Below are 288,358 nucleotides of genomic sequence, written 5' to 3'. Positions count from 1 at the left end.
GCTATATGTCTTTGCAACAGCTTAAGATGGGCTAACGTTTATTAAGAAGGAAGGATAAATTGTATCTTTACAATGCTAACATACAGACAGTTCTTGTAAATTTGCTCTAAGTAAAACTCTTATTGACTCATGCTTAGGTTACAATTTTTTTCCTTGGTGTTGGGTTTGTACATTTGGTACAGGCAAGTATGTCATCAGAGATATGATTGGGGCCAGATTGTGGAAAACTTATAAGGGGTTTAAGATTTATCTTATCTATTGGGTAGCCATCAAAAGCTTTTAAAGGAGAAAGTATATAAAAAGATCTGTGAGACAAAGATAATTGGGGTAGCAGGGTAGAGGTGGAGTGGGAAGTGAAATATGACTCAGACAGCCCATTTTAAGATTGTTATAGTCATCCTTGTGAGAATGTTGAGGTCTTGAACTAAGATCACAGCTGTGAAAAAGGCTTTAAAAAACACATTTTAGAAAAATTAAACAAGAGAAAATAGAGAAAAGCAGTGTGTTATGATGACTCAGTTTTCTAGCTTGGGTTGGCGATGGTGATGTAATTAACTGAAACAATATGAAGGAAAATAAATGATTGAGATGATGGAGGGGTAGGGTAATGAGTATGATTTTGGTCATATATAAGTAATGAATAAGAACAAGTCATTTTCAATAAAAATATACTTGTTAAGTTTGCCTAAGGGTGGAAGGGACAGTGAGATATTTTCTCTGGGCATCTTGTAGTGCCCATATATTGCCAATATGCTCCTTACCTCTGTCTGTTTTCTTGTTGACTGACTAGTGACCACACTGACATTTTCTATGCTTTTGCCTTACTTCTGCTTACCTGTCAAAAATTGTCTTCCAGTTACTGTGAGTGAAAGGCCAGGGATGAATGATTTAAGGAAAAATACTTACAAAAACACAGCCATGACTGTAGCCCAAAGATAAAAACAATTAGGCTATTGGAGCAGTCAAAAGTTACACCACGTTTTTGCAAAAGGGTTTAATTTTTAAGGTTAAAATTATCAAAGAGCAAATGTGAAGTTATTTTTAAACTGTATGGTTGTTAATAAAACATTTAAGTGCTGATTTATGTGAGTGCCACCCTAAGACAAATATAAGGATTTAACACAGATGAATTCAGTATAGCTAGAATAGGAGGCTGTTTGGTATAATGTGAAGACGTAACCAAAGGACTCCCAAATATGTATTATGTTTATAATAATATACAACTATATATTTATAAGTATACATTTATATTTAATCATAAATATTTAAATATATGCATATGAAATACAAGCATATATTAATATTATTCATATTTAAATATATTTATAAATATTATTTTATATATATAAACCACTGATTATGTCTTTAGGTGGTGAAAACATGATTTGGTAGGTGAAAAGGGTAAAATTGTGACTACTAAGACATAAGCAAAATGGGTTTTATTATTGGTTGTATTGCATACTCTGTGACTTTAAAAAGCTCAATTAATTATTTGAAGTCCATTATTTTCATCTTAAAAATGGCATAATAAGAGCTACCTTGCTTTTATTATAAGGTTATTATACACAGCAACTAAGAGTATCTGTAAAAGTATTTTATACGCTATAAAGAAAGAAACTTATGTGGAGCATTACCTTTATTGAACTGAAGCACAGAAGTTGACCATTAGAAGAGAAATATGGCATTTTAAAGAGGTAACACCACTATTATCTATGATTTTAAATTAACAGACTGAGTAATAAGGTCAATGAATGATTTATATGGGGAAGTGGGCTAAAAATATATAGGCAGGGGTCTGACATGAAAACGTGTGTCTTCTTGGAGGAATGAAAGTATTTTTCGAGTGACAACAAGTTGCATGGTATGGAATGAGGGTCACCAAGTCAGGCTTTTTCTACAATTTTGCATAGTCTTGTTGAAACTAATATGCATTATATGTGATATTTTGAATTCTGAACAACAACTGGTCTAGTGAATTTACTGGTAAGTAAGGATGCAGAGACTAGGACTGTACATTTAGATAGTGGCATAGGAAAACTGAGGGCTCATTTCCAAGTAATTCATAGAACATCCCTTCTTGATCACCCACCCCAATCCTCACCATCCTCAAAACACACACATGTGTGCACACACACTGTTTCCATATATCATGCCATTTATTGTCTCCTGGAACATTCTTGCTTTTCAGTTTCAGGTAATATATATAACACATGAACAAACAGGGTGTTTATATTTGCTTTCCCCTGAGATCTGTAAGCTCACTGAATTTAGAATTATATTGAATTCATCTTTGTTTTCATTGTATCTAGCACAGTATTAGATATATAAAAAGTAAATAGCTAATACAAATGTTCAGGGTCAACTGAATATGAGATATTGGAGATTGAAAGATACAAAGAGAACTACTTGTTGAACTTTTGAAGGATGCTGTGGTAGTAGCATCCTTCAAAAGGATGGGGTAGTAGTAGTGGTAGTAGGAGTAAAGAAGACACTATTGTGTAGGAGAAAGTTTGGAGGCAGACATGTTACCCTCAAATTATAAGCTATTAGGTTCTTCTCATTTATTTTAAGATTTATAAATCCATTCATTTACTTACTCAGCAAAACTGTTCAACAATTGGTATATTCCAGACACTGTGTGTATGTATGTGTGTGTGTGTGTGTGTGTGTGTGTGTGTGTGTGTGTATGGAGGGGGGTGGTACAGAGAGAGGTGAATCAGATATAAGATTGGTTTTCAAGACCCTTGAAGGCTATAGAGGGGAATAGAAGTTACACAACATGACACAAAAGGAAAAATGATCAGAAGGACATAGCAGAATTATATCCAGTACAGACTCTCAGCTCAAACTGCCTATAATCTAATAGTTTCTCTATCACTTACTAACATGCAGCCTTAGGAAAGTTAACTTAACCTTCATGTGCCCGAGTTTACTCATTTGAAAAATGAAGACAACTGTGCTACATACATTATTACATTGTTGTGAACATGATGTGAGTTACTCTCAATTAACTTACTTCTAGTCATTGCTTTTTGGGGATTTCTAAATAATTTTCATACAGCAGTGCAGTAGAAAGACTATTGTGCCAAAGAAGAACACATTTTCAGGCTTTTGATATGTGTTACTAAATTATCTTTAAAAATCACTGTATCAGTTTATTTTAGCAAAACTGTTAATGAATTTGTTTCCTTGCAACATTGCTAATATTCATCTTTTGCTAATTTAGAGGCAAAATAGCATTTTATAGTTTAAAAAATTGTATAGAGGTAGTTGATGTGATTGAACACTCTTTCTTGCAGCCTGATTCTATGAGTACTCCTCTTTTGTGAATCATTTGTGGTTTTATTTTCTCCTTTGGCAAACTGTGGGATGAACAAAAAGAGATGATTTTAATGGCCTATATTGCATTGTATAATGTGTGTTGAATATTTTCTTCTTTCAAAATAATTTCTTCCCATGGTTTTCAATATCATACTGTTCTGTACTTTCTCTAGCTTATCTTGGCTGCTCCTCCTGAACTTCCTTTGCTGGCTCATCTTGTAACTGGTTTTTAAATATTGATGTTCTATATTCTCCTCACAGATGAGCAAACATGTTTATATATGTGTATATGCCAGTGACTCTCATGTTTATATTTGCAGTCCAGACTTCTCTAACTCCAGATTTGTTTATGCCTAATCTTGGGAGTTCCAAAGGCAACAATCTCAACATGTCCTAAAATAAATTCTTGATCCCTCCCACACCCCAACCCTTATTCTTCTGTAATGTTTAAGATCTTGAATGAATAGTACTGCCACTATTCATGTTATATAAAACTGAAAATTTAGGATCATTTTGATATCTCCATTTTTTCTCCTTTGTATCAAATCTGTCTCATTTTCTTCTTCTCTGGTATCTACCAAACTCCAGAAATTACTCTCGTATGAACTACTTTTGTATGCAGTTGATTTATGGGATGTCTCCTTGTACCTCACATTGCAACTACAATGATGCCTTTAGCATCGACACTGACATGCAAATGTTAGTGCTTAAAACTGTTCATGACATCCTACTGGTGTTACAATCAAGATCACAGTCCACAACATCATCTACAAAGCTCTGTATTATCTGCCTTGCCTTCTCACCACTCACCTATAGCACCACTCTTCCAACTGCTGTCTCTTCTACCATGTGAGCATATCGTGCTCCTTCCCACCTCAGGGTGTCCGCAAAAGCTGTTTCTTCTGCACTATTTTTCTTCAACTAAATAATCCCTATCCTGTACCAGTAAGCTTAAAAGTCATTTACATAAAGAAACTTTCCTTGGAGTCGGGTCTAGATCTTGCTCGCTATACTTACTGCAGCCTAAATTTCCCTTTCAGAAATTATTATAATCATGATTAAATATTTAATTGAGTAAATTAGTCAAATGGTTGGCTCCTCCCTTAGACTGTAAGCTCAACAGGGACAAGGCTAGTATAGAGAATAAACTAGTAAGTATTTAAAAAATACTTTTTAGGCTGGTTATTTAACTTTAAAAAATGTCATATATTAATATTTAGTTTTAAAATGGAAATTCCTGCTTCGAGTGCCTGACTTGGTTACTATAAAGACTATACATGTGAATGTATATAAAATTACTTGCTCACTTGACAGTAAGATGTAAATATTTCTCCAAGTTTATTCAAATAGACTGTTTCCCCCTTGAAGTATGGGATTTGAAACATGTACTTGAATAATGTTTGAAGGTTTAAGTTAGACTTGAAGTAAGCTCTGTGGCTGCCCAACTTGTAAAATAGACTGCTTGTTAAATTTGCTCTCCCTTTAATTTTCTGGCAGGCATCTGGCAATGTGTCATCTTTAAAGGTCAACTAACCTTGTTTGGCTCTGGATTGTACGATAGCCTTCTTCTGCATTAAAAAAAAAAATGTGACAGCCGAAAAGAAAGTGTGGTGCCTTCTATCTTGAGACTAGTTGTAACCACCATAATCTTGAGAATTCATATGATAAAGATAAAGAACGTGTTTCCCCATTTGATATAAAATATTGATATAATTCAGAACTCTGGATCTATGAAGTTCTCATAGGCACTGGTCTGATCATAGAATGTCAAAAAAGCTCCTGAAAGAAACAACAGCCTTTCCTCTTACCTCTTTTGTTCTGCTCCATATGGGGAACAGATGAGCATGGTATTTGGAAGAGGAGGAAGTGGGAGGCCACCATAAGTTTGCTTTGTTGGGTCAGCTGCATCTTACAAAATGTAGTTAGTCATGACTTAGTGAGCTCAATGATTGATGCATCCACCCACAAATCCTGGGACCCTAAGAGATCATTTCCATTTGGGGTTGGGATGGTGTTTTTTACCAGCATCAGCAATACATGGAATGATAGAGTATAAATCAGGGAGTAAGGATACTCCCATATTATTCAAAGGGGAAAACTATGCTCATGAGGTAGAATAACAAATAAATATAGAAGGGCTCAAAGAAAAAGATTTAATGCACATTTTTAATGTCAATCTGGTTTTTTAACTTAATATAATGTTTGCTGAGTATCCAGTACTTCCTAATTGGGCCTGATTATAATTATATATAAACAAAACATAAAATTTTGAGGAAACAATTATTCTTTTAAATTACATATGTTATTTAATATGTATATAGTAAAATGTATACATTGTATATTAAAATAATTTTTGTTTTTATGTGCAATAAGTATAGACCTGCCTTTATGTTGGGAGCTCACATTTTATATGTGCATGTATCTGCATGTGTTTGTGTATCTGTGCATATTCTCTCATCTGTATATTTATGGATTTTGCAGGAATATAGCAAATCGTTTTCAATAATCATTCACATTAGAATTTAGAAAGCATTTAGAAAGATCCCAACTCACTTGTATACCAAATTCACTATATCTACCTAAAAGTAGTTGAATGCTTGAGAAAATGCTAATGACAACCACAAAATACCTTACTTAGTAGGGAGATAGTCTTAGGTAGATATTAATTTTTTTGACTTCTAATAAATTTTTTTTCTTTTTTTTATTATTATACTTTAAGTTCTAGGGTACATGTGCATAACATGCAGGTTTGTTACTTATGTATACTTGTGCCATGTTGGCATGCTGCACCCATCAACTCGTCAGCACCCATCAACTCGTCATTTACATCAGGTATAACTCCCAATGTAATCCTTCCCCCCTGCCCCCTTCCTATGATAGGCCCCGGTGTATGATGTTCCCCTTCCCGAGTCCAAGGGATCTCATTGTTCAATTCCCACCTACGAGTGAGAACATGCGGTGTTTGGTTTTCTGTTCCTCTAATAGTTTGCTGAGAATGATGGTTTCCAGCTGCATCCATGTCCCTACAAAGGACACAAACTCATCCTTTTTGATGGCTGCATAGTATTCCATGGTGTATATGTGCCACATTTTCTTAATCCAGTCTGTCACTGATGGACATTTGGGTTGATTCCAAGTCTTTGCTATTGTGTATAGTGCTGCAATAAAAATATGTGTACATGTGTCTTTATAGCAGCAAGATTTATAATCCTTTGGGTATATACCCAGTAATGGGATGGCTGGGTCATATGGTACTTCTAGTTCTAGATCCTTGAGGAATTGCCATACTGTTTTCCATAATGGTTGAACTAGTTTACAATCCCACCAACAGTGTAAAAGTGTTCCTATTTCTCCACATCCTCTCCAGCATCTGTTGTTTCCTGACTTTTTAATGATCGCCATTCTAACTGGTGTGAGATGGTATCTCATTGTGGTTTTGATTTGCATTTCTCTGATGGCCAGTGATGATGAGCATTTTTTCATGTGTCTGTTGGCTGTATGAATGTCTTCTTTTGAGAAGTGTCTGTTCATATCCTTTGCCCACTTTTTGATGGGGTTGTTTGTTTTTTTCTTGTAAATTTGTTTGAGTTCTTTGTAGGTTCTGGATATTAGCCCTTTGTCAGATGAGTAGATTGCAAAAATTTTCTCCCATTTTGTAGGTTGCCTGTTCACTCTGATGGTAGTTTCTTTTGCTGTGCAGAAGCTCTTTAGTTTAATTAGATCCCATTTGTCAATTTTGGCTTTTGTTGCTGTTGCTTTTGGTGTTTTAGACATGAAGTCCTTGCCCATGCCTATGTCCTGAATGGTATTACCTAGGTTTTCTTCTAGGGTTTTTATGGTATTAGGTCTAACATTTAAGTCTCTAATCCATCTTGAATTAATTTTCGTATAAGGAGTAAGGAAGGGATCCAGTTTCAGCTTTCTACTTATGGCTAGCCAATTTTCCCAGCACCATTTATTAAATAGGGAATCCTTTCCCCATTTCTTGTTTCCCTCAGGTTTGTCAAAGATCAGATGGCTGCAGATGTGTGGTATTATTTCTGAGGACTCTGTTCTGTTCCATTGGTCTATATCTCTGTTTTGGTACCAGTACCATGCTGTTTTGGTTACTGTAGCCTTGTAGTATAGTTTGAAGTCAGGTAGCGTGATGCCTCCAGCTTTGTTCTTTTGATTTAGGATTGTCTTGGAGATGCGGGCTCTTTTTTGGTCCCATATGAACTTTAAAGCAGTTTTTTCCAATTCTGTGAAGAAAGTCATTGGTAGCTTAATGGGGATGGCATTGAATCTATAAATTACCTTGGGCAGTATGGCCATTTTCATGATATTGATTCTTCCTATCCATGAGCATGGTATGTTCTTCCATTTGTTTGTGTCCTCTTTCATTTCACTGAGCAGTGGTTTGTAGTTCTCCTTGAAGAGGTCCTTTACATCCCTTGTAAGTTGGATTCCTAAGTATTTTATTATCTTTGAAGCAATTGTGACTGGAACTTCATTCATGATTTGGCTCTCTGTTTGTCTGTTACTGGTGTATAAGAATGCTTGTGATTTTTGCAGATTGATTTTGTATCCTAAGACTTTGCTGAAGTTTCTTATCAGCTTAAGGAGATTTTGGGCTGAGATGATGGGGTTTTCTAAATATACAATCGTGTCATCTGCAAACAGGGACAATTTGACTTCTTCTTTTCCTAACTGAATACCTTTGATTTCTTTCTCTTGCCTGATTGCCCTGGCCAGAACTTCCAACACTATGTTGAATAGGAGTGTTGAGAGAGGGCATCCCTGTCTTGTGCCAGTTTTCAAAGGGAACTTTTCCAGTTTTTGCCCATTCAGTATGATATTGGCTGTGGGTCTGTCATAAATAGCTCTTATGATTTTGAGATACATTCCATCAATACCGAACTTATTGAGAGTTTTTAGCATGAAGGGCTGTTGAATTTTGTCAAAGGCCTTTTCTGCATCTATTGAGATAATCATGTGGTTTTTGTCTTGGGTTCTGTTTATATGCTGGATTATGTTTATTGATTTGCATATGTTGAACCAGCCTTGCATCCCAGGGATGAAGCCCACTTGATCATGTTGGATAAGCTTTTTGATGTGCTGCTGGATCTGGTTTGCCAGTATTTTATTGAAGATTTTTGCATCGATGTTCATAAGGGATATTGGTCTAAAATTGTCTTTTTTTGTTGTGTCTCTGCCAGGCTTTGGTATCAGGATGATGTTGACCTCATAAAATGAGTTAGGGAGGATTCCCTCTTTTTCTATTGATTGGAATAGTTTCAGAAGGAATGGTACCAACTCCTCCTTCTACCTCTGGTAGAATTCAGCTGTGAATCCATCTGGTCCTGGACTTTTTTTGCTTGGTAGGCTATTAATTATTGCCTCAATTTGAGAGCATTCTATTGGTCTATTCAGGAATTCCACTTCTTCCTGGTTTAGTCTTGGGAGAGTGTAAGTGTCAAGAAAATTATCCATTTCTTCTAGATTTTCTAGTTTATTTGCATAGAGGTGTTTATAGTATTCTCTGATGGTAGTTTGTATTTCTGTGGGGTCAGTGGTGATATCCCTTTATCATTTTTTATTGCGTCTATTTGATTCTTCTCTCTTTTCTTTTTTATTAGTCTTGCTAGCAGTCTATCAATTTTGTTAATCTTTTCAAAAAACCAACTCCTGGATTCATTGATTTTTTGGAGAGTTTTTTGTGTCTCTATCTCCTTCAGTTCTGCTCTGATCTTAGTTATTTCTTGCCTTCTGCTAGCTTTTGAATGTGTTTGCTCTTGCTTCTCTAGTTCTTTTAATTATGATGTTAGAGTGTCAATTTTAGATCTTTCCTGCTTTCTCTTGTGGGCATTTAGTGCTATAAATTTCCCTCTCCACACTGCTTTAAATGTGTCCCAAAGATTCTGGTATGTTGTATCTTTGTTCTCATTGGTTTCAAAGAACATCTTTATTTCTGCCTTCATTTCGTTGTGTACCCAGTAGTCATTCAGGAGCAGGTTATTCAGTTTCCATGTAGTTGAGCGGTTTTGATTGAGTTTCTTAGTCCTGAGTTCTAGTTTGATTGCACTGTGGTCTGAGAGACTGTTTGTTATAATTTCTGTTCTTTTACATTTGCTGAGGAGGGCTTTACTTCCAATTATGTGGTCAATTTTGGAGTAAGTGCGATGTGGTGCTGAGGAGAATGTATATTCTGTTGATTTGGGGTGGAGAGTTCTGTAGATGTCTATTAGGTCTGCTTGCTGCAGAGATGAGTTCAATTCCTAATCCTTGTTAACTTTCTGTCTTGTTGATCTGTCTAATGTTGACAGTGGGGTGTTGAAGTCTCCCATTATTATTGTATGGGAGTCTCAGTCTCTTTGTAAGTCTCTAAGGACTTGCTTTATGAATCTGGGTGCTCCTGTATTGGGTGCATATATATTTAGGATAGTTAGCTCTTCCTGTTGAATTGATCCCTTTACCATTCTGTAATGGCCTTCTTTGTCTCTTTTGATCTTTGATGGTTTAAAGTCTGTTTTATCAGAGACTAGTATTGCAACCCCTGCTTTTTTTTTTTTCTCCATTTGCTTGGTAGATCTTCCTCCATCCCTTTATTTTGAGTCTATGTATGTCTCTGCATGTGAGATGGGTCTCCTCAATACAGCAAAGTGATGGGTCTTGACTATCCAGTTTGCCAGTCTGTGTCTTTTAATTGGAGCATTTAGTCCATTTACATTTAAAGTTAATATTGTTATGTGTGAACTTGATCCTGCCATTATGATATTAACTGGTTATTTTGCTCGTTAGTTGATGCAGTCTCTTCCTAGCCTGATGTTCTTTACATTTTGGCATGTTTTTGCAATGGCTGGTACCGGTTGTTCCTTTCCATGTTTAGTGCTTCCTTCAGGGTCTCTTGTAAGGCAGGCCTAGTGGTGACAAAATCTCTAAGCATTTGCTTATCTGTAAAGGATTTTATTTCTTCTTCACTTATGAAACTTAGTTTGGCTGGATATGAAATTCTGGGTTTAAAATTCTTTTCTTTAAGAATGTTGATTATCGGCCCCCACTCTCTTCTGACTTGTAGAGTTTCTGCCAAGAGATCTACTGTTAGTCTGATGGGCTTCCCTTTGTTAGTGACCCAACGTTTCTCTCTGGCTGCCCTTAAGATTTTTTCCTTCATTTCAACTTTGGTGAATCTGGCAATTATGTGTCTTGGAGTTGCTCTTCTCGAGGAGTATCTTTGTGGCGTTCTCTGTATTTCCTGAATTTGAATGTTGGTCTGCCCTACTAGGTTGGGGAAGTTCTCCTGGATGATATTCTGAAGAGTGTTTTCCAACTTGGTTCCATTTTCCCCCTCACTTTCAGGCACCCCAATCAGATGTAGATTTGGTTTTTTTACATAATCCCATACTTCTTGCAGGCTTTGTTCATTTCTTTTTCTTCTTTTTTCTTTTGGTTTCTCTTCTCGCTTCATTTCATTCATTTGATCCTCAATCGCAGATACTCTTTCTTCCAGTTGATCGAGTCGGTTACTGAAGCTTGTGCATTTGTCACGTATTTCTCGTGTCATGGTTTTCATATCTGTAAATTCGTTTATGGCCTTCTCTGCATTAATTATTCCAGTTATCAATTCTTCCACTCTTTTTTCAAGATTTTTAGTTTCTTTGCGCTGGGTACGTAATTCCTCCTTTAGCTCTGAGAAGTTTGATGGACTGGAGTCTTATTCTCTCATCTCATCAAAGTCATTCTCTGTCCAGCTTTGATCTGTTGCCGGCAATGAGCTGTGTTCCTTTGCAGGGGGCGATGCGCTCTTATTTTTGGAATTTCCTGCTTTTTTGCCCTGCTTTTCCCCCATCTTTGTGGTTTTATCTGCCTCTGGTCTTTGATGATGGTGACGTACTGATGGGGTTTTGGTGTGGGTGTCCTTTCTGTTTGTTAGTTTTCCTTCTAACAGTCAGGACCCTCAGCTCTAGGTCTGTTGGAGATTGCTTGAGGTCCACTCCAGACCCTGTTTGCCTGGGTATCAGCAGCAGAGGCTGCAGAAGATAGAATATTTCTGAACAGCGAGTGTACCTGTCTGATTCTTGCTTTGGAAGCTTCCTCTCAGGGGTGTACTCCACCGTGTGAGGTGTGGGGTGTTGGTCTGCCCCTAGTGAGGGATGTCTCCCAGTTAGGCTACTCAGGGGTCAGGGACCCACTTGATCAGGCAGTCTGTCCATTCTCAGATCTCAATCTCCGTGTTGGGAGATCCACTGCTCTCTTCAAAGCTGTCAGACAGAGTCGTTTGCATCTGCATAGGTTTCAGCTGCTTTTTGTTGTTGTTGTTGTTTAGCTGTGCCCTGTCCTCAGAGGTGGAGTCTACAGAGACAGGTAGGACTCCTTGAGCTGCTGTGAGCTCCACCCAGTTCCAGATTCCCAGCTGCTTTGTTTATCTACTTAAGCCTCAGCAATGGCGGGCGCCCCTCCCCCAGCCTCGCTGCTGCCTTGCGGTTAGATCACAGACTGCTGTGCTAGCAATGAGGGAGGCTCTGTCGGCGTGGGACCCTCCCGGCCAGGTGTGGGATATAGTGTCCTGGTGTGCCCGTTTGCTAAGATCCTTGGTAGAGCGCAGTATTGAGGTGGAAGTTACCCGATTTTCCAGGTGTTGTGTGTCTCAGTTCCCCTGGCTAGGAAAAGGGATTCCCTTCCCCCTTGCGCTTCCCAGGTGAGGCGATGCCTCGCCCTGCTTCAGCCCTCGCTGGTCGGGCTGCAGCAGCTGACCAGCACGGACTGTCCTGCACTCCCTAGTGAGATGAACCCAGTACCTCAGTTGAAAATGCAGAAATCACCTGTCTTCTGTGTCGCTCCCGCTCGAAGTTGGAGACTGGAGCTGTTCCTATTCGGCCATCTTGCTCCGCCCTCTGACTTCTAATAAATTTAAATGAATTTTAAAGGTTCCTTCTAACAAGTCTCAAAAACTGAACTATAAAGCATACCACTTTATAATTCGACTTTTTTATGCTTTTGAATAATTTTATAACAGACATGAATATAGTGTTTTGTTTACTTAAAAGATTAAAAATCACAATACAAAATATGATGCTTAATTTAAAATCTGTAATATAATTCAGTATTAAAGAAAACATAGCTAAACTGAAAAATAAAATGCCCAACAATTGTATTTTTGAATTGGGTTCTTTATATATGATATATGGATTGTTTATTCACAACAGAAAGAGGATAAATGTGTGTGGTAAGACACTGACATTTATTAATCTACATAAAATGACAAAGTAAAAATTTCACTGGGTATTTTAAAATATTTATTTTTTATTTGTCAAACTGTGTGGCCCAATTACATTGGATAATTGAAAATTCTTAGCTTTGGGCTGAGTAGACCCAATGTAAGTACCTTAAAGAATTTTGCAAATGGGTATTACTTTACTAATATCTCTTATTGATTTTTTCCATGTAGTATTTAAACTTTTTGTGTTGAATTTTTTATGTGATTTTATACTTCTCCTTTACTCTATTGCCATGAGTAATGGTGAGTGGCTGGTTTTGTTTTATAGTTGCACACTGTCTGAGATACATTATTATCTATGGAATCATATTTTTTTTTTCAAATTAGTTGGATATTCTAGAATATTAATTATGTGGTAATTTGAAATAGTTGACATGTATATCTCATGTATATTACATATTATACACCATATTGGGTTTTTAATTCCCCATTATTTGCTTTCTTACATTATAATTGTTCATTAACTTTTTTTTTTAATTTATTTATTATTATTATACTTTAAGTTGTAGGGTACATGTGCATAACGTGCAGGTTTGTTACATATGTATACTTGTGCCATGTTGGTGTGCTGCACCCATCAACTCATCATTTACATCACGTATAACTCCCAATGCAATCCCTCCCCCCTCCCCCCTCCCCATGATAGGCCCCTGTGTGTGATGTTCCCCTTCCTGAGTCCAAGTGATCTTATTGTTCAGTTCCCACCTATGAGTGAGAACATGCAGTGTTTGGTTTTCTGTTCTTGTGATAGTTTGCTAAGAATGATGGTTTCCAGCTGCATCCATGTCCCTACAAAGGACGCAAACTCATCCTTTTTGATGGCTGCATAGTATTCCATGGTGTATATGTGCCACATTTTCTTAATCCAATCTGTCACTGATGGACATTTGGGTTGATTCCAAGTCTTTGCTATTGTGTATAGTGCTGCAATAAACATACGTGTGCATGTGTCTTTATAGCAGCATAATTTATAATCCTTTGGGTATATCCCCAGAAATGGGATGGCTGGGTCATATGGTACATCTAGTTCTAGATCCTTGAGGAATCGCCATACTGTTTTCCATAATGGTTGAACTAGTTTACAATCCCACCAACAGTGTAAAAGTGTTCCTATTTCTCCACATCCTCTCCAGCACCTGTTGTTTCCTGACTTTTGAATGATTGCCATTCTAACTGGTGTGAGATGGTATCTCATTGTGGTTTTGATTTGCATTTCTCTGATGGCCAGTGATGATGAGCATTTTTTCATGTGTCTGTTGGCTGTATGAATGTCTTCTTTTGAGAAATGTCTGTTCATATCAACTTTTTTATTATATAGTTTATTGACAAAAGCCACAGGAAAACAAAGCTGGAATAATGTAATATGCCTTATCTAATTGTAAAAGTCTAATATAATTATTTTAAAATTCTAGTTGGTTGCTCTGAAACATTCTTTGTCCCATTGTATTTTTCATTATTCATCATCAGCTTACTAAATGCAGAGACTTTATTTCTTCTTTTTTCTATTATCTTATTTAATTTATCTCCCTTTTGTTTCATTTTTAGGAGCTGGAATTTTATTTTTTTTCTTCTTTTCTTTTTTTTTTTTAAATATTTTTTCATCATAGTAGTGAATATATTTGACCTTTTTTATGCATAAGCCTCCTAACTTTTTACTGGGTTTTCGTGATGTTTTGTCAGTTTCTTTTTTTCCTTTCTTGCAGCAATGGATACATTGCCCCCAGATACACAGTAATTGCTTACAAAAAACAGGACAATGCTACAAGCCAGAATACAGATCTGAAAAGCAAAATAAAAAAAGACAAGAGTTAAAAATACCTACGCATCATGTAGAACAGAGTTTATGATAATAGCAGCTTCCACATTTCAGATTAAAGTTTAACCACAATTAAAAAGTTAAAATTAATGTATTATTTAATACTTCTTTATTAAGCATTCATGTCCTGACCCCAAGATAGTTCTGAGAATTTTAAAGAATTTCTAGATTTCTCATTTTGCAGTGTTGTGGTGGAGTGTGTCAGACATTCTAAAAGTTCAGTTAATTACCACATCAGAGTACCCATCTTTCTGATCCTGTGTCCTTAATTTTTATTGTAATTTGAAAATGATAGATTTCAAGGGGCTAGTTTATATGCTATAACAATCTAAGGAGACTTAACGAGAAATATGGTCATTGTAACTGGAGCTCACATAAAAATCAACTTTGGATTATATAAGAAACATTTTTATTTTAAATATTTTGTTGAATCAAGTTCAAACAGAAATATATCTTTAGCATACGCTGAGTCAGTGGATTGTGTGATCTGCCTTTGTTTCTTCTTACATTTAGAAAATTTCAATTTGACCTCAACCATCTCTCTATATGGCCATTTATCCATGTGGTTGTTAAATTACACATAGTAAAACTCTGAGCTTTGTAATTTTACTTTTTGGTTCACATATGTTGTTTTGGTATAGAATTACACAAAGGATAAAGAAGGCATTTCTTAACATTTTTCATGTTAAAACATTTCTAAGACACATTGTTTTACATTTTAATATTTTAGAAATCAGAATATATCATATTTTATGACCTTCATTAAAAGCAAATAACTATAAGGATCTGAAAGAGATATTTACACTCCCGTGTTCATTGCAGCATTATTCACAATTGCCAAGGTGGTAAAGCAACCCAAAACTCCATCAACAGATGACTGGAGAGAGAAAATGTGGTATGCACATATAATTGAATATTATTTAGCTTTTAAGAAAAAGGAAATCCTGCCATTTGCAGCAAAATGGATGAACCTGGAGGACACATACTAAGTGAAATAAGGCAGTCACATGGAGACAAATACTGCATGATTTCATTCATATTGGAATATCTAGAATGTTCAGTCTGAAATAATCAGAAAATGGTGATTGATAGGGGCTGAGTTGTTCTGTGGCACAGAGTTTCCATTATGCAAGATGAATAAGTTCTAGAGATCTGCTGCACAACATAATGCTCATAGTTAACTATACAGTATTAGACAAATAAAAATTTGTCAAGAGGGTAGATTTCATGTTGTGTTCGAAACATACGCACACACAACAAAACTATCCAAAAATAAAAAGAAAACAGAGGCACACGAAAACACTGAAATGTAGTTAATGCATCTAGTACTTTGTGGGGGTGATTTTACAGTTGTGTACATATAAAAACTCATCAAATTGCATACATTAAATATGTGCAATTGTTTTTGTATACAAATCAGACCTCAACATAGCTGTTAAAAAAAAAGGAAAGAGAAAGTAAAAAACAAATGACTACCACCACCAACAAAAATGTCCAGGAACAGTAAATAGAGTTTGCATATATACATGATGTCTTTGTTATTGTCATTGCTTCTCATGTATGAAAATAATTTTTGTTAAATTGTCGCCTTTGTTGAGTTGTTTTTGTAATATGATTTGTAACTTGAGTTTAACATAATAGTGAAATCCTAACTTTGCTGTTTTCAGAGGAAAGAATGAAAGCAAAAAGTTATTCTATCCTCAGAATATTGTCTGTCACATGCCAATCAACATAATTAAAGGCAATAGAAATTGCCAAATTTCTCATGTATATGTATGTATATGTAATAAAAAATAGGTAGGGGATGAAGTAATATACATGTGTCATGAAGGACTGTTATTCAGGAAAAATATCTTCAAACCTTTCAACTGACTTTCAACATTAAGTAGTCCAATCTTTTTGATGCATAATGGTCTCAGGGTTGATGTGTAGAGACTAGACAAACCACGGAATCATAGCAATTTAGGGTTTCAAGAAAATTGAAGACTATCTAACCCAATTTTCCAAATTGTAGAGTCAGGAAAAAGAATTTTTCTTTGATCTCCCAAGAGGAAGTTATCTTTTCTATGAGGTCTCATTATTCCACACTGTAGCATTTATGGCAATATGATTATTATTGCCTATTTACTTCTTTATATCTCTCCTTAAGTAATAAGTATTTTAAGCACAACACTGTACTATGGGCCCTGTGTTCTTAGAGCTTAGTACTATACCCAGAACATAGAGAATCTTATCAAATAAATTATGATCAATAATTCTCTTCTACATTAAATGGCCACCAATGTATATCTGAAGACATTAGGGCTATGAAACTAAAAAAGAAAAAGAAAACTTCCATCACTTCTATTTTTAGGAATTTTTACTTCTCTTGACATAAGGTTTGTGTGTCTTTGTAAATACCATTAATTCTGTGTTAATAATTACTAATAATACTACTAATACTGTAACTTGAGTAATTCTATTAGCTTGGAATCATTAAGAACAGGTCTATGTTCACATCTAATGATAATCACTCAAATCTTTAAAAGCAGCTATTATACCTCTTCTCATGTCCATTTTACACTGTCTCTGATTCACTCATGCTATCTGCCTATTTGATTTAAATCGTTTGTTGTTGTTGTATATTAAGTTACATTTCCATTCAGCTTAGCAGAAAGTTATCAATGCACTAGGCATTGTCTTAGAGGACATATGGTAAAAAGGTGAATCAACACCTTTAGATCCTCTTAGATGAAATAAAACATTCATATTATTCACACCTGTTAACATCTTTTTGGATCTTTATTCTGTCATACAAACTCTGTTCCTCCCAAGCTTTTCTTATTATTCACAGATTTTATAAACTTTTAAAATGGTATCTTCATGTTAAAAATGTTGATGAGTACAAGATTGGGACTATAGTTTATGACATAGCTTGATAACATTCTCCCACTTGGAATCACCCATCACATGACTCAAATAAAGATTCCTTATTGTTGACAATGAAATGTTTACATTATAAAGGTTTTCTTACAATAGTAATGCATCACACTATAAAACTATAAAAACTACAGTACTTATAAGTAACTTCACATGCTTTAAAGTAGCTACTTAAAAATATTTCGTAGGGACTGGTCAATGCTGATGTTCTTGCCATAAGATAAGTTTTAGATGACAGCACAATTATTTTGTTTCTGAAAGGTAGAACTTTAAAAATAGACTTTCTTCCTATTTGATGCTTCCAGATACAGTACACAGATAAATCCTAGTAGAGACATATATATTTTATTTCTTTATAAAACTTTTTCTTTAAAGTTTGAATCTGTGAACTGGTGCTCTGCTGCAGTGACAGGAGAAAGTTAATGAAAAATGTTTTCTTTTGTTCCCCATGAACTTTTCTTTCAATTGAGCTTCCTAAATCTGGTGTTTGGGACCACAACTGAGTGTCAGTTAGAAATGGAATAGGAGCAAAAGCAAGGTAGCTACATCTTCCCATGAAGACAGTTAATGTGAAGCACACCCAGGTGAATACGCCTCTCTAAATATTATACTCCAGTTTTGCTGCTTTATGACTTCTCTGGAGCATTTAGTATCACTGACCACTTTTTCCTCTTTCCCTCTGCTTTTCTTTACACCACCCTGTCCTAATTTTCCTGATGTTCTTATTATTTCCTGTGAAATACGGTGTTTAACAGGCTGTGATTCTTCTTGTGCTACCCATTGGAATCACTTGGTAACTTTTCTTCATTCTTTTTATTAAAAATAATACCCAGAATATCACTCACAAAGATTGTGACTTAATAGATCTTTGTCTGTGTGTGTTGTGTGGAGTCGGGTTAGGAACCTGGCACTAGCAGTTTTAAAAGTTTCCTCTGGTAATTCTGATGTGTAGCCAGAGATCAGAACCATTATCTTCAATTATAAGTCGAACTGTATACCATTACCTACAAAAATGTCAAGTTAATATGGCTTGACCAAATATTTTTTGGTTCTGTATATTTACACTTGGCATAAGCTAGAAAGAGTAATAATCATAAAATTAAGTTTATATATGACTCACTCTGTTCAAGGCACTCCTTACCTACTAACTTATTTAATACTCACTAAAACCCTCAGGGATAGACATTAGTAATAAACCCTTTTTGCAGATGAGAACTGAAGCACAGAGAAGTGAAATACTCAAGGTCACAGGGCAGATATTCGTGGGATGTCTGTTTACCGACAGGATTGTAAGCTCTCCAAGGGCTGGAAACTATTGTTTTGTTCACTAATGTCTTTCGGTACCTGGAACAGTGTCTGGCACATACAGAAGCTTAATAAATATTTTTTGAAAGAAAAGAAGGAAGGAAGGAAGGGTATTTCATTTTTTTATAGAAAGTATATGTGTGAGGTTCAAATTTGTAGGACTATTTGTGCTTTAAGATTTTTCTCTAATATCTTTGATGTACATGTGTCAAAAGTTGGAAAACACTATAGATGAGTAGGAAATATGTTGCCTTGATTTTAAGTAACTGAGTAGTGGAAAATAAATTATTCAGTTGTCCCAGAGAAGTCTACAATTCTGTTGACAAAACATTTAAATCCAATTTTTAAATTTTCAGATTGAGTTTGTAATTATATGGCGAGTAGTTCAAGATTACTCTAGTAAACATGTATGTCTTTACTGAATAGTTGCAAGGTTTTGCACTGTGTATGGTTTTACACTTATATAGGAGACTTACAGATAAAGAAACTTCAGAACTGTATCAAATCTTTTACTGTAGAATTTCAAGGAAAGGGGCCTTTCTTTTAAATCTTCCCACCCTGTCAACAACCCGTACTGCTTAAAGTAAATGCTGAAGAGCTCCTGCCAAATGTCACATCCAAAAACAGGATGAAAATGAAAGCAATATCTCTGTTTCTCTTAAGTGTGTGTATGTTACCATAAAATACAAAAGATGAATATTTCATATTTCAAATTGTGGATTCAAGCTATTACCCTAGCTGTAAATAAAATTTTATACCTGGGACCACTGGCATAATACATTAGTTTTACTGAAAAAATGAGAAATACATATTAACCTCCTGCCTTTATCCTCTAAAGACAGACAAGGGGCATTTTGTGGTAATGTCTGCATGCTTTCAGGGACAGAAACCTAATTTAAACATTTTCCGTTTAGGGAAAGATAAAGGCTTTTTCTCTCCAGAGTAGTGATGCCACGGCGCAATAGTCCTAAACGCTGCTTTCCAGATTGCTTGTGAGTCATTTGGTTCTTTTATTAGCTTTTCTTACATTACCATCTCATCTTCTTCCTTGCTGTTCTTCCTGTGTTTTGGACAGCGAAATTGGGAAATATGTGGCACTTGGTGAGTGGTAGAAAACGGGAGTGAGTGACTGCCTGGTTCCCATGTGGTTATGTTAGCTCGCCTGCACATCTGATATTTAAGTGTCTCTCAGCACTGCCAGATGGGTATGAATCTGGGCTGTAGGACCTGAAGTCCTAAACTGATCAAGATATGTTGTGAAAATAGTAGCTGCTTTTCACTGAGCTGTCTGTTCACTAGGAACATTGCTGCGGTTCCCTGATATCTACTACTCAGAGACTTTTAGACTTAATTTAATTCTTGTTCAGGAGAGCTTTGGAGGAGGGTCCCAGATAACTGCTCTGGGACATAGTGGTTGGCACATGGAAAAATATGCATAGCATTCTCTCGTAAGAGAAAAACTAGTTTTAGTGAGAGCAAAGTCTGTTCTAGAAATAGATTTAAGATTTGTAATTTAATCAGTCTTTATTTTCAGGGGCACTGCAAGATATCTACTTTTCTAAAAATGCAATTTATATATAATGTTGATATTTATTAATTACTCTTCCTGGAGTACTTGCTACAGTTCATGAGATATAACTTACATGGTTACTGAAAACCTCCTACAGATTCTAAAGAAAGCACACTTGTGAATAACTCATGTGTTTGTGGTATACCTCAGCACACAGGGACTGTCCATCAGTTTACTGTCTCTTGTTACTTCCAAGTTTTTGAATGCTTCTATAAACCCCAAAAGGACTCATTAGGCTTGCTTCCTGTCCATTTTGAAGTCCCAGTGCTTAGAGCACTTTCACAAATAATGATTTGAACTTGGGTGAAAGTTTCTGGAACATACTGAAGATCAAACCAATCATCTAATATCAAACATTTCCAACGACAGGACTTGGAAGTGAAATCTATTTCTAAAATATCCTCTATGAATTTTTAAGAAATTATGTGGTAATTATACCCCAGATAATACATTCATTTAACATAATTCAGAAATAATAGGAGAAGAGAAATACATTGGGATTGGTATGTATGACCAGGTATGTGCTTCAAGAATAGGAAAGGGTGGAAAAAGTGGCAAAGATAATTATTAAAATAATTAATTTTCTTTTTGTTTATATTTCTTTTTGCAAACTAATTACAACTTCAAATACAACTCATTAACCTGACTTAAGAATATTACAAGTAAGAAGGATTTTATATCCTAAGTGTGCTGAAGTTATACAAATATTATATTTTATGTTGAGAAAACAGGGTCACCCAATACTTCAGAGATTGCATACTTATAGATAGATACACATATCTAGGCAGCAGACTTGTTCTGAAGGCCACTAGAGGGTTTTAAAAATGAATTTGAAGGTCTTGAGAGAGACACGCTCTTCCAGATTCCAACTGAATAATACTGCTCATTGACTCATACTTTGTGTTGAATTATATGGCTTTACTCACATGTGTTACATTTTTTCCTAGTTCTGAAGACACTTGAGGTATTAGCATCTGAAAGGTCTTCAGATGCTAACACCTCAGATGAAGACAGTTCTTTTTAATGAAATAATTGCTTCTGGAAATTAAATACAAACTACCCATTTCCCCTGCAAGGTATATAAGTCATTATTTTTGTTTTTAACTTTTTAAGTATATTGAATACTGAACAATTCGACTTGTGTGAAATTTCTCTTGTGCTATAGAAACAAATGTTAATCAATATCAGTTCTTTCTTTTGGCACTAGGGAGTATTTAATTCATCTTACACCTTCATTTGGATCATGCATATATTGCACACATACACAACATGATATAAAACAGTAGAGAGGTGTATGCAATAAGCGCATATTCATTATTCAAGGGCAATTCTTATAAGTGAGATTTTGAGAACTCATAGAGAATAAAACTAATATTAACTCAAAGTTTTGTGCATGTCATATTTTATGGGAAAATACTTCTAGAGCATTTTTGATTTTTTTTGTTTAATTTATTGATGCTACTTTTCATTGTCTTGATCTGTGGAAACTGTTACCTTAGTTACACATTTTTTTTTGCTTCTAATTTAGTTGACTTTACAAGTTCATAAAAATAAAACAGAACATGACACTAATAAATTAAAGCAAAATATCAGAATTTTCACACATGAAAAAAGTCATAAATGGTTTCTCTTTCCTGGCATATTCTTTTCCTTCTGTGTCGAAGACTTTGAAGGCACAGGAAGAGGAAGGAGCTTTTGTATGTGAGTTAATCATTTCCTTGTTAACCTTTTGCCGTCAGCCACAATGAGATTCACTCTTCATATCACAGTAGACCTCATCAGCAGGAATATGCTTTTATCTTTGCCGCCTGGTTTTACAGGACTGGAGGGAACCGGCACCACGAGGGAATCATTAAAAAGATAATGGACAAATTATTTTCTCATATCTTCATTCAGACTTCTTTCTCACTGGTACCCTCGTAACTCAGTGAGCATCAATCAGAATTATTCATTAAGAACTCAGGGATAGAAGAGTATCCTGAGGGAGAGTGTGGGCGGGTGGGAGGTAACACAAACTTGGAAGCAAGTAGGACTCAGACCCAATATATCAAAAAGGAAATTCTGGGATTATTTCCTGTGGATGCATTTGAGTTAAAGATGTTGGAACTGTAAAGAGGGGACATGCTCATCCTAAAGCCCTAAAAATATAGATGGTTTGCAATTTTAAAGAATTCAACTCTCAGAAAATGAGTTTCAGCAGTAGCTAGGACATTTTCATTTTGTAGAATAAAAGTTTCTTTCTTTTTTTTAAGCCTGTTCGTACACTGAATGACTGTTTGTTAGTAATTAGATTTGAGCATCTGTCTTGTTCTTGTTGAGAAAAATTGAGTGGGGTATAAGAAAAATTTCACGGGACCAGTTAAACAGGCAAGAAAGATATCATTCAAGAATATTGCAGTAGGAGAGAGAGATTTAACTTAACTCCTCTAAAACAAAAGGCAATAATATTTTTAAATGCTGGGCTGAGCTAATGGTAAGGGATTGGAGGACCTTAGGAGTAGGCTGGTTGATGTAATTAGGCTATCTGTGTTGGCTAATTGTCCCTTATTAAAGTTAGGTTCCTACCCTCTTAGAGAGACTAAGAAATATGGCACCGTCTCCTTCGATGACTACATTTCAAAGGGATGGCTCCCAGCTTCCCAAGAAAGACCTTCCTAGGTTGTAAAACTGGCAAGAGGCTGGGAGAGGATTTATATCTGAATGCAGCAGAGGAAGAACTTACAGTGGAAAGTTTCCTAAAATAAATGCTGTAAGAAAAGAGAGGTCAGAGACCTATAACCAGGAAGAAATCTGTCTTGAGTCGAGTCAAGCTGATAGAAACGTTAAGGCTGTCTTGGTCAGTAGGTATTAAGTCTCTGTGCGTACTGTGGGACTTTTCCTCTTACAACAGGTGGAAGTTGGACAGCAAAGCTAAAACAATGATCAAACATCTTGGTGGAACAGGCCTCAACCATGATCGCGCAGACGAGACTGGTTCAGGCTTGCTGAAATTAGGATATGTTGTAAGGTGAAGTGTGTCATGAAAACCCCAATTTAGAGGAGCAAGGGCCCCAGTGCATTTTAAGGGCTAATCTGAATGTACAGGCTGCAAAGGACTATCCCTTTAGAAACGAGATGAGTTAGCATGGTTTCTTCAGGTGTAATAGCTTAGCATGAACCCAGCCATTCTCTGGTCTGAACTCACATCTTCAGGTTGGGAGGAAAGTGGGATTTGATTTGTCAGACTCCTTTATCATGAGTTAGTCATTATCAGATGACAAGCAGATTTACTGACACACCACCCTCCAAAAAATATATATATTTATCAGACAACAGTTGTATGTAACAATGTGTTATTATCTACTTCTGATGTCTTAATACACAAAGAAGTGACACAGATTTGTTGTTACAGGAATAGTGATGGAGAATATTTTCCCCATTGGAAATATTCTTGGTTTTTAATTTTAATTTCTCATAATTAAGCAAGATTGTATAATGTTGTGTATTTGCACACAGAAGAAGAGTAACATTGTAAATTCTTTCCAGGGATAATGAATGGAAAAATTACAAATTCTGCTTGCAGTTTTAATGCAGCTTTTCTGGGAACTCTCCCATCTTTTTCTGTTCCAAATTTAGCAGGTGGATGCACTGTATTTAACTTAAAATCATTGTAGGCTACTTTATAAAACATGAGCAAACTGGGCTATGAATTGAATTTTGAATCAGACATATTAAAAATATGAAGGGAGAAAATGATAGTATCATTGACGGACCAAAGTAATGAGCAAAGTAACAAGTTATAAATAAACTGCTCACTGTTCTCATGTATTTTTAGTAAAGAGGTCTGAGAATAATGCAACTAATCCCCAATGTACAATTAAAGTCTCTTAACTATTAAAAAATGTATTGTAAATAACTAGTTGGAGATACTTTAAATAAACATACCTATTTGTTTAATAGCTAAACAAATAAAAAAGCAGTTCAGATGTTTTAGCTTTCTCAGTTGTTTCTAGCCAAACAATTAAAACAAGAAGAAAAAAGGTAAGAACAATTAACAGGCAAAGCATCAAGAGGGAATTTTCTTTAGGTGATGATGCTCTGCATAATTTACCTTTTAAGAAAATTTTAATCTAAGTCAATAAGACATTTAAATATTACCAGTAGTTTTTTAGAATTATGGATTCTTTTCCTGCTAGCTTTCTTTTTGGTGTGATTTTATTATACATGGATATTGTTTGTAGAAATGGATAACAATAGAAACACATAGACATAAAGATGGCTAAGATACTATTCTAATCTGCTTAAACAGGTATATGTTGCTTACAACTGATTGAAAGCTGACACACACGAAGATACAAGATTTACAGGCAGTATGTCCTTCCTCGTTGGCAGCACTTTCTGCTGAATCTGCCAGTGAAATGAAGCCTATGACTTTCTGGGGAGGCTAGTCCTCAATTTTTCCTGCAAAGGTTTGGTCCAGGTGGAGTTTTTCCAAAGTGTGCAAACTACACTTCAATTAAAGAAGTCTGCAGGGCACATAGAGCAGATGAACAGCAAGTGTGCTGAGGCTTCTCTTGACAAGACTTTGGCAGGTTGGAAGCCCAAGTGAAAAGCAAGCATTTGGAAATGCTGTATGGAAGCAAATATTTAACACGCCAGAGGACTGGGAAATAATGTTCGTTTCTCATCATGTTTCCCATTTTCTTGGAATTTCTAGAAGGAATTCCTTGGGATTACAGATAATAAAAAGAATCCAACATATTCAAATCTGAGGAATTGCAACAATCCAAACCTTGTGCTTTTAAACAGCTGCTAAAAGGAAAGGCAGCAGTTATTAATTCACTAGCACCATTTTTTTTTTCCTAAACTGAAATACTGACTGCATTCATTTTGGCTAAAGTCATTCTTGGAAGCTTTAAAAATTCCCAGTAAGAGTCTTTCATTTTTGTAAGTGCAGATGATTTTCTGTTGGCTTTTGCTTAACTTCTGCTGACTTTCATGTAAATGTACTGCAGACAGGGGGTTAAAATGGCCAGATGGTTGCTGCAAAATGCTTTTCTGACTTGAACTTCTCCTCTTCCTCACCCCTTTCATATGCTTCAATCCTCAGCACTATGGACTTGGGAGAGAAGTATAAATTGTTTTGATGGATGTTCTAGCTGCTTTATCAGCTTAAAAACAAGGTAATTGAATAGTTTCATCCAGTTAGTTGAGACCTTCATGTCTCTGAATTTCACATTCCCAAAGGAGCTATCTGGTATCATTCTAATTATAATTACAATTAAAAGTAGTTAAAATATGATTAATGGCTAGGGACAGCTCAATATCTATTCTTTCTCTTCTGTACTTGATGTCCAAAACTCTCAGTACTACTTCCATTTACTACAGACCATATAGAAAGCCCAAGGAGGTACCTACAGAATCTTTGAAAAAGACTAATATTGGAGTAATATTGGGTCTAATATTGGGTCAGGATAATCCTACTCTACATCCTGATTTGTTCTGAAACCTTCTGGGGCCCTAGGATAGTTCAGAAGATTGAATAAGTTAATGGCTAATTGGATAAGTTAATGAAGAATGATCTGGCCTCCAAGCCTTGATTCTCCCAATAATGGACACTGCAAAGTTCTTTAGTTTTCCTCAGTATCAATTTCCTCATATGTAAGGTGGAGATGCTATGTGGTTGGTTGTTGTGAATTATGTGAAGAATACAACGGGCTACATAAATTCAAAAAGTTGTTATTTTGAATCTAATAATGAGTGTAACAGTTACCTAAGAATCAAGTTGGATAGAATAAATATTGTAAATTAATGAATATATAAGACTCACCAAGAATGTTGGCTCTGCTAATTTAATGTCAAAACTGATTAATGTTTATTAAAGCTCTTTAGCTAAGCAAATTAGATACGAATTTATTTTCCTGGCATTTGAGTCATATTTTGATTTGTCTAATGCCGATGACTTCAAAAGAGTTCTTTGCTTAAATCATCTTTGAGTTCAAAAACAAATGTTAAATGATCCTTGGAATATAAAACAATTCAGAGTGCCCAATTGTATAGTGATGGTCTTTTAAAATATGCTGTTGTATAAGGAAGAGGTAAAGATAGAGGTGGTATTAGTATTATTAGAAACTATTAAAGGTAGGCAGATAGATTATGCTGAAAAATCATGCTTGCCACTTATAGGCATGCATACAACCTCCCCAGGGGCAGTATTTATTTTCTTTGATGACCTCTGTGATGAAATGCCACACCTACTATGGGTGTGCTCAAACAACAATAGAATCTTAGATCCCAAGAGATTGGAGAGACCCTAGAAGATACAACTGTGTCATATGCTTTTACCAGCTGTTCCTCATTGTAGAATATTTTCCCAACAGATCTTCATAAGGCTGGCTGGCTCTTTCTGGCCACTGAGGACTCAGGTTCAACATCATGTCCCGATAGAGGTTAATGGACCACTTGGTTTAATATTAATCCCTGGGGAGCCTCTCTCCATTCCATCACTTCATTTCATTCCTTCCTGTCATTTCTTGCAATTTGTCATATGCTTTTTAATTTATTTGTTGCTTCTCCCTATCACCTTCCTCACCTCTAGAAGGTTAGGATTTTCAAAGAAAGTGCTTTGCCCATCTGAGTTTTGCTGTGGCTCAAGCATTTGGGACACACATAGTAGGAAATAAACACAATTTTTTAAAGCTTAATCAGTAAAACCCTCATTTTGCCTTTGAGGAATCGGAGGATAAAGCCAACTAGGGGCTTTGCCCATAGTTACACAGATGGTCACTGACAGAGCCAAGAATAGAGTCAATTCTCCTGACACACAGCTTAATGTTCTGTTTACTGCACTCCCTTCACCTCTCTCAGGGTGACTTATATATGCTTGACCCTATACAAAGTGGGAATAAAACATTAGGTCTGTTTATAAGCTCTCTCCATTTTCTTCTGAGCAGTGCATGTTCTCCAGTAGATGTTTTCTCCAGAACAGTAGCACCACTCACCATGGTAATCTGATCTAGGTCTTATTCAGATTCCATTAGGGCACTTCTAGTCCTGTAGTTTTGTCACTAGAAGCAACAGACTTGTCTTCTGTATTACTGTATAAGAAGGTAAACAAACATAGGCTATTATGCATTCATGTATGCATAGACTTATGAACTAATTAAACATTTATTGAAGACTTACAGCCATTGTTTTAGATACATTGTTCAGGTATATGAAGAGAAAATTGAGACTGGCTTCACTAGGGTTGCAGAGGCATTGTTACACTGCCATGTGTTAAGTGCTACGTGGGAAGGGGCGCAAGGGTGTTTATCAAGTGTCACAGGATCAGATAAAGTTGCCATGACTGCTGGATGAAAAAACAAGTTATAATAATGAAGAGTAGAATATGAGCCTATGTTTAAAGGTGGGCCATTGTATCCCAAAACGTGAATGAGACAGGGACTCTTGTTCATTGTTGGTGGGAAAGCAAATAGTACAGCCACTTTGGGTAGTTTGATGGTTTCTTACCCAATTAAACATATTTTTGCTATATGATCCAGCTATACTGCTCCTTGGTATTTACCCAAATGAGTTGAAAACTTAGGGGAGGCCGAGACGGGCGGATCACGAGGTCAGGAGATCGAGACCATCCTGGCTAACCCGGTGAAACCCCGTCTCTACTAAAAAATACAAAAAACTAGCCGGGCGAGGTGGCGGGCGCCTGTAGTCCCAGCTACTAGGGAGGCTGAGGCAGGAGAATGGTGTAAACCCGGGAGGCGGAGCTTGCAGTGAGCTGAGATCCGGCCACTGCACTCCAGCCTGGGCGACAGAGCGAGACTCCGTCTCAAAAAAAAAAAAAAAAAAAAAAAAAGAAAACTTAGGTCCACACAAAAACCTGCATACAAACATTTATAGCAACTTTATCCATAAATTGCCAAAACTTGGAAGCAACCAAGATGTTATTTAATAGGTGAAGGGATAAATAAACTGCAGTCCATGCAGGACATGGAATATTATTCAGCAATAGGAAATAAGCTATGAAGTCGTAAAAATAAATAAACTCAAATGCATATTTCTAAGTACAAGAAGCTAGTCTGAAAGTGTTATATACTTTGTGTTTTCAGTCATATAATATATTGGAATTTAAAAACTATGGAGACAGTATAAAGATCAGTGATGGCTAGGGTTCAGGAGGAGGGAAGGCAGCATGAATAGGTGGAACAGAGGACATTTTTAGGGTCATGAAATGATTTTGTATGCTACTGTTATGGTTGATTCATGCCATTATATACCTGTCAAAACACATAGAACTCTGCAACACCAAGAAGGAACCATAATGTAAACGATGAGAGTCAGTTAATACTATATCAATATTGGTCCGTCGATTTTAACAAATGTACCACACTAATGCAAGCTGTTAATAATAGGGGAACCTGGGGGTGGAGGGTAGTGAAGAGTTATGGGGGAACTATTTGTGTTTTGTGCTCAATTTTTCTGTGAACCTGAAACTCTTCAAAATGACGTATTAAAAATGAATGAGACCCAGTGAACATTTCTGACAGAGTTAAAAGAAATCTATGCAGTTTCTCAGAAGAATTATTTGTTGATTCATTTAGAAGACATAGACTAAGCTTACTTGGTGCTGGTCTCTGTGTGAGGCACTGAGATCCAGAAATAAAATAGAATATTTGCTATTAAAGAGTTTATAATCTCATAAAAGGAAGTAGCTATTCTAACAAGGCCATTAAAGCATGGTAGGCATTTGGGTAGAAATGCACATATGGTACAGTGAGCAGTTGTACCTGTTTGGAGTTGAGGTTCAGGAAAGTATTCCCAGAGTTGCTGAACCTGGAGCCAGGTCTTTATAGCTAAATAAGAAAGATAAATGTGAGTTGACTAACAGGTGATTCTAGAGGGTAGAGATAATTAAAGTTATGTACCTTGTATTCTATACTCGATATGGAATAAAATTAATCTATAGAGTTTTAGACTATATCAAAAGAAAGAGCTCTTGAAATCTGGTTGAAGTTTTGGTTTGAATTCTTTCCATGTTTCACATTTGCAGCCTGAGATAGCTAAAAAAATTATGGTTGTAATCACCACTATATACTTTCAGTGCAATACTTCAGATATCTGTCCTATGATAAGACCAAGAAGAGCCATGGGAGAGGTATACTTAGGTGGAGTGCCAGTAAACTGTGTTGGGGCTTAAGAGGTCAAGCGTATGTGAGGTTAGTTTACTTAATGGGCCATAAACATGAGGACAGGGAGGATAGGAAGCTAATGAGCCAGGGATCCAACTTCTAGGCAAATAAGGAAGCATAGCCAGGAGGTCAGAAGACAACGGCAAACGTAAAGAGCAGAAAGAGGCGCATAACTACTGTCAGCACCTTAAGTTTATTATTAGCATTATTATGATCATAATTGTTATTGTCTGATTTTGTACAAATGTCAAGAACTTGTGGTTTTAAAGCATTGATAAAAAGCATGGAAAATTCCATGAAATCCAGTATATTCGAGAATGGGCAGCTTCAACTGAGGGGAATGAGCATGAGGGAAGGGAAGGTCTTTTTTGGGGAAGGGTTGGGTTTCAATTAAAGCCAGAAGACAGAAGGAGCTACCTGGATACAGTTGTTTGCAATAGGTTTTATTCTGGCTTGAATGTTGTCAGTTAAAACGGTGAGTAAAAAAGCCCTGCAAACAGATGCTAGATAGTGGGAAGACTACAGGTTGCAGGTCCTAGTATTTTCTCCAATAACCGGGAAAGATAGAGATGAGAGGTATAGGAACTGGTAGTGTTTGATTTCTGGTATTTCTATAAGAAATCAGTCCATCAGGCAAGTGATTCTAATTCTCAAAAGAGTATTAGCAACCTGAAATATAGAGACTCAAAGGTATATAAGGTGCACTAAAGCAATCACCCGTGATGATTGTTCTCTCCAGATAGAAAAGGTTTTCCTTCATTGTGGTTGGAGATCTGGGATGATTTTTGTGTGTTCCAATTTAGAAGTTTGAGGTAGTTAGGAATTCTATAGCTCTGCTAAGGTGAATTGTCACAAATTTTTACTCACAAATGAACTATTCTACTATAGCCAACCTTGAGGGGTACAAACTGATACTGGTGAAACCCCAGGCCCTGGGTATTGAGTAAGGCATTGACAGTTTGAGTACTGACATGTGAATGGGAGATAAGTAGGAACTGGTGGAAGGAAAACAGCCAGAAATTGGCATTCATAGGATATAAAGAAAGGGGAAACAGTGAGGATTAAAACAGACATAGGAGTTAAAGGCTAACTTCAGAGGGGCATGCATTGGGAAAATCTTCTTGGATGCTTTTACAGAACTATTTTTTGAAAGAAACATATTTAGGCTTACAGAAACAGAAGTTTACTTAATGAAACAGTTATTATTTTTACATTTTCATGATAAATGAAATTTATTTAGATAAATTTCACTGACTGAAAAAGTGTCATTATATAAACACACGCAAAGAAGTATTTGTTATACTTAATCACTCGGGGGGTGTCAGCAATTTTCTTTTGGAAGCAGTGTGTTTCCAGAGTAGTTTTTCTTTATTGTGAAGGATATTCTGTTTAAGATAGTATGAATTTCAAAGAAACGACTTGTCCTAGAAAGAGCAAATTATAAAGAATTATAAAACCTACCCTTAAGAAAAATTATGTTAAGAATGGCAGCCGAACTATTGGAAGATGCTGGTCATGTAATGTGAGCAAAAGCATAACAATAGAGGGGTGAGATTACTTCAGATAAAGAGCCAGGGAGGCTCAAGGGACATGTCTCTATGGCTTCTGACCACTCTGAACCCAGTACTGTTTTCCATTAGGACTTACCAAAAAGTCCAAAGGAGCCAAGAATTCCAGGTTTCTAAAGACAACATATAGTCGCCTCCATGACTTACTTATTGGTCTTGGCTACTTAACTTCTTCTTTCATCTATTGGGGATTTAGTTTCCTCAGTTATAGCCTAATCTAGAAAGTGTTTGTGAGAAATACATCAGATAATGCTTGGTGAAGTATCTGGAATGTAGAGTAAGGCTTCAATAAAGAAGTTATTTTTAAAAGGCTAGGCTTTGTAAATGAAAATGACCAATGGTAAATTTTACTGAGTCCTTATCTGTAAAGGAGACCTGTTAATAGTGTCACTTCATATGTTGTTATTATCTGAACAAAATATCTATTAAACATTCAACAGTCTTGGGCTACAGAAAGCAATCCATGGATGTTATGTCTTATTCTTAATAGAACCTATCTTCTCCAACTTGCTTCTTACAACTTTCTGGGGTTGTTGACATCAAAGCAGAGATTGAAAAGTGGTAACCCACATCATGCTGGATCCAGCCCTTGCTGTGTTTTGTTTTGCCTAACACTATGTAAGTAATGGATTTGAAAACATATGGGTGTAGCCACACACTTTCTAGGTTGTCACAGTCCCCACACTGTCTTTTGTTTTGTACCTGGCACAGTGGACATAGACTATCTGTTTGATAATTAAAACGACCTATTCTAAAATACTTGTCCATCATGTTTTCCTTTGCTCTTTCATTTCTCTCATTCCCATTTTTAAAATTCACTACTTATTTTCAAGCTCTGTTTAATATATGAAGAATAAAAATAGTTTATGCATCTGCAGAAACTCTGACAATACCTTTCGTTGGTTTACAATGGGAAAATGAATATTGGGTCAATATGCCATCACAAAAGTTTCTCTGAAGACAATTCAATTAATTACCTTTAGCTGGTTTTTCTTCAGTGTAACACAAATAAAAAGGAATAGTATAGACTTTCATTTCCTCATTTTTCCTTGCTTTATAAGATATTTTATTCTTGAATTGTGTATTGTTTTTCACAAAAGGTATTTTAGATTTTGTTTTTATAGAGTAGCAAAAATATGCTTAATACAAGAACTCAGAATAATATTAACATATAAAATGAATGCAAAATAATAGAAGTATTCTCAAGTCAAAACAGAGACTTTATGAAGACGCATTAGTTTTTAATTTACAGGAGGTCATACTTAGTGGTCCAGTATTTACACTAATTGGATCAGCAGACTGTGGTAATCAAGAACACCACTTGGTGGCAGAACTAATTTTTTTAGTGCAAAAGAATGCCCATCATCCAAACAAAAAGAGAGGAAGTCAAACTATCTCTTCGCAGTTGGTATGATTCTATACCTGGAAAACATCATAGTTACTGCCCAAAGACTCCTAGTACTGATAAGCAACTTCAGTAATGTTTCAGGATACAAAATCAATGTACAAAAATCAGTAGCATTTATATACACCAATAATGTCCAAGTTCAGAGCCAAATCAAAAACGCAAGCCTATTCACAATAGACACATACAACCTAGGAAAACAGCTAACCAGGGAGGTGAAAAACCTCTGCAATTACAAAGCGTTGCTCAAAGAAGCTAGAGATGACACAAAAAAGTGAGAAACATTCCATGCTCATGAATTGATAAAGTCAATGTTGTTAATTATTGCAATAGGAAAATGATTATTGGGTCATTTATTAAAATGGCCATACTACCCAAAGCAACTTGCAGATTCAACACTATTGCTATCAAATGACCAATGTCTTTTTTCACAGAATTAGAAAAAACCATTCTAAAATTCATGAGAAAACAAAAAATGGCCTTAATAGGCAAAGAAAAGTTAAGTAAAAAGTACAAATTCTGAGTCATCGCACCACTCGACTTCAAACTATACTACAGGGCTACAGTAACCAAAACATCATGGTACTGATACAAAAACAGATACATAGACCAATGGAACAGGTTAGAGAACCCAGAAAGAAAGTTACACATCTATTACCATCCGATCTTTGACAAAGTTGACAATAACAAGCAATGGAAATAGGACTTCCTATTCAGTAAATGATGCTGGGATAACTAGCCATTTGCAGAAGATTAAAACTGTATCTCTTCCTTTAACCATGTAAAAATAAACTCAAGATGGATTAAAAACATAAATGTAAAATTATAAAAGCCCTAAAAGAGAACCTAGGAAACAGCATTCTGAATACAGACCATGGCAAAGATTTCATGATGGAGATTCCGAAAGCAATTGCAACAAAACCAAAAATTGCTAAGTGTGACCTGATTATAGTAAAGAGCTTCTGCATAGCAAAAGAAAATATCAACAGAGTAAACAGACCACCTACAGAATGGGAGAAAATATTTGCAAACTATACATTGGACAAACGTCTAATATCTAGAATCTATAAAGAACTTAAAAAACAAAAACAACCCTATTAAAAATGGGTAAAGAGCATTGTATTAGTCAATTATCATGCTGCTAATAAAGAATACCTGAGACTGGGTAATTTGTAAAGGAAAGAGGTTTAATTGACTCACAGTTCAGTCATGATGGGGAGGCCTCAGGAAACTTACAATCATGGCAAAAGGGGAAGCAAACACCTCCTTCTTCACATGGTGGCAGGAGAGAGAAGTGCAAAGCTAAGGGGCTGGGGGAGCCCCTTATAAAGCCATCAAATCTCATAAGAACTCACTCACTATCACAAGAACAACATGAAGGTAACCACCCCCATGATTCAGTTACCTCCCACCAGGTCCCTCTCATGACACGTAGGGATTATGGGAACTACAGTTCAAGATGAGATATGGGTAGGGACACAAAGCCTAACCATTAGAGATATATAGACACTTCTCAAAAGAAGATGTACACACAGCCATCAAGCATAAAAATGCTCAACATCACTAATTATTAGGGAAATACAAATCAAGACCACAGTGAGATACCATCTTACACCCATCAGAATGGCTATTACTAAAAAGTCAAAAAACAACACAACAAATGTTGGCAAAGTTATGAAGAAAAGGGAACATTTATATAATACTGGTGAGAATGTAAAGTAGTTCAGCCATTCTGGAAAGCAGTTAGGAGATTTCTCAAAGATCTTAGAACTACTGTTAGAGCCAGCAATCCTATTACTGAGTATATACCCAAAGGAATATAAAGTATTGTACCATAAAGACACATCCAGGTGTATATTCATTCAGCACTATTCACAGTAACAATGACATGTAGTCAACCTAAATGCCCATCAACCATGGACTGGATAAAAAAAATGTGGTACACATACACCATACAGCCGTAAAAAGAATGAAATCATGTCCATTGCAGCAACATGGATGCAGTTGGAGTCCATTGTCCCAGGTGAATTAACACAAGAATAGAAAAGAAATACTGCATGTTCTCACTTATAAGTGGGAGCTGTACACTGAGCACACATGGACACAAAGAGGGGAACAGTAGACACTGGGGCTTACTCGAGGGTGGCGGGTGGGAGGACGGTGTGGATTGAAAAGCTACCTATTGGGTATTATACTCACTACCTGGGTGACAACAATTTGTAGGGCAAACCCCAGTGACATGCAATTTACTCAGGTAACAGATCTGCACAAGTGCTCCCTGAACCTAAAATAAAAGTCGGAAGACAAAAACAGCCATCAATCAAACAAACCACCAAAGAAAAACACTCAGCCAATTCAGATATTTATGAGAACTAATACATATTTGTTGTTTTGGATATTTTGTTGTGTGGCAAAGACTAACACATACAGATTAGTTTTGTTTCTCCCTAGCACAATGACCTGCCCAAATACCCTGAGTAAGTAACTACAGAATAAACAAGTGAACAAAACATTTCAAGTGTGAAAAAAAAAGAATGCCCATGAGATCTGTCATCTGAAACAAAGTATTTCTCAGAATATATTTAATACGTAAATGTAGTGGGGTAAGTTTAATGGAAGGAAATTTTAATCAAATAAAAGATATTAGTTGCAATAATTTATTTTATACTTCATATTATGTTCATTTTTTTGGTGAAGGTGGTTGCTATATTTTTGCTTGATAATAGAGATGTATGGTTGTTTGGGGGAATTCAGGAATATAAAAGGTAGTACAGGCCTACATGCCTGCATCTGAAGTGTTTGTGGGACCTCAAAATATAAGTAGGTATGTTTTCACTTTAGTACTACTGATTAAGCCACTCTCCGGCCAGCTGATCTGCCATATGTTAGTACATGGATACTAATAGTTCCTCATTTTTTCCTACTGATTCCATATGGTTTTAGTTTGTTTATATATTAAAACTTTTTAGTTTTCCAAGTGTTTTTGGACACGTATGCTTCTGAGTTTTTACAGTTTTGTGATGAAAAGATTACCTGGTCAGATACATTTGGGATAATGTACGTAAGAGATCTAAGAGATGCACAAAGCCCATGAAATTATTTAAGAGGCCGATGATTTCCATATTGAAAAACCTGTTTGATTTTCTTTAACTCAATTTCTCTCATTAAAAAAAATACAGACTTACTGCTGAATTTTAACTTTTTAAAGTTAAATTATTAACTCCAATTTAACTAGGTCAATGGATGCTGCTATAAGCAACATTATATCATTTTATTATTTTACTGCCTTCTTTTTCTTGTAGCTTTGGCCTAGCATAATAATATTAGCTTTGTCTCTAGCCTGTCCTTTCTATGGATTTTACAGTCTTAGTACCTACTGCTATCTAATTTCATTCTCTTGTTTGCTTGTTTACAGTTAGCTTTTTCTTAGTACAAATTCCCAGGAAAATTGTTTCAGGTTCCAATGATGACGGAGGAGTGTGTGGTAGAACAGTGCTCTCACTGAGAAAGACTTGGAACAACTGAGTCTTGAGGGGGTAAAATCCGGATAAAGTAGATTCTGAGCAGAGAGATGAGAGGATATTCTGCAACCTTAAACCCTCCTTTTCCCCGCTCAGGGCATTTTTGATTCTCAGAATGGAGTAAGAGCTGACATCATTCAGATACAAAGAAACTGGTAGAACTTTTAATAATTTCATGGGACTGGAGAGTAAAATAATAATAATAACAACAATAATAATGAATTCAGGAGGCAGAATTCCCTGTAATAAAAATCCAAGGACTGGACTCAGCATTCTTCTGAAAGAATAAAAAGCTAGCAGTCTCATAGTGGCAAGAACCCAAGAGTGCTAGTATTCATGAGAGAAGCTCTGCAGACCCTGCTTCTCACCCTTTCAATTAAAAAGCCCTGAAAGGAGCTACCCTGGGAACTGCAACAAAGCAGAGGTTGGTAGACCATACCCAAACTGCAATGCCGTCTCAGGTCAGTTCAGTCCCTCGCTGGAAGAAGGTGATCAGTGTTTCTTCTGTCTGCCTGCAGAAGTAAAGGATGAACCTTCTCTGGAAGTAGATAACAGTCTCAGAACCTCTACATTTTTTATACACAACATCCAAAGAGAAACAAAGAAACAGAAAGTGGAAACAAACACAGATGATCTAGATACTGAAATCATGCTGGGCTTTAAAATAAAAGTAATTAATATATTCAAGACGATAAGAAAAATATTAGAAATGAGAGCAAGAATCGATGAAAAGATGCCAAATGTAATTAGTGAATTAAAATTCCTTAAAATAGTTTTTGAAAAAGAAAATCTGATTGTCTCATGCTCTCATGCCATGCCCATGGAACAAATGGTGGCAAGCCAATGGTGTCAGAAGCTCATACACTCCAATTTCCCTGAACTGGGAAAGGAAACTCATATCATGTAATAATTTGTCTGTATAAGTCTGTTGCTTTAACAAAAGCTTTGGGCTGTGGGTAGTAGTGCAACATGATATATCTACTGCATATTTCATGAAGCATTAAAGTATTACATGTCACACATATGATGCACAGATAAGGATATTCACTGTAGTACTATTTAAATATTTATTCATAAGGATTATTTATAACATGTTTACGTATTAGCCATTAAAAGTAAAACCAGTACAAAAATAAAATGTTGTCAGTCCCAAATCCTTCAAATAATTAAAATATTTTAAAAACAGACACTTATAATAAAACTTGAAACTGGTCACAGTGATGGTCATATTTATAATACGGAAACTGGCAAATGAAAATGGAGCCTTCCTTCCCCCGCCCGCCCAGAGAGCTGGTTTTAAAACATTTACCATCCAAGACCAAAGACCTAGATCCTTTGGTGATAGCTTACAGGTTTTATATATGGTTTCCACTCATATCTAATCTAAATAATAATCTGGTACTTTCAATAGATTTGAGGTGAAAATACTCACATTAAAAATGCAAATCTAAATAATTCGTTAGGCTAATTGAAGCATACCCACCATGGGTTGACATTGTGATACAAACTTAGGATATATTTTTTATATTTGTCTTTCAGATATTTCTGATCTTCTGGGAAGTTTACTGTAACTCCTCCTGTAAATGTTTACTCTTGATTTAGGCTGTTCTTTATATACCCTAATTCTACTGATTTAAAGTGTCCTTTATTTTAATTTATTTAATATTCTTTTAATGTCTAATGAGAACTACTGCTAAAAGTCAATATTGTTAATGGGAAAATCTAACAGAATGTAATTGGAGGGTTTCATTAAGTTAACATTTTGGACTTCTAATGGCATCCTTATTAACTAACACTTCTCTGAAATTAAAACAAAAAACCCCAAACAGACTCCTTTTACCATTTTATTAACTCTAAATTAATTTTTCATACACGTGTTCATCCTACATATGTGGCATTCGTGTTAGGCTCTCTGCTACCTTGTTCTATTTTCAGGTTATACTAAAACAGTTTTCTTCCAGAAAAGATCAGAAAGATCAGAAATTTCAAGGAGATGTATGAAATAAAGCCAGGTTGATGTTATCAGTAATGTATCTCATAGTGATAGAAATATTTCCTGGTGATTCATAATGCCCAGAGGAAGTTGATAGAATGTAGCTCTGGAATTATTTTTGTTCTTAGGTTTTACTAAATTTTCTTCCTGATTCAATAATATTCTCTCTGCACATTACTTAAAAATATATATTTACATATAACTATCTATATATGTATATATCTCTATAGATATAAGTATATACATATTATAAAAAAGGAATATTTCCTCTTGAATTTTAGTACATAATGCTACTGTACATCACCTTCTATTTTTTATATTTTAGCCATATAGTTCTTGTTTCATTTGTTTGAGCCAGCAGTAATATTTTTCAGGTTTTAAACCTCAAGTTATATTTTTTCTTTATTGTAATTGATGCACAATCTCAATTTTTAATATTATTTCATAGGACACATCATTAATAAAGTACATGATCAGTTTTTGGACTTAAAATACATTTCTCATCATATATATCATGGTTTCTCCATGTGGTGTATGTTCTCATCAAATTGAACAGTGGATTATATTAAACGTATTCTATAGGGGATGGGTAAATAGAAGGATATGAAAGGTCTCTGATAGACTAGATGCACATAGCATTCTATGCAGAAGAATTTGCTAGTGGTCTTCTGAAATATAGCTACAGCTTATCTTTTCAACTTAATTTTCTGATATTCTCCCATATGACCTCTCTGTTCTATTTTCTCCAGGCACAAGTTCATACTTTGTCTGAGAGTACTGGTAGTCTATAAGAATACCGTGACAATTCATCACTTTGGCATAAATATTCTCTCATAGTCTGTTTCAAAAACTGACTTCGTTTGCATCTATTTTCTTGACTTATATCTGGAGTCTCTATGAATAACCTTAATGTATACATAAATTATCTATAGGCTGTTTGGAGATTATTTCTAGGTCACTTTCTCCTTTTTTGTTTACTGATCAATACGACTTGCTGACATCCACAGAGAAAATAAAACTTTGGACTGAATACTTATTCTTTAATGCATCAGGTAAACCTTTTTTAATCCACAGATGCGAACTACAGAAGAAACTATCACTATGTTTCTCAGACATAGGAATGGGAGTTTCTATGTGCTTTTTTGCATTGAGTTACTGCAACCAGATTAAAGCAGCAGAATAATCAGGATCATTGGCAGATTTGTGTTCCAAGTCGTGGTCTAGTAGTTTTAGGTGTCACTCATTCCAAGGTTGTTCTTATGGGGGTAAATGCAACTGACAGACACCTGTTGCTGAGATCCAGTGAACAATCAGATAATAACCATTAACTATGCATAGTGGAGGGTATCAAGAGAAGGAATATTGCCTGTATCTCACTTTCTTACTTAAGCTTGGTTTTTGGGCCTTCCTGGTTGGATATCCTCAACTTGTTCAATTTCTGAAAAGCGTATGCCATTCATTTCACCTCACATTGTTTTTTTTTTTTTTTTTTTTTTTTGCACCACTTTAATCCTTTATTCATTTTTTTCTTAGACTATGTTATATTCACATGAAGCCTACTTTGTTTTCCACTTATCATCAGAAAAACATTTTTTAAAAGTAACAGTTCAAGGGGCGCGCCCAAGATGGCCGAATAGGAACAGCTCCTGCCTCCAGCTCCCAGCATGAGTGACACAGAAGATGGGTGATTTCTGCATTTTCAACTAAGGTGCAGACCGACACCTCACACCTCACACGGCGGGGTACACTCCTGAGACAAAGTTTCCAGATCAAGAATCAGACAGCAACATTCACTGTTCAGCAATATTCTATCTTCTGCAGCCTCTGCTGCTGATACCCAGGCAAACAGGGTCTGGAGTGGACCTCAGGCAAACTCCAACAGACCTACAGCTGAGGGTCCTGACTGTTAGAAGGAAAACTAACAAACAGAAAGGACACCCATACCAAAACCCCATCAGTATGTCACCATCATCAAAGACCAAAGGCAGATAAAACCACAAAGATGGGGAAAAAGCAGTGCAGAAAAGCTGGAAATTCAAAAAATCAGAGCACATCCCCCCCTCCAAAGGAACGCAGCTCATCACCAGCAATGGAACAAAGCTGGATTGAGAATGACTTTGATGAGTCGAGAGAAGGAGGCTTCAGTCAATCAGACTTCTCAGAGCTAAAGGAGGAACTACGTAACCAGCGCAAAGAAACTAAAAACCTTGAAAAAAGATTTGACAAATGGCTAACTAGAATAACCAATGTAGATAAGTCCTTAAAAGAACTGATAGAGATGAAAACCAAAGAGAAGAGCTATGTGACAAATGCACAAGCTTCAGTAACCGACTCGATCAACTGGAAGAAAGAGTATCAGCGATTGAAGATCAAATGAATGGAATGAAGCGAGAAGAGAAGTGTAGAGAAAAAAGAACAAAAAGAAATGAACAAGCCTCCAAGAAATATGGGATTATGTGAAAAGACCAAATCTACATCTGACTGGTGTGCCTGAAAGTGACGGGGAAAATGGAACCAAGTTGGAAAACACTCTTCAGGATATCATCCAGGAGAACTTCCCCAACCTAGCAAGGCAGGCCAACATTCAAATTCAAATACAGAGAATGCCACAAAGATACTCTTCGAGAAGAGCAACTCCGAGACACATAATTGTCAGATTTACCAAAGTTGAAATGAAGGAAAAAATGTTAAGGGCAGCCAGAGAGAAAGGTCAGGTTACACAAAGGGAAGCCCATCAGACTAACAGCAGGTCTCTCGGCAGAAACTCTCCAAGCCAGAAGAGAGTGGGGGCCAATATTCAACATTCTTAAAGAAAAGAATTTTAAACCCAGAATTTCCTATCCAGCCAAACTAAGTTTCATAAGTGAAAGAGAAATAAAATCCTTTACAGACAAGCAAATGCTTAGAGATTTTGTCACCACCAGGCCTGCCCTACAAGAGATCCTTAAGGAAGCACTAAACATGAAAAGGAAAAACAGGTACCAGCCATTGCAAAAACATGTCAAAATGTAAAGTCCATCGATGCTAGGAAGAAACTGCATCAACTAACGAGCAAAATAACCAGCTAATATCATCATGACAGGATCAAGTTCACACACAACAATATTAACCTTAAATATAAATGGACTAAATGGTCAAATTGAATGACATAGACTGGCAAATTGGATAAAGAGTCAAGACCCATCAGTTTCCTGTATTCAGGAGACCTATCTCACTTGCAGAGACAAACATAGGCTCAAAATAAAGGGATGGAGGAAGATCTACCAAGCAAATGGAAAACAAAACAAAGCAGGGGTTGCAATCCTAGTCTCTGATAAAACAGACTTTAAACCATCAAAGATCAAAAGAGACAAAGAAGGCCATTACAGAATGGTAAGGGGATCAATTCATCAGGAAGAGCTAACTGTCCTAAATATATATGCACCCCATACAGGACCACCCAGATTCATAAAGCAAGTCCTTAGAGACTTACAAAGAGACTTGGACTCCCATACAATAATAATGGGAGACTTTAACACCCCACCGTCAACATTAGAGAGATCAACAAGACAGAAAGTTAACAAGGATATCCAGGAATTGAACTCAACTCTGCACCAAGCGGACCTAATAGACATCTACAGAACTCTCCACCCCAAATCAACAGAATATACATTCTTCTTAGCACCACATCACACTTATTCCAAAACTGACTACATAGTTGGAAGTAAAGCCCTCCTCAGCAAATGTAAAAGAACAGAAATTATAACAAACAGTCTCTCAGACCACAGTGTAATCAAACTAGTACTCAGGACTAAGAAACTCAATCAAAACCGCTCAACTACATGGAAACTGAACAACCTGCTCCTGAATGACTACTAGGTACACAACGAAATGAAGGCAGAAATAAAGATGTTCTTTGAAACCAATGAGAACAAAGATACAACATACTAGAATCTCTGGGACACATTTAAAGCAGTGTGTAGAGGGAAATTTATAGCACTAAATGCCCACAAGAGAAAGCTGGAAAGATCTAAAATTGACACTCTAACATCATAATTAAAAGAACTAGAGAAGCAAGAGCAAACACATTCAAAAGCTAGCAGAAGGCAAGAAATAACTAAGATCAGAGCAGAACTGAAGGAGATAGAGACACAAAAAACCCTCCAAAAAATCAATGAATCCAGGAGTTGGTTTTTTGAAAAGATTAACAAAATTGACAGACCACTAGCAAGACTAATAAAGAAGAAAAGAGAGAAGACTCAAATAGATGCAAAAAAAAAAAAAAAAAAAAAGATAAAGGGGATATCACCACTGACCCCACAGAAATACAAACTACCATCAGAGAATACTATAAACGCCTCTAAGCAAATAAACCAGAAAACCTAGAAGAAATGGACAATTTCCTGGACACTTACACTCTGCTAAGACTAAACCAGGAAGAAGTTGAATCCCTGAATAGACCAATAGCAGGCTCTGAAATTGAGGCAATAATTAATAGCTTACTAACCAAAAAAAGTCCAGGACCAGATGGATTCACAGCCGAATTCTACCAGAGATACAAGGAGGAGTTGTTACCATTCCTTCTGAAACTATTCCAATTAAAGTAAAAGAGGGAATGCTCCCTAACTCATTTTACGAGGCCAACATCATCCTGATACCAAAGCCTGGCAGAGACACAACGAAAAAAGAGAATTTTAGACCAATATCCCTTATGAACATCGATGCAAAACTCCTCAATAAAATACTGGCAATCCGAATCCAGCAGCACATCGAAAAGCTTATCCACCATGATCAAGTGTGCTTCATCCTTGGGATGCAGGGTGGTTCAACTTACGCAAATCAATAAACATAATCCAGCATATAAACAGAACCAAAGACAAAAACCACATGATTATCTCAATAGATGAAGAACAGGCCTTCAACAAAATTCAACAGCCCTTCATGCTAAAAACTCTCAATAAATTCGGTATTGACAGAACATATCTCAAAATAATAAGAGCTATTTATGACAGACCTACAGCCAATATCATACTGAATGGGCAAAAACTGGAAGCATTCCCTTTGAAAACTGGCACAAGACAGGGATGCCCTCTCTCACCACTCCTATTCAACATAGTGTTGGAAGTTCTGGCTAGGGCAATCAGGCAAGAGAAAGAAATCAAGGGTATTCAGTTAGGAAAAGAAGAAGTCAAATTGTCCCTCTTTGCAGATGACATGATTGTGTATTTAGAAAACCCCATTGTCACAGCCCAAAATCTCCTTAAGCTGATAAGCAACTTCAGCAAAGTCTCAGGATACAAAATCAAAGCGCAAAAATCACAAACATTCTTATACACCAGTAACACACAAACACAGAGCCAAATCATGAATGAACTCCCATTCACAATTGCTTCAAAAAGAATCAAATACCTAGGAATCCAACTTACAAGGGATGTAAAGGACCCCTTCAAGGAGAACTACAAACCACTGCTCAGTGAAATAAAAGAGGACACAAACAAATGGAAGAACATACCATGCTCATGGATAGGAAGAATCAATATCGTGAAAATGGCCATACTGCCCAAGGTAATTTATAGATTCAATGCCATCCCCATCAAGCTACCAATGAGTTTCTTCACAGAATTGGAAAAAACTGCTTTAAAGTTCATATGGAACCAAAAAAGAGCCCGCATTGCCAAGACGATCCTAAGTCAAAAGAACAAAGCTGGAGGCATCACGCTCTCTGACTTCAAACTATACTACAAGGCTACAGTAACCAAAACAGCATGGTACTGGTACCAAAACAGAGATATAGAATGGAACAGAGCAGAGCCCTCAGAAATAATAACACACAATCTACAGCCATCTGATCTTTGACAAACCTGACAAAAACAAGAAATAGGGAAAGGATTCCCTATTTAATAAATGGTGCTGGGAAAATTGGCTAGCCATAAATAGAAAGCTGAAACTGGATCCTTTCCTTACTCCTTATACGAAAATTAATTTAAGATGGATTAGAGACTTAAATGTTAGACCTAAAACCATAAAAACCCTAGTAGAAAACCTAGGTAATACCATTCAGGACATAGGCATGGGCAAGGACTTCATGTCTAAAACACCAAAAGCAATGGCAACAAAAGCCAAAATTGATAAATGGGATCTAATTAAACTAAACAGCTTCTGCACAGCAAAAGAAACTATCATCAGAGTGAACAGGCAACCTACAGAATGGGAGAAAATGTTTGCAATCTACTCATCTGACAAAGGGCTAGTAACCAGAACCTACAAAGAACTCAATCAAATTTACAAGAAAAAAACAACCCCATCAAAAAGTGGGCAAAGGATATGAACAGACACTTCTCAAAAGAAGACATTCATACAGCCAACAGACACGTGAAAAAAAGGTCATCATCACTGGTCATCAGAGAAATGCAAATCAAAACCACAATGAGATACCATCTCACACCAGTTAGAATGGCAATCATTAAAAAATCAGGAAAAAACAGGTGCTGGAGAGGATGTGGAGAAATAGGAACACTTTTACACTGTTGGTGGGACTGTAAACTAGTTCAACCATTGTGGAAGGCAGTGTGGCGATTCCTCAAGGATCTAGAACTAGAAATACCATTTGACCCAGTCATCCCATTACCGGGGATATACCCAAAGGATTATAAGGCATGCTGCTATAAAGACACATGCACACGTATGTTTATTGCGGCACTATTCACGATAGCAAAGACTTGGAATCAACCCAGATGCAAATGTCCATCAGTGACAGATTGAATTAAGAAAATGTGGCACATATACACCATGGAATACTATGCAGCCATAAAAAAGGATGAATTCTTGTCCTTTGTAGGGACATGGATGCAGCTGGAAACCATCATTCTCAGCAAACTATCGCAAGACCAGAAAACCAAATACCACATGTTCTCACTCATAGGTGGGAATTGAACAATGAGATCACCTGGACATGGGAAGGGGAACATCACACACCAGGTCCTATTGTGGGGAGGGGGGCAGGGGGAGGGATAGCATTAGGAGATATATTTAATGTAAATGACGATTTAATGGGTGCAGCACACCAACATGGCACATGTATACATATGTAACAAACCTGCATGTTGTGCACATATACTCTAGAACTTAAAGTATAATAAAAAAAATAGTAACAGTTCATTATGACATGTCCCCAAACTTCTACAATACCTTTTATCTCTAGTGCTTCTCTGACAATTACATATCACATTTTATTTTGAGTTTTCTATTTAAGTGGATAGGCTTTATACCTGCAATTGAAATTGAAACTTCAGTTCTATTCAAGCATACATTATACGTTTTTGTATTCTCTAGTGGTGAATTGATATTTATTTAATGATTGAGCATAGTGTCTTTGGTCAAATTGCCATGTTCATGGTCTTTATATCTTGGATAGCCCAAAAAGTTGGGCTGAATGAATTTAGGCATAGTATAGATATTGACTTGTTTTATGCTTTGGGCATATGAAATGTGTCACTTAGATTTAATTACAGCTTATATTGTTGATCATTTTGTTGGAAAATACATTTCAAAGGATCTAATATTACTGTTCCCTCTGGTTCCATTCAAAAGCTTTAAAATGATTGTCAAATAACATATAAACATCTTCTTGTGCTTATTTCCTTGTGGTTTACCCATATCTGCCTTCTTAAAAAACAGACCCATTAAGTAGTATTGGTGATCTAAAACTACTTGAAGATACTAATTGTGCAGGATTACTAGGGATGTCCAATAATTAATTCAGAAGAAGATGCAAGGTGCACCTTTTAAGAGTGTCCTGTTCAATGCCAAAGCAATCAAAGCTGCCTTTCTAATGAAGTGCTTGAATATGATAATAATTCAAGCTTCTTTCAGACCTTTAGCATTTTCTAGGATTGCCAAAATCACATAAAACATACAGAAAAATTAATTGTATCACTCCTTTAGGTGATGAAATGCCACACTTTAGATAAAACTGGATCAATGGCCTTTTTTTTTTTCTTTTCTACTGGCCTTTGGTCTTTCAGGCAAATGGAGTGCTATAGAATACTGTAAAGTTTTATAAAATAAGACTTGAAGAAAAATCAAAGCATAACTTTCTGTTATCATTTAGATGCATCCTTCTTGTATATCACTTTGGACTGGATGAAGCTTAAACGTCTTTTCCAAGGTCTGCTTTTCCTAAGTAGACATGATAAACTTTAATAGAGTGATAAAAGTGAGACAGAAGGAATTCTCTAGAGCAATGCTTGCTAACTGTCTCCTAAGAGACCTTGAATAATGACATTCAGATTAAATGACTTGCTGAAGTAATATAAGCACAGTGAGTCAGGGCTGGTACTTAGTTGTTGAACAATGCCTCCATACTTTATACCTCCATATGTGCACTCATATTCTATAAGCTGCACTCCTTTGCATACCTTACTCCTCTGTTTATTGTTTTTTGTTAAGAAACATTTACTACTGGAAAAAAATCATATTGTGCCATATATTTCAGAGGTGCTAATGATTTCTTCTCTTAAAACATTTCTATTGTCGTCACTTTTATAAGTCAAGCATCAAGAATTTTCTCTAGTAATAAAATAAATGCTTTTCTTTGTGTCTCCATAGGTGAAAAAACATGTACACAGATTTAGACAATTTTGAATTTCTTAGAAGTTGTATGGTCAAGTCCCTGCCCTCCATGACTTATTTTATCAATCTAGGAAATATACATACTGGATTTTTTTCAATATATACAGTTAAAGTACGTTTATAATGCAGATAAAGCATTTGGAGGCATTGCCATTGAGAATTATGTTTAACATAAATTTTTTAAAAACATATTTGGGTTTATTATGAATACAGGAAACATAATACCATAACCTGGTTACTTTGAGTACAAAAACACAAGATTTTAAAATTGTGTAATTTAATTATATTAAATAATGTAAAGATAGCAATATAACATTTTATATTCTGCCGCATTAATGACACTATTGACGTCTCTGTTTAATTTGTCACTAGTCATTAATTACTTAGATCGAAAAGTGAAACATACTTCATGGAATAGATATAAGATAAAAAGACATTCTCTTAAGCATTTAATTCTTAAATATATTAAAGCATAAAAGGTTTCTTTTTAAATTAATTAATTTTTTCTTTTTCTTTTTTTATTGGTACCTAATAATTATACATATTTATGGGGTACATATTGTATTTGGATACATGCATAAAATGTGTAGTGGTAAAATCAGAGTATTTAGGATATCTATAACCTCAAACATTATTTGTTTGCGTTGGGAACATTTCAAATATTTTCTTCCAGCTACTTGGAAATATACAATTAGTTCTTATTAGCTATTGTCACCTAATTATGCTGTCAAGCACTAGGACTTATTCCTTTTATCTATTTGTTTACTTGTACCCATAAACCAACTCTCTTTATCCCTTCCTGCACCCTTCCCAGCCATTGGTAACTAGCATTCTATGCACTACCTTCATGAGATTAACTTTTTCAGCTCCCACATGAGTGAGAATAGGTGACATTTGTCTTTCTGTGCCTGATATACTTCACTTATATTGACCTCCAGTTCCATCCATGTTGCTGCAAATGAAAGAATTTATTTCCTTTTTAATGACTGAATAGTATCCCATTGTGTATATATACCACATTTTCATTATCTGTTCATCATTTGACAGACACTTAGGTTGATTTCATATCTTGGCTACTGTGATTAGTGCTGCAATAAGCATGGGTGCATGTATCTCTTTGATACACTGCTGTTCTTTCCTTTGGATCAATACCCAATAGTGGGAGTACTAGATTATATGATAGTTCTATTTTTAGATTTTTAAGAAACCTCTATACTGTTTTATCTAATGGCTGTACTAATTTATGTTTCCACTGATGTTATATAAGAAGTCACTTTTCTCTGCATTCTTTCTGGAATTTGTTATTTATTTATTTTTTCATAGTAGCCATTCTAACTGGGGTAAGAGGATAATCTCATCATGGTTTTGATTTTCATTTCCCTGAAGATTAGTAATGTTGAGCATTTCTTTATATACCTATTGGCCATTTGTATGTCTTCTTTTTTTTTTTTAATTAATTTATTATTATTATACTTTAAGTTGTAGGGTATATGTGCATAATGTGCAGGTTTATTACATATGTATACTTGTGCCATGTTGGTGTGCTGCACCCATCAACTCGTCATTTACATCAGGTATAACTCCCAATGCAATCCCTCCCCCCTCCCCCCTCCCCATGATAGGCCCCTGTGTGTGATGTTCCCCTTCCTGAGTCCAAGTGATCTCATTGTTCAGTTCCCACCTATGAGTGAGAACATGTGGTGTTTGGTTTTCTGTTCTTGTGATAGTTTGCTAAGAATGATGGTTTCCAGCTGCATCCATGTCCCTACAAAGGACACAAACTCATCCTTTTTGATGGCTGCATAGTATTCCATGGTGTATATGTGTCACATTTTCTTAATCCAATCTGTCACTGATGGACATTTGGGTTGATTCCAAGTCTTTGCTATTGTGAATAGTGCTGCAATAAACATACGTGTGCATGTGTCTTTATAGCAGCATAATTTATAATCCTTTGGGTATATACCCAGTAATGGGATGGCTGGGTCATATGGTACATCTAGTTCTAGATCCTTGAGGAATCGCCATACTGTTTTCCATAATGGTTGAACTAGTTTACAATCCCACCAACAGTGTAAAAGTGTTCCTATTTCTCCACATCCTCTCCAGCATCTGTTGTTTCCTGACTTTTTAATGATTGCCATTCTAACTGGTGTGAGATGGTATCTCATTGTGCTTTTGATTTGCATTTCTCTGATGGCCAGTGGTGATGAGCATTTTTTCATGTGTCTGTTGGCTGTATGAATGTCTTCTTTTGAGAAATGTCTGTTCATATCCTTTGCCCACTTTTTGATGGGGTTGTTTGTTTTTTTCTTGTAAATTTGTTTGAGTTCTTTGTAGGTTCTGGATATTAGCCCTTTGTCAGATGAGTAGATTGCAAAAATTTTCTCCCATTCTGTAGGTTGCCTGTTCACTCTGATGGTAGTTTCTTTTGCTGTGCAGAAGCTCTTTAGTTTAATGAGATCCCATTTGTCAATTTTGGCTTTTGCTGCCGTTGCTTTTGGTGTTTTAGACATGAAGTCCTTGCCCATGCCTATGTCCTGAATGGTACTACCTAGGTTTTCCTCTAGGATTTTTATGGTATTAGGTCTAACATTTAAGTCTCTAATCCATCTTGAATTAATTTTCGTATAAGGAGTAAGGAAAGGATCCAGTTTCAGCTTTCTACTTATGGCTAGCCAATTTTCCCAGCACCATTTATTAAATAGGGAATCCTTTCCCCATTTCTTGTTTCTCTCAGGTTTGTCAAAGATCAGATGGCTGTAGATGTGTGGTATTATTTCTGAGGACTCTGTTCTGTTCCATTGGTCTATATCTTTGTTTTGGTACCAGTACCATGCTGTTTTGGTTACTGTAGCCTTGTAGTATAGTTTGAAGTCAGGTAGCGTGATGCATCCAACTTTGTTCTCTTGACTTAGGATTGTCTTGGAGATGCGGGCTCTTTTTTGGTTCTATATGAACTTTAAAGCAGTTTTTTCCAATTCTGTGAAGAAACTCATTGGTAGCTTGATGGGGATGGCATTGAATCTATAAATTACCTTGGGCAGTATGGCCATTTTCACGATATTGATTCTTCCTATCCATGAGCATGGTATGTTCTTCCATTTGTTTGTGTCCTCTTTTATTTCACTGAGCAGTGGTTTGTAGTTGTCCTTGAAGAGGTCCTTTACATCCCTTGTAAGTTGGATTCCTAGGTATTTGATTCTCTTTGAAGCAATTGTGAATGGAAGTTCATTCCTGATTTGGCTCTCTGTTTGTCTGTTACTGATGTATAAGAATGCTTGTGATTTTTGCACATTAATTTTGTATCCTGAGACTTTGCTGAAGTTGCTTATCAGCTTAAGGAGATTTTGGGCTGAGACAATGGAGTTTTCTAAATATACAATCATGTCATCTGCAAAGAGGGACAATTTGACTTCGTCTTTTCCTAACTGAATACCCTTGATTTCTTTCTCTTGCCTAATTGCCCTAGCCAGAACTTCCAGCACTGTGTTGAATAGGAGTGGTGAGAGAGGGCATCCCTGTCTTGTGCCAGTTTTCAAAGGGAATGCTTCCAGTTTTTGCCCATTCAGTATGATATTGGCTGTGGGTTTGTCATAAATAGCTCTTATTATTTTGAGGTACGTTCCATCAATACCGAATTTATTGAGCGTTTTTAGCATGAAGGGCTGTTGAATTTTGTCAAAAGCCTTTTCTGCATCTATTGAGATAATCATGTGGTTCTTGTCTTTGGTTCTGTTTATATGCCGGATTATGTTTATTGATTTGCGAATGTTGAACCAGCCTTGCATCCCAGGGATGAAGCCCACTTGATCATGGTGGATAAGCTTTTTGATGTGTTGCTGAATCCGGTTTGCCAGTATTTTATTGAGGATTTTTGCATCGATGATCATCAGGGATATTGGTCTAAAATTCTCTTTTTTTGTTGTGTCTCTGCCAGGCTTTGGTATCAGGATAATGTTGGCCTCATAAAATGAGTTAGGGAGGATTCCCTCTTTTTCTATTGATTGGAATAGTTTCAGAAGGAATGGTACCAACTCCTCCTTGTACCTCTGGTAGAATTCAGCTGTGAATCCATCTGGTCCTGGACTTTTTTTGGTTGGTAGGCTATTAATTATTGCCTCAATTTCAGAGCCTGCTATTGGTCTCTTCAGGGATTCAACTTCTTCCTGGTTTAGTCTTGGAAGAGTGTAAGTGTCCAGGAAATTATCCATTTCTTCTAGATTTTCCAGTTTATTTGCGTAGAGGTGTTTATAGTATTCTCTGATGGTAGTTTGTATTTCTGTGGGGTCGGTGGTGATATCCCCTTTATCATTTTTAATTGTGTCGATTTGATTCTTCTCTCTTTTCTTCTTTATTAGTCTTGCTAGTGGTCTGTCAATTTTGTTGATCTTTTCAAAAAACCAACTCCTGGATTCATTGATTTTTTGGAGAGTTTTTTGTGTCTCTATCTCCTTCAGTTCTGCTCTGATCTTAGTTATTTCTTGCCTTCTGCTAGCTTTCGAATGTGTTTGCTCTTGCTTCTCTAGTTCTTTTAATTGCGATGTTAGAGTGTCAATTTTAGATCTTTCCTGCTTTCTCTTGTGGGCATTTAGTGCTATAAATTTCCCTCTACACACTGCTTTAAGTGTGTCCCAGAGATTCTGGTATGTTGTATCTTTGTTCTCATTGGTTTCAAAGAACATCTTTATTTCTGCCTTCATTTCGTTATGTACCCAGTAGTCGTTCAGGAGCAGGTTGTTCAGTTTCCATGTAGTTGAGCGGTTTTGATTGAGTTTCTTAGTCCTGAGTTCTAGTTTGATTGCACTGTGGTCTGAGAGACAGTTTGTTATAATTTCTGTTCTTGTACATTTGCTGAGGAGTGCTTTACTTCCAATTACGTGGTCGATTTTGGAGTAAGTACGATGTGGTGCTGAGAAGAATGTATATTCTGTTGATTTGGGGTGGAGAGTTCTATAGATGTCTATTAGGTCTGCTTGCTGCAGAGATGAGTTCAATTCCTGGATATCCTTGTTAACTTTCTGTCTCGTTGATCTGTCTAATGTTGACAGTGGAGTGTTGAAGTCTCCCATTATTATTGTATGGGAGTCTAAGTCTCTTTGTAAGTCTCTAAGGACTTGCTTGATGAATCTGGGTGCTCCTGTATTGGGTGCATATATATTTAGGATAGTTAGCTCTTCCTGTTGAATTGATCCCTTTACCATTCTGTAATGGCCTTCTTTGTCTCTTTTGATCTTTGATGGTTTAAAGTCTGTTTTATCAGAGACTAGTATTGCAACCCCCGCTTTTTTTTGTTCTCCATTTGCTTGGTAAATCTTCCTCCATCCCTTTATTTTGAGCCTATGTATGTCTCTGCGTGTGAGATGGGTCTCCTGAATACAGCAGACTGATGGGTCTTGACTCTTGATCCAGTTTGCCAGTCTGTGTCTTTTAATTGGAGCATTTAGTCCATTTACATTTAAGGTTAAGATTGTTATGTGTGAACTTGATCCTGCCATTATGATATTAACTGGTTATTTTGCTCGTTAGTTGATGCAGTTTCTTCCTAGCCTCGATGGTCTTTACATTTTGGCATGTTTTTGCAATGGCTGGTACCGGTTGTTCCTTTCCATGTTTAGTGCTTCCTTCAGGGTCTCTTGTAAGGCAGGCCTAGTGGTGACAAAATCTGTAAGCATTTGTTTATCTGTAAAGGATTTTATTTCTCCTTCACTTATGAAACTTAGTTTGGCTGGATATGAAATTCTGGGTTTAAAATTCTTTTCTTTAAGAATGTTGAATATTGGCCCCCACTCTCTTCTGGCTTGGAGAGTTTCTGCCGAGAGATCTGCTGTTAGTCTGATGGGCTTCCCTTTGTGGGTAACCCGACCTTTCTCTCTGGCTGCCCTTAAGATTTTTTCCTTCATTTCAACTTTGGTGAATCTGGCAATTATGTGTCTTGGAGTTGCTCTTCTCGAGGAGTATCTTTGTGGCGTTCTCTGTATTTCCTGGATTTGAATGTTGGCCTGCCCTACTAGGTTGGGGAAGTTCTCCTGGATGATATCCTGAAGAGTGTTTTCCAACTTGGTTCCATTTTCCCCCTCACTTTCAGGCACCCCAATCAGACGTAGATTTGGTCTTTTTACATAATCCCATACTTCTTGCAGGCTTTGTTCATTTCTTTTTCTTCTTTTTTCTTTTGGTTTCTCTTCTCGCTTCATTCCATTCATTTGATCCTCAATCGCAGATACTCTTTCTTCCAGTTGATCGAGTCGGTTACTGAAGCTTGTGCATTTGTCACGTATTTCTCGTGTCATGGTTTTCATCTCTTTCATTTCGTTTATGACCTTCTCTGCATTAATTACTCTAGCCATCAATTCTTCCACTTTTTTTTCAAGATTTTTAGTTTCTTTGCGCTGGGTACGTAATTCCTCCTTTAGCTCTGAGAAATTTGATGGACTGAAGCCTTCTTCTCTCATCTCGTCAAAGTCATTCTCCGTCCAGCTTTGATCCGTTGCTGGCGATGAGCTGCGCTCCTTTGCCAGGGGAGATGCGTTCTTATTTTTGGAATTTCCAGCTTTTCTGCCCTGCTTTTTCCCCATCTTTGTGGTTTTATCTGCCTCTGGTCTTGATGATGGTGATGTACGGATGGGGTTTTGGTGTAGGTGTCCTTCCTGTTTGATAGTTTTCCTTCTAACAATCAGGACCCTCAGCTGTAGGTCTGTTGGAGATTGCTTGAGGTCCACTCCAGACCCTGTTTGCCTGGCTATCAGCAGCAGAAGATAGAATATTTCTGAACAGCGAGTGTACCTGTCTGATTCTTGCTTTGGAAGCTTCCTCTCAGGGGTGTACTCCACCGTGTGAGGTGTGGGGTGTTGGTCTGCCCCTAGTGGGGGATGTCTCCCAGTTAGGCTACTCACTTGAGCAGGGAGTCTGTCCCTTCTCAGATCTCAACCTCCGTGTTGGGAGATCCACTGCTCTCTTCAAAGCTGTCAGACAGAGTCGTTTGCGTCTGCAGAGGTTTCGGCTGTGTTTGTTATTGCCCTGTCCACAGAGGTGGAGTGTACAGAGACAGGCAGGTTTCCTTGAGCTGCTGTGAGCTCCACCCAGTTCGAGCTTCCCAGCAGCTTTGTTTACCTACTTAAGCCTCAGCAATGGTGGGCGCCCCTCCCCCAGCCTCGCTGCTGCCTTGAGGTAGATGACAGACTGCTGTGCTAGCAATGAGGGAGGCTCCGTGGTGTGGGACCCTCCTGGCCAGGTGTGGGATATGATCTCCTGGTGTGCCTGTTTGCTTAAAGCGCAGTATTGGGGTGGGAGTTACCTGATTTTTCAGGTGTTGTATGTCTCAGTTCCCCTGGCTAGGAAAAGGGATTCCCTTCCCCCTTGCGCTTCCCAGGTGAGGCAATGCCTCGCCCTGCTTCAGCTCTCGCTGGTTGGGCTGCAGCAGCTGATCAGCACCGATCGTCCGGCACTCCCCAGTGAGATGAACCCAGTACCTCAGTTGAAAATGCAGAAATCACCGGTCTTCTGAGTCGCTTGCGCTGGGAGTTGGAGACTGGAGCTGTTCCTATTCGGCCATCTTCCTCCGCCCTGTATGTCTTCTTTTGAGAAATGTCTATTCAGATCCTTTGCCCAGTTTTTGATGGAATTATTTGGTTTTTTTTTTTTTGTTGCTTGTTTGTTTCTTTTTCTTTTTATCTTCTCCTTTTTTTGTTGTTACTGTTCAGTGGTTTACGTTCATGTATATTCTGTGTATCAGTCCCTTGTCAGATGAATAATTTGCAAATATTTTCTCTCATTCTGTGGGCTGTGAGTTTATTCTTAATTATTTCTTTTGCTATGCAGAAGATTTTTAATTTAATTATGTCCCATTTGTCTATCTTTGTCATACGCCTTTGCCTAGGCCAATTCCCAGAGTCCTTCCTAGGTTTTCTTTTAGGATTTTTATACTTCAGGTCTTGTGTTTAAGTCTTTAATCCATCTTGAGTTAATTTTTGTATATGGAGACGTATAGGAGTCCAGTTTCATTCTTCTACCTGTGGGTAGTCAATTTTCTCAACACCATTTATCAAATATGGTGTTTTTTCACCACTGTTTATTTTTATTGACTTTGTCAATGATCAGTTGGTTGTAGGCATGTGACTTTATTTTGGGGTTCTCTATTATGTTTCATTGATGATGTATCTTTTTTCACCCCTTTACTTTGAGTCTGTAGTGTTTTTAGCCAATAGGTGGGTCTCTTGTAGGCAGTAGATGGTTGAGTCTTGTTTTCTTAAAATACAGTTTGCCACTTATCATTTTAGTGGCACATTTAGGCCATTTATATTCAAGGTTATTGATATGTGATATTTGGTTCCTGCCATAGTGTTGTGTGTTGACTTGGGGTTGTAATTGTGTAACTGCTTTATAGAAACTGTGGGTCTTGTATTTATGTGCCCTTTTATGATGGTGAGTTATCATCATTTTGTTTTCCTATTTAGAACTCCTTTGAGTATTCCTTGTGGGATCAGTCTAGTGGTGATGAATTCCTTTAGGGTTTACTTGTCTGAGAAAGACTATTTCTCCTTCATTTATGATCTTTCATGTTGACCTTGAGTTTGATGACTGTGTGCCTCAGTTGTGTTCATCGTGTATAGTATCTTCCAGGTGTTCTTTGATTTTCTTGTATCTAGATGACTACATCTCTAACAAATATTAGGGAATTTATCCTACATTATTCTCTCAAACATGTTTTCCAAATGTCTTTTCTTCTCTCTCAGGAATGCCTGAAAGTTGTAGGTTTGGTTGCTTTACATGATTCCATATTTCTCAAAAGCTTTGTTTATTTTTTAAAAATTCTTTTTTCTTTATTTTTGTCTGACTAGGTTAATCTGGAAGACTGGTCTTCAAGTTCTAAAATTCTTTCTTCTGCTTCATGTAATCTATTGTTAAAGCTTTCAGCTGTATTTTGATTTTCTTCAAGTGAATTTTTCATTTCCAGAAGTTCTGTTTTTTTTTTTTAAGATACCTCTCTTTTCCTTCATCTCCTGCATTGTGTTTGTGCTTTGTTTGTGTTAGCTTCTAATCTTCTCTGGGATCTCATTGAGCTTCCTTGCAATCCATACTTTGAATTCTTTATCTGTCATTTCCAAATTTTCATTTTTGTTAGGGTACATTGCTATAGAGCTTGTGTGATCCTTTGGAGGTATCACAACCTTCAGATTTTTCATGGTGCCATAATTCTTATACTGGTTTCTATTCATCTGGAGAAGCTGATACTTCCTTGTTTTCAATTTACTTTTGTTTGATTTTTTTTTTCCCTATTTTTATCTTACCCCACACCCCTTGAAGGTATGACTGTAGCGTGTGCTGGGTAGAGTTGTTTGGCTTTATTTCTGTAGCCCTGTGCACTTCTATTGGCAGGTTATATTGGGTTGTGTAGTTCAACCTCTAGACCAGTAGATGGCACTTATGCAGATGGGTATGTACTTGACCTCTGTTCATTGTGAGGTGCTCTCTGTTTCAGGTGATGGGCTGGACAGTGGAATGCCTGGTGCCCTGAGCTTCCTGTTCAGCAAGGGTTTGGTTAGGGTAGGGTGAGAGGGACATAGCTGGGCAGACCTGGACCACATGGCTTGCCCATGAGTACCCCAGTGATGAGTACTGGCACCAGCCCTGGCTGGGCAGCTGGGACATACCTGGTGAAATATGTCGAGGTCTCTCCAGGGGGTGAGGGGGCTGCACTACATTCACAGCCTAGATAGGCAGGAACATCATTTGTTTCCCTTTTTTACCCTTGCTCTGGGGCTCATGACTCTGGATTCAGATGCACACTTTTGTCAATCTCTAGACCACAGTGTAGCTGAGAGCCTTGGAATATGCCTGTCCTGTGGCTCTGCAGGAGTGGTTTGGGAGCAGAAGCTAATCACTTAGCCCAGTACAGACAGCGTTGTAGCTCACCTGTTCTTTCATGTAGTAATGCTGCTGCTTTTGGTAGAGAGGGGGATGGGTTCTTCTTTTCAGCATGTGCTGGTAGGTGTTGGCTGGTTGGGTCAACCCAACCTTAATCCTTGGAGGGAGTAGTCAGGTGTCAACATTGGTGGACCGTGCTAGGCAATCTTCCAATCCCCAGGCTCCTAGATAGCCCACTGGATGGAGTGTATGAGTCCTAATAGGGCTGGACGAGCACCAGAGCAGCTGACTTGTTCTTGGGGCCCCAGAATTCTGATGTTGACTGTGATAGGAAGAAATGGTCTGGTCCCCAGATCACCGACAGAATTCTCAGGCAGGAGTAGGCAGAATGCTCAAGTGGTTGTCCAAACACTCAGGCAGTGGGAGCCTATGGGCAGATCACAGGCCTGTGGATGGGGCTTTCAGAAGAGCTCCAGGCCACAGCTGGAATGATCAGGCAGGCACAGGGTGGCTGTGCTGTGGGCCTTTCACTGGAGAGGGCAGTCTGCATCAGTTAGGGCAATGGAGGCTGGCAACTCTGGAGCACATGACCCACTTGCACTTCCCTCTCACAGAAGCAGTGGTGGGGTTTGTTATTGGGGGTAGCCTGGCCTTCCCGCTCCCCCCACCCACCCAACCCGAGGACGGCAGGGGCAGAGGCAGCGGTGGCTGCAACTACTGTGGGAGACGAAGGGCTTCTTGACCCTCTGGGGGCCAGCTCTCAGAAGAGTATCTGGCCAACCATAGTGCTCACATGGGGCAGGGCTGCACTTGGGGCCTATCACTGAAGCAGACAAGCCTCCTTTAGTGGGGGGCAGTAGAGGCAAGGAGTCAAGCTGTGCACAGTCCGCCTACTCCTCCATACCATGGCTGTGGGATCTGTCTTTGGGGTGCATGAAAATGCCTGGCCTCCTGGCTTCCTCCCTGGCCCGGGAGCAGCAGGGAAGGAGCCAGTGGTAGTGGTGGCAGTGTCTGCTGCAGGGGCGGAAGGACTTATTGGTGGCCTCTGAGGTTTGGACTCTGAGGAGAACACTGGGCTGTGGCTGTAGTGCTCACGCAGGGGCCAGGCAGCTGTGCCGGGGGCCTGATACCAAGGTGGGCAGGTCTTGTTTAGTGAAGGGCAGTAGAGGTTGAATAATCAGTCCATTCTCCATACCACAGCTGGAATATCTGTGATTGGATGTGTGAAAGTGCCTGGTCTCTTCACTCCCTACTTAGTGGGGACGTGGCACCTGTCACTGGGCTGCTCTGGAATCAAAAGCCTGTGGAATTGCACGTGGGTTCGAGCATTATCTCCACAGAGTCTCTAAGCAGCTCTCTCTCAATCTGGAGGCCTGGGAGTATTGAGGGGGTTCTCCCGTTATTAACATTGTAAAGGTTGGTGGCAGGGGTGTGAAACCCCAGAATTCTGTCACTCACTCGCCCCTTCCCCAAGTTAGGGATTTTCTCCTGGCTCCCTTCTGGTCCTTGCTCTGCAGGTTACTTGGTGGCTTTGCTCACCTCTGTTTTCTGTGATTCCTGTCCAGATTTCTCCCCCCCCGCCATTGTTTCTGTAAATGTAATTGGTATTTTGGTAGAGATTGCACTGACTCTGTAGATTACTCTGGATAGTATGGTCATTTTATTTTATTTTTTATTTTTATTTTTGAGACGGAGTCTCTCTCTGTCGCCCAGGCTGGAGTGCAGTGGCTGGATCTCGGCTCACTGCAAGCTCCGCCTTCAGGGTTTACGCCATTCTCCTGCCTCAGCCTCCCGAGTAGCTGGGACTACAGGCGCCCGTCACCTCGCCCGGCTAGTTTTTTTTTGTTTTTTGTTTTTTTTTTTTTGTATTTTTTAGTAGAGACGGGGTTTCACCGTGTTAGCCAGGATGGTCTCGATCTCCTGACCTCGTGATCCGCCCGCCTCGGCCTCCCAAAGTGCTGAGATTACAGGCTTGAGCCACCGCGCCTGGCTAGTATGGTCATTTTAACATTTAAACTTTTGGTTAATCTTTAGGATGCTAGAATAATATTTTCTATACCAAGCAGAATAATATTTTGTATATTCTGGATAATACAAAAAGGAAACAATAGATTAATTCTTCTCTTGAATACAGATCCAAAATTCTAAATAGTACCCAAATGAATTTAGCAATTAAACAAACAAGCCTGTATATTTATATATTATAACTAACATTTATATCAGGAATGCAAAGATTATTAAATATTAGTAAAGCTGTATAATATTCAATACTGACAGATAAAAACATAATTAATCATATAATGCTTTTAATATAGAAAAAGCATTCATATGATATATTAGGAATTATACATCAGTGAGTAAACGATCAATTTTTAGATAAGTGTTAATGGGACGACTGGCTTTCCATATGGGAAAGGTAAAATTAGATTCTAATTTTACTCCATACAGAAAAAAAATAAACTACAGATGGCTTAAGTATCTGAATGCAAAAAACAACTTTATAATTTTTTAGAAAACATGAACAAATATTTTAATCAATTCTAGATATAGATGAATTTCTACAAGACACACAAAGAATAAATCATATGGAAAATGAATTATAAAATTGACATCAAAATTAAAACTTCGTGTAACAACATATATCACAACAGTAGCTTATAGATATAAAACCAGTTGGGGAAGATAATTGCATTATATGTGAAATTGGCATATAGAATACATAAAAATTCTTGCAAATTAATAAAAGGAAGATGAACAGCCCAATTCAAAATGGATGTAGGTTATAAATAGGAAATTCACAGAAGAGAACAGCCAGTTAGCCAACAAACATAGCAAAAAATGCTCAACTTCAATAATAGAAGATAAGCAAAATAATTTGGAAAGCCAACACCTCCTGTACACTTTTAGGGTCCTCTGTGAGCTCCCCTTTGGTAGTTCCTTCAGCTGTTATGGCTGTGCTTTCTCCCCATGCAAACCATGTTGGTGTGGCTTTGGTCTTTCTGAGGAGCCAAGGGCATTTTAGATAACATAGTAATGCCAAAAGTCTCAATTCCTTTTGCACCAACCTAATATTAATATCATGAAGCCATGTTCTCATATTTCCCAAAACTCTATGGAACTTCTACCAAATCATGCATTCCATTTCACATGTCTATCTGGTGGTTGGTAGTGGGAGGTAAGGACTAAAGACATTTATGCATTGTCTTTTTATACTTTCTATAGTCCCTCCTTAAATAGCCCCTCCTCCCAGCAAAATAAAGGCTTTGTCTTACTTTATTTCTCCATACCACCCCCATCCCATGGAGGAGGAAAAGTTTGCATTAAACTAAATAATAAATGGAAAAAGAAGGACTAGTAACTAAAAGTAAAAGAATGAATAAGTGGGGCCGGGTGCAGTGGATCATACTTGTAATTCCAGTACTTTGGGAGGCTGAGGCGGGTGGATCACCTGAGGTCAGAAGTTCGAGACCAGCCTGGCCAACATGGTGAAACCCCATCTCTATTAAAAATACAAAAACTAGCCAGGTGTGGTGGTGCATGCCTGTAGTCCTAGCTACTCAAGAGGCTGAGGCATGAGAATTGCTTGAACCCCGGAGGCAGAGGTTGCAGTGAGCTGAGATCACACAACTGCATTCCAGCCTGGGCAACAGAATGAGACTCGGTCTCAAAAAAATAAAGAAAGAAAGAAAGAATGAAGAAGTGGATTATGTAATGAAGGATATCCAATATTACATTTATGCCTTGAGAAAAGCTCAGAGCAAGAGATGATATTGCCTCTTAACCTAATTATACTAGATGCTTACAAGAGTGAAGCTGTGTCTTGCTAAGATCAGTCTTTCTGTTGGAATCTGAAAAGATTGAGTGGATACCTGCAAAGCTGAGTAGTATTGCTCTGGGAGATATTTGCATCATATGATATGATGGTGGCCTAGACTAATTGTTAACAACTTAATTTGATTCTAGTAATGGGTTAGCATGTTTTGATTCTAATTTTTAGGTTACATGTACTGCTATACTGTGACATACTGCTGTAACACTGGCATTGTTGGTATGGTTCTAATACTGATATTGATGGTCAAATGTGTTGATAAGGCACAACCTCTGATATGATTTGGTTTTGGTTCCCCACGCAAATCTCACCTTGAATTATAATAATCCCCAAGTGTCAAGGGTGGGACAAAGTGGAAATAGTTAAATCATGGGAGCGATTTCCCCCATGCTGTTCTTGTGAAAGTGAGTGGGCTCTTACAAGATCCGATCATTTTATAAGGGGCTTCCCCCTTCGCTTGGCGCTCATTCTCTCTCCTGCTCCCTGTGAAAAGGTGCCTTCTGCCATGATTGTAAGTTTCCTGAAGCCTCCCCAGCTATGTGGAACTGTGAGTCAATTAAACTTCTTTTCTTTACAAATTACCCAGTCTCGGGTATTTCTTCATAGCAGCATGAAAATGAACTAATGCAGTAAATTTGTACCAGGTAGCGGGGCACTGATGTAAACATATCCGAAAAGTGTGGAAGCAACTTTGGAACTGGGTAACAGGCAGAGGTTGGAACAGTTTGGAGGGGTCAGAAGAAGACAGGAAGATGTTGGAAAGTTAGAATCTCCTAGAAACTTAGTGAATGACTTTCACCAAAATGTTGATAGTGTTATGGACAGTGAAGTTAGGCTGAGGTGGTCTCAAATGGAGATGAGGAACTTGTTGAGAACTGGAATAAAGGTGACTCTTGCTGTGCTTTAGCAAAGAGACTGGTGGCATTTTCCCCCTGCCCTGGAGATCTGTGGAACTTGAACTGGAGAGAGATGATTTAGGGTATCTTTTGGAGCAAATTTCTAAGTGGCGAAGTGTTCAAGAGGAAGTAGAGCATGAAAGTATGGTAAATTTGCAGCCTGACACAATGAGATAGAAAATAAAAACCCATATTCTGGGGAGAAATTCAAGCCAGCTGCAGAAATTTGTGTAAGTAATGAGGAGCCAAATGTTATTCACCAAGACAATGGGGAAAATGTCTCCAGTGCGTGACAGAGACCTTCACAGAAGCCCCTCTCATCACAGGCCCAAAGGCCTAGGAGGGGAAAATGGTTTTGTGGGCCAGGCCCAGGGACCCCTGCTCTATGCAGCCTCGGGACATGGTGCCCTGAGTCTCAGCTGTTTCAGCGACAGCTATGGCTAAAAAGGTCCAAAGTACAGCTTGAGACATTGCTTCAGAGGGTGCAAGCACCAAGCTTTGGCAGCTTACACATGATGCTGGGCCTTCAGGTACACAGAAGTCAAGAATTGAGTTTGGGAACCTCCACCTATATTTCAGAGAATGTATGGAAATGCCTGGATGCCCAGGCAGAAGTTTGCTGCAGGGGCAGAGCCCTCATGGAGAACCTCTGGTTGGGCAGTGCAGAAAAGAAATGTGGGGTTGGAGCCCCCACACAGAGTCCCTACTGTGGCACCACCTAGTGGAGCTGTGAGAAGAGGGCCACCACCCTCCACACCCCAGAATGGTAGATTCACTGACAGCTTGATCCATGTGCCTGGAAAAGCTACAGACACTCAATACCAGCCCATGGTAGCAGCCAGGAAGGGGATTGAATCCTGTAAAGCCACAGGGATGGAGCTGACCAAGGCTGTGGGAGCCCACCTCTTGCATTAACATGACATGGATGTGAGACATGGAGTCAAAGGAGATAATTTTGGAACTTTAAGGTTTAATGACTTCCTTATTGGATTTTGGACTTGCTTGGGGCCTGTAGCCTCTTTGTTTTGGCCCATTTGGAGTGGGTGTATTTACCCAATGCCTGTACCCCCATTGTATCTTCCAAGTAACTAACTTGCTCTCAATTTTACAGGCTCATAGGTAGATGGTACTTGCCTTATCTCAGATGAGATTTTGGACTTGGGCTTTTAGGTTAATCCTGGAATGAGCTAAGACACTGGGGTACTGTTGGAAAGCCATGATTGTGTTTTGAAATGTGAGAACATGAGATTTGGGAGAGACCAGGGGCAGAACGATATGATTTGGCTCTGTGTCCCCACTGAAATCTCACCTTGCATTGTAATAATTCCCATGTCAAGGACAGGGCCAGGTGGAGATAATTGAATCATGGGAGTGGTCTCCCCTGTGTTGTTCTCCTGATAGTGAGTGACTTCTCACAAGATCTGATGGTTTTATAAAGGGCATTCCCCTTCACTCGGCACTCATTATCTCTCCCGCCACCCTGTGAAGCATTGTCTTCTGCCATGATTGTAAGTTTTCTGGGACCTCCCAAACCATGTGAAACTATGAGTCAATTAAACCTTTTTTCTTTATAAATTACCCAGTCTTGGTTATTTCTTCATAGCAGCTTGAGAATAGACTAATACAACCTGTTTCAGATGTAATACTGATAGAAAGTGACTGGCATAAAAAAGGCATGGATTTATCTAACTATCAGCTAATTTCTATGCTAAATAGTACTGCAGAAGTTTCTCATAAGGTACAAATGGTGATACATAAAGGGAATGACTTGATAAGATGAATCAGTTGGTTAACTCTTTTCCTACCCTACACTGGATTCTCCAAATATTAAGTGTATTTGCAATGATTTGATGTTTCTGACATATAAATGCCATACTAAATATGGATGCCCAGAGAAATATAGTCACATAGTTGTCCCTTCCTTCCTTCCTTCCTTCCTTCCTTCCTTCCTTCCTTCCTTCCTTCCTTCCTTCCTTCCTTCCTTCCTTCCTTCCTCTCTCTTTCTTTCTCTCTCTCTTCCTTTCTTTCCCCTTCCCTACCCTTCCCTTCCCTTCCTTCTTTCCTTCCTTCCTTGTTTTTCTTTCTTTGAGTTTCACTCTTGTTGCCCAGGCTAGAGTGCAATGGCATGATCTTGGCTCACTGCAACCTCAGCCTCTCGGGTTCAAGCAATTCTCCTGCCTCAGCCTCCCGAGTAGCTGGGATTGCAGGCATGCACCACCACACCCAGCTAATTTTTGTATTTTTGGTAGACATGGGGTTTCCCCATGTTGGTCAGGCTGGTCTTGAACTCCTGACCTCAGGTGATCCACCTGCCTTGGCCTCCTAAAGTGCTGAGATTACAGGTGCGAGCCACTGCATCTGGCCACATAGTTGTTAATTTTATATGAGAGCCTTGGACAAAAATTGGGGTGTGGCCTGTGAAATAAAAAATTTGACCTTACCCAAAGAGAAGTTTGGTCTTTACCCTGGGCTTCTGGAAAGTAACTTATGCCTTTCTGATAGAAGTGTTTTTGTTTAGGGTGAAGTCTGCCACTCCAGATCCTAGGGGAAGGGAAAGCAGCTTACTCAATAGTCTTATAATAGACCATGACAAAAAGACAAATATTATGATTTAGGGTGGGAACTCTGAGTCACTCAGTATCAGCCAACCTGGAGAATGACTCCAATCACATGATCAATCAATCAATCAATCAATCAATCACATATACACAAGGAAGCCCCAGTAGAAACTCTACACACTGAACTCAAGGGATCTTCTGGTTGGCACTACTTCTTGTGTATTTTCATACACAGATGCCAAGAGTAATACCTCCTAATCCCATGAGGAGGGAACACCAGAAGCTCCACACTTGGAGCCCACTTGTACTTCCCCTTCTGCATTTCTTCCCTTAGCTGTTTTTAAAATTTTAACTTTTATGAATTCATAATAGTTCTTTGGCTGATTTTAATCTATATCACTTTCTGTAATAAACTGTAACCATAAGTATCTTACCTTTCAGTAAATTCTGTGAGTTCCCCTAGTGAATTATCAAACTGAGGGTAGTTTTGGGCACCTCCTAAAATTGCAGTTAGTGCCAAAAGTGAGGGAAGTGTTACAGAGGACTGTGCCCTCAAACTTTGCAGTTTTACTAACTCTAGGCACCTGCCTCCAGTGATAATAGTAGTTTATGTTTTTATTTGTACGGGGATAATTTGCACTATTTATTTCTGCATTTCCCTCTATAATGGTTCTTTTCACCATATTTATGGGACAAGACATTTTTACTTTTTGTGTTTTGTAACTGAAAGAGGTGATGATGTATGGTGACAATAAATTATGGAGTGGTAAATCAAGTGTAAAAATGGATTCCAAACATAGGTCTCTTGACTATAGTACCTACTATTCCCCATGTTATTCCTACCCTTGGATAGCAGAATATTGTATTCATGTACTTGATGTATTTTCCCTTCAAAGTAAGAATGGTGAAATATTGCAGAACATTCTGTTCTCAAGTGTTTAACCTAAAAAAAAAAATGCCCTTTACGTGATCAGTACAAAATCTTCAATTGATGTCTCAGGTTTTCTTAGCATTTTATATCTTACCAACTACATTTTTCAGAATTATAACACGTAGTTGGAACCCAAAGATACTGAGGTAAAGGAAAGTTGAACAGGAGAGCTTAACTCTCTGCCCTTAGTGAGTTTAGACCTCTTTTCCTTTCTAGCCAAAACTCATTATCATCCCTTAATTCAGAGATAGTCTAACATGACTTATTTTAAAGTTCTATTCAGCAAGAAGCATTAAGATGAAGTGAAATTTTTCTCAAATGCTATACTCTTCTTAATCATGACTATAGTAAGATTCTTAAAAATAGAATGAATCAATACAAATATTTACTAACTTCCTTATTCAATGGATATTATTTAACTATTTCAGAGAGGGACAATAGACCACATGCCTCTTTTTATTACTTGGATGTTTCTAGCCATGTTCAGGGTTTATTTATTTAGCTTAAGAGGTATTCATAGTTCCTAAAAAGATATACCCAAAATATGTTAATTTTACTAATTTTATAATGAAAAGTGGACATTCCGTGTTCATTGTCATCTATGGTGACCTTTTTCTTCCTGTTTGTGCCATCCCATTATGACCTGACTGTGTATGTTTTGCTTTTCAGACAACACACATGTTTTATGGTCCAACTTAACATACTTCAGGAAAGCTATGTAGTGATGAGACTTTATGAAGAAATACGAGCCTTAAAATATTCTTAGGTAAACTGATCTTATCATCGTGTGTTTATTTTCCCAAGAAGCTGATTGCAGAGAAAATGTGAGACTATATCAGACACACCTGGGAGCTATTTTATTATTTACAAAACTTAGGCATGACTATTCCATCTCTTTCCACTTGAAAACCTTTGGCCTAAATAATACTTACGCAAATGTGTTAGAGAAGTTCTGAATATCTTCTATATATGAAACCTCCAAAATTACTTAATTTGCAACATTTGCTTTTCTCTTTTAGTTACCATGATAATTCTTTTTTTTTTTTTTTTTGAGACAGAGTCTCGCTCTGTCACCCAGGCTGGAGTGCAGTGGCCGGATCTCAGCTCACTACAAGCTCTGCCTCCCAGGTTTACGCCATTCTCCTGCCTCAGCCTCCCAAATAGCTGGGACTACAGGCGCCCGCCACCTCGCCCGGCTAGTTTTTTGTATTTTTAGTAGAGACGGGGTTTCACCGTGTTAGCCAGGCTGGTCTCGATCTCCTGACCTTGTGATCTGCCCGTCTCGGCCTCCCAAAGTGCTGGGATTACAGGCTTGAGCCACCGTGCCCGGCCACCATGATAATTCTTATCATCTGTTATTATTATGCTTTGTAACCTGCTTATGGCCTTCTGCAACAGTGTAGAATTGTAGCAATTTAATGGCATTTCAAAACTTTCTTATCTTTTATATGCACTGTAAAATGGATTAAATGGCAACCCAAAGAGTCTGAGAAACAATAGCATTCATTAATTATAGTACCATTGAAGAGGAAGAAAGGAGGGAAGAAACAGGAAACCAGCAACAAATAGACTCAACAGCAAGAAGCCAGAAGATATAGACTATAGCACTAAGAAGCTAGAATGAGGAATTAGATTCCATTGATCACTGGTGACATAAACCACTCTGTGTAATTGATAGATTGTGGGACTTAGTCAGACAGGTAAGCCTTCCAGGCTTCTAGGCTTCTTTCCAATTCTGCACCTGAGGAAACTGAAAAGCCTTTATTTTAATAGCTCAGTAAATGATAGTTATCTGGTATATTAGGCTCACAGGAGAGAGTTGCTATGGAGCTAAAAAGGATTATAATGGCACCCAGAGGAGGATGAGACTTATACTGTGGTACCCAAGTAACTGAATATGGGTCTTCCCTGACAGAAGTCTTTAAATAAAGATCTGGATATAATTGTATCTGACTAGATTAAAATAAAACTGAAGAGAAGTTTTGAGGTTCCTTGGTTAGCAACATATTCTTTTATCTCAAAATATTAGACAATACACTGTGTATTTAGACATGCTTGTAGTATATGAATATATATATATATCCTAAAACTACAATTTAAGCTAATGTTTCAAGGTGCAAAATAATACTGCATATGTCACTTGCATTTGTGCACACTTTTTAAAAAGCAAACCCACAAAACAGTCTAATTTAAAAACAATTGCTACCCAATGTAGTCTTTAAAGACTATTTCCTGTTAGAAATCTTTGACTTTAAAAAATAGGACATTTGTGAGAATCAACCATCTTTCATTTATTTAGGCCTATAATTAAGATGGAAACATAATTCATATATATGCAGACATCGCAATAAAATGAATATTGCAATAAAGAGATACATTATGAGAGAGTCGCACAAGCTTTTTGGCTTCCCAATGAATATAAGATTTATGTTTACACCATACTTCAGTCTAGTAAGTGTGCAATAGCATTATGTCAAAAAATGTACATAGCTTAATGAAAAATACTTTATTGATGAAAAATTGCTAACAATTATCTGAGCCCAGTGAGTTGTAACCTTTTTGCTGGTGGAGGGTCTTGCCTCGAGGTTGGTGGTTGCTGACTGATCAGGGTGATGGTTGCTAAAGATTGGGGTGGCTGTGGCAATTTCTTAAAAGAACAGTAAAGTTTGCCACTAGATTGTTTTCTCACGGAAAAATTTCTGTGTAGCATGCAATGCAGTTTTATTGCACTTTGCCTACAGTGGAATTTCTTTTAAAATTGAAGTTAATCCTCTCAAACCCTGCCACTCCTCTATCAACTAAGTTTATGTAATATTCTAAATTGTTTGATGTCATTTCAATAATGTTCACAGCTTCTTCACCAGAAGTACATTCCACTTTGAGAAACTACTTTCTTTACTCATCTGTGAGAAGAAACTCCTCATTCGTTCAAGTTTTATCTTGAGATTACAGCAATTTAGTCACAGTTTTCAGGATTTCCTTCTAATTCTAGCTCTCTTGCTATTTCCTGCACCTCTGCAGTGACTTCCATCCCTGAAGTCTTGAACCTCTCAAAGTCATCCATGAGGGTTGGAATCAACTTTTTCCAAATTCCTGTTGATGTTGAGATTTTGAACTCCTTTCATGAATCATGAATGTTCTTAATGGCATCTAGAATGGTGAATCATTTCCAGAAAGTTTTCAATTTTCTTTGCCCAGATCCCTTGAAGGAATCACTGTCTATGGCAAGTATAGCTTTAAGAAATTTATTTCCTAAATGATAAGACTTGAAAGTCAAAACTTCTCCTGGATCCATGGGCTGCAGGATTGATGTTTTGTCAGCATTCATGAAAACAACATTAATCTTCTGTACATCTCTATCAGAGCTGTTGGGTGGATAGATGCATTGTCAATGAACAGTAACATTTTGAAAGCAATCTTTTATTTCTGAGAAGTTGGTCTCAACAATGGGATCAAAATATTCAGTAAGTCATGGTTTAAACATATATACTCTCATATAGGTCTTGTTTTTCCATTTATGGAGCATAGGCAGAGTAGATTTAACATAATTCGTAAGAGCCTTAGGATTTTCAGAATGATGAATGAGCATTGGTTTCACTTTAAAGTTATCAGTTGTGTTAGTCCGTAACAAGAGAGTCAGCCTGTCTATTGAAGCTTTGAAGTCGGACATTTGCTTCTTTCTAACTATGAAAATTTTAGATGGAATCTTCTTCTAATAGAAGGCTGTTTCATCTACATTGGAAATCTATTGTTTCGTGTAGCCAGTTTCACTGGTTGTCTTAGCGAGCTCTTCTGGATAACTTGCTGCAACTTATACATCAGCATTTGTTTCTTCACCTTGTACTTTTGTGTATGGAGATGATTTCTTCCCTTAAACCTCATAAACCAACCTCTGCTACCTTCAAATTTCTTTTCTGTAGCTTCCTCCCCTTTCTTTGCCTTCATAGAATTGAAGAGCATTAGGACCTTTCTGTGGATTAGGCTTTGGCTTAGAAGAATGTTGTAATTGGTTTGATGTCCTATTTAGACCACTAAAACTTTCTCAGTACTAGGAATGAGACTGTTTCTTATCATTCATGTGTTCATTGGAATAGCTCTTTTAATTTTCTTCAAGAACTTTTTCTTTGCATTCATAATTTTGCCAACTATTTGGCACAAGAGGCCTAAATTTTGGGTTAACTCAGCTTTTGACATATCTTTCTCACAAACTTTAATCATTTCTAGCTTTTAATTTAAAGTGAGAGACTTCAATGTACAAAACTTCCTTTAACCTGAACACTTAGAGGCTATTGTAGAGTTATTAATTGACATAATGTTAATATTGTTGTGTCACAGTGAATAGTAAGGACAAGAAGAGGGAGAGAGATGGGAAATGGCTGATCGGCGGAGCAGTAAGAATGCACAACATATTTATTAACTTTGCCATCTTATATGGAAACTGTTCGGGGTGCACCCCACAAATTACAATAGTAACATTAAGAATCACTGATTAGCTGGGCATGGTGGCTCACACCTGTAATCCCAGCACTTTGGGAGGCCAAGGTGGTTGGATCGCCTGAGGTCAGGAGTTCGAAACCAGCCTGACCAACATGGAGAAACCCCATCTCTACCAAAAAAAAAAAAAAAAATTAGCCAGGTGTGGTGGCACATGCCTGTAATCCCAGCTACTCAGGAGGCTGAGGCAGGAGAATCTCTTGAACCTGGGAGGTGGAGGTTGCAGTGAGCTGAGATTATGCCACTGCACTCCAGCCTAGGCAACAAGAGCAAAACTCGGTCTCAAAAAAAAAAAAAAAAAAAAGAAGAAGAAGAATAAATAAATAATAAAAACAACTGATCACAGGTTATTATACCAGATGTAATAGTAATGGAAAAGTTGAAATATTATGAGAATTACCAAATATGACACAGAGCTTTTAGAAAACGACACCAATAGACTTGATCAACACTGGGTTGCCGCAAACTGTCAGTTTGTATAAAATGCAATCTGTGAAGTGCAATAAAGCAAAATGCAATAAAACAAGATATGCCTGTACATATATTTTATTTATATTTACAGATGTTCTAATGGCTAAGATAATCACTGGTGACCACAGTTGGCTATCACTTGCAGACTTGAGCAAACAAAGAATTCGTGTTTTTCCTATCTCACCATTAAAGTAGCCCAAAAGGGCATTTGCAGTGAGGTAAGGAAGCAGGGCCCTAATTCTCAGGACAGCAATACCTGATAGGGTGAGGGGCATTTTCAAAAAACTAACTCAACTGCTAGAGCAGAGAGGTGAGGCATAGTCTGATGGAGAAATTCTATGTTCAAATATTTCAGCATTCTCTGGGTTATTTCTAAGTTAGAAAAGGCAAGATAAAGGTGAGGACCAGGCTGAAGAAATGTAGTTTGATAGATAGGATTCAAAAGGAAAGAGGGGTGGGGAAAACAGGTTAGAAACTCTGAAATCCGTGTGTTCAGTATGGAGATGCTTTCCCAGGTGTATTAGGTCCTAACCATGCAGGTATCTCAGAAAGGTTGCTGTCATTCAAAGGAGGTGGAGAGAGGGCGCTGATACTGTTTTGGCATCAGGCAATACTTTTTAGGACAAGTCTGTTACATAAGAACACATTGTGTCAATGAATTTAATCAGCACAGCTGCTTTCTGAGGCAATAAGGTTCAGAGATTTATTTAGAAGAAGAGGTATTCATAGTTCCTGAAAGGATTTACATGAAGATATGTTAATTTTACTAATTTTATAATGAAAGGTGGATATTCCATGTTCATTATCTGTGGTGACTTTTCTTCCCGTTTGTGCTATCTCATTATGACCTGGCTATGTGTGCGTTGCTCTCCAGACAACACACATAATTTATGGTCACATTTAACATAGTCCAAGGAAGCTATGTAGATTGATGGGACTTTATTAAGAAATATGAGCCCTAAAGTATCTTTAGGTAAACCGCTCTTATCATGGTTTGTCTAGTCTCCAAAGGAGCTGGTTGCAGAGAAAGTGTAAGACCATATCAGACTCACTTGAGGAGCTATTTTATTATTTACAAAACCCATGCATGAATTTATTTTCTGTATCTTTCCACTTGAAAACCTTTGGCCTAAGTAATACTTATGCAAATGTGTTAGAGAAGTTCCTGAATATTCTTCTATATATGAAGACTCCAAAATCACTTAATTTGAAACATTTGCTTTTCTCTTTTAGCTACCACGATAATTCTTGTCACCTTTTATTATTATGCTTTGTAACCTGCTTATGGCCTTCTGCAATAGTGTAGAATTGTAGTAGTTTAATGGCATTTCAAAACTTTCTTATATTTTTTTTCCTTTCTTTTCTTTTTTTTTTTTTTTTTTGAGATGGAGTCTTGCTCTGTTGCCCAGGCTGGAGTGCAGTGGCCGGATCTCAGCTCACTGCAAGCTCTGCCTACCGGGTCCAAGCCATTCTCCTGCCTCAGCCTCCTGAGTAGCTGGGACTACAGGCACCCGCCACCTCGCCCGGCTAGTTTTGTGTATTTTTTTAGTAGAGACGGGGTTTCACCGTGTTAGCCAGGATGGTCTCCATCTCCTGACCTTGTGATCCGCCCGTCTTGGCCTCCCAAAGTGCTAGGATTACAGGCTTGAGCCACCACGCCCAGCCTTATATTTTCTATACAACATAAAATGATTAAATTTACTTAAATTCACATGACCAGTGCTATCTAGATTCTGACCAAGGTGTGTTCGCTACATATTCCTTTCTCCTCACTCTTTGTATAGATGACAGCTACACAAGTTGCTAAAGTTGCACTAGGGATAATAAATAAAACTTAGGTCTATTGATATAAACTAGAAGAGTCCAGAAAAAGAGGAAAGGATATTGGCACTTGAGGGCAAAGCAGGAGGAGCATAATTAGCAGATCAAAGGGCAGCTCCTTGGAATGAAAAACTAATGTGGGAGACCTCATGAAAATGGGCTTTGGAATCCAGTGCCAGAATTGGATTATTCCTCCTTTCAGAGCTCAGAGTTAGCTTTGAGAACAGGGAGGAGGGCTTAGATTTCAGGTGGCAGTTAGTGGTGCTAGGGTTATGTGTGTGACTGTGGAAAGGCAGGGAAACAGTGAGGGTTTGGTATCTGTAAACTGAAGGAGCACACTCAGTGCTGTAAAAGTCTCTCAGACAAAAAGTGAAATCATTACCTAAGGAACAGTATAAAATTATGCATAAGTGAATTGCCTTGGACTAGACTTTCAAGTCATTAGTTCCAAGGAGTGATTACAGTTCATAGATTAAAATATCATGTATTTGTGTATAGATAGCTTCTGGCAGTATATCATCTCTTCTGAGTCTCTTGGACGCTAAGATTTATGACCATAGCGGCTAACAAGCCACCACATATGAGTGGTTATATTGCAGATATAATGCGGTTGAGATAATGTTTTTAGGCTAAAATCTTCTCATTGATTTATTTTCCTTGTTTCTTTTGTATTAATAAATTGCTCAATAAACTTGCAATAGGTTCTGAAGCATGTGCTTCTAAAATTGTTAAAGAGTTCTGAAGAAATTTGAAGTTGCTCAGGTAGAAAGCATCCATTAAGTTGTCTTTTAACTTCATTAAGGCAAGGAGATTCCACTATCTTATAACAAATGAGCAGTTTTAAAAACTTTTTTTTAATGTAACATTTATAGACAAGACCTCATCTCAAACCCATACCCTCAATAACACCATTTTTATTTGTTTCTAAAAATAACTTTTTGATGCAACTTTACTGGACAGAATTTTGTAGGCAGAACTTTTGGGGCTCTGTGATGAGGATGAAATAATTCCACTTGAATTCAAGCTGTTTGAATAGGCCCCACACAAATTGTCAATGGGAAAATTCTCACGACTAAATCTTTTTTTCTTTTACTGGGTAAATACCACCAGGTCCTGAAGGGAAGGAAAAGAACAGAAAATTGACTTATACTGGTAAGAATAATCATTTACTTAGTTTGGGACTTTACTCTTTAATCGTTGGTGGATTGTTCCTGTGGGTGGCTGAGCAGCAGTACACATGCCACATTTGCAGCATGGTAACCTGCAAGCCCACCTAGAGTGTGGGCATGTGTATATCAACGTGAGGGACAGTGGAGGGTTGACAAATAGTATTTTTTTGGAACCATCAGAATTAAGACAAAGTAAAAAGACCCTTTGGAATATCCGTCTCTTTCTTCCTAGACTCCCATCTCTCTGCTAAGACCAACCGAGGTTGCTCATAAGTTTAATTGAAATGAAAAGCACTCTGGAGATAAGAACAGTGTGAGAAAAATGCAAAAATAGTTTAAAATATTTTAGTACAAAATTTTTAAAAAACAAGAAAAGAGAGGAGAACGTAATTCTAAATGTACAATGTGAATCTTAATTTTATTTTAGGCTTATATGTTGTGTATATTGGAAAAGAGGAATGAAAAATTCTACATAGGAATTTATCAGAGAAAGACGAGCATAGTGTTTGTCCAAAACTTTCGCTTAATTCTATGATAACAGACAGCCTCAATGTCACTTTTCTCTCAACTAATATTGTGCGTAACACAGTTAAGTTAGGTGAAATGTGTGTACCAGGAACTATTCTAAGGTTTGCATGCAACATTTTCTTTCACCCACTGATATGGTTTGGCTGTATCCCCACCCAAATTTCATATTGAATTCTCACATGTTGTGGGAGGGACCTGGTGGGAAGTAATTGAATCATTGGGGAAGGTCTTTCCCATGTTGTTCTCACAATAGTGAATACATCTCAGGACATCTGATGTTTTTTCAAAGGACAGTTTTCCTGCACAAGCTCTCTTCTCTTGTCTGCCATCATGTGAGATGTGCCTTTCACCTTCTACCATGATTGTGAGTCCTCCCCAACCACATGAAACTGCAAGTTCAATAGACCTCTTTCTTTTGTAAATTGCCTAGTCTCAGTTATGTCTTTATTGGCAGCATGAAAATGGACTAACATGGTAAATTCTTACTAGTACAGTGGGGTGCTGCTGAAAAGATACCTGAAAATGTGGAAGCAACTTTGGAACTGGGCAACGGGCAGAGGCTGGAACAGTTTGAAGAGCTCAGAAGAAAACAGGGAAATATGGGAAAGTTTGGAACTCCCTAGAGACTTGTTGAATATCTTTGACCAAAATGCTGATAATGATACGGACAATGAAATCCAGGCTGAGTTGGTCTCAGATGGTGATGAGGAACTTGTTGGGAAAACTGGAGCAAAGGTGACTCTTGTTATGTTTTAGCAAAGAGACTGGTGGCATTTTTCCCCTGCCCTGGAGATCTGTGGAACTTTGAACGTGAGAGAGATGATTAGGGTATCTAGTGGAAATTTCTAAGCAGCAAAGCATTCAAGAGGTGACTTGGGTGCTGTTAAAGGCATTCAGTTTTATAAGGGATGCAGTGCATAACAATTTGCAGCCTGACAATGTGATAGAAAAAAAATCTTATTTTCTGAGGAGAAATTAAAGCCAGCTACAGAAATTTGCATAAGTAACGAGGAGCTGAATGGTAATTCTCAAGACAATGGGAAAAAATGTCTCCAGGGAATGTCAGAGGTCTTCATAGCAGCCCCTCCCATCACAGGCCTGGAGGCCTAGGAGGAAAAAGTGGTTTCATGGGCTGGTCCCAAGGTCCCCCTGCTATGTTCAGCCTAGGAACTTAGTGCCCTGTGTCTCAGCTGCTCTAGCCGTGGCTGAAAGGGGCCAACATGGAGCTCAGACTGTGGCTTCAGAAACTGCAAGCCCCAAGCCTTGGCAGCTTCCATGTGATGTTGAGCTTGTGGGTGCACACAAGTCAAGAATTGGGGTTTGGGAACCTCTCCCTAGATTTCAGAAGATGTATGGAAACACCTGGATGCCCAGGCAGAAGTTTGCTTCAGGGGCATGACCCTCATGGAAAACTTCTTCTAGGGCACTGCAGAAGAGAAATGTGGGATTGGAGCCCCCACACAGAGTCCCTACGGGTGCACTGCCTCATGGGGCTATGAAAAGATGGCCAGTGTTCTCCAGAGCCTGGAATGGTAGATCCACTGACAGCTTGTACCATGCACCTGGAAAAGCTGAAGACATTCAATGCCGGCCCATGAAGGCAGCTGGGAGGGAGACTGTACCCTGCAAAGCCACAGGAGTGGAGCTGCCCGAGACCAGGGAACCCACCTCTTGAATCAGTGTGACCTGGATGTTAGACGTGGAATCAAAGGAGATCATTTTGGAGCTTTAAGATTAGATGGACTTGCTGAATTTTGGACTTGCATGAGGCTTATGGCCCCTTTGTTTTGGCCAGTTACTTCCAATTAGAATGGCTGTATTTATCCAATGCCTGTACTCCGATTTTATCTAAGAAGTAACTAACTTGCTTTTGACTTTTCAGGATCATAGGCAGAAGAGACTTGCCTTTTCTCAGATGAGACTTTTAACTATGGAAGTTGAATTAATGCTGAAATGAGTTAAGACTTTGGGGCACTGTTAGGAAGGCATGATCTGTTTTGATATGTGAGGACATGAGATTTGAGAGGGGCCAGGAGCAGAATGATATGGTTTGGCTGTGTCCCCATCCAAATCTTAACTTGAATTCCCACATGTTGTGGGAGGACACAGTGGGAGGTAATTGAATTATTGGGGCAGGTCTTTCCTGTGCTGTTCTTATGATAATGAATAAGTCTCAGGAGATCTGATGTTTTTAAAAGGGGGTTTCCCTGCACAAGCTCTCTTCTCTTGTCTGCCACCATGTGAGATGTACCTTTCACCTTCCACCATGATGGTGAGGCCTTCCCAGCCACGTGGAACTGTAAGTCCAATAAAACTGTTTATTTTGTAAATTGCCCAGTCTCAGTATGTCTTTATCAGCAGCATGGGAAAGGACTAATACACCCACTAATCAATTTCAAATGAATAGATAGATACTAATAGTATTCCCATTTTACAGATTAGAAAAATGGAGATCAGAGAGCAAGGTAAATTTCAGTAAGGCAAAAAAGAAATAGAACATTTGAATCTAGCATAAGAGTTTTTGCTTTTATTCACTAATGTGCTACAACCTTCCACTGGCTTGAAGTCACTCCTCTCTCCTCTGAACTCTATCTGAATTTCTCTTAGGTTCTGAGCACTTTGTGTAATGCATTACAATAATCTATGTGCACATTTTATCTCTCTGACAGCAGGAATAACAGCTCAATCATATTTTTAAGTCCTCTACTGTCATTCACATGCCATTCATTCAACACTTTTTGATGAATGAACAATGAAGAATTTCATTTTGTGAAAAAGTTTCTGAAGAAAAGAAAATGTAAGAAGAAAATTACAGCTAAAATAAAAAATAATTTTACAAAATGTTGAATAATAAAGTAACTGGCTCAGCTTATTGTTCATCTTAAAGTTTCCTTGCAATCTTTGTGAAAGATCATATTTGACCAAAACAACAAAACAAGCATTGTGGACATTTCTGTTTTGGATGCATAAATAATAACATAAGTTCTGTATGCTTTGATATTAAACAATAGAAATTGCTTTATTTTATAATACAGTATTTCAATGGAATGATTTGGATTGTGGAAATCTTGAAATCGTTAAATTTTCTTAGAGTTATAGAAGAAAATATAAAATGATCAAATGAAGATAATTGTTCCTAAAACCTTGGTTATTCTTGATAGGCAGCATTTCTTTGGACAACCTAGTCCAGACTTTTTGCAAATAAAATAGGTAAATGTGTTTATGTACGGTATATAGGTATGCATGTATTTGTATTATATGTATCTGTCTACTTACATATATATGCACATTTTAGAAAAAAGCTGTAAAATCCAGAAAACCTAAGAAAATTAAGATTACCTGCAAATTGTATTCAAGTAAAAACTGTTGAAATCTGAATAAGGTCTGCAGTTTAATTAATAGTTTGCACAAATGTCAATGTTCTGGTTTAAAAAAATGTACTCTGATTATGTAGGATGTTTCACTGGGAAAAGTAAGATGAAGGGTACACAGGACTCTGTACTATTTTTGCAACTTCTTGTGAATCTTAAATTGTTTCTAAGAACAAGTAAATACAATAACAATTAACATTTTTTCAACCTCCTTTGAGTATTTAAAAACAATTTCTCAGAACCTCTTTCTTAGAACAACAGTCATGCATCATTGAATGATGGGCATATGTTCAGAGAAATGCATCATTAGGCGATTTCATCTTTGTGAAAACATCATAGGGTATATTTACATAAACCTAGATGGTATAGCCGACTGCACACCTAGCCTATATGGTACAAACTATTGTTCCAAGGCTACCAGGTTGTCCAGAATGTTACCATACTGAATACTGTAGGCAATTGTAACACTATGGCAAGTGTTTGTGTATGTAAACATATATTAACATAGAAAAGGTACAGAAAAAATATGGAATAAAATATAAAAAAAGTACACCTATATAGGGCATATACCATGAATGGAGTTCGCAGGACTGAAAGTTGCTTTGGGTGAGTCTGGGAGTGAGTGGTGAGTGAATGTGAAGTTATGGAACACTACTGTATGCTTCAGTAAACTCTATAAACACTGAGTAGTTAGGCTATTCTATATTTACAAAAAAAATTTGTTCAATAATAAATTAACCATAGTTTACTGTAACTTTTATACTTTATTAATTTTTTAATTATTTTAACTTTTTTACTCTTTCATCATAACACCTAGCTTAAAATGCAAACACATTGTACAAATGTATAAAATATTTTTATATCCTTATTTTATAAGCCTTTCTCTATTTTAAAATTTTATTTATTTATTTTACTTTTTAAACTTTTTTCTTGAATACTTAGACACAAAAAATCATTAGCCTAGGCCTACACAAAGCCAAGGTCATGACTGTCTTCCACTTTCACATCTTCTCCCACTGGAAGGCCTTCAGGGGCAATAGCATGCACGGAGCTGCCATCTCCTATGATAACAAAGCCTTCTTCAGGAATATGTATTGAAAGACTTGCCTGAGGCTGTTTTACAGTTGATTTTGTTTAATAAGTAAAAGGAGTAGACTCTAAAATAGTAATGATTTAAAAAGTATCGTATAGTAAATAAATAAACCAATAACATCATTGTTTATTTTCATGAACTAGTATTACATACTGTACATAATTGTATGTCCTATACTTATATATGACTGGAAGCACAGTAGGTTTGTTTACAGCAGCATCACCACAAACACATCAGTAAAGTGTTATGTTACGATGTTATGATGACTATGCTACCCCTAGGTGGTAGGAATTTTTCAGCTCTATTATAATCTTGTAAAACCACTGTTGTAAATGCCTTTTATATTTCACCAAAATGTTGTTATAAGGCACATGACTGTATAAAAGTTTGGATGGAGTTCCAGGATCTCATTTTAGATATATGTGTATGCATCTCTATCTACCTACCTACCTACCTACCTACCTACCTACCTACCTACCTGTAGTGGAATAAGTAATTAATATTATCTGATAAAGAATGATCTGTAATAAAAATGTAAAGTTCAAATATTAAGAGTAGTTTATTTATAGACAATTAAGACTCCATATCAAATAAACTAAACTGCACTTTCGTCAGATATTTTTCTCAAGTTACATTTAACATTTAATTACATTACATTTAAGTCCACTTCAAAAAGTTATCATTTCATGCTTAATCATTTCATGCTTAATCATTTCTGTGTGTCTCCAGACCACAGGATGGTAAGTTAAGAAAGTGTTGGTTGTAATTTGCTTACAGAGAATTCTTTCGCTCCATATATTGTGTGTAAGCAAATAATTCTGTGTAATAAAAATAGAGAGGAATTGGGGAGGAAATAAATTCAATCACACAATTTTTTAGGAAAAATAATATTCTTTTCTGGAGATTCTCAGGAGAAATAGCCCCAAATGGGATTTGGGAGCCTCTGGTAAATACTTTTCTTACCCGAACATATATTAAGTCCATATTTGCTAAGTAAGGTGTTCTGGGGTTAGGTTACTGCTCAATTCCTATAAGATAACTGTCTTTCTGCAGAGAGGTATATTGAGTAACATTCACCTGTCTTGGCAGTAACATTCATTGGCACTGGGGGAGGCTGGACTCTGGAATTTGGTTTACCAGGATCTGCAAAGAAACCAAATGCTGCTGCATTTCAGATATGAGATGGGAGAGAAGGCTTTCAAACCTAATAAAATGACCAGACACCCTTTGCCTATTTTTGTACTTTGTTTAAGTCTCCCTGATTAAATTTTTCAGTAGCCTGGCTAGACCAGAACTTAAATTTATATATAATGAGTATTTCTGGCATAACTGAGTTTATAGAATGAAGATTCCTACTCAGTGAACATTTATTAAAATAAAATGACTATATATATCGTGTTGCAGTGAAACACTAAACAAGTAGTCAGAAGTTATCCAGTTATCCACTGCCAAAAGAGGTAATATTTGAACTGAAAGTGAGTTAACATTGTTAGTTGAAAATAATTTCATTTTCCTTTGTAAACCCCATTATTCTGAATTCTCTGAAAACCTAAAACCTTTAGCACTTCTCATTTGTGGTCAGGGCTGTTTATGTGCAATATGATAACATATATTGTTAAGATGTAATTTTCCTCTATGAGCTTGAACCTGAATTTTTGTCATCTAGCTATTTTCGCCACAAAGACAAAAGATTTGAGGTCTCTATGTGCTAGGGATTTACTACATTACATAAGGCACTGATGCTCACAATGATATGTTTAAGTAGATGTTTTTTAAAGCTTCTTTTCTGTTATAGCACTCAAAAGACATTTCCTCCTGAAGAAAACTAAAATAAAACAGGAGGATGGAAAATAAGATTGCATTTTCTTAGTCAATTATATTTTTCTTTTTATGGAAATTTATTTTAGCTAAGCCTAAGAAGAGTTCTAAATGTTAATAAATTAATATCTACTTAAAATATAGTTTATATGTCAGTGATTATTAAAAGTTATTCTATTCACAAGAATGAAAAAGATACATTTTCATTCATTCTTAAGGAATACATTACTAAAATTATAAAAACACTCATTAATCAGTACTTAATGTCTTTAGTTTAAAAAGCAAGAAATCCTTATGAAAAATAAATAGGTGCTTTTAAAGTTACATAGTTAAGAGAGTTACGGGAATTTCTTTGAGTTTAGATAGGCTTTTAGAGTTATAGACATGTTAGCTTACTTGATCTGCATGATGACTCATCACCAAATGTTTGGGAATATGGATAAGATTAAGTAAAATATTTTGTTTCCTTTCTATGTAACTTATATATTTTACATACAGTTACTTTTTTACAATCTCCAAAACATAACCACAATGAATACACACACACATACCCAGGTATGTATATAAATATATACATGTATAAAATATTAAGGTAAAGATTAATATCATATTGTTACTGAAACCCATTCTTAATAAGAAATAAAGATGTTAGTAGATTGTGTTAAACCCATTTATAAAACTAAAATAGGGCCAGATAAGTAACTAAGTCAATGTGTTAGATAGTCTTCTGTCTTAGTTCTCTCTTTGTGCTCCTATCATAAAGTACTTGAGACTGGGTAATTTATAAAGAACAGAAATGTATTTTCTTACAGTTATGGAGGCTGGGAAGTCCAAGATTAAGGCACCAGCAGGTTCCCTGTCTGTGAGGGCCCAGCCTCTCTGCTTCCAAGATGATGCCTTCTTGCTGTGTCTTCACATAGCAGAAGGCAGAAGGGCAAAAAGGGCCTAACCTAGTTCTCCCAAGCATTTTATAAGGCACTAATTCATCTATGAGGGCCTTACCAAAAGGCCTCACCTCTTAATACCAGTACAAGGGGGATTAAGAACGTTGGAAGGGAGATATGAACTTTGGAGGGGAGATGTTTATATCACATCACCCTCTCAGTCTATTGTTTTCCCCACATTTCATAGAGGAATATTTCTCCACCATTGGACAAACAATAATACAATTCAAATAATAAAAGACAACAAACACCCTGCCTATTTGCCAAGGGCAACTATGGAGAAGAAGGGTTTATGGTAAAAGGGAGAATTAATGCTGATACGTCTAACAATTGCTGATACATTTTTAAAAGTAACCAGAAATGTAGACATCTGTTTGCAACCCTTGCTTTTTAAATACTGATGATTAATTTGAATTTAAAAAATATATTGTGTAGATCAAATGAAGCACTTCCACAGGCTGAATTCAATCTGTGCTATAGTTTTTGAAATATGATTTAGATATAGTGTCTTGATGTGTCAAGATATAGTGTCTTGATGTTACATGGTTATAATTCTTGAGACTTAAAATTCTCTCTTCTCACTTGAACAGGAAAACAAACAATATTGTTATAGTTATTATAATTTTCTCTCGCTCATGTTAAAAACCTACGATGTTTTTAAAAAACTCTACTGAAAATAAAAAATATAGAATAGTTTTTTCTTGTTTGTTTGTTTGACTTTTAGCCTATGTTCTGAGTTTCTCTGCTTGTTTTCAGTGCCTCCAGTAAAAAGTCTTCCAAAATTCTAATTTCCAAATGCTTTTCTCAGTTCACTGTCATTCCCTGTGTTCGTAGATTATTTGGACGACTGGTCCAATGTATCTTCACCAAATGCACTTACAACATTTAGATCATTAGACTTGCAGTTTCTAAATGAATTTTGATTCGGGCATTTAACCTACCTGTGAATTTTATAACACTTTCTCCTTAAAAAGAAAAAGGGAAAACAAACTGCTGAAAGATGATCGCTAGTTTCTCAGCCACACATGGTAGTAGGCTTAAAGATTTTTATTTTCCTTGGAAACTACTACTACTTATAAAGCTCATCCATCATGTGTAATGAGAGCTGTCAGGAATATTTAGTGAGAAATAGCTGCTTGATATGCTAATAACAGCCCCTTAGTGAATTCATTTTGTTCTGCTTCTTGACATTAATGGTTTTCATAATCTAATGAATGATGTGTGCAATAGGCCACAGGGAAAGATCATATAAAGTTAAAGTAGGGAAAATCTTTGTCAGTATTTGCATTCATTTACTAGAATGCATTTTATATATATCCATGTTTACCTTGACTTTTATTGATCTCCGTTTGAAGGTATCGTTTGGCATTAGGGATTCTAGTTTACTTACAGTTTGCCTTTCCTAATGTTGCGGTTGCTGTGGTGTCTCACTTGTTCTAGTTAGTAAAAGAGCTAGTGAGAAGTCGTTTCTTACATCCTCAGAAGTAGGTGAGAATTTTGAGTCCTTAAGATGCTACCGATTTATAAGGAAAAAAATAGTTGGGGCCATGTAAGATCTGGCGGAATCACTTATAATTTGATTGGTTAAATCAGTAGTAGTATTCTGAGCCCTTTATTTTCTAAAGCTGTGTGTATGATTAATTTATATAAACTTCCTTTACAGCATGGCTTTAAGAGTAGGATAGACATACATTTGTTAGGAACAGTTAAGTAGAGTGCCATCTGAGAGTGGAGACGTAAACGACCTCTCAAGTTCTCTTCCAGTCTTATGATTTTATGAATCTATGGTAATCAAAATGGAGTCATCCCAGAGCAAGACTCTGTCTCAAAAAAAAAAAAAAAAAAAAAAAGGAGTCACCCAAATAGTAATTATGAAAGGGCACTGAGAGTGCTTACAAGGTTATGGATACAAACAAATCCTAAATCAAGGGAGTCCCTAACATTTCTCAGCAGGTTTCAATTTCATTTTTAGAACATGGAATTTAAAAGAAATGTTATAATTCATTTGACTGTAAGTATTAAAACAAATACATTTTAAACCCTAAGGACAGCGAATTCTTTTCCCGTTTAATTATCTTGGCACTCTTTTTGAAAATAAATATAAAGACTTAATTCTGGATTCTCAGTTCTCTCCTACTGGTCTATGTTCATTCTTATTCCAGTACCACAGAATCTTGGGTACTGTAGCTTGGTAGTTCGTTTTGAAATTAGGAAATGTGTCGGTCAAATTTGTTCTTCTCTTTCAAGATTGAATCGGCTATTATGGGTCTCTTGAATTTCCACATAAATGTTCATATAAGCTTGTCAATTTCTGCAAAAATGCCAGCTTCTATTTTCATATGGAGTGCATTGAATCTGTGCTATTGATATCTTAATAATATTCTTGGCCAGGCACGGTGGCTCATACCTGTAATCCCAGCACTTTGGGAGGCCAAGGCGGGCAGATCACAAGGTCAGAAGATTGAGACTATCCTGGCCAACATGGTGAAACCTCATCTCTACTAAAAATACAAAAAAAAAAAAAAAAAAAGAAAAAAAATTAGCTGGGCATGGTGGTGCTTGCCTGTAATCCCAGCTACTTTGGAGGCTGAGGCAGGAGAATTGCTTAAACTAAGGAGTCAAAGGTTGTAGTGAGCTAAGATTGTGCCACTGCACTCCAGCCTGGCAACAGAGTGAGACTCCCTCTCAAAAAAAAAAAAAATTCTTTCAATTGATAAACGTGGGATGACTTTTCATTTTTTAAGGTTTGCTTTAATTTTTTCAATATTTGTCTTTTATGGTATACATGTTTCATACCCTTTTTGTTGTTTGTTCCTAACTGCTTTATTACTTACATACTATTGTAAATAAAATATTTTTCTTAATTGAATTTTTGGATTTTTTATTGTTGGCGTGTAAAAATACAGCTGATTTTTGTTTATTGCTCCTATATCCTATAACCTTGTGGTACTCATTTAATAATTCTGATGTGTGTGTGTGTGTTTGTGCATGTTTGAGTTCGTTAGAATTTTCTATAAAAGATGATTTGTAGAGATAGTTTTTTTCTTTTCTAATTTATATGCTCTTATTTATTAATTTTAGAAAATATAAGTATCACCAAAACTTCTGTGAGGCATAATGCATTTAACTACCAGCATTTAATGACATTGATTTTTTTAAATCACTTCTTTCTTTATAAGTTACAGTAAGGGTAGAGCTATGCAAATTTCCAAATTACATGATGAAAAGAGTCAGTGAAAGAAGAAATAAGAACACAGGTGACCTTGCTAGCTTAGCTTTCTTCTTTCCCTGGAACGAATCCAGTTCCTCGATTACTTGGTCTCAGTTTCTGTGTTTAGAGAACTTGAGAGGTATGGCAGAGCTCAGTGCACCATCATCATTTACGAAAGGCTCATAAGAGAGGGAATTTATGAGTAGGTTTGATTACTAATTTGTAGACCTTATCCATTTTGTCAACAGATTTAATTGGTGTTTCCATTTTCAATAAGAAATGCCAACTCATGTATAACAATTCAATCCATTTTTCAAATCATAATTCTTAGTCATTGCGTCAACTCTATAAAATATAAATCTATCACATCTACTACAGTCACTTCATCCATTAATTATGTAATTCAATTGAGAAAGTAATTAAGTTTGCCTGACATGACTTACTTTTTCACAAATGCATCAGGCTCATTACTCATGTTTCCATTATATTTCACTCATTTGTAGTTATTTTGGTTAGTGCTTTATGAATGATGCCACATGAGAATGAAACTTGGCTTTTAGATTAGGAATTCCCAGATAAAGTTAGCAACAAGATTCTTTTGCTTATTGTTATTTTCTTAATTAACTTTTTTCAAAGAAATACTGTATCAATTATAAAAATTACATTAACTGATTTTTCTTAAAAGCAGACTGGAAATTATTTAAAACTTATTGTTACATAAATATAACTTTCTGTCTATATGCATATCCATATTTATCAGTATACCTACATTAACAAATTGTTAAATGAAAAACACATCTCAGATTTGTCAGATTATGTTTCTTGCATATATTGTTTAATCCTCCTTATTCTGATATGGCAAAACAAAATCAAGTAATGATAGTGAGTTATTGAGTAACTGTTATATGCCCAGAATTGTGTCACCTACAAAGGTATGTAGTATTTAATTTTTGCCTTTGGGAAGGTTAAATTATCAATTTAATCTTTAAAAACACTTAACATATTGTATTTATTTTAGTGAATGAGATATATTATAATGTCTTGATAGTCAATGTTGATTTTGTATTATAGTAAAGTCCTAATTGAAATCAATTTTACCATTCCAAATGTATGATTTTATTTCATTCTTAAACTTTTTATTATGAACTATTTCAAGCATATACAAAAATAGAGCTTCCACGTGCCTATCACCCAGCTTCAAAAATTAGCATCTGATGGCCAGTGTTTTCTCATCTATACTTTCACTCATTTCCCTTCCTTTCATGTTACTAAAAAACTTTCTAAATCTCATGTTAATTCCTTAATAAGTATTTTAATATTTCTTAAAAATAATCAAGACACTATTTTGAGACTTAAATTATAATTTCTAATATTATTAAATATCTAGTCAATTATCACATTTTCAGTTGTCTCATGAATGTCATATTTTTTGATTGTTTGCCTAAGTATTCAAGTAAAGTTCATATGTTTGATTGGTTTGTATGTTGTTTGTATCTCTTTATCTATAGACTTCCACCCTATCTCTTTTTTTTCTTGCAAATGTATTCATTGAAATAACTAAGACATGTGATTAACAATGTTTCCTACAGTTTAAATTGTAGTGATTGTTCTCTGAATTGATTGATGATATGATTAATATGTTCTAACATATGATCAATACGTTCCATTGTCTATATTCACTATATATTAGTAGTTGAAACTAGTTGACTGGAAAGATCAGGAAGAATTTCTTTTTCTTGGGAAAGTATACTTCGCAGGTGGAGGTGTGGTCTTCCCTTAGGAAGTACAAATATTAATATTTACATATTCACACAGGTTTCTTTTCATAATGGGAGTAACTGTTGATTTTCATTGTCTGGCTATCTTGATCATTAATTTGTTAAATATTGTTCTAGGTATACATTGTAATATATAAATCACTCTATATGAACTTACACATGCATGTATGTGTGTATGTGTATAAATATTGCAACACATAATAGGTAGTGTGCCATATATGTGTGTGTGTGTGTATATATATATTACAATGCATATTAGGTTGTGTGCCATGACTTTTGGCACATAAAGTAGCATTAACAATTTCTAAATTTCTAAAATAATAGGCTATGGAGGAATTCTTAACATTGAAATTAAACATTTATTATAGCAGGTTGCTAATATTTAAAGTTCAATAGCTCTCTAGTGATACTCATGAGAGATGTAGCTAGCCCTAAATTATTGCTTTGTAATACATATGGAAATACATTTTTTAAGTATCTTTCACTTCTTACTTGATAATAAGGAACATTATAAATGCTTTTATATCATCAATAGCTAAGATAAAATCAGCTAGATGTTCTGTTTTATAGATCATTTTGTGGTAATCAGATGCATATTTAGTAGTCCTTTTAATGACTTGTCTGCTAAATAAGCAAAGAAGCTGAATTATTTTTCCTTCACAGTTATGAAAAATACATAGCATGTTGCCATATTAAAATAGATATCCATGTCAGGTTATGCCCCTACCTTTATATTGACAGCAAAATATATAGAAAAAACAAACAGGTAGAATTAAACAGGGCCTTGGTTTTAGAGAGCCAAACTGTGACTTCCTGGGAAAGGAGTTATGTATTTCACATATATCCTGTCTATATGACCATTGCAGGTTTCTCTAGCTCTGAACACTAAGAAAAACAACATTTTCCAAAGGAGAAACCATAAATAAAGCAGCAGCAGATAGCAATCACACATAGAACTAGTCTGGACTTGAACAACTTGTGATACATCTGAGTGAAAAAAATATCTACTTAGCACAAAAGAAGTGTCATGTATGGTTTCAGAAAACAAACAAAAAACAAAGCTAACAGCATGGGCTATGCGCTGGTTATTGCAGTCACAGCATTCTAGTATGGTTTCCTAAACTAATTTGTTGTTACCTGATGAAAAAGAACAAGACAATAAAAGAATCTCCAGCATGTCACCTTTCATTAAAGTTGTGTTTGTCTGCGATTTTGTTATTTGCAATTGCTCATCTGTTAAATTAGAAGTTTTAATTCTTCACAGTTTGTCACCTTTTAAATTCTGCTCTGTTGACATGCACTTTTTAATAAATCCAAAGAAAGTTGAAAATGCAATTTGAAGGTAAATTAACAGTTATGCCAGTTGCTAAAAAAGAAGCTTTATGTGTCATTTGTATTAAGTATGCTTTAAAACGTGAACTAGCCTTAAAAAACCATAGAATTAGCCAATGTAATGGGTGGCTAATATTTTAAAGGTATTACTCCTATTTCCTCTCTTCCATTCTATGCCAGAGGACACTGATTATTTGAAGTAAATAAAAATAAGCAACAAAGAAATCTTAATACATCAAAGGACTGCAAAATATAATAGAAAATAACAGATATATAAGAAATAAAAAATATAAAGTGAGATAATATATAATGAGTAAAGTAACAAAAGAAGAGAGTTTACTTGAGGGAGTTTACAAAATTGCAACATTACAAATTCCCAAGACATACGGAAAAATATTCAACATCTCTAAATATAAAAGAAATGCAAATTAAAGCCAAATGGCTAAACTTATTTTGTATGAAAATAATTTTAAAAGTTAAGGGTCAGTGTTGCCAAGAGCACAGAAAAATGAGCTCTCCTCCAGTACTGTTAATGAAAATCTGCATTGTTGCAACATTTTTTTTTCTTTTGCAGTTTGTCAATACTTAAGATTATATCCCTGGAGAAATGCAATGATACATATGCATATCACATTATTTGAAATCTCAAAATTGTGTCTCTGAAGAGGAATGGTCAAATAAATTGTGATACATCTCTACCATAAATATTATGTAAACTTTTTTCTTTGTAAAATAAGTTCAGTGTGTGCATATTGCCTAGAGAAATTGCCATGATCAAATAAGTGTAAAAGCAAGTTGCAGACACACATGCAGAGCCATTTCCATTGCTGTGAAGGAAAAAAGTTACCTTCATTATATATAATTATCTACATGTTTAATGTGTATGTATATGTTAAGTACATATATGCTTTGTTTTTTTCCTACTTAATATATAGGCTAAAACTGTGTCTTGTATTTTGATTTAACTCTTTAAGGAAATAGTTTAGGTAGGTATAATTTATGGAAAAGAAGAAAGTTTAGTGGGTAATGGAGAAGTAAAGACATAGAAAGTTAGTGGCATATATATTGAATAATTAGGCTGGGCACAGTGGCTCACACTTGTCCCAGCAATTTGGGAGGCGGAGGTGAGAGGGTCGCTTGAGCCCAAAAGTTCAAGACTAGCCTGGGCAACATAGTGAGATCCCATCTCTATAAAAAATTTAAAAATTAGCCAGGCATGGTGGTGTGCATATGTTAATAGCAGGTAATTGGGAGACTGAGGGGGTAGGATTATTTGAGACCAGAAGATTGAGGGCTGTAGTGAGCCATGACTGCACCAATGCACTCCAGCCTGTGTGACAGAGTGAGAGCATATCTCAAAAAAAAAAAAAAAAAAAAAAGAAAAATGTGAGGATCTTTCTCTCTTTCAAGTATGTAAGTCAAATATAAAACAACAAAAAGGGCAGCTTATTTGCCTTGTTTTTAAAAAATAATGTTTATTTTTGCAAAATCTTTGTGACAACTACTATGAATATAAAGTCCCAAGTACATTTTATAGAAGAAAAAATCAATAAATACTCATTACTACCATGCATATTGCTTGGACTGTCTCCCTGATGCAGCTGCTCCTGACACCCAGCACCAGCTGAGATTAACCTGGAATTTTCAGAAACACATATCAGGGCAGGAACTGATTTGAGATTTACTTAGTAGAAAAAAAAGTATAATTTGTGTTTAGGTTTTGCAAAGAGCAAGATGACCATAAGTGTTGTATGTGAGAGAGTTAGGGACAGAGAGAGTTCAGTGTGTTAAATTATCTCAGAGAGATGTTATTTTAACTCATTGTGCATGCTCTTTTCCAATCTCACTGGCATTTTGGTGCGACCAACAGGCCATGTATGGCTCCTTACCTGACACTGCCAAGTAATATACTAAACCTATGGGATAGACAATAAAGATTTTGGCTTGTTTTAACCCAGAAGATTATTCGGAAAGCTCCTGAAGTACTCTAACAGACACTTTTGTGGAGGGTGAGAGAAATGGGGCTTCTCTGATGCAAATTAGCCAGCCATTAAGGTTCTATTATGAGGATACATGTTTCCTTTAAGGAAAGAGTTACTAATTCTGGGGTTCTGTTAGACCATATATCTTGACATTTGGTATGAGCCTTACCTTTCTGCTGCTCCTCTTCTCTCTTTCCATGTAGGTGACAAGCAGAGGTGTAGAAGGTTCTTTTGGGCCTTCCTCCATGGGTTTTAGTTTTTTGCCCAAAATCATGATCAATACCATAAAGGATACTCTTTTAAGGACCCAAGCCTGGGGGACTCTTTCCTTCTCAGCCACAAATCTAACCCAGTGCCTGTGGGGCTCTTCCTTGGCCAGTGCTTTTAACCCTGAGAGGGGCATTTGTCTTCTTCCTTCAACATAGGTCAAATACCCCATTTTCATTATCTTTTCATTGTTACACTATAACATGCATATTTGAAATACATTGAATGTGTTAATTAATAATGTTTCTGGTTTTCTGATGACTCCTAATTTCACACAATAAAGTAATAAGGTACAACGAGGAAGGGCAAAACTGGGACACAAGTAAGGCACAAATTGCAGGATTGGATTTTGCAACTCGTGTTAGCAAATTTCCAGGTAATAGGGCTAGTTGTAAAGCCAAGCATTGAACTCCTTATTAAAAACATTTAAATGCATGCATTTTGCATTTAACATTTGATTTTTCATTCATGTTGGGTGCATGTTGAACCTAGGATAAATGGAAAATAAAACTAGGCTATTTCAGTTTGCTTTATTCTGCTTCAAACTATCTTTATGTGTTAGTAATTCTTTCCAGCAGGTCAAGGACCCAACCAATACATGACATTGAGTGATATTCCAGTACTATAATCATTTGGATGGAAAAGAATGTAGAAGATGTGGAGAAAATAAAGATGTTTGTCTTTGAATCTGTCTTTTTTTTACACTTGATTTTGGCTTCTTGTTGTTACTTTTTTTTTTTTTTTTTTGGTATTTCTTACCAATAAGCTTACTATAACCCATTTATTGCCTTTTTTAAAAAAGATGAGGTGAGAGCAAAGTGAATTATAACCAATATTTCCTTTTATAGAAAGGGCCTCCTACCCTGCACCACTCAAATTGGAAAAAGGTGACTTGAAGAACAATAGCTCTGAACCTGAAGGTTTTCAAAGCCTTGATGCAGAATGAAGGACTTGGGAGAAAGAAAATATTGGACCCTGAAAACCTGTCCTGCTTTTGTTCAAACAATAAGGGAGAAAGATACCAACCTTTCATGTTCTCAGCAGTATCTTTTCAACAAATAGAGACTGCTAGACTTCTGATTTTTTCGAAGTTGTTGATTTTTTTTTTACCTCTATGAAAGATTGTAAGGAGAGTAAAGTATAAGTAAGAGAAAAATCTTGAAGATAATAAGGATATCGCAGTCAGTAATGTCATAAAGGCTCTGATACCAAGGCTCTTTAAGAGCAGATTCACTGTTTCAGTAAAACAGTAAGCAAAAGTACGGTGATTTGAACTTCCTGAGTAAACATAATACAATTTGAAGATGTATTTGAACAATTTTTAGCAAAATGAATTTTACATTGATATTAATATGTACATAGAATTTTGAATAGAAATACTACATTTTTGCTGTCAATTATTTTGCTTACAAAAAGCTGTAATGGACAGTTTAAGTGTCTATAAATTGATAGACCTGAAATTAGTTGCTTTTTCTTTTCCTTTCTCTTTTTTATTTGTTGGTTCAAGTACTAAATAAGAAAAAACAAATCTGCTCTGTTTGCTTTACTATCTGAGGATATGAGAAGGTTGGTAAACTCAGTCCAAGCTCAAATAATTTCCAATACAATTGCATTTTTGAGGTCTATAGTCATTCTAGTGGAAAAGTGGTTGCAGTAGGCTGAATATTTATAGGCTACAAGACTGTTAAGAACTACTAATTCTTATGTTTGTTTTTCTGACTAAATATATTCTATACATGCTGTTTTACAATTATTTATTATTTGATTTCCCTATATATGTAGAGAATACTGGGTTAAAGATTTCAATGGGTAAATGTCTATAAGCAAATAGCTTCTCTAAAGAAGCTGTTCTGTCATCGATAAAATGGAGGGGCATAACATTTTTCTATAAAAATAAAGTAAGGCTGGGAGCGGTGGCTCATGCCTATAATCACAGCACTTTGGGAGGCTGAGGCGGGTGGATCACCTGAGGTCAGGAGTTCATGACCAGCCTGGCCAACATGGCGAAACCCCATCTCTACTAAAAATACAAAAATCAGTTGGACCTGGTGGTGGGCATCTGTAATCCCATCTACACAGGAGGCTGAGGCAAAAGAATAACTTGAACCCAGGAGGCAGAGATTGCAGTGAGCCAAAATCACGCCATTGCACTCCAGCCTGGGCGACAAGAGCAAGACCCTGTCTTAAAATAAATAAATAATAAATAAAAATAAAATAATACATGAAAATCTTTTAATATGAAGCATAAACATGAAACATTTTAAAGGCAGATAAAAGACCCAAAAATATATGTATTTCATTCAAAAGGATCATCTATGTCAAGATCAAGATATATATATATGTGTGTGTGTGTGTGCGCGCACGCGCGCATGTCTGTGTAAATGTGTGCATATGTACACACATCTATGTGTCACTTTACTCATCTGTATATCTCCATGTGTTTTAAGGAAAAGTTATATGTGTTGGGTATGTATATGTGATTGTAATTCACTTTGAGCTTAGTTTTTTTTTTTTTTTAAATTTTCATTAAACTTTAAGTTCTGGGGTACATGTGCGGGTACATGTTCTGGGGTAACAGAACGTGCGGTTTTGTTACATAGGTATGCACATGCCATGGTGGTTTGCTGCACCCATCAACCTGTCACCTACATTAGGTATTTCTCCTAATGTTATCCCTCCCCTAATCCTCCACCCCCTGACAGGCCCCAGTGTGCGATGTTCCCCTCCCTATGTCCATGTTCTCTTATTGTTCAACTCCCACTTATGAGTGAGAACATGCAGTGTTTGGTTTTCTGTTCTTGTGATAGTTTGCTGAGAATGATGGTTTCCAGCTTCATCCATGTACTGCAAAGGATGTGAACCTGTCCTTTTTTATAGCTGCATAGTATTCCATGGTGTATATGTGCCGCATTTTCTTTATCCAATCTATTATTGATGGACATTTAGGTTGATTTCAAGTCTTAAGTGCCTCAATAAACATACGTGTGCATGTGTCTTTATAGGAGAATAATTTATAATCCTTTGGGTGTATACCCAGTAATGGGATTGCTGGATCAAATGGTATTTCTAGTTCTAGATCCTTGAGGAATCACTACACTGTCTTCTACAATGGTTGAAGTAATTTACACACCCACCAACAATGTAAAACTGTTCCCATTTTTCCACATTCTCTCCAGCATCTATTGTTTCCTGACTTTTTAATGATTGCCATTCTAACTGGCATGAGATGGTATCTCATTGTGGTTTTGATTTGCATTTATCTAATGAACAGTGATGATGAGCACTTTTTCGTATGTCCGTTGGCTGCATAAATGTCTTCTTTTGAGAAGTGTCTGTTCATATCCTTTGCCCACTTTTTGATGGGGTTGTTTTTTTCTTGTAAATTTGTTTAAATTCTGTCTAGATTCTGGATATTAGCTCTTTGTCAGATGGGTAGATTGCAAAAATTTTCTCCCATTCTGTAGGCTGCCTGTTCACTCTGATGACAGTTTCTTTTGCTGTGCAGAGCTCTTTAGTTTGATTAGATCCCATTTGTCAATTTTGACTTTTGTTGCCATTGCTTTTGGTGTTTTAGACATGAAGTCTTTGCCCATGGCTACGTCCTTAATGGTATTGCCCAGGTTTTCTTCTAGGATTTTTAGGTTATGGGTCTAATGTTTAAGTCTTTGATCTATCTTGATTTGATTTTTGTGTAAGGTGTGAGTTTCAGTTTTCTGCATATGGCTAGCCAGTTTTCCCAATGATATTTATTAAATAGGGAATAATTTCCCCATTGCTTGTTTGTGTCAGGTTTGTCAAAGATCAGATGGTTGTAGATGTGTGGTGTTATTTCTGAGGCCTCTGTTCCGTTCCATTGGTGTATATATCTGTTTTGGTACCACTACCATGCTGTTTTGGTTACTGTAACCTTGTAGTATAGTTTGAAGTCAGGTAGCGTGGTGCCTCCAACTTTGTTCTTCTTCCCCAGGATTGTCTTGGCTGTGCAGGCTCTGTTTTGGTTCCATATGAACTTTAAAGTAGTTTTTTTGCAATTCTGTGAAGAAAGTCAGTGGTAGCTTTATGGGGATATAATTGAATCTATAAATTACTTTGGGCAGTATGGCCATTTTCACAATATTGATTCTTCCTATCCATGAGCATGGAATGTTTTTCCATTTGCTTGTGTCCTCTCGTATTTCCTTGAGCAGTGGTTTGTAGTTTTCCTTGAAGAGGTCCTTCTAATGCCTTGTAAGTTTAATTCCTAGGTATTTTATTCTCTTAGTAGCAGTTGTGAATGGGAATTCACTCATAATTTGGCTCTCTGTTTGTGTATGATTGGTGAATAGGAATGTTTGTGATTTTTGTGCATTGATTTTGTATCCTGAGACTTTGCTGAAGTTGCTTATCAGCTTAAGGAAATTTGGGGCTAAGATGATGGGGTTTCTAAATATACAATCATGTCATCTGCAAACAGAGACAATTTGACTTCCTCTTTCCTATTCGAATACCCTTTATTTCTTTCTCTTGCCTGACTGCCCTGGCCAGAACTTCCAATACTATGTTGAATGTGAGTGGTGAGAGAGGGCATCCTTGTCTTGTGCCAGTTTTCAAGGGAATGCTTCCAGATTTTGCCCATTCAGTATGATATTGGCTGTGAGTTTGTCATAGATAGCTCTTATTATTTTGAGGTACATTCCATTAATACCTAGTTAATTGAGAGTTTTTTAAATGGAGGGTTGTTGAATATTGTCAAAGGCCTTTTCTGCATCTATTGAGATAATCATTTGGTTTTGGTCATTGGTTCTGCTTATGTGTTGGATTACATTTATTGATTTGCATATGTTGAACCAGCCTTGCATCCCATAGATGAAGCTGACTTGATTGTGGTGGATAAGCTCTTTGATGTGCCGTTGTTTTCAGTTTGCCAGTATTTTATTGAGGATTTTCATGTCAATGTTCATCAGGGATATTGGCCTGAAATTTTCTTTTTTTGTTGTTGTTTCTTTGACAGGTTTTGGTATCAAGATGATGCTGGCCTCAAAAAATTTTCTTTTTTTGTTGTTGTTTCTTTGACAGGTTTTGGTATCAAGATGATGCTGGCCATCATAAAGAGAGTTAGAAAAATGAGTTCCCTCTTTTTCTGTTGTTTGGAATCATTTCAGAAGGAATGGTACCAGATCCTCTTTGTACCTCTGGTAGAATTTGGCTGTGAATCAGTCTGGTTCTGGACTTTTTTTGGTTGGTAGGCTATTAATTACTGCCTCAATTTCAGAACTTGTTATTGGTTTATTCAGGGTCAACTTCTTCCTGGTTTAGACTTGGGAGGGTGTATGTGTCCACGAATTTATCCATTTATTCTAGATTTTCTAGTTTATTTGCATAGAGGTGTTTATAGTATTCTCTGATGGTAGTTTGTATTTCTGTGGGATCAGTGGTGATATCCCCTATATCATTTTTTATTGTGTCTATTTGAGTCTTCTTTCTTTTCTTCTTTATTAGTCTGGCTAGGGGTCTGTTTATTTTGTTGATCTCTTCAAAAAACCAGCTCCTGGATTCCTTAATTTTTTGAAGGGATTTTTGTGTCTCTATCTCCTTCAGGTCTGCCCTGATCTTCGTTATTTCTTGTCTTCTGCTAGATTTTGAACTTTTTTGCTGTTGCTTCTCCAGTTCTTTTAATTTTGCTTTTAGAATGTCAATTTTAGATCTTTCCTGCTTTCTCTTGTGAGCATAGAGCTATAAATTTCCCTCTACACACTGCTTTAAATGTTTCCCAGAGATTGTGGTACATTGTGACACAGATTGGCAGATTGTGCCAAGACCCATCAATGTGCTGTATTCAGGAGACTCATCTCAGATGCAAAGACACACATAGGCTCAAAATAAAGGCAAGAAGGAATATGTACCAAGCAAATGGAAAGCAAAACAAAAAGCAGGAGTTGCAATCTTAATCTCTGATAAAACAGACTTTAAACCAACAAGATCAAAAGAGACAAAGAAGGGCATTACATAATGGTAAAGGGATCAATTCAGCAAGAAGAGCTAACTATTCTAAATATATATGCATCCAATACAGAGCACCCAGATTCATAAAGCAAGTTCTTAGAAACCTACAAAGAGACTTAGACTCCCTCACAACAATAGTGGGAGATGTTAATACCCCACCCAATATCAGACAGATCAACGAAACAGAAAATGTACAAGGATATTCGGGACTTGAGCTCGACTTTGGACCAAGTGGACCTAATAGACACCTACAGAACTCTCTACCCTAAATCAACAGAATATACATTCTTCTCAGCACCCTATCACACTTATTCTAAAATTGACCACATAATTGGAAGTAAAACACTCCTCAGCAAATGCAAAAGATCATAACAAATAGTCTCTCAGACCACAGTGCAATCTAACTAGAACTCAGGATTAGGAAACTCACTCAAAACAGCACAACTACATGGAAACTGAACAACCTGCTCCTAAATGACTACTGGATAAATAACAAAATGAAGGCAGAAATAAAGGTCTTCTTTGAAACCAATGAGAATGAGCTTAGTTGTATAGGGGAATGTGTATTTAAATGTTCATTTGCTTTTAGGAATGTGTGTCTCTGAAACTTTAAGTATATGTTGATGTTTACAGATGCTGTGGCCTAAACATATTGATGATGGATTTTATCAAGGTGTGGATTTGAGAGACATGGTAGAAAAGGTACTAAATATGGAGTCAGAATATCTAGTTCTAGTCAGAATGGCTAAGTCAAATACATGGAGGACTTTTAAAACTTTAATCACTTTTTTGCAAAGTAGTAAATATGTTTCCTACTATACAGAATTATTGCAAAGTTTGAGTGTGATATTAATGAAAGTGTTTTATAAGACCAAAGAGGGCCATAAAACCACTAACTTTATACTATTATAGCTATGTCAGGTTTTGGGAATGGTGAGTCAGGATTATAGGTGTCATAGATTAGTACTTAAAGCAAACTAATATATTCGGGGCGTAAGGTCGGGTATGAGTGGTGATACTTTAAGGAGTAAGGATTATGGGCTCCCTCTTCTGGAATATGGAGTTTCCTCACAAATTACTTGTAATTCTTCTGCATGGATATTTGTTTCTTCTGTCTGATTTATGTATTCAACAATCTATTTATACCAGCATGAACTCCAGGATATTTTATTTGGGGTTATAATCTAATCTAACCTTTTTATTTTCTTGCTCCAGTTATTCCAGTTTTGGCCAGTGGGAGCTCTTTCAGTTAATTCCTCCTTCCCTTTGGCATACCGACATTATATTTTGTGTTTTGCTTTTTCTTTTTGAAGCACTTTCTTATTTTTTGGTAATACAAGATGGCCCAGGCTCATCTTGTATATTTCCTGCCGTAGTCCTCGAATCATCTATTTCTCCAAGGAGTCCTTGTGCTTTTTGTTGGAGAGTGTATTAGAAACCAAAATCTGGGTGCTAGGTTTACTTTTTGCCACTTGGATATGTTTGTTCCCAGGCCCTCTTGGCTGATAGTAAGAAAATATATGTGTACCTATCTATCTCTACACGTGCATGCATATCTAAGTATAAATATGGCTATTTATAAATATTTCAGTATATAATCATTCTATATATAAACATAAATCTGTATTGAGCAAAACATGATACTCTTCAACTCTAATCCCTTACTGCATAAATTGTTCTAGCCTTCTCCCTAGCTTATTTGTAAACTCCAACTCCAACATGAGAAACCTCACACTCATCATCCACCTTTAGTTACTTAGTAGCTCAATTTCATTGTACATGTATAAAAGCATCAAAACTGTTGATCTCTGTTATTTTCTCTGCCACTAAATAAAGATGTTTGGATTTCTCATAATTTTTAGTATTTAATGCTCTTATAATTTTCTCACATCTTTTTGCTTTACCACATTATTTTGCTTCTCTGAAAAGCCCTCAAAATGTTCTTTCTTCTCATTGATGTGTAATTTCTCCAATTAATGTTTTAGTCTTATAGTATGTATATTAAACTGTTTCAATTCCTTTCTGAATATGTCCAGGTTACAAGGAGTAATTTATTTAATTAACATTAGTCAAAGAGAAGTTATTAAGAAAACTTTAAAAAATCAGATCTGATATGGTTTGGTTCTATGTCTCCACCCAAATCTCATGTAGAATTGTAATCCCATGGGGAAGGAGGTTGGAAGGTAATTGAATCATAAGGATGAACTACACCCTTGCTATTCTCATGGTAGTGAGTTATCAGGAGGTCTGCTTGTTTGAAACTGTGTGGCACTTCTCTCTTGGCTCTCTCTCTCTCTCTTTCTCTCTCTCTCTCCCCTGCTCTGCCATGGTAAGATGTACTTACTTCCCCTTTGCCTTCCGCCATGATTGTAAGTTTCCTGAGGCCTCCCAGTCATGCTTCCTAAGTTTGTGGAATTGTGAGTCAATTAAACTTCTTTTCTTCATAAATTACCCAATCTCAGGTGTTTCTTTATAGCAGTATGAGAAAGGACTAATACAAGATCAATGATTAATTTTGAACTATTGGATGCTCTTAGGATTTAAATAGGTAAATTGTTATATTAAAGAAATAACATAATTCATATTCATCTTAAAATATACTTGAATTATTTTATGTCCCTTCATTATATAAGATTTTATTTTATTACATTTTTATTTTATATACTCTGGGTACAAACTTCTGTTTGCCAACAATAGAAAAATTAGCATCTTTGTCATCGAGAAGAGTAATAACCTCCATTATTCAATAATAGACTGTATAAAATGAACTACAATCTAATTTAATATTTTTTTCCTATGGAAATGGGGAACACAAGATAGCTTTTGGAATACCTGAAAAAATATCGTTACATAACTTTAGGGAAAACAGTAGAAATACAAAACATTTATTGCATAAGCTATGCAAAAATACTACAGAATCTATATTCTAGGTGTGATGAAGATGCTGTGCTATTGAAAAGAAAGCTGATAACGACAGTGAAATAACTGGACATTTCTCTAGAAATACATATTTATATGAGATGAGTATAGGTATTACACATATTCATTTATTGATTCCCACCAAGGTTACATACCAAATTATTTCTGTGTATGAATTTCTATGTTCCTGTTTTTAAGGCATTTGTATGTAAATAATTGGTTCTCAAGCCACTCAATATTTAGCAGCATCTCCTTATAATGTGATAGCCCTTAACACAAACAAAAAGGAATTGTCTAGCTCCAAATATCAATAATGCTGAGGTTGAAACTCTGATCTAAATAATGGTGTGCAATATTTATTTATACTGTTGGAGATAGTAATTATATGCAGATATAAATTTAATTAGAGCAGCAGTTTCTGACACTAACAGAGTTAGACTGAACTTTGTAAGTTAAGGGCATTGTCTTCCACAAGGGCACTGTCCTCACTTCAGACACCAGTCACAAGCTCCAGAGTCCCAATGCCACCTGCACCTCTGGCCAATTGGCCACAAAACCTGATGTTTCCTTTACCCCCACCTCATAATTCACTAGAACAACTCACAGAAGATTATTAAAATTTTCTTACAGCCAAAGCATATATATCAGAACCACTCAAAAGAAGAAACATGTAGGGTGAGGTCTGGGAGGTTTTTCATACATGAAGTTTCCATGTCCTCCCCTGTGAAGTCAGTACACATTAATTTCCTGACATCTTGGTGTGATAACTGGTGTGATATTAGTGTGATAATATGCAGAATATTGCCAATGAGGGATGCTCACCTCACCTTCTATGTCCAGGGTTTTTACTGGGGTTTCATTACATAAGCATAATTTATTGAATCATTGGTTACATGATTGAACCCAACCTTCAGCACCCTCTGTTCTCAGAGGTAAGACTGGTATAAAGTGTCTTAAAACCCCAACACTCTAATTATAGGTTGGTCTTTCAGTCGTGGCCAGCCCCTATACTGAATCATCTCTTTAGCATAAACTATTAGGGCTCACCATGAATAATAATAACACTCCTATCATGTGGGAAATTCCAAGGATTTAGAGGCCACTTCCCAAGAACCAAGGACAAAGGCCAAATTTTTTACTGCACAGTAATTGGCTTTCTAGGTAGATGTAGCTACCATGGTAAAATAACATTGTCATAACCTGGGTATTTATCAAATATACTTTCTAACACTGAATTTTACAAATACAGACAGAAAACAGTCAATTAAATGCATTAAAAATCACATATAAAAATCTAATAGGAAAAATAATCTTATAACTTCAATTTAGAGGAAAGAATGAGTGGAGAATGGAACCAAAAATACATTAATTTTAATATTAACTTGGAACTTTTTATATCAGGTTAAAATGAGGTTAAAAAATGAAGAAGCTTAAATGTAATTTGGATAACTTAGATTTGTTAGAAGAATATTTTTCTGATGGTAGGTACAGATTATTGAAATTAAAATTTGAGATAAATGATTTTGAAAGCCACATAAACATATTTTAGAGTGCATATAAATGCAATAAAAGGACATTTTAAAAATGTACAAAGTGAAAGATGTAGAATGAACCAAGGAGTTAGTAAATTCTCTTTACCAAACATCAAGGTGTATAAAACTCAGGTATTAACAGTGAATATACACAGATTATGGAAAAGTACATTTGCTAAAGTACACAAAGATAAAGGAAAAACAGCATACCTAACTCCAGAGAGCTTATTTGGATTAACGTAAAATGGATGAGACAATTATCAAAATAATGTAAATAGAAGGTAGAATGAAAGGCAGCTTCAGAGAGATGCATGCAAAAATTGTGTGAGAGCAGAAAGCAGCAAGAGAATAAATTATAAATACACAGAACCTTAAATAACATACTTCTAATGCAGGCTTACTGAAAACTGCTAGGATAACAAATCAAACAACTTCCTAAGAAAAAGGCCATTAAGGCAAGAAGATGGTTCTGTCATATCTGGAAAACATCATATCTTAAAGTGCCATACTCAGTTGCCCAAGATTTTGAGAAACAATAGTTTTCTCTCGTAGCTATGGTTACAAAATATGTGGGGGCTTTTGTTAAAGTTGAAAGAGGAAGATAAGCAAATAAATCCTTGGGCATAGTGCTGAAAGATATGAAAAGAAAAGTAGATCTTTTAAAGGAAGAAGAAAATCGGTAACATGATCAATGAAAAAAATAAAAATGTTTATTATTTTTGATTTTTAAAATTCTTATTAGTTTAACAGAGGGAAATAGTAATATGTTTTAAAAATAAAATGTCTATACTTATTTTAAGAGTACATTAAATGACGCTTCCAGTATGATCCAGTTTGAATACTTCAAAAGTAAATGTCTCAAGCGTCTTTTCAACTGATACTAGGAGTTTAACCACCATGAGTTTTCTTCATGGCCATCAAATATTTCATGGCCTGTACACAGAGAAGTGTGAGGATTCTTTGAGAAAATATGATACACTACTCTTCACAAAACAGCAATGTATTTTTCCAAAGAACTCTCAGTCGTTGGTGTCATGATTCATGAAATTTTTTGATATATTGCACATCACTGACTTTTAGTTTGGTTCACAGGTATGATGCAAAAGAAAAACAGTCATAATTTGTTGCTTTATAGCTTATAGTGTAATTACAATTGAACTTACTTTTATATGGATTTCTTAAAGTATTATTACAACATGGTAGTTAATAGATTGAAAGGTGTTATGCAAATAGATCTACAAATCCTAGTTTGCATTTGCTATTTTATTAACATTTGATAAATATTATCTTAGCTCTGGTTCCCATAGGCCAAGCACAGCCTGTAATGAACTGAGCACTACACTGAACCCTGCACTACCTTTACCCAGACACTCACTATCTGTACCATATCCTGGGACTGAGAGCATACCTCTCTCCAAATATATGAAAAAAAATTATCATTATTAAGTCTTTGCAGAATTACTCTCTGCTGCCATTTAAAAAATACTGTAGTTTGTACATTTGAATAAGTTCACCTACCATAAGGATATCTAAAGCAATTTGAAGCAATGGCTAAATATAAAAATATTACTGTGGAAAAATAATGTAGCAATCCATTAACACATATTAAGATAATTTCAGAGATGGTCTTTTGATAAACAACAAATTTTATCACGAGTGTGGAGAAGGTAACAAATGAAATAGGTAGCCCAGAGCTTCCTATGAGTAGTATTAAGTAGGGTATCAGAGAGTTGGGAAAGACTAAGGAAAATCTAATATTACTATTCCCTTATTTGATTATTGACTAGTCACATTAAACTCTATATAGCCCTATAGGAATACTAGAGTTAAAGAGGACCTTAGAAGTCATCCTAGCACAAACCTCACTTTCCAGATGAGTGCCTGTCAAAGGTAATTATTTAAAAGACGTTTGTTCAATGAACAAATAAATGAGGTAACAGAGGCTTCAAGAATCTAAGTAAATGTAGCAGAATTTTATGGCTGGTTACTAAGCAAATCAGAATCCATATGTTCTGAACTTAATTTAGTATTTTTTCAATCACATCATTCTTTCTTGAATTCATAGTAAATTTCATAGTAATTGGTGGTGGACATACATCTGTTGAATTATTAACTGAAAATGTAGAACTACTATCTTTGAGATGAAGAAATTCAGCTTTGTTGTTTCCGGTATTTTATTATTATAACCAATAAATATAATTGCATATACTCATTTTGGCATAGTATTAAAACATTATAGATAATCGTAATTTTTCTTGCTATTCATCTACCATTTTGTAATATTCCCCAACAAACACATACCAAATTCAAAATTTAAGTAACATTATGTAAGAATAAAAAACTTTGATATTTATTGTTATATAACATGACCATTGTAATGATTTAGTAAAAAAGAGAGTGCTAAAAACATTACATGTAGGAATATCAATAATATATAATAATAAATAATTTACATTTATTTTGATCTTCATAATTTCTGAAGTCTTTCCTATACATCTTCACATTTAAATTAAAAGCTAATCAAAGTATAATTTTTCTCATAGAAGCTTTTTTTTTTATTTTATATATTTATTTATTTTTTGAAACAGTGTCTCACTCTGTTGCCCATACTGGAGTGCAGTGGCACAATCTCAATTCATTGCAACCTCTACCACCCAGGTTCCAGAGATTCTCTGACCTCAGCCTTCTGAGTAGCTGGGACTACAGGCATATGCCACCACGCCCAGCTAATTTTCTTGTATTTTTAGTAGAGATGAGATTTCACCATGTTGACCAGGCTGGTCTCAAACTCCTGACCTCAAATGATCCCCCCACCGCGGCTTCCCAAAGTGCTGTGATTACAGGTGTAGCCACCGTGATGGTAGGCTTAGTGGTTGTAAAAAGACTAAGTCACAAAATGCTCTTGTCCTGAGCCATTGATAGCATACAATTTTGCAAATTAATAATACTAATATTAATTTGTTCGCCTTGGTGCCAGTATATATTTTATGAATTTATGCTTGAATGTCTTTACCAATTAATATTTAACTCTTAATTCAGGGTTAAATAGACAACTTTACCTATATGAATACATTATGACTCAGCCATTGTAAAACAAAAAGATATCATATTGTATTACTTTTGTTCAATTCACAAAGTACAGCTTTTTCTTCTTACTTTTTAGATTTACGATTTGTTTTTTTAGAATGAGTTGTTGAAGCCTTCTAGGGAATTAAATTATATTGCAACTACAGCAGAAGATGTCTGAAATTGCTCAAAACTATGAATAATGGGGACCTCTTCTTAGTTACTTTTAAATTTCATTATTGTTCTATTCTATTCGTTTTATTAAAGTCTTATGGGAAATCCAGTTTGGAGTCCAGACTTGCTTTTCCTATCCCTACCCCTTTCAGTCACTCCATATTCCTCCAGGCTATTGTGCCTCTGGACTCAAAAACGGTATCATTAGAATTTGGCTGCTGACATTAAGAACCAAGGTTGGTGTAGACCATGAGTGCAATTGATGTTTAATTCCTGTTACTCACTATTATGTCTGTGCTCAGTAAAGAATTTTCCTTCTGGCTGGGCGCAGTGCCTCACACCTGTAATCCCAACACTTTAGGAGGCTGATCACGGGTCAGGAGTTTGAGACCAGCCTGGCCAACATGGTGAAACCCGTCTCCACTAAAAATACAAAAAATTAGCTGGGCGTGGTGGTGGGCACCTGTAATCCCAGGTACTCGGGAGGCTGAAGCAGGCAAATCGCTTGAACCTGGGAAGTGGAGGTTGCAGTGAGCCGAGATTGCGCCACTGCACTTCAGCCCAGGCGACAGGGCGAGACACTGTCTCAAAAGAAAAAAGAAATTTCCTTTCAAATCTTATTGTTCACTATACTTAAAAATAACAATAAACATATAAATTATCAATTAGAAAAACCTAAACCACATAGCTAATTAATACCACCCTCAAGTTGTTGGGAGAGATTTTGGTTTGATCATCTACTTCTAGAGCAATTCACAGATATTAATATAGTCATGCGTTTTAATTTTTTTTTCCTGAGAGAACCGTACTGAATTCACCATACCAATTTTGAAGGTAAACATAAGCCATTTCTCCACTGAAGAAATAAGAACAACCACTTCTGATATTTTTCTCTCAGCAGTTCTTTACTACAGGACTTAATTCATAAGGAAAGCTGTATAAGTATTAGTGAGTCTCCAATCTGCTTTAAGTATCCCTAATTTTACTTTTCTTTTCAATGTATGTTTGTGAATTAAAAAGATATTACCCAGAACTATTTTATTCATATTTGTGAATTTTGTTCACAAAGAGAATTCTTATTAGCGAATTATTATTATTATTATTGGAATCTTCCTCTATCACCTAGGCTGGAATGCAGTGGTGCGATCTCAGCTCACTGCAATCTCTACCTCCCAGATTCAAGTGATTCTCCTGTCTCAGCCTACTGAGTCGCTGGGATTACAGGCACACGCCACGCCACCTGACTAATTTTTTTTTTTTTGTATTTTTATTACAGATGGGGTTTCACTATGTTGGCCAGGCTGGTCTCAAACTCCTGACCTCAAGTGATCCACCCATCTCGGGCTCCCAAAGTGCTGGAATTATAGGCGTTAGCCACTGTGCCTGTCCTCTATTTGTAGATTTTGTTCACAAAGAACATTCAACTTAATTTGGCCAAAATATACAAAAACCATGCGACTTTCTCTACTTCTACTGAAAGAAAAAAGGTCCTGGAGATGAAGGTGAATTTAGCATGTACTGTGATGCAAAAGTAAAATGATCCAAAACAAAACACTGCATTGTCATTCAAAATTTGGTACTAGCTAGATTGATAAGCACTGCCATTTTGTTTGACAGATAATTTTTGAAACTAGAATGCATGTACAAAAATTTTGATTGGTATTCCTCTTTAGCAGAAATGATTTTGTTACCACCTTTAACAGAATCTCATTACTGAATGCCTTTAGGGAAGGGGTAGCACAGATATGAATAAAATGAAGAGAATAGGAACACTTTCAAAAAGTAATACAAGGAGTGGATGTTAAAGTTATGTATCACTTTTATTCTATTAAAACGTTATTTTTGGGGTATCTAAAACATTTATAACATGCACGTTTACATTCCTTTTTGATAAAATATTAAACAGGTTATTTCATTCAAGTGATTAAATTACATGCATCAAATTGTAATACTAATTTTAGAGAAAAAAAGCAGTGCTAGAGATACAAAAAACTTTACTAAGATTATTAGGCTGAGGTAAGAGAATTGCTTAAGCCCAGGAGTTTGAGACCAGCCTAGGCAAAATGGTGAATCTCCATATCTACAAAAAATAAAAATAAAAGACTTAGCCAGATGTGGCCTATAGTCTCAGCTACTCAGGAGTCTGAGTTGGGAGGATTGCTTGAGCCTAGGGGGTTGAGGGTATAATGAGCCATGATCATGCCATTGTGCTCCAGCCTGGGTGATGGAATGAGAGCTTGTCTCAAAATAAATAAATAAAAAGTAATAATAAATAAATTTGAAAAGACTGATTTGGTGATGAATGATTTACAATGCTTTACTGAATATTTGAAAGTTAGATTTAAATGTTGTGTACTATATTAAACAATAAAAATTAGTGTAATAAAGTAACCTTACTGAGAACCTAGTAGTAGTGTTTATTTATAACAAAGTACATGTTGTGTAATTGCAGAGTTGTGTGGAGTTACTGGTTTACGCACAGTTAATTAAGTGCTGGTTGTTTCACAAAATAAATATCCAATTCAAAAATGACCAAAACAGATAATGATAAACATATGATATGTAAATCTCTACAAATCAACAGAAAATTTTATGCAGCTTGTGCAAGACTTAATATTTTCCTGGAGTATTTAGAGAAAAATATAATATAGATTAGTAATGCATTTCAAACTCTGTGTCACATAAATTGAATATTTATAATTGGGACAGAGAGAAATCCAAGGTTAAAATGTCTTTCAAAAAAGTTAAAAAATCAATTTTTAAGGTTTTGTTGGTAGGCAATATATAAAGCATAGATATAGAAATAAATACGAGACTGTTCTTTCAGCTTATGTTGTAAAATCTCTTAAATGCATTAAATGTAGCACACATGCACAAGCAAATAATAGTCATAAAATATTATGTTACAATTAAATAAAACAAATTATATCAAGATACAATTAAATAAAACAAATTATATCAAGAGAAGCATATGTGACATGTGTCCAACAAATTATAAAAATAGATTACTGAATTGAAATTTATATATTATTACATGAAAAAGCATTGTGCTGCAATTCTGCAAATATATAAAGTGAAATGTAGTAATCAGAGAATAACTGAGTAGTATAGTCTCATTTTTATTGTTGTCTTTTTGAAATAGGAATAGTATTGTCTAAGGAACACTAGCTCCCATAAGTAGTAAAGCCCAACATTTCAGTGATTTAGCACAATAGATTTAGCACGTTTCTCGAACATGTAACAGCACAATGTGGGTGTTCCTAGTCAGTGTCAGTTTCCATCTTATGATCTGTCCACCCGCTAGGGCCTCTGGGTACTCTAAAGGTGAAAAGTAAAGGGAAGAACATATAGTGGGAAGCTATGCCTGCTTCTTAATTCACTCAGCCTACAAACAATATGTAACCCACTTTCTCTCGCATGACTTTGGTGAGGATTTGAAAATGTACCCCTAGGATTGGCAGCTGCTTCCCAGTGAGTACTCAGTAGTGCCAGATATTTGTTTCCACGAAAAATTCATGTATTGAAGTCTAATAACCAGTTGACACTATTAGTAGGTGTGGCCTTTGGGAGGTGATTAAGTCATGAGGGTAGAGCCCTCATGAATAGGATTAGTGCCTTCATAAAAGAGGCGCCAGACAGAGCGAGACACGGTCTCAAAAAAAAAAAAAAAAAAAAAAAAAGAGGCGCCAGAGAGCTGCCTTGCCCCTTCCATCCTGTGAGAACACAGAGAGAAGGCACCATCTGTGAAAGAGGAAACTGGCCCTCACCAGATAGTGAATCCGCAGGTACCTTGATCTTGATCTTCCAGCCTTCAGAACTTGAGAAATGATTTTCTGTTGTTTATAAACTACTCAGTTTATGGTGCTTTGTACTAGCAGCCCAAACAAATCAAGGCACTGATCTATGGCAGGGGAAGTACAAGTTTTGGTGGATAGTCATCTCTGCCATTAGAATGAAATATACCTATGTTTATTTTCTATTTGGAGGTAATTAGGATTAAAATTTCAAACCAGGTTTTTAAGGCAAAGCTAGAAGTAGTCATTCATTCATTAAACACACACATACATGCACACATTTTACACACAAACACACACAGATATCCGATTATGTGCCTCTGCTGGTAGGGTTAATTACAACAGGCCTGGAATTAGCCAGAACTGATCCATTGAAATGAGAAATGCACCTGCATAACTCTAATCCCTAGGCTTGGAGTGAAATGTGCTGAAAGTAATGTTGCTTTGTAACCACAGATCTCAGGAGTTTCAAGGCAGTTTGTACCAGCTTATCAGCATTGTTTATTGCTTACAGTGAGACTGATGATTTGCACATGGTTTCTGTGTGACACCCAGAGGGCTCTGCTGTTGGGAATGGTTACATAGTAAAAATATGCCTCAGTGCCCAGCATGATATAAGAAACCCCTAGGTAGACTCCCTTTTGAGCTTCCTGGTTCTGAGAAATTCTATACATACATTAGTGGTTCCTGATCTGCAAGAAAAAACTGTATCGTTGAAACCCTAACAGAGGGAGGATAAGTAAAACTCTAGTCTGGCCTTCTCAGACCTACTGTGAGACAGCCTTTTGCTAAGATTCCTATCCTACTTTGATAGTTTTACTATCTTGAATCCTTTTCTGGTAATGATCTGCAAATCTGTAAGCATTCTCATTTTGGCTCTTGAAAGTATTATTCAGTAATCCTTATTTAACTGTCACCTATGAGCGAAGTGCCACAGAATTCTAGTCACCACAGAAATAATAATGACAAATTTAAAAAAAATTTTAAAAGACAAAGACAAATTAAAAAAAAAAAACAAAAAACAATCATTTATAATAATACCCTGCTGTTTATTAGACACAATGACTCATAATATAATTTCAGAAAGTGGTAAAACTACATGAAGGAAATAAATTAGGGTAGCAGAATTGGAAATTACTAGGAAGGGGGAGAATCTATGTGCTCAGTTAAAGCTTCAAGTAAGAAAAGTCATTGGACCAATTATAAAGGTATTTAAGAAGATAAAACAACAATGTGAAGATCTGGGAGAGAAGTGTCCCTGATGCAGGAAATTGCAGGAGAAGAGAGTGATTTTGTACCTATATCTAGCACTCAGAAAATTCAAACTGGAAACGTTTTACCTATACTGATCAAAGAACCTAATGAAGTTAGAAAGAAAGTCACTATGGTTGAAGGAGAGTGAGCAAGAGGAAAACTGGTGATTGGCCAGGACAGCCTTGAAGTGACCAGAACATTTGGGGCCTCCCAATCCTTGGTAAGGATATTACATGTTATTTTAATTGCTAAGGGAATGTTTGGGTGATTTTCATCCTTGAATAATACGGTATTATTTAGATTTTGAGAAGAAATTAGACTAAGAAACTTAAGTTTCTGCCATATAAATATTTGTTAATCTATAGCAATTTAAATTAATTTGGTCTTTGAAAAGAGAAGTCTTTTGACATCATGGTAGCTAACTATCAGTTTCTTTGATCAACTTGAATGAATTTTCAATTGTCTGAGAGCTAAGTATAGATATAAAGTCAATGATTTGACTTTGTTATTATAACTGTTAGATTTTGTAAAATTGTATTTGTAGTTTTACCTAGCACAACAGGAGCCACTCATCATCGGAATCTTCAGACATTAGATATTGTATTTTGAAGAGAATTATACCACTTTTTCATTTTCTAAATGACAGGATTAGGAGTTTTAGCTGAATATAAATGTTTTAAGGTTGATACCAACGAGTAGTTGACCTTATTTAAAATACTGTTTTTAAGTCTTTTCAAACAGTAAGAATATTATAATGGTTCCTTGAGAAAGTGGCTTTGCAAAAAAACTTGTTGTTAAGAGGTGTTACAGAGTTCAAAGAAAACTGTTTCAGTTTTTTTTTTCCTCCAATTATATGTATGCATATTTGTCCATTGTTCTAAGTAGCACATTTTCCCCACATTTTACCATCTTTGAAATAGGGATGCATCTGTCAGTTAATTGTATTATTTTGTTTAACTGGAGATGTTTTTTCTTTACTCATGGTGCATAAAATAATGGTGTTTTTACATTCAAAGATGTCTTTTAAGAAATTTGGTGTCTTTTTTCTTTTTTTTTTAAGTGGAAAATGACGCACTTCAAAAAAGTCTTAAAGGATGCAAGAAGCATAATTTACAGCTTGATTCCACACTAGACTAATGGACATCTCTCTATTCCCTAAGCATTAAAGATTTTTATAATCAACAAGTTTTTGTTGTGTTTTGTTTCTTTTAGTATCATAGCTATAAAAAGACTCTAGAAACCACTTAGTAGAATGCCTTCATTTTATAAAGTAGAAAGTTTGTTTTATATAAAAACAAGATGACTAATTACAATTTTGCATTCCTGTCAGTTTTGTTTTGTTGTTTTAATCTGAAAATGGTAGAGGAGAAATTGTTATGAGCTAGATATCATTTTTATTTGAACATCCCCAAACTCCCATTTAACAGTTAGATGAATTAAGTCTGTAAAAATTTGATTTGTCTAAAATTACACAAGGGAACAATAGATACTGTGGCCTACTTGAGGGTAGACGGTGAGAGGATGATGAGGATTGAAAAACTACTATCAGGTATTATGCCGATTACCCGGTTTACAAAATTATCTGTACACCAAACCCCGACAACACACTGTTTACCCAGATAACAAACGTATACATGTACCCCTTGAACTTAAGATACAAGTCGGGAAGAAAAAAAGATTATATAAGAGTTCAATGGTAGAGCCATGTTTCTTGATGAGGCCAGTGCTCTTTTCCTTTAAAAGATTTGACAGCTCTTTGCCACAGCATCTTTAACAAGCTCGTCGGCAGAGTTAATAGTAAAAACACACCTACCTTTTAAAAGTTCAGAATACTTAAACTACATGTAATGAAACATTGATCCATTGGGATTTTAATAGAAAATTTGAAAAAAATAATTCCTCTGAACGGATAAATTTGTCAAATGCCGAAGTTTTAAAATTTAATTTGTTGCTATAAGTTTATGTTTGAAGATTTTCTTTTAATACATAGGTGGGCAGACATTACTTCTTATGTAATGTTAAAACACTTAAACTATAAAACAACTGTACCTTAGAATATGTATTTATAATTTGAGATATTGATATTCTACTAAATATTATTTATGGAGTACTGGTCATTGTTTTTCCCCAAAAGTTTATTCAATTTCCTACATAATGAGGGATTATGAATATTACCTTATTTGTAGTTAACCTGTTCATATTCATGTTCTTATGGCACATTATTTGAAAACCCTAAGTATATTTTGAATAGCATCAGAGTTGTTAGAAGTTCTTCAAGTCCTCCTCTTCCAGGAGGTATTTAAGGGTGTCTTTTTTTTCCAATTGTTGAACCATCTATCTTGCTTAATAATTCCTATGATAGATGCTCAACCCAGAATGTTAAAATCCAGAATGCATTCAAATGCATTGTTCAACATGAATAAACCTTCACCTCTTTCTTATACAGAATGATTATAGTTTTAGTTAATAATATCAAAATGACTCTTTAAAAGGTGGACTGTGAATATATCCAAACTTACTAACCTGCTTCTGTGTCTCTATGTTTAATCTATCCATGTATTTTCAATTCTTCTACATAAAGAAATGGGAGAAAAGGATTGCTTGCTGAATTTATCAAATGTGGCCATGAGTTGAAGTTTTGTTCTGCTATAGCTTATTTCATGGGCTTTATATCTTATTCTAGGAAGATTTTAGTAAAATTCTGCAATATATTAGATTATCTGTATGCCCACTCTTCCTTGAGTACTCTCTGCTCATTTTTCAATAGGACCAGATTCCCTGAAGCTATGTTTCCGTAGGATGACCTCATCTCTTCTGCCTATGACTAGGAATCTAACACAAAAACTAGACAGTTATTGATTATCCTATTATGTTTTGTTATATAGAGAAGGTGAAAGGCCAAAGGTCAGACTGGTTGAGGAAGAGAGAGAAAATATAAGAGGAGAAAATGCAGGAACCGTGCAGTGGCCTCTGGAACAAATAATTATTTTATACTGTGACCAGCCATATGACAATCACTGAGAGCTATAAATTTTAATCAGTAGTCACAAACTAGTTTGGGGTCTTTCTAGAACGAGGATTAAAATTCAGATGCATACTCACTGATTGAGTAACTTTGCATTATTAAAATGTAACTTTCTAAAACATAAATATTAGCTACAGATAGAACTTGTTTGGAAACAAAACAAAATCAAATTTACAAAGTAGTGTTGGCACTACTCTGTAATTCTATTGTAGAATATATTGTTAGCTTAGTTATGTTCTTTAAAACTCACATTATGAAATAAAATTAACCATAGCTGAAAATTTCATAAGAAATATGAAACTGCTTTTTTATGCTTATTAAATAGTAGGCGATGGTCATTTATAAAACAGGAATACCTCATATTAAGCCAACGATTATGAATGACACTGGAAATGTAATTGACATTAATTTCTGACTTTGTTAATAATTCTCTTCCCATAATAATATAGGAGTTAAAAAGACATTATTTTAGGCAGTTAGTGACAGTAAAAGAGTTCTCAGTGGAATTTTCCTTCAATAAAAAGCAGCCCCCAAACCATTTCTTTTCTAACAAAGAACAGCCTGAAAAATCGAGCTGCAAGCAAGCATAGATAAGCAAGCTGGAAGCTTGCATATGTAAATGCCAGCAGCTGTACCTGGAAGCCAGGTACATTTCAACATGGATTCCTCCCTCCCTTTTCTTTGTAGCCAGTGCAGGGGTGTTACGGTGCTGTCCAGGCAGAGGCCACCTTTGCATAATAAAAGATTAGGGTCAAACCAATCCCCTGGGCCCCATATAAATCAATCACTGCCTCCTCAAGCCTCTCTGCAAAATCAATCGCATCCCTCCCCAAATCCAGAAACCCTCTTGGGCAGCCCGCTTTCTCTGTAGGAGAAAGCCCCCTCTCTCTCTCATTTTTTTTTTTTGTCTATTAAACCTTCTGCTCCTTAATCTGCTCTATGTATATATGTCTGTGTCATTAATCTTTTTGGCGTGAGATGACGAACCCTGGATATTGCCCCAGACAATGAAGTCACATCAATAATATTTCCATCTTATATACCTAGTTAGTTTTTAAGCTTTGTTGGAATAGCAGTTTGAGAGTGTAGTTCTAAATTTTCTGAGATGTATAAATGCTTAGGAAATTCAGTGTTTAGGGAAGACAATTTTTTTTTCATACATTTGACAAGAATCAAATGTTCCTTTGGTGTTTGTAAGAAACATCTTCCCATATCATGGAACTTGATGTTCAGTAAGTAAAATATGATTATGCTTCATTTCAGAAACAAGAAAGATTTTACATAATGTTGACGAATTAGATTGGAAAAATGCAATATGTATATATTGGAGGCAAATATATGTTCATTTTTTATTCTTTTTCTCTCCCTTCCTATCTTGCTTTCAGTAAGATGTTTTAATTAGCCATTGCTGACGTGCAGTACCTATCTGATATAATTTCTTGATACAAAAAGGTCAGGCCTAAATGGAGAAGAGGGTGAACCTAACGTGAATCTCATTCTAAAAATGTCAAGAGATGTTTCTGAAGTGCTTATAATTGTCCTTCTACATATTTTCCCTGTTAAAGATTTACTACTATTATATAGAACCACCACAGCAAAATGTGGCAGCATTATGGCAAAAAGCTCAAAAACTAATTCACAAAGAAAGCCCCTATTCTTTGGCAACTTTAAAATCAGATATGCTAGGAAAAAACACTTTCATACCTTAGATAATTATTACTTGTTTTTGTATTGCTCCATTTAAACTACTGCTTATTTTGAATTAGAGGATGAATGAAAAGCCAGTTTATTCCCTTAATCTTTCTTAATGCTATTACCTATGAAATCATGCAGTTAGGAGGAATCTCCAATATCTGCCTCTTCAATTCATTGTAATTCACATTCTTTCAGTTCAGTATGGTTTGGCTTAAAGAAGCTCAATTTCCCAGTAACATATTATATTAGAAGCCATGTGGAAATGAAAAATGAGTAAATGGAATACAATGAAGAAAAATATTCCTGATACTGTATTTCAGCTACATGGAGTGGACATTGATTTTTGCAGTCCAGCTTCCATGACCCTTGTCCTAGTAATTATACCCATTTTTCCCTTCAGAAGATCATACATTCCTCCCACTTGTCTCAAGTGTTTCTAGTGGCAGTTACTCCACATAGACCGAATCCACAAAGTATATTAAGTTGTTTAGGCGACTATGTTGGGATTAGGGATGGCCACCTACATCATATGGAGCAATGAAATAAAATGAGTTTGGTTCCAAATGGGGGGAAATAATCTTCACTATTTCTGGTTGACTCTGAACCTAGGCACTTTTGGCAGCCCTCTTAAAATCTGTTGGAGAATGACATCACATAGAGAAAATGAAGTAGATAGAGAGAGAAACCAGCTTCCCATGACAGTTTGAACTCTGAGTTGAGATCAAGGTTTTAGAGCTGAAGTTTTAGATAAATGGATTCCAAGGTCTGGAATGTTCACTTCACTGCTTAAACCAGTTTGAATTGGGTTTCTATTATTCACAATGCAAAGTATTTTAAAGAATGTGCCAGATATAAAAATATTGAAATAATTAATGAGATAAAAGTAAATATTAAGAAAGACGAATAAGTACTTTTTCCTTGAATAACAAAAATTTTCGGCTTAACCATTTATCTTTCTTATAATCAATGTATAGTTGAGTCTCATTTGTTTTTTTAAATCTACATTGGCAGTCTCTATCTTTTAATTGGTATATTCATATTATTCACATTTAAAGTGATTATATAGTTGGATTTATTTCTACCATATTTATAACTGTAAATCAGGTAAAAGGAACTAAGGTATACGAGCCTTTAGTGTAATATTTATATTTATCTGGTTAGGATTTAGGCTTTATTTGTTGTTAGTTGTGGCTGTGATGTAAGAACCTAAAATTTCCTATTTCTCTTTGTTTCTGGCTCTTCTGTTATCTTAGTCCTGTGTCATTATACTGGAGCCCTCTTGATGTGTTGACATGATATGGGAATGAGAAGTGTTCTACAGCTCTATTATTAATATTAGGTGTTAGTTTCCCTTTCCCCCATTGAATTTGTTACATATATAATAGTTCAGTCCACATTGTCACAAATGACAGGATTTCCGTCTTTTTCAAGGCTTCATCATATTCCATTGTGCACAGTTTCTTTGTTAGGTTGATTCCATAGTTGACTATTGTGAATTTAATTCTGCAGTAAACACGGGAGTGCAGATGTCTCTTCACTGAACGGTAAGCCCTCACTTAATGTTGTTGATAGGTTTTTGGAAATTGCAACTTTAAAGAAAACAACATATAACAAAACCAATTTTACCATGGGCTAATTGGTATAAATGAGTTAAGTTTCTGTGGCATATTTCTGGTCATAAAAAATTCACCAAACTTCTAAATAAAAACCCCAAACACTTTTAATATGAAACATTGAAATAAATGTAAGATTTATTTAAAAATCTTAAAAATATTAATTAAAACATGTTAGCTGATTATTTACCCAATTATTCCAGTTCAGGGTAATTGGTGGCCAGAGCCTATCCCAGCAGCTCAGGGCAGAAGGTGGGAGCCAACTCCAGACAGGACGTTGTCCAATGACAGGGCACACTCACACACAGCCGCACTCACTCACACTGGTACCATTTAAACACACCAATGAACATAATATGCACATCTTGGGATGTGGGAATAAATCAGAATACCTGGAAAAAACTCAGGCAGACATGGGAAGAACGTGCAAACTCCACACGGACAGTGTCCCCTTTTCAATAAAATGATGTTGAACAAAATGGTGTTATATGAGGATTAGCTGTACTAATTTTTTTTTTTTCTTTTGGATATATACCTAGAAGTGGGATTGCTGGATCATACGGTAGTTCTATTTTTAATTTTTGAGGAACTTCCATACTGTTTTTCGTATTGACTGTACTGATTTACATTCCCACCCATAGGGTGTAAGATTCCCTTTTCTCCACATTCCTGCCAACGCTTATTTTTTTATCTTTTTGATAATGACCATTCTAACATGAGTGAGATGATAGCTCATTGTGGTTTTGATTTGCATTTCTCTGATGACTAGTTGGTGTCAGTTATTAAGTGAACTTGAGTTGGATGTTTTTCTTCCCCCAGGTTAGTCTTTGGTAAAACCCCATTGGGTTAGCCTCTAGTTAAAAACAAAACAAAACAATCCCTTAGGGCAAGCCCTTTTAAGAACAAAGAACCCTGGGTACATTTTGTTAACTTAAAAAAATCACATATTTTATACATTTGGAAAGGATGCTTTATTTCTGACAAAGGGTTATAGCCTGAAGGCTGGCAGTCCTAAAAGGCTGAAAAGCATAGCCTCTGGCAGACTGTTAGGCAGCACTTTGAGGGAGAAGGGGGTAAAATAGGAATTTAAGCTGAACAGGTTGGTCAAGTATACTATATCCAACATGTTACAGAAAGAGCTATGAGTATTCATGAAGGCAGTCCTGATGCATGAGTACTGAACTAACGCATCTAACACATGAACATACGACCATGTTCAATTTGGGGGGATGACTTAATATGTAAATGTCACAATTAGGCCCTATACATCAAAAGGTGAAGCAGGGACAGGAAGGCATTCTGGCCTCTGTAAACTGGCCAAATCCATGCTTTTCTGTGTCTGCCTGTCTATGTCACTAGTTTTGGAGTCAGAAGTTTGCTCTGTAACCTCAGTTCTCGGATGGGTCTATGAAGAGTTGTTGATTCCATTTGTTCAGTGGTTTTCTTTTGAGTAGAAAGTTACTGCAATTAGTCTCTTGTCCAATCAAAGCTGTATTAGTATTTGCAAAAATCTCAATTACTTTTGCAACAACCTAATAGTTATTGTCAGGCCTCTGAGCCCAAGCTAAGCCATCATATCCCCTTTGACATGCACGTATATACATCCAGATGGCCTGAAGTAACTGAAGAATCACAAAAGAAGTGAAAATGGCCTGTTCCTGCCTTAACTGATGATATTACCTTGGGAAATTCCTTCTCTTGGCTCATCCTGGCTCAAAAGCTCCCCCACTGAGCACCTCGTGACCCCCACCCCTGCAAGCCAGAGAACAAACCCTTGACTGTAATTTTCCTTTACCTATCCAAATCCTATAAAACGGCCCCAACCCTAAATCCCTTCGCTAACTCTCTTTGTGGACTCAGCCTGCCGGCACCCAGGTGAAATAAACAGCCTCGTTGCTCACACAAAGCCTGCTTAGTGGTCTCTTCACAAGGACGCGAGTGAAATTACGGCTTGCGGAAGAAGGGGGCCAGCATCTCCTGGTGAGCTACAATTGTTTTAAGATTGCTTATCTCAAGGCCAGCGCTTGTTTGGCTGCAAGAGAAAAAGAAAAACCTTGCGACAGTTAGAACATAGTTTATTCCTTAAGTGTAGGGATGGGTGACATAACCCTTGCCTGTCATGGCTTTGGATCTTGTTTATAATTCAGTATCTTATTGCGACAAAGAGTTTGTGCTGTCAGTATTGTGATTTCTATTTTAATATTAATGGCGGTCAGTTGTTGTGTCTAAATTACAAAAGGGAGGGGTTATAATGAGGTGTGTGAGACTTTCCATTTTATTATGTCTAGAAACTCAGTTTCCAACATTTCTCTGGGGTTCTCTTGGCCAAGAGGGGTTTTGATCAGTGGTTGGGTGACTGAGGATTTTATTTTTTAGTTTACAATTTCAAAATAATTACTTTCCCTCTATTCCTGCCAGCGTATGAGGGGATTTTTCTTCAGTCTTCACAGAGAGAGCCTCGTAAGATTCCTGGAGGTAAAACTCACATGAGTGTGCCCCCTCCACTCCAATACTGGGGCTTTTTCAGAGTATTTTAACTTTCAAGTTAGTGTAAACTGAATCTAGAGCAGTTCCTCAATTATAACTTAAAGTGATCAGACTGATATTAGCTCCAGCCGCAGGCTACCGCTCCTGGGCTTTTCATCCTAGGAATCTGTGCTTTTTCGTATCTACCTGTGTATATCACCAGTTTTGGAGTCAGAAGTTTGCTCTATAACCTCCGTTGTCTGATAGGTCTAAGAAGAGTTGTTGATTCAGTTTGTTCAGCTTTTATCTTGTGAGACAGGAGGGAAAACTTCGAAGTTCTTTACCTCTTAGACCAGAAACCAGAAGTCCTCAACCACTTATCCTTACATTAAATAAAATTCTCCTAATTATTTTCAGAAACTAAGAAGGAGAAATGATCAAACTGGTCATAAAAATCTCCATGAAAGATTATGTTATTCAAAGAAGCTTTGGTTTGTATGAGTCTTGAAGGTAATTTAAATCCAGATTCATCAAACATTATCATGTGCCAGGAAATGTGAGAGATATTTTCACATATGTTTTGTTGTCTAAATTTTGTGCTACTAATATGAGGCTGCGTAGAGCATAAAAGAATAGATTCCAGGGCCAGATTTACTGAGTTGGAATCCCAGCTCCAGTAGTTAGTACAAGGTTGGCCTTTGGCAGGTTGCTTAGCTTCTCTCTATCTCAATGTTTTTATCTGTGGAAATAGGAACAGTAGTAACTGTTATGAGAATTAAATTAAATGATAGTGTTGTCATTATTATTATAATTTAGTGTCCCTTAATTTTTGCTTTGTTTCTGCCATCTTACAACTAATTTTTTATTAGTTCAAATATTTTCTTTATGAAGGTTTTTGAAGGTTTTGCCACTCAGGAAGCAGCTCAAAATATTTCTTCTGCTGATTCCAAACAATACTATAACATAATTTAAATAACAACCAGCAATTAACTAGATTCAAAATATATACTACTAGTGAAATTTTAGTTTAATATACAAAAACTTTACCAATTTTTATAAAAGGGTATCCAAGAAAAAAATTCCTATATTGGTAGAGAAAGTTGTTTTGATATCATAGTAATGATATGGTCATTGCATATCATAGTTAGTAGAGTTTTTGTGACTTTACAGCAGATCAGACATTTTTAAAAGCCATAAATTAACATGCCAGTGACTATTCATTGTTGTCAAACAGGATCAATGCTACATTGATAAGCAGACAATCCACTGGCCATCACACCAAAGGAGTTGAATTAATCAGCAACTTTTGGTGCAAAATTCTGATGAACAGTAAAAGTAATGGATATTTCTAAGGAAAACTAGTTTATTAAGTGTACAGATATACTTTTAAAATGTCTTTATTGATCCTTACATTTTATATAACATAAAATTTATCAGTTCATGTAATAAAAATTGCAATGAGTCTAAAGTGGTATTTTCATGATAAATAAAGAAAACTTTATTCGTTTCAAAATCAAGCTATTGCCAAAAAAGGAAAGAGGTAGAGATACCCTGTTAAAATAATCTTTCAAGGCAAGTATGTCATGTTGTTGAGCTATAGAGAGGGGTACTGAGAAACTGTGTGAATGTGTGTTTTCCATTAGCTGATTCATAAGTGAAGTGATTGTGCTTCAGTATCTTAAAATTATATTTCAATATCTTAAAACACCACAATTATCTAAAATTTTCTCCAGTCAGCCTCTGTTTTATAGAAGAGAGAAAATATAATTCTTTCACTGCAACCTCTGCGTCCTGGGTTCAAGTGATTCTTGTGCTCTGCCTCCTGAGTAGCTGGCACCACAGGCACACACCACCATGCCAAGCTAATTTTTGTATTTTTAGTAGAGATGGGGTTTCAACATGTTGGCCAGGCTGGTCTTGAACTCCTGACCTCAAGTGATTTGCCTGCCTCAGCCTCCCAAAATGCTAAAATTCATTTTTAGTGTGTGATTTATATTCGTTCTTTCTATGTATTTTCACAACAGACAATAAGTATTGTTAGTCACGTTTTAAAAACTAGGAAATTGAGGTTCATGGATTTCAGGTTTATACAGCTAGTAAATGACAAACCAGATACAAAATTCATATCATATTACTTAAAATTTCTTATTGTTTCTTCCACATTACAGTGCCTGATGCAAAGCATCATATAATGTCATGGTTTTCAGAACTTTTTAAGATCATCTGGTCCAAGATCTCAGCCAGATAGTCTCTTATTCCAACTATTGTCAAAGTAACCCTGATGTCCAGAGATGGCTATCTCTGGAGAAATATCACTCATAAAGCAAGACAAAGAAAACAGTTATTTTTTTTTTCCATATACAGTGAAGGGCATTAGCTGTGTTTTCCACTAGGTTATATAATTTTCCTCCTGATAGAAAACTCTCAAAGCAGGTAATATTATTAAGGTTTTATTTATTTATTTATTTGGAGACAAGGGAAGAAGATTAATTAAAATAAAGTAATTCTAAAACTCTAGTATAAAAGACAGTTTTTTTCCTTTTGTCAAAACATCTTATAAACTTTGTAACTTCAGAAATGCTTATCTAAGCAAAAAAGAGAACATCATAAGGCAAACTGCTACAAAACTAACCAAGAAGTAAATACTAATATGTAGAGTAATATGTTAAAATGAATTATTTGCTTTGTTAGCATACTCAGCTCTCTTTTTCCCCTCTTTTATGCAGTTCTTAAAATCCCACATTCTCCACTAATTCTTTTCTCAACTCTAAGATGATAAAACACATCCTACTTAGCTGTCAAATTATGATTTCTTCTTGCCTACTATATTCCACCAACCTCTCTCTTAACAGCTATAAAGTGTAAATATAATGATATTTTTAATGTTTACTCATTCATTATTTATTTGTTTTTTATTCATTTGGGGTCTGTCAGTGGTGCTTATTTTATATTCTAACATTTTAAAGATGGTGAATGTTTCTATGTTAAGAGTTTTGAAACTTATCCTATAATGGCTAGATGCAATAAATTATTCATGCAGACCGTGGACAAGAAACAGAGTCCAGGGAAAGGCTCAAGCTTGGGCTTTTATGGCAACTTTTTAAGCAGGCAAAGGCAGATTGATGTTTGATTCCCAGAGGATAACAAGTACTTATACTGCTTATCAGAAAGTGGGGCACTAGAACTAAGATCACTGCTAAAAAGCAAGAATGGTAGTGGTAGGGCTGGGGGTAATAAACAAACAAGCAAATAAAACTCTTATGGCATTGACTGAACAATGTCCCGTACAAAATTGTATACCTTAGAGGAGGCGAGTGACAAGGTCCTGTATATCTATCCTCAATGTCATCATAGGTTTGGACTAAGTGATAGGGAGCCAGGTGAAAGCAATTCCAAAATGGGTACAATGAAAGCAGATGAGAGAATAGGAAAAACAAAGAATTTCAAATCAAAGGTAAGACATTTTCAAAATGCATGAAGAAATGTAATTCTAAGAAATGTAATTGATAAAGGTCAAAAAACAGAAAAATGACTTCATTCCTCATAAACTTGGTTTATGAACTTTGGTTATATTAAGGATTACCAGAAAAATTAGATACAAATATATTAACCACTAAAAATATTGTGAAAGTCAGTTTACTAGTCAGTGTTCTCCAGAGAAAGAAAACCAGTAAAATGCAGAGTGGGGTGTGTGTGTATACATATATACATATATATACAGAGAGAGAGAGTGAGAGATTATTTAAGGAATTGACTTGTGATGTGGAGGCTGGCAAGCCCAAGACCTGTAGAGTAGGCTGGCAGACTAAAGACCTAAGAAAGGGATGCAGTTTGAGTCCAAAGACACAGTTTTATTCTTCTGGAATTATTATCTGCTCTTTAGGGGAGGTTCAGTGTTTTCTTAAGGTCTTCAAATGATTGGATGAAGTCCATTCACATTACAAAGGACAATTTGCTCTACTAAAATTCTACCAGTTTAAATGTTAATCCTACCCAAAAAATACCTTCCCAGAAATATGTAGAATAATGTTTGACCAAATATATCATATTTTGGCCTAGCCAAGTTGACATATAAAATTAAACATCACAGTCAGGCAGAAGCGAAAAAAAATAGAAAATATATAAAAAAGCAACTAAAACACACACACACACACACACTATATATATATATTTAAGAATAGTGCCAAATGGTAGTAGGAATTTTGGAAAACTCAAACAATCAGCCAATGTTTGTGGGAGTTTACACTGGTGAGGCCATTTTGATGTGCAGCATCTCAGTACATTATAAGTTATTTATATTTATATTCTATATACATTTATTTCACATCTGGCTCTATAGTATCACAAATAGGGTAAAAGAAGCCAAATATGATGAAGTGAGAGTTGAAAGTGATCTTTTTGTCTCTAAGTGGAGATTGTGCAAATAAATTATGGTGGATAAATGCTATAGACTTCTAAAAAATTGAAACACAAGCTAGGTGTAAACTTACTAGGACGAAAACTTTAAAAAACACAATGCTTAATGAATAAAGTAAGAAACAATATTTTGTTAACAAGGGATAATTTATGTGTCTTTAAAATATTCTCACAAGACGTCCTGGCATATTTTTAATAGACATAAAAATATAATAATATTAATTCAATACAATAAAGTGTTTGCATTTGGGAGAATAAAATAAGAACAAAGAACAGGATTTCAAACATAATAAACAAATAAAACAAGAGAGGTGCCAGATAGAGAACAATAATTATAGCTTGTCAAATAGGATAATACATTTCGCTCTATATTTGAGAGAATCAATAATAAGATGATAGATAATTTCAATTATTAAATTTTATTAAGAAAAGTTAATATCAACTAGATAATGTAATAAGTTGGGAAATTGTTAATGAGTAATTAAAATGTGTATGGACAAAGGAAGAATGCCCATTATCTCCTTCACTCCTTAACACTGTATTGGATTTATTAGTGAATGTAATCAGACATGAGAAATCAATTTGAAGAATAAGGATTGCAAAAATAGTAAAACTCTATTTTCAGATGAGATGATTGTAAAACTAGAAAATGAAAGGAGATCAGTGATAAACCTAACATAAATATTCAAACTATTCAGTCACCTAGTGGAATATAAAATTAACATAAAAATAAAAACTTGGACTTCATGTTGTACAGAGTTTGAATTTTATTAAAATTTAAAACCCCTACTCTGTGGAAAACACTGTTATCAGAATGAAAGGTCAAGCCTATAGACTGAGAGAAACTATCTGAAAACATAAATGTGATTAAGAACTTCTATCCAAAATATACAAAGAAGTTTTTAAACTTAGCAATAAATAAACCAAATGATCCAGTTTAAAAATGGGTAAAACAACTGAATAAACACCTCAGCGAAGAAAATATATGGATGGTGAATAAGTATATGGAAATATGCTTCACATCATTTATCGTTAGAGAACTTCATCTTAAAACAACAAGATGTCATTACACACCTATTAGAACATCTAAAATCCCCAAAACTGACAATGATAGTTGCTGGAGAGAAAGCAGAGTGACAGGGACTGTCATCATTGGTGGTGGACATTCAAGACTACAGACATGTTGGAAAGCAGTTTGATAATTTCTTAAAAACCTACCATAAGATCCAGCAATCTCTCTCTTAGGTATCTACCCAGCTGATTTGAAATGTTACGTCCACATAAAAGCTTTTATGTGAATGTTTATAGTAACCTTATTTATATAGACCCCAAACTAGAAGCAGCCACCATTTTCTTTAATTTGTAAATGAATATACAAACTGTGATGTCTTCATACAATGTAATATTATTTAATGATAAAAAATGAGCTATTAAACTATGAAAAGACATGAATGAATTTTAAATGCATATTGTTATGTGAAAGGAGTCAGTTCTAAAAAATTATAAGCTGTATGAATCTTATACAGCATTCTAGAAAAGGCAAAACTATAGACATAGCAAAAATCAGTACTGCCACTTGTTTTGGGGAAGCTGGGAAGGTTGAATAGGTGAAGCACATAGGATTTTTTAAGGAGGTGAAACTGTACTATATAACATTTTAATTGTGGAGAAATAGCTATGCATTTATCAAGACCAATAGAACTTTTTATCACAAAGAGTAAACTTTAATGTAAACAAATAATAAAATAATTTAGGAGGTCAAGGATGCCAATATGGAATGCAGAATGTGGAAACATAATTTAACTGTATGACAAATATATGAAATCACCTCACTGAAGGGAGTGAGGAGTAAAGGTGCTCACCTAAGTAACTCTAAAAATGAATAGAGTCTACATGTCTAAGGCAAATCCAACTATACATAAGCACCGTACTCTAACTGATCAAGTTGTCTCTCACTGGAGGATAGTGTAACATTTTGATACTGCTACACATGTATACTGAGATGGAATAATTACATAAATGTATGATGGCGGTGGGAGCCACATTTCTTATTGTTGGGCTGGGAATTTAGAAGTAAGTAAGGGGTGAAAGCCAGCATAATCTATGCGGTGATGGATTAGGATTGGAAACAGCATGAACTCATGTTTAGCATAATATAGAGATGGCTTCAAAGAAAAATATTTACAGATATTTGCATACACATGGGTTAGTGTACACAAATCCATTTTCTTGTTCTTAGCTGAGAGGGCTTAGAAACAACCATACCCTAGTAGCAGCTAGCACATAGAGTGCCCAAATCTTGGTTTCAAATACCATTCTTCAATAAAGGAATTCTAGGTAACTTAGGGAAATGGCTGATTCTAGGACTGTAGCAGGAAATATATAAGACAAGTATGAAGCATTTTGTAAAGCCTAAGAGTAAGAAGGGAATGGTCAAACACACACACACAGACACCACAATGCGAGTGATGGCGATAAACACGTGGGACACAGGAACTCACTGAAAGAGCTGGTCAGAGCTGGAACAATCAGAGCAACAATGTTAATAAGGCAGAATTAAACTATAACTCAAACCATGAAAACAAATATCCATGAGTCTATGTGGAAATAAATCAATTATTGAATAAATGAAGAGAAGAAGTAAATCTGTGCAGAAGAATTTCAAATAAATTTCAATTTTAGATACCCCATCCTCAAGAAAGAGAGCGTAACTCTCCACTGCTTGGATCTGATTTGCACACAAGGACTTCCTTCCAAAGTGTGCAGTGTGGATAAGGGGAAGAAGAGAGTAACTTAGTGAAGAAACTTGAAAAACACTACCTCAGCCTGGTGATCAAGAGAAGTCAACATCAACTGTGAGAAGTCATGTTGATAGGATGTCGACTTGATATGAAGCAATGAAATTGGTACTTGACCTCTGTGGTCTTCCTTATCAAAACCCATAACCCAAAATGTAATTATGAGAAAAAAATCAGACAAATTACAGTTGAGAAACATTTCACAAAATACCTGACTAGTACCCTTCAAAAATGTCTAATGTCACCAAAACAAGGAAATTCCATATATATTTTGCATTTGTTGATGAGCATTTGCTGATCTCCATCTTAAGGATAAGTGTCTGCAAGTGAGACAAATGCAGATGTAGTTTATTTAGACATTGCTAATTTCCCCTATGTGAAAATGTATGAGACTATCTTACCAATAGAATGTGTTGTCAAAAAAGATACAATTATTCCAGATTTACAGATCAGTCAATTAAGGTTTGGAGGATTTAGGCCCTTTCCATAACTGCTACAAAGAAGAATAAAGATGAAAACTCAGGCCTCATTCTTACTCCAACACCTAGGAACTTTTAAACAATAGGCAGGGTCAAAATATGGCGTACAGAAACTGATAATCTGAGTAGATGTATACATGTTGATCCCAGAAGAATCACTCCATTTTGGTGATGAATTATGTTATTCTAAATTTGAAGAGGCCTGAAATATTTTTACTCTTATCTGTTTAGCCAAAATTTGATTGCTAATAACAACCAGCCTACGTTTTTAGCTTCTATGGGGACAATAAAAACTTAATTAAAATATTAGGGGACATTACTGAGGTTTTCCTATCCACCCACATTTAGGAAGAGGTAACTGGAAGAGTATAGCCTCCTGGAATACTACCTAAATTTATTTCAAGTTGTTAAGTCTTAGATGCTTATGCATTTTGCTTAATTTCACCAAACTAAAAAGTATCCTCAGTTACATCTTACATTAAATTGGAATTTTTTTCTTATAATAAAGATGAGTGAAACATACTGTTAGATATGAAAGGAAAAACTCTTTTTTTCAGTGCCTTTCATGTTCAACACATACTTTTAGTAGAAGTATGTTATTTTGCATGTAAAATAATTAAATTCCCAAAATTTGAACAATAAAGATATCATAAACAACATTTTAACAAAAATGATCTACTCATCATTAATTATTTATCCAACCCAAAGGTGATACAAGTATGTTCAAATTGACAAGGTGAAAAGTATGTCACTTTTGAAACTAATAAGGTAGCAGAGGAAAATAATACTAATTAACATCTATCTTCTAATTTTGCAGTGGAAGCCCACAGATTTTTGTACCATAAAGTATAACATTTGTTTACATTTATCTACCACATACATAGGTATATAACATTAGATATTATCTCTTTATATGATATAAATACTGTTATATTTTCTTATTTTACCTGTTCTCAGATCTGGTATATATTTTCATATATAAAATGTATTACTTATAATTCAAAACTTTATTAAATCATCTTTCTGAAAAGTAGAGTCCAGCTTATTGGAGGCAAATTACTAGCAATAAGTTAAATTGTGTAAATATGAAACCTTAAGGACAAAAATACTCCTTCAGATATTTTGCTAATGTTTTTATATTTCTAACTAAATGAATAATTATGTTTTTAATATTTGATGAAGTAAACACAGTTCGGTCTCCCAGAGCAAGAGAGAACAATCAGATAAAAATTCACTAAATATACAAATGAGGATAAAAATTTATAATATGTATTAAAATCAAAGTTAAGAATTTACAGTTTTCAGAAATATTATATTTAATATTCATATTTAAAAGTGTTTTCCCAATTCCTGATGCTGCTTGTGTCATAGATATGGTTGTTTATAAACTACATTTTAAATGGATCGGGTAATAGTGATTTAAAAAGAGAAAGAAGTGCTTCGTTTATTCACATAAACAATGCTATTTTAATTAGCATTAAACTTTTATATTTTGTTTAGTAACATGTGAATTCAATATTTTAAACTCTTGACATCTGTGTTTTGGAGAAAAAAACAACTATTATTTGTTATTAATGTAACATATAATCTTTGCGTGTATGTTTGTCCCTGGCTATGTGTGTATACTTTTAAGAAATCCATTTTTCCTAATCCATTTTACTGAAGTATAAAATAAAATTATGGCTTTGAAATTGTCAAGGAATTTGTGTTTAATTTATACTATTACATATTGTTAATTATCATTAACAATATACTTTACAATGCCACAACACATGTATATGTATTAGTAAAAATGCATAATTAAATAGATTGAATTTGCAGTTTTGCATCATTTAGGAATGTTCCTTTTATGGGAAATTTTTTTCAACCTGTCTCAGAATACTGTTTTCACAGAAAAATCACTGAGATGAAAGGTACCTCTTTTATGATGGATTTATCTTCCAACCATGAGTTTTCCCAAGGCATCCAAGGTGCTTGCTACTTCCCACTCTCCAAGTTCCAGTGGTGATTGCATCAGAATATTCAATGTGTTGGTGAGGAGCCTAATCCTCACAAACTAAATAGGATACAAGGTAAAATCTGATGCATCCTTGAGGCAGAATAATATACTGTGTTTGCCAAATATAAGCAAACTATTTGCGGTCTTCTATGACATTGGAATGAAGACAAAAATTATTTACTGGTAGAAGATTTACATTCCGGTTACCACAAACTGCATTGATTTACTCTACTACACAACATAAGAGATTATTTTTAACACATTCTAAGAAAATTCATGAATTTGAACATTAGCCATAAAAAGAATTTAGGACATGAGGGTACTTGCCCATTCCCACCCACTCTGGTTGAGTAATACCTGCTGAGGCATTATTCTCCAGCCCATCCTACCTGACTGTGCATGCTCCTGCAGTGAGCAAAAGCCCTCAGGAAGAAGATGGAGTTGCAATAGGAAACTGCCAGTGTGTACAACAAAAATGAGTTTGCAGCTATGTGGCTAGGACACTGGCAACATCTGCTACAATTTTAAAAATAAAATCTTCACTTGATACCTCTACTTCTCCAACTACTACTCGATTTCTCTCTTTTAATAGCAAAATTTTCTTTTCCTTAATTATTCCACATTTATGTTTCTAATTTATCTCATCATATTTTCTCTTCAATCTACCCTAAAAATTTTCTCAGATCCACAACATCACTGAAATCATTTTTATCTACATGGATGTAGCTCATTCTGTATATTCTCACTACTCAAGTGTATGTAGCAAATGGAAGATGAAATCTAGCTTGTGCTTTACCATGCACCCTGATGTGTGTCTTTATCTACCCAGTGGAAATGACATTTCCCCCCCTAGTTTTCACAAAGCCACAGTATAGACTAGCTAGCCATGACTTATCAGTGTTACCAATGATTTTTAACCTTGCTGGCTTTAATGACTGATTCTGAGAAATCATCTTCACAGATGAGCAGCATTTGTCAGAAGTTGATCACTTTCTTCAACTTGGCTTTTACTGTAAAACATTCTCCTTTATTTTATTTTATTTTTTATCACCACTGTGGGTATTCACTTTTGCTGATTCCTTCTCACCTCTCAGACCTCTAAAACTTTAAATGTCCTAGTGCTCAGATTTTGGGAACTTTTCTTATTTTCTGTCAACACATCTCTTTTGGTGATCTTATTAATTCTCATATTTGATGACTTCCAAATTTATATCTAGCACTGACTGCTGTTTTCAACTCCAGATTCAACTTGACTTTATAATACTCGATTGTCTAATAACCATGTCACACAATGTATTTCAACCTGAAATCTTGCTTTCACCTCAAAACTTTATCACTTTATCAACAGCAGGCTTTTTTTTTTTTTTTTCCATTTCAGTAAATAGGTATTCAGTTCTTTCTTTTGGTCAGATAAAAATCTTTGGAGTCATATTTAACTTCTCCTTTTTCACCACCCTCTATAGCCCGTCCAGACAATTCCTGTTAATTTTACCTCAAGATATATCCTGAGTCACAGGGTAACATGGGATGTTTAAAGTTATGAGAAGTTATAAAATCATCAAGGGAGTACAGGTAAATAGAAGAAAAGATATGTGCTGTTATTTATTGAGCTTTTACTAAGTGTCAGACACTGTTATTTTTAATTGATCAATGCACGTAACAGTAGTTATCTGTATCAAGAATATGGTCTCCTACCATAAAGAGAAACTCAGGTGACTTAAGTTTTTCAATAGAAGTTACTGCATCTCTCTGATACATACCAAACTTGCATTCTCTACTCTGGGGCTCTTGAAACAGAAGAACTATATAGTCTTAGCACTAACGTGAGAGTAATTTCTCTTACTTCACTTGCTTTACGTTAGTCCCAAGGAAGTGTTTCCTATGTCCCAGATGTCACAGAATTTTTAGTGAAATAGCCCTTTGTGTTTCCATAAACAGCTCCTCTTGCTCAGGAATCAGATACACATCCATGAATGTGGCCTCCAATAATTCAATAAATATCATTATATGACCCTCAGACTTTTCTGCTTTTATCACTTAGCATGGCTTCTTTCCAAAGAGGTCACCAAATCCTTTTGCTAAATAGATCCATGATGGAAATCCAGATTTATCTGAATGATTACAGCAGTATTTATTGAGAACCAACTATGCAACACACATATATTTGCACAAATTGGGTTCATAGTGAGAACTCTTATTCCAGTCTAAGCACCTGAATTGTCAGGTGTACTTGAAAAGTCCTCTCTGGCCTAAAATTTAAACAAATTTGTCTTTTTGTACATCTTTGTGTGTTCCCTTTTGTTTCTTAATTTTCCTGCTGATCTCTTGCTATTCCCCTCATGATGCTTGATTTTTTTTTTCTCTCTCAGTTGTTAGGCAAGACGTACCTCAGCTTGAAGTTTAGTATTAGTGGTTTTCTTTGCTAGTGTGCCCTTTGATATTGACATGCCACTGCAGGGATGGCATTAATGATAAACCCCAATTTATTACTATTTTAAGTCATTTTATTCGTTTACTATAGTCTGAAGAGCTAAAAGGCATACTTTAGAAAAATGACAACTGGTAATTTATCTTCACTGCAGCCCCTGGGAGAGAAGCATCAATATCAAAGTTATAGGGCTGGCTGAGAGAGTGACTGTCTTCCCACACCACAGAGAAGCCTCCAGGAACATTTGGCAGTTTGTTGGATTTTTTAGCAAACAATGAAGACAATAGTTTCTGAAGAGGGGTAAAGATTGGTAGGGAAAAAGTTAAGATTGAGAATTTATTAGATCCATAATATGAATAACAAGTATTAGTCAGCATTACTATAATGTGTGTGTGTGTATATATATATGTATGAATATATATAAAGATAACTTTCAATAGTATTAAACAATTTTAACTGATATTTTTATTGGCAAAATAACTCTTAAAAATTATTTTATCTGTCACAGTGCTTTTATATCTTATTTCCTTGCTAATTTGCTTATCTTTTCCTAATTTAATCTAAAATACAAATGAAATAAAGAAGACTCTTGTTAGTACCTTGATTTTTGAATTTTAATGGTAAGCCTACTTTTCTATGAACAACTGCTTAGTTATATATTGATTAGATGCTAAATTAATTATAATCTGCATTGTCTAACATTTCCCTTCATATTTTAGTCTTGTACATGGATTAGACAATTGAGGCTAGATAAGGTTCATGAGCATGGAAGATGACATTTACATTAAAGATTTACTGTCTTTAAAGATTTAGGTTTCAGATTCAAGAGTCTTTAGTGAAGGAACTTATGCTAATTTTTATTTTATTTTAATATTTCTTGAATAATGAATAATATTATGTGTTTGCTTATTATCTAAGACTCTGAGAAACATAATGCTAGGCTGAGAAATTCAAGCCCTCAAAGAAATTATGGTCTTACAGAGAAAATAGACAAAGAAAAAAAATTCATTAGGTTCTATACTATCATGGGCAAAGCACAATACTACATAAGGACACAGGAAGGGCACCTAATATAATTTCAAGTCGTAGGGAACATTTTCTTAAGGAGTGATTTCTAATCAGTGACAAGTGGCTTCACTAGAAACTATCCACAGAAAGGAGGAAAATATTTTTAGAGAGAAGAGATTATAAATGTAGAGACCCAGAAGCTAAATAAAAGATGTATCTGAGACCTAAACTAAAATTCCATATAGGTGATATCGATAAAGGGTAAAGAGAAAGTGCTAAAATAGGAAAACAGAGAGCTAAGCAAAGATGTCATTCAGAATTCACTTTCATGCCATATTAATGGTGTTAGAGTTAATTCTAGAGAAAACTTGGAAAATAGAAGTGGAAAGTCAGTATACGCAATTTGCGCTGTAGAAAAATGTCTCCAATTTCTGTCTAGAGTTTGTCTTGGAAAGGAGCAGACTAGAAGCGATACAACCAGGTGGGAGGCTTTATCAATAATCCAGGGAAGATTTAATGTTATCTGGAATTATTTGGCCACATGTTTTGATGTTTAATTACATATTATTATATAGAGTGCTCAGTTTTACAGAGAAAAAACTTTGTCTTTCCAGGAGCTTGAAATAATTTCAATTTCTCCTCTTTTGAATTTTTTAGTTCCTTATTTATATTATGACATTAATAACATTCCATCTCCCACTATGTTTCTTGAATTCACTTAATGTCTTCTCCCCAACATTTGCTGAAACCTGGAGCACTATGCTATAAAATTGATAGTAACAGTGTAACAACTATTTTCTAAATTCATGTTGAATCAACAATTGCATAAATGAATATTTATGAATGAATCAATAGATCGCATTTATATATATCTAGTCCAATCAAAGTTTGAGCATTTCTAGTGTCTTAGACTTTCCTTCTTTATAAATAATCCTGGAATGGACTGGGACATTTTAGTGTGAATATCTTCCCAAATATATAGGATACTGACACATTATCTTTGTATATACAAAATTTCAAGATTTTATTAAGGTTTTTTTTTTTTTTTTTTTTTTTTTTTTGAGACGGAGTCTCTCGCTTTGTCACCCGGGCTGGAGTGCAGTGGCCGGATCTCAGCTCACTGCAAGCTCCGCCTCCCGGGTTTACGCCATTCTCCTGCCTCAGCCTCCCGAGTAGCTGGGACTACAGGCGCCCGCCACCTCGCCCGGCTAGTTTTTTGTATTTTTTAGTAGAGACGGGGTTTCACCAGGTTAGCCAGGATGGTCTCGATCTCCTGACCTCGTGATCCACCCGTCTCGGCCTCCCAAAGTGCTGGGATTACAGGCTTGAGCCACCGCGCCCGGCCTTTTATTATGTTTTAATGTATTTTAAATTCCTCAATACAATCAGAATCTTCAAGTGATGTTGACTCCACGTGTTTTTTTTTTTTTTTTTTTTTTATACTTCCAATACCTGCTACCTAATGGAAGAGCAATTCATTTTAATCAACCCAAATTCTTATATTCAAAATTTTGTAAGATGAATGCTGGCTGTTTTATGGAAAATATTGGCACATATGCAATGTTTATCACAAGATACTTTTAAGATTTAAGCAATTTTGGATGAAGAAATATTCTTAGGGAAATTTTCAGCACCATAAAAAGATACTGTAAAAAAACCCCCAAAAATATATATGATAAATTGTTGCACAGACTGTTGTTATGGACCATGGTAATATTTACTGTATGAGGATAGATTATAGTGAGAAAGCTTTATTTTTTATGTTTAGAAATACACAGAATCATAAAAATGTAATGGTTGGTTTAACCTATAAAGAGTTTTCTAATCAGTTAGTTCCTGACAGAAGGTGGAAATTGTGTCTTATGAAAGATTTATTTTATTCCTCTTCCTTTAATTTTCAGCATTCAGGAATGCTTTGAAGATGTTAGAGAGAACCTGATAAATTTTCACGGCATCCTATAGAAGCTATGTGAATAGAAAACATAGCAAGAAAATGCTAACTTGTTTGCACATGCTTCCCAATTTTATTAATTCATTCCACATTCATATTGATACAGATGTAAATTATAGAAGAACTGAATTTATGGATTGAGTTAGCAATTGAATCTCCATGGCAATGTGCAAAAATTGAGAAAGTAATTAAATATAACATTTATAGTTTGTGGAATAATTTAGTTATCTGGTAATTATTAGCATGATTATAAAATGACATAAACAACTGTGTGGCTCAAATGTGTGATTATGTACAATATATGGCAAGCTGGCACTTACTGAACATATTATGCTGATTTTACAGGCAATTAATAAATACATCGTGCAAGTGTGCTGAAAATGCTAAATAATTTGTCAAACATTGAATGTGCAGGCACAAGTCTGCATTTGTGTGTGTGTGTATGTGTGTGTGTGTGTGTGTGTGTGTGTGTGTGTGAGATCTAGATGCACATGCACTGGTATTGAACTAAATGGTACAAACCATTAATATATGTAGGGGCAATTTAAGTACTGCAGTAGTAATAACACTTTAAGTGGAAGCAAGCCTTATTTTCTTGATCCTGTTTTTTAAGCCTCATTTTGATTTCTAGGTTGAGTATAACAATTTCATAGTAAAATTATCATACTAATCATAGTTTACAATTATCAGAGTAAAAACATTCTATATTTTCATATTTTACGAAAATGCAGTTCAAATTATTTAATGTTGTAGGCTTTTGTCAAAATGGCAACAATTTGGATACATTTAAAAATATAAAATTTAAGTCTATATAATTTTTTTCTCAATTCTACCTCCTGAACAAGTAGGACTCCGGGGTGCTGAGGTCAGTGTGGGAAAGAGTATCTCAATGTCTGGGTTTGGTATGGGAGATGCTATAGTACTTGCTGTGTGGATGCAATTGATGAACGTAGGCAGAAATATTGGAAACAACATATTTTTGAAAATTAAAATCTGGAGTTGGGCCAGGCATGGTGGCTCACGCCTGTAATCCCAGCACTCTGGGAGGCCGAGGCAGGCAGATGAGGTCAGGAGATCGAGACCATCCTGGCTAATATAGTGAAACTCCGTCTCTACTAAAAATACAAAAAATTAGCCAGGTGCCGTGGCAGACGCCTGTAGTCCCAGCTACTTGGGAGGCTGAGGCAGGAGAATCGCTTGAATCCAGGAGATGGAACTTGCAGTGAGCCAAGACTGTGCCACTGCACTCCAGCCTGGGTGACACAGCGAGACTGTCTCAAACAACAACAAACAACAACAACAACGACAACAAAAACGGGAGTTAAGATCAAACCAATTTACTAGTCTGAAAGTGATTAGTTAGAGGATGATAACGTAAGTATGTCCCCCGTACAAAAACTAGGACAATTAACTCAAAAATCCATGTATATGTTCATGTCCACATATACACGTGAAGTTTTATAACAGAAGGTGAGAATGGGATCTAAGGCAACTTCTACATGGTAAATAGGTGCAGTAATTTTTACTGGTGGGTGACTATGGCAATACAAAGATGGGAGGGAAGGGTCGATAACAATACTATAGGTACTGTTGGCTGGAGGAAAGAAATGGTAGCCCTGTACATAGCTGAATGATTTCAGGATCCTTAAACAGATTCATGCCCAAGTGTCTTAGTCAGTTTGGGCTGCTATAACACAAATATCATAGGTTGGGTGGCTTAACAACAAACATTTATTTCTCACAGTTCTGGAGGGTAGAAAGTCCATGATCAAGGCATTGGCAGATTCAATGTCTAGTGAGGGCCCACTTCCTGGTTCACAGATGACCATCTTCTCACTGTGTCCTCACTTTGTAGAAGAGGTGAGGGAGCTCTATGGGGTTTCTTTTATAGGGCACTAATGCCATTCATGAGGGCTCCACCTTGGTGACCCAATCACCTCCTAGAGGCCACCTCCAAACACCATCACTTGGGTTTAGGCTTCAATGTATAAATTTTATGAAGACATAAAAATTCAGTTTTTGCACCAAGCATGGGAAATACCGCACTGAAGGCTGTATACTCTCATCAAGTTTTGAAAATGGTAATAACAATAATAATAATGCTTAAAAAATCATAAAAGTAATGACAGTTATTTATAACCTTGCGCCCCCACCCATAAAACTACCCTCATCTTTTCCACTATTCACTCTGTGGAGGTCCAAACAAGGCAATCAAATTATTCAAGTTATATCCCAGGAATATTGCTTGGCACCTTCTCAACAAACCTTCTCCCAGAGTCAGCATAGCCAATCCCTAATCCTATCTATATCAGTCTGTAAATATCAGCAGTTTTACAGTTCTCTCCATGTTCATCACTATCATCTATTCCAAGCTACCACCCTGGCTCAAATGATTTTCCACACCTTAGCCTCAAGAAAGTGAATGGGAAAGTGAAAAATGCCTTTGGTCAATGCTTAATGTGCTTTTGTATTTGAGTGTGCCCTCTTGTGCCTCTACCATTGCTATGAAAATGTATTCCCAGCTAGCTCACTGGTCCAAAGAAAATAGACAAGTAGCTTGCTGTGAAAAATCATAGTAGGCATTTGAAAATTAATATAATTTGTCCTAATCTTTAAATTACAAATAAGTTATTTTAAAACTGACTTGTATTTTATGAGCTTCTGAAAAAAAATCACAATTTGACCTTAATTCTAGCATATATGTTAACATTCATAAGTATTGTCAACCAAGACCCAATCCTGAAGCCTCAATCATAGATGCCATTTAGTGTGATTCAGTACAAGGCTGTATTAAAACAGAACAAAACAAAATGAAACAAACAAAAATCTACCTCTAATTGGTAATGCATAATGTGAAACCTAAACTAAAGAAATACCTCTGCTGTTGAAGACATCCTCGTTAGTTGATGCCCAGTGGAGAAGAACTTGATATTGAAACCCGCCTTTCTGAGGCATTGTAGATGATGAAGCATAAAGGAACATAGGAGGAGCAAAATCATCATAATGGAAATATGTATTTGGAAAGTATCTCCAAGGATAACATGATATATTGGAAGTCATGGATAACTAATACCCGGGGAGATATATGTTGGAAAATGATAAAAAATGGTTTTTAAAAATCCTGCAAAGGGAAACAAAACTTTTAGATCAATAATAAAAACCCCCAAAAGGCCAACAGTGTTTCAGTGTTTTCAAATGAACACCATAACAGGAGATACCCATTATCTTATGGTTTTCTTTACCAAAGTATTAGGGTAAGTCAATGATTTATTTTACTCTGCTCAAGGAAGACCTCATCCACAAAGTAATGCGGTTACAATGAAACCAGTAATAACCATGCGAATGTTCAATATCTTCCCACATTGGATGTCTATTGGTTGAGCAGTGTGCAAGAGAGAAAATCTGTCCCACTTATAATGGCTCCAGCTGACAGACAGGTTTTGCGCTTTGATGTAATGTCTCTTTAAAGGTTCCAGAAATAAAGAGGAATACTTTAACTGGGCTAAAGTCTTCCTTAGACTTGGATTCATTCATGTATGATTATAATTGTAAACCTGATTACATTTTTTAGTCAGAATCAGATGACAGTAGATAATTTTCACATTACATTTATAGACTGGCTATTACTAAGCCTTTGAGTAGAATTAAATAGCCACGGCTGTTTTCAATACTGTATGGTTGACAATAGAAATAACTAAGAATTTATTTACAATAAACTAGGATGTCAATCTATATAAAAACTAGCTTTTATATTTTTACCACACTTCTCTCTCAAATTTATCCGTCCTTCTATGCGATCTTTCTATTTATTGGTTTTGTCCGAATAATGCTAGAAAATTAACTCGACATTATTTAGAACTATGATCTGTGGAAAATTGTTACCTTGAGTACCTAAGAAGTATATCAGTAAAAGCTCTATGCTGAAGTGCAGACATGTTTGTGCTATTGTTAAAAGCACTTTCCTATCCTCTGCTGCTGTGTGGTTAGCCACAGCTTAGCTGAGAGCAGTCAGGATTGTAAATTGCTGACTCCTTGGAGACGTACTACATGATGGCACTGAAACCAGCAACATAAAATCATTTCTTTATCTTGTATGCAATATATAAATAAAATAATAACACTTTTAAAAATATTTGAAGTTAAAGAAGGCCAATGTAGCTTGTTTTGCTTTTGAAAGCTCATCTATACTATTTGATAACAGAAATGTTGGAAACTGTAGTGTTTCTGTATTATGTCACAGAATAGCAGCCTTAGCCTTTATATATCTAAAATCTGCCCTTACCTTGTTTTAAAGTTTATATTTAGTCTGTTTATAAGTCTGATGAATAAAATTGAAAAACTTGGAATTGGTCAATTAATTGTTATTATGGGAAATATCTTGTAAAACTTATGTAATTAACAGTAACATCACTCAGGGTATATGTACTAATTTTTACAATTTTGTTAGTACCTTTTCTGTTCTATAGTGAAGATGTAAAAGAGTGTTTTTTTTTTCTATGTAAAAGTTCTGAAATTAAAAATTTAATGGACAACTTTTTCATTTATTTTAAGTGAATCCTGAGGTTCCCGAGTAGCAACTCTCAGGAGCACTGAGAGATATGTTAAATTTCTAGGGAAACTTAGCAATATCTGTTGGGCATCAACAGAACTACTAGTTTGAAAAGTGTTACAGACTGCATATTTGAATCATCCACAAATTCGTATGTTGAAATTCCAACCACCAAGGTGATGCTATTAAGAGGTAGAGCCTTTTGGCATTTTGTTGTTTAATAAACTGTTAGTTATTTCTTTTTGTTGAAGGAGGCCATGAAAAATTATTGGGATCCTAAACTACTGAGAATTGAGAAAGTTTGCGAGCCCCTGAGATAATCAATCCATTGATTTAATAAATAGGTGTTGAATTCTATGTGACAGGTGCTGTTCCAAGTTCTGGTACATAGTGATGAATAAAACAATCATGGTTGCTGGCTCCATGGATTTTACTGTCCACTGCAGGCTTTTGCCAAGTTGTTAATCTATGACAAGACAGTAAAAGTATATGAGTTACGCTGCATACAGAGGAAATGCTATCTACTATTTATATGCCTTCATATTACCTGCAATCTATTTTCACTGCTAGATTTTTTTTACTACATTTATTCTATGTCAAGGTTGCCCCTGGGCAACACTGTAAGACAGATGGAGTCTCCTGCATCCTTTGGCATTCTTTTCTATGGCCTTCATTCATTCATGGCACAATTGTTTCTCAAGTCCCTGGACTGTTGTTAGCTTCCATGGCTGCACAGAATCCTTCATTTTATCCTTTCTCCTGAGTTTACATTTCCAGAAAAATTCCCATGTTGTAGACTTACACCTCCCAATTTTATTCATCTACTAAAATATCCATTTTCTGACTAAACTGTATTCTAACAAAATAATTCAAAGGAATGAATGATGTTATTTTGGCAGAAATATGTGTATATACACACAACACAATATACACACACAGACACACACACACACACACACACAAACACACACACCCCCCCCCCCCATAGTGAGAGTAAAGTCAGGAGAACATTATGGAAAGTCTTTGATAAAGATTCATATTGTACCATAAAATCGACTTATCTTTTCCTTTTGTATGTGGGAATCTAGCTATTTTTAAATCATACCTTTAGCACTTATCCTCAGTAAGTCCCTTTTTATTCCACCTATATACCTTACCTATTCTAAGTTGCTTTTTTATTATTACTCAAAAGAAATACTATCTCTCATTGTCCTCACTCTCCCTTTCATGCAGGTGCACTCCCGTAACATATCTCTGGTCCAAGATTTTCTCCAGGCTACAAGTTCTGAAATTTATGATCTTCCAATCCATATCTTTAAATATTTTAAGATCAGTATTCCCTGTTGACTTCAGCCTATAACAATTATACTGCTTTTTTCAATTCTTGTTCTTTTTATCTGTTTTTTTAAAATATAGATTTTGTCTCTAGTTGTTGATTCTATGTTATTTAACATTTTATATCCTATGCTACTAACTAGATTGTAGACTCCTTTCCAATCTACCAACTAGATTGTATACTCCTTTCTAATAATACCCACTTCTTTTACTTGGAGAAATTCTGTCCTGGGATAGAAGAGTATTGTAGTCTGTTTTCCCTACAGAAATTAAGTCTGAGTAATTACTTATATGCCAGCTCTTTCCTGAAAGATGTAATTTGATATGATGGTGAAAGAAAGAAGGATGTAAGAGCAGGGGGAATACAAAACTAGGATGGGATCTTGCAGAGATGCTGACAGCTTCACCAGAAATTGGAGTTTGGCCACATGGAAGATCTTTGGAGAAGCTGTAAGAAACATTGAGTTGAAGTGCAAAAAATGATGTGATGGATCTTTCCTGCTGTCTGTCTTTCACTAGCCAAAGTTTACCCCAAAGGGTAATTTCCAGCCTATATTTCCCAGCCACTCTGTGTCACTTTCTCAGAAGCCTAATCTTGTGTGTGAAGTTGGTAGAAAACAAATAAAACCAAATTTAATGCACATTTTTATATTTTTTGAGAAAAATAATGTTCAATGTTTGAAAAAGTTTTTAAAATTTTTTATCTCATATAAATTAAATAATAAAACAATGATCGATTTATTCATTTATTTTATTCAACAAATACTTACCATGTGCCCAAATCTACCAAAAATTTGTTTTAGGTGATGAGTTATGAGAATGAACTGATAGGCAAACTAACTATCCTCATGTATTTTATGTCTCAGTGGAGAAAATGAACACATCATAAGTAAATTATTATGTAATATTTTAGATGGTGATAACTGTATGGGAATGAAATAAAGTATTGAAGTAGCTAATGTGCTGTATGAGAATGTACAGAATTTCAAATAGGAAAGTTTGGAGAGGCCTCTTTATAAAGATGGCATATCAATGAAGATCCAAAAGAGGTGAATGAGTGAACAAAGATTTGAAGTGGGCAGTAAAGCATTTAAGGCAAAAGGAAGAGCAAGAGCACAGTTCCTGATATGGGGACATTTTAAATGTGTTCAACAGGTAGAATGGGGGTCATTGTGGCTAAAACGAAGTGAGTGAGTGAAAGAGAGTATTAGAAAACAAAGTCAGAGAAATGATAGTAGCCAGAAATGTTAGGCTTTTAAAGCTATTTAAGAATTTTGGCTCTTATTCTGATGGAGATCAGAAAGCATTTTAGGGTTTTGAGCAGAGAAGTGACACAATCTGACTAAAATTTGGACAGGAACGTTGGTGACCACTTTATTAAGATTAGTTAATAAGACTATTGCAGTAATGGTGGCTTGGATTAGACAAGTTGGTATGGAGTTGTGTATTGTAAGGTCCGTGATTCCATGTGCTGCCTGCTTGGATATCTATGAGTCTTACCGGGCCCCAAAGGCCTGAAGCTGTGAGTTTTGCTGTTTTTACCAGATATTCCCTCAGCCTAGTGAGAACGACTCCTCACCCAGCTAGTTCCCCTGATAGCCAGACCAGCTTCACTCTGCCTGATCCTTAATGGGTTTCACTTTCTTGGCAGCCCACAGAATTATTCAATGAGCTAATCACCTATGGGAACTAGAGGCCACCCTACATTCCTGGTACAAAAATTCTGCCTTCCATAGCCCCAGATCAATCACTCTGCAAAGTAAGATGGTAAAGTAGTAAAAGCCCATTTTCTGGAAAATAAATCCAATAAAATTTGCATTCATATTGAATATGAAGTGCAAGAGAAAAAAAAATACTTAAAAATAGCTCCATGAGAGAGAGGCAGAGTGAGATGGTTAAATGGAAGACTCCCCCAATCATCCTCTTTGCAGGAACACCAAATCTGACAACTATCTACACAAAAAAGTACCTTCCTAAGAATGAAAAATCACGAGAATGATCACGATAACTGGTTTTAAATTCATATCACCGAAAGAGGCACTGAGAAGGGGAGGAAGGAGAGCCTTGAATGAGCAACACCACCCCTCCTCAATCTCCCAGCAGTAGCCCCCATGGCATGGAGCAGGAATCTGTGTGCTAAGCAAGAGAGAGAGAGTGCAGCTGTTGTGGGACTTTGCTCTGGGAGTCAGTGCTGCCAAAACTGGGCAGAACTTAGCTGATGCCCATGGAGGGAACATTTAGACCAGCCCTAGCTGTAGGGGAATTCATGGGCAGAAAATTGAGTTTCAGCAAGCCTCACCACCATGCTCTAAAGTGCTTTGGGGCACTAAATAACTTGAAAACTTGTCTAGAATACAGGGACTACAACTCCTAGGCAAGGCCTAGAGCTGTGCTGGGATTGAAGCTAGTGGATTTTGGGAGCATGTGACCTAGTGCTCTGCTGGCTTCAGGTCTGATCCAGGGCAGTCCCCGTGGTGGTGGCCGCAGGGGTGTTTTGTCACCCCTCCTCAAGCTCCAGGCAGGTCAGCACAGAGAGAGAGAGAGAGAGTTCCTTTTATATGGGGGAAAGTAAGGACAAAAACAGCACTCTTTATCTGGTAATCCAGATTATTCTTCCAGATCTCATCCAAGACCACTAAGGCAGTACCTCTACAAGTCTGCAAGAACTACAATGTTACCGGACTTGAAGTTCCCCCTAAAGAAGGTATGACTGCAATGACCAAAATCTTATATTGCAGCACCAAGTCCATTTGAATACCTGGAAAGCCTTCCCAAGAAGGATAGTACAGCCAAGCCTGATTGTGAAGACTACAATAATACCTAACTCTTCAATGCCCAGACACTGAGGAACATCCATAAGCATGATGACCATCCAGGAAAACATCACTTCACCAAATGAATAACTAAGGTGCCAGGGGCCAGTCCCAGAGAAACAGAGGTATGAGACTTTTTAGACAGATAATTCAAAATAGTTGCTTTGGATGGGCCCAGTGGCTCACGCCTGTAACCCCAGCACTTTGGGAGGCCAAGGCGGGCATATCAAAATGTCAGGAGATCGAGACCATCCTGGCTAACGTGGTGAAACCTAGTGTCTACTAAAATTACAAAAAAAATAAAAATAAAAAATTAGCCGGGTGTGGTGGCACGCACCTGTAGTCTCAGCTACTTGGGAGGCTGAGGCAGGAGAATTGCTTGAACCCGAGAGGCAGAGGTTGCAGTGAGCTGAGACTGCACCACTGAACTCCAGGCTGGGTGACAGAGCGAGACTCTGTTGTTAAAAAAAAAAAAAAAATTGCTTTGGGGAAACCAAAAGAAATTCAAGATAACCCAGAGAAAGAATTTAGAATCCTATCAGATAAATTTAACAAATAAATTGAAAAACATAAAAAGAATTAAGCAGCAATATGGAAGTGAAAAATGCAATTCTATACTAAGGAATGCATCAGTCTCTTAATAGCAAATTGATCAAGCAGAATAAAGAATTAGTGAGCTTGAAGACAGGCTATTTGAAAATACAGTCAGAGGAGACAAAAGAAAAAAGAATAAAAACTAATGAAGCATTCCTATGAGATATAGAAAGTGGCTTCTTTAAAACTCCAATCGATGAGTAATTGGCCTTAAAGAGGAAGTAGAAAGAGATAGAGGTAGAAAGTTTATTCAGAGGGATAATAACAGGGAAATTCACAAACCTAGAGAAAGATATCAGTACTTAAGTACAAGAAGGTTATAAAACACCAAGCAGATTTAACCCAAAGAAGAGTGCCTCAAGGCATTTAATAATCAAACTTCAAAGTTTAAAAATAAAGGATCCTAAAAGCAGCAAGGGAAAATAAACAAATAATATGTAATGGAGTTCCAATATGTCTGGCAGCAGACTTCTCAGTGGAAACATTACAGGCCAGGAGAGAGTGCCTTGACACATTCGATGGGCTGAAGGTAAAAAAGTTTTACCCTAGAATAGTATATCCATTGAAAATATCCTTCAAACATGAAGGAGAAATAAAGACTTTACCAGCCAAACAAAAACTGAGGAATTTCATCAACACCAGACCTGTCCTGCAGGAAATGCTACAGGGAGATTTTCAATCTGAAGGAAAAGAAGTTAATGAACAATAAGAAATCATCTGAAGGTACAAACTCGCTGATAACAATAAACAGAAAGACATAGAATATAATAACATTGTCATTGTGGTATTTAAACTACTCATATGTTAAGCAGAAAAATGAAACAATGAACCAATCAAAATAATAACTCTAACAACGTTTCAAGACATAATGCAATAATATAGAAATAACAAGAAGTTAAAAACTGAGGAGACAAAGAATAGAGTTTTTAACAGAATAAAGAATAGAGTTTTCTTTCTGCCTGTTTGTTTATGTAATCAGTTTTAAGTTTCATCTGTTTAAAATAATGAACTATAAGATATTATTTGCAAGCTTCATGGTAACCTCAAACCTGAAACTGTACAATTGATACCCAGAAAATAAAAAGGAAAAAAATTAAAACATACCACCAGAGAAAATCACCAGATCAAAGGAAGAAAGGAAAGAAGAAAAGAAGGAAGAGGATGTTACCAAACAGCCAGAAAATGAATAACAGTATGACAGGAGTAAGTGCTTATTTATCATTAATAACATTGAATGTAAGTGACCTAAACTTTCTAATCAGAAGGCATTGAATGGCTTAACAGATTAAGAAAAAACAAATAAACAAACACACACAAAAAAACAGAACCCTACAATCTATTGCCTACAAGAAACACATTTTACCTTAAATCTGCTTGGTGTTCTATAACCTAAAGACACACATAGACTTACAATAAAGGGATGGAAAAAGATATTCCACGGAAATGGAAACCAAATAGGAGGAGTAGCTGTACTTATGTCACACATAACTATAAAAAGAGACAAAGAAGTTCATTATATGACATAGGTGTCAATTCAGCAAGAGGATAAAACAATTGGAAATATATATGCACCCAACATTGGAGCACCCAGATATATAAAGTAAGTATTCCTGCAGTTAAAGAGAGAGATAGACCCCAATAGAATAATAGCTGGAGACTTCAACACCCTACTTTCAGCATTGTACACATCATCCAGACAGAAAATCAACAAAGAATCATTAGACTTACTCTTCACTATAGACCAAAGGTACCTAATAGATATTTACATATCATTTCATCCAGGGGCTACAGAATATACATTCTTCTTCTCAGCACATGGATCATTCTCAAGGATAGACCGTATGTGAGGCCACAAAACAAGTTTGAAAACATTAAAAAATTGAAATAGTATCAAGTAACTTCTCAGACCACAATGGAATAAAACTAGAAGTAAATACAAGAGGAATTGTGGCAACTATCTAAACACAGGGAAATTAAACAATATGCTATTGAATGACTAATGGGTCAATGAAGATATTAAAAAATAAATTGAACAATTTTTTGAAACAAGTGATAATGGAAACACAATAGCCAAAATCTATGGGATACAACAAAAGTAGTAGTAAGAGGAAAATTAGCATAAGTGCCTATATTAATAAATGAAAAACTGTAAATAATCAAATGATAAATCTTAAAGAATTAGAAAGTGAAAACTAACCAAGCCCAAAGCTAGTAGAAGAAAAGAAATAATAAATATCAGAGCAGATGAATGAAATTGATAGAGGAAAACAATGCAAAAGATCAAAGATAGGAAAAACTGGTTCTTTGAAAAGAAAAAAACAATTCACAAACCTTCAGCAGACTAAGAAAACGAGAGAAGGCCCAAATAAATAAAATAAGAGATGAAAAGGGAGACATTACAACTGATATTGCAGAAAGTCAAAAGATTATTAGAGGCTACTGTGAATAATTATATGCCAATAAATTTGAAAACCCAGAAAAAAATGGGTAAGTTCCTAGACACATAAAACTTACCGAAACTGAACCGTGAAGATATACAAAACTCAAGCAGACCAATAACAAGTAACGAGATGGAAGCCATAATTAAAAGTCTCCTGGCAAAGAAAAGCCCCAGACATGATGGTTTCACTCCTGAATTTTATCAAACATTTAAAGAACTAGTACCAATCCTACTAAAACTATTTCAAAAAAATGGAGGCCAAGGGAATACTTCCAAACTCATTTTATGAGGCCAGTTTTGCCCTGATACCAAAACTAGGCAAAGACACAACAGAAAAAGAAAACTACAGGCCAATATCTCTGATGAGCATTGATGAAAAAATCCTCAATGAAATACTAGCAAACCAAATTCAACAACACATTAAAAAGATGATCCATCACGACCAAGTGAGATATATCCCAAGCATTCAAGGATATTTCTTTTCTTTTTTTTTTTTTTTTTGAGACGGAGTCTTGCTCTGTCACCCAGGCTGGAGTGCAGTGGCCGGATCTCAGCTCACTGCAAGCTCCGCCTCCCGGGTTTACGCCATTCTCCTGCCTCAGCCTCCCGAGTAGCTGGGACTACAGGCGCCCGCCACCGCGCCCGGGTAGTTTTTTGTATTTTTAGTAGAGACGGGGTTTCACCGTGTTAGCCAGGATGGTCTCGATCTCCTGACCTCGTGATCCGCCCGTCTCGGCCTCCCAAAGTGCTGGGATTACAGGCTTGAGCCACCACGCCCGGCCATTCAAGGATATTTCAACATATGCAAAGTGATCAATGTGACACATCATATTAACAGAATAAAGAACAAAATCCTTTATCCTTTTGGGCAAAAGATGTGAATAGACATTTCTTGAAATGAAACATACAAATGGAAATCATGTATATGAAAAGGTACTCAGCATCATTGATCATCAGATAAATGCAAATCAAAGCTACAGTGAGATATCATCTCACCCCAGTTAAACTGGCTTTTATATATATATATATATATAGGCAATAACAAATGCTGGCTAGAATGTGGAGAAAAGGGAACCCTTGTACACCGTTGGTGGGAACGTAAATTAGTACAGCCACTACAAAGAACAGTTGGGAGGTTCCTCATAAAACTAAAAATTGAGCTGCCATATGATCCAGCAATCCCACTGCTGGGTATATACCCCAAAGAAAGGAATCAGTATATCAAATAGGTATCTGCATTCCCATGTTTGGTGCAACATTGTTCACAACGGTTAAGTTTTGAAAGCAACTTGTGTTCATCAACAGATAAATGGATTTTAAAAATGTAGTACATATATACAGTGGAGTAATATTTGGCTATAAAAAGAATGTTGTCCTGTCATTTACAACAACATGAAAGGAACTGGAGGTTATTATGTTAAGTGAAATAAGTCAGGCACAGAAAGACAAAGTTCACATGTTCTCACTTTATTTGTGGGAGCTAAAAATTAAAACAATTGAATTCCTGGGGTTAGAGAGTCAAATGATGGGTACCAGAGCCTGTGAAGTTTAGTAGAGTGGTAGGGAGCAGGGATGGTTAATGGGTACAAAATACAGTTAGAAGGAATGAATAAGACCCACATTTGATAGCACAACGGTGATATAGTCAATATTTTATTGTATATTTTAAATAAATAAAAGTATAATTGAACTTTTCATAACAGAAAGGATAAATGCTTGAGGTGAAGGCTACCCCATTTACTCTGATGTGACTATTACACATGGTATGCTTGTATAAAAAATTCCATATACCCCATAAATATATATACATACTATGTACCCACAAAAATTAAAATAAAAAAATTAATAAAAGAATAGCTCCATAAAAATTATTAAAAGAATAGCTCCATGATAAAAAGAAAAAAGAGAGTTAAAAGTTCCATGTTTGCTAACATTACTACAGGATTAATACAGTTGCTATTAACTTTTATGGAGACAATTGTGGTAGGAACATATTAGATTGGTGAATGAATTATGAGTTTAGTTTGAGATATATTTCATTTAATATGTTGAATCAGTTTGAGATTGGCCATGAACATAAAATACTTTATGTAGTTTTGAAATAAAACCATATGGCTGCACAAAATAAAAGGAAATTTTATGTAGGTAGAGAAGATGTCTGTGGTGGACATGGGGATGAGCTGCCTAGGTCCCCCTTCTGGGATTTCTGTCAATACACAGCCTCCATCTGATTATCCTTAATGGTTTATCTCAGTTACCCTTGGTGGTCCACCCATATGCAATGACTGATGGACATGAGAATAAGGGCTGAGCCATTTTAGCCCACTTTAAGGCAACTCTGATTCTCCTTCTAATGGAGTCTTCTGAAACTGCCATGAATCTGCACTGCAGTTCAGTTTCTCCTACTGGTGCAATATTGAAAAAAAAAAAAAAAAAAAGGCAATCACAAATGCTGGCATTGTTATTTGGTATTGATTTCTAATACCAAATTTGGCATTTGGTATTGATTTTTAATAAATATTCTGCATGCCAAATTGCATATCAGTGTGTTTTTCCAAATAACTCAGCCTGTGATAAGGTCTAAGAACTGATCATTGAAGGCTGTCCAGTCTTTAGAGCTCGGGACTGGTGGACAAACCAGAAAAGAAGACATCAGAGGAAGTGGAAGAAAACCTGAGATGTATAGTTCCTTAGAAGATAACAGATGATGGTGATTTCACAAATGGAGACAGATCACACCTGTGGCCAATGTTGCTACTTAATGAAGTGTGATGGAGAACCAGGAAGGTTCCCTGGATCCCCTGTTATGGTTTGGCTGTGCCCCCACCCACAATCTCATCTTGAATTGTAATCCCTACGTTTCAAAGGAGAGACCAGCTGGAGGTAATTGAATCATGGGGATGGTTTCCACCTTACTGTTCTCTTGTTAGTGACTGAGTTCTCACAAGATCTGATGGTTTTATAAGGGACTCTGCCCACTTTGCTCGGCGCTTCTTTCTGTATCACCTTGTGAAAAAAGTGCCTTGCTTCGCCTTAGCCTTCTGCCATCATGGTAAGTTCCCTGAGGCTTCCACAGCCATGCTGAACCATAAGACAATTAAACCTCTTTCTTATAAATTACCCAGTCTCTGGGAGTTCTTTATGGCCATATGAAAACGGACTAATACAGCACCATAGGCAATGACTTTTACAAGAGTAGTTTCAGTGGGAGAGGAGGGTCAAAGACTGACCATTTTCCAAGTAGAATGAGAATAATTCAGGAGGTGTTTTGTTTAAAAAGAAGAAAAAAAAAGTCCGTTTTCATGCTGGTTTTAAAGAACAAATAGGAGAAAAACTGATGCAAAAGAGAGAAGGAAATGCAATCTGCTGAAGAAGTAGGAGGTTAGACTAATTTGAAAAAGAGATGGTTAATCTATAGTAAAGGAGGCAAGGCAGACTATGCGTAAATACATGCTGTTCCACAGGAAAAGTGTTGAAAGAATATAAATTTAATTAAAAGCAATTCCTATGGCATAGGCAAGGGGGAAATATTCAAGGACTTTTCAATCTTTTATATCCTCCAACGCCTTCCCTGATGAATTCATGAGAGATGATTTCAAAGCCCATTAAGGTATCCCTTCTTAGTTATCTTACCTGAACACTCACAACTGTGGTCATGGTGTATTTTGTTTCTGATTACTTATTGTCAAAATACATGTTTTATTCTGCCATCTACCTTACCTACCTTTTCTTCCCTACCCTTGATGCCTTATTCTGTAACTATATCAACAATCTGCAAAGACACAGGCATAATTTAGGGTCCAATCTTGCCTCTCTTCATTCTCTATCTTCCCTGTTCCTAGTTAGCACTCAATAAATGTTCATTGATTTATTGCTTGAAATATTCTTCCTCCAGAAAACTACTTGGATACCTTCTTCACTTCCTTCAAGTCTTTGCTCAAGTTTTACCTTTGGTAATACCCAACCTATGTAATCTTGCAAATTGCCCCAATATTTTTTACTTTATCTTCCAAATGCTCCTTTTTGTGTTTTTACTATGTTTTACTTTGTTTCTTTTTTGTTATATTTATTGTGCACTATCTCCTCTAACATGATGTAGGCCCCACAAGGGCAGGCTCTTGTCTTTTGTTTATTAATGATTCCCAAAAGCCTAAAACAGCGCTAGACTCAGAGGTCGCACTCAATAAAATGAACTAGTAAATATATTTATAATTCCTACACATTTAGAGTAGTAATTCCCTGTTCAAATTTTTCAGATTTATTTGGAAGATGAAAGAACTCATCCTTTTCTCTAGTTTTAAAGCATCTATTTCATGCTTGATATTATTTGAAAGTAAAAGACATTATTAACTATTTTTAAATTCAAAAAATACTATACAAATTAAAGAAATATTTATCAAATGTTGTAGTGTTCTGTGGTATATAATGTTAAACAGTATTTGCTCCCTGCTTTCACATAGTTCATAACTATTAACAAATGACTTGAAAAAGAAATCATATCTGGTGACATTTTGATTCACTGGGAGTTACTACTTAGGAAACTGTACTGAGCTGAGACCTACATCAATTAGCTTTGCCCTCTAAGCCATTGTGAATAGAGTACGGCCTCATGAGTAATATATCTGAATTAGACTGTAAGTTATATAAAGTTAGAAAACTTAATTTTGTTCCTAATTCAATTCACAGATACCAATATTCAGTTGGTGCTTAATAATTTGACGTTGAACAAATAAATATGTGCTACTGACAATGCAATGAATTAGTGTAACAGGATATTGGTATGAAGCTAGTTTTACCTCCCTTTTTTGACTGAGGAGCTGCTATCATAGATATCTTAGATGAAAGTGTGTATAAGTCAAATCTCCATATGCAGAATTTGTGAGAAAAGTATTAAAACAACAAAAAAATTACCTTTTAATCCCCTAATTCGTTGCAGGAGGTAGAGTGGATGATGGTGGAAATGAATATTTCATGAGGAACCTATTTCTGAAAAGAAAAGGAAAAAAAGTGCTTTGAAGCCTCATGCTTCTTGTTTGTTGTGGAGGGGGAATCTATATTTTTTGGCAGAATTATCATGTGGAGCTCCCATGAGAACAGTGGTAGAGAGTGGAAAGTTCGGAGAAATGGCGAAAGAGAGCCCCCTAAACTTAAGATTTACTGACCGTGCACTTCACAAAGATTTACGCTGTCAGAATTTCTGGTTGTTTAATAGGACTTAGTTGAGTTTTCAGAAGCCTCTAGCTCTCTTTATTTCTTGGAATATGTCTGATCCTTGAAACACCTATGTATCTTTGGTTTCTTTAAAATCAGATCATGCACATGATCATGTGCTTTTCTGACCTTTTAACAAAGAAATCAGTGATTTCCTGGCCTCTATATTCCCTAAGTAGAAATCAAGTCTTCTATATAAATAGCTTTAACAAAGATGAAAGAATGACCTGTCTCTGCATGAAAAGATCGTCAAAACTTAAAATGTTATTTTAACATTTAAATGTGTAATTGATGAAAGTGTGTCTCGATAATTTTGCATTAATTTAGCATTCTCATAATTACAGGCATTATTGTGCCTGTTACCCTAAGAACACTTATGCCCAGATAGTGCTCTTCTCTTAGTTCAGTTAATCAGCATTAACAAAGGTGAAGTAGGTATCACTGTCTGAAAGTGAATTAAGCATTATTCATTGACTGGATTGTAGACCTTCTAACAAGTTGAATATAGTTTAAATCCTTGGTGGGGACTAAAGAACTTACAATGCTATATAGAACTATGATCTCCACATCACTTCTTTTTAAACACTATATGATGTAGAGGACTGAACAGCAATATAGTTACTTCAAAATTGAGTCTAAAATTACTTTTTACTAAACTTTTAATATCATTTTCATATAATATGGTTTTCTTCTTAATGTTAAGAAACATCCTGATTAATTGAAACCTTGGCTATGGGTTTCTGCTAATCAAAGTTTTACTGCATCTTCTTTCCAAATTCACCTTTGATGTTAATTAGAAATTTAATTTTTAATTCACATACCTTTGTGACTGTAGCTATCCTCTTTAGATATTGATGTACTTTCAATTTTTAAGACATATCATTAAAAGATCATAAGCTGAAAAATATTATTCCTGACATGGGAAATCTTAATAAAGGGAGGGATATTTCAAGCAATATACCATAGTTATTAGTTAATAAATAGTTTGGTTATAAACCAATCCTATTATCAATAAAAATTATTCTAATTTTAATTTTTGTTAGACTTTTAATATCTCATTCTCTTTGATTTATCACAATTTTGATTGTTGAATATTTCTTCAAAATTGTTTTCAAATAATGTATCTTTGAAAAGGCTTGTTTAAATTCCAAACATAGAACTCTGTCCATCTATTGATTAAAGAGAATAGACCATGAAGTAATTAAAATTATTCTTTTTACTTTCCATTCATTCATACACTCTATAAGATTGAGTTCTTCCCAAATACTCTTAGAAAAGATAAATTACTGACTCATGGTTTTTTTGTAGCTGATGACATATTTTCTTCTACAATAAACAACCTATCTTACCGATTTATTTACTCCTCCAGAAAGAATTGCCTTATCCAGTGACACTGGCATAACTTAGTAAATTTCATAGGTTGCAGCTAAGCGTTTTTCTATGTGGAAGGCAAGTGTACTGAAATGCCAGACTGGTCTCGTTTAAGCCACAAAATGATCCAGTTTGGAAATCAAACCATGGCGTTTTAGTTCTGAGTGGTCACTGACTTGTTCTTTCCTTTGAACATGTATTCATCTTCTCTGAGACTGTTATATATAAGCAATTGGTATTAAAAAATCTGTCTACTTATTTGGTAGGGTTGCTATGAGTGTTTTAAAAATCTTCTCAGTTTTTGAAGTTACATGTATGTTTATCTTTGTTAGTTATTTAACTGATCTCTATTAAAGAAAGATTTTACCATAAACCATCCTAGTCAATTCATGGTAGAATTGTTAGTAATCAAAAGAACTAGGTTGATCACCATTCTAACTGGCGGGAGATGGTATCTCATTGTAGTTTTGATTTGCATTTCTCTAATCACCAGTGATGAGCTTTTTTTCATATGTTTGTTGGCCACATAAATGTCTTCTTTTGAAAAGTATCTATTCATATCCTCCAGCCACTTTCTGATGGGTTTGTTTTTTTTCTTGTAAATTTATTTAAGTTCCTTGTAGATTCTGGATATTAGCCCTTTGTCAGATGGATAGATTGCAAAAATTTTCTCCCATTCTGTTAAGTTGCCTATTCACACTGATGATAGTCTCTTTTGCTGTTTGGAAGCTCTTTAGTTTGATTAGATACCATTTGTCAATTTTGGCTTTTGTTGCAATTGCTTTTGGTGTTTTAGTCATGAAGTCTTTGCCCATGCCTATGTCCTGAATGATATTGTCTACGTTTTCTTCTATAATTTTTATGGTTTTACGTTTTACATTTAAGTCTTTAATCCATCTTGAGTTAATTTTTGTATATGGTATAAGGAAGGGGTCCAGTTTCAGTTTTCTGCATATAGATAGCCGGTTTTCCCAACACCATTTATTAAACAGGGAATCCTTTCTCTACTGCTGGTTTTTGTCAGGTTTGTCAAAGATTGGATGGTTGTAGATATGTGGTGTTATTTCTGAGCCCTCTCTTCTGTTCCATTGGTCTCTATATATGTTTTAGTACCAGTACCATGCTGTTTTTGTTACTTTAGCCTTGTAGTTTAGTTTGAAGTTTGGTAGCATGATGCCTCCAGCTTTGTTCTTTTTTCTTAGGATTGTCTTGGTTATACGGGCTCTTTTTTGGTTCCATCTGAAATTTAAAGTAGGTTTTTCCAATTCTGTGAAGAAAGTTTGAAGAGTTATAAATCATTCTACTTATAAAGATACATCACACATGTTTATTGCAGCACTATTCACAATAGCAGAGACTTGGAACCAACCCAAATGCCCATTAATGATAGACTGCATAAAGAAAATGTGGGACATATACACCACGGAATACTATGCAACCATGAAAAAGGATGAGTTCATGTCATTTTTAGGGTCATGGCTGAAGCTGGAAACCATCATTCTCAGCAAACTAATACAGGAACAGAAAACCAATCACTGCATGTTCTCACTAATAAGTGGAGTTGAATAATGAGAACACAGGGGAACATCACACACCAGGGCCTGTCATGGGGAGGGATAGCATTAGGAGAAATATCTAATGTAGATGATGGGTTGATGGGTGCAGTAAACCACCATGAGATGTGTATACCTATGTAACAAGCCTTCACGTTCTGCACATGTATTCCAGAACTTAAAGTATAATAATAATAATAATAATAAAAAACTAGGCCGGGCGCGCTGGCTCACGCCTGTAATCCCAGCACTTTGGGAGGCCGAGGCGGGCGGATCACAAGGTCAGGAGATCGAGACCACGGTGAAACACCGTCTCTACTAAAAATACAAAAAATTAGCCGGGCACGGTAGTGGGCGCCTGTAGTCCCAGCTACTCAGGAGGCTGAGGCAGGAGAATGGCGTGAACCCGGGAAGCGAAGCTTGCAGTGAGCCGAGGTCGCGCCACTACACTCCAGTCTGGGGGACACAGCGAGACTCCGTCTCCAAAACAAAACAAAACAAAAAAACACACAAAAAACTAGGTGGTTCTTTTCTTCCCTGTAGAAATAGAAAACCAAAAAAACATTATCAATGAATAAAGTAACATAAAATTACAGTGCTCTTCCATGAGTTTTAAATATGGTACCTCTATATTTATAGATGTCTTGATTTTACCCCATATTCACAACAGTGGGTTTATCAGCTATTTTGAGCCACAATGATATTGTGACTTCACTTACTAGTTAAGAGTTTGATCAGACCTGAAAGAATTAATAATTTGATAGTATAATGCCAACTGCATGAAAAATCAATACATAAAATAAAATAAAGGTGAAAATAAGCTAGGCCAAATATATAGAAAGATGTGAAAATTAGATCTCCATTGTTATTTAAAATTCATTTTTAGAGATTGGAGAGGCATAGGATGAGGGTAGATGAGATCCCCTAAAATGTATCTCAACAAAAGCACTTAGGATTACTTAGACAATTTAATAATGAATAAACTTCATAAAATAATTTTTTTCAAACAGAACTTAGAAGCTCAGATATTTTGAATCTATCAAATGTATGATTTATTATTGGGGTACTAAATTGTCTATGAATGGACAATATTTTTTGTTTAGCGGCAAAAATAAAATGTTGTTTTGGACAAAGCAAAATAATTTACCATACTGTTCTTTCTTTTTGTGAAGCAAATACAGTGGTCAAAAGTTAAGGTTTTTAAAGAATGCTTTAAGTTACTAGAGTGTAATATATATATCAAAAAAGATAAAAACTTAAAAATAGAGAATTCCAGTATAAACTATCTTGTTAGTGTTATGAAGATTAGGTATGCTACTAATAATCAAGCTAATTATCAAGTTGACCAAGAGCAACAATATTAACAATGTTTTAAAGAATATTATGCTCTGAAGCCATTGCGGAAATAGTTTTAGGAAGCAATAGTTATTTCCAAATAAAAAATGCAATACTGAGATTTTAATTTCGCTTCTTAAAAAATGGATACTCTATTAAAAATATACATTGGGAAAGAATGAATAGCAAGGATGAATTAAATTGTTTGTTTACTGAGAATAATTCTGAAACAGGTTTATATATTAACTTTAAAGTCAAATACTCCAAACCAACATATTTACCAAATAGTCACTCAACTGATATTTCAACATTTTTTATGGTTCTTTATCCAAAGCTGCCCATTATATACTGGAATAAGCCTGAATGATAGTAAACCAAATTTTTTTTTTAAATATAAAAAATACGAATGCTCTCAAAGAGCCTAATATTTTGTTGGTAACTGGGTCATATTTTGTTGGTAACTGGGTAAATTCATATAAATAGTTCAACACGTGAGTAATGAGAAATAATCTGGGTCATAGGGAATCAAGAAGAATATGAATTTTCAATTTTATTTGATTCATGGAATATTAATTGTCATTTTTAAATTACTCAAAGGTTTTGAGCAAAACAACATTTAGCAGCACCCCAGTGCCAGTACTGCAGCTGTATCTGCATTCTAGACAGATTGGGGGTGTGTCTGCGGTACTTAATGTTCAGCTGTTCACCATAGCTCCACTGCCAAAATAAAGGATCATCAGATACACACAGCATCTCAGCACCATTTGCTAAAATACATGGGTAATAAACAATACTTTGTTTTATCCAAGGTTAGAAAAAAATATGAAAATCCTTTTTCCATGCTTAACTCAAGGTTATATGACCTGCATTGGGTTTTAAAAACAACAACAGCAAATTAATTGAAGGACTAAAAGAAATAGGTACCTGTACATAAACACAGTGAGATTAGTCACTATATTTTCTTAATTTGTTTTGTATAGGAATTGATATTTACTACTTATTGTCCTTCATGTTTTACATATTAGGTTGATTCACTAATGACCTACTCTTATTCAGAAAGATATAGAATATAGAAATCTTCAGATTTAAGGTTTTTTTTCCTTCCCCCTATTGCTTTGTTCTAAGGTGTACAACTTTTATTTTTAGACATATCTTTAGAAAGAAACATTTGGAGTAACAATATGTTCTAAGTGTCCCCTAGGGAATTTTTTGTAGCACTGGAACCTGAGCAATATTTAGCAGCATTTGCCCCCTTCCTGAAAATGACTCCGTGGACTAGCACCCATACCTCCCAACCCCCAGCAAATCGCTGTTAATGCAATTTCAGTTTTGTGGAAAACACTGTCTCTAACTACAAACTGTTTCCTGCTTACGAGTTTAATTAACATATTGTTGTGCCCGTATTTAATGTCTTGGTAGGAAGATGATCACTTTTGACTTTCAGGCAACACTTTCAAAGAGATGTAAATCAGCCATTTTATGTACTTTTCTTTTTCTGTTTACTTCTCTTTTAAAATACACTCTGTAGAATTTTGCTGTCTAGGATGAGAGTGTGACTAGTTGAACTCAGATAATAAAGGAATAAAATTAACAATTTTTATTGTTCCTCATAAATATGTAAGAGAAAGAATGACCTTTAAAATTCAATTCTTTTTATAAGAAAAGAAATCATCATTTTCTCTTACTGAATTGACATTAAAAAAGTTCCATGACACCAAAAATGATTATTTCATGGGATATTTATAGCATTTAATCAGAGAAAGCCTTTTAAATGTACAGCTCAATATTCTACATTTAGAAAATAAAAAAGTACACAATTCTGTTAATAAATGAAAACAGAAGGTAGAGGACAGTGACTAGCTTTCTTTGATAAATTTTGTCAACTGGGGACTGCGTTTCAAGTTGTTATTATACTCACCATTTCAGTATGAAATGGCTCATACTGAAGTAATTGGAGTTCTGTTGATACCACTTTTACATTTTTTTTTTTGGTAGAATAGATTTGTGTGATATTTTCTGTGTATGTTAATATGAAAAATTTATAGCGAGAGAAAGACTGTTATATGAGCTAAATCTAATCCAGTGAAGAGCACAAGATACAATTATAGAATTAATCTGATAATAAATTGTTTTACAAAAGAATCATATCTGTGTCTTTCAGATAAGTCAACAAACATGTAGTTGTTGTTGTTTTTTTTTGTGGTTTTTTTTTTTTTTTTTTTTTTAACTAACTGTAAGAAAAATGCTATTAATGTTTTATAAGGGACAACTTGGATTTGCCACTATGGCAAAAGAACAAAAAACAAAAAAACCCTTCAGGATTATTTTCTATTAGTCTATACACACTGGTTTCTGTTCCATACAAGGTTTCATGGTTGTGACTCGCATGTGATTGAGTGTTTGACTCTCTGTTCACATACTGGGCTAGGTGATGTGTGCGTGATCCTTTCAGTATACTTGAGATAAAGAATAATTTTTCGCTGCTTAGATTTGTTGCTTTTAAGGTAGAACCCCTGGTGTAGGGGACAGTCAGGGCATCCACAGATTTTGAAAAGGAGTTGCTAGAGGCAAATTAAATGGAAATATTAGTGCCCATGGTCATTTTTATCTAACCATTTCAGGGAAAGCTTATGTGTATCTTAGTTAAGGTCTGTGTAAATAACTACTATTTCTGATTATTTTTTGTAGGCCATCTTTTTAAAAAGAATCTATGCTATTGGTATGTGATATTTCAGAGAAATCTTTTTGTGTTTTAGAACAGGTGGCAATAAGGAATATTGTTATAGTTTGAATTTAAATGAAATATTAACCTACATAATCCTTCTTGAAACATATTTTTTTTTCTGAGAGACAGTATTTGACATTAAAACCCAGATGAATAGAACAAATGTGTGTGCTACTTTTTCTGCTGCATGTGTCTGTGTGAGTTGTATGCTTATATAGTCAGGGTTTATTTTGCTCAGTCATTAAGGAGGATATATTATATTACCATTTTATTCATATGATGTCAGGATGAATTGACAAACCTCTTTTTCCTTCTTCCATAATACTTACCCATTGCAGTTCCAAGCATGGGACCTTATAATTTATTATAGACATTTCTGATTACAATAAAGTACTGAGTCTCCTATTTTGGGTATACATTGTCTTTGATTCCTCTTTGTGGAAGAGATGATATAAACTTTAAAAAAGCTAGTGATTGGATTGTCTTTCCTTTGAGATGTGCTGTGCTTTATTAATCTTGAGTTGTGTGTTGAAATCCCATTGCACTTTTATGTTTTCCTGGGTTAAGTCGTTGTTTCAGACAGCTGAATAAATGTATACAGCTGGAGTTCATTCAGATCAGTGCTCTAATATTGCCCTCTTTTACTTTTTCTTGGCAATTTTCTCCTCTTTTTGATTTATGGTACACATTTTGCCTTGCTTTGAAACTAGTCGTGGAGGTATACTTCTCCTCCTTTCATCAAATGGTTGAATAAAAGTGGCTGTTATTCCATTCTCCTGTGAAAATTACCTGCCATATAGTTCACATTCTCTATTTATCTCTGTTAACTTCTTAGCTTGCAGCTGATCACCAACAAAAGGCGAAAGATCCTTTTTATCCTGCTGATTATTTCTCTAATCGCAAATGTACCACTATAGTATAACATCCTAGATTTCTATTTCCACTTATTGTTCATATCACCTAAGTAATATGTTCTTCTTTATGTATTGTGCTTTCCTTGCTACCCAGTTAAGTTTTATATATATATTCCTCTTGTGTTGGAACTTACAGTCCTGTAACCTGAAGTCAATATAGCTGGTAAATTCATTGTATATCTCAATGACATGGACAATGATAATCCAGGATTTTTGCATTTTTTTTTTTTTTATTAATTGGGCTCTTCTTTTTTGGATTACTATTGAACATAGTATCTGTCTACTTGAGGACAAAGATTATATCTTATTTTTCTTTAAATATCCTACACTGCATAAATATAATATATAGGTCTTAAATTATTTATGTATAAACAATTGATTAGAATAAAACTGTGTAAATGATGAAGGCAAAGAAAAACTCACTACTTTGAGTTTTTCTTCTCTGTGGAAACAGTGGTCATGTATATAATCAGGATTTTTTTATAATATTAATTGGGGAGATGAGTATTTTTCTGTATCATGACACTAATCCTTCACCTATGTTACTATTCAGGAATAAGGTTATTTCATCTACAGGAGAACCAGGAAAGGAATATGACTATCCTAAGTCCAGCATCTTTATTACTACAAGTATAATACAAATGTAGTATTGGGTTAGACAAAAATTGAATGCAGAAAAGTGGAAAAAAAAGAGAAAGATTTAAGATACTAGCCCCAGTCTTTGATTCCAAGACAAACTCATATATCTGTATGAAAACTTTTATATAATTATATTATGATCGAGTTTAATTAACAGATTTAGCCAATCTTGACCTGCAAGCAAGGGCAAGAAATTGGTTTCAACATTTTTAGGTGATCTAGTCCACATTTTATATTGGCATTTTGGTTCTCGTGCTCCGCAAGGGACAAACTGGGAAAAAGATAATAGTTACTAAACTCTCTGTTGGAGGGATGAAATAATCTCTCTACAGCTGATAAGATTTGTAATCTTGGTTGAGTCTCTTAAATCGGTCACAGTATCCATAATAATAAAAAAAGACAATATAGGTTGCTTTGCATAATGAAACACAATAACTTGCATGAAATTAGCTAGAATAGAGCACTCTTTCTTCTTTTCCTCCTCATTTGCTTTGAATTTTTTTTTGTGTGTGTATGGATATCCTCTGCTATTTTATCATATATGCCCAGAGATGCATACATTTTTAATATATTTTTCAGTATGTAAAGAATGAAATTGTTACCACGTTTATCTCTAAATAGCCAACAAACTCTTAATTCAATTGTTTTAATAGAGAAAACAATTTAAAAATGAAGATCAAATATAAACTTTGCAGGTAAGTAACATTTATATTTTGTCTTTGCTTTCTAAAGATGTTACATTGAAACAGGTGTGCTCAAATGTGTAGTGAAATTAGTCATAGCATTAATACCTATCTCAAATTGCAAGCCACAAACGTAGTCAATAACTTATAATTATTATCATTATATTGGATTAAATCTAAAAGAACTATAATTATATCATTCATAGGTGCAATGAAAGCTTTTATATTACCACAGCATTTCAACATTTTTATTAAGATTTATTCAGTAATCCTCCGGCTGTAATATGCAACCACCTATGAAATGCAGTGATTCTTCTCTAAAGTAGACTAATTAGAATGGGAGTTAAAATAATTTTAAAATTAGAATAATATATTATGTCTGAGTTATCCACAATAATTACAAGCTAAGAAACCTTGCCAAATTTTTATTGGCCTGTTTTTGAAGGATGTGTAGGGATGGGTGCTTGTTGTTATTGGAAGAAGGCATGAAAAGAAAGACAGCATGAAAAGGGGAATAGAAAAATAAAAGTACAGACTTTATATGAAGAATACTGAAGTAGACAGAAAGGCAGGTTTCTCATTGACTATTAAGTAAATGAGTTACAAGGTCCATTCTCCCTTCCAAAATGATAGATTCTGAATATTAGATGAATGGCAAGGAGTAGTATGTCAACAAGAATGTATTAGTTCATTTTCATGCTGTTAATAAAGACATATCTGAGACTTGCTAATTTATAAAAGAAAGAGGTTTAATTGACTCACAGTACTCAGGGCTGGGAGGCCTTGGGAAACTTACCATCATGGCAGAAGAGGAAGCAAACATTTCCGTCTTCACATGGTGGAAAGACAGAAAACAATGAGAGCCGAGTAAAGGTGGAGCCCCTTATAAAGCCATCAAATCCCATGAGAACTTTCTCATGATCATGAGAATACCATGGAGGAAACCACCTTCATGGTTTAATTACCTCCCACTGGGTCTCTCCCACGACATGTTGGGATTATGGGAACTACAATTCAAGATGAGATTTGGGTGGGTACACAGCCAAACCACATCAGTAAATAAAAGGAAGAAGTCAAAGTGATTTGAAATAAAGAATAGCTTTCTCATTTCCAGTGTCCTGGACACCCATATATGCATGAACTTCACTAGAAAAACAGAATTTTGGTACCAGAGTTAGAATATGTCTGATAGGCATTTGAAAATAGTCATAGAATGATTATGTAACTTGTCCCCATCAGCAAAAATTCTCTCCCATTTCTGGTAGGGACTTGAGCACAATTTGACTTTGAATTATCTACTCTTTTGCTACTTTACATTGAAACTATTTGATAACTGACAATTTAACCTACTTTAACATGGTTTGTGTTCTTAATTTTGTGAGGCTTCATATGATCCTTGGTATCAATGTATTAATCACTCCTTTATTTTGCTGCTAATATAATTCAAGGAAATCATCACATTAGCAAAAACAAAAGTATAATGAACAGCCTGTTTGCCTTAAATTTATGTCTTTAATTTTGTCTGTTGTCCATATCATGCTTTCAGTGATCAACAGTGAAAGATAATAGGCAGTCTGGCTTTTTTAGTTGAAATACTCCTAAGTTCCACTTGATTAAAATCTGCTTTCAGTGATTTCTGGGATTTACTCTTTTTCTTCCAAATCTTTTTTCCTACTTCTTATGTTTAACACAATTACACTTGATTGATCCTTAGCACATCCTAATGTGAACACCTCATCTAACTCTTTAGATTTCTATCTGCTTCTGGTAAACAACATTGCAATTCCATCTCCGGACTCTGGGGTTCCACCTGAGCACTGGTTAATTTAATAGGAATGCAGACATGTTTACTTCATCACTTTTTTTTTTTTTTTTTAATTAAAGACAGAGTCTTGCTCTGCTGACCAGGCTGGAGTGCAGTGGCATGATCTCGGCTCACAGCCTCCGCCTCCCGGGTTCAAGCGATTCTCCTGCCTCAGCCTCCTGAGTAGCTGGGACTACAGGTGCATGCTACCAGGGCTGGCTAATTTTTATATTTTTAGTAGAGATGGGTTTCACCATGTTGGCCAGGCTGGTCTCGATCCCCTGAACTCATGATTCACCCTCCTCAGCCTCCCAAAGTGTTGGGATTACAGGCGTAAGCCACTGCGCCCAGTCTACTTCATCACTTTTATGAGGATGATAAAAGTTACATTTCACAAAGGTAATTTCTCCATGGAGATGCTAGCAACTACCTGTTAAAAAAAAGATATTAATTTTAGCATTTGGACAGAAACATCCAAATTCAATAGATATCAGATACCAAAGCAAGTTTTGAAAAAGACAAGACTTACAAAAAAAAAAAAAAAAACCTGCTAGAGAAAAAGTTCAATGATTCTTAAAAACAAGCAAAACAAAACAAACCCTAAGCCTCATTTGAGTATGAATGATAATTTGACAAAGATAATAGATGGAGCATTCATGAGCAGGTTTCCTGAGATGAGATATTGCCTTGCATAAGCCCCTATTTATACTTAAAAGCCCAAAGTGGAGGATACTGCTTCCTTTTTCTCAAACTTAGGCAAAATGGACTTCAGCAAAATCCCTTCGAGTCTGAGTTGTTCTTTACATTGAGAGACATAATAGACTTGTTCCTCACTCACATCTGAGGGTGATAAGGAGAGTAGGCAGAGGGCTAAGAGTGGGACATAACTGCATTCCCACCAAAGGCCAGGCAAGGATGCAGTAGTTTTTCCCATGGACTAGAGGTGGACCTCTTCAGACATTTCAGAGAGAATTGTCTGGTGCTATATCAAATCCTGGCCAAGGAAAAGCTTCTGAAGAGGGAGGAGGCTTCGACAGGAAGACTGTAGTGTAAAGTGGATCAGCACATGCAGGAGAGCAGAAGGATAATAGAAAGCCCCACTAGGAGAAGTGCCAGTGCTTGCTTAGAAGAACACCAGGTACCAGGCATGGGCAAATTTTGGTATGCTGTATCTAGCAAATTCCTATTTTTCCCTGACTGTGGGTCAAAACATTAGGTTAAATAAAATAAGCAAGGAACAGAAAGAAAAATACTGCACCATTTCATTCACATGTAGAATCTAGGAAAACTGATCTCATAGAAGAAGAGAGTAGAATGGTGGTTGCCAGCAGTTGGGACAGTGGTGGGGGAGGAATTTGAAAGTTGTTGCTCAAAGGGTACAACATTTCAGTTAAACAGGAAGAGTAAATTCAAGAGACCTATTGTATAACATGGTAACCATAGTTAATAAGAATGTATCATATTTTTGAAAAATGCCAAGAAAACAGATTTTGAGTGTTCTTACTACAAAAATAACAATTATATGAGGCAATGCATATGCTAATTAGCTTGATTTGCCCATTCTACAATGTACAGGTGAACCTCTATAATATTGTAGATTTGGTTGTAGATCACCATAATTAAGTGAATATTGCAATAAAGTATCACATGCTTTATTGATTTTCTCATTAATATAAAATTTATGTTTATACTATAGTCTATTAAGTATGTAATGGCATTATGTTTAAAGAATATGCATACTTTAATTTAAAATAATTTATCATTAACAAATGTTAACGATGACCTAAGCCTTCAATTAATTGTAATATTTTTGCTGGAGGGGCTTGTACCCAAGTTGATGGCTTCTGATTGATCAGGGTGGTGGCTGCTAAAGGCTGGGGTGGCTGTGGCAATTTCTTAAAATAAGAAAACAATGAAGTTTGCTGCATCAATTAACTCTTCTTTTCATGAAAAAATTCTCTTCAGTATGTGATGCTGTTTAACAGAAATTCTTTGAAAATTGGAGTAAATCCTTTCAAATCCTGCTGCTGCCTTGTAAATTAAGTTTGTATGATATTCCAAATCCTTTGTTGTCATTTCAACAATGTGCATGGCTTCTTCACCAGGAGAGTAGATTCCATCTCAAGACTCCACTTTCTTTGCTGATCCACATGAAGCAACTCCTCATCATTCAGATATTATCTTAAGATTGCAGCAATTCAGTCACATTTTCAGGATCTACTTCTAATTCTAGTTCTCTAGCTGTTTTCACCACATCTGCAGTTACTTTCTCCCCTGAAGTCTGGAAACCCTCAAAGTCATCCATGAGGGTTGGAATCAACTATTTCCAAACCCCTGTAAATGTTGATACATTGAATGCCTCCCATGAATCATGAATGTTCTTAATGGCATGTAGGATAGTCAGTCTTTTCCAGAAGGTTTTCAATTTGCTTTGCCCAGATCCCTCTGAGTAATCACTACATATGACAAGTATTGCTTTAAGAAATATATTTCCTAAATAATAAGACTTAATATACCTCCTTGATTCATGGGCTACAGGATGGATGTTTTGTTAACAGGCATAAAAATAACATTAATCTTCTTGCACATCTCTATCAGACCTCTTGGATAACCAGGTATGTTGTCAATAAAGGATAACATTTTGAAAGAAAGCTTTTTTTCTGAGCAGTAGGTCTCAATAGTGGGCTTATAGTACTTAGTAAACCATGCTGTAAAAAGGTTCTATCATTCAGGCTTTGTTGCTGCATTTATAGAGCACAGGCAGAATTGATTTAGCATAATTCTGAAGGGTTCCAGTATGTTTTGAATGACAAATGAGCCTTGGCTTCAACTTAAAAATCACTAGATGCATTAGCTGTTAATAAGAGAATCAGCCTGTCCTCTGAAGTTTTGAAGCTAGGCATTGACTTCTTTCTAGTTATGACATTCCTAGATGGCATTTTCCAATATAAAGCTACTTTGTTAACATTGGAAATCTGTTTAGTGTACCTACTTTCATCAATGATCTTAGCTAGATTCTCTGAATAACTTGCTGCAGTGTTTTTATCAGTACTTGCATCTCTACCTTGCACTTTTATGTTATGGAGATGTCTTCTTTTTTTAAACCTGATAGAACCAACTTCTGCTAACTTGAAACTTTTCTTCTATGCTTTCCCACCTCTGTTAGCCTTCACAGAATTGAAGAGAGTTAGGGGCTTGCTCTGAATTAGTCCTTGACTTAAGGGAATGTTGTGGCTGATTTGATCTATCTGGACCACTAGACTATTTTGCTTCTTATCATTTGTATGTTCATTGGAGTAGTACTTTTTATTGTCTTCAATAACCTTTCCTTTGCATTCACAACTTGGGCATTTGGTGCAAGAGGACTTTCTTGGCTTTTGACATGACTTTTTTGCTAAGCTTTATCATTTCTAGCTTTTGATTTAAAGCGGGAAATGTGCAACTCTTTCTGTCACTTGATCTCTTGGAGGACAATGTAGGGTCATTAGTTGGCCTAATTTCAATATTCTTGTGTCTGAGGAAATCAGGAGGCCAAGGAGAAGGAGAGATATGTGGGAGCACCTGGTCAGTGGAGCAGTCAGAGCACACATAACATTTACTGATTAAGTTTGTGGTCTTACATGGGTGCGGTGTGTGGAACCTCAAATCAACAACTGTAACATCAAGGGTAACTGATCACAGAGTGCCGTAACAGATATAATAATAAAAATGTTTGGAGTATTGTGAGAATTACCAAATCGTGACAGAGACACAAAGTGAAAACATGCCATTGGGAAAATTGTACCTAATAGACTGCTTGACATGGGGAAGCCATAAACCTTCAATTTGTGAAGAAAATAACATCTGATAAGTGTAATAAAGTGCAATAAAATGAGGTATACCTGTATATATAGTTAAAAACATTATACTTTATATAATTTTATCTGTCAAAACAAAACAAAAGCTGCATTAGATGAGTGGTGGATACATAATGTATACTGGAAAAGAATGATGCCAAACATAACCCTTTGCCCTAACATAGGTTGTCAGCCGTCAGTTGACTTGCTAGGGCACAGAAAGAAAAAGTATCTTTCTACCGAATGAAGATTGATTTTTTTTGGATTGGATCCTTTTAAATGCTGGTTTGTTGTTTACTGTCTATCTTAACATGGCCATGAAACTGTCTATTGTTTAGCATTGTGTAGAAAAAAAAAATCATGGAGCTTGAAGAATTTTCATCTAGTATTAAGAGAAAAGCTTTCCCCACTGATCAATTACAAATAGTAAAAATAAAAATAAAATTAGGCTTTCATAAGATCCTGCATACCATGCTTATTCCTCATAATAGGTACATTAATATTCCTAAAGATAAAGTCTTTGGTAATGAAAAACTTGCCATGCAATGAATGATCCAAGTAAGTGTGTATATCTATACTTTGCCTATATGATATAAACTACAGAGATTAATGAGAGTGATATTTCTGGCATGGTATGGACGTGGTCTAAATTGGCATTATGTTCCTGGTTACCACTATGTAACAATTGACTTTGTCCTTGCCTCCCTCCAGTGTTATCTTTTAAAAATATTTTAAATTTAACTTTCATATCTGCTGTAGATATGTAATCAAAATGACTGATTTTTGCATTCCTTGTAACAAAGACTGGGATTTCTTTGTTTTGATGTCTTAATATTTCTTTCATTCTATTTGAATATACTCTTTTTTTTTTTCTTTTTTTTTGAGACGGAGTCTCGCTCTGTCACCCACGCTGGAGTGCAGTGGCGCCATCTCGGCTCACTGCAAGCTCCGCCTCCCGGGTTCACGCCATTCTCCTGCCTCGGCCTCCCGAGTAGCTGGGACTACAGGCGCCCGCCACCGCGCCCGGCTAATATTTTGTATTTTTAGTAGAGGCGGGGTTTCACCGTGGTCTCCATCTCCTGACCTTGTGATCCGCCCGCCTCTGCCTCCCAAAGTGCTGGGATTACAGGCGTGAGCCACCGCGCCCGGCCTTGAATATATTCTTGCCTCATTAAGTTAAAATTACTCTGACTTCTAATCTTCAACATTAAAAATTAGTCTGAGAAAATAGAGGTTAGTTAACTTTTAAGGAGATATTTGGAAGGCAGGTATGAGCTCTTCCAACTAATTTCCGAAGGGAATGCAGCTCAGGTCCTCTAATAGTTATGCCACATTATTTATGTCTACTTTGCTTTGAAATATGTATGGTAAATACTTAAACATTTTACATATGTACACATGTATGTACATGTTTGTGTGTGTGTATAAATCAAGGGAAGGTAGATATTCTCTATCCTTATAGTAAAGACAAGAACCTCTAAACATATACTTCTGAAATTTTAGTGTTCTGTGCTGTAGACACAGTATTGATAACTTGGAAAAATATATAAGAACATATTTCATATCCAACATCTATTGTAATCTTTCCTAAGACCCAGACCAAGATAGTGCTTTGGACTGTTACCGTAAAATACATGTTTATGTTAAACATTTAAAGTGACTCAAACATAGCATGAAAAAATATCTAAATTCTATATGTTTGGAAGTGAAAAAATATTCTTGATTTCGAGCTTATTCATATAATTTTAAAAACCTATTTTAAAAAATATAAATAATAGTCACTATTTTGCTATGGAAATGTGTTCATACAGAAGTGATTTGCTCAACATTTTTCTTGAAACCTGCATGTACAAATAGGTGACTTTTTCTGCCCATGGAAATGTTAAAACATTGTTTGGAATTCTTATAATGTATAAGTAGTAAATTATAATGAAGAATAAAAACATTTCACTGAATTTGTGTCCTATATGATATGTTAATTATGGTAAAACAAACAAACAAACAAAACCCATAAAAGTCAACAGAGTATTTAATGAACATTACTAAGTCAATTTCAAATTAAAATGAGATTTAAAAAATTGCCTTTAGTAAGTTACTCTAATATTTATAGTGCTTTGCAATACCTCAATGGGTAAGTCTTTCAATTAATTCTTTTTAACAAGGTACTTAAAAACATAAATTTTAGTTTTCTAAATTTTTATAGAAACTTAAAATACACATTTAACTAGCAAGTTAGTATATAAAATACAATTACAGGAAATGTAAAGTTGAATTAGAGAACTATTTTTTTCAGACTTTTAATTTTTATTTTCCTCTTTTGTTCCCCATATCCTAACATATATACTGGGCCTTCAGTCAACGAGGCTTAGAAGAGATTTCTTAGATGAAAAAGAGATCTACACATTAGATTTAATTTTATCTCTAGTACTCACTGATCCCCAGAACAAATATTAACTCCTCTGCAGATGCCAACCATATGAAAAGAAAGCCCTTCTAAATTATATTATGTACTCACACAACTTTTAATAAGGCGATGCGAAAAATTAGAAACACATCACATTAGAGAATGATAGACATAGACTGGTTTGCTGGAGAGAATTTCTCACTTCTTAGCTGTTGTGATAGTTGTTCAGATTTTAGTCACTGCTCCGGAATCACTTGAAAGATTAAAATTTGAACTAAATGTCATGTGTATAGTACAGAAACACACATGTATTTCTGTAATTGCTACTTTCTGACATTAAGTAGCAAAATAATGTAAAAACTATTTTGGCCTTATGGCTCAAAATATAAATAGTTCCCATCTTAGGTATAAGAAGGTGAGAATTTAACACAATACATTGTCAAAGCTTCCTGGACTTGGCAATGGGCTTGCACACAATGGTTATGCCCAGTTTGATACTTGTTTCCATGTGGAGAACCCAGGATGCTACCTGGACATACAGGAGCTCATTGACAGGTGGAGAAAGCATCTGGAGGCCTCATCAAGATGTTCACTTTCACTTTGAATGTTTTGACATGATGTAGACACTTCTATTTTAACATTTATCACAGCCGTGCTTTCTTTCCTGTAATCTCTAGGGATTTTTAGACAATACTTTGAATTTTGTGAAATGCTGGTTATAGTCCCTGTTGCTTATTCAGCTTTATAATTTTTCCCTAAATTTTGTTATCCTCAATACTCAAGTGGAGAGCTCAAATGAGATTCAGTAACATTAATTGGAAGGATCACATAAAGTCAGAAAGAAAGGAATTAAGTTTGTTTTTTGCTCATACAAAAGAACAATCTGATGAGTTGGTCAGGAATTGAGACCCCCTCAAGATAAAGTAAAAATGTCAGATTTCTAAACAGTTTGAGTAAACAAATTTCGGGTGTGCTAATTTAGGATTAAAATATACTATTTGGTCATTGGCTACGCTAGCCTGTAAATTTTAATAGCATCTAATTTAAGTTTTAGAAGAGTGCTATTTCAGTTGTTTCAATAATTTTTCTTTAAAATTGCTATGCTTGTTACGATGTTACAATTGTAAAAATTAAAAGAAAAAGGAAATTCATTAAAAATGTAATTCTATAATAAGACCTAATATTTACTGAATATATATCTAATGCTCAGCACTACTTTAAATTCTGTGATTCTTTAACTCATTTAATTCTCATGAAAAATCTGTGAAGGAGCAAATACAGAATTACATCCTCATTTTACAAATGAGGAAACTGAGGCACAACATGAGTAAATATCCTCTTCAATGTTACAAAGCTAACAAGTGACTGAGGTAGATCAAAACCAGGTAGTTTGGTTTCAGAGGCTGTATTTCCTAACCACACTGCTTCTAATTCACCTCATAAAAAACTTATATTTTCCCAATATAGTATTTTAGGTATCAATGCAATATCCTGTTAAAAATCTAAAAGAAAAAAATTAGAAAATTCAAAGCCTAGTAGGGATATCAACACATATAGGAGCCAAAACAGCCAAGTCAAGCTTTATATAACAGTATTAGAGGAGGAGAGAAATCCGCATACCTAAATTCAATTTGCCAAATACTTATTCAGTGTTCTATTTTACTTTATTTTTTTATTTTAGAAAAGGGTTCAGTATTGAGGACATTAACAATGGTAAGCACCTAACTGCTTTTCTAAGCCAGTGTATGGAAAAATCTTACCTAACTGTCTATGTGAACTGACTATGCCTTCATTTATTAATAGGAATCTGATTTTAAGTGAATGATTATAATTCAATTAATTATACTTGTAATTCAATTTAATGATTTTCGTTGAATTTCTTATTTTTCCATTTCTGGTTGATCTATCACTATCATCCATGTTTATTCATATTATTTAAAATTGTGCTCTGTATTTTGTATAATTTACACATTAATCTTATTTTATGTTGTTCTATAACCTCAAATGTGACAGACTTTGGATAGTATGTTTTCCTTTTGATAAATGTGCCCGTACTACTTGACTTGTACAAATGTAAGCTGAGTTTTTCATAACCAGTTTCTAGGATTTAATTACCACATTTCTACCCTTTAAATTGTCCACTGATTGCAAGATACATCAATGAGTTAAGAAATACCACTGCCCTGAAACCTGACATGGTAAAACTTTTAGTGTTCATGTCTGATGTGTCTCACCACTGAAGACTCAGTTTGCTACACACAATCCTGATTATTGCATAAGTCCTTCCTTTGTATTGAAGGTACCTACATTCCGTGGATTTGTTAACAAAGAGCAGTGCTATTTTGGGTACCCAATTAAGTAGTTAACTACAAAATTCATCCTTTGGTTTCATGTCAATAAAATACAGCTTTGAATAGACTTCATTTCTATTGATGTTATACAAACATAAAGGAAACATTTGGAGGAAGATAAAAAAATTCCTCGCACTTTCAGATTCAGTAATAGGAAAATGTGCATTTAACTGCTTTTTACTTTCTATGTTTTGTGCCTGTTATTAGCACATGTGATCTGTCTTTTTAGAGAATGTGTATTTGAGCCCCTGTTTTTTATTCTTTTGTACTTGTAACTAAAAGCAGGGTAGGAATCTTCTTTTGCCTTCAACCATGTTCAGTGCAGAAAAACAAAAACACAAGCAATATCCATTAATGGGGCTTTCCTAAAGATACCTATTCACTTTTTAAAATTAAAAAAAATATTCCCCCCATTTGTATTCCTTCTCCATAGAAAAACCTTCATATATACATATTATGTTTTTATTATACAATCTGTGCTTAGTTTCTGTTTATGGCTCAGGTTGGTAAGGTAACTGTAAACTAGTTTCAAAACTAGCAGAAACATAGATTGCTCTAAATCTAAACTCTTACTCCCACTGCCTTATTTTTATCATTTGTATATGTTTAAGAGCAACTAGAACAGTATTAGTCCAAACACTTCATGGTTATTATGACTCAAGAACACAGATGAAATAATGAAAGCATGTTTATTACAATACACTGATATGAATCCAATACTACTGCTCTTTAGAATTCAGTTTATTATGAAATAATCAATGTCTGAAATATGTGTTATAAAAAAGAATACCTAAGACTTCTTGTAGCCATTTTGTAGACATAAAGACAGAGAAAAGACTGTTAAAAGAAAAAGCTGGAAAAAGAAAAGGAAAAGGAGTGGAAGAAAAAGTGATATATCATAAAAATGCTAATGGACTATTAGTTTTATTAACTGGCAATTACAGGGGCTTACAATGTCTAATAGTTACTAGAATTGAGATGATATATTATTTTGTTGGTCTTCTTTCTTTGCCAGATAATGGTACACGTGAGTTTTGTTACGTGGGTGGAAAATAGCAGAAATTATTAATACAGTCTCTTTTAACATATTTTAACATTGCTAATTATTTGGAAAACAATTTTTAAGAGTTTACTAATTATTTCATTAAAAAATAGATTGCCCTGGCAATGTTTCTTATAGCCCTGTTATTTATAGAAGATAATGTTTTCGATGGAAAGTGCAATTCCTTATGACATTTTGGGAAAATATTATATTTCTGTCATCCTAAAAAGTTATGTCACTCATTTGACTCAAGACAAAATTTATCACATTGACTTAATTTTATAAAAGGAGCGTTATTGGCCGGGCGCGGTGGCTCACGCCTGTAATTCCAGCACTTTGGGAAGCCAAGGAGGGCGGATCACGAGGTCAGGAGATCGAGACCATCCTGGCTAACACGGTGAAACCCTGTCTCTACTAAAAATACAAAATATTAGCCGGGCGCGGTGGCGGGCGCCTGTAGTCCCAGCTACTCGGGAGGCTGAGGCAGGAGAATGGCGTGAACCCGGGAGGCGGAGCTTGCAGTGAGCCGAGATCACGCCACTGCACTCCAGCCTGGGCGACAGAGCGAGACTGTCTCAAAAAAATAAATAAATACATACATACATAAAAAAATAATAATAAAAAAGGAACGTTATTGATTACATGTTAATCAAGATGGATAGAATCTCCAAGTTGGATATATTGTATTCTCTAGTAGGATACTATTATTCCTTTAGCATTGTGTTTTATGTGTCATGATTCTAAAAGAAAGTTATGGAGGATAAAGGGTTACTATAAGGCTGGAGGTTATGTAGCTGTTTTATGCCCTGCTAAATTCTCCTGATTGAGAAATAGAATTTGATTGCAACTCTTTCTAGAGAAGGCGAGACTTAATAACATTTATTACTGCGTTCTTTATGTAAGTCTGCACCTCATGGAAAGTGAGAGAGCTGAAATAAGTTTACCAAACCCAATTTGACCTTTTGTTTTTTGAGATGAAGTCTCGCTCTTGTCCCCTAGGCTGGAGTGCAATGGTGTGATCTCGGCTCACTGCAACCTCCGCCCCCCGGGTTCAAGCGATTCTCCTGCCTCAGCTAACCAAGTAGCTGGGATTACAGGCACCTGCCATCACAGCGGCTAATTTTCGTATTTTTTTTTTTATTTTTATTTTTAGTAGAGACAGGGTTTCACCATGTTAGCCAGACTTGTCTTAAACTCCTGACCTCAGATGATCTGCCCGCCTCGGCCTCCCAAAGTACTGGAATTACAGGCGTCAGCCACTGCGCCCGGCCTTGACTCTTATTTTTAAAGGTGGTTATCAGTGAGAGCTTTTTACTGCCACTAGGGGGCAATTTTATATTAGACATTTTAAATTCTCCACTCCTAATAAAGAAACCTCATATATGTCACCCTGAGATTACTGACAAAGTGAATTTCGAAGGTGTAGAATCTGATGTCTGATATCAGTGTCAGCCTTAAATACATTTCAGTATTAGGCAAGCTTTTAGAGCCGACAAAATAAGAAAGTTGGAACATCAATTGGAACATTCTAGGAGACTGTTTTTAGAGGCAAGAAGAGGAAGAAGATAATTTTGTCATGGAGAGGAGGCTTAATACAGGCAAAGCCTTTTGAGGATGACTCTGTTTGAATTACTTTGAACCATGTTTTAATTTTAGAAGCCCATAATATGGAGTCAGGAAAAGTTCTTAAGGGTATTTTTATGGTAATGTTTTTTCTTACATAAGTGATAGCACTAGTTGACCTACTTGTTTGATTCTAACACATTTCTTTATGAAACTGTTTTTTTGAACAACAATACCTCAGCAGACTCCATGCAATTTTTACAAAGAAAAGAAAAGGGAGTTTTTACAGTTTTAAGTACTGTTTTATTATGAATCAGGTACTTTCAAAATCCCATGGAGTGTATTCGACCTGCATCTGTATTTACTTGGCATTTAGTAACAGGAGCACCTGTGGCGTCTTTCTTACATTGAAACCCCAGCTTCTCAAGGTCATTGTTTATCTTGGCTAAGCCTTCAAAAGAACTTTCCTCTTTAATATCATAGTATTTCACCGCTATTATCAAGATCTCACTACCAATCGCCTAATCCTTCATTTCATGGCAACACAGATTTGGTTGTATGGAAATAAAAGGCCTTCCTTTTAGAAAGAAAAGCAAAAAGAAGAAGAAAGATTCACATGCAAATGTAAACACACATGCATAAATACACATACATTCACACATATGTCAAAAGGAAGGTATGTTACATACTTATAAATTCTGTATATGTTCACTTATAGCACAATAAAATATTTATAGCCTTTTTTTCTTAGTGACAAAGCAACTTCAAATCTACTCTTTTTAAATTACTTTTGTTATAATTTTTATGCAGTCCATAAATTTGCTTTCTTAACCCCAAAACAATTGTCTATGAATCTAGTACAGTCTGACAGTTTTTATCTTGATGTATATGACAAAGCAAAATTGCCAATAAAATGATTTTAACTTTCTGGTAATTTACTTTTATTTACATGTTATCAATTACAAAAAATACAGATTGATAGTTTAATTATAGGTAAATTTTGATAGCTTAATAGATTGCTCATTATGGGTAATATGTATGGAAAGCATGAGTTATGATTCATTTGAATTACTTAATAAAAACACTGACATTAAAATGTTCTTGCATTGGATATGTATTTAAGACACTCAGAATAATGTCGTTTGTGTGGAAAGCAGTCTGGGAAAACTTTGGTTGGGACTTGCTTACTAATTTATTGGGAAGTGATTGTCATAGACTGTAGGAGGTTGAGGAATATGTTAGTTACTCCTGTTGCAGCATAGTCAATTGTAGATAGATCTATGTGACCTAATTTGTCTTTAGAAATAAAATGGTTACCAAAAAATAAAGAATAAGACATATATGTTTATAATACTGGTTATCAATTTAATATATTTCCCTTTTTGTTTTGTTTTGTTTTGTTTTTTTGACTGAGTCTCACTCTGTCACCTAGGCTGGAGTGTAGTGGCACAATCTTGGCTCACTGCAACCTCTGCCTCCTGGGTTCAAGCAATTCTCCTGCCTCAGCCTCCTTAGTAGCTGGCATTACAGGTACACACCACCATGCCCAGCTAATTTTTATATTTTTAGTAGAGATGGAGTTTCACTATGTTGGTCAGGCTGGTCTCAAACTCCTGACCTCGTGATCTGCCCGCCTTGGCCTCCCAAAGTCCTGGGATTATAGGCATGAGCCTCAGTGCCCGGACTATTTCCATTATTTTAAAAATTGTTTTAAAAAGTGAAAACATCAAAGGAAAATGGATATCCACCATTTATTTTAGATACTGTATATCTTTATATACCAACTTCTTTTATTCTGTTATTTGTTACTATAGTATAATTTTTAAGGAAATGTACTATATATACTTGTATATAATAAAAATGTTTCATGTAGAAAATTAAAGTAGCATTTAATGTAGAAAAATAAAGGAGCATTTTAATTCAGTATGGACTATTATTCACTAAATATAATGTGCTTGTAAAATATCAAAAGGTCATTATAAAGATTAAATAAGAATATTTGTGAAAGAGCTTTATAAACAAAAGTATAGTGTAGTCTTAAACTCCTTGAGATTCAAGCTAGACCTAACTCACTTATGTATGTATAGAACCTAAAACAGAGACTGGTATAAAGTTTTTATTTAGAAAGAACTTCTTAAAATAATATAGTGAGAATTTAGGTGGAGCTTATCCATTCTCTGAGATATGAAGGATAATGCTTAAAATCTTGATGGAGCCCAGAATGTTGATGATTCAACGGAAAAATCTTAGGTTGTAGCTTGTTAAGTAATGTGAGATTGAGTAGGAGCACAAAAAATTAAACACCCTTCATTTCCACTGGCATAAGTCAGAAGTCTAAAATTCTATTTAAGACATTAAGGAAGACATTTTTACTGTTTAGATATGGTTAAGAAATAGAGGTACAGAGGTTAGTGATAATGATTTTCTAGGAAAACAGACACAAAGGGCTGTCATATATTGATCTATTGGACAACTAAAGTTGTCCAATCAAATTCTGAAGAATTGGACAGTGAAAGTATTTGTTCTTTCTTAAATTATTGGCTGGGACTTCCTGAAATTCAGTAAGGGAAAATGTATAAGGGATGCTTCGGTTGGGTGATCAATTCTGCCCACCAGATGCTTATAGATCTGAAAACATTTTAGTAGTTATTGTAACAGAAACATGGCAGTTAAACATATCTATAAATCAGAGAAAAAAGCAAATTACTGCCTCAGAAAAGATTAGATTATACATAAGTTCCAGCTTTCAGTATTACAAATGCTAATTGCAGTTAGGATATTGTGTAAAGAAACACTTCTACACATTGGAATGTACTATCTAGTATAAAATCACTTTAATTCCTTGGTTCTCTAGATGATCACAATTTCACTAACCATGGTGATAATCAAACCTGATAGAGGGTTTTTTAAATAGCTATTTGCAATTTCACTTAAACCATATTATGTGGCTTTTCTGCTATCTTCCCCCTAAATTATAATTTAATAATTTAAATATTACCAATTGGTAATAATACTTTAGTAATTTATATATTAGCCTTGAAGTAGATTTGATCTAATCCACCTAGCAAAGATAACTCAGAGCCCTTTGAGTCTAAATTCAATGTATTAATTTTAGTAGTTAATTTTAGAATCTCTGTGGCACACGACATTCTATAGTTCACAGCTTTTGTTGTCTATAAAAATACTGGCAATACAAGCTTATGGATAAAAATTTAATATTTTAAAGAATTCTCTGCCAATATTATTCTGGGAAAGCTCTCACAGGATTTTTATAAACCTAGACATTGTTTCAAATTCAGCAAGTAAAATAAAGCAATGATCTTTTCTTGACTTTCATAATACATATGACAAAAAAAATTCAGCAAGAAGGTTTTTTGATTTAAAATAGATACAGGGCTGGCTTCAGGTACAGCTTTGAATATAAACATTGATTCAGACTAGGTACACAGTGTGATTTGAGAACTGAAAGCCTCATTCAGCATTTGTCAAATATTATTGGACAGCATATTAGAGATGCTAGAATTTGAATATAGCAAAAATATTAGCATAATTGAGGAACAGAGAAAATTAAAAATAAAAGTAAAATTTGAAATGTCAAATGATGACATAATAAATGATGAAAAAAAGTCCAGAGAGGGGGCAGAGAGTGCAGAGGTGGTAGTTGAATATCTCAGTGTTTTGGTAAAGGGAGGCTTCAAAGAAAGCCTCTTGAAGATCTGAAGAAGGTGAGAACATGAGCGTTATGTACATCTGAGGAAAGAGCATTCACTCAAGGCAGAGGATTGGAGGCAGAACTGTTCCCCCTCATCTGCTCATAGGACATCACTGAGGCCAGTAGCGATGACATGGAGTAATGGGAGGGAGGTGATAGAAACAAAGATTAAGTCAAAGTGGTTATTGGAACAGATGAACCTTCGTTTGCCACTATAAGCAACTGGGTTTCTGCTGTAATGTGAAGAGAAGCCACTGGAGGATTTTGCAGAAAGAAGTGGCATGATTTGACTTAAGTGTTTCTCCTGTTGACTCTATGAGAGTAAGAGTGGTATCATGGAGACCAACTGAAAAGTTATAATTCAGACTTAGAGTGCTACCAGGGAAGGTAAAGTAAAGTGGTTGATATATGTATGCATTTAGAAGGTTAAGCTGTGCCAATGTTGAGGAATGTTGAGGGTAAGAGAAGTAAAGCACAACTCTAAACTTGGCCTGGGCAACTGCAAGAGTAAAGTTCATATTCCTGAAATGGGGGTGGGGAGCTGTTAGTGTGGGGAATGTAAACGTAGTTTTGGAAGATGTTTAGAAATTTACTTTTGGGGTATTAAATGTGAAGTATGTATTAACCATTAAAGTGAAGGTGTTAGTCTTGAATTAAGACAAAAGAACTGGGCCAGAGATACACATTTTGAAGTGGTCAGCATATAGAATATATTCAAATTTGTGAAACAATGAAGTGACCAAAAGACTGAAATCCAGAAGAGATCCAAGGACTGAGATTGGGAAAACTCCGAAATTTTGAGATTGGAGAGAGGCAATGGGGATTGAGAATAAATTGCCATGGAGGTGGGAGGCGAAGTGGAGGCACACTGTGTTCTGGATAGGTGAAGGAAGTGTTTTATCTTTCCTTAAATATCTCTTCCACTGGCTCTGAGATACACTGCTGTGTCCAGCAGGGTAACCTGAGATTCTTCTTTCAGAAACATGAGGAAAATGCACAATCCTGAGTAGAGAAGAACAGGTTTCACAAAGTTTCTATTAGATACATTTTTTTTTTTTTTATGATAACCTTAAGCCCTTTACCTGAAATTCTAGGAACAGTAATGTCACAAATGACAGATTGACTTTGGGGGCTACACTGTGAGAAGTAAACTGATATGATCAGGACTATGGCACTTATGAATCTTTACTGTCATAAAATCTGTACTGCTGGAAGGACTAGATTAGCAGGGTTATATTCTTTACTCTCAAGTAAATTCCAAGAAAATACAATACATAAACTAGAGAAACTTTTGAGTTATGCATCTATAGCTTCTTGTCTTTTGGCTGAAACCAAGCGTACTGAACACATTCATTAACAGTTAAACGTGAACACCTAAAGGTGCTTTTCTTGGTGTTGGAGATATTCAGCTAAAAGACACCTGCTGGGTTCTAGTTATGCGATCCGGGTCTGTTTTAAACTAGAACAAAATACTAAATCACAAGTTAAAAGAGTGTAATTACGTCACTAAAATTGATGTGGGTATGTTCAGGTAGGCTAGATACTCACCTAAGAGGAGTTTCACTCAGACCGTAGGAAGGATAGAGGAGAGAGACAAGTCTTTCTGTAAGAGGTGACATATTAGGTGTTAGTCTTAGAGACAGAATCAAAGTTATTGGAAAAGGGAGAAAGCATATTTCTGACAAAAATAAATTTTAAAATTAAAATGATCCTGGCTAACACGGTGAAACCCTGTCTCTGCGAAAAATTACAAAAAACTAGCCGGGCGAGGTGGCGGGCGCCTGTAGTCCCAGCTACTCGGGAGGCTGAGGCAGGAGAATGGCGTGAACCCGGGAGGCGGAGCTTGCAGTGAGCTGAGATCCGGCCACTGCACTCCAGCCTGGGTGACAGAGAGAGATTCCGTCTCCAAAAAAAAAAAAAAAAAAAAATTAAAATGAACAGCATATATAGCAAAGAGCAAAACATTCGTGGTCTTTCCTGAGGAACACTTTTGTGCATCTCCTTTCTCGTTGGTACCATTATGGACCTCTGATGTGTTCAGGTCTCTCATAACACAAAACACAAAACCCTGTTTTTGGGTGATTATTTTTTATGTCTTCCTGGATAGACAGGGTTTCTTGAGACCAAGGAACCAAGAACTAAATCTTAAACATCTATGTCCTCAACACTTATATTTGCTGGCACCATTAAACTTTTTGTATAACATCTATAATTTGAATAACAGTAAGTCCCATTTGGTTAGGAAAGATGAAGTTTATGCCTGTTTTTCTGGTGTAATTCTTAATTGTGCCTATTTTCCATTTCAAAAGTGTTCTGGTTTACATAATAAATTATATTGTTATGATATCTATGGAAAAACAGATTATGGTTTATATAAACACATTTGAAACAGCATCAAATTTGACCGATGGATGCCAAGTGGAATTCTCAGGAAAATAAAAACGTTAAAAAGTGATCACTGTTTATCTAAAATTATTATGAAAAGCCTAGACTTTACAAAGGGCAAGGCAATGTAAGAGATGTCAATTTATCTCTGATCGTGAAAAGCCAGAAGTTGAGCAAAGGAGATTCTAAGGGAAAAAAAAAAAAATCCTATCTTTTTCTCACTCACGAGTTTTTGTTTGACTTGGAATTGTACAGCCTTTGAACAGCGTTACCTTCAAAATTTCAAACAAGCTGTTATTGAAGTTTATTCAAATAAAATTCTTGCACAGAGAGATAAGTTTTTTAAGCATAAGGCATATTTCATTATATTAATTAATTTAACACGTGTATGTATAATAAAGAATATTCAAAGATAATAAAATGGGAAAATATTTCTAACAGATGTTATAAAGTCTTATTAGTAATACTCCATAAAGGGCTGTTTTGAATTACTTATTAAAAGTTAGCAAACATTGTCAAAGAACATATAGTAAATTCAGGATAAAAGAAATATAAATATTTAATAAACATGAAAAAACTCAATGTTTTTAGCAACTCATGATTGAAAATTAAAGTATATGATACTTCATTTTTTGGCACAGCAGTTTGGAAATTTTTATCAAAATGCCAATTTATGTTCTTGTTTACTCAATAATTTCACTTGCATAAATTTATAGAGAAAACCAAGATTTAAATACAGAGTATATATACATTCATCATACTCCTATTGATAATAGGAGAGACCTCAATCAAAATACCTAACTAAAGTAAATTGGCTAATCTATATAATTGAATATTGAGCAGTAAAAATATATGTAAAAAGTTACCTTGTGAAATATTATTTAACAAAATGTGGACATGCTCGTGATATATTTTACCCCAGTTACCCACCTTACTGTCTTCCCATCAATATTTATTTTCCTTTAGATATGCTGGGAAAGTGGAGTTTCTATCTGCCAGTTGCTCTTCCCCCTAACTGCTACTTAGTATTTTCCCCTTGATGCCCAAGCATCTGATGGAGTCATTCAGGTTGTCACTAAAAACGAACCATGGAAATTCTCTATAGAAAATTCTCTTATTACTTTGTATCCTGTGGTAGGGAGGCTGGTTTTATTCTTCCCATCACATTAGATTCTTCCAATTACACGATCTTGTGAAAAATGTTGGGTATAAAATTTCTTAAAATTCTTATAAACAAATAAAACCTGAGAAATATATCTAAATTTGCTAGGAATGCAGATTTTTTGTGCATGCTTTTTAAAGAAGCATGTATCTTTAAAAAATATTTTTGAAAATAAAAAGCAAACTCAAGGAAACAATCCTGTATTCTATCTTGGACCAGAATATATATATATGTGTGTGTGTATATATATTAAATGTGAATTATATATATATTAAATATATATTATATGTAGTTTGATTGTTTTGACTATAAAGGTCACTATTTGGACAATTAATGACATGAGAATGTCTTTAAAGTCAGTAATACCACTGTATTAATAAAAATTTCCTAATATTGATAATAGTACTCAGGTTGTGTAAGATAATATTCTTGCTTTTACAAAATTGACATTTCAGCATTTAGAGGTAAAGGGATATCATATCTACAACTTAATCTCACATTATACAGAAGAAAGTCATAGATCGATGAATAGAACTGTCTGTCCATCTATTCAGCTATCTATCAATTACCAAGAGAGAGATGGTAAAATCTAAGTACTGTTTTAAAACTTGGATTTTTTTTTCACTATTTGATAACTTTTCTAAAATAACTTCAAAAGTTAAAAACGTTTGAAAAATACAGCAAACGTATTTTACAAAGAACAAATACACAGGCATACACATGAATACTCTTGGAATCCAGGATTAGAATCCAGGATACATGTGCAGGATGTGCAGATTTGTTTATCCTACACAAGTATCCTGGAACTTAAAATGAAATAAAACAAAATGAAAATAAAGCAAATCAACCCAAGTGTCAACAACAGAGGAATGGATAAAGCAATGTGGTGTCTGGATGCTATGGAATACTATTCAGCCATAAAAAGATTGAAATCCTGTCATTTATAGCAACACGGATGGAACCGAAGGTTATCATGTTAAGTAAAACCAGAAAGAGAAAGTTAAACACCACTCATTCTCATACATATGCAGAAGCCTTAAAAAGTTGTTCTCATAGAAGTAAAAAGTAGAACAGAGGATACTAGAGGTTGGGAAAGTCAGTGGGGATGGAAGGATAGAAAGGTTTGTTAAAGGATACAAAAGTATATTGTCTTGAAATCAAGTAGTGAGTCCTCCAAAATGTTATTTTGTAAAATTGCTTTGGGTATACCATGTCATTTGCATTTCCCTATAAATTTTACAATAATCTGTCCATTTCTATAGGGATTTTGATTTTGATTGCATTAAATCTATAGATGGATTTAATTTGAGGGAGATTGGAATATTAACAATATTGAGTCTTCCAATACAACCCCCCAAACAAAAAACAAACAAAAAAAGTGTTTTATATCACATTGTCATAAACTTTTTATTATTATTTATATTGACTTTATTATATAGCTTCCCTTTTTAGTTAAATCACATTGTAGGAAGTGGATTATAAAGCTAATATACTTTAATATCTTTTCTTATATATGCATACATAATGTGTATATATATGTGTATACATATAGACACTATACATACATATTCTATTGTGACATTCTTCAAAATGTCTAAGCAGGTCACTTGGATTCAGTAGACGTTTTGAGGACCAAGCAGATTCAAGTGTTTTAGAACAAATATCATATTAAGCCTAATGTGGTGAAAACATACATGGCGTTATTAATATAAGAACACTTTTTGAAAGGTTGATGGAAAAAATAGAATTAAAATATAAAAATAAAAAATATAAACTTTATTTTTTTAACACAAGCTTCATTAAATTCAAGACACTTTCGTAAATGATGGTACCAGCCATTTGGTCCATTCCTCAGGAACTGAGGGTCTTGGGAATTTAACAGTGTCAATGCAGTCTTTTCTACACTATTAACTGAAGACAAATGGGTGTCCTTTTTAAGATTAGGAAACAAAAAGAAGTCAGAAGAAGCCAAATCAGGACTATAAGGTGGATGCTGTTGCCCTATCATTTCCCATCTAGAAACCCACAAAATTTCTTGTGTTCGTTGAAAGGAATGAGCCAGAGCGTTTTGATGGTGGAAGACTCTTTGGTGAAGCTTTCCAGGGCATTTTTCTGCTAAAGCTTTGGCTAACTTCTTGAAAACACTCTCATAATAAAAAAGATGTTATCATTCTTTGGCCCTCCAGAAAGGCAACATGCAAAATGCCTTAAATATCACAAAAAACTATTGCCATTAGCTTTGCTCTTGACTGGTGTGCTTTTGCTTTGATTGGACCACTTCTGCCTCTTGGTAGCCGTTGCTTTGATTGTGATTTCTCTTCAGAATCATACTAGTAGAGCCATCTTTCATATGCTGTTACAAGTCTTTGAAGAATGCGTCAGAATCTTGATTCCACTAGATTAAAATTTCATGGAAAGCTCTCCTCTTGTGTGCAGCTGATCCGAGTGCAACAGTTTTGGCATCCATTGACTGAGTGGAGAGGTTGCTTAGTTTTAGTTTTTAAGTAAGAATTCAGAATCGTGTAAGCGAATGGATTGAGATGTCTATGGTGTTGGCTATTGCTTCCACTACTAATCATGGGTCCTCCATTTAGGGCATGGGCAATAATTTTTCTCTCATAAATTGTTGTGAATGGTCTGCTGCTGTGAACTTCATCCTCAACATTCTCTCATTCCTTTTAAAGTGACTTATTCATTTGTAAACTACTGATTTCTTTAGGGTGTTGGTCTCATAAACCTTTCATAAAGCAATAATGATTTTGCTATTCTTCCCACCTTGAGCTTCACCATAAATTTGATGTTTGTTCTTCAATGTTATCAGAATTTCTGTTGCTCTTTGCAAATGGATTGTTCATCGTTTTTAGTGCCTCAAACTACATTGTGTTCAGACATATTATAATAATTTAGGAGGAGTTTATTTTCATGGCCAAAATTTTAAAATCCATGCATTTTTTATGATAAGCATTTTTCATAAACTTTTGAAAACCCTTTGTGTATTATGGTGCTTTAGAATTACGCAACCTAATAAAACTAATATAATCCTTCTACTAATGGTATCACTTTCTCTTATAAAACACTTAAATTCTATGTTATTAGGAAATGCTATAACTTTGGGAGAATTAGGTCATGTAAGAGAGTTGCATCTTAATACACTATAATTTGCAACCAATTTAGAATGTGTCAGGAGTCATACGCTTCTCTGAAACCATTCTGTCACAGTGTCCTTTTTTTCTTTTTAAATTGTCACACAGTACATGGTCCCATTAATCTAATAAAAAATGCATATCAAGAGTAGTCTTGAAGAAAACTAATTCTTTCAACTTTACTAGATGAAAAAATACAGTGATTTATAATGTAAAAATAATTTGCAACTTCAGTAGATTAATTTTCTTTTAATTTTGTATTTAAAAATGTGTGTGCTTATTAAAATTAGAACATATTTTAATAGGATCTGTACTAAATAATCTAGCCTAGTTTAACATATTAAATATAATGCATGAATATTTACTCTTTAATCAGTCCTTTAAAATTTAACTTTTACAGATACTTTATAGCAAAAATAAAATATCTCCTTATTTTAATATTTTGCATTTTAAGTTAAATCTCTTAAAATTAATTATAAGATAGAATCTTGTGTTTAGAGCATGAAATTTGCAAATTTATCAAAAGGAGATCTGTTTAGTAAAATTTCTGCTTCACCAGTTATGACCTACCTTGATAAAATAAACCTGTTTAGTAGAAAATGTTGGTTTGAATTGGAAACATTTTTGGTTTTGCAAAATCACTTCTGGCAGTGTGTAAGTAATGGTATATGTGGATAAAAATCTCTAAGAGGCTTGACTTCTCTAATTCTTTATTATTCATTAACTGGCCAGCAGAATGGGCTCTAGAAATGTGAAAATGTTATTACCTGGTACACAGTAGGTATTAGGTAAATATTTGTAGAATACATAAATGAATAAATAACTGAGTATAAGAAAAATCATCTCTAGAAGACCCAGTGCAATCATTATTATAAAGTCTTTTTAAAAGAAAGATTGGGCATAAAAAAAGTATTCCAAACAGGGTAACGTTATCTTATTTTTACATATTAATAGATACTTTTTTAAAAAAATCTGAAGCTGTACTACTGACTTCAAACACCTATTACCTATTCTTTCCACTTATTTTCCTAGAACATCTGCTCTCTCTTTACTCTGTCTACTTTCATCACCTCTATGCATCATTTTAAGGCTTTGATCTTAAATGGAATTAGAAATTCTTGTAACTTTACTCTTCTTTAAAATATAGTATTCTACCTTTAAAAGTTACTTAACACTCTGGCTAAATTCTTAGAATACAAATAGCACTTTCTTATATTTCGAAAAAGAATATTCAAGCCCATTTTAGACCTCCAAAAGTGACAAGAGCTTGTAGAAAGAAGAAAGTACTACATTTCAATAGTTGTGATAAACCAAGCATGTTTGCCCTGATGCTTTTGTTTTGGATTATAGCATAAATAAATCTCAGAGAAAGAAAAAAGAAAAAAATGGCCATTAAGTAAAAATAAGTAATATTTATAAATTTTATGAGAAGACAAAATGTTTGAGAGAATAAAAAAGGTAGTCAAAGAGGCTTAATATTTTGTATAACGTCAGATGAGAAGTGTTTAAGGAGATGATATATGAGCAGATACCTAAGTGATGAGGACTAAGCCATGAGAAAGCCCAAGGGAAAAAATTCCTCATGAAAAGGCAGCAAGGATAATGACTCCCAAATATGGGGAAGGTTGATGTGTTTTAACAACTCTCCTGAGGCTAGGATTCTTGATGCAATTAGGGTTATTTATATATACTTTATATACACTTACAAAGTGTATATACAATTATATACACATATATATATAATATACGATTGTATATTAAGTGTATATAAAATTATATACACTTAATACTGGGAAGATAGAAATGATCTGGAGACCAGGCTTCTTGCATCTGCTAGAAGACAAGATTATAGAACCTTGGGTGTTCAGAAGCAGTGGGATTGGCTGTACTTACCATCCTAGAGAACCAACAGCTCTTTGAAGGAAAGAGGCCCTTTTAAGGGAGACATGATGACTGTAGAAATAGCTTTCTGACCTCCATATGTCAGGTACAGCAGAAATGTTTTTAAATATAAGAGATATAACGTCTTTCTGGAGCTCTCCAATGATTTCATGAGCATGTAATTTCTTCTGTTAACCTCTTCCTGCTTGAATTGATCAAATCATCATTCTTACTAGTCTTTAAACTAAAGTTAATTATTTTAATCTATTTCAGCTCAGGTAGTGAGTAGAAAGAACTAAGAACTGACTCAGATATGGTAACTTATGATGAAGTGATCTTTTAATTTGTATTGAACATTTAATAGTATTTAACATGATAAGTCCTTACAGAAAACCAACTTCCACTATCTTACTACTTATTCTAATGTTAAGACAAAGTTTTCTTATGGTAATTCACTTTACACCCAGATTTCCTTAATGAAATCTTTGGATAACTTCAGTATTTGTTTGGAATGTTAGAAATGATGATTTAAAATTATCAGTAGAGAAAAACATAAACCAGAAAAAAGGCCTATATTTCAAACACCCTATTTCTTCAAATAAAAGTGACATATTTTATTAGAAAATTCAAACTGCCAGGCTGGGCGTGGTGGCTCCCGCCTGTAATCCCAGCACTTTGGGAGGCTGAGGCAGGCAGATCACCTGAGGTCAGGAGTTTGAGATCAGCCTGACCAACATGGAGAAACCCTGTCTCTACTAAAAAAAAATACAAAAACAAAAAAATGTTAGACGGGCGTGGTGGCACATGCCTGTAATCCCCGCTACATGGGAGGCCGAGGCAGGAGAATTGCTTGAACCTGGGAGGTGGAGGTTGCGGTTAGCCAACATCATGCCATTTCACTCTAGTCTGGGCAACAAGAGCGAAACCCCATCTCAGAAGAAAAAGAAAGAAAATTCAAACTGTCAAATATAAAATGAAAAATGAGACTCTTCTTTATCTCTGACCATGTTCTTCTGTCCAAGAATAAATTCTATTAGCTGTTTTGTTTATTCACCCTTGCAAAAACTGGGATCATACTCTACGCAGTATTTTGCAACTTGCTTCAATCGCTTTGCATCTCTGAGAATAGCTCATGTCAGTACACACAGATCTAGCTCATTATTTTTAAATGAATACCTAGACACTCATAGTTTATTTACTTGATCAAACCTCTATTGATTGGCATTTAATCAGTTTCCAGTTGTTTGCTCAGGCAAACAAAGTTGCCATATATTTGTACATTTACTTTTGGATACATAAGACGATTGCTAGCCAAAAGTGACCAGCCAGCCAGATAGCGACAAGTATAGAAGTGCAAGGCTGAAAGATGAAGATCAATCTTCTCCAAAATGAAAGCATCAAATTTGACTACCATAAACATTAAATTGGATTGTCTATTTCTAGACATTCTTACGGGGTCTATTATGCTATTTTTTAATCTTAATTTTTTGTCTGGGTGTGGTGGCTCATGCCTGTAATCCCAGCACTTTGGGAGGCCAAGGCCAGTGGATCTCTTGAGGCCAGAAGTTTGAGACCAGCCTGGCGAACATGGCAAAACCCTGTCTCTATTAAAAATACAAAAATAGCCAGATGGCCCACACCCGTGACCTCAGCTGCTTGAGAGGCTGAGGCACGAGAATCGCTTCAACCTGGAAGGTGGGGATTGCAGTGAGGTGAGATCGCGCCACTGCACTCCAGCCTAAGCAACACAGCAAGACCCTGCCTCAAAAATAACAATAATAATATAATAAAAAATAAATCTTAATTTTTTTAAAAGATGAGTCTATTAGGAATAAATCTGCATATTTTAGATTTTGTTTGCTCATTTGAGTTTCTTAATGTTAATTTCTTCATATTCAGTGACAGTGGTTTGTTTTACGTTACTTGCTTTTTCTTCTTATAGTTTCACATCCTGTTTGTGAATTAAGATTCCGAACCATTTTCTTTTCATATGTGTTGCAATCATTTTCCTCTTCTTTTTTCTGGTATGTTATGACATTGAGTTACTTAGGCATTCATGCTTCCTCTCTTTTTGTTTTCTTGAGGGGGAAAGTGTGCAGTAAAGTACACAGTAAAGTACACACACACACACACAAACTTAAGTGCAGGGTTTGGTAAATTTTTACGCTTGTATACCTCTACATAACCACTATCCAGGTTGTGATATATAATATTTCTAGCACTCCAGAATGTTTCATCTTGTTGTCCCTCCCACTGCCATCACAAGTCAGTAATTACCCAAAGGTAACTAACTACTGTATGACTTCCATAGCCATAGACTTTTGGCTTATTTTGAATTTCTCATAAATGGAATAGTAAGTATATGCTCTTCTGTCTCTGAATTCTTTCACCCAATTGTGGTTGTGAGATTTTTATTCATGTTCGGTGTTTCAATCTATTTTTTCTTTTTACATTTTATGTACTGTTCCATCACAAATATAGTAAAATTTGCTTGCCTGTTCTACTCTTCATGGTTATTGGTATTGTGTCCAGTTTTGTATTATTGCAAGAACTGCTTTAAACATTCTTGCACATGCTTTTTGATGGACATAGGCACTCAATTCTCTTAAGTAGATATCCAGGAATGAAACTGTTGTTTCATAGGATATACATTTTTAAACTGTAGGTAATGCCTATCAGTTTTTCAAAGTTGTCCATCAATTTACAATTCTGTCAACAATCCAATAGCATTCTAATTGATCCACATCCTCGCCAATATTTAACTCAAAAGACTGAGTTTTTTTGAGTGAGTGGATATTGTAGCCATTTGGGTAGATGTGTACTGGTGTCTCATTTTGGTCTTAATTTGTTTTTCTCTGATAACTAATGCTATTGAAACCTTTGTATTGGCATTGTCTTTTGTGATGTTATCAACTCAAACATTTTCAGCCATTTTTGCATTGAACTTTAATTAATTTTTACTTTTTAAAATAAAATATTATAATTCATTTGTCACACTTATATATTGCAAATATGGCTTTTTTCTCTCTTAATATTGCCCTTTGATAAACAAAATAATTTAATGTATAATTTATCAATCTTTTAAATTATGACACTGAGTTTTATATCCAGTTAAAGCATTTTTCCCTATATGAAGATTACAAAGATAGTTTTTACATTTTCTTCTATGAGAACATTACTTTAAGTTTAATATTAAGGTTTATAAAACATTTTAAATTAATATATGTATATGGTGAAAGATGGAGTTAAGGTGTTTTGTTTTGGTTTGTTTGTTTTTCCATGTGAATATTTATTGACCAAGCACATTTACTGAAAAGACCATATGAATTGTAATGAGCTAACACATTGAATTGTAATGTGGTAACACACATCAAGTGCTTATGCATATGTGTATCTCTTTCTGGATTCTAGTGATTCTGAAAGTGGTGAAAAATACTATAAAGTTATTTGTCTTTTCACTGTGTTGGTATTTATACTGATGATTATACAATACCAATTGTGGGTAAAATTGATGGGGACATAATATGAATCAAGGCAGTGAAATAGACAATAATAGTAGTCATTAGTCATTATTTATTTGTTGCTTAGCACATGAGGGAAAAATGACAATTTCACTTTAGAATACCTTGATGAAGCAGTGAAAATGATTAAGTTCATTGAATCTTGATCTTGATTACACATCTTAGACAGTTTGTGTGAAACAATGTGAAGTATGCATAAAGCACTTCTACTGCATACTAAAGTGTACTGATTATCTCAAGAAAAATCATTTGTCCTATTATTTGAATTGAAAACTAAAATTTACTTTTCTTCAATAAAAATTCACTTACTTGAAAGAATGACTGAGAAACAAACCATAACTATTTGGCAGACATTTTCTCAAAACTGCAAGAAATTCCTTTTGCTTCAAAAAAAGGGCTCAAGAAAAACAGCTGCCCATGTTAAAAATAAAAACTTTAAGCAAAAAATGAAAATTTTAAAAACAGTGTTTACCACTATGAGATTGACAGCTTCCTGATATTTAAAGAGTTTTCCAATGAGATTGGTGGTGATTTTTAATGAATGTGATCTTTTAGATAGCATATAATGAAATATGTCAATATTTGGAATATCTGCATAGCAATAAACTTTTTTTTCCCCAAAAGAACAAGGCATGATTATAAGACCATGCATGGGTAAACGTTTCAGTCAAAATACAAGATAATCCTGTGGATTTCAGCGTAACAGCAGATAATAGAAGGTTCAGATTTTACTTTGCAACAAGCCTTTATAAAACTACTATTTGTTCGGTGTTTATGAGTAATTGAAGAGTATATACAAATATCTAAAAGCGCTATTTAACTACTACTCTCTTTTATGACTAGATATCTGTTTAAGGCTGGTTTTCTCCATATTCTTCAACCAAAACAACATATCACATGGATTGAATGCTAAGCACAAATAAGCATCCTTATGCTTCACAAATGCACTCTATGTTTTATTTGCCCAGTGAGGCTGCTGGTCTCCACCGCTTAGGCTCTAATTGCCATCACCATTTTGGAAAATGCTATCATGAAGATCTAAGGTGAATCTGAAACTTACCTATGTAATTACCTTCTCTCCAACATTATAACCCTGCGTTGGTTGGCATTGGTTGGTATTCAAGACCTGCAATGCAGTTTCTAATTTTCTCCAGCTCCTTTCACTGTCTATGCCAATAGGGTAAATTTGATACCAGTTACAACATCAAGACAAGAATGGAATGTTACTTGCCATTTATTTTTAAAATTAGTTTTAAAATAAGGTTTGTCAAAAGAGACATTTATTACTTTATATAGTCTATTAATTTATTATTTTCTCTCTAAGATATGTATTTTATGTTTCTTTAGAAAAACCTCTGCTATCTGATAATGAAATAAACCTTGTCATAAAACTCACAAACATTTTTCCTCTTTCTCTCCTTCTCTCCTTGCCATCTCTGTCTTAATTTAACATTTTTAAAGTAATAGCACAGACTGTGTAAAATTGGTGCTGTTTAAATATTTAGTAAAATTCTCTAGCAAAATCTTGGCCATAGTGCTTCGTTTTTCTGGAGCTTTTAAATTACAAATTCAATTTTTATTGCTTAAAGATCTATTCAGATTATCTAAACTTGGATGAATTTTGTTATCTCGTGGTTTGGGAGAATTAGGCCATTTTTTCAAAGTTTCTGAAATTATAGGTATCACGTCATTCATGTTATTTATTATCCTTCTATTTTTTGAGGCATCTGTAGTGATACCCGCTATTTACTTTCTGATATTAGTGATATGTGTCTCTTAGCCTTTTTGTTTGTCAGTCTTGCTAGTGGTTTGCCTATTTCCTGGATCTTTTCAAACTACTAGTCTCATTGTTTTCATCTATTGTTTTCTAATTTTAGTGTAATTGGCTCATTGATTTCTGCTTTTATTTTTGTTATTTTTTTTTCTTATTGCTTCATTTTGCCCTTCTATTTTATCTTGCTCTCCTGTTTTTAGTTTCTTGGAGTAGGAACTTGCTGTATTGAGATGTTTGCTTGTTTTAACATAAGCAGATAGTGCTATAACTTGCTTTCTCAGCTCCGCTTTAAGTGCATCCCACAAATGTGGATAAGTCGTGTTTTTATTTTCATTTTCTTTTGATTTCTATGTTTATCTTCATTTTCTTTCAATAAACATTTCTTTTACACATGGATTATTTATAAGCATGTGGTTTAAATTCTATATATTTAGCTGGGCATGGTGGCTCACACCTGTAATCCCAGCTCTTTGGGAAGCTGAGATGAGAGGATCACCTGAGGTCAGGAGTTTGAGATCAGCCTGGCCAACATGGTGCAACACTGTCTCTACTAAAAATACAAAAAGTAACTGGGCGTGGTGGCCCGTGCCTGTCATCCTAACTACTCGGGAGGCTGAGGCCGGAGATTTGCTCAACCCCAGGAGGTGGAGGTTGCAGTGAGCCGAGATCATGCCACTGCACTGCAGCTTGGGTGACAGGGCAAAACTCTGTCTCAAAAAATAAATTAAATAAATAAACAAGCAATAAATAAATAAATAAATAAATAATATATATTTAGAGATTTTTCTTGTTGACTTTCCGTTCATGATTTCTCATTGGATTCTACTTCAGTCAGAGAACACTCTCTGTGTGGTTTTATTCTTTAGATTGTTGAAGTTGGTTTTATGATCCAAGCTCCTGTCCTTTTTGGTGAATATTTCATGGGCACTTAAAAAAAATTCCACTTTGTTGGACCAATGTTCTATATATGTCAATGAGATCCTGTTATTTGTGTGTTCAGATCTATATCCTTGCTTATTTTCTATCTTTCTGTAGTTACTGGGGAAGTAAGGGATTGAACTTCTCCACCATTTTGGGTTTTTCACTTCTCTTTCAGCTCTGTCAGTTTTTACTTCGTATATTTTGAGACTCCATTGTTTGGTATGGACACATTTGGATTTTTATAAATTCCTGTTGGATTGATTCTTGTATCAATATATAATGTAATTCTTTGTCTCTAGCAATTTATTTTTGTTCCGAAATCTACTTTACAAGATGTTAATATAATCACTCCTACTTTACTTTAATATTTGCACACTGTATATTTTCTAGCTTTTTACTTTCTACTTGTCTAAGTAATTGAATTTGAAGTGAGTTCCTTAAGAAAAATTCTTTGCTTTTGACAGATTTCTTTAGTCATTCTTAAGAGTAAGTTTGCTAGCAACAATTTTTTTTTTTTTTTAAGTTTTCCACCGTCTGAGAATGTCTTCCTTTCTCCTTAACAGCTAAAGATTTATTTTGCTGAATATGGAATTTGCAGTTCACTGCACATTTCTTTCAGCATTTCAAAAATGTTTTGTCATTTTTTTCTTGCCTCTGTGCCTTCAGATAAGAAATCAGCTGCCATTCAAATTGGCATTTCCCATAGGTAAGGTGTCATTTTGAAGCAGTATATTTCCCTGATCCCTTCACAGGACTCGCAATAGGGGTGCCTCATTTACCCAGCCCACAGCTTTCAACTTTTTGCAGGAAAGAGTGTGCTAGTGAACAAGGTGCGAACTGGAGTACATGAACACTGGAACCAGCCAGTTGCTTTGGTGCTGGCAGGAGTGAACTCCATTCACTCTGACCCGCTGTGCTCCACCCCTTGGGGGAGGGTGCGCACAGTTGAGCAGGTGCAGGAGCCAGGGTGAGCACTTTGGGACCCTGGCAAGAGTGAACTCCTTGCAGGCCCCACAGCAGCATGCGGGGGTGTGCCCACAACCCCTGAAGCCCCAGAAGGAGTGTTATAGTGGTCTTTCAGCTCTGCCATCCACAGAAGACTGAAGTGTTAACAGCTCAGTGAGCCCTTATGCCTGTGAGGGCAAAGAGCAAGTGTGATAGCCTTTTGTATCTGCACTTATGACATGTGAGCTCCTGTCCAGCATCCAGGAGAAATGAAGTCACATGAGCGAATTGAAGGATGGTAAATACTGGGGATTTTATTGCCAATAAAAGTGGCTGTCAGCAGGAAGGGGAGCTGAAAAGGGGATGGGGCAGGAAGGTAATCTTCCCCTGAAATCCGGCCATCTCCAGCCAGATTCTTCTCTGAAGTTATACCATCAAGCTGTCCCTCTGAAGTCAAGCCGCTTGTCTCTGAAATCCAGCCATAGTCTCTGATGTCCAGCAGCTCCTCCTCTCTCTGCCAGCTGAGCCTGGGGTCTTTATAAGCACAAGATGGGGAGCAAGGCAAGCCATGGGTGATTTTGGAAAAGACAATTTTCAAGCAAGAAAACAGGGATGTATGTTCTCACTTTGGGCTGTGGTCTTAGGCTTTTGAGCTTAAGGATGGGTCCCTTGTCAGGGACCCACCTTTTTCTGCCTAGAATTTCTGTGCATCCTGTCCCCATCAGTTTCTCTCTTGCTGCTCTCAGGACTTTGTCTTCAGTATTCTGAATTTCAATTTTAGAAGTGTCTTTGCTTGGATGTCTTTGGTTTCTTCATGTTTAAAATTTATTGAGGTTCTTGAATCTGTAGGTTTGTATCTTTCACTATATTTGGAAAGTCTTTACCCATTATCTCTATAATACGCCTTCAGCACCACTTCTTAGTCTGCACCTTGAAACTCCAGTGATATAAATGTTGGGCCTTTTGTTGTTTCTTATGGATTTCTGAGGCTCTATTCATTTCTTTTACAGTCAGTTTTCTTCCATTAGATTAATTCTGCCAATCTGTCCTCAAGTTTATTGATTCTGATACCATTTATAGAACCACTATTACTAAAACCATCAGCCAGATTTATTTTTATTTTGTTTTTGTCTTTATGGTCATATAACTAAAATCTGGTTCTTTTTTTAAAATAACTTGTATTTCTTTGCTGAGATTTTTCATTGTCTCATTTGTTGAAAGAGAACTTGTAATTGATATTGAAGCATTTTTATGCAAGTTGTTTTAAAACCCTTATTGGATAATTCAAATATCTGATTCATCTCAGTGTTGGCATCCATTGATTCTCTTTTCCCATCTAAGTTGTTATTTTTCTGGTTCTTTTATGATAAGTACATTAAAAAAATATATATCTACCACATATATATTATATATATGATAGAATACTATTCAGCCTTAAAAAGGGGAGAAATCTTGTTATTTGCATCAATATAATGAATCTAGAGGACGTTATGTTAAGTGAGATAAGCTGGGCACAGAAACACGAATACCACATGATATCATTTATATGTGGAAATTAAAAATGTTGACCACAAAGAAGTAGAGAGTAGAATGATGGTTACCAGAGGCTGGAGTGAGGGAGGGATAGGGAAAGGGGAGATGTTAATCAAAGTGTATGAAGTTTTAGTTGGAATAATATACTTTAGTAATTTATTGAAGAGAAAGGTGACTATAATAAGTAACAATCCATTATATATTTTGAAAAATAATCTGTATCCTGGATATTTTATATTTTGTGTAAGAAGACCCTGGGTTCCTTTTTAATCTTTTGACAGGCAATCCCCTATTTAGGTTTTGCATACAAGTCCTGGTTTACATTTGTGGGCTATGGTTCCAATGAGAATTTAATTTTCAAGCCTTTGCTGTGTTATATTGGTCTACTTGGTTCATCTGGTGCAACCAGGGATTCACTCACTCCTGCTGGTGCTGCCTAAGGAGAAAAAAGGTGTTTCCCCAGGCCCAGCAGCCCTAGTGTCTATCAGTGAAGGAGTGGAGTTGTAGGCCTACTTGGCTAAGGAGACTTCCTTGTGACATGGTCTTTCATTCATTGCCCTTGCTATTCAGCCACTCTGATATCTCTTGGTGGGGGAGGAAAGTCTTAGGGAAGATAATTCTTGTTCTAGCCTCTAACCATTAGCAGAATTCTGGAGTGATCTCTCGTTGCTAGTAGTAGTAAGCTCATATGGTGCTTTCAGGAGAGTTCCTGTTTAATCTGGGGAAAGAAAAAGCCTAGTGAGGTGCCTTCTGTGGCTAGATTGGAGTCAGGAAATGCTGAGTCTGCATCACTTTATTTATGTTGGTAGCTGGTTGGGTTGGGGAGGATGGGAGACAGGTGTAAGTCCACCTGTGCTTGTCTTATTTCCACTGTACTGGGTTCTCAAACCAGTTCTTCTTTCTCCTTTCACTTTTGTTTGTTTGTTTGTTTGTTTTGAGACAGAGTCTCACTCTACTGCCCAGGCTAGAGTGCAGTGTTGCAATCTCGGCTCACTGCGACCTCCACCTCCTGGTTCAAGTGATTCTCAGCCTCCCGAGTAGCTGGGACTACAGGCATGTGCCATCATGCCCAGCTAATTTTTGTATTTTTAATAGAGACGGGGTCTCACCATGTTGGTCAGGCTGGTCTCAAACTCCTGACCTCATGATCTGATTTCTCCTTTAGTTGCCTCTTACATTGTTTCCAGTTTACAATGTAAGTACAACTTAGCCTGAGGAATTGGGAGAAATAAATGCATTCCATCTCTTCTGGACCAGAGTCCTAAAAAAGTCATTTTTTGGCAACTCCAATTCTATGATTTTATTTTCTTATCCAAGTTTATACCACAGACTACACAATATACATTTATTTCCTTCTCTGTCTTGAAATAAACTGCTAATTTATTAATTATTATGACTACTGATTTATTATAATTCAGGAGTGGCCTAATTGAATTAAACTCAATAATAATTATTTTAAGGTTTAAAATACTTTTATTAGGATGGGGTTACTAACACCACAAAGTAATTCCTTTATACTTAAAGTTTCATTGAAATTACAAGAATGCTACTAGAAGAATTATAAATTCTATTTATATATAACTTTTCAGGAGCACTACTATAATTTATAGTTTTATATGTCTATATCACAGATACATCAACACAATCTGTACACAAATAGATGAAGCATATTATTTTTGTTATAAAGAAATTGTTCTTCTATAAAAAAATCTAAAACATATTTCCATGGTAAAGATGCTAATCTTGGAAAGCTAAAGTGTAATTTTTCCCAAATGCTTTCATGTCCATCTGTGAAACTACTAAGCCTTCTAATATTATTTCAGCCAATCTTTAATGTAAGCATTCAATATTTGACTTAGAAATTCAATTTTTGTAAACTTTTCTCACCAATACTGAGTGAGATATATATCTGAACAACAGAATAACACTGAGCTCATTAAATATTATGTGCTAGATTGTATTTACAGTTTTTTTGACTTTTAGACTAGGAGTAAAATAGTATTCCATCTTTTTTAATTTTAAGAATTTTGAGCGTTTCTTTTATAAGTTATAGATTTCCATTTCCATCCTGAAAACCATAGATATAAAACAAATAAAGAATGTCTGCTATCTTGGAGCTTAAGGTGGCTATTCCTCTCTAAAGTCTTCTACTCAGAGTGCTGTCTGCTAACACCAAGGGTCTCTGTTAGAAAGATCTATAGTATTGTTTTCTCTCCTCCTCAGTCTCTTTTAATTTTTTTTTCTGAATTGCTTCTCCCCTCCAACATCTGTGATAACTCTTCTAAAGATTGGCTAGTACCAAAGACAAGAAGAACTGATAACTTCAGTTGTTTCTAATCTCCCTGCTGGATTCTCTGAGAGAAGAAAATACAAAACCCTTGGCGACCTTCCTGGAAAGGAGTAAATGCAAGATTTTTCAAATTGTTACATCAATACATTATTTTACCATAGTGAATAAAATACAAGATAAAATCAAATGCTTAAATTAGACAGTACATCTTATAAAACAGGGGATTATGGGTAAGGAGTGTGACTTGACATGCAGTAGGATCAGATTAGGTGCAGCAGAGAGATGCATTTTGAAATTACCCATATGATGTGAGGCTAATGATAGCAAAATAGCATGGCCATGATGTTAACAACCAATGGTTTCATATGAAATGAATGAAATGAGTTAAAGTATATCTAATTTTTTGTTTTCTAATTATGGGCTCGACATATAAAATATAGGTTGGAGTTCACAACTTTTGAAGACATAACAATGAGGACTGACAAAGTTAAGTAATGACAAATTATGATGGGATAATTGTATCGACAAATATAAAAGTGGAATGAAATGAGATGACTTTTACACCTCTTATATTAGTGAATATGTCACTATAAACTATATGATATTATAAGTACCCTGATTGGATGCTTGCTAGCGTCTTAAAATGCCGTTAGTGACCTCTTTTGAAAAGAATATTTGATAGCAAACAAGTGACAAAGATCAAAGATAATGGAAAAAAAAAAAAAGACCCATCTGACTTAGGAAATAGTAATAGCTACTGTTGTAAATGCTATAGTCATGGGCGATCTTTAATCATTTAGATGTCAACACAAGAATAAACTTGATTTGTATTACATGATATTATTTTGAATAAGAAACTATAAAAGTTATATTATCTAAGTGAGAAAGTTTATTCTTTTCTTCCCAACATATCATAACAAAATATTGTAGTTACATACAAGCTGAGCTGAGATCCCTGCCTGTAAGACTATAACATTTAACACATTGTATGGTCTGTTTACACAAAGTAAGCTATAAAGTATTTTCTGAGTGGGGAAGGTACCAAAACCCAACTCAACAAACAAAAAGCAAAACAAAACCCCCCAGAAAAAATCTTTTTCCATCATGCTAAGTGCTATATTAAATGTGATGCTAAATCTTCCTTTTCATTTTGTCATTTCTAGGGATGACTCACATCTTTATAAGCCACTTATAAGGTATTTAGGAATTATCTGCTCTGTAATTATCATTGCTCCATATATATTTTGTCCACCAAAATTTGCTCAGTATGGATTCATTTTAATTATACATTTTATATAATCATATTGCATATTAGGAATGCATACTAAGACTGTCTATCTAGAGGGGTTACCAATGCAGGCTTTGGAGTCTTACTGCCCAGCTATTTGCTACTGTGAAATCTTGAATAATAGATTTTCTCTCTGCAACTCTCACTTTCTTCAACTCTAAAATGGTGATAATAATAATATATAACTCATATAATTAATTATGTATATTAAAGGAAATATTTTTTACTATTATGACTTTTAACTGACACATAATAATTGTACATATTTACGGGGTACAGTATAGTATTTTGATACATGTATGCAATGTATAAGGATCAATGCATATTCATTCCCTCTAACTTTGATCATATCTTTGTGTGGGAAAAATCTACTCTTCTTGAGATTTGAAAATATATAATAAATTATTGTTAACTATAGCCATCTTATAGTCTTACAGAATACTAGGACTTATCCCTTCTACCTTTCTGTACTTTTGTATCTGTTAATCAACCTCTGGCTATCCCTCCCACCCTTTCCTTTCCTTGCCTCCAGTTACCACTACTCTACTCTCTACTTCCATGAGCTTGACCTTTTTAGCTTCCACATATGAGTGAGATCATGTGGTATTTGTCTTTCTCTGCCTGGTTTACTTCACTTAACATGATAAAAGAAAATAATTTATTTCCAATGCTTAACGAGAATCTGGAAACTTACTCTATGTAGTGTGAATATGGTGAGAAGGGGACAATTGTATAATACAACTTGAAGTCATGGTAGAAAATTATTGTAGTGTCCTGATCCTTCACATATCTTCAGCTGAGCTCCCCATAGTCCTTTAAGTTGAATCCAGAGTATCGTTCTTTGGGATTGAGATTACCTTTAGTAAAATGCATCACCACGGGTGACCAATTGACCTCTTATTAGTATAAACTTCTTAGATACTTTTAAGCTTAAAAATTAGCTAAAACTAATCCATATCTAAAGAATATTAACAATAGAAATCCAGCAAAAAGTAAATAAATATATGGTGCAAATATTATGAGAATTGTAAATTGATGTTTTGTCCTGCAAAGATATTGCTCTCACTGTCATATCCTTGCTTAAATTAGAGCAGTGGTCTCAACTCAGTTTGCAGATTAGAATAATCTGAGCATTAAAAAAATACCAATGCCTAATCTTTTCTTTTACAGTTCTAATTTAATTCATCAGAAGTGAGGCTTGGGCTTCAGAATTATCTAATATATTTTCGAGTGAGACTAGTGAGTAAGAAATGTTAGAATAACTGAATTAGACTAAATTATCATTAGGCAACAGGTGGCACTAGACTCTGCACAATAGAAAGTATAGCACATGTTTAATTATAATTCTGTGTTACAAATAACCGTAAAGTATTTTTAATTTTAAAATAAATTTATACAATATATAAAAAGGATTTTTTATAAAATTGCATAAATTTGTTTCTTCTAATGTTTTAAATTTTAAAATAATGTATGTATATATTATTAACAAAATGTTATTTCAATTTCAAAAAGATATTTTCTTCTTTATGTAAGACCTTGAGTCCATTGTTCAGTGGCTTACGTAAAGGATTAAATTGATTTTATGTCAAATATTTTGTAAAGAATGTAGAAAAATTATCAATGAAGTTCCTGACACAAATATTTGCATCCTCTATTTGGGACACTGGAAGTTTTAATTGCACTAGTTGAGTTTACTAAGATTAAGGAAAGATAGAAAAAAATCATGGAGAAGAGTACACACCAAGTCATATCCAGCAGTCCACAAATCAAAGAAATTATTAATGGAGATTCTAATAAAAGTGAAAAGAAAAATCAGAGGATGCTAGAAAACTGGAGTGGAAGAATTAGGAAGATAATAATAACATATTCTACCTCCTGATAGGTGTCCTCCTAAACCTGGATTGATAACTAATCTTAAATCAGTAACCCAGGTCTAAGATAGCAGAGAAAATGTTATAAAAATGAATAAGAACTTCAAGCTAAAATATAGCTTATTGTTCTTGGTATTTCATTGTTTCAATAACCTAGACAATCTGCTCCTGAGTGCCACACATCTCAAAGACTTCTTACGTTTTGGAACACAATATTTTCTTTGCATTTTTTTTCCGGCCTGGTCTGGAAATTAAATTGCCTAATCTTATGTATAGGACTTATAATACAGCCTTGGGTGCTTATCAAAGCTATACAATTTTCATTTGCTGGTTGTAAAAATAGAAAAGTTCAGAGCTGCTAATTTATAAATTAGTAACTACATGAACCTGAGTAGGACAATTAAATTCTCTGAGCTTTGTCTGGCCATTTGGAACTGACAACATGCTGAATAGAAAGTCATGATCCTGAATTTGAAAGCAGTAGCAAACCAAAAAAAAAAAAAAAAAAAAAAAAAAAAAAAAAAAAAAAAAAAAAAAAGATCAGTTTAACAAACCCCAGGACCAAATCAATCACAGATTATATTGACCGAACCCCCATACTAGCAGCCTGAGAATAAAATTAACTTGCCTGTTTGTAGAGGTAAATATTGTTCATTTCTGTCTCAACTGTTCTTTTTCACAAAATATCTAACATAGCATCAATGATTACCAGACACACTAAAAATATAAAAAACCTCTACCCCATTGTCAAAGGAGGAAATAATGAATATAGTTAATATTAGAGAGGGCTGAGATTAAGTATATTGGAATCACCAAATAAGGACTTTAAACTAACTATAATGAATATCATTAAAGTATAAAGCAGAAAGGTTTCATGAAGATATGAGAAATTTTACAAGACACATGGAAACTATATAATAAAAACAAATAAAAATTCTAGAAATAAGATTTCAGAAATAATGGATTCATTGAAGTGGCCTAAAAGCAGACTAGACACACAAGAGGACAGTATTAGTTAACTTGAATTCAGGTCAGCATGAGTTATCCATACTGAAATACAAAGAGAAAAAGTGAAAAACAGTAAATAAAAGTAATATATACAATTTGCGTACTAATATAATAGAAGACCCCAAAGAAGAGAAAGAATGGTAAATAATGAACTTTGAAGAGCAAATCAAAACCTAAATAGATACAAGAGTATAAAATAAGAGCAGAAATCAATAAAATAGGAAATGGACATAAGAGAGAAAATAATGCGAAAAGTTGGTTATTTGAAAAGACTGATAAGTTAATTGACTTTAGGAAGGTGACTCAGGAAAGTAGAAAAAGCACAGATAATCAACATGAGTATTCCAAAACAGAAAGTGAGCAGAGACCCAATAGAAATTAAAAGGATTATAGGGAAATATTGTACATAAATTTATATCAACACATTTAATAGTTTATATAAAATGTACAAAAATCTTGAAAGAAATAAATTAATACTACTGACACAAGAAGAAATAGAAAGAGTCAAAGAGCCTCTTATTTATTAAAGGAATGTAATTTATAATAAAAACATTCCTACAAAGAGATCACCAGGCCTTGATGGCTTCATCAATGAATTATACCAATTTGAGTAAAGAAATCATATCAGTGCTCTTTCAGACTCTTTCAGAAAACAGAGTGAACTTTTCCCAACTTATTTTATGTGGTCAATATTAATTTTATATAAAAAATTTAAAAGTCCTATAACAAAAGAGAATTACATATTAAAATTTTGCTTACATATTTGTAAACATTCTCAATAAAATACTGATAAATCCAGTAACACATTAAAAAAAGTAAAATCACTATGACTAAGTCAGTTGTATCACAGGAATGAATGCAAGTTTGTTTCAAGAGTTGAAATCAAGCAATGTAAACACCCAATTAACAGAAAAAGGTTATCTGAGTATTTTAATAAATGGAGGATTTTTTTTGAGAGCTGTTATCAAATTAAGAATTAAAATGTCCTCAAGCTACTAAAGGCCATTTTCAATGAACACATATGTGTAGCTTAGTGATGAAACACGAAAACATCTTCTCCTAAGATTAAAAAAAAACAGGTCAAGCATATACATTTTCACCAATTCCATTCAATATTGTACCAATGATCCTAGGAAATGCAGTAAGTCCAGAGATAAGTCAAAAATTTAGAAAGAAAAAAAAAAAACTGTAATTTTTACAAACATCATTGATATGGTTTGGCTGTGTCTCCACCCAAATCTCATCTTGAATTGTACTCCCATAATCCCCACATGTTGTGGGAGGGACCTCATGGGAGATAATTTGAATCATGGAGGCAGTTTCCCCCATACTGTAGCAAATAAGTCTCACAAGGTCTGACAGTTTTAACAGGGGTTTCTGCTTTTGTTTGTTCCTCATTTTCTCTAGCTGCTGCCGTGTAAGAAGTGCCTTTCACCTCCTGTAATGATTCTGAGGCTTCCCCAGCCATGTGAAATGGTAAGTCCAATGAAATCTCTTTTTCTTCCCTGTCTCGGGTGTGTCTTTATCAGCAGAATAAAAATGGATTAATACAATCATAATTTACATACTAAACCCTATGATATTAGAAAATCAGAACTAATAATTGAATTTACGAGGATGCAGGATTCAATATTAATATAAAAAGTCGATTGTGTTTCTGTATATTAACAATGAACAATTAGAAAATGTCACTTTGAAACATCCCAATATGTATAGCAATATCAAGGATTATATCTAATAGCTAGGAATAAAACTAATGAACTATTTACAAGACCTGTACATTAAACTATAAAGGGTTTTTGAGAAAAATTAAAGAGACCTATTTAGAGAGATATGTTTATGTATCTGAAGATTCAAGATTAAGATTCTCCCAAAATAGACTTATAAAACTTTTTGCAAGAATCCTTAAATATAGATAATCTGATTATGGAGTTTACTTGGGAATGTCTAGAATGTAGAACACCAGTCTTGAAAAAGAAGAATAAAGTTGGAGCTGCTAAACTACATATAATTTCAGGAGTTACCACATAAAGCTACAGTAATCCAGAGAGTGTTTACAGATTACTCATCTTTGAATATTTAAACAGATGACAGGACACCACAGAGTATGCTTGTATCAAGCTCTTAATAAAGGTAAAGGTTGTAATGAAGTCAGAAAAAGAAAATGTAGACAAACATTATGTTTGAGACACTTTCAAATGTGGATTCCCTGGATTCTTGCAAAAAGATGCACTTTGTTTCAGAATTGAACCATCAAGATTTATGTGATGAATATTTGCTTTGATAGAGCTTAAGGAAGATATTTCCAGGGAGGCCTTTTATATCCCTGTGGTCATTTAACCAAGCAGGACTGTCTGACCAGTTATGCCATCCACTGTATGTCACAAAGGGAGTTTAAGGCTTCAAATAGTACATTATTGATGGTTAATTAGTTGGTTAGTTAGCATAGAACTATACCTAGTTAAACAGTCAAAGCTAGATGATACTCAGGCTTCTCCATATATAAGCAAGGAGCTGTATAACTCTATGCTATGAAGCATGGTATTAGCATAGGAATAGAAAAATAAACCAATGGAATATACTAGAGAGTCAAGAAATAAACCCTCACGTATATGGTCAACTAACTTTCAACAGAGAAACAAACACAATGACGTAAAGAAAGTCTTTTTTCTCTTTTTTTTTGAAATTCTATAAATTCACAGGGAATTGCAAAAATAGTACAGAGATGTTCTCTATAAGTTTAGCACAGTTTCTCCATTGGCTACATCTCATATACTTACAGTACAATATAAAAAACACAAAAGTGACATTGTTATACAATGTGTATTATTTCCATGTCCCTTTGTCCCAAGTACTTTTATGTAACCAACATTACGGATACAACATCATTCCATTACCATGAAGATCTCTGTAGTGTTACTCCTTCATAATTACTCTGCCCCCTTCCACCATCCCTGCCAAACACTAATCTGCTCTTTATTTCTATTAATTTTGCCATTTGGAGAATGTTATATAATAGAAATTATAAAGCGTATGATCTTTTGACAGTGACTTTTTTTTTTAACTCAACGTAATCACCTTGAGATCTATTCAGGTTGTTATGTGTATCAAGAGTTCAATTCTTTTTATTGCTGAGTAGTATTTCATAGCCTGGATGAACCACAGCTGTTTTTCAATCACTCACCTCTTGTAGGACATTTTGGTTGTTTCAGGTTTTTGCCATTACAAATAAAGTTGCTTTAAATAAATATGTGCAAGTTTTGTAGTTTTATTTCTCTGAAATAAATGTCTACATATGTGATTACTGGGTCGTATCCCAAGTATATGTCTAGTTTTTTAAGAACTGCCAAACCATTTTCCAGAGTGACTGCCATCCTACATTTCACCAACAATGTATGAGAGATTGTTTCTTCATATTCTTACCAAAATTTGGCATTGTCGCTTTTTTTTATTTTAGTCTTTCTAATAAATATGTAGTGATAACATATGGTGGTATTAATTTACATTTGTGTGGTGGCTAGCAATGTTGAACGTATTTTTATGAGCTTATTTTTTACCTCTATAACTTCTTTAGTGAAATGTCTCTTCATGTCTTTTACCCATTTGCTAATTTGATTGTTTTCTTATTGTTGAGTTTAAGTAATTTTTAAATGCTCCAGATATGAGTTCTTTGTCATATGTAATTTGCAAATATTTTCTCCCTTTAACAAATGAGGCTGGAACAACTAGACTCTCATATAAAAACAAAATGCACCTTGACCTTTTTGTCATTCAGAACACAAAAAACCACTTTGAGATAAACTGTAGACCTCAATGTAAACATAAAACTATGAAGCTTCTATACGAAAATACTTTTTTCTCCCTTAGAATAAGAGAGAGGATCTTGAATAAGTACAGTAGAATCAAAAACAATAAAAAATAAATAAATTGGGCTCCATCCAAAGCAAAAATTTCGGCTCATCAAAAGACATAGTTAAGAAAATGAATATACAAACCACAAACAGGGAAAAATTATTTGTAACACATTTGTGTGACAAAGGACTTCTATCTAGAATATATTAAGGCTTCCTACAAAATAGCAATTAAAAGATGGAGATGCCACATTTTAAAAATGGGCAAAAACTTAATCAGATGCCTTATAATAAGAGCATACATAAATGGTCAAGAATAATATAAAAGTCTCTAGGGTAATGCAAATTAAAATTACTATAGGCTATCTTTTCACACTGACTGGAATAGCTAATATAAAACAGATCAAAAGCAGTAATGTTGGTGAGGATGGATAGCAGCTGGCAGTTATGTATGTTTCTGGTAGAATTTTAAAATGCTTCAATCACTTTGAAAAACTATTTCATATTTTTCAAATAAAATAAAACATATGCCTATGGTATGGCCAATTAATTCCACTTCTAGGTATTTAGCCACTGGAATTAAAAAAAGTATGTAAACAAAGGAATTTTCACAGGAATGTATATAGCAATAATATTTATTATAACCCCTAAAATTGTGGGTAAAGGTTATTAACAGGAGAATGCAGGAACAAGTTTCTGTATATTTATACAATGAAATATTAATTTGAAATACAAAAAGAATAAATTATTGAAACAACATGGTTCAATATCAAATCTATTATAGAGTTAAGATACAAATGTATATGTACTTTATGATTCCACTTATATATGAAGTCCAACAAGAGAAAGCTGGATCTATAGTGATAGAAATCAGAAAACTGTCATGGGTAGAAGGGATGGCAGGAGGGGAGTCCATTGGAAAGAGACATGAAGCTTTCTGGTGTGAAGAAAATGATTTATATTTTGGTTTGCTTAGTGGATACACATATGAATGTAATTGTTGAAATTCATCTGGCTGAATATCTGGAATCTGTTAATTTTGTTGTATGTTAATTATACCTTAATGAAAAACTGTTAAGTGAGAAATAGACAAAGAAACTAAACAGACAACTAAAATAGAAGAACACACAACTCAAAATAGAAGAAATGAAAATAGCCACTAAGCATATGAAAATGTGTTCAACCTCAGCCGGGCGCTGTGGCTCACGCCTGTAATCCCAACATGTTGGGAGGCCGAAGTGGGCGGATCACGAGGTCAGGAGATTGAGACCATCCTGGCTAACACGGTGAAACCCCGTCTGTACTAAAAATACAAAAAATTAGCCGGGCGTGGTGGCGGGCGCCTGTAGTCCCAGCTACCTCAGGAGGCTGAGGCAGGAGAATGGCGTGAAGCTGGGAGGTGGAGCTTGCAGTGAGCCTAGATCGCGCCACCGCACTCCAACCTGGGCGACAGAGCGCGACTCTGTCTCAAAAACCAAAAAAAAGAAAAAAGAAAATGTGTTCAACCTCACTAGCAATCCAAGTTTCTAAATTAAAGCAAGAATAATTTAATTATAATATAATATAAATTAATTTATAATATAAATGTAATTAAAATAATAAAAATATTTTTCTATCAGATTAATAAGAATAAAGGATGAATGATTAATTTCTATTTTTAGCAAGTTTGTGTGAAAAGAAGAAACCATTTATCTCTAGTGAGAATGTCAATTGGTACAAATTCTTCAGAGAATTGTGTTCCTAAAACCTTATAATATCTCTACCATCTGAACTAACATTTCTATTTTTAAAAATATACACATCAAAAGCTTCATAATTCACAGCTTCTTCATCTGTAAAAATGAGAATAATAGAACTTGCTCTACTTTAAGGTGTTTTTATGTGTAGTACAATCATATATACTACTTTGGATAAAACAGTTGCCTATTCCAAGTAGAGTAAACAGGGAAGGGCTGTGAATGTGTGTAGAAGAAATGTTGCACAGATCTAATTTGTTTAAAGGGCCATACATAGATGAATATGATTAAATATGGATATGATTAACTCAACCTATGCACTCGAGTCTAAAAAACAAACAAAAAACCCCAGTGAAACAAAGATGTGTAAAGCAATGGATATGAAAGATCTGTGAAATATCAAGAGCTTTATATGGTACAGCCACTTTAAATATGTATTTACTATCATTGCCAATCTTATCCTTCCTCCTTCTTCTGCACTTTTTGTCCATTACCTACTGCTTCCCACTAGATTCACAATGATCTTTCAAAATTTAAGGTAATGCTGAGGAAAATAAAGGATACACTAAGGGAATATCATGAAGATTAATATAATGAATACATTTTTAAATGACTCCAGATTGCTCAGAATTAACAGACTAGAAATACAAGTCTTTCAACCCTGGCTGCATAGTATAATCAACTGAAGAGGTATACTTACGAACATATTGTAAACTGTTCTCTGTTCCATGCTAGACTAACTAAACAGAATATTTGAGTGCTAGAGCCTCGGCATTGATAGGGTTCAAAAGTTCCCTAGGTGATTCACATGTGCTTCTGTGAGGAAGCTGGGTTAGAGAAAGTTCTAGGATTAGGGATTTTACTCTGCTGTAGAGGATATGAAGAGTGCTTGTTTGAGTTCCTCTTAGAAATCCAACATGATTTGCAAATATCGTCATGGTCAGAGGTCGATTATTACACCTTCTCCATTCTTTTGCAGGCAGGATCATAGTTTTAGGCTAGAAGTTTCCTCTTTTGACTTATTTTTATCACAGTTGGTTTGTTAATTAGATACAGAGTCTGGCTTCTTTACTGTGAAATATAATTCCGTTATCAGCAAAACCACATTCTGCCCAAGGTGATTTCTCCAATGGCTGTAATCCCCCTTTTCAAACCCATGAAATAAAGAGCCTTCCAAATGAAGGAATGAGTAGTCATTTGGGCTAAAAGAGACTTTCAGTTTAGATTTCAGATATTCTAACCCATTGTAAAAGTTTGATAAAAAATGAACCAGGGCTTTTAATTAATTGTGTACAGAAAGCTGAACAGAACTAGATTGGGAGACATTCCTAATAATCCATGCGCATAATGTGATGGGAATTGTTTATAAATATAAATGCATTGAAAAGTTTATAACCCTGGAACAAAAGGCGATGAAAAATCAGACCATGGTTGGCAACCTCACAATTAAATTCTCAGCTAGTAAATGACTTACTTGAGAATTCTCTTTTATCTTTGTTTTCCAGTATTTTCCTGAAAGCACAGAAAAAAGAAAAATCTCAGCCAGTGCTTGAGTAGAAAACTCTTGGAGAGACTATGTTACACACACATAACTTTAATAACTCTTGGTTGAAGATTGCTGAATCTGCATGGAAACATCATCTCCTTTTTTTTTTTCTCTCCATATATATGTATCACACACACATATATTAATGTATATATTTTGCATGTCTATATATACAAAATAAAATCCAACATAGGTTATGATAGGGATGTAGTAATCCTTCCATATAAAATTTAAAAGAAAAATTAAAATTGTGGATTCTGAGGAAAAACTCTTATTTCTGAAAAAGAAATTGTGCGGATATGTGTACATTTTTATACTTCACAATTCATATTGAATATTTTATGGAACTAGGGATCAAACTATAATAAGTTAACACACTTGCTGTAATACCTGGCTGTATGGAATTAAGCTACTCATAAAACTTATTTCATACTCATATTACAAGCAGATTCATATGCTTAACCATGTATCAGCAAGTAAGTGCATTAAAATTATTTAAGTCTTTAAAATTACTTCTATCTTGTTTTATTTTCCCCAAAACTGTGTTAAGAAAACAGTGCAGGCATTATTCTCTGATTTTATGTCAGTGAAAACATCCGTTTCTCTCTACTTCCAGTTGGTACCTGAATGCTTTTGTCTGTCAGTACTTCTGTCTGTCTTCCACATTTGATTATTGCTGTCATGAGGGCAGAAACTAATTCTCCTATTACTCTAGCACATCATCCATCATAGTGCCTGGCAAATATTATGTAGTTTATAAATTTATTTTTAGATAAACTGAATTAAACCTCATTTTATCTATAAATATTCCCAAACTTGATAAAAATCATTTTATTTCTCTGCTAAAAATCCTGTTTTGATTTTAATCCAAAGGATGATTTTTTTCCAAACCAATGTAGTCACTCTAGATATAGAATGTGATCACTTCTTATATATGTAAATTGATCTGAGATATTCATATATTTGTCACCACTGGTCTCTCATGCTGTCATGACAAGTGAGATTATTAAGGCAAAAACCTGTTCAGTAAGAATGAAACTAAACTAACTTGCATCACAGACATCTAATCCCAGCTGATATTTCCATTATGATTACATGTAGATGAATGCAGTCATGATGACATATGCACTGAAAGCTATGCTCTACTCAGGATAAATGGATTTGCCCAAACCTAGTTACAAAAATGTCTTAAGAGCTGAAGAAACCTAAATAATAGTTTCACAGGGCAAGTTCGCATTTCCTGGATCCTAAGAGTTCTTAGGAACAACTTTGCAGAACCACAAAAGCATTTTAGATATACAATAGGACAGAAATAGAAATTGGAAAAAAATCTAAAAGTGTTTCAATTACTTCTAACAAATATAATTTTATTCCAGCAGAATATCATAGGTAATATATGGTTATTAATAGTATCTTTCTTATGAATCATTAATAATACATTGACTATACATTGCAGAAAATGTTTTTAAAGTTTGAAGGTCATTTTGATTAAGATTAATATATATAAATTTAATCTATTGTCTTTACAGTACTGTGCATTTTCCACATTATTCTACATAATTAAAAATACTTTATAGTTTTTTTTACATGCTTTACAAAATAAATTAATCACCCTACATGTATATAAGTAATTAATTTTTGTTTGGAAACATTGTCCAGATCCAACATATATCTAAATATTGAAAGTGGTGCCATTTTAAGTTTTGTTTAATTTGATGCTGTAATACTGCATTTTATGGCCAGTGGGAACTAAACCCCAATTTCCCATAAACAATTTTATTCAATACTGTCTAATTTGTTTCCTTCTATCACTAGCTACACAGAATGTGGCTCTTTTCAGCCCCACATTTATACATAAAAGATAAAAGTGCAGTTGTTAAAAGACTGGTACAAGATGGGTCAATATTTCTTATTTAGCAATAACTTTGAAGTATTTCACAACAGAACTTTAAAATCTCTTTTAAAAAGATACATCTTTGACAGGATGCCATTAAATCTCTAAAATACGAGATACTGCTAAGATTTTCTAAAGAGAGACAATATTTTTTATTTTAGTTTCAGAGCTAAGGTTATTCATTTTCTCCCACACAAGATGGTTGCTTCCAAGTAGACAACATATCTTCAGTTACAATTTGGTGTAGTGTTTAAGTTAGCTGACTATATGGTGAGACTGTGTTTGTAGCTTCATCTGTACAATTACTAGCTATATGTCCTTGGGTAATTATTATGTAGCACTAGTGCAATAGCAATTGTATCAGGTCCTATCTTTCTAGTTTTACGAATGAATAAACGAAATCAATATATGTAAAGTACTATTTCTTGCACGTAGGGAGTGCTAAATATGTTACATATTATCATTCTTCTCATTTTATTTATTTATTTATTTATTTATTTATTTTTTGAGACAGGGTCTCACTCTGTTACCCAGAGTGGAGTGAAGTGAAACAATCTTGGCTCACTGCAGCCTTGACCTCCAGTGCTCATCTGATCCTCCTACATCAGCCTTCTGAGTGGCTAGAACTACAGGCATGCAATGCCACACCCAGCTAATTTTTGTATTTTGTTATAGAGACAGGGTTTTGCCATGTTGCTCAGGCTGGTCTTGAACTCCTGAGCTCAAGCAATCTACCTTCCTCAGCCTCCCAAAATGCTGGGATTACAGACATGAGCCACCGTGCCCAGCTTTTATTTTATTGAATTGAAGATGTCATTGTTTGTAAGATATATCATGATTGTATCAACCACTTAAAAAAAGATGCTGCCAATTAAACAATGACAACATATTTTACAACTTGGAATTTATACTTTATACTTACTGAAGGAACTCTTCTACACCTAATAAGAGGCAGGTTTTTAATCATGTATAAGTGTTTTGCATCTTTTGCATACTTAAAAAGGAAGAAATAAGTTAAATTGGATAAGACATTTCAAAACTTCTTAACATACGGGATTTGACTTGTGAATGTTTTGGGTTAGTATCATCAGTGTCTACTTGTTTTCAGCCATATTTCTCTTGCAGCCATTAAAGACATTACCAATGCAACTTTTCTTCAGAGTGGTCCATATCCCTGGGATTTCTTCCATACCACTTACATTCATTGTGCAGATGTTAGTGCTGGCATTCCTTAATTTCCCTAGGTGGTGTCAACACAACATTTCCAGACATCAAACAGGATTTATATTCTCTTTTTAAATGGTACTTGAAGAGTTGTAATCATGCAGTTATTCTGTTCAAAATAACAACCAGGTTAACCACGACAAAGCATTGACAACTATCATTCCTGATGATTGTCCAGTAGCAATCTTAAAACATCATTGATTATTAGAGCACTATTAGATCTCAGAGATATTAAAATGTGAAAAAAAGAGGCTGTTTAGAATGAAGGAATTCCCTATTATAACTCTCACCTCTTTTTTTACCCTTTCTTTTGCTTTATCCCTGGAGATTAGAGGAGGAATGATTTATCTGATGAATCAATTGGGAAAAATAAACTGGTTATGACCCCTTCAACTACTTTCTTTTCTCCCCAAAGCACAGATGCTCTGCTGTCCCTCCCAGGGCCAGGCTCACCATTTAGGTGAGACCATCCCAGGTCCAGCTATGCCATTGCCTGCACTGGTAATTCTGCCAACTGCACATTTGCTCCATTTCACAGTTTGTATTTCAACTTAGCCCCTACCAGTTATATTTTATTTATTTACTGATTGATTTTTCTTTCTTTCAGTTTTTATTTATCCTCCTCTCTCACTCACTGGAAGACCACAAAGTAACATGACAAAGGGCCTTATACAGTGTTGTCTCTTATTTCCTCTACTACTTGCTGTTTGCTTAAGTCACGTCTTATGAATGTTGGTCTTGTGATTTCTTTGAAGGGATTTTTTTTTAGGCTAGTTGTCTATTTTGTGAGGGTAGGTTTAATTAAAATTAGAAAATGTCTCAGAAACATAAATTACAAAACATTGAAAGAAAATCAAAGAAAGCAAGCTCCACTGTCTGTTCCTCTATGTTATAGAATTCTATTTGCTCTTCATGTAATGTTTCAAAATTTCTGACAAGTATCAATCTTCAGAACTTGGAAATGAGAAATCATAATTCCCAGATTTTTAGGAAATATTCAAATTATAAGTCATTTCAGCATGTTTAAATTATAATAAGTGAGCATGACAATAAACAGGTCATTTTTTCTGAAAGTGTGATATTACAGGTTGCAGGAATTTTCTGTAAAACAAATAAATATAATGTAATAATAAATGAATATAGTACAAACTGATATATAGTGACATGATTACATATTTCATTAATGTGTAAATATCTCTACTTGATTTAGATATTTAATTAAAAAAATGGGATATTATGATAATACCCAATAAAATGATTTAAAAGTGAAAGACAACACATATACTTAATATTTAAAAATTAATATTTAAAAAATAAATTGTAAAGTATACAAAGCATTAATTACCCTGTGTTTTGTGCCAAATATTATAGGTATTGAGAAATTTCTTCCTTTTTTTGTTGACATTGGTTGAATTGTCAATATGGCTCACAAAAGTCTCCATAAGTTGGGTGTTAGATAGTGTCTTGCTTTGTATCAGTTTCTTTCTATAAAGATGAAAATATTTTTCTGCTCTCCCTGATGTGTCTTTGCTATTGTTGCATTGCTTTCAGTAACTCAGATTCCAGATCAGGTTATGATTTAGAATATTCCACATCAACATTCACATCTTGTTCTCTTTGCATTTCTTCTGTTAAAGCATTTACGAAAAACTATAGCCTATACTGAATATTTAAACACTGGAAATCGTCACCAGTTTCTGAGAGCTACAGAATCTACTTCCTTGCTCCTCAGCTAGAATTCATCTTGATACTCTAAAATTCTTGTCCATATGTATTAATATTACCTTACAAATATCATTTTCTGTGGTTCTGGTGGACTGAAATGAATTTTGCTCTTGATCCCAGAACCCACCCAATGACGTTAAAGAAACTAGCTTAACAATTTGAGTCAACCCACGGGTTTTAGTATTGATTTCATATTCTAGGGTGACATAAACAATTGGAATCTTCCCTGTGACCCCGATGCATTCTAGAAAGTAGCAATTTGTGTGAAATGAGAGGTTTTCATAAAGGGAGGGATATTGTTTGACTTATTCAGAAAAAAATGGAGAGTAAATGACAGGTCTTCAGCTCTGGATAGGCACCACATTTCCAGGAAAGAGTAGCCTCTCCCTACTTGTTTATTTGGCTCTTTTCTTTATTTCTCAGCAAAAAGATCTACTTCTTAAGGGCAATTCCAGCATTAAACCGTTAGTTTCCAGCCTGTTTTCATTTTGGTTTTTCAAGATGAATGATGAGCAGATAGACATTATGAGAAATACCTGGATGCTTTCACACTGAAACTAAAATAGTCGATTCTACTAAAATTTTTGTTTTAAAATTAACATTTTTGCAGTTGACATAAAGGTAAGGCCTGCTATAAATTAGTACAAGGAACTAATGAATTCATTACTTAAGCAGCTTAATTTAAAAGAAAAGTTCAATGATCTGTAGAACCCTCTTGTTAAAAATAGATGAAAACCCTAAATCTTAAAAAAAATCTACTGGATTTTATGCTTACCATTCATTTTTATCGAATTAAATGTATTTTATTGAGGAATATACAATAACTGTTCTAATGGATTCAATTTCTAAGACCCTCAGCTTCTCTGTTGCTTTGGTCTGAGGCTTTTAGGCATGGAGACTGTAAGACAGCCCACCAGTAGCCTACTTAAATTTCTGAAGAAGCCAGATTGGACAAACAGAAACCTATATACTTTTTGCAGACTTTTGATATGTAACAACAATCAAAGAATTACCATGTCAAAAATGAAAGTCATGTCTGAGTATCACAATTAAAAATACAATAGCAGATGGCCTTTTTATTTTTGTTTTTTAAAAGTACTGATTTATGGTTGTTCATACAAATAAAGCAGATCACAGCAACAGCTATCATTTTTGTCAATGTAATTAATACATATTGCCAAGTCCAGTAGATGTTGTAACCCAATGTCCGAGGATATTCTGTGGTATTTCACAAGTCTAAAAACTTCAGAATTCATAAGATGATTTTATGTTAAGAACAAGGGTAGTGCTTTATAGATCTGTATACACAACAGGAATCTGTAGGAAGATCAAGCACTCTTTCTAAAGAAACACAGAACTCCCACACCTCAGAGCAACTCTCAGATCATACACAAGTTCAATTAATATTGCTCTATCTTTGGTGGTATTTTTCATCTTTACACATGTAATAATGACTTATTCTAGGAAACAGAATCAAGGCAGTAAATATACTGTAGTTTATCTTGCTAGATGAAAGTGGCACTCAGGACATATTTATTCATTTTGAAAACTAACTGAAGCCTATGATCATTTTGTGCTGCCTAACAAGCCATTATCCCAACTTCAACAGGAAGCATCATGACAACACAGACTTAAAACATCCCATATCATTAGCTACTAAAATTATAGAAAGCAGTTGATGTTCAACTGGATATTGATAAAATTGGAAATATTTGAAATCTATAAACTTGAAATACATTTCCCCCTAAAGCTTGATGGGGAGGGAGAAGCAAAAAAAGAACAGATTTTTTCTAATATTTAGGATATGCTTTACATATTTAATGAACCAGGTGTTTTCCTTGATATTTCTCTTTGGAGGATTTTTCTTTGCCAGGTTATAACATTTTCAATAAGGATTGGACTCTATAATTCTATTCATGATGCTTTATTTATTGTGTCTTCAGCCAACAAGAAAGTGGTTTTATTTGGTGTACTCTCCATCTTATTCAGGAATAATTTCAACTACATTTAGAAATGTTTTAACGTGTTGAGATATACATCTAGGACCACCTCTAATGGTCAGCCATCTCATCTTGTTACCTGAGTATGTGTCACTTGTTACCTTCAGGGAGCACTGACATATTTTCTTTAAACCAATTTACTTATATCTAATTTTGTAAAAAGAGTCTCTATATTTATGTTCAATCATATCTACATAGATGTAATATATTTACATATATATATATAGCCCATAACTCCAAAAGGACAAGAATCATGAATATATTATTGTTACCATTATGTCAAACATGATTCTTATTAATAACACAGTTTACCTTCTTTTTAAAAAATAATAAATAAAAATGTCTATAAAGTTACCATAATTTATGAAGAAAATCAGCTTAGTCAGAATATCCTATTCACCAGGTTCTGTGGACAAACAAGATTTTGTTATTTCTAAAGCCAAGGAATTTGAGAGTGCTGTATCTGATAATTATTTTTTCATCCTAAACTTGGTCACACCTCTGTGACTCGCCTGTGATGAATTTTCAGTCTCTCCTCAGGGTTAAGCCCATGTCTGTTCAGGGAGGCATGACCAGTTTCAGGTAGAAAAAGTGACAACCAAATGTGTTACATTCTAATTAGATTTTGCTGTCATCTAGGCTAGGACCTCTGGTAATAATATATTCACAAGAAGGAGAAAATTGAGTATTAAAGGCTAATGAAGGAATCTTAATAGAAATTTATAAACACTTTTAAACTAAGTCCAAATTCAAGCTGTTGAACTCTATCTAATTTTATAGGTACAACATTTTCTTAGACTCCTGCTGCCTTACAATCTGAGAGAATCATGTTCTCAGATAAAAGGTCTCTGTTGATCAATTTAGGATTATAAAATTCCTAGAGTTTTCTTTAGGAAAAAGGGATTCTCCCACATGTTTATTTGAGTACTTCCAAGCTGTGCCTCATTAGATTTTCATTTGTTGTTACTGCTGTTGTTCGAGTTTTAAAAAAGTGAACCAGTTACACCAGAGTAGGTTAATTTAGAGAAGTTCTTGGTAACCTTTCAGAAGCTTGTTGCCATTTGCCTGTCATTCTGTCCAAGGGTGAGTCACCTGCAGTGTAGGTAATGGCCATATCCACTCTTCAGAGAAGTTAGCTCAGAATGGATAATGGGCATCCTGCAGGCTCTTTAATACAAGGCAGAGGAGAACACAGAACACAATTGAGAGCCACGTGCTTTGAAAATCCCCCCAAAATGCCATGTTTGGTAGATAGGCCTTAAGTGCCAGCTCTAAATATTGACTTAATTTTTCAATTATCATTTACTTTGCCCTTGATAATTCTCTTTTACTTTTATCTAACTCTATTCACATGCATTTGCTCACAATAATTGTCATAATGGACTGCCATGTTATCAACATTTCAAGAACATTGAAGTAAAATGATAATAAAAATTCTTTAAGAATATTTCAACTTGAGATTATGTTTTGTAACCTATAAGTACATATTTAATTACATAAAAGTTTTTAAACTATGGCTTACCTATATTAGCCACTAGACAATCTTTTAATTTTATAAATTCTTCTAGAATATTCTAATAACTTTAAATATGACATCCATGGCCAGGCACAGTGGCTCATGCATGTAATCCCAGCATTTTGGGAGGCTGAGGCAGGCAGATCACCTGAGGTCAGGAGTTCGAGACCAGCCTGGCCAACAGGATGAAACTCTGTCTCTGATAAAAATATAAAAATTAGCTGAGCATGGTGGTGGGCACCTGTAATCCCAGCTACTCAGGATGTTGAGGCAGGAGAATTGCTTGAACCTGGGAGGTGGAGGTTGCAGTGAGCCGAGACTGAGCCACTGCACTCCAGCCTGAGCAACAGAGCAAGACTCCCTATCAAAATCAAAACAAACAGAAAAAAAATCCATTGCATTTTATCTTTGTGCATTTGAAAGACATTATCTCAACTTCAGCATTGAAAGTTGACATTTGCTCAAAGAATATTATGTTTGTTCTGAAATACTATGATTTTTAAAGTTTGTAACAAATACGCAATGCTTCCCTTATTTAATTAAGAACAAAGATCATAGTCCTCTCCCAGATTCAGCTTGTGTGACAAAAATTACATTCTCATATCTTACTGAAAATATTGACTGTCTTGTGTTTTATTATATATTTTATGGTAGTTGATAGCTTTTTTGATTTAGGAGAAACACCCTCTCTAAATAGCTACTTTTCTCACCTTTAAGCATTATCAACAACTAAGTAAGCTTTTAAATTGTAGTTAAGTAATTTATTTCACAGTCCCACAAAATTTAAGTAATTTATTTCACAATCTCACAAAATCAATTTAACAAAAAAGAGAAAACCACTATTTCCTCTCGTAATATTTCCTCATGACTATAGAAGTATAGGGCAGAGACTTTCCTTTAATATTGTTTTGTAGAAATATGTTCTCATACAGAAGGTAACTTGTAAATTGTATGTCTTAGTTATGAGAGATAAAAAATGAAACTAGATACTTCTGAATATAATTCCATTTGGTTGTAGAATTTCTCAAGTATTATTCAGGTCACATGCACATCTGTCTACTATCACAAAGATATAATCAATTTGTAGGGTCTACAATTTATTTACTTATAAAAAAGAATTTACCATAAGCTTGAGTTTGTCATGTGTCTGATTCGGAAAGTATTAGAGAAATGGCTGAAATCCGAATCACTGGACATCAGCTTTCCTTAGAAATTGCATGCTCATAGCCAACTCCTTGACTTTCTGGAAGGAGATAATTATTCATTCACAGAGGAAAAGTACAATGCACACTGATTATTAAATAAAGATTGTATCCCTAAACCCTAACTTTATATACAACCTATGCTTCTTATAAGCTCGCATATATATATATATATATATATATATATATATATATATATATACACACACACATACACACACACACACACACACACATACACACACAGACACACACATATACATACACAAGGTAAGCCTAGGCACCCATTTTTTTTTCTTGGACTTTTGAAGGATTAATTATAGTTTTTGAAAAGAACTTCTATTAACCTGTGGACTTTAGCCTAATAGCATATCTGTTGTTTCTGCTTTTATAGGGTAAAATTATTGAAGACATGTAGGACCATAAATGAAACTGTATCATTAAAGGGGCTAACAAAAGTAGAAACATTACTTACGGAGTTAAACAGAATTTCAAGAAGTGACTTTTGTAATTGTACTTCTCCAGTTGGTTTTCTATGTTTAGCCATAATACCTGTGTTTCGTTTATTATCTTATGTCATCTATATTTATAGTAAGACTGATCTTTATATTATCTATCTTATCACTTCTTACCTATGAGGACATGAACTGTGTTGGTCCTTTGTAAATATTAGCAAAAGACCTGAAGCCATTTTTTAATACATTAAATCAGTCTGTTTTATTTCCTTTCTTTCCTGCATGTGTTTAAATATATTCTTCTGTTTTTCTTAGTATAGAATATGTGCATTAAATTAGTAAGGATGCAGTTGCCTAAACTTTCTGAAAGTGTTATTCTTGTTACATTTAGAAAGCAATTTGTAAAGTCATTAAATAAATGCTATATATATTCTGTTTCCTGGTCACATTTTTCTTTTAGGTCTTTTAAAAAAAAAAAAAGAAAAAACACCTCCTAACTCTTTGACAAGAGATTTACATTCTAAAGTGAATTCAATTCTGGAACTACTACAGAGCACTTTGTGATGGAATATTGCCAATATAATATCCACATTTGTTGACACAACATAGGCAGCAAAAAAGGAAAAAAAAAAAAGGATAAAAACACCAAAAAATCAAAAACAATTATTGTTACTCCCCTATAGTTTTGGTATGGAGTCTTTAGATGGCACTGTGGCTCCAGCAGTAAATCATTTAACATCAAAGAGCCTTCTATTAGGACTATGATTAAGCAACTCTGCCATTGATTTTGTATTCAATTTTTATAATTATGCCTTGTATTTATAGGGCTTATCCTAATTTATAGAATGTTTTTCTCATATATTACTTCATATTATTTGTAAAACCAGGAGCAAAGCAAAACACCCATTTTATTCCTCTTTGACAGATGGCAAAAAGAAAAGATTCAGGGAAACGAAGCAGTTTTTACAGACCCTATCATGTCCTGTAGTATATTTTCAAAAAGGATTTTTAACATTTCTTCCCGGTCTATCTCCACCTCACTGTCATGAGTTTTCTCAGGTCTTCCCATCTCTAACATGATTGGCACTAACTTCGGTGACAGTGAACACCTGAAGGTATTAGACATGGCGCAATCACTTGGATGATGTTTCTGTTGAACCAAGGGTAGTAAAGGTGTCAGTATGCTATGGTTCTTTTAATTTCTTTATGTCTTTATTCTCTTATGCATCCCTCTTCTTATCTGCATAGGACATAAAACTTGAATAAGCATTACATTAATTAATGAACATAGGTCATAAAATTTAGAACTATATGCTGGATACGATTTTTTACATAGACCAAAGGAAAAATACCTAAGGAGAGAAGTCCTTTCTATAGTAGTCTTCTAAAAATATATCCTCTTGCATGTCCTCAGTTTCTAAATTTAATACCCTATTGAGAGTTTTTGCCTATCTGTAAAAATTGTCTTCTTCCTCCAAACTTCGAATTACAATCTCCAGCCAACTTTTCAGAAAACCTAACTACTTATATAGTTTGTATGGGTCCCAACTTCATCCGTAGCAATCTGTTTTTTCACATTTGACATAGCCAAGCAATAAAATATATCTAGAGTTCCCGCAAGAAATTCTGGGTGGCCCACAGAGCAGTCCATTAAACATTCCCAGGTCTATGATCTTTCTTCTGCTAAACATTCCCAAGTCTATGCTCTTTGTTACTTCATTGGAATAGCTGCAGTCATGTAAACATGACTCTCTGTTTCTCAGTTAATAACTTAAATAAGACACACACCTACATCCTTCTGTCCCAACATACACATTTATTTCTTCCAGGACAATAACAGACATTAATTCTGAGACACACTTCCATCCAAGCTTTCTAAGAATGAGAGCACTATTCTCCTAATTGCCCCATGGTTTGCCAGGCTACAGGTCTTCTATGGAATTAATACTTCACATTATTAAGTAGGGAGTCATCTACTTTCAAACTGTGCTCCTTTGCAGAGAATAAGATTTGATTTCATGCTTATCCATATGTTCTTAATAACTGCTTCCTTGACTTGTAAGACAAAACTAAGGTTTCCTGTTTTCTCAGATTCTTCTAAAAGTCTCTCCTCTTCTCCAATTTGGAGAAAGGAAGAAAGAACACTGTTGCATTTGTAGTTTGAACTAATAGATTGATTGCAAATATGCATTTTGGAGAAGAGAGACAATGCCAGTTTTTTTTTTTTTTTTTAATGTTGCTTTATAGCTCCTCACTTGATTCTTACCTTTTCTCTGCACTTATGCTATGTGACATAAAGATTTGTTCTAAAATGTTGATTGCTTATCAAGAAATGCTAAAGGAAGAGCAGAGTCTTTAATCATGAAGAATTCGGAGTTAGGGCAAAAGTAGAACTAGAGAGATAGAAATTTGTGCCTGGGTAACTGGTACCAAATAACATATTAATTTCACAAAACCCATCAGGTGTCAAAAGATATGATTGAGTGATCTCTAATTTCTTTATGTCTTGTGCTTAATTATCTTAATGTTCTTAATCTCATGTTTAAGTCAAAGTTATATTTATGCACTCTAATACCAAAAATTATGTCTTTCTTTTTCCTCCTTTGACACAAGATAATTTTTAGCATCTTACATTGAGTCTTACCTGTCTAGTGTTAGAGTAAAACATTTACTTGTATTCAAAATATTTTTTGGATGTATGTAACTCAAACAAAGCTTGTACTAACAAGCTAAAAATATCTTTAGGTTTCAACAGTCTTATTCTTGGAGTTCTTGTGAGCATATATGTATATTTCTTGGAAAGTGAGCTATTAATAGATGTGGGCTTAAAGGATCATTAAAAAAATCTAACAAAAAGGAATGTAAGCAAAGAATTAAGAACCCACAAAATTAACTGCTTTTTGATAGAGGGAGATGCTATCCATTTTATACATAAAAAACCTTCAATAAGGAAGTCAACTATTTCCATGGTTTTCACCACATTTTCTACATGCTCACAGCTCTAAAAAAATTCACAATGTAAGAAATTGTAGTGGAAACATTTTCTGTTATAAATACAGAAGAAACAGGGCTCATAACTTACCTTTCAGAGAATCTAAACATTTGTAGATGTGAGAATTGTAGATATATATAAGATCTGTAATATATTGAAATATATTGACTTGATTAAAATATGTTGTTTTTCTGTATTGTCAGGAAACATATGTTATTTGACAAGATGAGACATGTACTTGCAATATTGCACATAAACCCAAATTTCAGTTTTCAAAGTTTCACTTGGATGAAAATTATTTTTCTTAAAAAGTACGAGCATTATATTTTGAATTTGGTGGCAAATAACAAAAGAAAGTGAAAATTTCATCAACACAACTAGATTAATGTCAAATAACTTACAGAAAAATTAAAGAATACATGTATGCATGTATATAATATTACAGAATCTGTAAATATGTAAAATGTATATACATTTTTGTGTAAAAATTATTTCTTCTTCATTGGTGTTTATTTTAAATGGACGAAGTCAATGTCTGTCTATCCTCTTGGTGTCAAGGACAATAAGAATTGGAGTCATAGAGAAGTGAATTTCAGTCAAGGCTCTTATATTTTCCAGTTAAGTATTTTTAAGCAAGTGATATGGGTTGGCTCTGTTTCTCCACCCAAATCTCATCTTGAATTGTAATCCTCATAATCCCTACGTGTCAAGGCCAGGACCAGGTAGAGGCAATTGAATCATGGGGATGGTTTCCTCCATGCTCCTCTCATGATAATGAGTGAGTCTCAGGAGATCTGATGGTTTTATAAGCCTTTGGCATTTTCCTTGCTTGCACTCACTCTCTCTCCTGTTGCCCTGTGAAGAGGTTCCTTCTGCCATGATTGTAATTTTCCTGAGGCCTCCCCAGCCATACATAACTGTGAGTCAATTAAACCTGTCTTCTTTATAAATTACCCAGTTCTTGGGTATTTCTTCATAGCTGCATGAGAATGGACTAATAAAGCAATCCTCTTAACCTCTGAAGACCCTAATTTTAATTATTTTTATAGAATGATTTTTACCTAGCTCATGAGGTTGCTGTAAGGATAAAGTGATATAACATGCCTAACCAGGTGACTGGTACAGGAAATATGTAATAAATGTTAAATGTTACTCTGAGATATTATGGTACTTTATACTGCAGATCTCAAGTCAATTCTTGACATATTGTAAATAAATGATAGTTGGGCAGATGCATTTGCTAATTTTGGTATATATATCTATAGATATAGATATATATACACATAAAAGTTATGTGGTAATTTGTAGATTGTTGTTACACCATTTATTCTGTCTTAAGTACACATTTTATTATGGACAATTGTGCTTTTGCAAATACTCTAAATTTCCCTTGAGATCTATAACACATTCTGATTTGTGTATATTCAAATTATAAAAGGTACTATTTTCATTGGCTATATTTCAGATATTAAATATGATTAGTTAAAAATCCCATTTACCAAAAATTTTACTTATAATAAGCAAAAATGCCATTTTCTATGTCTTTGGCTTTTGCTACTTTATTGTAGCAATGGTTTTAAATAATTATTTGGTAAAAATTCAACTTCCGTGACTCTAAGATGAACTCCATGAGTCATTCTTTCTCTGCATCTTGTTTTCAAAAGATATTTTAAGATGTTTTTGCTAAGTTTAACAAATTTTGACTTCATGCAAGTTCAACATTATGTTTATGTTTACATGTTAAATTTTATTGTTCTTCCAATTTTACCAATGAATACACCAACAATCTCAATGAAATTCAAGAGTTTAGCTAAATGTATGACATGATTTTCCATGATAAAAATCAGTCATTATTTTGATATGTCTCTGGATCAATATTAGAATTCTGTGATGTGAGACATATAATGAAGCTTCCCATCATGACTAATACTTGATACTGGTATCAGGCATAAACACAGCTCATGCTTATATAAGCAGCTACATACAGCACTCAAACACTGAGATCACATTATCAAAACACAATGAAAGAAGTAATATTCAGCCTCTAGTGTCGTCAGCCTACCTTCAATATTATTCCTAAAGTCCTATATTCATGCCCCATCTCAGGTAACCTCATCCCTTTCTTTTAGGGAGTTGGGGATGGGAAAAGGGGAGATGTCAGTCAAAGAGTAAAAAGTTTTAGACACAAGGAGAAAGTTTTAGTGATATATTGAACACCATTACTATAGTAAATAATAATGTATATTTCAAGTGTTCTCATCACAAAAAAATGATAAGAAGGTGAGGTGATGGATGTGTTAATTATTTGGTTTAATTATTCCACAATGTGTATATAGATACATGTATACATATATCAAAATTCACAATGTACCCCATAAATATCCACAATAAAACTAAGTAAATAGCCATGCTTTTTTTCATTGTTGTATATGCAGACCTAGTGCAGTGCTTGGCAAAAATGATGCCCTAAGTAATGATTTGGTGAATATATATTAATAAATTAATCAATTAAGGCTGGGCATGGTGGCTCATGCCTGCAATCCCAGCACTTTGAGAGGCTGAGGCAGATGGATCACCTGAGGTCAGGAGTTTGAGACCGCCTGTCCAACATGACAAAAGCCCATCTTTACTAAAAATATAAAAATTAGCTAGGCATGGTGGCACATGCCTGTAATCCCAAGCTACTTAGGAGGCTGAGGCAGGAGAAACACTTGAACCAGGAGATGGAGGTTACAGTGAGCCGAGATCATGACAATGCACTACATCCTGGGTGATAGAGCAAGACCCTGTCTAAAAACAAAACAAAAAAAAATGAAAACATAAATTAGAAAAATAGAATCCAGAGATGTTTCATCAGCAAGTGCTTGTGGTTAGAAAAAGTATATAGCTTAAAAAGTTAGACTGTTATAGTTGAGAGACATATATATTAGAAATTCTGAGAATCACTTCTACCACCATTTTCTGCAGAGGTTAATGTACCTAAAAGACTCATAACAATAAAGAATCTCCTGAGAAGATTTGACAATGTAATTCTCTTAAGAAGCTCGGTGATTGTGGAGTGTTCTACTTAAAGTTGAAGGGGCACTTTTGTTAGAATATAAGTTGTCAAGCTGTCCATTTAAATCCTGTACAACAAGAACAATTTTAAGTACTATCTACCATGTGAGCCTTAATGTGAATGCTCTCACCCACACAAAAGCCCCTTTTAACACCTTTGCAACACTTACAGGTACGTATGCTCTCCTCTCCCTATAACTCAGGGGTGGCATTCCAGCCCAATTTCAGAAATCAGAGCTCCTAACTCCTCTAGGATCATTTGGGTAACTGGGAAGACCAACCAGAGGAATTTCCTTTTTCCTATTATGACGTTCGGGAAAAAAGCCTAATCAATTTAACTTGGTCAAGAATATTTTGGCATGTATTTCTGGACTCGTTTCTCTATTTTTGCTTCAGCACCTTCAAGAACAGTCCTTACTGCCAACCTGTAGAGTGATTGGAATTTAGAGTTTTCTCCCAACCCCTGCTTGTTTTCTTGTCCTGTCTGTCTGCCAAGGGTCTTATGGGTTCTTCTTTTAGACTGTCAACAAAAACAAGTTGATTATCTACTCCCCCATGACCTGCACCAAGCATTACCTGTCTTCCTTGGAAAACAGCCAGCCATGATGCCTTTCAGGATTCCCCCCATGAGTCCTCTTTCTCGAGAAAGTTAAACTTCTTTAGCACTTGATCCTCCTGCAACAAGTCAACCAACCAACCAAACAAAATACCTTATTATGGTATTGCTCTACTTATTTTCCATTTAAAACCTATTCATTCAAATAATACTTTGAAAAAGTTGATACCCTATCTAGATTTTAACTTTATTGAAGACAGAAACCAAACTCTCCATTTATTTCTTTTCTATGTAGGCCCTACTTAAATATTTGTTGAAAGAATAAATAAAAGAAGTCACTTAGTTTTTATTTCGTTGTTTGTTTTTAATAAAAATACAAAGCCTTTGTAGACTGATGTGCAAAAGATATATAGAGCTGGAGAAATAAGATTAAGCAACACATGAATTCTGTGCCTTAAAAGTTACATGATTCTCCTTTAACTGTGATTCTGCAGGAATAAGTAAACACACTGTGCTCTGAGGGACGTAATTAAAGGCCGTTATGCTGTATAATATATAATGAGAGAATTTCACAGAAGACATTCTCGATTTCTATTTCAAGCAAAATCTTTGCCAACTAGTTTTAATCTCCTGCACTGTACATAACTTCTCTAGAACTATAGAATTTTTAGTACCACTGAAATAAGGCAAAATTATTTTAATCATGATCATATTTTCTTCCCCTGTATCTCAGAGAAGACAAGCTTTTTATGCGCAAGGATATTTAAATCCTCAAAATGTTCTTTGTGATGCCAGTTTCTTAATTTCTAAAGTGCTCTTTACAAACTGAAAGAAACTCTATTACTTAACAATAACATAGTTGATAACCACAACAAGAAGTAGTTGAGAGCTGAGAAATAATTCTGGATAATGGTATAAAAATTAGCACATAAAGCATTTATTTTTACTTGCATACTGATCAAGCCTTGTAGTGTAAATCAGTGCTACTCTTCATTACTACATTAAGGGCACTAATATAATGACAAATTGAAAAAGAAACATACCGACAGTATTTGATTTGCGCACTTTTTTATACATAACCAAGTTCATTGCCAACGAGAAGTAATAAAAATCTCACCATTTGTGCTAGTAGAATGAAAAACTTGATTTATAAACAATTAAAATTCCGTTTAAAATAAGTATATCAGCAAGTTGCATAATTACAAGCCTATTATTTTTTATGGCTGTAGATGACATGAGCAGAAAAAAAAGAAAAGATAAATTCTATATTTTATCTGATCCCTAGCTGCATCTGCTGTTACTGTTGCTGCCTAAAGAATGTCTTTTAGATATCTATTTACTCCTGGACATTTCTCTGATTTTGATAAAAATAAGTATTTGGCTTTCCTCATCACCACCCCATATGATGCTTGAGTGAATCGCACTTAAAATTATTTGGTATTATTTAAACATTTACTTTTATTGAATTATATTCCCCTTAAAAATAATTTTGCCTTTTAAGAAAATAGATGTAATTACTATTGTTGGTCACAGGTATTTATAATTCTTCCTCAAAACTTTTACATATTAAAATTTTACCCATAATCCATATAGCTTGACTTTTAATATTATTTGTTTTTTTATTCTTGAAAGTTTTTGGAGGATAGTGATGATTATGGAGTTTAACTTGTATCTACTTAGGGTGCATTTCAAGATCAAAAACTAAATACCACTCCCAACCTAATACATACTTTAATATCACTTAAAAAAAAAAAATCCCTATTTAGAGACTCAGCTTTAGCCAGAGGTTTAGTGTTCCTCTCTTTCTCTTTCTCACTTCCATGCAGCCATATCTCTCAACCTTTACTATCTCTCTACACATTTATGGTCTTGCCTTCCTTGAAAGCACTACCTTAGATATCATCTCCTCGGTGAAGCTTTCCCTGATCAATCCTATTCATCTTCAATCAATCCACTCATGTTAACATCTCACTAGCACTTAGGTATATAATTCAAGAAGACTATTGAAGGATTATCTCCATGTTTCTTCAGCATATTAACTGGACTTTCTCTTTAGAGTTTGCAAGAAGTCACCTTCATTATTTTGCAAAATCCTCTATAATTATGAATTTTCACACATTGTTCATAATTGGTTAGAGAATATAGTGGTTAACTTGATTGAAATCTCAGATCTCCCACCTACAGATCCATGACTCATTTTTTCTCTTTCTATAATAGAACAATAATTAGTCTCATTGATGGTATAATCGTGTTTCATTAAAAGCATCAAGCTTGTGTTGGAGGATTCCATATTGAATGCATTATACATGTTTAAAAATCAGTGGCTTGATAGCTTGTGTATCCCAAAAGATATGTGTACTGACATGCATAAGAAATTCTAAGGCAAATATTTTATAAGATGCATAGATAAAACTTAGTCATTTATTTTTAATCATTAATTAGTTAATTCAACTTATTTTAAAAGGATACATAGCTTAAAATTCATTCCAACTCATTGACAGTTGGCAAAAATTAAGGTCTAGCCAATGTTAGGTGACAAAAAGCCACATACAGGAAGTAATATTCAGGTAACCCCCTTTAAAATGTGAAAGTTTTCGTCTCACTAAAATTGTTGCATGAATGCAATATTCTTTTAAAATTTGAAGTGCTAAAACTCTATGTATACAATAATTTATTTTTTAAAAGCCAATAAACTTGGATATGATACTGTTTAAGAGAAAAGATAAAGACTAGTTAAGTATATTAGTAATTTCCTATGTGTAAAGTGCAGAAACAAAGTATTTTAAAAACTCCAAAATCTTATTGTACCTGGTATTATTTTTAATGAAAAAAAGAGAGAAATAGAGAAGAGCTATTCATCTATAGATCCTAAATGATTTTATATTTTTAGATATGTCAACAGAGGTGTCAGTATTTCTGAAAAATAATTATTAAAATGTTTTCAAAATATTAACATGCTATTTGAAAGGAAACTTATTACTTATCTAAATTATGTTGCATAACTGGAAAATATTGACCCTAATACCCAGATGGTTATTTACTGTTTTCATTAGGAAATGTACTGTTTTCATTCAGGAAATTCCTTCTTGACATTTGTTGAAAAATTTGTATGATTCTGTAAATCTCAAGTAAAAAATCAGTAGAGAAATCAGAAAAAAAAAATTATTGTAGTTCTGTGAAAAGTGAATCTGAACCACCAACATTAGAGATTTTACTGGTTCAAAGGAATCTAAGTCAAATTGAAAGTCAGAGCAGGGAATGCTGACATGCAAAGCTACAGGTTAAGGTCAACATTTCCATTTCCAAGAACAGGAAGTAGAGATTCAGTCATCATCTATTCTAATCAGCATGTCTCGCTGGTAGCCATTACTATGTTATCATTGTGTGTTTTGCAGACTGTCAACTGCTAATAGTGAGTCAATCTTAGAACACAAATACTAATTGGTTTATGTAAATAGTACGTACATTTTACATACCTGATATAAAGGTTACCCCAGTAAATAGGATTTGGAAGCAAAATAAGTCTTTAAGTTAATAATCCAGCACATGATCCTGGATAGTGCTATTAAACCTTGTTAGGAAGTCTAATGCTACATCATCCACATATAAGCCAATAATGTTGTCTGGCATTTCTAAGTGTTCGAATATTTGCTATAAGCTCCAATGTTTTAAAATTTTAATAAAATACAATATAAACTATGATTTCAGAAATTCTCAACAGTTCCCAGAATTTATATTTCTCGTTTCCAAATCCAATAGATTAATATTGGTCAGAAATGTGTTAATCCTGTTGAATATAAGTGGTTGTTAGTTTCTAGCACTCATTGTACCATTATGTCACCTCGTGTTCAGAGCTTTTATCAGTCACTTTAGTTTGGGGCAGGGTATATTTTTTCAACATTTGCTCTTGAAACTCAAATGTATTCACACCCTAGTCAGTGTGATGTTAAGATACAATTTTATAAACAGTGAAAATGAATAGTAGATGGTCCAAATAACAATTTAATTTAATATGATAATTATTAGTTAAGCATTTTCCTTCTGTAAAACCCTGATGGAGATTCACAGTTACTCAAAGTAAGTTTCCTTCCCTGAAAAGTTTGTAGCATAATGAGGGAGGCAAACACATGAATAACCATAATGTCTCTGTAATACATATGTAAATAATCTGCTAAGGCTCATGCTCTCTGCTACATATTGTCAAGTTGAGGAGCAATTTTGAATCTCTAGAATTGGCTCAAGCTCCTTTTTAATCTCCCATTTTTTTAAGGTTTTCTGTTATGCCCATTTTTTTCCTTATATTTTGTAAATACAGAAACTAGCAATGACAACATGTCTATCCTGTACTGAATAACTACTTTAGACCAGCCATTATAAGAAATGACTTCATTTATTATTACTACTCATAAAAAGCCTGGAAAATAGATATCCTTATTCCTATTATTATTTATGGAGGAAGAACCAGAGATTCAGAGAAATTCAATTACTTAATGAGTTACTTAAAGTCTCAAAGCTCTTGGATGAGAACACAGAATTTTAAACTATGCCTATATGCTTTTGAGGCTTATGCAGATCATGATGTGACACCCAGCTTGAGGCAGTGTGTTGTGGGGGGAAATAAGTTTATAGGCATGAAGTTCTGTGTTCACATCCAAAGTTTGCCTATTTCTAACTAAATGACTGACTGAATTATTCTGTCTTACTTTCCTAACCTGTAAAATGGGAATAAATGGAAGAAGAAAATTGATTAATGTTCTTGTGATCCAACAAAAGCAAAGATTTGCAAGAGAACTGACAGTGTCTAGGAAATTTTAAATTGCCTTGCATGAATAGAGGATAATACATATGACAAATATTCCTTCCACTAAGTACAACTAAAATCCCTGGACATTATATATAAAACAGACCTAAGAAAACATAATTAAAACAGACTGACTGGGAATGTCAGGACCTGAGAAATGACATGGTGGCAAGTACCTTAACCTTAAGTATTTTCTTTTACAAAGATTTATCTCTAATTTGGAGACAAAGAAACTGACAATCCAGAAACATTAAGAAGAACACATAAAAAGAACCCAACATAACCCTGTTTTCTGAGGAATGAAGTCTGTCCAAAAGATCAATAGGTTGATTCTATCTCAGGAAAGGCTTAGCCTAACAAGACAAATCTTTTAGACAATAACTGCTGGACTCCAACTGAACACTCCAGGAGAAAATATGGCCACACCTCCATCCATGTTGGCAAAGACAAACTGGAGAATCTAGATTTTTACCCTCTAATGGTTGTAATAAGGTTCTCCAACATCCCCTCTGGGTGACCAATGACAGAGCATGAACCAAAAAGGTCAATGGGGGACACTAAAGCTTTTGCCCAGCAGCCATTAATGAGTCTCTGTCCATTCTACATCCTGTCAGCAGAAACTATATGGAGAACCTGAAACTCCACCCCATCCTCTTCCCTCCACACTAGACTGGTATCTGAGGAGGCCTAGTGAAGAGTGAGGACTTTCATCATCACCAGTGATAATGAGATTACTTCATAGAATGGTGAGTGGAGACCACATAAGGAGTCTGGCCGTAATGAGGATCTCCACTCCCAAACTGTCAAACACTGTGTGAAGAACCTGAATTTCTACATCATGTGGCTGTAAGAAAGCAGTGCCACCCTCTTCCTCCTGAAGCAGCAGATAAAGCCAGCTGAAACAGAAGGCTTAAATATTATCCAGAGTGTCAGGACATAATATGGAAATATGCACATTTCAGTTGAGCTTTATTTATCATATCCAGAACCACGAAGAGTTCAAACTGAATGAAAAGAGACAATCAATAGATACTAATACAATATAACAGATGTTAGAATTATGTAATAAAAATTTTAAAGCAGACAAGATAATATTTCTCAAGCACTTATGAACATGCTTGAAACAAATGAAAGAATTAAAAATCTGAGCGAAGAAATAGAAGACATAAAAGAGAACCAACTGGAAATTTTAGAATTGAAAAGCACAATAATGTAAACAAAAGCTCAGTAGATGAGCTCCATAGCAGAATGGAGGGGACATTGAAAAGAGTCAAGAAACTGAAAGATGGATAATTACGAATTATAGGTTGAGCATTACAAATCTGAAAATGCAAAACCAGAAATGCTCCAAAATTTGAAAGAAAAAAATAGAAATGTGAAATACTTCTAGTCCTAAGCCTTTCAAATTAAAGATGCTCAACCTGTATCCACTTTGAGTAATGAAGAGAATAGACCATAAAACCATAGAGACAGAAAAGAGCCTCAGGCACCCATGGAATAGTAACAAAGATTGAACATTCATTTCAGAGAAGCTTAGAAGGTAAAGGAAGAGGGCAGTACTGAAAACGTACTTCAAGAAATAATCAAAGGAATTGGAATAGGTAAAAACATGGGAAAAGGCAGAATGAAGTGGGAGGAATGCATCTTCTGATTCCGAAAGTCATGTAGCTACAGTGATCAAGACTATGTTATATTGGAAAAGTGATAGACACTTAATCAATAAAACAAGATAGAAAACACAGAATTATACTCATGCAAATATGAGTATATTTGTATGCCCAACTTATTTTTGACAAAAGTCAAAAGTAATTCAATGGAGGAGAAGATAGACTTTTTAACAAATAATGCTGTAGCAATTGGACATCAATAGAAAAAAAATACAAGTTTCAATGTAAGTCTGATACCTTATGCAAAAATTAAATCACAACATATCACAGAATTAAATGTAAAATGAAGAAATATAAAACATTTAGGGAAAAAACAATATAGGAGAAAATCTTCAGAATCTAGGGCTAGGCAAAGAGTTCTTAGTTTTAAAATAAAAGCAAGATTTTCTTGGAAAAAATGATAACTTTGATCTCATTAAAATTTAAAACTTTTGCTCTATGAAATACCCTGTTAAGAGATTGGAAAGACAAGCTACATACAGGGAGAAAATAATATGGAACAAAGGACTAGTATCTAGAATATATAAAGAACTCTCACAACTAAAAAGTTAAAAAAAATCCAGTCAAAAAATGAACAGAAGACATGAAGAGAGATTTCACATATAAAGATATATAAATGACAAATAAGCACATGAAATGATGTTCAACATCATTTAATTATCAGGGTAATAAAAAATAAAAGCACAATGAGATATTACTATATACCTATAAGATATTTAAAGTAGAAAATATTGACAAGTCAAATAAGACTGTAGAGGAAAAAAATACCATATATTGTTGGTGGGAATATAAAACAGTACAACAACCCTGGGAATTATTATGGCAATTTCTTAAACAACCTAAACATGCGACTATCATATTATTCCACCATTGCAATCCTAGACATTTGTCTCAGATAAATGAAAACTCATGTTTACATAAAACCTGTACATAAATGCTTATAGAAGCATTCTTTTTGATAGTCCAATACTAGAAATAACCCAGACGACCTTCAATGGGTGAATAGTAAATCAACTGCAGTACATCCGTGCCATGTAATACTACTCAGCAATAATGGAACAATTTATATATGCTGCAGTGTATATGAATTTCTTAGGAATCGTGCCAAGTGTTAAAAGCAAATCTCAAAAGGTTACATACTGTATGATTCCACTTATATAATAGTCTTGAAATGACAAAATTATAGAAGTGAAGAAGGGAATAGTAGTTGCCATGGTTAAGAAGGTAGTGAGGATGGAAAGGGTTGTGTGAAAAGTCAAGATGAGTTATCTTTTATGGAACATTTTTTTTCTTGATTGTATCAATATGAATATTCTGGCAGTGATATTGTACTATAGTTTTGCAAGTTGCTACCATTGTGAAAAAACGGACAAAGGTACAAAGGATCTCTGAGTACTTTTTCTTATAAAAGCATGTGAATCTAAAATTAGGTAAAATAATAAGTTTGATTTAAAAACGTATGGCAGAGAATTATGGTGGGTAAAACTTGAAATACACCTGGAACTAGACTGTGAACCATTTTGCATCCCATGCCCGAAGGATTCTAGAATTTGGCTTTTCTTCTAGGTCAGGAGGACTCATCTAAAGATTTTAAATATAGAGCATTCACAATTTGAAAATATAAAACTTTTCTCTGTAGTAATGTAATATAGTAATCTTAGGAAATTATTATTTCAGTTTAGTTGGAGAGGATACAATTTAAATAGAAAGAGAAAGACATTTTTTTTCTGGGGTTGAAGAGTCAACAATTTTAGACTGACTAGAAGTGGAATTGATGGGGAAGAATATTGAGAATATAAAACAAAACCTGACTTTATAATTTCTAGCCTGAGTTGTTGGGTGAATAGTTATGTCTTTAACTGAAATAGGCAAAGCAGGCAGAAAAGCAGGCTTGTGAAGGCAGGATGATTGATGGAGGTAATAAAAATTATTGATACATTTTAATTCGAGGTTGTCTAAATTTAACATGTTTGTGGGACATCCAAGTGAGATATATAGAAGACCTTGGAAATGTGAACCTGGAATTCTGTTTGACATTTAATCTGTAAATGTTCTGGGTAAGTGTTGACCTATAGGTATGAATTGAAACCATGCAGTAGTAGAGAGAATCCCATGATTAGCAAGTGGGAGAGAATTTCAAAAAGGAACATTCAGCAACATTAGATATCATGGAGTAGTAGTGAGAACATTAGAAACCATGGAGCAGTTGAGAGAATCCCATGATTAGCAAGTGGGAGAGAATTTCAAAAAGGAACATTCAGCAACATTAGATATCATGGAGTAGTAGACAGAACCTTAGAAACCATGGAGTAGTAGAGAGAATCCAATGATTCGCAAGTGGGAGAGAATTTCAAAAAGGATCATTTAGCAACATTACATATCAGGAATATTCAAAGAATAGTGGAAGGAAGGAGTATTAGTCTATTTTCATACTGCTATGAAGAAATACCTGAGACTGGGTAATTTATAAAGAAAAAGAGGTTTAATGGATTCACAGTTCCACATGGCTTTGGAGGCATTACAATCGCGGCAGAAAGCAAAGAAGGAACAAAGGCATGTTTTACATGGCAGCAGGCAAGAGAGCATGTGCAGGGCAACTGCCCTTTGTAAAATCATCAGGTCTCGTGAGACTTATTCTCTATCACGAGAACACCATGGGAAAATCCCACCCCCATGATTCAATACTTCCCACCAAGTCCCTCCCATGACACGTGGGAATTATGGGAGCTACAATTCAAGATGAGATTTGGGTGGGGACACAGCCAAGCCCTATCATTCCACCCCGGCCCTTCCACTATCTCATGTCTTCACATTTCAAAACCATTCAGGACTTTCTAACAGTTCCCCCAAAATCTTAACTCATTTCAGCATTAACTAAAAAGTCCATAGTCCTGAGTCTCATCTGAGACAAGGCAAAGTCCCTTCCACCTATAAGCCACCTATAAGCCTGTAAAATAAAAATCAAGTTAGTTACTTACTAGATACAGTGGGGATACAAGCACTGGGTAAATACACCCATTTCCAATGGGAGAAATTGGCTAAAACAAAGGGGCTATAGGTCCCATGGAAGTCTGATATCCAGCAGGGCAGTCAAACTAATTATCTCCTTTGCCTCCATGTCTCACATCCAGGTCATGCTGATGCAAGAAGTGGGTTCCCGTGGTCTTGGGCAGCTCCACCCCTGTGGCTTTGCTGGGTACAACCTCCACCTGGCTGCTTTCACAGGCAGGCTTTGAATGTCTGTGGCTTTTTCAGGTGCATGGTGTAAGCCATAGGTCAGTCTACCATTCTAAGGTCTGCAGGACAGTGACCTTCTTCTCACCGCTCCACTACACAGTGCCCCAGCATGGACTCTGTGTGGGGGATCCTATCCCACATTTCCTTCCTGCACTGCCCTAGCAGAGGTTCTCCATGAGGACTCTGCCCCTGTAGCACACCTCTGCCTGGACATCCAGGCATTTTTGTACATCCTCTGAAATCTAGGTGGAAGTTCCCAAATCTCAATTCTTGACTTCTATGCACTCACAGGCCAAACACCACATGTAAGCTGCCAAGACTTGGGGCTTACACCATATGAAGCAATGGCCTGAGCTGTATGTTGACTCCTTTTAGTCATGGCTGAGATGCAGGGCATCAAGTCCTGAGACTGCAGAAAGCAGCAAGACTCTAGGCTCAGCCCATAAAACAATTTTTTCTTTCTAGGCCTCTTGGCTCGTGATGGGAGGGGCTGGTGTGAAGACCTCTGACAGCCTTGGAGATGCTTTCCCCATTGTCTTGGTGATTAACATTTGGCTCCTTGTTACTTATGCAAATTTCTACTGCCAGCTTGAATTTCTCCTCAGAAAGTGGGTTTTTCTTTTCTATTGCATCGTTAGCTGCAAATTTTCTAAACTCATATTCTCTGCTTCCCTTTTAAACATAAGTTCCAATACCAAACCGTATCTTTGTGAATGAATAAAACTGAATGCTTTTAAGAGCACACACATCACATCTTGAATGCTTTGCTGCTTAGAAATTTCTTTCACCAGATACTCCAAATCATCTCTCTCAAGTGCAAGGTTCCACAGATCTCCAGGGCAGGGGCAAAATGCTACCGGTCTCTTTGCTAATGCATAGCAAGAATAATCTTTTCTCCAGTTCCCAATAAGTTTCTCATCTCCATCTAAGACCACCTCAGCCTGACTTTATTGTCCATATCACTATCAGCATTTTGGTCAAAACCAGTCAACAAGTCTCTAGGGAGCTCCACACTTTCCCACATCTTCCTGTCTTCTTCTGAGCCCACCAAACTGTTCCAACCTCTGCCTGTTACCCAGGTCCAAAGTTGCTTCCACATTTTTGGGTATCTTAATATCAGTACCCAACTCTACCAGTACCAATTTACTGTATTAGTCCATTTTCATATTGCTATGAAGAAATACCCAAGATTAGGTAATTTACAAAGAAAAAGATTTAATGGATTTGCACTTCCACATTGCTGGGGAGGCCTCACAATCATGGTGGAAGGTGAAGGAGGAGCAAAGGCAAATCTTACCTGGTGGCAGGCAAGAGAGAGCACGTGCAGGGGAACTGCCCTTTATAAAACCATCAGATCTTGTGAGAATTATTAACTATCACAAGAACAGCACAGTAGAACCTGCCCCCATGATTCAATCACTACCCACCAGGTCTATATTCTTCACCAGTCTTTCAATAGATCATCATTTGAAGTGATTTTCTAGGGATTATGGGAGCTACAATTCAGGGTGAGATTTGGGTGGGGACACAGCCAAACCATATTAGAAAGGAAAATAGCAAGAGAAATTGAGAAAAATTATTGGAGATATAGGAAGACAATCAAATTGTCATAGTTTCTCTGGAACTCAAAGAATAAATGGTTCAATAGAATAATTGATAAAACCATGTACTGAGTGCAGTTTTTTAATATCAACCACTACAGTTGCAACTAGGAGATTATTTATGAAATTTTGAATATTAATTTAGTGGTATGAATAAAAATCATGTTATAGAGTCAATGAAAGCAAGCAATTTGGAAATAAAAAAGAGGGACGGAGGAAGAAAGATAGTCATTAAGAAATAAAAACACGAAATAGGAGAGAATGGGGGTACAGTTGTGGAAGAGGAGATATAATTGATTTTTTCAAAAAAATATAAAAAAGGAAGTCATTAGAGAAAGCAGAGACAGAATTGGGGGCTTGGATGGTTATAAATACCCCAGCATATTTACACACCCATTTATAGCCATAAGCTTTGAAATGACTTTTTTTTTTCTTTTTCAACAGATTTGAATATAAAAGCAATAGACTTACAAGGTATGGCAGGCTGTTGAGAGTTTTCATTGAAACTGGCAGGAACATTGGGAACCAGCTGTTGGTGTAGGTAGATCATTTAAAGTAGTTTAAACACTAAGGGATAATTCTGAGACTCTGTGCTTCAGATCATGAGAACTTCCTAAGTATTCTTTCCAAGAAAATTATATATATTTTAGATATAGAATTACTTATCAGCTGTTGTGCAGCTTTTCTTTTCTTTATGATGTATTTTGTCAGTGGATTAAGGAAAGCAATGTGTATTTTGAAACTGGTTATTATAATGATTATTCAATATGTAAAAGATGATAAAGGGAGGTCCTGATATTTCACTTACTGAATTGGTAAAAGTACCTTTTACTAAAATTTCTATGTAACATGTTATTATAAACTCTAATACTTACAGAAAATTATATCCCTAGATATATAAATGGAAGTCACTTGCAGTAAGCTCTAGGGAATGAGTTTTTCAGGGATAGTGTAGAACTACCTTCTCTTTTAAGCATCTGCAGATTCTTACAAAACTCTTCAGTAAAACCTCACATTTGCTAGGTTGCTTCTAGGTGTCCTCACTTCCACGGACAGTCTATCAGAATTTTTGTATTCCTCTACATCAGTGGCTCCACTTCAAGAATTCCAATGGCAACACTTTGTATATTAGCTGTACATTAATGTTAAGAGTGTTGAGTTCTAAAATCAGATTGCTTAAATTCAAATCCTGGTTCCACTTAGTCACTTTCAAAGCTGAATGACTTTGGGAAAGTCATTGAATGTATCTGTACCTCAATTCAGAATAGTTCCGACTGTTCATGTAGAACTCTTTTGAGGCTTCCATTAGAAAAGCCTCAGATAACACTTTTAAAATACTTAAAGTATTATCTGACATACAGGAAGAACTTCATAATTATAGTCATTTTCTGTTATATGCTCCTTCTCCTTATATAATAGACAACACTTTCTAATATTGTAACTGGACACCAAATAAATGGCATAGAAAAGTAAATCTCTCACAACGTAAAAATGTAGCATTCAAAATACTAAGTGGGTGAAAAGAAAAAAAAGTAAATTCTGATGATGCTTTAACAAGGGACCTATTAGCCTGTCAGCAAGAGAAGATTGTTGTCAGCCTGCGTTTGTACTGCCTTAAACTTTTATTTTCCCTTAAATTACGTAGAATGACTAGAAATAACTAAGTGACTGGGATGCTACTACTTCTTCTTTTCTAATACTTAAAATTTGAACATGGCATTGCTTAACCTTTGGCTTATAAATGATTTCTTAAGATGACCAAATCCTAAACTAAGGTGAAGATTTTTGTTTCCAATTTCAAACCATTTTGTATGCTACTAGGGAGCGCACACAGAATATCCCTATAGTACTTTGCAACACAAAAACAGAATTTCTGGTGTCAGGAATGACAGAATGCCGTTCGGACTGGGAAACCCTGTGGGTAATTTCATTTCCATTTGCTAGTGAAGCAGAAAAATCAACACGTTGTGTGTCAGAGTACAATGAGAAATACTTCTTGGCAGTTTGAAATTCAGTCATTGGTGAGGGGGGAAATATCTGAAGCAGGCTGTCAAGGTGTGACTTCACATAGATGTTTGGTTTAAAGTAGGCAGGTAGTCTGCATTTCGATATTATCAGAGATAGAAAGGGCCCTTTAGTTTGACCCAAATGCCTTAGGGAATTATAGCTCCTGTGAAATCTGATGCTCTGATGGCTGACTGTCAAGTCTGAAAATGAAGTAAGCCTTAAAGTCTTCTCTTTGAACATTTCTACCTTGCTTGGATTATATGAAGATGTAAAAAGGATACTGGTAAAGAGGGAAAATAGCCATTCTGGAAATTTACACTGAAATAAAGAAGAATTTTTCAATTAGCAGGACATCTAGTAGTAACATGGTAATTCCAAGTTTAGTAGGTTGACTCCTAGTTTGATCTCTGAATAGTGTTTTGCTTTTATATTTTACTGAATGAGAAGATAATCATGACAACTTAAAATAGATATTTAAATATTAAAGACAAATCCCTTGTCATTGGTCTGCACTATTTCATGATTTTTTAATTTATACTTTTGCAGATAGGATTGTTTATTACAAAATAACAGATGCTAATTGTAAATAAAAGAACTCATAGTAGGAAATGTTATAAACTTAAATAAGAGTATTTCTTCATTATCACCAAAAATTTTACTTTCTGGAGCTAACCACAATAAAAATTGTGGTTTGTATACTTACAATTAACAAAAATTAAATGCCATATATTGGTACACACAACGTACACATACATCAAAATAGATTCTGTGATGGCAAAATAGACTGTTATGTGAGTTGCTGTTAGAAGTACATTCCATGTTAACATATGCAATTTCATAATTACAGTGGAGAAGATAAAGTAATAATTTTTAAGTATCTTTGCATAGTTTCCAACTTTTGTAGAAGAGAGGAATTATTATATATAATGCTGCAGTGAACATACAGTTGCTTATTTTTTTACATAAGACTTTAGTGTTGGAATTGTTAGAACAAGACAGCATGTTCAAATTATTGAGAGATAATGCAAAATTGTCTCACAAAGAAATTGGGCTAAATTACTTTCTCGCCAATATTATTGTCAATGCTGTGTGGTATTAATCTCTCTAATTATTATCAGTCTTACAGATTAATGTTTTTATTGTTATATTAATTTGAATTAATTTGATTACTGATCATGAACACACTTTTACATATTGGTTTTTACTTTTTCCATTGCCAAATGTTTATAACCTTTGTCTAACTTTTCTTTTGAAATTATTTTTCTTGTTCAGTTAAGATGTATATACTTAAACTTCTTTATACAGTAAAAAATTTATCTATTTTTATTTTTTCTGGCTTATTTATTGTTTATGATTACAATATAGTTTTCTATACAGATATCTTACTTTAATGTACACAAGTCAATTTCATTCTATTGTGACTTCTTGTTTTTTCTGTTAAGTTATCTCCATTCTTACTAAACTTAAATGACTTTTTAAAGTTATCTATTATCTTTCACCTATCAATTCCCAAATATAAAAAAGTTCTTTTCTAAATTCTCAGTTCTGTTTTATAGATGCATTTACCTATTTTTTACCATAACCATGGTATTCTTATTTCAGTAGCTGTGTGTGTGTGTGTGCATAAATGTGTGCATATAAATGCATGGTAGATATGAAAAGCCCCTTCATATATTTTTTCTCAGTAAAAATAATCTTGGCTATTTTTGCACATTTAATTTTTCTGAATATATTTTAGTTCATTATTCCAAATATACACTGCCTTGTTTTGTAATTAGTGACTATCTTTATAATATTAACTGTACCAATATAGAAAAATGACATACAAAATCATTCTGTGGAAGTTTATATATTTCTGTTATATTTTATAGTTATTTTAAAGTTTTTGCAGTATTGGTTGCGATAATAATTTTATTTCTGTGTGTCTTTCCTACAAATTATAAGTTGATTCATGATGATTTTTAATTAGATAATAGCGTTGCCTTTAAATAATCTTTTCTCAATATGTGTATGTATTTTTTCCTTTTTAATTTATTGAATAGAATCTAACACAATATTTTAAAATAATGGTATTTTGGGAGATACTATGCAGCCATAAAAACAATGAGATTATGTTTTTTGCAGGGACATGGGTGAAGCTGGAGGCATTATCCTTGGCAGACTTACACAGGAGCAGAAAACCAAATGCCACATGTTCTCACTTATAAGTGGAAACTAAGTGATGAGAACATGTAGACACATAGAGAAGAACAACACACACTGGGGCCTATTGGAAGGTGGAGGGTGGGAGGAGAGAGAGGATCAAGAAAACCATTTAATGGGTACTAGACTTAATACCTGGATGATGAAATAATCTGTACAATAAGCCTCCATCACACCCATGTACCTATGTAACCTGCACATGTATTCCTGAACTTAAAAGTTTTTTTTAAGTGTAACATACCATTTTTAAAAATAGTATTTTTAATACAATTTAATAAAAAAATTTATTGCATGTATCCTTTCTCATTTCTGAATTTAATGAAAACTTCTCCATTATGTTAAAAGTAATCACGTTAACTTCTGGGAGATGCCTTGTATTGAGGGAAGAAAATTTTATTTTATTTTTTCAGTAATTATTGTTGAAGTTTGCCAAGACAGGCAATATTGTTATCAGTTAAGTATATGGTTTCTAGCCAAGTTTACCTTGTGGCTCAGCCGTTCACTGTCTATGAGATGTTATGATTTATTTAAACTTCTTGTGCCTCAATTTCCTTATCTTTAAATAGCCTAATGATTGTACTTATTACATAGAATCATGGTATAATGAAATGAATTGATAAATGTGAGCTAGAACTCAGTAAGTGTTAGGTATTTGTTTACCTTCATCAATCAAAAAAATTGCAAATTGGTTTTGTATTTCTAATTCATTCATGTAATGTAATACATTGGAAGATATCCTAAAGTTTAATAATCCACACATTTCTGGGATTATATGGTTTAGGAATTAAGGAATTATTATTTTAGTTTGAATTTATTTGCTAGTATATTCTGGAAATTTTTACATCAATATCCAAAAATTAGAAAATACAGAGTTTTCTCTTTTTTTATGTATCATTTTCAGGGTCACATATTAGGGTATTGCTTTCCTAGTAGACTGAGTGAGAAATACAGTGGATTTTTCTTTTGAAATAAAAATTATTGAATTAAGGAAAACTTTTGCCACTAATTAGTTGACTTTTATTTATTTGAATCAAAATTTATGGAACCTATACTATACATTTTTAGCAAGTTATGCTTATAAAAATAGTTTCTATTTTAGTTATTTCTAGAATCAATTAAATATGTATTTATTAAATGTACACTACTTAGTAGGACATTGTTTGGAATAAACAAATGTATATCACACTCTCTGTTCTGCTCTCAAGAGTAAAGCTCAAGAGAGAAGTAGGTACTGAAATTTTAAAAAAATTGTCTTTGAAACATTTGTATACATGGTGTCAAATTGTTACTTATAACAATTTGTTGCAGTGTTTATAGTTTCAATTTTATAATTGCATAAAATAAAATTTAGAATGATTAATTTACTCAGTTACTTATCAAATAAATAATACATCAAAGACAAGAATTCAAGCTCGGTTGTCCTCATGAAAGCCCATTATCAGAATATGAATGATAATCAAATAATGAAAAACTGAATATGAATGACAAAAAATAATGAGAGTACAAAATACAATAATGTTGATTAAGATGGTAAGGTAGCCTCAACAGAGTAACTAGACTCTAAACTTCTGGGAATTAGGTGTATTTTTCACTTATGTTTGGTACTCCAAGAAACAGTAAATATCTGACACATAGTATGCACGTAATCAATGTTGTAGGTGGAATTAATGATTAAATGGTTAGATTAACAATTTTTAAATGATATGTAAACTGTGTATCGTGTAGGATTTTATGAAGCAGAAAATGTTCGATGTAACCCTAGTCAAGAAAATAACATTTTTGATGCTTTATTGTAGTTGGACAGGGAATTCTTAGGTCGGAGGTATTCGAACCACAGCAACACCATCTTGAGTGAGAGCTAGGAAAAGGAGGCTGAGACTTGCTGGGCTGCATTCCCAGAAAGTCAGGCATTCCTAGCCTTTATATGTTTATGGTTAAGGGAACAAATTAATAATGTTTACTAAACAGACCCAGACTTGGGAATATCCTGATATCTGGAGAATAAAGACATTTCTAATTTTACTTTAAATAAGATTGATTCTTGCAAATTATAGTAATTAAGAAAATTAACACTTTATTACAAATCCTTGTTGCAGAGCCTGTCTCCCCATATGTATGAGTACTGTACCTAGAGTGGATGCATTCCTCTTTGTACTTTCAGGAACACCCTACTCTGTCTATGGAGTAGCTGTCTTTTCACTACTTTACTTTAACAAACTTGCTTTTGCTTTGCACTGTGGACTTGTCCTGAATTCTTTCTTGTGTGAGATCCAAGAACCCTCTCTTGGGGCCTGGATAGGGACCACTTTCCTGTAATACTCATAGTAGAGAAAAAGAATGTATAAATGAATGTAGCCCATATGGCCTGAGAGTATCTGGGGAATAGGTAGTCATCTAGATTGCTTTGTGTTTGAGCTCCAATGCAGTAGAAGTATCCTCCCCCGCCAAAATAAAATACTATTTTGGAATGATTGATATGAAAACAATCAAAATACTCTGGGAAAACCCAGAACTTTGTGGGCTGTCATGTCAGACTATTTGCTGCCTCCCATCCTTCTTACTGGTAGAGTTAAGGCCCTCACTTCTTTCAAGTCTCTTTGCTCCACTGTCATTTTCTCAAGGAAACAATCAGCCTATTCACATCTGTAACTCCTCCCCCAACCACCCCAAGTCCATCTTATTCTGGTTTTCTCCATGTATGTCTTTCTGCTGTAACACTTAATCACTTTTGAATATATTACATTCTTTACTTATTTCATTAATAATTTACTTTGTCTATTATTCTACACCAGAATTTCAGCATGATGAGGGCTCCACTTTGATTACTTGAGTTCTAAGGGATTTACCATGTTCCCAGAATAATACCTAGTACATGTAGGTATTCAGATAATATTTTGTTGAATTCCTATTTAATAGACAAATAATTTCTGACTCTTACAGTAATTTTCTTGCCTGGTTTCTCAAACTCGCTATTGGGTCACCCTCAATCTTTATCTTACTCTAGAAATTGAGCTTCTTAATGCCATTTGATACTTTCTCTTTTTAAGGAAAACTCCAGGTTTTTGACACAAACAAGTAATGAGGAAAGGATTCTCTATTTAATAAATGGTGTTGGGAAAACTGTCCAGCCATATGCAGAAAACTGAAACTAGACCCCTTCCTTACACTTTATACAACAATTAACTCAAGATGGATTAAAGACTTAAACGTAAGACCTATAACCATAAAAATCGTAGAAGAAAACCTAGGCAATACCATTCAGGACATGGGCACGTGCAAAGACTTCATAATTAAAACACCCAAAGCAATGGTAACAAAACCCATTGGTTTTGGGTTTTGTTGGACAAATTGACAAATGGGATCTAATTAACCTAAAGAGCCTCTGCACAGCAGAAGAAACTATCATCAGTGTGAACAGGCAACCTATGAATGGGAGAAAATTTTTGCAATCTATCCATCTGACAAAGTGCTAATATCCAGAATCTACAAAGAACTTACACACATTTACAAAAAAAAAAAAAAGTCAAAAAGTGGGCAAAGGATATGAACAGACACTTACCAAAGAAGACATTTATGCAGCCCACAAACATATAAAAAAGCTCATCATCACTGGTCATTAGAGAAATGCAAATCAAAATGGGATACAATCTCACGCCAGTTAGAATGGCGATCATTAAAAAATCAGGAAACGACCGATGCTGGAGAGGATGTGGAGAAATAGGAATGCTTTTACGCTGTTGGTGGGAGTGTAAATTAGTTCAACCATTGTGGAAGACAGTGTGATGATTCCTCAAGGATCTAGAACTAGAAATACCATTTGATCTAGCAATCCCTTTACTGGGTATATACCCAAAGGATTATAAATCATTCTACTGTAAAAACACATGCACACGTATGTTTATTGTGGTGCTACTCACAATAGCCAAGACTTGGAACCAACCCAAATGTCAATCAATGATAGACTGAATAAAGAAAATGGCGGCCGGGCGCGGTGGCTCAAGCCTGTAATCCCAGCACTTTGGGAGGCCGAGGCAGGTGGATCACGAGGTCAGGAGATCGAGACCATCCTGGCTAACATGGTGAAACCCCGTCTCTACTAAAAATACAAAAAACTAGCCGGGCGTGGTGGCGGGCGCCTGTAGTCTCAGCTACTTGGGAGGCTGAGGCCGGAGAATGGCGTGAACCCGGGAGGTGGAGCTTGCAGTGAGCCGAGATCACGCCACTGCACTCCAGCCTGGGAGACACAGCGAGACTCTGTCTCAAAAAAAAAAAAAAAAAGAAAATGGCACATATACACCATGGAATACTATGTAGCCATAAAAGAGGATGAGTTCCTATCCTTTGCAGGGACATGGATGAAGCTGGAAACCATCATTCTCAGCAAACTAACACAAGAACAGAAAACCAAAGACCATATGTTCTCAATCATAAGTGGGAGTTGAACAATGAGAACACATGGACACAGGCAGGGGATCATCACACACTGGGGCCTATTGGGGGCTATGGGGGGATAGAGGAGGAATAGCATTAGAGAAATACCTAGCGTAGGTGACGGGTTGATGGGTGCAGCAAATCACCATGGCATATATATTCCTGTGTAAAAAAACCGCACATTCTGTACATGTACCCCAGAACTTGAAATATAATAGAAAGAAAAACTTCTCCAGGTTGTCCTTATTCATAAGCCATAAATTGTACCTACTATCCTGGCTAGAGTTATTGAGCCGAGGATGATCAGTGACTGATAAAAAGGAGGTCATCTATGGTTTAGCTAGTGGCCAATGATGTGTATAAGTTAAAAAATAGATCACTGTGTACTGATTGATAATTTACCAATGAATCTGATATATGCTCTTGTAAAAATTGTGTAAAAATCTTACTTAGGGTTTAATAGTGATAGCAACAGAATAAATCAGTAAAGAAAAAGATTCTTCAGTTGCCAACATGATGGATGGTGGGAAGAGTAAAACACACCTGCTGCTGTTGGGAAGATAGGATGATGAGATACTTGTTTGTATCTTGAAAAACTATCCACTTCACTGAAATCCAGGCTGGTCCTCTTCTGGATACTCTCTCATACTTCTTTACATTTTTTATTGGTCCTTACAATAACTCACAATTGGTTTAGGAAACAGCCACTTGTATCTGTTCTTTGTAACTCAAATGAACTAAACAATCAGAGAAATTCTCTCAGATGTCAAAGTTATTTAAGAGTACATAAGACTATCTTTTTCCATTGTCTTTCTTTAGTCTCGTTCAGCTACTTATTAAATGGTATTATTCAAAATTATCATAGAACATATAAAATAGTTATAAAACATTCCTTTTTAATTTTCTAAATAAGTTTAATGATTTATTATTAATTTTAATCAGAGTACATGATGATTTTGTTTTTACTTTCCCAAAGTCAATTCTACCACATTGACTTTGGGAAAGTAAAAACAAAATCATCATGTACTTTGGCTATTATGCCACAAAATACAATTACTTACTCCTCTGCCTTAAGTTGCCAAGAAAGATACAACAGCATAAGCATATGAAAATACACTGCTATTGCCATTCGTTTTTATTTTTGTTAAAAAACATATGTTGTAATTTTTCATTATTAAAGTTGTGCTTGCTTGCATTTATTATTTGGTTGAATCTGTCAGGATTTGATTTTATATCTTTTAATCTTTATTCCAAGAATTTGTCTGTTTTCTGCATTGATTTAAAGACATTCACACTGAAGATCCTTACACATCATTAAATTACTTATCATTCTCTATCATGAATCCTCCTACAATGATATAAATATTATTGTTTGTTTGTATAACATTTTACTAATTCCAAATAGATTGTTAGCATTTGCTTTTTAAATGACAATGTAAACTTTATCATTTTAATGTATATATTAGGATCCAAACTTTTACTGAATTTTCATAGGCCATTATACCTCTTAAAAATTTATTTTTGACTTGTTTTGTTAAGAAATAAATACTAAAGACATGAAGAGTTGGAAAAGGAAAAAATAATTGCAGTTCGTGCCTTTTCTACTATTAATATGGTGACATTCATTAATATACAGCATGCAAAATTATTTTCTTGATTGCCTTCTCTTTAGGACATCATGCATGAAATCTCCTAATCATGTTGAAAACCTAGGCCAGGCACTCGTAATGTGATTAAAATTGCTTTTTCTTTTTCCTTTAGAGAATAAAGATTAAACAGTTGGGAGATCTTCTACTTGTATGCTAGCCTAGTTTATACGGTTCCACATTTCCATTAATTTATTGTTACTGTTCCTATGATCCTTTTTCATCATTTCTCTGAAAATATTATTTAGAATAATACAAATGCTACTATTGTCATTATTTCTAGAAAAAGTTCTTCACTATAAAGAAGGCATTGGAAGCTAAGGGTGAGAATACATACAGTAAAGATACACCTTTGATTTTTTTTTTGGTAGAAGAATACTTTATTGAGATATTTATTTGCATTTGTTATTCTTATATTTTTCCTTCTCCCTATTACAAGCAGGTAATTTATCTCAGTGCTGCTTCTTTATGTGGAAGTTCTGCAGAGGGGAGCTTAAAACCTGAAACTGCATATTCTTCTTCAGCCCTTCCTCCCTTTGTCTCTCCTTTTCTCTGTCATCTCTTTCAATTCCAAAATAATTGAGGACATCATGTTAAGTGTCCTAAGGAGCAAGGATTGGAGGGGAGAGACTGAACACAAAAAAAGGAGATGGGGAAGATTTTTCTTGGTGTAACAAAGGTAAGATTTTGTTACCCTTTAATCCCTCAACTTGTCAGCTTCCATGCTGTTATTTTGGTTCATAAAGACATTTAGACTAGCATTTAATATCTCTAGCATTCATTTTAAACTTTAAGATCCTTGAATGAAAACACTCTATCATATAGTTTGGATCTTCGGCATGTTGATCAGCACTGTTCGGTAGAGTTTTCTGTAGTAATGGAAATATTCCACACCTGTGCTCTCCAATATGGTAGCTACTCACCACAAGTTGTTATTGAACACTTGAAATGTGGCTATTTTAAATGACAAACTAATTTTTAAATTTTATTTAATTTTTATTAACTTAAATTTAAATAGCCCATAGACCAATGGCCACCATATTGGACAGTACAGATATAGACTAATGTTTCATATGTGATACCCTCTTAATAAGTGATCAGCAATAGTGAGGGAAATTCACTCCCATTTTAATAATTAAATACATTATTTTATTCATATTTTTCTCATATGGCATTAGTAGTGGTGCCTGCTAAAGAACTTTTACATTTTATTTAAATTTGTAAGTGAACTGAAACTCATATGTCTGGGTTTTCCCTTATCTCACCCCTTATTATCGAAAGAATAAAACAACCCCACAAATGTATTATCCTGAAATTTTCTTTCAGAACAAAAAGTATACTTAGAAAAAATTGTTTACTGTTTACAATATTTATTATACCTATTTGAAAAAATTGTAAAATACTGGTCCACATTTTGCACATAAAATAAAACCTTGTATATTAAGCAAAAGTTTTGAGTTGCAGTATTAAATTATGTCAATCAATTTCATTTGCATATAATTACTATTTTATACCTTTAACATTTGGGCCTAAAGGTCTTACTAATTAAAATAAATTCTTTTATAATCTGAAACTAAATAATAATAAAAGTCACAAATTTTTCTTCCTGTTAATAAGGTTAATGGTAAAATTAATTATATTCATTTGTAACTCTGATACCAATAATATACACACTTTTAGGGTTGACATAAATTTCAAATAGTAGTATACAATAGTAAATATTTCATACAACTTTAAAAATATTTCAGTAAATATAATTTTTAAAGTTTAAAAAATTCAATTTGGCAATAGTGTTCACATTGTATAATTATATAATTTATCTTTTAATTTTCTTTTTCTTTCCTTAATATTATGTTTTTGGAAAATATGCTGCATAAATGACAGGTATGAAGAAATCCAAACTTGACTGCAAAATTATCTTTCTACTTATAGTCAATAATAAAGTCCTTTTCAGATAGATATATAGTCTATGTTCACTAATAAAATTGTTTATTAGTATATTTTAGACTCAAAAATTATATCTGAATGTCAATTAAATTATATCTCAATGATATACTTCTTTTCTGCCTCTGATGTCTTTTTACTAGAATGAGAACTTGACCAACATTATGTTAGTCTTTTGGAGATACTTCTCTACCTAAAAGAATAATTATTCATTGATGATAGGTAAAGTGGGGAGAAAAACAAGACTTGTCCTCACCTCTTCGTTTCTTTCGCAGTTGCCTGATTGCAGGGTGCTCTCTCCTCCACAAAACTGCCCATTCTTTAGGATCTTTCCTGTTTCCATCATTTGCTGGAATTGGGCAGGTAAGTCTGCTTATTTAGGGCATACAGTAATGCATTGGTTTTCTATTGCTTCTGTAACAAATTACTACAAACAATGGTAGCTTAAAACAAAAAAATACATGTATGTTCAGTTTCAGAAATCTGTGTTGGTTTGGCTGGTTTCTCTGCTCCAGATTGGTCAAGGCTAAAATTACAGTGTTAGTTTCTTATCTGGAATGAATCTATTTATAAACCGGTAGTTTGTAGAATCCCAATTTCTTGTAGTTGTAGGTCTGAAATATGTTTCTTTGCTGGCTGTCAGTCAAGGATAGTGTTTGCTCCTGGAGGTGCCCACATTCCTTCTCATGTGTTCTGGAACCCATCAGTGGGCCAGTTCTCTCCTAAACGCTGAGTAAATCCAACTATTTATTCTGCTGTATCTTTCATACTCCTACTGGAGAAAGCCCTCTGCTTCCATGAACTCATGTGATAAAATTGGTTTGAAACGGGCAATTCAGAATAATCTTTAAGATGTGTAACATTAATCACACCTAAATATCCCTTTGCCATATAATGCAGTATATTCACAGGTTCTGGGAATTAGGGTGAGTATGTTTTGGGGGGCATTTTCTGCTTACCACAAGTATTATTAGACCCTCTCAGCCAATACGCTTAAAGCTACATTCCCTTGGACTGCACTCCATATCAGGAAAGGCAATAGTTTGGCTTCACATTAACTCTTTCATCTTAACTTCTTGAGAACTTGGGAGGAAAAGAAGGATCCTGTTTTGAAGGGAACACTCAGAGATTCTAACGTTTTCATTGAAATTTTATTACAGAACTTCTTTTTTCTTTCTTTTTTTTTTTTTGAGATTGAGTCTTGCTGTGCTCTGTTGCCCAGGCTGGAGTGCAGTGGCATGTTCTCTGATCACTGCAACCTCTGTCTCCTGGGTTCAAGCGATTCTGCTGCCTCAGCCTCCCGGATAGTTGGGACTACAGGCAACCGCCACCATGCCTGGCTGATTTTTTGTATTTTTAGTGGAGACGAGGTTTCACCGTGTTAGCCAGGATGGTCTCGATCTCCTGACCTCGTGATCCGCCCACCTTGGCCTCCCAAAGTGCTGGGATTACAGGCGTGAGCTACTGCACCCGGCCTATAGAACTTCTTTAGAGGAGGACAAAAGTTTTGGTTATCAGGGGATACAACAGAAAATGTCTCAGTACAATCAATATGAAGCATAGTTGAAGGCTTTGACAATGCCAAACTTTTAAGGAGATTTGAATGTTTTACTGGGGTTCTTTGTGCTTCCATTTCCTGATATATAAATAAGAGAAGGAAAAAAGTCCTTAAAGGTCCATTGATACATGGGGGCAATCAACTTAGAAGAAGTGAAGTGCTATGAACTAGATACCAGAGATTATTTGGGAGGAAAAACCTGAAGCATATAATGACTTAGATAAAAATATTCTTTGTCAAGTAAGGTTCTTATTCCATATGTCCATTTCATGAACATTTTATTTTGCTCATATTGTGCTCATTCTTTCTCTTTGTTGTCTTTAAATGCTCCTTCCTCCTTCCTGAGAAGGAAAGTTCTCAGAGAAATCTGAAGTCAGGGAGCATTTTATTACACTGGAACAGATAATGATAAAGTCTTGGAAGCTAAAAAGCATTGGAAAATTATTTCAGGCACTTTTCCTTCCTTTTCTTGATGGTTATTTCATTATTTTTCTGACTTTCTTAAAATGTATAGCTAAACCATGAGATATAACTGAAGATAATTCACATTTATAATGCATGGGAATAACTAACAAGGAGACTCTGATTCTGGATATACAAATGTATATGTACGGGTACATTACGTATTTCTTTATGAAATATGTCTACCACCTGAAAGTAAGACAAGTTGGGAGATTTCTCCCATTAAAGGAGAAATTATTCTATTCTTGGGATTTTTCAGAAAGAATTCACATTCACAATACAAAGGTGGAAGCGTATTCTGACAAAACACATACTACAGAATGCACTTGCATTTGCAAAGCAGAGGGCAATAATTTTAACAATTTGGGTATAGTCAGCAGGTACAGAAATAGTTAAAATAACAAAGGGATAATAAATTCTATGAACAGAGCTAAGGTCAAATACACATTCTGTGCACAAATGTTCTCTATGGATCTCTTGTCATTCATGAATGAGTAAACATTAAGACAAATAGATCTTTCAAACAATACCGAAGAACAAGAAAAATAAACAGTGAGAAAGGAAACATCAACCTAATTAATATTCACAAAAAAACTGTTGACACTTATTAGTAAAAAGATGAAAAGAAACTTTTAGAAAATACATGCTGACATTCATCAGATGATCATATAATTTATATCAGGTGGGACACTTTTGAGAATAAAAACGGGTACTATTAATAATTACACTAGGATAATAGCAAGAAACCAGGATTTACTGCCTAAATCAAGATGTATGGTCACCCTAACAATAAGATTTAAGAGTACTTATGTAACATGAACAGAAAAAAATGACAAAATAAGAATGGAAAATAATAAAGACAAAAAGCTATGACATTTTTAAATGGTGGAGAAAGATAACATAGAATTGCAAAACAACAATGAACCAAAAATATTAATGTAACTGTAGAAGTGAAATCTTTATACAACAGGTTGAAAGCAAAAGTGACATTGATAAAACTGAATCAGTGTTACAGAGTAAAGACCTGAAAAACATTCTCAGGATGTAGACCAAAGGGAGCGGGCAAGGAATATGAATGTACATTATCAGATAAATATGGAGAAATGATAATGAAGATTATACCTTAGAATTACAGGCATTCATGAAGAAGAAAAAGGAATGATTTGGATAAAAATGTTAATCAAAAGAAAACTTTCTGCAGAAAAAAATACAGATCTTACTATGCAAAATGAAAGGGCTTCTTTGGGGTGTAAAGGAAATTATGAAAAAGAGATTCACAGCCATTTGAGTTCTTTCATTCTTTACTTATTAAATGGATGCAAAAAGTATTATATAAATTTTAAATATAATTTTAAAACTAAAACACAAAACAAATTAAAAATATGAAACAAACTTACCTAGTAAGTAAAAATACTAAGCTGGCCTCCAATTTCTGAGCAGCACTGACAAACAGATAAGAATGAAGGAAATGAATGAAGAATGATTTTGAAAGGAAAAGTTTTATCCAAACATTTATAAAAGGATACATTTTTATTAAAAGACTTAGAAAATATAGTTTCATATGACTCTTTTAAAATGTCACTTTGGTTTATGGTCTTCTCCTTTTAATGAATAAAAATTCAGGGCTAAAGAGAGGAAATTATATATTCATTATGTGCAAAACACTGTGACAGAAGCAAAAATGAAGATGATAAAATGGCTTTCCAGGAGTTTTATGCTCTATTGGGAGAAGCTATATGTACTCAATTAACCTTCATAATAGAGATGCAGGTAACATAATTGTTTGACTTAGAATGAGGCAATACTTAGTAGTGTCTACTATGGGAGGTAGGAATTTCTCTACTGAGTGGCATTTATGCTGGACCTTAAAAAATTTGCAAATTTTAAATGGAGGTTATTCTGAAAAAAGAGTATCTGAGGATAATGTCTGAAAAGTTTTAAAAGGCTTAGGGAAAACAGTAGAATTTTAAATATAGCAAAAAGTAAACTTGTTTAAAAGAATGTAGAGTCAGAGTACAGAGGCTTTGAATGCCACACTTTTTTTTTTTTTTTTTTGTAAGCAATAGGGAACCATTAAGAGAACACTGAAGAGGAGTCTCATGTTGTTATTCATGACTTTGGAAGAGGAATCTGATGAAAGTGTTAATGATATATGTGAGAATGTAGCTGTTAGAAAACTGGAGATCAGTTAACAATTTGTAGATTTCTAGAGAAGAGATTATAAAAACCTGAACTCAGGTGTTTTTAATGAAAAAAAAAAGAGATAAATTGAAGAAATGTTACAGTGGCAGAATTAATGAGTTGGTGACTGATTGGTTGTGGGAATGTAGGAGATGAATGACTATGACATTTTCCTTGGTAGCATGTTGTCAGTCAACAAATAAATAGGTAACACTTATGCAGGCACAATTTTAAGAACTTTATGAATATCATCTCAAATAATCTTCACAGGAACTAATGATAAAGCTGTTAGTCTTTGAACCTGGGCAGTTTGACCCCAGAGCCTATATTCTTCACCAGTCATTCAACAGATCCTCATTTGAAAGAATTTTAAATGACCATGCTCATTTAAAATCAAAGCAATAGCCACAGGGATATGTGAATCATATGTACCTCAGAATTCATTAGAGATGTCACATATAGTGTGATGTGAGTGAAATTAGTATAGACATGGGGTTTGGAATTATGTAAGTAGATAATGTTATTTACCAGACATCATTTAGGCAGATAGTGAATACAGAATAAAAATGATGTAAATATCTTCAGTTAATTTTTGAATCACCTTAAGGATGATAATTTTAAATTGCTTTTGAATTTTCCTTCTTTGAAAAATTTTATTTGCAGAATAGATAATAAATGGTTGTTTAGAGGAAATTCTTCTTGTGAAAAAATAATTTTGAGCCTTACTACTGAGGATTTCTTCAAAGATATGTAAAGAAAGTACTTAGATTTTATATATAAACAATATCCTACTTATCTTTCCGTCAACCTCATCTAAAAGTTCTATGTCATAATAGTTTATAGAATATAATCTATCTGCTACATAAGAATGCCTACATATATATGCTTATATATATGTAAGCTTATCTATGCTTACATACATAAGAGCATATATTCTTATAATTAGGAGCATTCTTATATATGTAAGAATATATACATACATGTATATATAGAGAGACATAGGTTTACCTATATTTTTATCACAATGCTTTTATTATTGCTTATAATTTATGATTTAGAAAATCATACTCATTAAGTTAATATTAATATTAATAATTAATTAATATTAATATTCGCTAAAAAGTACTTACTGTTATTTGCCCTGCTAGTGAACATGGAGTGAGGTAGAGGTAACTGAAAAAGGAGCCAAAAAAAAAAAAAATAGTGCTAGGTTCTTGGTTACTGGTTGCTTTTGAGAATCATGCCTACAAAGCTTTGGCCATAATGATGGGGGTGACTGTAGGTGGTAAACAGGGGAAAGGGAACTGCTATCATCAACTTTTTATTTTTTCCTTTACAATACTCCCTGTTTTTAAATCCACCCTCCAGTTTTAAAATTTCATTTAATATTAATTAAAGTACAACTTTAACATGTGGTGATACCAATTTGCTTGATCCTTAAGTTAAAAAAGAAGATTGAAGGGATTTTGAATTTTAAACAATTTTAAAATTTTAAATGATGACTGTCATATTTTGTATGCCCTGATGATTTCTCCACATCATCCAATTTTTTTTAGAGATTCCGAGTAGAGAGAATATGTCATGCAAAAGATAAAAGAGAAATGTTTACATAAAATATAAAGAAGTGCATTTTAAGGCCCTTCAAATTTTTCTTCGTCGATAAAGCACACAATATTTTAGCAGTACAAAGTATAAGAGCAATATTAAATGGAGAAAGTAAACAACTACCTGAATGCGACATGAAGAAAAATTTGTTGAAATTTGATGTTATCAGAAAATCTGATTTTAGTGGAGCTCTAACTTAATCATAAACTGTAAGGAAGGACTCTCATCATTTATATTCACTGATAAAATATATTTAGAAATATCATGTACCGCTGGAGAATTGGAACACTAGTCTAAGTAGTAATTCTTTTCTAATTTTTAAGTTTTGTGGGTACATAGTAGGTGTATGTATTTATGGGGTACATGGAATATTTTCATAGAGGCATATAATATATAATAATCACATCAGGATCAATGAAGTATCCATTACCTTAAGCATTTGTCCTTTGTGTGACAAACAAGCCAATTATATTCTTTTACTTAGTTTAAAATGTAGTTATTGTTGACTGTAGTCACCCTGTAGTGCTTCAAATACTTTATCTTATTTATTCTTTCTATTTTTTTGTACCCATTAATCATCCTTATCACCCCCTAAGCCTCTACTACTCTTTCTAGCCCCTGGTAACCATCCTTCCACCCTCTATTCCCATGAATTAAATTATTTTAAATTTTAGCGTCCACAAATGATGTTTAGCATCCACATGTCATGTTTGTCTTTCTGTATCTGGCTTATTTCCCTTAACATGATGACCTCCAGTTTCATCCATGTTATTGCAAATGACAAGATATAATGTTTTGCTGAATAGTACTCCATTGTGTATAGGTACCACCTTTTCTTTATCCATCCATCTATTGATGGACACTTAGGTTGCTTCCAAATTTTGGCTATTGTGAATGGTGCTGCAATAAACATGAGAGTGCAGACATGTCTTTTATATCCTGATTTCCTTTCTCTTGGGTATATACATAGTAGTAGGATTGCTGGATCAAATGGTAGCTCTATTTTTAGTTTTTTGAGGAACCTCCAAGCTGTCCTCTATAATGATTGCACTAATTTATATTCCCACTGACAGTGTACAAGGGTTCCCTTTTCTCCACATCCTCACCACCATTTGTTATTATCTGTCTTTGGAGAAAAGCCATTTTCACTGAGGTGAGATGATATCTCATTGTAGTTTTGATTTACATTTCTCTGCCGATTAATGATGTCTAGCACTTTTTCATATACCTGCTTGCTTGACAGCACTTTCTGCTCCAAATTTGCGCTGCCAATTATATTCATTTGTAATTATATATTTTTTCTCATTTAAGTTAACTTTAGTTACTGGCTATGTTAGAAATACACCATGTATTGGGCTAGATAAGGATTTTACTGTTATTGTCTGCTGAAAAGACGTGTGTGTGGAAGTAGCAGGTTTATCACAGTGAATGAGATACTGCATTTTAGATAGAACCTATCTAAAGCAAACATCTCTCTGATAGCTGAAGCCTCTTAGAGAAAGGTGTCAGAAAATGAGCAGATAATTTTCTTCTCACAGTAAAATTTGATGATAAATACCCTTGTACTACAGGTACTAAGGCTAAAATAGCCTCGAACCTTAAAAGTATAGTCAGTCATCATATTCACAGGTTCCCCATTTGTAGATTCAACCAACCACAAATAGAAAATATCGGAAAAAAAGACAAGAATAAAAATTAATGAGAATATAAACCAATATAACAACTGTTTACATAGATTAGCTATTATATGTAATCCAGAGATAATTGAAGTATATGGGAGGATTGCATAGGTTATATGCAAATACTATGCTATTTCACATAAGAGACTTGAGTGTATGCTGATTTTGGTATCAATGAGGGTCCTCGAACCAATTCCCCAAAGATACTGAGGAATGACTGTATCAAACTGAATAATAGTTGCACAGCAAAAAAATAAAGTATTTCTATAGTGCAGTTGTTAATTAAAAGATAAACTAAACTGATTTTATAAGTTGCTGTGAAAATAATTTGATTTACTATTTTCCAACAGTACCTAGTTTCTTTTGTTTATAACTGACTCCTTTGACCTTTGGTAACTGGTATCCTGTAGATACAAGGCCTTATCATCACTGTTAAGTGTTAACCAATGAAGAGTCAAAATGTAAACCTTCCACTGGAGTTTATATGTTTAATAGTCATTTTTTAAGAACAAGAATCATTTTATGGTCCAAAAAAATCTATCATGTTGGAATTCAGATCTTATGAAAGAAGAGGGAGAGATAAAGTCCTATAGGTCTCTGACCCTGCAGTTGTGTATTTTTAAATAAAACAATATCATACAAACAACAACTTTCATGATCAGATACCAGGTTAATATACGCTTATGAATTAACATTATTATAGAAGAAAATTTTGTTGAGTTGGGTTTTATCTTTTCCTTTTCCTGCTATTAACTCTGCAGTTTTGCCTGTAAATTATAGTGGGTGACTAGCCAGAGGTATTCACACATAAAGTATAATTGTAGTTATTAAATAATGAATTTCCCTTGTATACTTTTCTCAGCCATTTTAAATGGCAAAAGATTTGCATAGAACTTTAAAATCCCAAGGAAGTATTTAAAAATAAAGTAGCATGTACTAGATTTATATTATAATAAAAAGTACAAAGACTATTTTACATATGTACAGGAAATCAAATTTGACATTCAATTAAAACATTTTAAGATTTATTAAAAATGAAACTTCTCCTTTCATCTAAGATGAAGTAATAGGGACTAAATTTAGTCTCCTATTAAAAAGATGAACATCAATAACAACAGAAATCTAATGAAGTGATCTCTATGATACTATAGTTGGCAGCCTTGATAGAATTTTGAGACTTCAACAGAAGAAGGAAGAATTCAATCAGAGCCTAGTGGACACCATGAATTGAGAAGACAGAGTTTAGTGTCCAGGGACACCAAAGCGGCTACCGTCCACAAAACAGAGTACTGCAAAGCAGAGTGTTGCACAAAGCTACAACTCTGGAGATGGACAAATGGACCCTTTGGACAGTTCAGTGAAGTACTGATGAGTATTGATATGTATGTGAGCAAACTACTCAAGGGTAGAGAGAAAATCCAAAAGGTTTAGTGGTAACATGCTCCTGATAAGGCCGAAAATAAGGTTTCAGACGGACTGAACATAGGCATTGAGCAGAATACACAGATGTGTCTTATATTAGTCTTATAGAATAATGACTTATAGTCAAGTACTATTCTAGTTCTTTGTAACAAATATTAAGTTAGACCCCATCCCCACACACAAATCAAATTGTACCTAAGTAATTTAACCACAGCCCAAAACATATCTCACGAATATTTATAGGGGAACAGAAATACTCTGCAGCTAAGAAGTTAAAATTTACACTGTCTGACATTCAATCAAAAATTGCCAAGCATACAAAAGTATGCCAAGCATACTTTTGGTAGCAAAAGTTACCAAGCATTCTCACCATAATGAGCAGAAAATTTAATCAATTGAAACTGACTTAGAACTGACATAAAATCAACCTTAGCAGTCAAGGCAATTAAAACAATTCTGACTGTGTTCCCCATGTTCATAAAGTTAGAAAGAGGTATGAGAATATATTTAAAAGATATCTAAGCAGTAATTAATGGAAGATTTATAGCAATAAACATCTGTACTAGAAAAGATGAACAATTTCAAATGAATGTCCTCACAGTCTACCTTGAGAAAATAGATATAGAAGAACAAATTAAACCCAAAGGAAGTAGAAAAAAGACAATAATAAAGATCAGGGTAAAAATAGATAAAACAGAAAAACAATACAGAAAATCAATGAAATCAAAAGGTAGTTACATGAAAAGGTCAAATTTATTAGAGGTGAATGCCTAACAATTTCCTATCAAAATTCTCACAAAATCACCTTTGTTTGATGAGAGGAATGAGCAGGAGCATTGTCATGGTGGAGAAGGACCCTCTGGTGAAGCTTCCTGGCCATTCTTCTGCTAAAGCTTTAGTTAGCTTTCTGACAACACTTCATAATAAGCAAATGTTATTATTCTTTGGCCCTCCAGAAAGTCAACAAGCAAAATGTTCTGAGCTTCCTGATAAATTGTTGCCATGACCTTTGGTCTTCACTGATCCATGTTTACTTTGACTGGAACACTTCCCTTTCTTGGTAGCCATTGCTTTCATTGTGCTTTGTCTTCAGGATGGTACTGGCAAAGCCAAGTTTTATTTGTTACAATTCTTTGAAGAAATAATTCAGGATCTTGATGCCACTTGTTTAAAATTTCCATTAAAAGTTCTGCTCTTGTCTGCAGCTGATCTGGGTATAATGATTTTGGCATCCTTCCAGTGGAATTTTGTTCAACTTTAATTTTTCAGTCAGAATTATGTTAACTGAACCAATCAAGATGTCTACAGTGTTAGCTAATGGTTCTGATGTAAATTGTCAGGCTTCTTGAATTAGGGCATGAACAAGATTATTTTTTTCCTCACAAATTGATCTGAATGATCTGCTGCTGTGAGCTTCATAAACTCAATTAGAAATGAAATGGGAAATACTACAACTGACACCACAGAAATACATCAGATCATTCAAGGCTACTATGAACAACTTTGTGTGCATAAACTAGAAAACCTAGAAGACATGGATAAATTTGTGGAAAGATACAACATTTCTAGCTTCAATTAGGAAAAATTAGATACCCTGGACAGACCAATAACAAGCAGCAAGACTGAAATGGTAATTAAAAACTTACCAATGAAAAAAATGTTCAAGACCAGACAGATTCCCAGCAGAATTCTACCAGATTTTGAAAAAAGAATTGGTACCCATTCTATTGACAGTATTGCACAAGATAGAGAAACTGGGAACCCTTCCTAAATCATTCTATGAAGCCAATATCACCCTAATACGAAAACCAGGAGAGGGCATAACCAAAAAAGAAAACTGTAGACCAATATTGCTGATGAACACAGATGCTGAAATCCTTAACAAAATATTAGCTAACCCCCAACAACCTATCAAAAAGATAATCCACCATGGTCAAGTGGGTTTCATACCAGGAATGCAGGGATGGTTTAACATACACAAGTCAACAAATGTGATACATCACATAAACAGAATCAAAACCAAAAATCACATGATCGTCTCAATAGATGCAGAAAAAGCATCTGACAAAATCCAACATCCCTATATAATTAAAACCCTCAGCAAGATTGGCATTCAAGGGACATGCCTCAATGTAATAAAACCCATCTATGACAAACCCACAGCCAACATAATACTGAATGGGGAAAAGTTGAAAGCATTCCCTCTGAGAATTGGAACAAGGCAAGGATGCCCAATCTCACCTCTCCTCTTCATCATAGTACTGGAAGTCCTAACTAGAGGAATCGGACAAGAGAAAGAAATAAGGGCATCCAAGTTGGTAAAGAGGAAGTCAAACTGTCGCTGTTTGCTGATGATATGATTGTTTACCTGGAAAACTCTAAAGATTCCTCCAGAAAGCTCCCAGAACTGATAAAATAATTCAGCAAAGTTTCCGAATACAAGATTAATGTACGCAAATCAGTAGCTCTTCTATACAAACACAGTGACCAAGCTGAGAATCAAATAAATAACTCAACCCCTTTTACAATAGCTGCAAAAAATAAAAAATAAAATACTTAAGAATATACCTAACCATGGAGGTGAAAGACCTCTACAAGGAAAACAGCAAAACACTGGTGAAAGAAATCATAAATGACACACAAAAAAATAGAAACGCATCACATGCTTATGGATGGGTAGAATCAATATTGTGAAAGTGACTATACTGACAAAAGCAGTCTACAAATTCAATGCAATTCCCATTAAAATACTGCAAACATTCTTCACAGAACAAGGAAAAACAATCCTAAAATTCATATGGAACCATAAAAGAGCACACATAGCCAAAGCAAGGCTAAGTAAGAAGAACAAATCTGGAGGCATCACATTACCTGATTTCAAACTCTAATATAAGGCCACAGTCACCAAAACAGCATGATACTGGTATAAAAATAGGGACATAGACCAATGGAACAGAATCCAGAATCCAGAAATAAAACCAAATACTTACAGCCAACTGATCTTCGACAAAGCAAACAAAAATATAAAATGGAAAAAACACACTCTGTTCAACAAATGATGCTGGGTTAATTGGCAAGCCACATGTAGGAGAATGAAACTGGATCCTCATCTGTCACTTTATACAAAAATCAACTCAAGATGGATCAAGGACTTAAATCTAAGACCTGAAACTATAAAACTTCTAGAAATAACTTTGGAAAAACCCTTCTAGATATTGGCTTAGGCAAGGATTTCATGACCAAGAACCCAATAGCAAATGCAATAAAAACAAAGAAACATAGCTGGGACTTAATTAAACTAAAGAGTTTTGAACAGCAAAAAGAACAGCAAGCAGAGTAAACAGACAACCCACAGAGTGAGAGAAAATCTTCACAATCTATATATCTTACAAAGGACTAATATCCAGAATCTACAATGAACTCAAACAAATTAGCAAGAGAAAACAAGCAATCCCATCAAAAAGTGAGCTAAGGCCATGAATAAACAATTCTCAAAAGAAGATATATAAATGGCCCATAAACTTATGAAAAAATGCTCAACATCACTTATGATCAGGGAAATGCAAATAAAAACCACAATGTGATACTACTTTACTCCTGCAAGAATGGCCATAATCAGAAAATTTTTTTAAAAAAGTAGATGTTGGTGTGGATGTGATGAACAGGGAACACTTCTACACTGCTGATAGGAATGTAAACTAGTACAACCACTATGGAAAACAATGTGGAGATTACTTAAAGAATTAAAAGTAGAACTATCATTTGATCCAGCAGTCCCACTACTGGGCATCTACCCAGAGGAAAAGAAATTTTTCTATGAAAAATATATTTGCGCACACATGTTTGTAGCAGCACAATTAGCAATTGCAAAAATGTGGAACCAACCCAAATGTCCATCAGTCCACTAACGGATAAAGAAATTATGGTAAATACATACAATACAATGATACTCAGCCATAAAGAGGAATGGATTAATGGCATTTGCAGCAACCTGACTGAGTTTGGAGACTATTGTTCTACGTGAAGTAACTCAGGAATGGAAAACCAAATATCGTGTTCTCACTCATAAGTGGAAGCTAAGCCATGAGAATACAAAGGCAAAAGGGTGATACAATGGACTTTGGGACTTGGGGAAAGGGTGGGAAGTGGACAAGAGATAAAAGTCTACAAATTGGGTGCAGCGTGTACTGCTCTGGTGATAGGAGTACCAAAATCTCGCAAATCACCACTAAAGAACTTACTCATGTAAGGAAACCCCACCTGTTCACCAATAATCTATGGAAAAACACATTATGGGAATGATATCTCAAAGACATCTGCAGTTTCCAAATGGATAACTTGTTTTAAGAAGGGACTGCAGGTCAAATATTTGAAATGGGTGTTACTAGGATGACATCATCAGTAGGACTTGCATCTGCAGGCTCTAAGGAAGAATTTACTTCCTTTCTTCTTCTAGAGGTGGCCTAAATTTCTTGTCTCCTGCTCTTCTTCCAGCAATCCCATCACTCCCATCTCTGCTTCATCATTACAACTCCTCTCACTCTCCCACCACCCTCTCTCACTTGTAAGAATCTTTGTTATTACATTGGGCTCACTCAGACAATCCAGGATTATCTCATCTTCTCAAGATCCTTAATAACATCTACAAAGTTCCTTTGGCCATGTAAGCTAGCATATTCATAGGTTCTGGGAATTAGAATATATAAACATCTTTGGGAGAAGAGGGGCTTATTCTACTTATTGCAAGAAGCATTAAAATCCAAACTACACAAGTAAAATGTGTGGGTGGATCTGATCTCAAGTATCGTGAAATGCTTGCTTGTATTCTTGGAGGAGAGATTAGAGATAATAATTAGCTTTAAGTATTGGCATTCTAGGCGTGGTAAAAATGTAATGTATTTCACAAAAATCAATGACTTGAATAAAGAGATTTTTAAAAATTGATTAATCAGGTACAAGAGGAAAGAAATAACAAAAAAGAGTCAAGAATATCATAGAAAATAATATTAAAATGATACATTCAGAAATATCTAATACAAATTAAAAGAACAAAATTATCATTATGTTACATGAACAGATATAGTCAAACAAAATTAAAAACAAGTAAAATAAATTTTTCGTAAAAGATACAGTATATAAGTTCTAAATAAGAAAAAATAAAGATGTAGGTAAATCAGTGGTTTTAAACCAGTTTTAGTTTTGTACCCCATAAGTTTTGGCAATGTCTGGAGAAATATTTGATTGCCACAAATTGAGAGGAAGGTGTTCTAGTTATTGTAGCTTTATGAAAACCTTGAAAGCTGGTAGTATTAAGTACTCCAATTTTCTTCTACTTGTCCAAAATTATTTTGGCTAAACAACTAAAAATTCTTTTAACCAACAACTGTAACACAGTTCACATAGAAAGTTCACATGAAGTATTCACAAATACTGACCATATTCTGGGCCATAAATCAATTCTTTCTAATAAATTAAATGGAAATCATACCAAGTACCCTCCCTTACCAAAACAGAAGAAATACAGAAAGCAATAACTGAAAGTTCATGAAAAGTGTTCAAATATTTAAAAATTAGACAACCATCTTCTAAATAACCCATTAATAAAAGCAAGGAAATTAGAAAATATTTTAAAGTAAATAAAAATAAAAACACAACATATCAAAATTTGTGCATTGCACCTAAGCAGTGCTTAGAGGAAAATTATAAGCTTTAAATGCTTATCACTTTATCACGAAACTTCCAATAAACTTTCCTTCACATAGATGCCTTGGGAGATTGACCCTGTGGGAGAAATGTGGGAAAGGAAACTGAAAAATTTCAGAGAAAGAGAAGAAAAGTTGCAAGAAAGATCAGACATTAATCAGATATAGGAAAGAGAAGAAAAAAGCTATTAGGAGTTATGCATGAAATTTACCACCAGCAATCCCATTTCTTATACCTTTTCCCATATTAACCATGGCTGTTTCAATCGCAAATATAAAACACAGATTAACTTAAAAGAAAACATGGATTTGGTAGTTTACGCAAGCCAAAAAGAGAAATACTACAGCTCTTTGTTCTACAAAATTCTGTTCTTTTATTGGTTGTAGCACGTTTACTTATCTTTCTGCCAAACTTGCAATGGCAAAAATGCTCTAAATAAACCTAATGCAACTATATCTCTTGTTCTATGAGTGAACAAACCAGTTTACTCATAGAACAAAAACAGCAACAACAAAAAGAAACCAAAACCAAAACCAGTGTTAAATTCATCTACTGCATTCATTCCAAGTCCAGGTTTCCTCATGGATTTCATATTTAATTGTTTTGGGGTGTGACTCTTCTTAATGTCCCAACTTATGATCTAAATAGTCATTCTCTAGTTATGACCCTGTTTATAATGGTGAAAGGCAAACAAGATAGCCATTATGAAAATTCCCACTTTGAAAATAAGAAAAGGAAATAGAACATACTATGATCTCTTATCTACATACTCTTATTTCCTGGATATTAAGAATACATTTCTTCAGAGCTTAAGTAGGTTTCTTGTTCTGCTGATGTGACTGAACCATATTTTCATACTTTAAGCACTGGGTACATTGACTGCCTATTTTCCTCCATCCCTGGTGCTGAGAAAGGGGAGAAATCCCTTATTGGGAGCTGGACCAGTTTGCCATCCACTTTCTGTTGTAATTATGGGGATCTTGGTATCGACTTAGAAATTGAGCAGTAGATAGGTTCCTATTTATACGCTTTGGATTTATCTGGAAAACAAACCAAACCTTCTAAAGTAATGCTTGTTAGTTGCTTTTCAATTCTTCCTAAGTGACCGTGAGGAAGTAAAAAGAAAAAAAGTTTGAAATTAAGTCAAATTGTAGCAATGTTCAAGTTAGACTTGAAGATTCTGTCTCTTCCTCCCTCCTTAAATCACTTACTAATGGCATTTCTCTAGACTTTTGTATTGAAACAAAAGGAAATAATAGACTGTTCTGGTAAACACAGATGATCTGTCCACAGGCACCCAGACTTCATTACTCACAATTCCAAGGAAAATCTATCCTTGAAAAAATGCTTGGGAGGGATCAGGGAATTCAGAATGTACTTTTCTTACTCTTAGCTCCTCATTCATTGCCCATTCCCATTATATAACATGATTTTGTGATTCATTGCCCGTTCTCATTATATAGTGTTATTTAATGTGATTTTGAAATTTGGGCCATTTGCAATTTGGCAGGGTGCCTGTTTGATTCTGTATGGTCCTGGGTTATTTGCAATAGGCAGATAATTCAACTTATATTTCCTTTCTAAGAGACTAACTTGATATAGTCCTAACTCATTGAAGTCTGCAAAAAGTAACCCAAAATATTCCAAAAGTTGGACAGTTTTCCTCCAAAACTACAAATTTAAAAAGACACGAGATGTAAGAAATAGCAGACAGTAATTTAAGCATCTGCATGGCTACGAGACACAGAGTGGGACTTTCAGTCAATAAATATTTAGGTGACTCAATAGTTCCTTCACCTAGGTCCTTGTATTTTGAGCTACCTTTACATTTGATCATCTATGTTAACTTTAAATTTTGATTTAATTCATTACAATCTCCTCCTCCACAGTTTGAATGTAAGACATGCTATTTGGTGGATATTGGTGTGCTTACTGCCAAGGCAGCTCCAGCTAGGACTGTAGCCAGGGCATGCTGCTTGTGCCTGCAGCTTCTGCTATGAACTGAAGGGGCAGAAGGGATGGAGGATGGGGATGATGGCAGTCAAGAGGAGAGAAATAGAGGGCACCTGCTCTGGGAATACATTTAAAAGCATTCCTGCTGGGATTAAGGATATGCTAAAGACAAGCAGCCAAATGTGTTCACAAAGGCACTTACTAGGGGAGCTGGCAGCTGTATTTTGTCAACAGGCTAGAAATCAGAATCCTAAAATAAAGGTTGTAGAAAATAGGGGGTGGAAGTAGAGACTTTTGATCCTGGTAATCACTCACTCCACTCACTGTGAAAGAAAGGGGGAGATGCCCTCTCATTATGACTGAGACGGAAAGTTCATGGGGCTACTCACCTTCATATGCTGTTTTGTTAAAAGGTGTTGAACATGAGGGTGTATTCTCTCATCAGATATTTATGTTCGCACATACTCCTCTTGGATTTTCCTGCCAGGAAAATTATCATAATTGCCAGAGAGCAATTAGGATGCTTTTGGACTCAGCTGTATATGAATGACATACATTACTCTCTTAAATAACTATTTTATAAAATGCTAACTTACGAATACTTCTGTTATAAAAATGGGATGGTTCTCACTAATTATTCCATCACTTCACTGATACCTCAGCATAAACTGATGGCCTGCAATTGATTCTGCTTAGGAGAAAGTACAAAGGAAGAAACAAGTGCTATAATCAGAGATGATTTACAAAAAAGTTGACAACTTTTTAACTGCATAATTTTTCCTAGACTGTAAAATACGGTGAGCATCCATAATTGGCAGCCTACCTACATCATTGTACTGATAGCTTAGCATTAATATTGTATCAAAATATAAAATAAAATAATTCTTCAGTTTCTGCTGCAAAACTTTTCTAGTGAGAGACACTGTGCAAATGGACAATGGCCAGACCATATATAAGAACAGAACTTGCAACCTGCTGCAACCTGCCCAGGAAACCAATCCCTTATCTATAGCAACCAGCCTAGGAGGCCAGCCCGCTCCAAGTAAGACATGTAGGAAGTCAGACTGGCATCTCTACCAACATTCCAGGTAGCCAAACAATAACTCCTGTAATAATTGCCCTAAAGTGGCCAGGACTTGATTAATAACTGACAGCTTCCCTAACTTTTGTCTCTGCTTCTAACTTAGGACCAACTGGAGAAAGCAAGGATGTACTCCTAGTCAATCACAAGGTGTCCCACTTGTAGTTAATGTGCTTACAGTTTCTCCATGCCAACAGCCTCCAATGAGAGTACACCTGAAGCCCTCTTATTATTTTATTTTTCTGCCAATATAAAGCTTTCATATTCTCTCTGCCAACCTTTGAGTCTCTGCCAAAACACAAGTGGTGGTGGCTGATTCCCTTGCTGCAATAAGCTCTAATAAATATCCTTTGCTTGTTCGCATTTGGTTGGTCTTCATTTACTTCCACACTGGAATATCATGGGACCACTTTATGGGAAGCAGTTTAACAAAATGAACATCAAAGGCTCTTCAAGGCAGTGACAAAGATTTGCATTCTCTCTCTGCTTCTTTCTCAATTGGACAGACTTACCTTTCAATTCAACACAAAGTAACATGCATTCTATTCTTGTAAAGCCCATTTGTTAACCTTTCATTTCATATCAAAGCTGTATGTATGCTCTGATACTCAGATCTTTAATTCATTCTGCCTTTGTTCAATCTGTTTACCTCCACTTATTTAGTGTTTTTAAATTTTCATTTTAAGCACTATGGTTTCCATTTTCTTGAATTCCACTTGGTTTCTTGTCATACCTATCCTTGATTCTCACCTGCCGATATTCCTTGTCTGTTGTATGGATTTCATTTTATCGATGCTCATATCTACTCTACATCTTTGCGGATTTAAATTTGTATTTTAATGCAGTTTCAGATTGGTGTATTATTTCTAATTCTTTGGGTGTACATTCTTCCATCTTTCAGGTTTACTGAATGAGTGTATTAGTATTAGGTTTCTTTATTCATTGTGGGAATGGGATTTTAGAGACCATTTCTTCAGATAACTTTTATTTTCATCTCTTTTCTCCCTCTTGTTCTGTGGGTTCATGATTATCTCATTCAAATATAGACATATTTCAAAGATATGTCTTATATTAGTAGCTCAGACCTTCACTCCATCATACTATTCCACTATAATACCCTCAACTTCACATACACAACAATCCACTTCTCAGTTCCCAGTTACTACTTTCCGCCAAGAATACACTGAGTAAGTAGTTAGTAGTTCTCCTATATTCATTGATGAGAGTGTACGGGACTTTACACTTTCCCTCTGTTGTCTGAAGGTTTGATAATTTGAGTCTCTGGAATAACTATAACAGAAGACAGATTAACAAGAGAAAAGGATGACAAATGTGTTACATGCATAGTAGTCCCACAAAATATGAGACTCAAAGACCAAATAGTTAAAAGCTTGAATAGCATTTTGAGCTGCAGAAAGAAATACGGGCTTCTCAGCAGGAGGAGGTGACAAAAGCTATGGGAGTATGAGGGGAGGAACTACACTGGGAACAAAAGTTTTATGCAGATGAAGTCTTTTCTAAATAACAACCCTCAGAAGAATCAGGTAAAAAAAGTCTAGCTGGGCATGGTGGCTCACACCTGTAATTGCAGCACTTTGAGAGGCCAAGGTGGTTGGATCACCTGAGGTCAGGAGTTCGAGACCAGCCTGTCCAACATATAGTGAAACTCTGTCTCTACTAACAAATACAAAAATTAGCTGGGCGTGGTGGTATGCACCTGGAATCCCAGCTACTTGGGAGGCTGAGGCAGGAGAATCACTTGAACCTGGGAGGCAAAAGTTGCAGTGAGCTGAGATCATGCTATTGCACTCCAGCCTGGGGGAGAGAGCAAGGCTCTGTCTCTCAGAGAAAAAAAAAAAAAAGGTCTGCATGGGCATGGTATCCTGGGCATGGATGGAGATCTTGGTCTCTTATCTTGCTATCTGAGTTAATCTTCTTCACTTAATGTAGATTCAAGAAAGGACTTGACAACAATTTGCATTTAATCAGATAAGGGAAACGTCAGAGAAAACTCCTCCTGTATCTGGGAGAGAAAGAGGATTGACAGAAAGGGGAGTGGGGCAAGGTTGGAGAGACCTTGGTTCTGAAGCTACTTTTGTAGTTCAAAGTACTCAGCCTGTGAAAGTGCCCTACTTTGAAGTGTCCTGAGCCCCAATATGAGGGTGAGAAGGATCCTAATTCCTAGCTTTATATAGGGGACTTGGTTCTAGTCTCTTATCTCATGTGGAGTGTAATCAGTTTCATTTTCACACAGGAGCAAATGCTGGGCTTCACTACTGATTGTGATCCTGAAATTCTTCTGTTACAGCCTTACCATGTAAGTCACTAGTCACCTCTTAGTTTCCTATTCTATTTCTGATCTAAAGAGTTTCTTCTTTGCATTAGAATGTGTTTTTATATTTTAATATATTTTATTTATAATATTTTTGTTTAGTATAGATAAAAGTGGTCACTGTTGGGTGCGGGGCTCACACCTGTAATCCCAACACTTTGGGAGGCCAAGGCAGGCGGATCACAAGGTCAGGAGATAGAGACCATCCTGGCTCCCACGGTGAAACCCCGTCTCCAATAAAAATACAAAAAATTAGCTGGGCGTGGTGTTGGGCGCCTGTAGTTCCAGCTACTTGGTAAGCTGAGTCAGGAAAATGGCATGAACCTGAGAGGCAGAGCTTGCAGTGATCAGAGATCGCACCACTGCACTCTAGCCTGGGCGACAGTGCGAGACTCCATCTTAAATAAATAAATAAATAGTGACAATCTGCCTGCCATATTAATAAATGGTTCTTTGTCAGTCTGTTTTTTTCCTGGATGCCAGTCAGCATGATTTTGGCAATACTTTTTATCTTAAGATAATTTCTTCTGAGTAGAAAATTATTTCAGAGTAATTTTATTTAGTTAAAAATACATACTTTCTGTGTACTGCTTTCTGGCTGCCAAGTGTATCTTGGTTAAGACAATAGGCTTTGAAGTCAGATTTAGGTTTGAGTCCCTGGTTTTACCTCTTACTAATGATCTGAGATTTGACAGATTAATTAGAGTTTTTCAAGCCTCAGTTTCCCCAGATATAGTGTGGAAATGATGGAACACCTTTATAATAGGATTAGAAGAACTGTATAACAAATAAATAGGACTTTACCTGGTGCCTAACACACCGCAACCCACACAATACATGTGTTTTTGTGCCACTTCTACTCCTTTATCTATTATTGTTATATTCATGCTAACACCAAATGTTTCCATTCTATCTTTTCGTTTCTTTTTTCAAACAATTGGTCTTTCAATCTCCCACTCTGTTGTTTTTTTATCAGTATTTTTTGGCTATTAGTTTGGTAATTTAAATCTGGCTATGAACATTGGGACATTCAAAGCTTCACCTCATATTTCAACAGCTTTTTTATTCTTTGAAAGGAAAAAGGACTAATAATTTAGCACACAATAATGGTTTTTGTAAACAAAGGACATTTAATCATAGACCAAGATATATTTTTGTCATAGGGGACATACATCATAGAAATAAATATTGGTATGTAAATATGTCTCATTATTAATAGTCCATGGAAGGCCATAGTTCACAGAATAGTATACTCCCAATGCCAGATACCCAATGGAGCTTGATAAATGTTATTGCTGTAGTCTTCTCGGAGATTTTGATTTAATTTGGTGATCAAATAGATTAAATGAGTAATTAATGAAAATAAGTAATATTCCTAGGGATGGAAAGACAGCAGTAGTAAAGATTAGATGTTAGTTTTAATCTCGAACTGATAAAATTATGATCTCTGAGGAATATTTGGTTTGCTATTCAAGTGCAGAGTTATTGTAGGGTTGGCGTTTGCATTCTGATTTCATTATGAAAAATAATACTTGTAATTAAATGCCATAATACTCCTTATGAAGGACAACTGTTAATGCCTATGGCTCTAATAGTATCTGGTCATAACACAATCTTACGAAATCCAGCAAAATCACATTATTTTACAAAAATGCTATAAAGTAAAGCATATAGACACATACAGTCTATACTTTAGGTCATGTCTTATTATTTTGCTTCCAAATTAGCTTGGGGGAGATATTATATTTTATTTGGCATTTCAAGAGCAGTCACCGTTTGTCAAGCTTTTCATCTTATAGTGAATTTTGTTATTACTCTGTACTAATAATGATATATTCCTTTTCGTCGTGAGATATTTACTCAGAGGAAAGAATGTGTCACTACACATTTTATTACAAAACATACAAACTGTATGATTTTGCATTTAGATTTATAAAGGTGGAGAGAAAGTACATTTAGAAACATATATTTGATAAGTTATACAACATTTGATTGTATGTACCTGTGACTGTTTAAAAGCTTAATTTTAATAGCTCTACTTTATTACAGTGAGCAAGATATATGTAAGCCAAATTAATCTCAATTTTAGTGAAGCAATGACCTTTGAGTTTACAGAAAACATCTGGAAGAAACAGCTGGGTAATTGATCAGGTGTTTTTTCAAGTAGAAGTGCAGTGTGGTGCTCCTGTGGTACTGTTTAGAGATTTTCAATTCTCACATCATGTAGCACACAGTGGTGCTATTAATTAGAAACTGATGGAAAGTCAGAAATAAATCCTTATGTCAAGCAGGATGTCTTATATGGAGGAGATTCAAAAGTCATGCAACTTTCTGAAATTGAAATGTTCAGGGTAACAGCAAGGATAACAGACTCCCTGCTACCAAGTCAATATTTTCCAACTGCTAAATGTTAATTTCTTTAATACCTAGTTTCTCTCTTAAATGCATAATATTAAAATGGACTTTCTTAGCCTTTAAAAAATTAGTGATGCAAAAAAGCTATTAACTTCTAACTGGATCTGTGCTCTTTACACTTGCCCTAGTGCAGTGGATAATTCCTAGTACCAACCTTTCCTTATCTACTTCACTTGTAATATGCCTGTCAGTGCCTAGCCTGATGAACTAATTTTTGTTTTTTAGAGTTAGGATACTCATCAGAAATGCAAGATCTTAGGCCTCATCTCAGACCTACTAAATCAGAAATTGCATTTTTACTATATTGATGAATGATTTGTCTGCACGTTAAGGTTTGAGAAGTCTTGCCTTGGCACCATGGCTGCACATGAACAAGCTATGGGGCTCTAAACACTCTTACCTGTACCCCATCCCAGTGGAACAAAATCTTCGGATGTGAGGTCTGTGGGGGCTAGGCATCTGCATTTTTTAAAAGCTTCCAGTTAAAACTTAAACACAAATTGTCTGGTAGATGACCATCTACATCAGAATGAGATAACAGCGCTTGTGTAAATGCATATCCCTAATCTTTCTCCAGAGATCTGAATTCTTTAGGCATAGTGTTAAGTGGTTGAAAGTTCCCAATCTATCAGCTCACAGCACACAGTAAAACTATTGCCTTGTTAAAGCTGTTGTAAAAAATCTGAGCTTTCAGAGGATTAACTTTAAAAATCACATTATTTTTGTATATAGAAAGATATATTAATTTGGGTAGGGAAGAAAGCCTTCAGGCATGTTTGGTCAAGGTTAGATGTCCATTTCTCTAAGATTTTTCCAATTTTGCTTCCTCCAGTACTAGAGTCATCATTAGGTAGAAAAATGCCTTCAGCACTCACAGGGCTCACTCATACTCTCATACTCTACCTATTAAACGAAAAGAGAGCATGTCTTTAGAAGGCTTTTTTGTTTGTTTGTTTGGTTTCAGAAGAATCAGGAAATTTCTTTCCCAGAAGGTCTCAGCAAATATATTCTTCATGTTGTCTTTAAACCAGATATGGTGACCAGAACATTTTGCAATTGGGTTAAACCGGGTGGGGACTTCAGGACTGTTACTATACAGGGAAAAGGCAAACTCTACTAAAGGAAAGCCAGGTTACCTTTGGTAGAAGAAAAAGGACATTGATGCTGCAGAGGAAATCAGCAGGTACATTCTACAGCTATTTTGTTAAATGTACTTTGCAGAATTAGACTTTATAAATAGCCATATTTTTATAAAACACTGTACTTGGAACTAAATACAAAGTAATAATAACACAGGAAAATGCACATTTTAGAAAAAACATACAAACTAAAACTATGTATAATTTATAACAATAAATTAATGTTCAAAGAAAATATTTTCACAAAAAAGCCTGAATATCATATTTATCTCTAATTAATACATAACTAAGTAAAATAAAATTGTTTCTCAAAATTTTACTCATTTTTTAATAATGAAAACTGATTTTGCTTCTTTCAGTATATATTTAAATTCCACTCACAGACTCAATTTCACCATGTTAAATTTTGTAACATGAATTCTATGTTACATTTGAGATAATCAATCATGTTTCAATGTAATCCACATTGCATAGGAGACTTTTATTATGAGCATTATCGTTGTAGTATAGTAAAGCGTATTGTTAATGAAGCATGGAAAAGGAATAATTTCAACTAATAGTCATATATGTCAAATTTCAATTAGGACTATGTTGGAATCCAAAAAGAGAGATAAGCATATAAATTTAAACCTTTGACCTTCAGCATCAAGTACAAGGTCTGAGAGCAGAATTAAATTATTTTTATGTAGAATACAAATTTGAGTAAATTAATGTGTTTTGAAACTCTCATGACTCTTAAATTGCATACAATTTTTAAAATTTTTAAATACTTGCAATTTGTAACTTTGAAATGTTTACTTTTATTCCATATATTGTAATATTAATAAATGAAAAAAACATCAAATTCAACACAAGTTTATTGTATGTCTACTGTTAGGCAATGCACCAACAGCTAAATTACTGGTCCTGAATTAGTGTCTGATGAAACAGATGAGGCCTACAGGTTTTTTAAATTATTGTCATTTTTCAAGAATACTTACTATCATTAAATATCCAGTGAATGTTCACTTTCCCTTGATTGATATATAATTTTTTAAAAAATTGAAGTTGGTTTATTTGAGTCAAGATCCAAATAAGATTCACACATTGCATTTGGTTGACCTCTCCGTTCATTATATCTTAATTTATTGGGTACCTTTCCCTCACTACAATGTTTTTCCTCATAAAATGGGTTCTTTTTCTTATGGAGCTTCCCACATTATCAATTGTTTTTATTGCATACCTATAATATTAATATTTTATAGGTATTTTTATAGGTTTGTGTTTATGCTGTGGAGTAACAAACATCTCTAAGGCATTTTCCAACCCTAAGGATTTAAGATTCTCTGAGATAGAAATTATGCTTTTAAGATAGCACAGCAGAGTACAGAAAGAGCATTGAACTATTAGCCTAAAAATTTCTATTTTCATCAATATTCTAATTCTATTAATTACAGGGGTTTTAGACTTAATTAACTACTGTGTACCTCAATATACTCATCTGTAAAATGTAGGAATTGGACTTGATGATACTTAGTATCCCATTCAAGTCTAACATTTCTTGATAACATACATTTTTTGACAAATGAATAAAAAGGGCCATCTTTCCTATTGGAAAAAAATTCTAAGTTATCATTTATATATTAAACTTCCAAAAATTCTTTATAGTCAATTTGGACCAACAGCTATTTGATATAATTCAAAGGAACAAGGACTAAATCATACATAAATTTTAATATTACCTTCCTCTATAGCTCTTTCATTTGTGTTCTATGAGTTTCACTTAGAGTTATTATAGGGAAATTATGAAATATAGATTAATGGTTGCATTTTTATGCTTTTGATGTGTTGTTTAATGAGGTATGTGCTGTTTTATATCTTACATCAAAGAGACATCTGCTAGAAACCTTCTTATACACATCAAGTGATTTTTGCTCTAATAAGCATAATCATCTGAATAATGGAATATGGCATCTTTTCTTCATGCCAATGAACTTATCTTATAAATTTGGTTCCCATTTTGAAACATAGTTTTTAATTTTTAACTTTAAATTACTTTATTAGACATGCCTTTCCTGAAGTAAACTTAAATGGTATATAAGATTAGAGAAACAATCACAAGACACAAACATCTAACACCTTTATAGGTCATAGAATATAGTTCATGAAATTGCCATAATGGGATCACCTCCATCATTAATATAGTTTCTCTAGGAGCTGTTGATCACTTTCGATTTAGTGTATGCATTTGCAGTCACTGAAAATCTTTAATTTGATGAAATAGACAAAGTATTCTAAACTTAAAATGAGATACCAATTTGAGTTAAATAATAGCCTAACCACAGCCACCATATAGATTACCAGATTCCCTGACTTTCTCCTCTTTTGTCACCACTACAGCATTCCTCAACCTATGCAAGCATGGTTTAAAATCAAATTTTCCTTTCATTAAATCACTATGAAATTTGTGAGCATTTTCTGCATCTGTAAAGTAAGCTGATCAGTCATAGACAAACTACTTAGCATTGCATTTTGGGCACTATGAATAAAAAAATAGAGAAGATAGATATTTATAGATGTCAAATCACAGAATGAACTAAAATAGAAGAAATAGGGCCAACATTTTGCAATTTAGCATTTTTTTTTTGTATGTATACACGAGTGTTTTATACAAACTATTCAGAAATAGACCAGAACCACAGTCCCCAAATTCATAATTTCCCTTAGTAAGCATAATGAAGTGTCATAATTAAGAAACTTACTGGGAAATATTAAGATTGAAACAGCAAATATTAAATAATTTATCCAGCAGATGAGTGAACTGTTCACTAGCATGGCAATTACTGCATTATTTCTGCCATTACTGAGTGTAAAAAATCCAAGTAAAAGAATTTACTGAGCTTTTCACTTGAAAATGACAGTAAAACATCACTAGGGTTTAGTATGTGAAATTAAGGGCTGTTTTAAGCATAAAAAATACAAAAAAATTGCTGTTTAAAATAGTTTTATATCTTTTAGAAACTTCCTATGTTAATTGTTATTTTTAAAACTAGACTATCTACTAAATTAATAGAAATTTAGATTAAATAGCAGGTTATCCAGAAAAGAAAAATCAAATCCATAACTGATATGGTTTGACAAAACACACACACACACAAAGCCACCCGAGACCTGGGTTCCAGTTTCAGTCCTGACTTTTACTTGCCTTCTGAAATCTATCAAATCATAGCCTTTTTGGTCTTCATTTCCCTTATCTTTAAAATGAAAGAAATTGAGTAAAAGAATACCAAAGTCACTTTAATATAACAAATATTTCATTTTTAATAATATATTTTACCATTAATTCACAAATGATTTTCAAAATATACCTTCATAGTCATTACAATAATGTACTGTATCTCCTATTTTTCTATGTTTTAAAATTTTACTAAGCCTACTGTGTACCAGTCATACTTCTAAATAAAACTTCATACTTTAGATAGCGTATTATTTTTAATTCCAACTAAACAAATATATTATTTACCATTAATATAAATATGTTCTTTAGTTATGGGAACATTATTTCCATTTCCTGTAGCATGTTGCATTTAATTGTTGATCTTTTTCTGTGTCTGGGCATTTCAGATAAATTACTAAGTCTCTGTTGACATTTGAATTACAATTTCTCATGTCTCATCCTACATATTTTGGGGAAACACTTTGAGAATCCAAGGGATAACAGTTTAATCTTACTTCTGCTTGACCTTGGTTACCTCAGCTCAGAAGAATATACAGCATGTCATCAATCTCAATTCCTAAATTCTATGCCCTTTATCTCATTTCTTATATAATGAATTGCTTTTTATACTTAAATGTCTGAAAAATGACTTGAGAAGAAGAGAAAGTTGGGGCAAAAATCTCCTTTTAAGCGAAGAGTAAAAATTCTCAAAAATGTAAGGAATAAACTTGAGAATGTCCTACATTGAAGATGCTTTTGTTAAAGCAGGATATAGAAAAACTATAGCGTAAAAATTTTTAAAACTTTTTAATTCTTTTTATAAATGAAGACATAATTAAAATGAGTCATTTATTCATGTATGAAATGGCATCACTGTATGGCTAAAAGACGGTCTCCCTAATAGGTATGTGTATTCTATAAAGTAGCAGGTATAATAAATAAAGTACAGAAAAAGTATCAATATGATAGACACTCTATTTACTTAATACCTACTGACCTTTATTACTCCTCAGTTATGTCAGACATAACCTTCACACACTTGTTCTAACAACAGTATTTTTTAATCTATGTGATTGTAATCTTCTTTTCTGGAAGCCTCAGTGTTTTCCTTCAATCTATGCTATTTTTCTTAAGTCATTATTTAAGAACATTTGTCTCTCTTATCTATCTACCCATCTCCTCCCTAATTCTATTACTTTTGCTGTTGCCACCACTATCTTTGTACTGGTCTAGGGACAACTATATATATTGTTCCTTATTTGCTGAACTCTTTTTGCCTTTCTCCAATGTCTGCCTCACTCTAGGTCCCTTTTCCTCACATTCTGAAAGCGGATTGGTTCCCTTCGATGGCACTCCCAAATCATTTGGTTAGTGTTTACCACATGGGCTTGAGCTTGACAGTGTACTTACCTGCCTCATCCAGCATATGCTCCTGAAGAGCAGGTGTATTCAATCCACTTGGATCTCCAATATCTAGAATTGTGTTTGGCTTACTGTAGACACACACACGTGTGCATATGAGCGCGCGCGCGCACACACACACACTCTTCTTGAACAAAGTCAATAATTACACTATATTTTAGGAAGAAATCTCTGACTACTTATTTTAAGTTCCGAATTCTTTCTAAAGTTTGTCATTTTCTGGAGGAAAATAACAGGTTTCAAGGTTTAAATAGGGTTTAGCCCATTTGTTGAATTATATTTTAATGTATTGTTTTTATGTACTACTGAGATGAGCTCATTGTCTAGAAAACTCTATTTGATCATGAATAATTGTATCATCTTTTCCTGCAAACTATAATGTAGTTTTTTTAGTCCACTATATTCTGCTAGAACAGTAATTGTTATTTAGAATATATTTGTGGAAATTTTTAGTGCATAAATAACCAATACAGAATCATTTTACTTGCTAGAAGAGTGACCATGCAGATATTTTGTTTTTAATTAAAAATAGCCAGGCTTCAATTATCTGTAAATATAGTTGCCATCATGAAATTTAAGTATTCATATAATATTGAGTTATAAACAAAAAAGTACAAGGAGAAACAATATGAACAAAATAAATTATCTTCCCATAACATTTACCTTTGGGGCCTTGAAATTATGCTAATGCACATAATCTGTGATGTATCTTTACATGAAACAGTGAATCAAAAAAGTTTATCAAATGTCCTTGCTCTAATGCACATAAATAATGAAGTATTTTAGTGCTAACACACGGATATTTCTTATATAGTGTCTTTGTTATGCAGTGTATTCACAGCCTCCTCAATTTATTTCTGGATTAGAAGAAAATAATCTGCCAAATGCTGTTTTGTATGCTTTCCTCTTCAACTCAACTATAGTACCTGAGTTCCAGCCAAAGCCCTACCTTTCCATGTCGAGATGAGCAGGATGTTTTCAACATTTAATTGCAGAAATTTATATTTTTAAAATATTCACTATAATTTTGGATACATTTGAATTCAGCTATTATAAGGTCAATATATTATTTGGAAAAGTAAACATAATTAGAACAAAGAAATCATTAATGATTTTATTTTTTGAGTAGATTTTTCTCTCCGTTGTATTTTGCAGATTGTCACACATTACACAGAAATGAACTTATGAAAAATTCAAACTGCAAACAGATTTTATAGACATCATTTATGACTACTATACTATTTGGACTCAGTCTAAACTTACTAAGTCCTTTCGAAATAATAATGCCAGCTAACAATTATTTAGTACTTATATGAGCCTACACTAATCTCAGTGTTTTGCATGCCTTAGTTTATGTAATTTTTATGTCCAAGGTCCTTGGCACTATTATTATTCTTAGTTTACAGATGAAGAAACTGAAGCAAAAAAAAGCTTCAGTTTTTTTTTTTGTTTGTTTGTTTGTTTTTTTTTTTTAACCAACCCATTGGTAAAAATCAACCCATCAGACACCGCCTCCTCCAGCCTCCTGATATAACTGGCTGATATCACCTCCTCTCAGGCAGACAGAATTCTAGATGCCCTGAAATAATTTCATGGTTATTTTTTAAATAGGATTTGGTCCTTTAAAATGTGCCAAAAATAAAAATCAAATAAGAAAATCTGTTTTTTTCATATAATAATAACAGAATCATGGTTATACTTATAATGTTCAGGTCTTTAATATAAGAACGCCATATTTACTAAGTTAATCTTATTATTTCCAGAAAAAAATTTAGACTTTTGAATCTGTGTAGGCAAATTATCCATCTGAAAGTTCAATCCATAAGCAGTGTTATTGTTAAATTTCTTTTGGAACAATTTAACTGTGGGAGGAAATTTTGAAAGTGTCAGTTTTCTAAAGTGACTCATTTTAATAGCCCAACTGGACAATCTTCCTTACAATTATCTTTAATATGTTAGAGCATCATAGCTTTCATTACAAAGTTCCAAACTACAAGTTCACCTATTTTTATTATAACAAGTCAGACAGTAAGGAAACCCCTTCAGAAGCATGACACTGAAATAATTTTTCAGGGACAATTGTTGCTGACATCTTCAATCAGTCATTTTTGAAGATTTAAGGCCATCACCTAGTTTTCTTCTCTTACTTTAAAAAAAAAAAATACTTTGAGAAATTTATCTCCCAGATCTCTTCTATTGCCTTTTGTTTTACTTCTTTAAAATCTTCTCTGCAGTCATTTATATATTTTAAAGTTCAAGATGATGGTTCTCTACCATCTATGAAAAAGATAACCTTTCTGCTTTTGTCAACTGTAACTTCCTCAGAGCTAACAGGTTTTGTAGGTTTTTTCTAACTTTTATTCTAAGTTCATGCGTACGTGTGCAGGATGTGGAGGTTTGTTACATAGGTAAATGTGTGCCATGGTGGTCTGCTGCACAGATCATCCCATCACCCAAGTATTAAGCCCAGCATCCATTAGCTATTCTCCTGATCCTCTCCCTCCTCCCACCTCCGACAGGCCCCAGTGTGTGTTGTTCCCCCCTCATGTGTTCATGTTTTCTCATCATTTAGAGCTACCAGTTTCAATTTAACATTTGAAGTTTTATAAAGTACATTGACCTTGAATTATAAAATTTAACCCTTCTATGTACTTTATTGTTCTTTGTGTATGTGTCGGTGTCTCACATTATCAAAACTGGAAACATTTAAGTGTTTGCAATTCAAAACACAAAATACTCATCTTAAAACTTCCTTTAATAAAATTAACAAGACAACATAAAAGTTTTAATTTTACTCAAAATGTTTTCTAGATGAGTGAGGAAACAAGGCGTAGAAATATAGTGGAGTGTGAGTGCCATTTTTGTGTTTGGCAGAAGGCAATGCTTGGGGAGAAAAAGTTAAAAAATTAGAAGGTCTGGTCCGAGGATTATACATAAAATATCTACAAGGGCCAGGCAGGAGCGTAAACAAAGCAAAAGGAATTGGTAAGGGTTGTGACAAACCAAAGAGATTACCTCACTTAAGTGTGGCAGCTCCATCTAATTGTGGACCTGTAGGAAAGCAGATTCACTGTAGCCTGATATTCTCACAGTCAAAGAGTGATATGATATCCAGTGCTGTGTGAAACAAATCTTTATGTTCAAATTCTTGCAACCAATCCAAGCATTTTTCAACTTTCAGTGGACCAATCAAAATGTATCTGCTGACCAAACCTACCCCCAAGAATGTGGCCTGTGCTTTATTTAGCAATTCAAGATGACAGATTGAAGGAAGCAGGTGAGGGCTAAGAAGAAAGAGTCACCGGTAGGTATGAATTCTAAAGGAATAGGCAGTATGTTTGAGCAAGAAGAGGGATACATATTGAAAGCTTAAAGGAAATGAGAGCTTACACCTCCAAATGAACACTTTATATCAAAGTAGATATTTTGACTGCTTGTTTTTAATAATACTGGTATTTATTTCCTAAAACATTTTGGTGTATACTTTTCAAACACTTTAGGAAAATTGTATTAATTATATGCTACAACGAGTCTTACTAGCTTATAATCAACAACCTGATTTATTATCATTTTCAATATAATGAAAATAACAGTTATTGGGCACATACTATTTAGTAAACTATTTGGTACTGAGATAATAAAGATGAAAAATGCCCTTATCTGTTGAATCTAACTATAGAGTAGGAAACTGACAAGGAAATACTAATTTTAAAAATATTTATCCCACAGTAAATCTAGCAATAAATTTGTGTGGAAGACATAGAAATGATTCATAGGAGAGAGTGATCATTATTCTGGAAGGGTGACTAGGTCTCATGGAAGCCACAAGCAGTAACTTTTTTGAATGACATTTTATAGGATGGCTAGAAGTTTCTCAAGCAGACAAGGAAAGAAGAACTTTTCATGAATTCAGAACAGTGCTATGTCATCATACTTCCCATTACCTAATATGAGTTCAGTAATTTTGTTAGGTGCTTCTTATCCCAATTAAGTAAAATAGAGAATTCCTTCAGGTAAAATACACTTTAAATCTGATCCTAAAAGATAACATCTGATTATTGTTGAGAGAAGGAAAACTTAAAAAACGTTGTTCAAAAAAGTAAATATTCTTTTAGAACTAGCTTTTTCCAAAGCATAATGTAGTGCAGAGCCTCAACCAACTATTTTTTTTTTTCAAAAAGAGTTGTTCTAAGGTATTACTCTTGACTTGCTTGTCCTCACTATTTATAACTATAATCCAAGTCTATTAGCCCAATATCCTTCTTTCCATTGTGTCTATGCTTCCTGCAACACTGCTGTTTTCTCTGAGTATTATGGGCTTGAGCAGTCCTACATGATCTGCTCTGAGTCCTATGGCACATCCTGCTTCTTGAAATCCTCACCTATTTTGATGGAGAAATCCTCTCCCTAGGTAAACTAGTCCTGAAGACTCAGTGCTTAGATAGTAGACCCTATGTCTCATGAGTCAGATATCGGGAAGGGACTCAAATAAGACTGGTTCAGAGAAAGAGCTGCAAGTTGATATCATTAATATACTTGTGTTGACCTCATAAGTCATGTGTGGAAATCATCACAAATTAAATCATGATATTATGGCACTGCTTAAAATTATATCTCTTAATAATAAGTTTACATGAATTTCAAGGGTAAAGATTTATTTCAATCCCTTATATCTTCACCTTTCTCAGCTTAAATTTTTGTTAGGGTATTAATGTAATCTAGGAGAAGAAAAGGTCAAAAGTTTCATTTTATTTAAACAGAATTATTTCTTTATTTTCCAAAGTTTTATACCAGCTCTGCAACAAACATTGAAAAGTAAAAAGGGATGGCTTTAACTGGTAGCTTATGTCAGAATGAGAGGCAATACTCTTTACTTCTAATGTGAAAATTGAGTTGTAAAGATTTAAGAAACAGATTGAGGTTTATAAGATGCTACCTTTCAAATACTTCCTGCTGTGTCTTCAGTATGGTTTTGGTATTTAGTTTGAAGAATTGTAAATCAACAAGAAAAATTTTAGTTTGCTATTATTCATATACAAAAACACAGTTCCAATTTTCATTAATCCAAAACTAACAAAAACATGCTTTGATTTTGAGTGGTGTTAATAATATTACTTGCCATTAAACTTAAAAATCAAAATTAATAATATTGTGCTTCTTATGGTGAGTGAGAAAAATAATGGATGTAAAATATCAGTCTGGCATGAAAACATTAGCTTTTCATTATTACCAAGAATTTCCAAGCATGGTTACATGGAAGACACTTTCCTAGGTATTCTTTGGGCATATAAAATTAGAGAGAAGGGAACCTATATATTATATTTTGGTAACTTTCTACAAGCAATAATTGGCTAAGCTATTTACATAAGTCATTTTATTCTCACCATAATGCTCTGAAGTGGGTTTTATTTTATTGTTTTTAATCTTCTCAGTGGAAATATCAAAGCTAAGAATGATTAACATGTATTTCAACTAATAAGCAGCAGAGCCAGAAATTTTGACGTGGTAATTCATTTGTTGAAGACATGTCTTCTGTGCAAAGGGACATTGAAATGCATTTGATAGACATAAGACAAAAAGAAAAAAATGCAAAGTAATATGAGTGACATATCAAAAAAGTAACCGATAAGAATTTAGTGATTAACTCTGAACTTGTCAGTAGAATGGTTGAGAAAGTCAGACTTCTCTGAGAGCTTAAAGGAAATAAAAGTTGAGTTTAGTAGTGATTAAAGAACGATGAGAGCAATGGAGCCATCAGCCAACAGAATACAAAAAGGTGCCAAAGAAAAGGTGAGCATGGGTTTTCATGAAACTTCCAGAAGATAACTTGCCTAGAAAAAGCAGGGGGATTACTTTGGGGAATGCGGAAAGAAATGGTGGAATAACACAGTTATGGTTTAGACATAGGATAGTAATTAGATTGTTATGGAATTTTAGTAATTCATTTGAATTTTTAAGACAACTGAGAGAAAATAATATGAATGGCATCATAATATTTACATGGAAGGCAAGTGCTTGACAATTTATCTGAATTTGAAAGATAATCTAACAAAATACAAACACATTCACACACACACAATATGATTTTCCTAAAATGAAAAGACAGCTATTATAGTTACATATGTGCATTATTCATTATTGTTTATTCTTATAAAGGAGATTAGAAGGAATGATACAGCATAAATGAGCCAGAAGGTTATGGGGAAAAAAAAAAAAAAGTCTGAGAGGCTAAAAATGGAAATGGAAGTCTTTGTGATCTCTTCCTGCTTCCTGTACATACAACTACCACTACACAGATTTAGAAAGAAGAAATGATCATGTATTTTCAGCTTTTTGTGCCCTATCCCAATGAAGTAATTTCATCCTGCTGCCCTCTAACTCAAGGAACCCTTTTTTCAGTTTCTTAGGGTAAGAAGATTCAACACTTTGAATCCTGTACTTATTATATATATATATAAATGAGTATATATAGCTAATAAGTTTTAAAATGATTCATCTAAATCTGTAGCAGACCTCTAATGTTTTAGGAAGAAAATTGTCTGAATCTAGTATGTGATTTATATACACATTTATAATTCTAGCCAATTTATAAAACATAATATAAGGATATAATTGCTCTGAAATTTTGAAAATTCAACTTGTAAGCATAACAGACCATAAAAGTAAAGCAGATTCATTTTTTAGCAAAATCTTCAATTTCCACAAATTCTTAGTTATAAGATATTCTTATCTTCTCCACTCACTTTCCTCCCCTCTCCTCACAAATATTTAATAATTTTCTTATCTGACTTACTTAAATTTGTTATAAAGAAAATAATTTCAAAAAAAACATTTAAGAATAGTAAAGCCATGATTTGCTATTTTTAGGAAATGTTTTAGGAAAACAAGTTTTTAATGTAATATTTGTTCTGTAATTATATCTAATATTCTAAATGTCTGTTCATGTGATTTAAAATGTTTAACATTTTAAACCTCAGATGGGTAGAATTTTAAAAAGCTCATATATCTAATAAGCTTTTTTCTTTCACTATACATGTATTTATTTTTATTGACATTAAGACTAAACCAGAAGAAGGAAACAGAATCATATACGTATTAGGTTCATTTGTTTGGGTAAAGAAAGAGACAAAAACCACACATGCACAAAAAAAATAACAGGTTACCAGTGATCTATAGCTAACCATAACAGGTTGTGTGGAAAAGGATTTTATGGTAAATATTTCTTTTAAAAATAAAGTCATATATAAACTTCAAAACAAGGTGTATAATGCCCACAGGGAACTGTTGACTATACACTAAGTCAAGCATTATTGCCTCATTAATCTTAATTTTCTTTTCACCTAAGAAATCTCTGTGTCCATTGTGGAAGATTGTTTTGTTTTCTACATCAATATGTTCTGTATAGTTTTGAGGTTGAAAGACAACAAGCTCATGGCTAACTTTGAAACAGTGGGACATGTCCTATCATAGCCTTCTACCTATAACATAGCAGAATATCATAATTATTCATTCATCCATATGATTAGAAAGACTCCCACTAAAAAAGGTACTATTATAAAATTCATTGCTAAATGGACATGGTAAAAATAAGTCCTATTGTGTTTCATTTTGTGGCAATAATTAAGGCATTCATGATAAGAAGAGTGGAAACATTGGGCCTGCTAATACTGTATGCTTCTGCTAATCTACTTCTTCTGAAATTTTATAAAATCGCATTTTACATACTTTTAAAATCTGTTCATTTCCATTTTCTTTCCTACTCTGAGCATGCATGTAGCATAATATTTTCTTCACATTAATAATGGCTTTAATTCCTTCTCTCTTTCAAAGGATCTCTAAATGTCTTATGTTTGATCCTTGCCATGCTCAGATTAGAACATTAACTGCCCTACATCTCGATCACACTGTCTCTGTATCTTCTCTATACTAATCGGAACTGCAGAACTGGTTAGCATTTTTTCTCCCTACTCCTTTCCCAAGGCAGGGCCTTTGGGTGGATTCCTGTGGCTCTCCCTTTGGATCAAATATACAAAAGCAGAAAAGCTGTAATTTAAAATGAAAAGAAACTCCCAAGTGTAAAGGAATCTTTCAGTTGCTTGCAATTAGCCAGCCACCAGTCCAAAATCTCTGAATGTGTTTCATTCACCAGCCTAAGCCTACGCTTCCTTTGTTCCTAGCAGGACAAACTTGCTCAAATAAAAATGAAAGTGTTGGGAGACTTAGATTTGATTAAACATATAATGGCCAGTAACTCTCAATGAGTCCCTGTTTTCTGGCACATTTTGGCAAGGCTGTTTGAAAGACTGATGCAGATTTGAGACAAGCGATTGAGAAACCAGAGCAAAGGTAAAAAATTTATAAACTCTTATCCACCTGATGGAATGTAGAGTGAGGAAGGAATAAGGTCATACACTGAGAATCATGTTTACCATAGGTGCAAAAGTGACCCTAAGACTAATTGTAAATAGGATTGACAAAACGGAGAGCAGAGCGATAGCAGTTAATATAACTAGCATGGGTATAAACAGGGTAGTTTTTGTTGTTGCTGTTTTATTTATTTTTCTTGAACAACAGGCTTTGCTTTTCCTGACTTTGAGTCTACAGCCTATTTCACAAGCCAGGAGAGATCATAGAGAGCTGTGAATTGTGGATTAGCCCCATTAACCTATTGTAACCAAAGCACCTTCTATGGCTCTTCACAGGAGGGAATGGGCTGCTTTACCTTTGGAAACAAAATCAGCATGGTAATCAGACTCAAAGGTAAAAATAGCAAAATTGTACTTGATCAAGTAAAAAAGAAAAGCTAGGCATATAATAAACATTTTTTTTATGTTTTCAACAACGCTTGGAGGTAGAAAGATGTATAGTTTTGTTGTTTATTTTTTAATATCCATCTCCATCAATGTAAATAAGAATCAAATTTTGTCTTAATACCATATATTTAGGAAGTGTGTAGCTGAAATTCAAACTTCTGTCTGTATGATTCTAAAATATTTTCATTCCAAATATGCCTCAGAATCAAAATCAAAGGTCTGCCTAGAAGAGTTTTATTTATATAGAAAGAAATAGAAAATGAATAGATATTTATCAAGTGTCTATTTGCACCAGATTCTGAGCTAGGTACTGGGAACAAAAAGGCAAATCGGACAGAGTACCTGCCTTTAATGGGCTCAAGTAATAAGTTAAAAGCATTTATCCACATCACAAACCTTCCGAATGGACTTCTTTTTTTAAACCCCATTTTATATTTAAGGGAAATGTGGCTCAGAGAGGCTAAACCACTTACCCAGTCAGCCAAGAGTCAATTTGTTTCATTATATATATGCTGCCTCATTCTGCAAACAAAATCAAATGGAATAACACCAAAATTATTGTTGAACTTTTTTTTTTTAATTTGAGCATTTGAAAAATTAAGCATATACCCAAGCAGGCATTTGAGGGTAAAAACTGTTGATTAATTATCTTGATATGATCCATTGTATAACTTCCCCCCGCCTCGTCATGTCTTTTGTGTTGTTAATCTTTTACTATACCCTTTAATAGTCTTAAGAAATCGTCCCCTTAAATTGTATTTTCCCTCTCCTTCATTTTTTCATTTTATTGTAAGAAGAATACTGTTTTGGTTTTTATTAATTTTCCTTACTTTTCTCCTAATTCCCCAATTCAGGCCACTTTATTAATAGACATTGAATCTGTTGGAATAAAACTTACATGAGAAGAATTTGAAAAGAAAAAAAAGTAACATTTATTTTCAGATTATTAAATATTTTCTTATTCAAAGCATTTTAGAAATGGATTTAAAAAGCAGCAGGAGTTGGAAAAGTCCTAAATAAATGGATGTTATAGTCATGTGATGCATTGTTTTCATTTAGGAGCTAGGTGCTATTTCTTATTCCAATTTTCATGCCTCTATCTGTTGGTGAAAATTATGACAATGATTGAAAAAGCATCAGACTGAACTACTATGTTTGGATACTTTTGAGGATTTGAAAAATTAACACTAATAAAACATATTTTGTGAGTTATCCTTTATTATATTTTCTATTATTTTGAAAAATATTTTAAAATATATCATCATACAGGTTTTGCTTTTGAAAAATAAACTTAAATCTGCCTTCACAAATAAATATTTAAATATACTTAGAAATATGATTTTTTATTTTTTATAATGTTTACTTTAAAAATGTTTCACTAGATGTTGTTTATTATAGGAAAGTTAGAAAATATAAATAAGTTTTTTTTAAAAAAAAAAAAGGAGAAAGGACTTTAATAACACATACTACCTTATGATCTATTTTCAGCAATTTTTTTCATCTCTTTCTATTTTCTAGTTTTCATATATCTTTAATGTTTCTTTGTAGACTAAATATACTTTTAAAATTGCAATGTAGTTTACATACATTGTATGTACTTATGCTGTGTCTGGGTGTGCCCATGCCCATGGGCTTTGTGTTTTGAATTTTTGTATAAAAATGTGTTTAATGAAATGCTTACTCTTTCCTGTTTAGGAAAACTAGGACATGCTGCACACCAGAGAGATAAACAGTTAAACATGTAATAATTATCTTTCCCTTTGTGCAAACTGTATTAGAGACTAATAAACAATTTTAGTCATGTTTTCCTAAATATAAGTCTTAAATAGAATTTCTTTGGGGTGACCTAAAATTATAGAGGAGAATGCATATTTGCAAACTAGAAATAATAATTCATCATATACATAAAAGATATATAAGTATATATATGATTTGATGTAATTAAAAGGTAACTCATCTAGATATCTTTTTCTGACTCTGTTACTGATCAGCTTTATGGAATTGGACTAATAACTTATTTATATTTTTTTCTACAAAAAGAGAAATGTATGTGAACACTGGAATGTTTTTTATGGCTCTGAAGCAACACCACTTCATGATTTAACAAATTCTTTAGTATGTCATCAGATTAAAATAGAACCTAGCTAGAATGAAAAAAATTCACTCTATATTTTGTATTAAAATAAATTGTAAGATATTTGCAGAAAACTACAGTTCTTTTACATTGTTCAATAACAAAGAACATTCACTTCAAAATCAAGTTTCTATGTTTTTTCCGTTAGTCAATTATTGCAAATTTTGCATGTAACTTTAATGAATAAATGTCTCATATGTAAAAGTGTCCAACACATTTCCTTCCAAACCCTAATTGTCTTAATTTCTCAATACTATTCTTGGTTATAAGCTCTACTCCAAATACTGAAAACAGTCGATATTAATAAAAGTAGAATACATGATAAAACAATGTGGACAATTTAATTTATCAAATGAAAACATTAATATGCTTTTTGAATTATGTAAAAATGAATAATCTATGCTTTTATGGAAAGCAACTTTTAAAAATCTCAACTATTCACTGCAAAACAACTTTTATATATCAAATATTTCAAACATTTATATTAAATATTATTTTCATATTTGCATAAAATATTTAGTTCTCCCTCTTTCAAACAAGTGTTATATGATAAAGGAAAGGGTAAAAAATTTCTAAGTGAATGAATTATTAAAGTATTTAGATGCATAACAGATACCTTGATTCCCATTTGCCTCTTTTTTAGAGCTTTGCCTCTGGGAGTATTTTGACTTGAAAGCATTTGTTGAGGAAAGAAGTTATATTGATGGTGAAGCTCAGAGACAGATGTACTTGTTTTATAAAAACTTTTTAGCTTCTCTGCAAGTGTATTAAACATGTTGAAGATAGTATAGGATAAAAGTAAAGAGAAAAAACACTCTGAAAAGTGAATCAGATTATTCAACATGAACATTTCTCTCTGAATGTTTTCAAGTATTAGAAGACCATAAGAAATGTGTATGCTGTAATATATATTCATTTGGAATAATATCATTCAACTGAAGATATGTATACCCTTAATCATTCTAGTTGATTTTTATATTCAAGATAGACTATAGCATCTAGCATGATTGAAACTTTTAGGTAGTCACCTAATTTTTAGTATGATCTTACTTTCAAGGAATACCACATCTAAACTTTTAAGTATACATTCACACATCAAAGTTCTTTTTCTTCTTTTTTTCAGTTTACTTTTCATTTTAACAGTTCAAAGAAATGCATGATTTTTTAGGCACTACCACCCACAGCTTCTTATCACCTTTCAACTTTATCTGAGGTCCAGAAGCAAATCACTTCTTTGGAAAGCTTAGCTCATCTCCAGGGCTTTCAGAAACAAGTATAAAGTAAAGGCAAACAAACATATAAAAATAATCCTCTGTTCTGAGGTTCAGCCCTGATGGATTTCATATTCCAGAACCAAAGTTTACAGCAATTCTGTTGTTTAAGATTGATGTCATTAGAAAATGTGATTTGTTTCTACATAGATTTCCCACCCCACCCCCCCATCCATACACCATCCATCCTTTTCTTTTGTTTTCTGGATATGCCTATTTCAACGTATCTCTTGTTACCATGAGATATCACCGTTTTCAATTTCACTGAAGCTTATCCTTAACCTCACAAACTTTTAGATTCTCACAGCTTCACAAAGTTATCTGATCTCTCCAGAGTTAGTATGCTCAAATGTTTATCTTGTGGCTTTTCATTTTCAAATGTTTGCCTTATCTTTGTTATAAAGTCGATTATTTATTCATTCTTAATATCTTATTTTACCTATTTTTAAATAGTAACATATAATAGTTTTGAATTCTCTTATTTGTGAAGTATATCCTTTTTTACCTTTTAATCTTGGAACTAATATGCTCATTTTTAAAAATAAACTGTTATTTGAAAAGAGTTTTAGATTTGGAGAAAAATCGTGAAAAGGGTACAGAATTTACTTATTTTCATACCTAGTCTTCCCTATTATTGACAGCTTACGTTAGTATGGTGCATTTGTCCTAACAAATGAGCTAATATTGATATACACATTTTGTTTAAAGTTCATACTTTATTCAGATTTTCTTAGTTTTTTTACCTTACGTTCTTTTTCTGTTCCACAGTCTGTTTCAACATACCACATTATATTTAGTGGTTGCTCCTTTTGACTGAGACAATTTCTTAGGTTTTGCTTGTTTTTGATAACCTTGACAGTCACTATAGCTTAAAAATATTTGGGAAGTTATGCTCTCTATTTTTGAGGGTAGAATATCTACATAAATTATTTGAATTCCTCTGCATAAGAGATTTACTTTTTCTTCTCTATTTTTTTAATTCAGTAATTTATTTCTATCAATATAGACTCGTGGATATTTATTTTATACTTTGGGTTTTAATCCAATACCACTTTATTTATTCTGTTGCCCAAATTGTTCCAGGTGTGGACATTAGTAGCTTTTTTAGTTGGCTCCCGTGTCCCTTGAATTTACTTACAATGCTGCTTTTTGTTTTTTGGGTGTCTTTTGTTTGTTTTAGTGTTCTACTTTCTGGCATTATAATATGCTTCAAACTCATCATATATATTTCCTTCCAGGCCCTGGAAGGAGACATTTTTCTAAGACTCACTGTTTCCTTCTGCTGAGAATGATATCAGAAACCAAAATCTGGGTACTAGGTGTCATGGTTCCCACTGGTGTGTCATTGCCTCTAGGTCTTCTTAGCTGAGAGAATAACGAACTGTATATGTTTCTATATGTGTTGTTAGCTACATATAGGTTGGCTATATAGTAACTATTATGTTCCTATATGTGTTATCATATGTGTATATATACAGACACAGACACATAGATATATACATACACACATAATTCTCTAAATATCCTATTTGTATATAACTATATATACCTATTTTGAGCCAAGCATGAGTTCATAGTGATGACTTCTAATATATTAACACATTGATCATTCTACGAGTCTACTTTTGCCGGTCTGTAATGACCCACTTTAAACGTGAGAAACTGATTCCCACTGTTCATCATTCTTTAATTTAATTGTCCAATTGAAATATATGTGTATAATGGTTTCAGAATTGTTAACCTGTACCTAGTAGAGAGAAACATATCATCTAGAGTATAGTATTTACATGTGGTTCTTACTACATTTGGTTTTAAAAACTCCTTTCCTAATTCGCTTAGGTCAGCACTGTAAGTTTTTTTTTTTTTTTTTAATTTGTTGTATGGTTAATTTGTCTCATTCTTCATTCTATTCTGATAACTCCTCACCTCCTAAATCATCGTAATGTTTTCCATGCATAGGGTTGTATTAGGGTTCTCCAGAGGGACAGACTAATAGGATATATGCATATATGAAAGGGAATTTATTAAAGAGAATTAACTCACACAATCAAAAGGTGTGTCCCATGATAGGCTGTCTGCAAGCTGAGGAGGAAGGAAGCCAGTAGTGACTCAAGCTGAGAACAAAAGCCTCAAAAGTGGGGAATCCAACAGTGCAACCTTCAGTCTGTGGCCAAAGGCCTGAGAGACCCCGGCAAACCACTGGTGTAAGTCCAAGGGTCCAAAAACCAAAGAACCTGTAGGCTGATGTCCAAGGTCAGGAAGTATCAGCATGGGAGAAAGATGGAAGCCAGAAGACTCAGTGAGCCAGCTTATCCTACCTTCTTTCACCTGCTTTGTTCTAGCCATGCTGGCAGCTGATTGAATGGTGCCCACCCACATTGAGCATGAGTGCTCCTTTCTCAGTCCACTGACTCAAATATTAATCTCCTCTGGCAACACCTTTACAGACACACTCAGAAACAATACTTAACCAGCTATCCAAGCATCCTTCAATCTAATCAAGTTGACACCTAATATTAACCATCAAAAGCATTTTTTTGCCATAGTATTCAGTTTTAGTTTTTGTGCCCTATAGGCTTTGATAAATTCATGGTGCCATGTTTCCATGATTACAGTTTCATGCAGAATGTTTTCCATCACCCTAAAAGATCCCATGTGATTTATCTATTTACGTCTGACCCTACCCTGTATTCCTG

The sequence above is a fragment of the Macaca fascicularis genome, chromosome 12, assembly GCF_037993035.2.
Source record: "Macaca fascicularis isolate 582-1 chromosome 12, T2T-MFA8v1.1".
NCBI lineage: Eukaryota > Metazoa > Chordata > Mammalia > Primates > Cercopithecidae > Macaca > Macaca fascicularis.
Note: the sequence above shows the minus strand (reverse complement) of the source record.